Below are 288,358 nucleotides of genomic sequence, written 5' to 3' on the forward strand. Positions count from 1 at the left end.
AAAAAAAAAAAAACTTTACAAGAAGGCGTGTATATCCTTTCTATACTAGAACATAGATTAAAATCTCAAATGGTACATTGCCTTATACCAAAGGTAGGACAAGTGGCTGATCTGATGCCAGAACCTCAAAGAAGCGCTCCCCTCCTAGCATAGTGTTGATGATGTGCTGATAGTGAGTCTTCCAATCCAGTATTACCTTGATTGATAGTACTCATATTATCTGAATGTGTGATCTTCCTTGAGGTAGGTTGTACTTACTCATGTGAAGCTTAAGGTACTTAGTCGTTGTCAGAACTTATTGGAGACAATGGTGTCCTTTCCTGAAACAGACTTAGTAGATCCCTCGTTTCTCGAGTGAGAGCATGAGCATATGCTTTCGTTATCTATGCTACAACATCAGGTGCAACATGGAAACTGACTGTGATAATCACCTTGGTGACTTGAGTTACCCGATTCTCAAAGTAGAATAGTGTTGACTCTCTACTCTGTAGAGCTCCCTCCATCTTCTTGTTGCGGGTTGGTCGTAGGTTGCGGACATGACCTCGACCTCCTCCTTCTTCTCCTTGGCACACGGGCTATGTATATCCACCGAGTCTGACGTGTTGGTTGTCTTTCCCACTACAAATCCATCACCGTTACGCCTGGCACTCGAGCCTCGATGGAGATGCGAAGTTTGTCCAGTTGTGCTTGGAGCTCTTCTTCTTTTGTCGTCGAGTTGCCAAACCCTGCTAACCTCTCATCCATCCACAAAAGTTAAGGATTTTCCATCTTGTAAACTACAAGGGTTTCATGAAAGGATCCTCAAGTGGGGCCCCAAGAAAATGATTGTTGGAAATGATGTGCCGGGTGGGGTGGCCTCTACACCACACATAGCCTGAAATCCCCAAGCATCATCTCAGGGGGGTAACACCAAGGTGTGCTATCCTATAACTCTAAAGGGGCACCACCTAGCATAAGCACGACTAGGACGCGTATCATAGCCTAGGACTTGTCACTCTAGCACGAGAGAGAGAGAGAGAGAGAGAGAGAGAGAGAGAGAGAGAGAGAGAGAGAGAGAGAGAGAGAGTACCCTTTTCCTATCACTCCATACTATGAGAAATCCCAAAGGGATACACAGACCAGCCCAATATCTTCCATAGAGAAGAAAATACCATCCAGAGGGTGGATGCTCAACTCAACTTCTATCACATGTTACAACCCAAGTACGCAGGTCTTGGTGGCAAAGAGGTCCTTCTATTGATGTAGTTCAGCGGCAAGGTTATAAGCTATTTTGAGCTCCAAGATGGGGCTTAGGCTGACCAAAAAGATTTCTTATGACATAGATGTGTATCTAAACCCACATTCCATGGTGATAGCATCAAGTGCTCCTTGTTCCATGTGCTTAGAGTGTCAACCTTCCCAAATCTACCACTTGTCTATCATGCTTGTGTAGTGTGTGCATAATACCATGGCTATGGTTCTCCTCTCTATCTCTCCCTAAGTGGAGAGCCCACCCTCCTTATATAGGATTTTGGGAGTGGTGACCTCTCTTACTAGTGAGAGTGTGAGTGTGCCATGTGATTGCGGGACCTGTTCCAGTGGAGCCTCTTCTTATTTTATTTAGTAGGAGAGAGAAGGTGAAGAGAGTAGAGAGAGAGGGAATGGGTGGGGTAGGCATAGGTGAATTTACAAATGCTAGCATGGCTAGAGTTAGGGTAACTTGGTTTAGGGATTTTTACAAGGATGTTGCCGATCAGGGAAAATCGTAGAAGAGGGGGATGGAATATTCTCCTGCCGTCACGGTGTTTTGCCGATGTCGAGATGCTATGTGTTCGTCACTTTCGGGACCAGCCGAGGCATGCCTTCGACGTCAATTTTTGATTTGATGTCGCTTTCGCGTGCTTTTCATCGTCTTTCTCCTTTTGTCGATGGTGTGGTGCTCGTTTTCTTCTTTGCTTTAGATGTATGTGCATATGTGCTTATGCGTGTGCACGTGTATGGGTTGCATGTGAGTGAGTGTATAAGTAGGTGCATTTAGCATGTAAGTGTGTGTATTTATAGTCTATGGGTAAGAGAGACCAAGGGAGTGTGTGTGGGTATGTATATGGGGTTGTGTGTGTGTGTGTGTGTGTGTGTGTGTGTGTGTGTGTGTGTGTGTGTGTGTGTGTGTGTGTGTGTGTGTGTGTGTGTGTGTGTGTGTGTGTGTGTGTGGGTGAGTGTGTGTCGGCAAGTATGTGTGTGGGAATGAGAGTGAATGAGAGATTTTTTATTTTTATTTTTGTTGGCTCGCCGACTACACAGAACGAGAGAGGGAGAGAGAGTGTGAGTGAAACAGGTGAGGGGAGAGAGGGAGGAGAGGGTGTGGGGTGAGGGTGAGAGAGGTTGTATGTGTGTGTAACGACACACACACACACACACACACACACACACACAGAGAGAGAGAGAGAGAGAGAGTAGGAGTCTGAATGAGAGGAGGGCGACAGTGAGTAGGAGATGGGGGAAGAGGGAGGGGAAGTGTGAGAGAGTGTGTGTATGTGTATGTGGGTGGGTGACATGAGAGAGAGAGAGAGTGCACTGATGGATGCCGACACAAGACAGGCGAGAGACAGAGGGTGTGAGCGAGAGATGGAGAGAGAGCGGGAGGCTGAGGGTGCGAGGGGGGGTGGGGTGGCAAGGGTGGGTAATGAGATATATATATATATATATCTACGCCTTGACGGGCTGGTGCGGACACAGAGAGAGGGAGAGTCAACGGCGGGAAAGAGAGAGAGAGAGAGAGAGAGAGAGAGAGAGAGAGAGAGAGAGAGAGAGAGAGTGATCATGGGGTGTGTAAAATGGATGAGAGGGAGAGAGAGAGGGGGTGGCTGAGGGAACGAGTGGGGTGGCGATAATGGAGGGGAGAGAGGGAGGGGGGGGGGGGGGGGGGGGCACTGTGGGCGCAAGGTCAAGGGGAAGGTGGGGGTGGCGACAGCAATAGGCAAGAAAAGGAAAAAAAACATTTATTTTGTTTTGTTTATTTTACGCTTCCCGAATGGGGTCGGTTCCCGCAGCCAAGCTCCGAAAGCTGGGCATGATCAGCAGTCTCCGGGTGAGCTAGAGTGCGGTGTGGCTAACCCCGTGTCACCGGCTAACTTTCCACTATGGCACCAATTGCTGGTACATATCTTGACATCATCTGATTGGTGCAACAACTATATTTTACCATGCCTAATTCCCCACTTGTACCTCCATGCCATATGTAATCACCAGCCTTTAATGATTCAGTGTTAGCAACAAGCTAACACGGATACCATTTTTCGGAGTTCTCATTGTAAAGAACTTATTATTTTGATAAATTGGGAATATTGTAACTCCTATTTTCTCGGATAAACACTGTAATTAATGAGCCGGGGCTACAAGCTTTCAGATTGTATCAACCTGTCATTACCCATCTTTGGTAGAACTCCCAGATTATTAGTTTTGACCACCAAAAACCTTGGCTAAGGTATAAAAGCGAATTTCTGTAAGTTCTTTTACAAGTTTTGGATAATGAAATACACAACGTGAGCTAACGGCGCTCACTCCTCTCCTTCTCGTGCTTCCTACTCTCTCCCAGGTTGTCACATTGCAGTCGCGTTTGTTGCATTCAACCGCAGGTAGGAGCTCTACGCATTGACATAAGCAGTTCACAGTAATTCGTGGCTTTTGGCGTCGCCGACCCGCGGCCTAATTTCATCATAACTAATAATTTACACTTTCAAATAAAAAACTAACCATATGCGGGGTACTGGGGCATCATTGCTAAGCATTTAGATGGACTCTTGGTCGAAAACCACTTGGTCAAAAATCCACTGCTGTTAATAATCGCAATTTTGGAACTTGACCTAAAGTGGGGTTTGAGAACATAATCATGTGTGCTTAGGTCTTATAAACATGTTCTAGAAGTTTCGTTACGTTTGGATGTCATTTGATGCTGTAACGGATGTGATTTGTTTGTCGATGAAGCGATTGGCTTTTGGTGATTTCAGCCACTTGAGTGTAGCTTGAGTTAGATGCGAGTTGTTAGTGTTTTCCGAGAGATTGACAACGTCTTGTAGCCTCTATGCACTAGTCGAGTCAGCTTCGTCCCATGGATAGACAATTTAATCGTGGTTCTCGCTTTTACTGCAATAAGATAAGATGGTGAGGTTAGACATACGTCCCACATTTGACGCCGTTGCTGGAGATCAAAGAGACCTAAACTAAGGAAAAACACGAGCATCTTGGAGTTATCCTTTAACTTCCTCTAGGATCGCCTAGAGTTCAAAACTTTCTTTTAGAAACCGCATAGCTTAAGATTGTCATCTTTTGCTGTGTAGAGGTAGCTTGGAAGTATTCGTACTTGCTGAATGCCTTTAGGATTGTAGGATTGTAGAAATAGATTAGAATTTTGAGGATGATTGATAGATGAAACAAGTCTTAATATCAATGCTCTGAAAACCATAAAAGACAAGAAAACGAGAGTTTGTGGACACTTTCCCACAACCCCATTGCATGAGAATCTAAGAGTAGGGTAAGTAGGATCCAAGGTGGATTTCAGAACATTGCTCTCTCTCAAAGAATCAAGTGTGAGTTATTATTGGAAGTTGCAGTCTATTGCTAGAAATAGCACGAAAAGACTTGAAACCACTCAATCCGACTGGAGAGTAACCTTAAAAGTTGTCTGAACCGGTTGGTAAGCTCAAGGGCACTTCGAGGTCAAAATTTCAAGAGTTGGCCAAACTTAGATTTATTTTTTTTTTGACATTTTGGGCCAAATTAAGTTTTGACTTGATTCATAGGCTTAAAATAGCTCATGTAAAAACTGTCTTTGAAAAAATTACAAAAAAGTGTTCATTTCAAGCTTGAAGTTAATAATCACGATTATTAACTTTTAGCTCAAATTTGACCAAGTTTTATACCATTGACTCATTGCATGTGTACAAACAATTTTTGTAAAGGCCCAAAAGATTTGGATGACCAAACTGGCAAAAAACTGGGTAAAAACTAAAGTTTGTACTGACTTTTTGAATCTTGAGTGTAAATTGGAAAAAAAATTATCCAAACTTGATAAAATTTGATTTATAAGCTTATATTGATGTGATAAACATGTCTACCTGCTCAGTTGACCAAAGAGATGCAAAAAGTTGTCAGTTGTAAATCGCGATTATTTACATCTACCCCATTTTTTAACTTTTTTGACCAAGTCAGCATACCACTAGTTTTACCATGTTCTAATAAGCCCACAAACCAAATGGCACTGTGGGCGCAAGGTCAAGGGGAAGGTGGGGGTGGCGAAAGCAATAGGAAAGAAAAGGAAAAAAAACATTTATTTTGTTTTGTTTATTTTACGCTTCCCGAATGGGGTCAGTTCCCGCGGCCAAGCTCCAAAAGTTGGGCATGATCAGCAGTCTCCGGGTGAGCTAGAGTGCGGTGTGGCTAACCCCGTGTCACTGGCTAACTTTCCACTATGGCACCAACTGCGGGCACATATCTTGCTATCATCTGATTGGTGCAACAACTATATTTTACCATGCCTAATTCTCCACTTGTACCTCCATCCCATATGCAATCACCAACCTTTAATGATTCAGTGTTAGCAACAAGCTAACACGGATACCATTTTTCAGAGTTCTAATTGTAAAGAACTTATTATTTTGATAAATCGGGAATATTGTAACTCCTATTTTCTCGGATAAACACTGTAATTAATGAGCCGGGGCTACAAGCTTTCAGATTGTATCAACCTATCATTACCCATGTTTGGTAGAACTCCCAGATTATTAGTTTTGACCACCAAAAACCTTGCTTAAGGTATAAAAGCGAACTTTTGTAAGTTATTTTACAAGTTTTGGATAATGAAATACACAAATTGAGCTAACGGCGCTCACTCCTCTCCTTCTCGCGCTTCCTACTCTCTCCCAGGTTGTCACATTGCAGTCGCGTTTGTTGCATTGCAACCGCAGGTAAGAGCTCTACGCATTGACATAAGCAGTTCACAGTAATTCGTGGCTTTTGGCGTCGCCGACCCGCGGCCTAATTTCATCATAACTAATAATTTACACTTTCAAATAAAAAACTAAGCATAGGCGGGGTATTGGGGCATCATTGCTAAGCATTTAGATGGACTCTTGGTCGAAAACGACTAGGTCAAAAATCCACTGCTGTTAATAATCGCAATTTTGGAACTTGACCTAAAGTGGGGTTTGAGAACATAATCATGTGTGCTTAGGTCTGATAAACATGTTCTAGAAGTTTCGTTAGGTTTAGATGTCATTTGATGCTGTAACGGATGTGATTTGTTTGTCGATGAAGCGATTAGCTTTAGGTGATTTCAGTCACTTGAGTGTAGCTTGAGTTAGATGCGAGTTGTTAGTGTTTTCCGAGAGATTGACAACCTCTTGTAGCCTCTATGCACTAGTCCAGTCAGCTTCACCCCATGGATAGACAATTTAATCGTGGTTCTCACTTTTACTGCAATAAGATAAGATGGTGAGGTTAGACATGCGTCCCACATTTGACGCCGTTGCCGGAGATCAAAGAGACCTAAACTAAGGAAAAACACGAGCGTCTTGGAGTTATCCTTTAACTTCCTCTAGGATCGCCTAGAGTTCAAAACTTTCTTTTAGAAACCGCATAGCTTAAGATTGTCATCTTTTGTTGTGTAGAGGTAGCTTGGAAGTATTCGTACTTGCTGAATGCCTTTAGGATTGTAGGATTGTAGAAATAGATTAGAATTTTGAGGATGATTGATAGATGAAACAAGTCTTAATATCAATGCTCTGAAAACCATAAAAGACAAGAAAATGAGAGTTTGTGGACACTTTCCCACAACCCCATTGCATGAGAATCTAAGAGTAGGGTAAGTAGGATCCAAGGTGGATTTCAGAACATTGCTCTCTCTCAAAGAATCAAGTGTGAGTTGTTATTGGAAGTTGCAGTCTATTGCTAGAAATAGCACGAAAAGACTTGAAACCACTCAATCCGACTGGAGAGTAACCTTAAAAGTTGTCTGAACCGGTTGGTAAGCTCAAGGGCACTTCGAGGTCAAAATTTCAAGAGTTGGCCAAACTTAGATTTTTATTTTTTTTGACATTTTGGGCCATATTAAGTTTTGACTTGATTCATAGGCTTAAAATAGCTCATGTAAAAACTGTCTTTGAAAAAATTACAAAAAAGTGTTCATTTCAAGCTTGAAGTTAATAATCACGATTATTAACTTTTAGCTCAAATTTGACCAAGTTTTATACCATTGACTCATTGCATATGTACAAACAATTTTTGTAAAGGCCCAAAAGATTTGGATGACCAAACTGGCAAAAAACTGGGTAAAAACTAAAGTTTGTACTGACTTTTTGAATCTTGAGTGTAAATTGGAAAAAAAATTATCCAAACTTGATAAAATTTGATTTATAAGCTTATATTGATGTGATAAACATGTCTACCTGCTCAGTTGACCAAAGAGATGCAAAAAGTTGTCAGTTGTAAATCGCGATTATTTACATCTACCCCATTTTTTAACTTTTTTGACCAAGTCAGCATACCACTAGTTTTACCATGTTCTAATAAGCCCACAAACCAAATGGCACTGTGGGCGCAAGGTCAAGGGGAAGGTGGGGGTGGCGAAAGCAATAGGAAAGAAAAGGAAAAAAAACATTTATTTTGTTTTGTTTATTTTACGCTTCCCGAATGGGGTCAGTTCCCGCGGCCAAGCTCCAAAAGTTGGGCATGATCAGCAGTCTCCGGGTGAGCTAGAGTGCAGTGTGGCTAACCCCGTGTCACTGGCTAACTTTCCACTATAGCACCAACTGCGGGTACATATCTTGCCATCATCTGATTGGTGCAACAACTATATTTTACCATGCCTAATTCTCCACTTGTACCTCCATCCCATATGCAATCACCAACCTTTAATGATTCAGTGTTAGCAACAAGCTAACACGGATACCATTTTTCAGAGTTCTCATTGTAAAGAACTTATTATTTTGATAAATCGGGAATATTGTAACTCCTATTTTCTCGGATAAACACTGTAATTAATGAGCCGGGGCTACAAGCTTTCAGATTGTATCAACCTATCATTACCCATGTTTGGTAGAACTCCCAGATTATTAGTTTTGACCACCAAACACCTTGGCTAAGGTATAAAAGCGAACTTTTGTAAGTTATTTTACAAGTTTTGGATAATGAAATACACAAATTGAGCTAACGGCGCTCACTCCTCTCCTTCTCGCGCTTCCTACTCTCTCCCAGGTTGTCACATTGCAGTCGCGTTTGTTGCATTGCAACCGCAGGTAAGAGCTCTACGCATTGACATAAGCAGTTCACAGTAATTCGTGGCTTTTGGCGTCGCCGACCCGCGGCCTAATTTCATCATAACTAATAATTTACACTTTCAAATAAAAAACTAAGCATAGGCGGGGTATTGGGGCATCATTGCTAAGCATTTAGATGGACTCTTGGTCGAAAACGACTAGGTCAAAAATCCACTGCTGTTAATAATCGCAATTTTGGAACTTGACCTAAAGTGGGGTTTGAGAACATAATCATGTGTTCTTAGGTCTTATAAACATGTTCTAGAAGTTTCGTTACATTTGGATGTCATTTGATGCTGTAACGTGTTACCATATACATGTGGTAGTGATGTGTGTGAACACACTAGGACCGCCGGGGCATTGTTTCCCTCTTTAGGAGGTTTTTTACCCCGTGCATTGTATATACGCCCATCACTCTAGGGCTATCTATCTTTCCATAGCACACTAAGTAACACACTCTCTATCGTGTGCCTTGAGTTTCCTTCGTCTTCTCCAAGCTGTGTGTGTTTCTCTGCAACCCTAATTCGAACAATTGGTATCAGAGCAGGTCACGTCCTCCCGGGCTTAGTCGCCAGCAGCTCCAGCACACGCCTGCTCACTTTCTCCGATTTCAGTGAGCTTTGGCGAGCGTTCGCAGGTCTGCTCAGAATTTTGATTTGGGCTCATTTCGGCCTCCGTTTCCACTACAGGCAGTACTACACAGGCTATTTCGTCATTTTGTGCAGATTTTCTGTCAGTGCCGTTTTCTGCATAACAGGTGCCTTATAGTCTTCTACGGTTTCTGCTATATAGCACAAGTTGTTCCCGCTCCATTTCTCCTATTTTCGGGTAGTTTTCACATCAGGTGCAGCATTTACCATGGCTGACAACAACAACACAGATGTGTTCAAGATGTTTGCTGCTGAGGACAGGTTGGATGGGGAGAACTACCCTATGTGGGCTTATATGATGCAACATGTTCTTGTGTCAAAAGGTGTCTGGAACATTGTGCAGGGCATTGATGTACGTCCTGGTTCTGAAGATGTAGGCGATGTTGAGGATGTTGCAGGTCTTGCTGCAAGGATTGCAGCTGTTAGAGTTGTTTTACCTACGGCAGAACAAGCTCGTTGGGATGTTGAGGATGCGCAGGCTCATGCATTGATTGCGTTGTGTGTGAAGCGCACCATTAATCCTCACATCCGTTTAGCAAAATCTGCAAAACAGGCTTGGGATATTCTAGCAGGTCTTTATGCAAGCCGCAATGAGGCTAAAATTGCTTTGCTGCATAAAGAGCTAGAGTCGAAGATTATGCATGAGGAAGATGATATGGACACTTTCCTTGCTAGTGTCAAGGATATCAATGAGCAACTCATTTCTGCAGGTAAAGTCATTTCGGACAGTTCCCTTGTGCAGACTGTTCTTGATGCCTTACCAGATTCCTACCAGACTTTTGCTAGTACTTAGAGACTGATGACCCAAGGAAATCCTGAAGTTGTCAAGTTTGATGCATTATGCACATTGCTGTTGCAAGAGTCACTTTCTAGAAAAAACGGGACTAGGCAGCGTGCAGTTGAACAGGCTTTTATTGCTTCTCAAAGAAAGGGTGGTAACAGTAATGCAGCCACTTCTTATGGTTCTGCTGCGAGTGGCAAAAATTCTGTTCCTAATGCTTCTGGTGGCAGCATTTCGTCTGGCAATTCTGGTGATAAGGGCAAAAAGAAGATGCGTTGCCATTATTGTAAAGCCAATGATCACTTGATCAAGTCGTGTCCTAAGTTGAAGGCCAAAGAGGCTAAGAAGAAAGAGGGTGGTTCCACTGCAAATGCTCGTTCCACTACAAATGCAGCCATTGTTGAGTCTTCTGTGAAAGGAGATTGTGATGCTAATGTTGATGCAGAATGGGCTTTTAGCGCAGAGTGCACTTACAATCCTGCTGTCCATGATGCATGCTTGTCAGTTGATGCAGATTCACATGTGTGGTATTTCGACAGTGGTGCTACAAAGCACATTACCTCACATCGTGAATTGTTTACCTCTCTCGAGTCTGTCCCTCAAGGGAATTCAGTCACTTGTGCCAACAACGCCTCTTATCCAGTTCAGGGAGTTGGAAAGATTGTGCTCACTGCTGCTAATGGCAGTTCCTTCACACTTGTTGATGCACTTTATGTACCTGGGATCAAGAAGAATCTCTTGTCTGTATCCGCACTTGCTAGACTTGGACTTGTAGTCAAATTTGTGGATGACAGATGTACAGTTCATGATCTCAGTTTTGGTGATGAAATTGTTGCATCTGGGCTTTTGTGCCGTGGGCTGTATAAGCTCACTTTGTATGACAAGTGTGGACAAAATTTTGCAAATGCTGTTGCAGATTCAAGGGCTATTTCAGATGCAAAACTTTGGCATGCATGTTTTGGTCATCTGAATTTTGCCAGTTTGCTGCGTTTGCAGAAATCTGATATGGTTGCTTCTTTGCTGCCTCTTGAAGCACCTATCAAACATGTTTGTGAAGGCTGTATTCTGGGTAAAATGCAGCGTTCTAAGTTTCCAAAGGATGGTTCAGTTAGGGCCACATGCAGGTTGCAGCTTGTGCATAGTGATGTTTGTGGGCCCATGCAAACTCCGTCCTTGGGCAATTACCTGTACTTCGTGACTTTCATTGATGATTACTCCAGGCATGCATGGGTATTTCCTCTTAAAGCGAAGTCCGAAGTTTTTATGTGCTTCAAACAATTTTTGGCTATGGCTGAAAATGTCTCAAAATGTACTATGGGCACCCTCCGTTCCGATCGAGGGGGGGAGTATATGTCTCATGAATTTAATGCATTTCTGGCTAGTCGTGGGATAAAACACCAATGTACAGTGCCTTATACACCTCAGCAAAATGGTGTTGCTGAGAGGAAAAACAGGTCACTAACGGAAATGGCACGATGTATGGTCAAAAGTCAAGCTTTGCCGCATTCTTTTTGGCTTGAGGCCATCATGTGTGCCACTTATGTACTTAACAGGTGTCCTACGAAAGCTTTGCAGTCTATTACTCCATATGAAGCATGGCATGATAGAAAGCCTTCTATTGAGCACATGCGTGTTTTGGCTGTTTGGCATATGCTTTGGTGCCACAAGTGCAGCGCAGAAAATTGGATGATAAGGCTGTCAAATGTATTTTTGTTGGTTATAGTGCTGAAAGCAAAGGTTACAGGTTGTATTTTCCGCAAACAAAACGTATTCTGGTTTCACGGGATGTAGTGTTTGTGGAAGACTCTGTTCAGCCCTTGCTGTCATGTACTAGAGACAGTAATGTAAGCTCACAGGACATTTATGACACTTTTTTGCCTCTTTTCAGTGGTGGAAATACGAATGTAAGTTCCAATGAGGCAAATGTACAGCCTATGGGGGTTTCTGAAAATGTTTTAGAACAGCCTATTACTGATACAGATGTACATGATGTACTTGATGAGGAAAGGGCTGAAAATGAGTAGGCTAGAGGTATGCCAAAATGGCTGGTGCACACATTGCGTGACAGTAAATTGGATGCACCTTTATCTATTCGTACTCGTTCAGGCTCTCGCCATGCATCTTATGCATCAGATTGTTATGCTTTGGCTGTGTCTAGTTTACATGATGTTGAGGAGCCTCTGTCTTTTGATGAAGCACAGAATTCAGAAAATTGGATTGCTGCCATGAAATCAGAATATGATGCACTTATAGAGAATGACACATGGACTTTATGTGATTTGCCTCCTGGCAAAAAGGCCATTGGTACAAAGTGGGTTTACAAGTTGAAACGCAAGCCGGATGGTGAGATCGATCGCCATAAGGCTCGACTTGTTGCAAAGGGTTATGCACAACAAAAAGGCATAGATTATGAAGAGACTTTTGCTCCCACTTGTCGTATGACTACTATGCGTTTTCTATGTGCATTGGCAGCTCATTTTGGTTGGGATGTACATCAATCAGACATTGTTACTGCTTTCTTGAATGGTGAGATATTTGAGGAAGTTTATGTAACGCAGCCTCGCGGTTTTGTCATAAAAGGACAAGAGGACAAAGTGTGCAAATGTAAGAAGGCTTTGTATGGGTTGAAGCAATCTCCTCGTGCTTGGTATGAGAAATCTGGCACTCATTTGGTTAAACGAGGCTTTCGTAACAGTCCAACAGAAAGCACATTGTATGTAAAGCGTGAGGATGATGTATTTCTCATTGTGGTTCTTTATGTTGATGATTTGCTGATCACTGGACCAAATGAGAGACATATTGCTGAATTTAAGGCTGATTTGAATGCTACTTTCAAGATGAAAGATTTGGGGCTGTTGCATCATTACTTGGGTATACAGTTTAAGCAGTGTGATGGTGGTATTGCCTTGTGTCAGAAAAGTTACATAGAGACATTGCTATGTAAGTTTGGACTTGAGGATTGCAAACCTATTGCCACTCCCATGGAAACAGGTTTGAAGTTGAGTCTACATGATGCTGGCGATCCTGCTGATGTCACTCTTTACCAAACTGCTGTTGGCTGCCTCATTTATGTATGCAACACGAGGCTAGATATTCAGTTTGCAGTCTCGCAGGTCAGCAGATTTATGCATAGCCCAGGGTCTAAGCATTGGCAGGCTGTCAAGAGGATTTTCCGCTACCTTAGTGGCACTTTACATCTTGGCTTGTTTTATCCCAAGGGGGGATCATTGCCGCCAAACTTACATGCTTTTTCGGACTCAGATTGGGCTGGTTGTTTTGACACGCGAGTGTCCACAAGTGGTTTTTGTTTCATGCTTGGCAGTTCATGTATATCATGGTTGAGCAAGAAGCAACCTACTGTGGCCACTTCGAGTTGTGAGGCTGAGTACAGGGCAGTCTTCACAGCTACGGTTGAGTGTGTATGGCTCAGACGCCTTATGGCTGACTTGGGTGTTGGACAGGACACTGCCAACAATATCTACACTGACAGTCAGAGCGCATTGGTAGTTGCGAGGAACCCAGTTTTTCATGCTCGCACAAAGCACATTGAGGTGCATTACCACTATGTCAGGGAGAGGCTCTCAGCAGGAGAGATCAGCTTGGCTTATGTGCCAACACAGGACAACCTTGCAGATCTTTTCACAAAGGCATTGTCTCGTGAGAAGCTTGAAGCTTTCCGCAAAGCTTTGGGCTTACTCCCCTTTGTGGACTGATCCTGTCCTCACGGCATGGCACTTCCCTTTACTCATGTGCCAGCTCTCGTTCACCGCATCACTCCAGGGGGGATTTGTTACCATATACATGTGGTAGTGATGTGTGTGAACACACTAGGACCGCCGGAGCATTTTTTCCCTCTTTAGGAGGTTTTTTCCCCCGTGCATTGTATATACGCCCATCACTCTAGGGCTATCTATCTTTCCATAGCACACTAAGTAACACACTCTCTATCGTGTGCCTTGAGCTTCCTTCGTCTTCTCCAAGCTGTGTGTGTTTCTCTGCAACCCTAATTCCAACATAACGGATGTGATTTGTTTGTCGATGAAGCGATTGGCTTTTGGTGATTTCAGTCACTTGAGTGTAGCTTGAGTTAGATGCGAGTTGTTAGTGTTTTCCAAGAGATTGACAACCTCTTGTAGCCTCTATGCACTAGTCCAGTCAGCTTCGTCCCATGGATAGACAATTTAATCGTGGTTCTCGCTTTTACTGCAATAAGATAAGATGGTGAGGTTAGACATGCGTCCCACATTTGACGCCGTTGCCGGAGATCAAAGAGACCTAAACTAAGGAAAAACACGCGCCTCTTGGAGTTATCCTTTAACTTCCTCTAGGATCGCCTAGAGTTCAAAACTTTCTTTTAGAAACCGCATAGCTTAAGATTGTCATCGTTTGTTGTGTAGAGGTAGCTTGGAAGTATTCGTACTTGCTGAATGCCTTTAGGATTGTAGGATTGTAGAAATAGATTAGAATTTTGAGGATGATTGATAGATGAAACAAGTCTTAATATCAATGCTCAGAAAACCATAAAAGACAAGAAAACAAGAGTTTGTAGACACTTTCCCACAACCCCATTGCATGAGAATCTAAGAGTAGGGTAAGTAGGATCCAAGGTGGATTTCAGAACATTGCTCTCTCTCAAAGAATCAAGTGTGAGTTGTTATTGGAAGTTGTAGAATTTCACGTCTATTGCTAGAAATAGCACGAAAAGACTTGAAACCACTCAATCCGACTGGAGAGTAACCTTAAAAGTTGTCTGAACCGGTTGGTAGGCTCAAGGGCACTTCGAGGTCAAAATTTCAAGAGTTGACCAAACTTAGATTTTATTTTATTTTTGACATTTTGGGCCAAATTAAGTTTTGACTTGATTCATAGGCTTAAAATAGCTCATGTAAAAACTGTCTTTGAAAAAATTACAAAAAAAGTGTTCATTTCAAGCCTGAAGTTAATAATCACGATTATTAACTTTTAGCTCAAATTTGACCAAGTTTTATACCATTGACTCATTGCATGTGTACAAACAACTTTTGTAAAGGCCCAAAAGATTTGGATCACCAAACTGGCAAAAAACTGGGTAAAAACTAAAGTTTGTACTGACTTTTTTAATCTTGAGTGTAAATTGGAAAAAATTTTATCCAAACTTGATAAAATTTGATTTATAAGCTTATATTGACGTGATAAACATGTCTACCTGCTCAGTGGACCAAAAAGATGCAAAAAGTTGTCAGTTGTAAATCGCGATTATTTACATCTATCCCATTTTTAAACTTTTTTGACCAAGTCAGCATACCACTAGTTTTACCATGTTCTAATAAGCCCACAAACCAAATTTGATAAGATTTGAATCACTGGATTGAAAATTGTGACCAAATTTGCAAAGATAGTCTGCGGACAGAAAATTGATGACCATTTGACCACAAATTGTCCAAACTTGATGAAACTTGGCTAGTGACCTTAACTTGAGGTGCTTAACAGATTTGTGTCAAAGTTGGGACAAAAATTTAGTTGGAGTAAATAATCGCGATTATTTACATCTGCTTCAAAATTTGATTATTTTGCAAATGTGAGTATACCACAAGGTCAAGCATATCAAGTAGACCCCACAAATCAATTTTGGTGAAATTTGGATCACAAAAGTGAGACATAAGCCAAATTCTTGAAATCAGAGTCTGCGGACACAAAATAGTTGATAAACTTGATCTAATTTTGTTCAAACTTGTTGAAACTTGTACAGGGACTTTAACAAGTTGTATACTTGCCAAAGCAAGCCAAAAAGTGTAAAAAACTTACAAAAGTAAATAATCACGATTATTTACTATCGCTACCCAGGGACATCAGTTTTGACTTTTGAACTTGTAAAGTGTTAGACCATCATAATATAAAGCCACCGGGCAATTTGGGGTTCAATCGGATTCAAATTGGTGTATGTTCACTCAGTTTCTAGGTTGCAGATTAATCCTTTGATTTTTTGCTAAAGTCGAATCTAAAAATCTATTGCTAACTCCCATAGCTCGATTTGAAGTGATACACATAGACCAATCACGAGAGTTGGCAAAAACTCTACTGACTTTATAGAAGAATAGCTAACCTGATCAAATTTGTACACGAATCAGGTTGCAGACGAAGAATCAATGGCTTGACAGAAAGTTGCAATCGACATGACGATCCAAAGGTAAGTACTCTAACCAGGGCTTCATAAGTCTATATGAACCTTAGATCTGGTCGTGTACTAGGAAATCAGGACATACTCGGAGAAACCTCCAGTAGAGTATACATCGAAGAAAACGTGAATCAAGGCAATTCCTTGCACACAATTCTTGAAGAAATCTCAGACACTTTTTCAGATTCAACATCTGAAATGTCTTCTTACTTGACTCACTCAAAAACCAGAACGACAATGCGCTATAATCATATACTCTCTTTTTATAAGACTAACCACCATGGAGATTAGTTTACTTGGACCCTAACAAAGAGTATGCTACTTGCATTGATGACCATGGTATTGAGTTCAAAGAAGAGATTAGGGCAAACAAATAAGGAAAAATATATATGGACAGAAACAGATCTCAGTATGTACAAGTCAAAACCCTAATGTGATAAACAAACGGGGGTTAGAAGTAAACACCATAATCCCAAATATGTCAACAAAAGAAGGACCACCAACTTTACAGTTCGAGGGATACGATCAAATAGATTTGAATCCTTTGAAACGTCTTAGTACGGATAATCCTAAGATCGGAGTCTATTGTTGGGAGGATAGAAATATAAAAGATCTTCTGTGGACTTCGCATGCCAAATCAGGACAACTAACGGCCATGAAGATCATCTATATCTTCAAGATCAACGATAAGGGATCTGTAGACCTACCAAATTACCTGTTTAGGGATTGTTATAACAACAACTTTGTTATGATGAATCCTGAGGAGGTAGAACAAACCAAATAACAAGGGTATTCCATAAGGGATTGGATATTGAGACAAGGACCAGAAACAATTCCAAAAGATGAACACCATGAGAGATCATCTGAGAGTAATGTTAAGAAACCAGAAACCACCTCATCACGTAGAAAACCGGTGACACAAAGGCCAATCCATAGTCAATTCGAGGGGTTTGGAATGACATTAGAAGGAAAAGCATTGACATGGTTTCAAAACATTCCACCCAGGTCAATCATGGACTTGAACACATTAGCTCAAGGATTTGTAGCTGCTTGTTTCAAAACGGGAATCAAACATAACACGGTGGCTCAAATCTACAACTTTAAACAGAAACATGGTGAGTATGTTAGGGATTTTGCAACTCAAATGAAACAATACATTGCCAGATGCCCAGGGCTAGAGATACCTGCAGAAGAACGACTCGTTTCTTTGTTTCTAAAGGGACTGCTAAACAAAGAACTTCATGCTATACTCTATAGTAAAAAGCATACAACCCTAGAAGAGTGTGTGTCAGATGCTATTGACTTAGGAGACAAATGTGATATTTTTAACAAAGAAGATGTCCCTAAGGATAACCAAAGTGAAAAAACAGCATCCACTAAACCAGCACAAGTGGGAACGGCTGCTGCAGCACCACTTTTAGCCATAAAAGATATGCTCAAAAGATGAACGACATGATGAACAACAAGCAAAAAGCACCTATGAGGGGGCCATGACAAGGGATACCTCAACAGGGACAACCAATTAGGCCACAAAAACGGTGTGCAATTGAGGTTAAATGGACCAACCATGAGACCCACGAGTGCTACTTTAGACCAAAGTATGATGAGAACGTCCACTACATGCCTATGAGGCCACAAGGACAACCCATATACAGATACCAGCCTAATATGGCCCAAGCTCAAAAATCACCAATGGGTATAAAAAGACCTCAACTTGTGTTTGGTCAACAACCTCCGTACCCAGGACATAATGCAGTGTCTATAAAGTACATGCACTCTGAAGGAGTCATAGATGAATAAGCATTAGTGCCTGTTACACCCTATGCTGAGCCTAGTCCATCTAGAATAATGGTTGAGGGAGATTGGTATAATTCACATCCACCACCAATGGAAGAAACCATGACTTATGCTCCACCAGAGCTCACACCAATGTATTATTTAGCTAATCAAGGTGTCAGACCTCCCATGGTCAGACCCATGATTAAGCCAAGAATGGAAAACTGTCACAACTGTGGTGCAGATGATCATTGAAAAAATGAATGTCCAGAGCCTGACAAAAACCTCAAGCCAGTTGAAGCCTATTGCACACAATTTTGCAAAAAAGGAGGACACTTTTCAGAAGATTGTCTGAAAAATCCTTTAAACAAGGGTAAAATAGTAGTAAACGTAATCCAAGTGATACCTAGTAGCTTATCAGAGAGTGAACCGATTGCTCCAATCAAGGTAATCACTAGAGCCCAGGCCAAGAAAAAGAAACACAACTCCTCTGATGATTCGGAAAATACAAAAGTTTCCTCTCAAAGGATCAAAAGAAGCAGAAGAAAAAGATATGAGATGATAAAACAAAAACAATGGGTTGAAATCGAGGAGAAAGCAAAAAATCTATTCTAGAAAAAGTTGAAAGAAACTAGAAGTGAAATCAAGGAAACAACCTTGAAATCTGGATGATCCATTCTGGTTGATAAGATTTTTGAGCCTATTAATGCTGCGTTGGAAGCCTACCAAGCAGGACTTAAAGCAGACCAAAACATGGAAAACAAATGGAAAAACTATCCTTCTCCAGACATGGAAGCAGCTAAGGTGGAAGATTATCAAAATTTGGTAAGAATCACGCAAGAAATGTTGGAAAAACAAAAACCCAAGCTTGAAAGCATAGCAAAACCTGAGGAGCTTGTGGTAAGAGACACTAAAGAAAAACCCGATGTGGTGGCAGAACCCCACCTTGAAACAAAAGAAAAAAAACTTATAGTGCCGGACAGTGAAGATGCCTTAGACAGAATTCCATTCGTAGAGGAAGACTGGCCAGGACACTTATGGAAAAAAGTTAGAGAGATCAATGATGGGAGCATAACTCTATAGTCAGCTCCTATAGAGGAAGTTTGGTTGGATAACCTACCTACTTATATGAACATGGATGTACAATCCTTGTATGGGGATTGTGGATCTGAAGCTTCAAGAATGTTGAAACCATTGACCTTGAAAACATGACCCTCTTACTTGGGAGATAACGAAGATGAATCCATAGTGTGTAAGACCACTCAAGTAAAAAGAGCTGAACAGACCCTAGAAGTAGATAACATTCATTCAGTCATGTCTACACCCATCCAATGCACTCTTACCTTGGGAGAACTATTAAAACTCAGACCATGTTTATGAAATGATCTATAGAAAACCCTAGAGAAGGTAGCGATAACGGGGTTAATCTTTAAAAAAATAGGAAAATTAAAAAACGAAATGGACAACAAAGAGATTCGATCTGTTCCCATGAATAAAGTCGAAGAATATTACGAAGGGGAAGAAGGAAACACCACCCTTCCAGTGAAATATAATGACATTGAAACCATGGCAATACTAGATAGTGGAGTATACATAGCCATAGCCACGAAATCAGTATGGGAATCGTGGGGACAACCAGCCATTAGAAAAACTCGAATGAAATTGCAATTGGCTGACGGACACTTTGAGAGACCATAAGGCCTGCTTGAAAAGGTGATAGTCAATTCTTGTGGAATTGAATATCAACACACTTGCCATAGTAGACTTTGGGGAAAAACTCAATTATAAAATCATATTGGGAAGACCTTTCATGCGACAGGTACAGCTTATTCAAGATTGGGGAAACAATTATCTATACTTGAAGCAAGTGGGATCTATAACAAGAGTAAATCTAAAAGATTACACTTATAGAGATGTCTTGAAAACACCCATACACGAGACTAATTTAGTCTCTTCGGCTGAAACTAAGCTTCCATCCTGGTTAAACAAAGATACTCCTATTTGGATGTGTGGAGCTTCAGAAAATGGGAGTTTAAAACGAGAAGAATGTATTTTAGAAAGGGACTGCACAAACGAAGCCTATGTACCTGAACCCTTTCCAGAGCATTTGTTTGAGCCATTCGAGTGGACTCAAATATTAGCGACCATGGATATATGTGTGGATAAGTCTTTGCCTACTCAATTGTGCAATGAGGATGGCTACAACATAATTCCCATCTAAATGATTTCAACCCTCAACATTGAAGACGAAGATGAGGAACCCAAGGACTTTTCAGACCTCTACTACTATGCAACAGATGAGTTAGATGAACACTCAGCTACCTCAGAAGGTTCGGGGTCAGAAAAAGAACATATGAGAGCTAAGGTACTCTTGAAAGGAGGGGAGGAAAAGTTTATTGGCTTTCCAAACCAGAAATCAAGAAGACAAAAATGGTATGGACGAAAAAGAGACACCAGAAACGTGAAAACGCGATCTATGTCATCAGTCTCCAGGAGAACACAATTTGTGATGCAGATAGATGCAAATGATTGTATTAAGGACAAAATCACTGGCAGATATCCTTTAAACAAAAATTCAAAAATGTCTAAAACATCGAGAAAGACCAAGGAAGGATACTCAAGCAAACCCACATGATAAAAAACCACTCATGACCCGAGTTGAGCGAAAAAAGAAATATCAAGAGTTGAAAAAAGCTCTAAAGGAGATATATACAACTGAAATGGAAACCACGGAAGAGGATGGTAAGGATGTAATGAGTGTTCCATCCCATTACAAAAAGTATACTCTCTAAGATGAAAAAATCATACTCGAACAACATGTTAGGGAACTACGTAAACAGGGCGAGTCCTATGAAGGGCCTGAAAACGCTAAAAAGATAGACCTGGCTGAACCAGGAGAAGAGCCTAGGCCTGCTTACATTGCAAACGACCTAACAGAGAAAGAAGAAGAGCTTTTTCTAAGCTTGCTAAAAGAATACCAAGATATCTTTGCTTGGTCTTACAAGGATCTCAAGGGTGTTGATCCAGAAATCTGTCAACATACCATACCCATGAGAGATGATGCAAAACCAAGTAGACAAAGGCCATACACGTATAATGAAACATTTTCCAGGAAGATAAAAAGAAGAGATTGAAAAACTAAAGGAAGGCAAATTGAACACACAGGTTGGGTGTCTCCAATTGTGGTAGTACCCAAGAAGAATGGAAAATTTAGAGTGTGTGTTAATCTCAAAAAGGTGAATGCGGCTACCATTAGAGACAACTTTCCTCTTCCAATCACTGAGCATGTTTTAGAATGAGTTGCAGGGAAAGAAGCTTGGGTGTCTCCAATTGTGGTAGTACCCAAGAAGAATGGAAAATTACGAGTGTGTGTGTTAATCTCAAAAAGGTGAATGGGGCTACCATTAGAGACAACTTTCCTCTTCCAATCACTAAGCATGTTTTAGAATGAGTTGCAGGGAAAGAAGCTTACAGCTTGTTAGATGGCTTTTCGGGATACAATCAACTTTTGGTTGACTCAAAAGATCAACATAAAACTGCTTTTGCAATAGAATGGGGTATTTTTGCCTCTCGAGTTATGCCGTTTGGGTTAACTAATGTTCCAGCCACATTTCAAAAATTGATGAGCCATGCTTTTATATCTTAGGAAATTCTTAGAAGTATATACGGATGATCTATGCATACATTTATCAATCCGTGCGGATCATTTTGAACACCTCAAAAAGGTATCCGAAAAATGTAGACTTTATAGGATTTGCTTAAATCTTGAAAAGTGCACATTCATGGATAGACAAGGAAAATTCTTGGACATATAGTGTCTAAAAATGGCATAGCTACTGATATTGAAAAAATTCATGTCATTGCTAATTTGCCTAGACCAACGACACTCAAGGGGGTACAAGCCTTCATGGGGCATTGTGGATATTACCGAAAGTTCATCTACATGTACACTATAATTGCAAAACTCATGTATAGCTTGATTACACACTTTGAGTGGACCGAGGCATGTGAAGAATCCTTCATAAAGCTTAAGCAAGCTCTCACCTCAACTTTGATATTGAAAGCACCAAATTGGAATAAGATATTCCACATACATATAGATGCTTCCAATTTTGCTATTGGTTGTATACTAGCTCAACCAGGAACGAGAAAATTGACTTTCCTATTTCTTATGCTAGCCGACAGTTGAACATTGCGGAAAAGAATCACACCACCACCGAAAGGGAAGGATTAGGAATGATCTATGTCGTTAAAAAGTATAGACATTACCTATTAGCCAACAAGTTTGTGTTCTTTGTTGACCACCAAGCTTTGTTGTATTTGGTCAACAAGCCATGTAGCATGGGAAGAATAGTGAGATGGTTCATCATTCTTCTGGAATTTGATTTCACTGTGGTTGTAAAAAAGGGCACTACACATGTCATGGATTGTTTCAGGAGAATCACCTAAAGGGGTAGACAATGATCTACCAGATGCCTATTTATTCTCCGTGGAAATGATACCTCGATGGTTGGAAAACATTGTGTCATTGATGACAATAGCTCAAGTGGATTCACAAATACCACTTCCTATCACGATCGGATTAATCGATCAATCGGCTATGTATCAATTACTAGTTGGTAGGCTACACAAAAAAAATCGAGATGGAATATTGCTCTTATGCATTTATCCTGAAGAGAAAAAACAGTACCTAAGTCAAGCACATGTTACCATAGTAGGACTTCACTTTGTGAAAGACCAAACTATGCAACGAATTTTGAGACTTGGAGTATTTTGGCTCACTGTGAGGAGTGATGTTCGATCTTTTGTAAAGGATTGTCCTCAATGTCAAAAACAAACACCCATACCTCATGTAACATTGCTTCAAATGTCACATGTTCCTAAGTGGAGTAACTATCTGTTTACTTACTTATCAAGCCAAACATTTCCTGAAGATATGAGTAAACGCCGTCAAAGAGCAATTGAAAGTGAATCAAGAGACTATGCTCTTATTGGGAACCAATTGTATCGGAGAGGTAAAGATCAACATTTGCGTCTTTGTGCAAATGAAGACGAGTATATTCTAATTATAGAACAAGCACATGCTGGATTAGCTAGAGGTCACTTTTCTAGTGAGACCACCGCAAGAGAAATCTTGATGGCAGGCATATGGTGGCCAACACTTTTTGCAGATGCTAAAGAATATGTTCAAAGGTGTGATGCTTGTCAACGAGTAAAAATGCCAACACGTGTAGATAGCATGCCCTTAAGACCAATGATGGGGGCTAGAGCTTTTGCAAAATGGGGTATAGATTTGGTTGGGCCAATACAGCCACCTGCTTATAGAACCCAAGCTCAATATATCATTGTAGCTACGGAATGTTTGACCAAGTGGGCCAAGGCTAAAGCAACTCAAAAGAATGATGCCAGAACCACTGCTGCATTCTTATATGAGTATGTATTCACGAGATATGGACTGCCAACAGAAATTGTCAATGATCGGGGAACTCATTTCCTCAATGAGGTAATCAAGTATTTGCTTAATGAGTTTATGGTCATCCATAACAAATCAGCTCCCTACAAGCAAACGAATAAGCTGAGCATACGAACAAAATTCTTAGCTCGATGCTGACTAAAGTGGTTAGTTCAGGAAGGACAGACTGGGAAATGAATCTCCATGCTGCTCTATGGGCTTATCGAGTTTCATTCAAAACAGCTTTAAATAGTACACCCTTTAACCTTGTTTATGGTCTTGATGCCATACTGCCAATATAATTTCTATTGCCGACATTAAGGGTAGCACGGAATTTTGAGTGGACTGGACATGAATTGTCAGAAAGACTTGAAGATTTGGAAAAGCTAGTTGAGCAAAGGCTAACTGTTGTAGCTCACATCTATGCACAAAAACGGAAACAAATACAGTTTTTTGATTCCTACTTAATTTAAAAAAAATTCAAGAAAGGGGACTTAGTTTTAGTCTATTCCCTTTAGCAACACATTCCCAAGTTTAAGAAAAAGGAAAACGGACCGTTTATCATTGAAGATGTATCTCCAAGTGGAGCCGTAAATCGTCCACCCTAGATGGTGAACCAATGGCTAATTGGATTAGTGGATGTCGTTTAAAGAAATACAATTTACCGCTAACCAATGAATTGCTAGAAAGAATATATGCAGCCAAGCAAAGGAAGATTAAACGATAGCAGGTTATTGATGAAGCCTAAGAGGAAGCTCGGCTTCGGGTACTTAAACGGAAAGCTACTCTCAGGAATCAACAGATACCAATTCCCATCAACACCTCTGAAAATAGATGATCGACAATGGGAATTACCTAAAGATGCAGTTTCAACAGATGATGACAGGTTAGACGGAATGGACCTGCGCATCAAATTACAGCTCAACAATCATAGCACCAATGCTTTGGTTGACACAAGAGCTAGAGTAAATGCAGTCAATTATTCCACGTACAAGAAGGCAACAAGTCAAGCATTGACAGCAGGAATAGCGACAATCAAAGGATGCAACAAGAACCCAACCCCAACATTGAGAGTAGTCAACTTGAACGTGATAGTACATGGATGTTCATGTACTCATCAATTTGTATGCTTACCAGATGAACACATGAATGAGATGATTCTTGAAATTCCTTGGATGCGGACGTACAAAGCAGTACCAGATTGGGATACAAATCAGCTCAAGCTATCACTTAAAAGCGGGCAACTCATTGTTCCAATTGCACCAAGCAAGGAGGAATGGAAAGGAAGCAATTAGCAGACCAAACCACGAAGTAATCAATCTTCTCCATCCCCTCGACAAGCAAATGCTACAAGTAGCATGCAAAGAGTTAGGCAAATTTGGGTACCAAAAGCACAACTTAAGGATAAGCTGATTCAAATCTGGGTGCCTAAAACTTCACCGACAAAATAAAAGAAGGTTCCAAGGGTAAAAACACAAAGACGAGCATCTCGGAACAAGGAACCTAACATAAAATTGGTATGGAAGAAAAAGGAGCACTTATCTTCTCTACAATCGTAAAACCAATCAAGCAATGGCGAGTTACGTCTCAAAAAGACTCTACCACACCATACAGCACCAAGCAGACCAAGCTACCAATGGCGAGAAAAAGCTCGACAACAGTCAAAAGTGCTACCAACAGTTCAAGCAATCAGTGTGCTGAAGCATCCTGATGGTACAATCAAACAGAGAGCACACAAGCTACAAGATTTTCTCTTTGGAAGACAGCATCAGCAAACCTCGACATCTGAAATCCTTGAGTTAATTACTGAAGACCCAGCTCTTGCACAACATAGTGGTTTGAATTGCATTGATCTTCAAAGCATGGTAGAGCCAACCACGGCTATGCATAGACACGATTGTTCAACCCATGTACACAGTCGTCCCGGAGTACGCCATTTAGGAGGGGTGGAAGGGCTCTAAGTAATAAGTAATTAAGGACAATGTTTGAAGAGGGAGAAAAAAGTTCGATGTCAACGTGTTATTTTTTGCAAAATTACCTAATAATGTCCTTTATAATTCATCATTGAGGGAAAATGTATTGATAATATCTTCTAGATGAGTGTAAATAGTGTATATACTTTCAGAAAATCATCAAAAAATAGTCCTTTATTGTTATTTTTCATCATTTTTATTGATAATGAGACTTAAAAATAGAAAAAATCCAATAAAAAACAATAAATTTGTCTTTTTCAATGGATTTTCTTAATTATTGGATTTTCACTTTACTTTTTTAGAGCATTTTGTTATTTCTTTTTATTTTTTCAATAAACAAGTCAAAATTTAATAATAAATAGCAAGGAAGCTCAGATGGAAAAACGAAAGACACGATGGTGATCAGAAAGACAAGATGGACAAGCACAAAAATTTTCAATGAAATCAGAAAATGGAAGCGAGAAGCTTAAATTAGGCAGCCAAGCCTACTTTTGTAAAATTCTTGCAAAGGAATCCGATCAAGGAAATTTTTGAGTCTAACATAGATTTCACGGCCTAGTAGGACTAACAAGGATATCTGGAGAAAATTGGTTTTGGAAGTCTGGGTATAGATATCCAAGGTAGGCTAAAACCACCTCATTTCCACTTGTGGCCTTTGCAGAGAGAGCTTTTCGACCTCTTTCGCACGTCTTTTCCGAAGTCTACAGTTGCCTGTTTTCAGCGCCGTCTCACACGAGATATGAGGGATAAGTTCTTTACTCGTCAATGATCCATTTTGTACGGCCGGTAGCTAGTCTAAACCCCTAGAAAAAACCCTAGAAATCAAGCAGTGCACGAAGACCTACGACCAAAAACTGACCATAGCAGCCTGTCAGCTCGACCAAATCAGATGGGATTTGAACTGCATCATGCCCTAACAAAATAGAACCTTTTTATATCATCAGTTGACCATTCGGCAAGGGTCGAGGGGGTCCCCAGTAGAAAAGCTAGTTTTTTTGCAAATGCCAGAATTCCGATCTGACTCTAGAGACAGCTTGCCTACGGGGTTCATATACAATGTATATGATTGTTTAGTGAAATCAATCAAGCAAAGCCCTCAAAAAGCAAAAAATGGCTTGAAGGCTACAAAGCGTCAAATTCGACATATGGGGTCAAACTGACTCCAAATGAGCCAAAATTGGAGCAGTTGCTTCACGACTATGTTGCGGACAAGTCCAAAGCCTCAAAATTGACTAACCAACTCAACAGGCAGTGTAGTCACACAAATCGATGATTTCAGAGTCGACAAAGCAAAAAGTGATGCGAGCAAGACCAAACTTGACCAAATTCAATTTAGGACTTGTTTTAAGTGTATAGAATGTGTTTAGGTCAAAAATTTTAAGTTTTGCAAAAAATTTGTGACTGTTGTAAATAATCGCGATTATTTACTTTTGCACTATTTTTTCTTGGAAATTGTATCATCACCTCACCTATCATGTGTACACACCTATTACATACCAAAAATCAAGTATGAGCCAAAATGAGCACCTATAACTTGGAAAATTTCCAGAAAACGCAAAGAAGACTTTGCAATCCAATTTTTGGGTTATGAATCACATTTCTTGATCCAAATCACCTCATATCACATATAAAGGTTCTATACAATGCCTAGAACCAATCTGTACCAAAAAATGTTGATTTTGGTAGAAACGTTAATAATTACGATTATTTACTTTCTAGCCAAAATGGGGGAATTTTGATATTTTGCCATCATACATCAAAGTACATGATCTGTTAAGCCTACTAGCCAAGTTTGAACAAATTTGGAGCTCAAAATCTCAAATTTCCATTATATCTATTGTTTCAGAGACCTAAAGCCAAAATCTGGTACATTTTCACCCTATGCATCCAAATGAGCCCATATTTCACTCAGAGTATGTATTTGGTATATACTTCAAGCCTGTGATACCAAGTTTGCAAAGTGTTGAAAAAAATACTCAGGTGTAAATAATCGACATTATTTACTTTGGTTGCAAAATTTTGTTTGGACTTTACAATTTTGTTCCTTGCATGTTTTTATGCATCTATGCTTGTTCAAAAATAGATTTGAAGAAAATTGAACCAAAATTGTCAGCATTTCAAACTCAAGGACATTTCAGAGAAAAATCCGACAAATCTACTAACTTTGACACTCTATTCACTGAACAGGAGCCATGCAAGCAGCAGAGAGGGCCAAGAAGAAGCTCAACCAGAAAGAGAAGTTGCAGGAGCTGCCCGCATGTCCGCATACCAACTGGATCCAGATTCAGTCAAAGCCCCCAAGGCAGCCTATCTTTCAAAAGAACAGCTAGAAGAGCATCACACCACAGTGTTCACCGGCAGATTCAAGAGTGAGGAGGGACATCGGGTAGAGTTACAACTCCTACCGAAAGAAGTATATGATGTTTTCGCGAAGCCTGAGACCAAAAAATCCAACCGTAGGCTAGGACTCAGAGATTTCTATGAACAAGAACCGTGCGGTGTGGATTTTCAAAAAGCTTACGAGCTTTTATCCACGATTAAAGAAGATGGAACTGCCCAGATTTCTGACCCGCAGGGAAATAAAGTCAAAGTGATAATAACCAAGGAAATAGTGGCAGAAGCACTCAGACTACCGACGGAAGGAATGACGATGAGGACAAGGGATAGGAAAACGGCAGGTACTTTCAACAAAGAAAACGCCGCAGCCACCTTTGCAGACCTAATTCACAAGTAGGTGGAAGAGCGAGCCAGGTTATACCACCAACACTTCCACTTCCTAGCTAAAAGACCACCAAGGTATACGACACCAAATCATGCGGTTGCCACCACTTTCACGCAAGTCCTCAAGTCAACAACCAGGCAACAGGTGGACTACGCACAATATGTCTTGACCACTCTGAAAGGCACAAAGAAAGAAGGAAAGATCACTTACCTTGGTGCACCAGAGGTATTGACAAGGATTGCGTACCATGCCATCGGCATGGCCGAAAACCTACCACCTACCCCACACCAAAACACTTGGATACTGGCAGCTCAACCATCTCCTCGAGCTACAAGATCGGTTAAGATATCTTACAAATCTGATGAAGAGTCGACTGAAAGCTCGCCGGAAAGGCACAGCAGTGAAAGCTCAGATAACGAAGAAAAGAGAGCGTGAAGGGAGGAAATGAAAAGAAAAGCAGTGGCAGCACACCAAGAAGAGCCCGTGCAAAAGCAAGCCCGGTTTGAAAGAGAGAAACATGCATACCAAAGCAGCCGACAAGCACAAGGAAAGGACCCGGAAAAGTGGGTGCCTAGTGGACTTAAGGGACCAAGGACAAAGCATCACACCAGGAAAGAGGCTGAAGATCCAACAGAATCCTTGGAAAAAATGTATCAAGAAGCAGAATCCCTGAAGCTAAAAGAATCCCAAGAAGAGGCAACGAAAGCAAAAGAGGTGGAGGACCAGAGACAAGCTGAGGAAACGGCAAGGGAAGAGGCACAACACGACCAAGGTCACGAGTCTTCCCGACCCACTTCACCGCCTACGGAATAGTAGGATAACACTATTCCAAGCCCACCACCATCACGAGCAACGAAATCCACAGAAGCTGAACCCACCAAAGAGATAGAACCTGAATCAAAAGAAGTAGAAGAATCTGCACAAAAGGCTACTGCTACACAAGAGCAACAAAAAGAGAAAGAACCTGAGCCGGAAAAGGAAGTGAGTCCTGCACCAGAGCAGACCACAAAGTTTGAGCAAACACACACGGAACAGAGGAAACACCTTCCACATCCACATAGCATGAAATGGCCGAGGCATCCACAAAGCCTCAGGATGACAAAGCAGAAGAAGGCCAGCCACAGCCTCAAGGGCAAGAAGAACCAGCCACCACCACGACACAGCCGAGAGACACACAAGAGGCTACAGAAACATCAACCCCAGTTGGCACGACATGAAGACTGGCAATCAAATGATGAGGTAATCCTGCAAGTCAACGAATATGCAAGGCAAATGCAGGATATGACGGAAAGACTCAGATCAGCAACACTTAACAGCAGCACAAAGGCTAAAGAACTAGAGATGGTGATTGACGCTCTCCAAGGAGAGTTACAAGACAGATTAAATGTCATCATCGATCTTCAGAGGCAAGCGCAGGAAATGAAAGCTGAAGCTGAACAACATCACCTAGCAAGAGATAAACAGGAGAAGGAGATGGAGGAGTTAGGTGACCTACTTACAAAACTGTCAGATGCATGTAAAGCCAAGGATGAACAGCTGACAGAAGTTACAAACAAACTTCTAACGACAACCCTGTCAACTCAGAAGATTCAAGTGCAGTTGGATGTCATGAACACTTCTCTACAATACTCAGAACAAAGAATAAATGATCAGGCAATTTTCTTGCGGCAAATACGGGAGAATCCAGCTGTAGCCTCGATCAAAGGGACATATGAAGTGTACAAAGCATTAGAGGAAAAGAACAAAGACCTTGAGCAATGAGAAGAAGAGCTGCTAAAATAAATAGCCGAGCTTAAAAGAGTTAACCAGATGGTGAGAGATGGAAAGCCGGAAACACAAGAAGAGGCAAGCACTTTGGAGCAGCCTCAAATAGAAATACCCTCAGTGTCATTTGCTGAACTGGAGACACAGTCCACAGTAGAGTTGAGTGGTGAGGAATATTTTCAGGTAACCATTACAGAAGAAGACAGAGTGCCCATGGTCCAGCTCTCAAAGGCTGAATAAGATGCACTGAAAGAAAAGATTACACAAGAGGTAGATGAGCAGTGGAAGGCAGCGATGGATCGGGAGTTGAGAATTCTTCACTCCGTCAACGTTACATAACTCACTCCCAACCAGATCAATGCGTAATGGTACCAACAGTCCTTGCCCTACCCTCTGATAAAAGTTGAGTTACTACAAGTAAAAGAAAGCCTTTACGTAGACATGCAAGTCGAGGGCGCAGATAAAGACCACCCGAAGTGGCGGTTGAGCTGGTTGAACAAAAACCCAAGATATTTGATTCTGTTCACGAGAGCAGACCACCCGAAGTGGAGGTTGAGCTGGCTGAACAAAAATCCAAGATATTTGATTCTATTCACGAGAGCACCTGCGGCCTTGCAAAAAGATCCGACTTTCTGTCATGTACCAAGAGTAAGGACCTGGATAGCACATGAGGCACTACTCAAGAAGCGGCCAACTTGGCTAAACTACCCCAGATTGCCTGCTCCAGAAAAGGGACCAGCGACTAAAGAATACATGGTGAAAACCCTAAAGGGTGCCATGTCATTCTTTAAAAGTTTACCTGATTTGTCATATGCTATGCTATATAAGATCTGCCGAATGCTGCTCACATGCATTGAAGTATTTAATGAGACAGAGAAAGCAGGCAACCCTTGGATGTCATTCCTCGACGGTAATAAAGGTTTGTGCTATGATCTCAGTGGCCAACCTTCCGAAGAAGTCCTCTACGCCAGATGCAGGTTTCTACCTTCACACAATATGTTGGCATTCGAGGAAGCATTCTACACGGGATTTTGCATTTGGCGAATGAAGATATTTGCACCAGTGATCAGCAATCTAACCTCAAGGTTTGTAGCCTACTCGGCAGTGGTGTTGAAGAACAGAGTAACTATGCAGGTTTTGCAAGTGCCAAATAAAGAAAGAAAGATCAGATACCAAAAGGCACTAAGTGCGCTTAAAGACCGCCTCGCCACTCGCCAGCCCGAAAACTACTTCAGCCCATAAATTTGTGTCAAGGGAGGCAAGGAGGGGGGGAATGTTAGCAGCAAGCTAACACGGATAGTTCTCATCATAAAACACTTATTATTTTGATAAATCGAGAATATTGTAACTCCTATTTTCTCGGATAAACTATGTAATTATGAGCCGGGGCTACAAGCTTCCAAATTGTATCAACTTGTCATTACCCATCTTTGGTAGAACTCCCAGATTATTAGTTTTGACCACAAAAACCCTTGGCTAAGGTATAAAAGCCAATTTTTGTAAGTTATTTTTCAAGTTTTAGATAATGAAATACACAGCGTGAGCTAACGACGCTCACTCCTCTCCTTCTCGCGCTTCCTACTCCCTCCCCGGTTGTCACATTGTAGTCGTGTTTGTTGCATTGCAGCCATAGGTAAGAGCTCTACGCATTGACGTAAGCAGTTCACAGTAGTTCGTGGCTTTTGGCGTCGCCGACCTACAGCTTAATTTCATCATAACTAGGAATTTACACTTTCAAATCAAAAACTAAGCATAGGCAGGGTATTAGGGAATCATTGCTAAGCATTTAGATGCATTCTGGGTCGAAAACGACTAGGTCAAAAATCCACTGCTGTTAATAATCATGATTTTGGAACTTGCTAAAGTGGGGTTTGAGACCAAAAGCATGTATGCTTAGGTCTTATAAACATGTCCTAGAAGTTTTGTTACGTTTAGATGTCATTTGATGTTGTAACGGATGTGATTTGTTTGCCGATGAGCGATTGGCTTTTGGTGATTTCAATGACTTGAGTGTAGCTTGAGTTAGATGCGAGTTGTTAGTTGTTTTCCGAGAGATTAACAATCTCTTGTAGCCTCTACGCACTAGTCGAGTCAGCTTCGTCCCATGGATTTACAATTTAATCGTGGTTCTCGCTAATACTACAATAAGATACTGCAATAAGATAGGATGGTGAGGTTAGACATGCGTCCCACATTCAGCCAAAGGAAATTACTAGCATTGCAGGCAATCCACACTCTCCTACTCACTTTTTGATTAATCTACGGCCCACATGCTCACAAATTTATCTTACCCGCTCTTGCCTAGACGTCAACACCAACAATTTGATCTACTCCAATTAAGGGCTATCAATCCCATAGCATATATATAGTGGGCAACTGCCATCCAATGCATCAATCCACAGTAGCACCAATGTCAAGAAACACATAATGCAATACAATTTAGCATGATAACTTGACCATTGGGCACTCCAATAGATCGCCTTCTACACAATGCATAACTATGACCATCTTTTTTGCAGTCTAACTCATCAACCAACAAGGTAGGTAGCATCGACATCAATCGCTTCTACATCGACAATCTAAGGCAGATGGATATGTTTCAAGAATGTCGCCACACACACACACACACACACACACACACACACACATCATCTTCATAGTTGGTGCTGTGTGTGTGTGTGTGTGTGTGTGTGTGTGTGTGTGTGTGTGTGTGTGTGTGTGTGTGTGTGTGTGTGTGTGTGTGTGTGTGTGTGAGAGAGAGAGAGAGAGAGAGAGAGAGAGAGAGAGAGAGAGCCTCTCAAGTTGGCGGTAGGCTTCCTGCAAAATAAACAAAGGTTTATTAATCCACGTAGGATGGTGATCTTTATGGCTACCAATATTCTTGCTTTACTTGAGCTACAACGTTGAACTAGGTGTTTAATGGGTACCACCATATGTCAATGTCTCTCAACAACTCTCCATGTACTCATAGAAATAATGAATGCATTCTATTGAAGCTAGCCATTGTTGGGGAGGGCTAAGAAAGCCACCCTCTTGAGGTGCTCATTCTATAGCCTTTTGAGCATGATATGTGCCTACAGATGAGCTCAAAAAAATTGGGATTTTTTTTATATCTCTATCACAGTCTTCATTTACAAGAGTATAAAAAGGTTCTCAAAGAAACAAAGTGAAAACTTAAGAGTGTGTTAAAAATTAGGAACAAGGATCTTTGCAAGTAACCTTGAAAGCACAAAATATAGAGGTAGTGTATACACCTCTGAAGCTATCTTTGATTCCACCAATTGGTGGATTCTGCCACTGAAGTCAACGATTACTAGCTTGATCAATGGTCAATCACCTGTTTGAAGTAGTTGCCATGAGAGAAAATCTTGTACTACAGATTCAATTGAGATGATTAATTGAAAGAACAGTACTAAACACCATATCAGAAACTTATACTACACTTGATATGCTTAATTGAAAGAATAGTATCAAACACCAATATATCAACCCATGCCATTCATGATTGAAATGTTTGCCATATACTCATTCTCGTTCTCATAATATGATCAATATTTTTGGTGGATTGATTTTGTAGGCAATGTTGTTGTGACCACTACAATTCAGATAATTAAGTAACACACACACACACACGTGCATGTGTGCGTGGACACACCCAAACACATTTCTTTTGCTTCAAGCATGAACTTATATTGGCTAAAGTAAGGCAACACATAAGAAAGAAAAACTCACAATTCTGTGTTTTCTTAGGCAAGTACAACTAGATCACAAAGAAAAAACATGTCTAAGGGGACTTACATCCCCTCACAAATATGCGTTTTCTTATCGTGGTACTAATCCTCGATGCATTGGATGCACAAGGCGATGTTGGACTTTATCTTTTTGCAGGCACCTACGGAGGCAGCAACCTTGAGGCCTAATTATAATTGTGGTATTGAGGCCTAATTATAATTGTTCATACCATAGAGCTATTGGCGCTTGATTCAATATTCTTTTGAGTATCTAAAGGCAGAGGCAACAAGCTAGCAACCAATTATTGTCCATGCCACTAAGCTTGCATGTTGGCGCTTTTGAGTAATTAGTAGGACGACATCACTGGCCATAATATTGCAGGCGGTTGTGACTTTGTCCTTGAAGGGAGTTCCATCATACAGACGATTATAGAGAGCAAAAGCTTGGAATTCCCAAATCAAAGAATGAAACACAACAAACACACACACACACACACACATCAAAACCAAGCATGCAATAGCTTTCAGTCTAATGAAGCCACAAATTGTCCTTTTCTCACCATTCACAAAACAAATTAGAACGAGGGAAAGAACATATCAAATTGAAACATGAAGCACTTTGTACGTTAGTATAAACATTACAATTATAGAAACACCATTTAAGCATGAAGTACATATGTTAAAGCTCTGACAAAAATGCAACAGCTTAGTACAACATCAAAACAAAAACAAAATCTAACAGTAATAAATATGATTCGGAGAATCATTTAGCAACTACAACCTTCTTTTCCGATGAATCACCACTGGCTTTCTATTCACACTCCTGATGAATGCAACTGTCTTGAAGAGAAGATTATAAGAATCTCCAATATTAATTACACCACAAAATCACAAGAAATGTGATTTGACATGACGATTATTTTTTTTTTCGAATTGGTAAGAAAACCTAAAGACTTATTACAATTATCTGTATGGACAATTCCCGTAACATTGATAAATGGATGGATGTGTTGGGGTAAAGCCCCATGTGGCCGGTTAGACCAGGTGCCTGTCCACTATACTTATTCATTATGTACATAATAGAATAAGGGGGCTCACATGTAGAGAGTGAGTTTTAGCCCCTGCAAACACAAGGCCTCCTCTTCTCCTCTTTGCTCCATCGTTGTACACACTCACTCACGCTCTTGCACGCGCACTTCAACTGGTATCAGAGCTCAGGGATTGGGAGCACCATTGGAGATCAGCGGGGAGGCAAGCGGAGAAGCAGCAAAAATTGCAGCACGTTTTGCAGGTCTGTTTTGACTTACCAAAATGTCTTCATTCAAGATGATTCTCACGACTATTGACCGGTTTTTTGTCCTCTTCAACTTTGTAGAAGAAAGTTTTCTCAAAATCTTCAACAATTTTGAGATACGTCACATAGACTACCTGCACGTCTAGGATACACAGTTGCAGATTCTTACAGATTTATTTCGTCCTGTAAAAACAACACATTTCATGTCCATTCCCATTAGTCTCAACCATTTTTGCGTAGGCTACAACTTTGAAGAAGGAAGTTTCTGCAAATTCTAAACGGTTTAGGAGATATGGGCTGACTAGCTGTAGGGTATTCGAAAAGTTGAAATGATTATGTATGCCTATTGTGGTGATTTGCTACATTTGGAGAGCTCAGATTGAGCTTTGTCATTCTCTTGTTTTGCACATTGATGTTTTGCTCTCACTGAAGAGAGTATGGGTTGAAATTTCCAACAAATTTATGCGCATACGTTGAGAACACTTTGTGGATGTATGCTATTGTGAGCTGAATTTTCAACTGATTTGGATGCTCATTTGCTACACATTTGGTACATGCTTGATGCTCGTTTACATTGCCATGTGGATGCACATGATGTGCGCTTTTCGGCGGATGATATTCTTCACCTTGCAATGACATATGTGGGCTAATTTTCAACTGTTTTGAGCATCAATTTGTGTCATAATTTGGTTGGTTTATATCCAAGTTTATGCTAGTATATGCCTTGCTTGTAGAGTGCGGTTGATGCACTTTGTGTTTCGGATTACAAGAGTGTTTTCCAAGTTTAGGGAGTTGAGACTTTGGGGCAGCTCATGTATGCTTGAGTGCGGATTTTGCGTATGATTTGCTCATGGTTTTGAGCATGTTTACGGCATGTATGGTTATTATGGTTAGATAGCCAACTATTGTCGAAACTTTGTTGGATTTTCTTGCGAGTTTATTTGTTTACGCGTATGGTTTGCAATCGTGTTTTGATTGCATTTGGCACTCAGTGGTTGCTTTGCCATAGTGTTTTGGCATCGCATTGTGAGAGTGTTTGCTCACTGGATTATGTCATTTGACATGCATGTGGTAATCGCTTCAGGAGGGAGATTGTTAATGATAGTTTCATTCAATTATCACATAGTGCTCTTGGTTTAGAGCGGGTTTTTTGGCATCATTTAGCGGTTTTGCTCATTTTTTTTCGTTACATTGATCTCCATATTTGTTGACACTTCTCTTAGATAGCTTATGCCAACTTACGTTGTATTTTGATAGTACTTGGTGTATGAATTAGCCAGGATTTGGCTATTATCAGTTGATTGATTTGTGCTCGGTCTTATCACAGGTTATCGTCATGGATTTGGCATGCACATCATTGTCAGGGTTTGTGCTTTTCCATACAAAGTTTGATGGTTCAAACTTTGAGCATTGGAAAGCAGGTATGCATGATGCATTGACTCAGTTGGGCCAAGTGTTGCCACTACAGGGCATGGATACTAAGACAAAGTCTATGACTGACAATGAGTGGGAGGACTTGGATGAGCTTGCATGTTCGACGATCATGTTACACCTTAGTGAGTTTTTCTATTGCATTGGTTTGGATGCATGTACAACTAGAGAGTTATGGAAAAGTTTGTGCAATTATTTTGGCACAAATGAGTCTAGGGAGATGCCTACAGTCAAAGGACGATCTTGCAGAGATAGAGATGTTGTGTGTTGGCATTGTTGTCATACAAGGCATATACGTAGGCGCTGTTTTCGATGGATGAGATAGCGCACAAGACAACACAAGAGGGATGCTATCACTTTGGATCATGTGGGAGAAGATGTAGCGTATGTGGCTACGCATGTCGGAGATGTCACATTTGCTTCTATGTTTGCTGTTGACTTTCTTATGTCGGTTTTTGACGACACATAACCTTCGCATTGGATACTAGATATAAGTGCTTTCATGTTACGCCGAGTCGTGAGTAATTTAGCACATATGCTAGTGGTATGCTTGGACATGTGTGTCTAGCTGATGATTCAGTGCATGACATAGTTGGTGCAGGAGATGTCAGACTATTGTTGCCGATTGGTGCATCATATGTGTTGCGAGATGTATGCCATGTGCCAGGTTTGATGTAGAGCTTGATCTCTGTGAGTCATTTACGAGACAACGGATCCCACGTAGTGCAGGATGAGCACAATTTTAGATTGCATCGTGGACAGCTAGTCATAGCGAGAGATGCTCGTGTTGGCACGATTCATGAGATGCGAGTACGTCACGTGCGAGACGATACAATCTTCGTGAGTACGCAGCCATGCAAAGAGACGAGACATGTCTCCTTTGCGGATAGGTTGCATGATGGTCCAGTTTGTGAGCATGTTGAGCCAGTTGTGCAGACATTTGTGCAGCAGGGTATGTCATTCGTGGATACGATGACGGATATGTATGCCTTGGGTGTTGAGGATTCAACCCTGATTCAGTCATTCATGGATATGCTTAGGCCAGAGGCTGATGTGTGTGAGTTAGAGCTAGGCATTGCTCTTGCCAGACATGGTTCAGGACAGACAGATGGTGCGCATGTGACGTGCGATGGACACGAGGATGGATTCAAGGGATCGGAGTTCGGGTGTCAGGGTTAGCCAGATTTTATTGGGATGGTCAAATTGGAAGATATTGCTAGGATTGCGTCAGCATTCGGGAGTCTCATGTACGAGATACTCGTCTCGAGACCTGGGATTGCATTTGTGGTAGGTGTATTTGCAGTGGGAGTAGTTAGTCGTACAGTAACTGACGTTGGTCTTGAGCATAGGGACACTTTGCAGTGTATGGTGAGATACCTGCAGGATGTGTGCGGCTTTGGTGAGGAGTATGGTATCGATCGCTCCATACTTTCTCTACGATTAGAGCTGGATGCACACAGATTCAGTGAGCTAAGCATTTGTCTTGACACACAAGGTTCATGACAAGCAGATGCTCTTGGTGCGCATGCGACATGCATGGACACGAGGATGGATTTCGAAAATCGGAGTTCGGGTGTCAGGGTGCTTTCCATGAGTGGAGTTCTGAATAAGATTTGACTGAGATGGTCAAATTGGCAAATATTGCTAGGATTGCATCAACATTCGGGAGTCTCATGCACGAGATACTCATCTCGAGACCCGCGATTGCATTTGTGGTAGGTGCATTTGCAGTGTGAGTAGTTAGTCATAAAGTGACTGACGTTGGCCTTAAGCATAGGGACACTTTGCAGTGTATGGTGAGATACCTGCAGGATGTGTACGACTTTGGTAAGGAGTATGGTGTCGATCGCTCTATACTTTCTCTACGATCAGAGCTAGATGTACACAGATTCAGTAAGCCAGTGGACGTTGACTGAGGTCATACTTGTGATGGCCTTGTCCAAGTTTTGTACGGTTTTCTTTTCTCTCTCAGTGCCACATTGGACTTTACGTGGGAGGTTGTTGGGGTAAAGCCCCATGTGACCGGCTAGGCCAATGGTGCCAGCCCACTATACTTATTCATTATGTACATAATAGAATAAGGGGGGCTTACATGTAGAGAGTTAGTTTTAGCCCTTGCAAACACAAGGTCTCCTCTTCTCCTCTCTTCTCCATCGTTGCACACATTCACACGCGCTCTCGCACGTGCACTAGGATGTTTTGAATCATCACTCAAAATAACCAATAAGGCACATCAATACACATAGACATCCTATCAAGATTAGCAATAGAAGATGAGTGTAATAAGTACAAGGTTTCTATACCAAGTCCATGAAATAATAACCGTATGACATTTTTTGTGATTCTATCGTATAATAGTGGAGATGCTTATAATCATTTATTCAGGACATCATATAACTTTAGATCATAGTTGCAATTCATCATGAGTGTAAATATTGAGCCGGTGGTGATTCATTATAAAATGAGAGCACTACAGGCTGCAACTGCTAATTGCTTCTCCGAATCATATTAAGATTTTGTTTTTGTTTTGATGTTGTACTAAGTTCCATTTTTGTTGGAGCTTTAATACTTGTACTTCATGTTTAAATGGTGTTTCTATGATTGTAATGTTTATACTAAAGCATTTTGATATGATTTTTTCCACATTCTAATTTGTTTTTTTGAATGATGAGGAAAGAAACGTGAGTCTGTGACTTCATTAGGTTGATAGTTGTTGTGTGCTTGATTTTTATGTATGTGTCGCGCGTGTGCATGTTGCATTTCGTTCTTTGATTTGGAAATCCCAAGCTTCCGATATCCGCCATCGCCTACACAATGGCGCTCCCTTCAAGGACAAAGACACCACCACCTGCAATATTATGGCATGTGATGTTGTCATTGTACTAATTACTCGAAAGCAGCAAGCCACAAGCTCAATGGAATGGACAATAATCGATTGCAATTTCGCTTCCTTTGTAGTTCAATACTAGTCAAAAGAAGATTGAATCAAGCACCAACAACTCCGGAGCATGGACAACTATAATTCCGCCTCAAGGTTGCTACCTCCGCAATTGCCTACAAGATCAGTCCGCACCCCCTAGTGCATCCAATGAATCAAGGATCACTACCACAATAAGAAAACACACAATTGTGAGGGGATTTAAAACCCCTTAAGACGAGTTTTTGCTTACTGAGCTAGTTGTAGCTACATAAGAAAACTCAAATTGTGAGTTTTTCTTTCTTGTGTGCTACCTTACTTTAGCCAATATAAGTTCGTGCTTAAAGCAAAAGAAATGTGTGCGCACATGTATTTGTTTTACTTAATTTTTTAACTGTACTGGAAACAACATTGCCTACAAATCAGTCCCACCAAAAGTACTAATTATATTATGAATATGAGAATGAGTACATAACGAACATTGCAAGCATGAATGGCATGGGCTAATATATCGGTGTGGTATCGTTGGAGATGGGGAATGGGAACACACCCGGTAATACACATACGCTTCTCTGTAGCCATACATACTCAACACCCCACTCCTCTTACCTTCAAGACCACACAATTTTCTCCACAAACATCTGCAACACTCTAAAAACCCATACACGCACACCTTGGAGAACTTGCACACACCACGCACCCAAGGCTTTGATTAACCACACAACCACACGTGTGTGCGCGTGTGTATGAGAGAGAGAGAGAGAGAGAGAGAGTAGTACATGTGTTGTGTGCTTGTGCGCGTGCAAGGAGTTATTAAGAAATGAAATGTTATATTAACGTCTTCAAAAGGCCAAAATGACCTATGAGACCAAAAAGTTACAATTGGTGAATTTGATACCATGTCTTGTGAGTGCGGAAATTACAAAGTTGCAAAATTACCAAGTTCCAAAGAACTAACACTAAAACACTAAGGAGAAAGGAAATAAAGGGGGAGGGGAGGGGGTTCAGATGAAATCTCTCATCGGTCGCTGTCGAATCTCATCGACCTCCTCCATGGTCAGAACTTTGGTTGGACGTCTTGCATGTCGAGCTAGAGTGATATGTATCTTCTGTTGCAACCTTCGTCGGTAGTGGGAGACCCCCCGAGGTCGTGGACGTCTGGATCTTCCAAGTTCAATGGCTCTGTCAAGCAGTGTACCTCTAGTATGAATGGGCTCTGAGATCTACCATAATGACTGCTCCATTGGCTCTCCTCTGTTTGATGTAAAGAACTCTGTGATTCGTCTCTGAGACTGTCTTTCCCCTAATGTCCTCAACAAGCTCTCCCTAAGTCTACGCAACTCTGGCAGGAACAATCCGAGACACTTCTGATCCTTGTATCTCATGACTCTAGAAAAAGGTCTGAACCCTTCTCTCAACAGGCAGTGGAAGCGGCCGCATATCTCATAGTATGCTGGGCAGTGACATGTGTAGTTCAACTCTATCTCTGGCTCTAAGTTACATAGGTGACATATCCTTGCTCCTGCCGCCGACACTCCTCGAAATCGTCCAGTCTCAATCTAGAGCTGATGTGAGGATGTGCGTATCTATCCAATAGCGCATCTTATTCCATGAGATAAGTGTGTATACATGTATGCTCGCCTAGTCACAAAGCCGTCCTCCGTGAGTTGGAGAAGATCCTGTCTGTAGAAGGCCATCTTCGTGCCCAACTCCTGTGTCGGCTGTATCCATATGCTCCTAGTATTTAGCTGAATCAATCGTGACGTATGAGCCTGGTGATCTCTGTCCGTGTGAGAGACAAGGAGGGTGCATCCAAGGAGTATTGAAGCAGAGGTGATCTATCCATGTTGAGACCATGCGACTGAAACCATGACCTCATATGTCCATACCAACATGCTGTATCACCTTGTAGAGCTAGTTGTCGAGATGACTCGAGGGCAAGCCGAGTGTATCTGTCTTTGGGGAGATCCCATAGACCGTGCATAAAGGAAATTGATCTCGTTAGTGCCTCCGCCACCCGGCGGGGGGGGGGGGGGGGGGGCGGCTAGCTCGGCTCAGATAATCTCATGTGGTACTGAGGCCTTAGCTCGAATCAACCGAGCGATCATAGAGACCAGAGGCCTCTCCATACACCTCCATCCATCTGTGTTGCCAGATCTCCCATGGTGGTCTACTGAGGGTCTCCATACCTGAACTCCATAGAGCATAGCTAGATTCACTAGAGTGTCAAAAAGCCAAAGCTTTGTTCGCGGTTCCTAAAACTGAACCGGCAAACACATCCTCTCCAATCCTCCCAAAGCTGCATATACTCTCATCAGTCTAATCTCTAATGCTCTCCTTAGTGAAAACACCATTCCACCAAATACTACCCCAAGATAGGTATATGCATCTGTGTACTCCACAGTCTCCTGGCCATACATAAATGTGGGTGCTGACCTCCTGACCTCCTCACCCATTGTGGTGTGGAGTTGAACACCATAACCTTGGTTTTCCCTAGATTGACCGACAATCCACTATCACGAGCAAATGTATGCAGCACATCCAAATGACGCTGCATCCCCTCTGGGAAGTCTGAAATCAACACAATATCATCAGCATATAGTAATAGCGAAAGCCATGTCCTTGCTAGATGAGCCCCCCTGTCCCCCTGCCACTCTACATAGTCTGAAAACTCATCCACATACATCCCAAAAAGAGTCGGGGATAAGAGGCATCCTTGCTTTACTCCAATAGTGGAGTGGACCATGTCAGACATTCCCTCAGTGGTGCGTACCCGCCCCATCACTGTCCTGTATAGAGCCAAAATACCTCATATCAACTCTATAGGCACACCCATGTCATGTAGTCTATGTATAAGTTTGGCTCTCGGCACTGTGTCAAAAGCTTTGCGAATCCATGAAGCTACAATAGATTCTCTTGACATGGTGTCTACCCTCCTCAATAATAGCTCTGAGTGTCAGAATCTGGTCAAGAGTGGAGAAACCTCTCTTGAAACCTGCTTGCCCTGGTGCTCTTATTCCCTCTCGCTCTGCCTACTCAGCTCCTACTCAAGGACGGATGCATACAACCTAGCTAATGTGTGGCCAATCATGATGGTGCTATAATTCGCGGGAATCACGGGATCTCCTGTCTTGACAATAGGCACAATCATAGACATACTCCAAGTCTCTGGGAAGCCTTCACACATTGCTCGATTAAACATCATAGCCAAGAGCTCTGCAAGCATATCCCTGGCATGCATGAAGTGCTCTGCTACCAGACCATCATGATCATGTGCTCTACTTGTCTGGCATGGATGAAGACATGTGCCAATCTGTGTGCGGTTCCCATATCTATCAAGTATCTACCATATTCAGTGTATTCCTCATCTTGCGATAGTCTGGATAGACCCATCTCTGTGACGTCCAGCTCCCTAAGCATCTCTTCGGAAGTATCATAAAATATTATCTGGTGGTGGACAATCCTAGCATTGAAATCTCCTAGTATGATAATGTCACCATCCTTGGAAAACTCCCATATGTCATTATCCAAAATAGCAAAGGGGGATTGTCCTCTAGGTGCTGCATATACTAACGTACTAGGAGGAAAGTAACAAATAGCAATGTAGAGGTATTTGCCTGTCTCTGCCCTGATCCTCACCCACATTTACCTAGCCTGTTCATCTTTGCGTGCTACATATATCATAGGCTACAGTTCCTCCCTGAATAGAACTGCCACTCCCCCGGAGCCCCGTCCTTGATGCTCCAATCTGGTCTCCTGTCTGCAGGCTGTCTCCCATCTATATCCGCTCACCTGTGGCATGGGTTGTCCCGGAGCTTCATGCGTCTGAGTAGAAAATGATCTCTCTCCCCGTGAAGCAATCCTCAAAGGCTCCTACATCAAAACGGAGTGACCCATTACAATTCCAGGTTGCCATCTTTAGTGTAGTCCCATAGGTCTCGCACCGTCATGCGGGGCGTCACTCCAATATCACCACTTTTCCATCCCTATAAAAATCAATCTTCCCCTTTTCCCTTGCTGCTCTTATTTCCGGCATCACTTTTTAAGAGAAACAATAGTGCACTACTTGGATTCACCTCAAGTTTTCCCATGAGAAATAATTATTTTGATGTAAATAAGCTAAATAAGTCCAAGGATTTAAGATACCTACACGAGGAACAAATACACGTCTGATTATATATCTAAGGGCTGGGTGGGTGAGAGCAAGCCATGTTCAATAAAAGTAGCAAATACAACTCTCTCTTTATGATTTAATAATGCCATGTAGGAGAGTATTATGCACAAAATTGGAGCAAAGGTACTTTCACATTGCTAGATCTCTTGCCCTTGGACACTCAAGTGCTTCCTCCTCCTGGGGTGAGTCACCCGAGGAACTATGAACCCTTGCACTCGGTGGAAAGCATTTCCTTAATAATACACAATGCCTCTCTCAATGCTTTTTCAAAGAGGAGCTTTTTCTTCTCAAGTTATTCAAGGTTGAGCATTAAGAAAAATTCCTTCAAGGATCATCACTTACAAACCATCCTTATCTTCAAGCCTTTGCCATAGGTAGATCAATAAGATCATGACAACCGATTCACTACCAAAAACCATCATGTCCTTATCTCAAAAGGCTTTTAATATGAATAAGTAGTTGGGCTTTCCAAAATTAAATCCATGAAGACCTTGTGGAATATTGCATGTGTAGTGTACTATTGCATCGATTGTCCGTTACAACACAAATACATGTGCATGTACAAGATGGCAAAAATTGCAAGGCTTGCAGGGAGCCTTCGCAAATCGCACCAAAGTGTTTGTGAACAATATGATACAAAAAGAAATCTATAACACAACCCTTATATGAAATATGTGCTCTCTCTCTCTCTCTCTCTCTCTCTCTCTCTCTCTCTCTCTCTCTCTCTCTCTCTCTCTCTCTCTCTCTCTCACACACACACACACACACACACACACGTGCGCATATGGTCTCAACGGTATTGCCTGTACAGAGGGCTGTACATGCAGCTCTCCGCATATGCCAGTAGATTCTTCGGTTTTGGTAGCCTTGTTGCAAGTCCTGCAATCAATGTGAAAATTCATTAACTTGTGTGAAATATGACTGCATCCCTGCCTGCACACGGTGAATCAGTGTCTGCCTGCATGCAAGTGCATGTGTTTGTATACCTAGTTCGTAGGCCTTTTCTGCAACAGCTGCTGATATGTTCGCTGATAGCTTCCGGATGTTCTTAAAAGGCGGATAAATCAGCCCTTCATCTAGATGCTCTTGAGTGACCTGTCCTGCTAGAGCCTCCGCTGTTTGGAAACAAACAAACAAGTTCATTTACAGTTATGCCCAATTGAGTTGAAGCCACTAAACATCTATAAATCAGTAGAAAGAGAGAGAGGTCTATAAATCAGTAGAAAGAGAGAGAGGTTTACCAGCTGCTAATAACATATCGTTATGCATACGAATTGCGCCACATATTACCACCCCATGCCCAATTCCAGGGAAAATATAAGCATTGTTTCCCTGTCAAAAACCAGGAGCACAAAGCCACTTATTTTAAATAAAAGCGCAAGTTGTATACAAACGAAAGGAACTCTAGACTACATAGAGCTGGTCCTTCTCTTATAATCCCAACAAAATGATTCATGTGCAATACCTGGCCAGGAATAAACGTCTTCCCACTGATTGTTACCGGAGCAAACGGACTCCCACTAGCAAATAAGGCTCTGCCCTATATTCAAAAGACGAAAAACCAAAAGCACATCAATTATGGACAACATTGCAAACAAAGTTTAAGAAAGGTCTTTTTTTTTCAGAAAAAGAGAGAGAATGTCCTTGCACACACCTCAGACCATCTGTAAGCTTCTTCCGCAGAGCATTCAGATTTTGACGTTGGATTTGAAAGTGCCATTATGATCGGTCTCTGAAGGTCACAAGCAAACAAACAATTGAGACAATGCCATAACCATAAACAGCAAGACAGAGGTGCCCTTCATATTCAAAAATTTGTGTTATCAACAAATCCACCTTCTTGTATGATGCCATGGTTTCAATGACCTCTTTTGTAAATGTGCTGCCATGTCCCAATGTACCGATCAGAATTGTTGGTCTCAAAGCCTGAGCTAAAGATGATTATTAAGTTACGCAACACAAATGAACACATCCAACTTTGCTTTGCTTACTCGTGCACTTGAAATGAACATGTGTATTAATAATCAAATGCATTCAAGCCTGAGCTAAAGATGATTATCAAGTATTCAATCTCCACAAATGAACACATCAAGTTTGCTTTGCTAGGACCAGCTTATAATTTTACTTGTGCACTCAAAATGAACATTTCCTAACAACATTAGATGAACATGTGTATTAATAATCAAATGCATTCAAACGACATTATGATTATCGAGTTTTCAATCTCCACAAATGTGCACATCAAGTTTGCTTTGCTAGGACCAGCTTAAAATTTTACTTGTGCACTCAAAATGAACATTTCCTAACCACATTAAATTGCAGGAATATCTACACAAAGTATGCTTATCTTGATTGCGCTTAGCAAGTCGTGACATTCTTCGTGCTCATGCGCAAAGCTTTTCTTGAAAGGCTGCAGAGACTCTAGCCTAGATTTTATGACAAGTCCCTGTTAATTCAAACAGGGAAAGATTAGAGACATCCTTCCTGACAGGCAGTCCCTGCACTCCCTGTATTGAAAACCAGAGAGAGAAATGAAATGCAATGTTCTGCAAAAGGCCAAAATGACCTATGAGACCAAAAGTTGCAACCATATGAGTTGTGATAGAACCATTTGGGAAAACATCATAGTAATGAAAATTCCTAGATGCTACAAAAAATCTGCTTACCGATGAAGGTAATGAAGGTGAGTTAAGGAATCAGTTATCCCATGAGAACTGGCATTATTTTCCAGCCTCTGTCTGTAGCTGATGTGATGAGGTGTGTATTTGGCCAAAGGAACATTCCAATCCATGTGAACGGTGGGTATCCATGTATCCTGGTTGCCTGATGAAGGCATCGTCTATAGTACAAAGAAAGGGGGCTCTAGAAATTGCCATCTTCGTAAACTCGTGTCAAGGTGTAAGGCATGTCATCTTGATATCCAGCTGAGTAAGATCCTACCTAATGATCTCAGTAATCTTTGAGTGACTCTAAGTAAGAGATGCTGCATGCAAAGAGCATATGAAGGGGGGTAGTTTACCAATGCTAAAGACATGAAGCTGGAACTAAGAGGACACTGTAGGAGGAAATGTATGTCATGCTCTCTATTGTGGGCACTCCTTGGTGCGATATGCAAGAAATCTCACTCCAAACATAGAAACAAACACCGTAGAGAAATGGAACAAAGCAAGACTGTACTCAAATACACAACAATAGACTCCAAGCCCGATGGAAGCGACTAAACTCATAGATCAATACAAACTCTAGCTGGCAGCACAGACAGCTCCAAGCCCAGGACTCATGGGTACAATGGTTGTGTCGAGGCTTATATACAACCATAAAGGCCAGTCAATGACTTAACGTCTCTGGCAGTCCAGCTACGCCTTTCTTCGAATTGTGGTGGGGGGCAAGCTAGCCACAACGTCCTCTAGACCACCACTCCCTTTTTTGTCACACGTCATTGCCATCGCGAGAGTCCGCCTAGTGTAAACCCAAGGCTAATTGTAACCGTTTTCCATGTCCTACGACACTGTAGCCTGCTAGAGTTTGCCCACCACAAGACCGCTCACTGTCCTGGAAAGTGGTAGTGTAGCTAACTATTTACTCTGCAAGAACATTGGTGATATGTATACTAGAGAATGGTGAAGAAACCATCGAACTAATGATGCTCCGATGATGGTAGTGGCAGCTAGAAAGGTAGGTATCGGGATGGGGGCCATGCATATGGGGGAGTGGCCATACCCTGGATGAGGGTACATATGATATGGCACACCCGCTCCATAAGTAACAGGTGGAGGGGAGGCAATGTGAGGGGCAGTGGAAGCGGGTAACTAATAGCCTGGAAAACCATTGCAATGTCGATTGGTCCTCAGGTGAGTCTCTGATTACTTTAGCTCTTTTGCGCGGGTTACCTTTCCGCTGTGGCCTCTTGGATGTACCCTGCCCATCATTTTCTTCAATTCTCTGTGTTTGAGTGGAAGCTGGGGCACATTGTGCCTGTGGCATACTCTAAACTGCCCAATTCGTGATTGGAGTTGCACAGCAATTTAACTTCTCTGTCTTTTCTTTCTCTGCGTCCTGAACCGCTTTGCCTTTGCCCTATGTTGCATCGCCTTGAGGACCAGTTGGTGAAAGGGGAATGGCAAACAATGGCAAAGATAACAAACCCGCATCACAGACTATAGCAGATTATGGGGTGACTGCCTTGTCGGGTGAACGCAACAAGCAATATTGTAAGACTGAGTAGAGCTGTTGTCTGCTTGAGATAGCTTCAAGAGCTCTTTGCAAACTCTAGCCGTATCCTCTACACAGAGATTCAAAACCGTCTTTGTGGTAGGCAAAGGCACATGCGCATTCATCGTACCCATAGCTTTCCCGATATCATCTAGCGTGAGAGTCACACCTTTTAGCTTGGGAAAAATGAGCAGTAGCGTGCACAGTTTGGCTTCTGAGACATGGCTAGCGAGATTTGCTTGTGCCAGATGCTGAAGATAAAGGTGAACCAGCTGCTGCTGAGAGAGAACATCCTTCAGTAACAGCTTGGAGAGAGCACCTAGATGGTTGCAATCTTTTCAGTGAGGGATTTTGTCAATTAGGGCGAATCCTCTTCCAAATATTCTTCATTTGACAACTTCTCCGAGCTAAGCTCGCAGTTGGACCTGCCGTCACTGTTGAGAAGATTCTAATGTTTCCCACTCAAATAGGAGCTGTTGCTCTTTATTATGAGTGAGCACCATTTTAAGGAATATTATTCAAAGATCAATCACAAAAACTACCACAGCTGCCCAAACTTCTCATTTGGCTCGCGGAAGGAGGGGGAGGGCTGAAGCACAACGGGGCTTTACTAGTGGCTGGTCGCAGAACAAGCTAACTAAGTCACAACCACCACGGCTATCGAGCTACAAACAGCAAAAACGCCACACCCATTCATTCAAAACCAGCGTAGAATTTTTCTCGGACCCACGGTCTGGCAGGGAGCTCCTCCTATTGCATGTTCTGCGGGTTGGCGTCAATAGAGAGACCAGAGACACGAGATTGGAGGGAGCCTCTCGGTGGAGGTGAGAGTACACTGCATTGGGGGTGGGTGGAAGTCAACTCCTATTGGAGGTTGCGTGCACAGAATTTTTTCCTTATTGATCCTCTTGGCATCAAGGCAAGGACATTTACTTTGGTAGTGCCCATATTCTCCGCATTTGTAGCATAGAGAGAGACAAACCTCCTCACATGGTCGTCATCATCCTCCATGGAGAGTCCCTTGCACGTATGTTCACCTTGGCCAGAATGCTTGTCAACTCCTCCATTTGTGGCCTGCTCGGGAGATGGTTGTAACACAATTGGTGGAAAGTGTACTTGAAGAGGTGACACGGGTGGTGAGGAGCTAGTTGAGGTAGATGTCACAGTGTTACGTCCCTAGACATCACAATGGGCACCTATCACAAGCTGCTGACATGTCAAGCCACTGAAGAACGAGCCAACCTGCAGTTCCCGGCCGAGGGGCCTAAACCCTAAGAAGCAACAACAGAAGAAGAAATAGGAGCAGAGAAGAAGTTTTACAACTTGCAAAGTCTTGCCAAGTATCTCCACAATTTTGGATCATTTTCTACAATGGTTATGGACCTTGTTGAAGAAGAAGAAGAACCCTTCCAAGTGCCGTTAGACATTGTATGTGAAATAATAGATGAGATTCAACTATCCCGAACTTGTTCGCTTCAAAAATGCTGCTGCAGAAAAAGCCTTCCATTAACTCTAAAAAATTCTATTTTTACATCATTGTCTAGAGGGCGTTGTGCTCTTCGATTGAAGCTGTAGATCACCCAAATCGGAGTTCGGATTAAGTAGTTATGATTAAAAGAGTGAACTGCTGTCTACTAGGTAAAAACCGGGAGAAAGAAATGAAATGTTATATTAACGTCTTGAAAAGGCCAAAATGACAGATGGGACCAAACTGTTACAAAATTGTGAATCTGATACCATGTCTGGGTACAAAAGACTAGAACAAAAATACTACTACTACTAGAACCCATCCTCATCTGCACTCTGGATGTCGAGAGAGTATAGCTCGAATTCTCTGCTATAGTCTCCGTCACTGTTGTGTAGCCCCTCTCCTCAATCGTGGCCGTCTGGATTTCCATAGCTCCAGTGCTCGGTCGATGAGAGTGCCGGTAGTGGTCGAATGAGTGTGGGCCGAGCTCTTCAGTGATGGTTGCTCCTCTGGCTGTCCCATATCTAGTGACAAGAAATCTATAATCCGTCTCTGGGACTGTCTCTCTCTAGCTCTCACCAGTATAGTGTCTCTATATCTGTGTAAGTCAAGTAGATATAGCCCAAGACATCTCTAATCCTCATAACTCATGACCCTAGAGAAAGGACCGAAACCCTCTCTCAACAAGCAGTGGAAACGTCCCCGAATCTCATAGTACACTATGCAATGACATGTAATGTAGCTCTGTCTCTGGCTCTAGCTGGCATAAGCGGCATATCCTGCTGTCTGCTAATATCCCTTTGAATCTACCAGTCTCAATCTCCAGCTGACGTGAGGATGTGCTTATCTGACCAATGGCACACCGCAAACCATGAGACATATGTGTATCCATTAGCTGGGTCGAATCACAAACCCATCTCATGTGAGGTGGAGAAGATGCTCTCTATAGAAAGCCATCTTCGTGTCCAGCTCCTGTGGCGGCTCTATCCATGTCCTCCTGGTATCCAGCTGGATCAGGTCCTGACGAATGAGTCTAGTAATCTCCACCCGTGTAGGAGACATCGAGGGTGTCTGAAGAGAGTACTGGAAAGGGGGCAGCCTGTCCATGGTGAAGCCATGCATATGAAACCATGATGTCATCTGTGCATACCAGCATGAAGTGTCCCCCTGAAGAGCTAACTATCTGGAAGACTCAAGGGCCAGTCTAGCATATCTGTCTCTAATAGTATCCCACAAGTTGTGCACAAAGGAGACTGATTTGGTAAGCGCCTCAATCTCCATAGGACGGGCAGCTAGCTTTGCTCGAATGATAGAGTGGGGTACGGAGGCCTTGGCACTGATCAGTCGAGAGATCATAGATACCAAGGGCCTCTCCATACGTCTCAAACCATCTTGGCCTACAGAAGGTCCCCATATCTGCACAGCATACAGCATAGCTGAGGCCACTAAAGTATCAAAGTCAAATGCTTTGCGGAAATCCACAAAGCTACAATAAATCCGTCTCCCATGTGACGTGCCCTCCGCAATGATGGCTCTGAGTGTCAGAATATGATCAAGAGTGGACAAACCCATCCTAAAACCGGCCTGGCCCTTTGCTCGTACACCCTCTGCCCAATTACTCAACTACTGCTCAAGAATGGATGCATACAACCCTGCGAATGTGTGCCCAACCATAATAGTGCGGTAATTCCCAGGCTCTGTAGGATCACCTGCCTTGGAAGATAGGCACAATAGTAGACAACCTCCAAGTCTCAGGTAACCCCTCACACATGGCACGATTGAACAACACTGCAAGAACCTCTACCAGCATATCTCTAGCATGTATAAAGTGCTCTGCTACTAGACCATCATGATCATATGCCCTGCTGGTCCTCATCTAGTCAATGGCTCTCTTTACCATCTCAGTGGTAAAGAAGGTGCTGGTAGGTGGGCATGGCTCTGTAGGATTTGGAAGGGGGCCCTGTGTCCCGTGTCTGTGTGGAAAGCATGTGAAACCCGCTACTCCAGGAAATTGTTGTAAGCCATTAAGTATGGCTAACCCATGTGTGGTCGTCATCTCCGTGAGGTATCTCCCTACTCCGTCTACTCTCTATCATGTGAGCATTTGTCAAGGGCCAAGTTACCCACATCCAGCTCTCTAAGCATCTCATTTGAAGTGTCGTAGAAGAGTTCTGAGAGTTGCCCGTTCGGGCATTGAAGTCCCCTAGGAGGATGATATCACCATCCCTAGAAAACTCCCATATATCATCATCTAGTATAGAGAAAGGCAACTATCCTCTGGGGTGTAGCATATAATAACATATTGGGGGGAAGTAACATATGGCAATGTATAAAAATCGGCCAGTGTCAGCTCTCGGCCTCACCCACATGTATCTAGCATGATCATCTCCCCGTACAATATGTAGTAATGGCTGTAACACCTCCCTAAATAGCATTGCTACTCCTTCTGAACCTCTACTGCCATGTTCAGATCTCGTGACTGTCTTGTGCGGCTGTCTCCCATCTATATCCCACCACATGTGGCATAAGCTGGCCAGGGGCCTGATGAGTCTCTGAGAAGAAAACAATGTCCCTCTCCCTGAAACTGTCCTCAAAGGCACCAACGTCCAACCTCATAGATCCATTACAATTCTAAGTAGCCATTTTCAGTGTGGTCCTGTAGGTCTCGCACCGTCATGTAGAGTGCCGCCCTACAATCACCACCCGACCATCTCTCTAAAAGGCCATCTTTCCCTTCTCCCTTGTTGCCCTAATCTCTGGCATTACCTCTCTCATATGCGTAAGCTGTGAGAGAGTGAGATCATCACCGAGGAAAATACTTGTCTTCTTGAGAGTAGGCCTCCTTTTCAAGAATTTCTTCTTCTCTTCCAATGAGGAGAAGCGTAGTATGAGAGCTCTCTCTTTTGAAGATTTTCCCGGGCCACCACTCTTCTTGCCCACTCTCCATGCCTTTGTGTGTGAAGGCTTGTCCACCCCCATCATAGATGTGAGGATTGTGACCTCTTTTTCCACATTGTTTATGTCCCTGAGGCCGGTTACCCTCACATGTAGAGCCTGCATCCACCTGCATTGTTCCTCTTCGAGGGTCATGTTAATAAGAGTGGGTGTACAAGGAGCTTCCTTACCTTTCCCTTCTTGGTGACCTCAGTCCATTTTTCGGCCTCTTCTAGTTTCTTTTGTGTTGCGGAGATGACCGCTGCCCATGTATTCTTCTCCTCATCTTCCTTGATAACCCGTATTTATACTCTCTTGGTATTCAATTCTTCCAACATGGATGGTTGAATTTCGCCTTCTTCGAGCCGCCCACTTTTTGCTGCAAGTTCACCTTGGAGAGTTCGGATTGCGGCTTCTTGTGAAGCCGCAAGAATCCATTTGCTCTTCGACGCGAGAAATCCTTTCGCATAGGTTCTTCTCCTCCTCTTTCCATTCCTCCATATTTTGAAGAAATATTGCCTCCATCTCTTTCTTCCACTCTTTCACTTCAACTTCAAGTGTTGATATCCGCTTGTTGGTAATCGAGAACTTCATGTTGAGAGGGAGGTGGGCTATAGCCACTGGAGAGGCCATGTGAAAGGGGGTCAATGGGTAGCCCAATGGAGGGAGACCATGAGAGAGGGAGAGAGAGAGACTAAAACAAAAGAATAAAGGTAAAGAGAGAGAGAGAGAGAGAGAGAGAGAGAGAGAAATGAAATGTTATATTAACGTCTTCAAAAGGCCATAGTGATCTATGAGACCAGAAAGTTACAAGGTGGTGGATCTGATACAAAGTCAGAGTAACAAAATAACCTAATCAACAATACAAGACAAAGATATACATTATGGGACTCTAGATTGGTCGATGTGAGCTAAGCCGAAAACTAAGCAAAAAATGGGTGGCTAGTTGGGATAGCCGAATCACAAAAAATCTAGCATCGGTCGTTGGCGAATCTCATCAATTTCCTCCATGGTTAGTAGTTTGACCGAGCGTCGTGCATGCCTAGCCAGCGCGCTCTAAATCTTTTGACGTAGCCTCCGTCGATGTTGTGTAGTCTTGCGCAGTCGTGGGCGCCTCGATTTCCCCAGTTTAATCACTCGGTCAATCACTGTGCCTTTGGTGTGAGACAGGGAGGGAGCTCTGCTGTGGGAGTGGCTCTTGCGGTTGTCCCATGTCTGCTCTGAAGAAGTCTGTAATCCGTCTTTGAGACTGGTTAGCCTCACCATTCATCAGGCTCTCTCTGTGTCTGCGCAGCTCAAGCAAGAACAAACCCAGGCATCTTTGATCTTCGTATCCCATTACTCTTGAGAGTGGTCCAAAACCCTCTCTGAACAAGCAATGGAAGCGGCCTCGTATCTCGTAGTAGACGAGGCAGCGGCATGTGTAATGCAGCTCTGTCTCAGGTTCCATGTCACACAAGGGGCATGTCCTGGCCTCTGCTGGTACTCCGCTGTATCTCCCGGTTTCAATCCGCAGCTGGTGAGACGATGTGCGTAACTCGCCAATAGCACATCGTATCCCATGAGACAGGTGGGTATCCATGTATCTGGGTCTCATCACAAAACCATCTTCTGTAAGCTGGAGAAGGTGGTCTCTGTAGAAAGCCATCTTCGTGCCCAGTTCTTGTGCTAGTTGTATCCATGTCCTCCTGGTGTCTAGCTGGGTCAGGTCTTGGCGGATGAGCTTGGTGATCTCCGACCATGTAAGAATGGGAGATGGTGCATCCAATGAGTACTAGAATGGTGGCAGCCTGTCTATGCTGAACCCATGCGCCTGAAACCATGATGTCATCTCCCCATACCAGCATGTTGTATCTCCTTGTATGGCTAACTGTCGAGAGGCCTCAAGTGCGATGCGAGTATATCTATCTCTGGGAAGTTCCCATGTGCGGTTTATGAAGGAGACTCATCTGGTGAGCGCCTCTACCACTAGTGGGGGGGCCGCAAGCTCTACTCGGATAATGGCCCGTGGTACTGATGCCTTGGCTCTAATGAGCCGTGAGATCATAGAGACGAGAGGTTTCTCCATGTTCCCCCATCCGTCTGTGCGACCCGGCCTCCCGTGGTGATCCAATGAAGGTCCCCATATCTCAGCCCCATAGAGCAATGTTGAGGCCACCAAGGTGTCAAAAAGCCAGAGCTTCGTCCGCGGTTCCTGAAACTGAACCTGCGAACACATCCTCTCTAATCTACCCAATGCTACGTGGGCTCTAGTCAGTCTGGTCTCTGCTGCTCTTCTGAGTGAGAATGTGGGTCCAGTAAAAACCACTCCAAGGTAAGTGTAAGCGTCTGTGTACTCCACCGTTTCCTGGCCGTATGTGAATGTAGGTGTTGATCTCCTGATCCACTGTGGAGTGGTATTAAACACCATAACCTTGGTTTTACCAAGGTTGACAGACAAACCACTTTCATGGGCAAACGTATGCAAAGCATCCAATTGGCGAGAGAGAGAGAGAGAGATGAATGAAATGAAATGAAATGTTATGTTATATTAAAAATCTTCATAATGCCAAAATGACCTATGAGACCAAACTGATACAATCTTGGTGGATTTTACAATGTCTCGGAACAAAATAAATAAGAGCTAAAAGCTAAAGCTAAAATGAACATCAATGTCCGAGGATGCCCAGCATCGGGTGTTGTCCGAGGATGTACTGCATCCGTCGCTTGTTGAAGAGCATTGTCAATTACCACCTTTGTAAATAATCGTATTGGACGTCTCCCATGTCATGTTAGAATAGTCTTGGTCCTTTAATGGAGCCTCCGTCGATGTCAGGGTGGCCCTCATAGACGTGGATGTCTAGCTCACCCAAGCTCAATGGCTTTGTCAATCAATATACCTTTGCTATAGGTGGACTTTGAAGTCTACTGTGAAGCTTGCTCATCTGCTCTCGAGTCTCTCCTCTAAAGAAGTCAGTGATCTCCCTCTATGAATGTCTCCCACTGTCTAACATCCTCAAGAGACTCCCCCTGTGTCTGCGCAACTCTAGCACAGACAACTCGAGGCATATTTGATCTTGATATCTCATGAATCTAGCCAGTGGTCCAAAGCCCTCTCTGTATAGAGAGTAAAAGCGGCCTCGTAGCTCGTAGTATACCGGACAATGACACCTCTGATGTAACTATGTCTCTTGCTCTATCTGACACAACTGGAAAATCCTGGCCTCTATTGGTACTCTCCTAAATCTACCAGTCTCAATCTCTAGCCGATGCGATGATGTGCTCATCTGACCAATAGCACATCGTACCCCATGGGATAAATGAGTGTCCATATAGGCAGGTCTACTCACACTGTGTGAGCTGGAGAAGATAATCTTTGTAGAAAGCCATTTTTTCTCTCGTGTTGGGTTTGTCCATGTTCTCATGGTATCTAGCTGAATCAAATTCTGTCTCATGAGGCGGGTAATCTCCGTTCGAGGGACAAGGAGGGTGCATCCAGCAAATACTAGAAAGGGGGGTGGTCTGTCCATACTAAGTCCATGTAGTTGAAACCATGATGTCATTTGTGCATACCACCAAGATGTCTCCATGTGAGGCAAGCTATCAAGAAGACTCAAAAGCTAGGTGAGCCTATCTCTCTTTGGGGAGATCCCAGATACAATGTGGTCACCATATTTGCACCACATAAAGCATAGCTAAAGTAACCAATGTGTTGAATTGACAGAGCTTTGTTCGAGGTTGTTGAAACTGAATCTACAAACACACCCTCTCCATGCTCCACAAAGCTGCATATGCTCTCATCAATCTAGCCTCTGCTGCTCACCTCAAGGAGAACTTTGGCCCACTGAAGACCACTCCCAAGTAAATGTATGCGTCCGTATACTCAATCGTCAGCTAACCATATGGGAAGGTCGGTGCGGTTCACCTGACCCACTGTGCTCTGGTGTTGAACACCATAACTTTGGCCTTCAAGGTTCACGGACAAGCCGCTATCACTAGCAAAAGTGTGCAATGCATCCAAGTGTGGCTGCATCCCCTCTGGAAAATCTGAGATCAACACAATATCATTTGCATACAATAGTAATGAGATTCATGTCCTTGCTAGTTGTGCTCCTCTGTCTGCTCCCCTCTCAATGTAATCTCAAACATCATCTACATACAAACCAAACAATGTAGGGGAGAGTGGGCATCCTTGTTTCACTCCAACACTAGAGTGAATATGCTCAAATAAGCCAACAATGTAGGGGAGAGTGGGCATCCTTGCTTCACTCCAACAGTGGAGTGAATATGCTCAAATAAGCCCTCAAGAGTATGAACCTGCCCCATGACTGTCCTGTATAGAGCCATGACTCCCTAAATCAGCTTTGTCGGTACTCCCATCTCCTGTAGTCTTTGCAGCAGTCGAGCTCTCGAAACCATATCAAATGCTTTGCGAAAATCCACAAAGGTACAGTAAATCCTTCTACCACATGATCTACTTTCCTCAATAATAGCTCTAAGTGTCAACAATATATGATAAGAGTCGAAGAACCTGTCCTGAAACCTGCCTGGCCTGATGCTCGAATGCCTACTTTCCTCTGCCCATCTACTCAGCTGCTACTCAAGAATGGATGCATACAACCTCGCTAGCATGTGCCCAATCATGATAGTACCGTAATTCCTCACGATCATGGCTCCTGCTTGAAGATACACACAATAGTAGACATGCTCCAAGTATCCGGAAAACCCTCACACACGGCTCGGTTGAACATTACTGCAAGAAGCTCTGCAAGCATATCTCTAGCATGTATAAAGTGCTCTGCCATCAATCCATCATGATCATATGCTCTCTTGGTCCTCATCTTGTCAATGGCTTACTTTACCATCTCAGCGATAAAGAGAGTCCATGTTTGTGGGCATGGCTCCGGATTGTCAGTTAGAGACTACTGCCCTCAAATTGAGTAAAGAGATGCTGCATATACGCCCCAAATCTCGATCGATGTGATAACCGGTGTGTGTGTGTGTGTGTGTGTGTGGGGGGGGGGGGGGGGGGGGGGGGGGGGGGTGCTCATGAAAAAATCTCCATGACTCGCCCAATTCCTCGCTCAAAAATAGCTTGTACAAGTCCTCCTCTAACCGAGAAAGATAAGTCCTCTTCTTCCGTCTCCCATCTCATCTTTGTGCGTGCAGTCTCCAGCCTGGCCTCCTTGCTATTGAGGTCTTGTCCTCCTTTCTTGAAGTCGTGCAATGTGGTAGTAAAGGGGGAGCTCCTCTTGGGGTCTTGCCCTACTTTCTTGAAGATTTTTATGCAAGTTTCCTCTGCATTGACCATCATTGAAGATTTTTATGCAAGCTTCAGTGGTTTTTTCTTCAGTGTCCTCATGGACTTGCCCTGCAATTCTTTAGATTTTTAAGCAAGTTTTGTGATGCCCCCTAAGGGCAATGGTTTGTGTTTGAAGATCTTGTCACAAACTGCTGACGTGTCAAGCCACTAAAGAACAGAGCCAACCTGCAAATCCCGCGGGGCCAAGGGGCCTAAACCCTAAGAAGCACAAGCAGCAGAAGAAGAAGAAGCAAAAGAGTTCACACCAACTTATGGGACCCCGTCCGATGGGGCCTAAGTGACTAAAGGCATTAAAAGAAAGCATCCAAAGAACTTGCGCAGAAGATGATGATGTGGCAATTGTATAGACGCCTGTGATTTGCGTTGGCAGTGCCACGTGGAAGACTATACGGACAGTCCTGGATTTTGCGTTGACAGGCTATATGGATTTCCAAAAATTGTGCTGACAGCTTTTGGGCGCCAGCTTTTGGAGCGGTTGTTTTTGAGTTTTAAGCTTTTCATGTAGTTGCTTTTCATGCCCAAGGGCCTTTAAATATGAGATAAGGGCTCATTCTCTAGCACGCTTCCTGGAGAAGGTGCAGAGTCTAGAGTACCGGCGTTGTACTAAGTTCAAGCTATATAAAGAATTACCAAAAGGGACGCTAAGGTTTGGGGCCAGTGCTCTCTCAGGGTGGAATACTGCACTCCCCGTCTCATGTCGTCTCTCTCTTTCAGTTCAGTTGTTATTTGAAGTGCTTAAAGTTGTTCAGTCTGTTCTTTTCCGTTGGCACGTAGTGCCCATCCCGTGACAGATCTTTAGTATGGGCTAATGTTATTTGTGTGGATGTAGTCCAGCTTTGTGCTCTGTCCTCGTGCTTTTTGCCACTAGTTGGTCACTGCAGTTTTCAAAGGATGTCGTCGTGGCAAGGATGCACCCTTGAGGTTGCTATATGTCGGGAAGATTTGTGTAGGAGTGTGATGGAGTAATCAGCCTCGTCAACTCCAAATCATTTCTTTTTTCAAAGAATGTCATCTTGGCAATGATGCACCATTGAGGTTGCAATATGTCGGCAGATTTGTGCAGCACTGTACTGGAGTAACCAGCCTCACCAACTCCAAATCATTTCTGTCTTCACATATGTCTCTACACCTGTACGGATCCATTGGTTTTTCCCTCAGCCTTGTGTTTCCCAGAGATGTTGAGAGGTATTTTCATATGATTGTATCTTGTTATGTGGCTATTTAGCTGTTGTGTGATTGGTTATGTATTACATAATGGAGATAGTTATGTACACGTACCCTCCTAAGGTCAGATATATCTGAGTTTGAGAATTATAAGAGAGGCTAAAACACTCACAAAAACACAAGTAATGGACACAAGAAAATGGATAAAGAAAAACCTAAACGTTCCTGAACCAAAATAGATAGAAAGAATCATATTTAAATTGGTGTCTTATCATAAATTTCTAATTCCAAACCCAAGGGATTTTGAAATATCTTTAGGTCTAAAAAAGCACAGCAATCACTATTCGTGGTACAATTGAAATCACAAAATCCTTAAGATAAATTGCTCTACCTAGAGAACTTGAATTCAAGAATTCAAGGACATGAAATCTTACATTGCTTGTGCAAAAAATACTGGGCAAGAGCTATAGGGACAAGGCACTCCATAAGATCAAACTCGCAACGTAAAGGATGGAAATTGGCAAGAAAAAAACAGCACACTGGTTCCCATAGGGATACAAATCCATTACTTGAAAACAAAGTCACCAATGGTTGTATACGCATTATCCAAAAGGAAATCCAGTCAAGATATGATGACAATGTCATCTACAATCTTGATGAATCGAGTTCTGCTTTTGTATATATCTATATTCTTATTTTGAAACCACAAGAAGTCAAAAGTGCAAAGATGACATTTCTATTAGCAAGAGCTTATACCTATCCTTCTCAAACTCTCAAACTTATAAGCTTCATGTATTTTGACAGAGAGAAAAACACTGAGAGAGAGAGAGAGAGAGAGAGAGAGAGGACCTTGGAGTCCACCATCCAGATGTTTTTCTTAGCCTCTTCAAAAGAGATATTACCCTGTAAAGTGCGAAAACTGATTTGTTATAAGCTAACTTTCATTGAAAGTAGTACTGCAAAATGTAGATGTAACTTGTAACCAGCCAAAATAATTTCTTTCACCTGCTTAGTCATTTCTAATGCTATCAGCTCTGCAATCCCTGTACCAGCCTATCATATGAAGAATCTCTCTCTCTCTCTCTCTCTCTCTCTCTCTCTCTCTCTCTCTCTCTCTCTCTCTCTCTCTCTCTCTCTCTCTCTCTCATGGGATACGACGTGCTATCGGCCAGATACGCACATCTTCACACCAGCTGCGGATCGAGACTAGGAGATACAACCGAGTACCAGCAGAGGCCAGGACATGCCCCCTGTGTGACATCGAGCCTGAGACAGAGTTGCACTACACATGCCACTGCCCCGTCTACGACGAGATACAAGGCCGCTTCCATTGCTTGTTCAGAGAGGGCTTTGGACCATTCTCCAAAGTCATGCAGTACGAGGATCAGAGATGCTTGGGTTTGTTTTTGCTCGAGCTACGCAGACACAGAGAGAGCCTGATGAGAGGAGAGGCTACCCAGTCTCAGAGACAGATCACAAATTTCTTTAGAGCTGCCACTGGACACCCGGAGGAGTTACTACCACAGCAGAGCTCGTCGTCTCACACCAGAGGCACACTGATCGATCGAGCGACTGAGCTAGGAAGATCCAGACGCCCACGACTGCGGAGGCTGCATCAGAGGATTCGGATCACTTTGGCTCGACATGCACGACGCCCGGTCAGACTACTGACCATGGAGGAGATTGATGAGATCCGCCAGCGACCGATGCTGGATCTCTTGTGATCTAGCTATCCCAGCTAGCTACTTAGTTCACACCTAAGGTTAGGATTCCATAGTATTTTATTGTGACATTTGTCATTTCATTTTCATTTTTGTCATCTTGTTACTCTGACTCTGACTTTGTATCAAATCCACCACATTGTAACTTTCTGGTCTCATAGGTCACTTTGGCCTTTTGAAGACGCTAATATAACATTTTATTTCATTTCATTTCTCTCTCACATGGGTCTCTCAATGATTTCAGGGTTTCGCCACTTCTTCTTTGCTGCTTTTAGGGTTTCGAAATTGCCTTTTGGCTGTTTTTAGGGTTTCGTCACTATTTTTTGCTGTTTTCAGGGTTTCAAAACTGTTTTTTTGCTGTTTTTTAGGGTTTTGCCATTGGTTTTTGTTGCTTTTTAGGGTTTCAAGTTTGTTTATACTTTTTTTTTTAAGTTTTTAAAAAGATTTCACAAGCATTTCTTGCTGTTTTTTAGGGTTTCTTACTTTTTTCTTTGTTATTTTAGACTCTCTTCTTTTTCTTCTCTCTCTCTCTCTCTCTCTCTCTCTCTCTCTCTCTTCTTTATAGAGATGGACGGGTGATCATTGCCAAGCGGAAGGCTCGTTGACGGTTAGCCGCCCATGAGACATTGAGATGCACGATGTGGAATTGTAATGGGTCGCTCAAGTTAGATGCAGGATACTTTGAGGATACATTCAGGGAGGTGGACCTAGCTATTTATACAGAGACTCATCAGTGTGCAGGGAGACGACTACCATACGTCCGTGGCTATAGATGGGAATCCGTGTTCCATCCACAGCCCCGGACGCCTAGAGGTACCCGAGGCTCAGGAGGGGTGGCAGTATTATATAGAGATGCCTTGCATGACAGAGTACATATTGTACATAGAGACCCTGAGGCACGCTATATGTGGATTCGAGTACGCAGGAGATGCAATAGGGACTTGTACATTGCAGCATGCTATTTTCCACCGGCTCATTCGCGTTATGCTTCTCATGGGGAATCACCGTTTTTGTCGTTATATGAGGAGATTGTGAGATTTGCCAGCATGGGAGACATACTTCTGGCAGGGGATTTCAATGCACGCACTCGCACGGAGCAAGCGGCAATGTATGATACTCAGGACGAGATGCTCCGCGAGTTGAACCCATGTGACTTGGATATGCATAGGATGGCACAGGATGCTGGGAATGTGACTGAATACGGCATGCATTTTCTAGCTTTAGGCAGTGCCCATGGGTTGCTTATCTATAATGGCCTTCCACGATGGCCCAGATCGGATGCTCTTACATGTTGGAACCCCAAAGGGGGTTCGGGTACGGTAGACTACTTGATGGGATCACATGCACTGATTCCGGACATCAGAGATTTTACTATTTCAGGGCGTCCCCTGGCTTTGGCAGCAGATCATGCATATTTGACCTTCACATTGATGGGTGGTGGAGATGCAGAGCTGCAGGGAGACCCATCCCCCAGAAATCCACATTATCAGTTTACTACAGCGACTACTGACATCTATGGGGCCACAGTGTCGGATAGGCTGTATGTATTGGATCCACATCGCACATTGGATGAGCTCACCCAGGGTATGGCACATGTGTTACATGCATCAGCGGGATTGGCCTTCCCATGTACAGTGGCATCAGCAGCCCCTCCGCGTTGCACTGCCCCGTGCAACAGTTGGTATGATGATGAGTGCCGGGAGACCCGGAAGAGGCTTCAGAGAGAGGAGGCTTGTGGGGCATGTAGCCATAAGCATGCACAGACGATCTTCTGCCGTCTTATTCGGCGGAGGAAGAGGGCCTACCTGATACACCTGGAGGACGAGATATACCAGTTGTTCTTGAGTCAGGACAGCAAGAGAGCATGGAGGATGTTTCAGGAGAGACAGCCGGGTACCCCCATTACAACCCCAGAGGCATGGAGAGCGTATGCAGAGGCACTATATGATATCCCAGGACAGCCCCCCATTCCACAGCCAGGGGACATTAGACCGCACATGAGCGACTTCTTTACTGTACATATGGTAGCAGAGGCCATCAGCAGATTACAGCATGGGAGAGCCCAAGATCAGGATGGGCTAGTGGGTGAGCACTTCATCTATGCATGTAGGGAACAGGCCCCCCTTTTGGCACACATGTTTAATAGGGCGGTTTGTGAGGGCTTTCCAGCCAGTTGGACGGCCAATACCATAGTCCCACTTTTCAAAAGTGGGGATCCGATGGTACAGGGCAACTATAGGACCATTATGATTGGGCATTATCTGGCCAAGATTTATGGGTCTATCGTAGAGAGAGAGCTCAGTGTCTGGGCAGAGAGACATGGCCACAGAGCTAGAGGACAGGCTGGTTTTCGTCGAGGGTTCTCCACTATGGATCACATACTGACTCTTCGGGCATTGATAGAGGAGCGGCGGGCAGAGGGAGACAGGAGGAGACTATATTGTTGCTTTGTGGACTTCCGCAAGGCATTTGATTCTGTCCCGAGATTTCGTTTGATGCAGAGGCTACAGGATATAGGAGTTCCAGAGGCTATCCGATGGGGGATTTATGCATTGTATGAGTCGGTGACTGGGAGGGTGAGGGCCCCAGGAGGACTTTCAGATGCTATTGAAAGTACCATTGGGGTCAAACAGGGATGCCCACTGTCTCCCACTCTCTTTGGGATTTACATCGATGAGCTCTCAGAGTATGTGGATACATATGGTGATGCAGGATCCAGCCTGGCAAGGGTGATGATACCACTTCTTTTGTATGCAGACGATGTGGTGTTGATTTCGGACTCTCCAGAGGGGCTACAGAGACAGTTGGATGCTCTCCAGAGATTTTGTGCAGATAGGGACTTGACAGTGAACCTTGGGAAAACCAAGGTTATGGTGTTCAACACCACACAGGCATGGGTCACTCGAGCAGAGCATCAGTTCACATTTAGAGGGGAGATGGTGGAGCAGGTACGGTCTTATGTATACTTAGGAGTGACTTTTACAGGCCCGCGCTTCTCATTGAAGCAAGCAGCAGATGCTAGGTTGGACAGGGGCTTCGCAGCTTTGGGGAGGCTTGAGAGGCAGTGTGCTCATGTACAGTTTCAGGAGCCGCGCACGAAGCTTTGGTTGTTCGATTCGTTGGTCACCCCGGAATTGTTGTATGGATCCATGGTGTGGGGGCCTAGCCTCAGTACAGAGGAGTGGAGGTGTAACCAGCCTGTACAATCCAAAAAGGAAGGTAGACTTTACTTCAAACCTTGATTTAGCTTTCACCCATTAATAGTCGTCTATTTTACATGCGCTATAGTGACACAAGAGGGGGGAATGGGATACAGATGCTAGAATGCACCTGTATGAGAAGACCGACACCAGATTGGCCCCTAACTTAGGCGCCCCTTTCGGTATTTCTTTATTCTTTAAAAGAGGGAATAAATGTTGTGGATCCCTACAAGCTGCCCCGCACAAACTTGGCTGAATTTCAACTGTTCCGGTCTGATTTCGGCAACATAACTGTACTAGGACCCTTCACAGTCAGTATTCCCACGCATTGACTGACTTTCCCGACGCATACGGGCACTTTGCAAAACCTGGCGAGAATCTGCAGCACGCTGAATTCTCTGTTTACAGCCCTGAAAATGCGCCAGATCACCTGTACAGCGGTCCCCTTGCGTCCCCGAACCTCCTGGGGGTATTAGGGTCCGTTTAGGGCCAAAACCCTAAACCTGCAAAAATACACAGCAGGCTGTAATTTACTGTTTCGGGCTCCGTTTCGCGTGCCGGTCACATCCGTAGCAAGTCCTCGAGCTCCCGCACCTGTAGGGCTACTTGCCCTTTGAATCGGACAAGATTTCAAGCGTGAAACCTCTCCGAATTCACCTGTACCTGCGGGGGAATTAGTCGCTCGCTAATCCAGTACCTGTGCAAGAGGCTCTTGCCTCGGCAATCGCGCATGAACCCACACAACTGTACATTGGTCAAATGAAGAGCCCACTAGAGGGGCATAACATACTGCCAAAGGGGAGAGAGAGGGCAGTGCGTAGCGTGCAGGGCATCACTCCTGGCACCGCACTGTACATAGGAGGGAAAGCAATCACTCCATAGCTCTTAACCTGTGACAAATCTGAAAATGAGGCTCTCCCCCTCCTAAATTCAGCGCCACTTCTTGTTGCATGAGGCAAGTGCACCAAAAGGTGCCACTTGGCACATTTATAAGCATTTTCCCGTTTCGGGGTTGCCGTCTAAAAATATCCCAACCGGTTGCCCAGTTGACTTCACGGCAGAGTAAGAAAATGTTCCCCTTGTCATTCCGGAGGTAATGACGTCAACACATTTTCAGGTCCCAAAATAGCAGTTCCCTAATTTTTAGGAGATGCTGCCATTGTATCTTTCTAGGTCATCCGACCCTCTTTGTACACTGCGGCCACATCCAAAACTGAAATGTAGCCTCTGTAGCAAAGGATTCCACTTTGGCTAGTCAATGACCCCACTTGGCTAACCATAGTCCTTGTCCAACCTTAGTGCTCTCTTGCCCTCAGGCCTGGACTCCCTTTGGACAGTTCCACACTAGCTATGCAATGCAGGGAAGTTGGATTTCCCGAGGGGTGTTTCCAAAAAGTGAAAGTAAATAGATAATAAGAAAGAAATCAACAAATAGGATAGATAGTAGTCACACGCTGGTGACATACCCCCCTCTTGAAATCTCAAACGTCCTCGTTTGCATCTATGTCATTCATGCTCCTAGTCAACACTGATGTATTCAACACCTGTTGACACATGTACGACACATACATGCTCATTGTCAACCCTGGTGTATTCAACACCTCGTCGACTCATGTATTGCTTGCGTGTGAACCCTGTCCCAATGACATAGTGGTAGCTTCGAACTCTGCCATTGCTTTGAGTCACTAACTTTCCAATGACAAAATGGTAGCTGCACATTTTGCCACTGTCTTATAGTACACGTTGGATCCCGTAACACTTTCGAGCATACCCAAACCGACAGTTTAAGAATGCAGTTACACACGTACTCTTCAATAGAAGCAATCACTGTATCCTTGACAAACTGACAAGAAATACTCACTTCTATAGCACTAACCAAACTTTTGGACATTCCATAAGAGCAATTGCCAAACTGACAATCTGTACAGCTCTAACATTCATGTAACAGGTATTTGATTTGAGCTCAGTTTAAATACCATGTACATCATTTGTTTCAGAAGCCATTGTCACACTGACAATCCATTTAGCTTTGAGACTCAAGGGGTCAAGGAAGGTTGCAAATCGAAGGCTTCCAGGTAAAGTGATAACACAGTTGGTGACTCTGCAAGTTCACCTTCTTCCATCCACTTAGCATCCATTGGTGGATAGTTTCTGAACTTTACCAAGTAACGCCTAGCAACCTTGCCTTTCACTTTCCTTTCTTTGTGTGCCAAAATCTGTTCAGGGACCAAGATCTCGTCAAGTTCCTCGACTTCCGGCTGATCTTCAGCTGGCATATCTTCTGGCACATCACCCACATAGGGTCTGAGAAGACTCACATGAAACGCATTGTGAATCTTCCAACTGTCAGGCAATTTCAGCCTATATGCAACATCACTGATTATGTCGCACACTTGAAAAGGCCCATAGTAACGCATGCTGAGCTTTGGAAACAGTCTTTCCTTGCCCTTCATCTTCTTTAACCTTGCCTTTTCAAAGCGTAAAAGCACCCAATCACCAAGTGAATATACCACTTCACGACGGTGACCATCAGCTGCTTTCTTTTGCTTTGCCTGAGTCCTTTCTAAGGCCACTTTGACCTTCTTGTACATTTCATCCATGTCCTGAACATACTTATCTGCTTCAAATATATTGTCCTTTGTATGCAGTATGGGAGGAACTTTCTTGCCACCTTCAACTATCTCAAAGGGTGCCTTGCCAGTTGATGAATGCACTGTATTATTGTATGCATACTCCACCAATGGCAAATACTGCTCCCACTTTCCTTTATGCTCTGACACATAGCACTTCAGCAGATCTAGGACAGTAGAATTTGCCTCTTCTGACTGCCCATCTGTTTGAGGATGAAATGACGAAGAGAATTTGAGCGTTGTGCCCATATTCTCAAACAAGCCTCTCCAGAACAAACTTGTCATGCGTGGATCACGATCGCTAACAATCGACTGTGGCATGCCATGATACTTGAAAATATTGCTCATAAACAAGCGTGCCATCTGATCTGGTTTTATCTTCTTCCTGACAGGAATAAAATGAGCCTGTTTGCTGAATCTGCAAATAATGGTCCAAATACCATCGTTTCCTGTCTGCGTTCTCGAAAGATCAAAGATAAAATCCATAGCAATACTTTCCCATGGTTTATCTGGAATAGGTAGTGGTTGCAATAACCCTGGTGCCTTTTGCCTGTCAAACTTGACCTTCTGGAAAATTAGGCATTCTCGCACAAAGGCATCCACATCTCTTCTCAATGTAGGCCAGTAGAAGAATGTCTCAACCGCTTTAACTGTAGCATCGATACCACGATGCCCTGCATACGGTGGGACATGACTCTCTTCCATAACTTTGCGCCGCAATGGCTTTGTGACACACAATCTGCCATGCATCATCATGAACCCATCTTTAAGAAGATAGTGTTCATGACGTTGTCCATCCATTAGTTGCTCGAAGACCCTTGCAAAATCTTCATCATTTGCATGCTGTTCTCTCATATCATCAAGTTCATGATGATAAGAAATCGACACAACTGAAATTTGTGGCTTCCTTGACAAGGCATCAGCCACAACGTTCTTCTTGCCTTCCACATGCACAATCTGAAAATGGAACATGGACAAAATATTTGCCCATCGCATATGCTTCTCAGATAACTTTCTCTGTGTCAAGAAGTATCGCCAGGTCTGATGGTCCGTTTGGATAACGAAGTCTGCACCTAGCAGGTAGTGTTTCCAACTTAAGAGCGCATGAATCACAGCTAGTAACTCTTTCTCATAGACCTGCATGGTCATCTCTGGCCCTTGCAAAATTCTGCTCTCATAGGCTACTACCCTGCCATCTTGCATTAGCACTGCACCAATGCTACTACCGCAGGCATCACACTGGACCACAAATGACTTCCTAAAATCTGGCAACACAACGACTGGATCCGAAGTCATCTTTTCCTTTAAGAGATTAAAAGCTGAAATCTCTTTTTGTGTCCATCTAAAGGTGACTGCCTTCTTTTGAAGAGCATGTAAAGGTGAAGCAATCTCAGCGAATTTCGGATAAACCTTCTGTAATAGGAGCATAGTCCCAAAAAGCTTCGGACATCATGCACCGTCTTTAAATTTGGCCATGACTTGATCGCTTCAACTTTTGCAGGATCCATTCTGACACCATCCTTTGAGACAATGTGTCCCAGAAAGTGAATCTCTTCCAAAAAAAACTCACTTTTCTTTGCATTGATGAGCAACCTATGACTGCGTAGCTCTTTGAACACAATGGCCAAGTGATGCCTATGCTCCTCTTCATTCTTTGAGTAGACTATCATGTCATCAAAGAATGTACCAACAAACTGCTGGTGTGGACGGAAAATTCTGTCCATCATCCTATTGAACGTAGCAGGAGCATTTGTGAGACCAAAGGGCATCACTAAAAATTCGTAAAGGCCAAACGTCGTTCTAAAAGCAGTCTTGTGCACATCCTCTAATCTAATGCGGATCTGATGGTACCCACTCTTTAGATCTATCCTGCTAAACATAGTTGCTCCTTCTAATTTGTCCATAATATCATCAATTCTAGGTATAGGGAACCTATTCTTGATGGTATTCTTGTTCAGTGCACGGTAGTCGATGCACATACGCCATGAGCCATCCTTTTTCTGCACCAACAACACTGGAGAACAGAATGGAGATGAACTGGGCTGAATCAGCCCCTTTTCTAACAGCTCCTGTACTTGGCCCATTATCTCTTTCTGCTGAGCCGCACTAACCCTGTACGGAGGCTTATTTGGTGGGCTACTGCCTGGCACCAAATCTATCGCATGGTCCTCGGGTCTCTCTGGCTGTAATTGAGACGGTAATGAATCGGAAAAACAGTCACTATACTGTTGTAAAAACATTGACCTTTCTTTATCTAGCACAGATAAATTTGATTCATCACAATCTGACACTTCACGTGCAAAAACCAAGCACGCAGAAAGATGCTTTTTCATTACAGAAGTAATAGCAGAAGCTGATACAGTGGGAATAGACTCCCCTTTAAGCTTTACATCCAGAATATGAGTCTTTCCCCTGCTCTGTACAGTGATCTTTTTGTTGTAGGCATCCATGATTCCCTGTACACGAAACAACCAAGGAATACCTAACAACACATCACATCCGTCCAGTGGCATGATGTAAAATTCTTCAGCATCTACATAGGACTGGATATGTAGACGCAACTTTCCAATGATGGGTGTCACAGTCTCTGTATGGCCAGGACATGCCAAACCTGCCTCTGCTGTATACCCGATCTCTTCAGGTCTGATTCCCAACTTTGAAGCCAATTCTGGGGAAATGAAGTTGGCTTTGGCACCTGGATCAAAGAAGATAAGCATTGTTTGATCCCTGACCTTTCCCCATGCTCTGCAAAGCTCACTTGCATCTAAATTTGTCTTGTCGCCCACCATATCTGGCACTAGACCAGCCATGGGCTTCTTTCCTTTCTTGTCTTCCTTGTCATCAGAATCAGCTGGCCTTTTCTTTGTAGGACAATTGTAAGCAATGTGGCCAGGCTGCTCACATATAAAGCATTTGTTCTCTGTCCTCGGGACCTTCTTTTGCTCTTCTGACTTGCGAGGAAAACGTCTTTTCCATTTCTTTGCTGGTCCTTTTTCTGATTCAACCGTAGCTTTGTCTTTCCCTGCGTTGGCTGACTCCTGAATCCCTTTAGGAGCCTCATTGGGAACGTGCTTCTTGGCTGAATTTTTCTTGCCTGATCCTGCCTTGACGCCAGTGTTAAATTCACAATCTTCTCCCTTGAGCAAACCATTGCCAGTGTTTGCTACCTCGATGAGCTGCGTCAAAGTAGTGACTTTTGTCTTCGTGCAGTATTTTCTCAATCCTTTGGGTAGGCCACAACAGTATTTTTCAATCTGTTCTGTCAATGGCACAAACCTATAGGAAGTTACTGGAAGTAGAGCTTTCCAAAACTTCCGATTGTAATCATCCAGATTTTTGCAAGTGGCAGCATTTAGCTGGTGCCATTCTGTCATGACATCTGCTTCAAAGTCATCAGATAACCATGTTGCTGCAAAAATCTGCTTGAAGTAAATCCATGTGGACGGAGCTTGCCCTTGAAGCAATAAAGTTGTCCACCATTGTCCCGCATTCCCTGTCAAGAAAGTGGCTACCTTGCGGACCTTTGAAGCCTCTGTAAAGTTTCCCCCTACATAGGCCTTGTCAAACTGTTGGAGGAATGAGAGAGCCTTCTTCCTGTCATCAAACCCTGTAAAGGTCGTGAATGACACACCTTTGCCACCTTCTTTGTATGGAGTTGGCCTCTCCAACGGCGTTAAATTGTCATATGGAAGTGACTGAAACATGGGAACACTATTAGGGTTCATCTGTGTTCCTTGGCCGCTATTAACTTGACCTGGAAATGCCATATTTGGCTGCTGATTTGTAATTCCAGCCATACCAAAATTTGCCTGTGGCATCCCAAATTGGCCCTGAGTGCTCTGAAACCCTGGTTGCATACCCATGACACTGTACATGGGGTTAGGCATCATCGTTTGAGCACCCCCAAACACTGTTCCTGGCGTGTAAAACTGATTTCCAGGTGCATGACCAGCCATGCTCTGGAATACGGATCCATCTCCAAAATAGCCAGGGTGTACTGAAGGTGGTGGGAAGACCTGTTGCATAGCCTGTAGGTTGCTTCCCTGCCCATTAGAACCAGCTATAGGCTGCTGATAGGTGGCGGGCTGAACTGGTACAGCTTGAAAGACTGGCATCTCAGCCACCTGTTCTTGCACCTTAGACATAGGTTGTGGAGACTGCATGTTCTCCGTCAAGTGTACAGGTGTTTCCATTGACTGTGCGGTATGAATCACCTGTGCTCGAGCCTTAACAGGCTTTTGAATATGATCCAGTGACCCAACTTGCTGAGACGGAACAGGAGGTTGCAGAAAGGCTAAAAACCTCGCGTTCTGCATTACTTGTCTGAACATAGCCACAGCAGTAGCCAACTCGGTCCTGAATATATCGTCATCTGTCTGTGGTGGTCTTGAGGACTCACCCACTTCATGTGTCTGTTGACCCTGTGAAGAGGAAACCTCTTCAGTCACATCATCTGGTCTGTCAGCCATAATTGCAATTCCCTGTGTCTGGTCTATGATCCCCTGTGTCTTCAAGCCCAAAACTGACCAAGGCTCACTTCTATGGGAAAAAGTGATTTAATCCCGTCGATGGAACCATGTAACCGGCCTGTACAATCCAAAAAGGGCGGTAGACTTTACTTCAAACCTTGATTTAGCTTTCACCCATTATTAGTCGTCTATTTTACCTGCGCTATAGTGACACAAGAGAGGGGAATGGGATACAGATGCTAGAATGCACCTGTATGAGAAGACCGACACCAGATTGGCCCCTAACTTAGGCGCCCCTTTCGGTATTTCTTTATTCTTTAAAAGAGGGAATAAATGCTGTGGATCCCTACAAGCTACCCCACACAAACTTGGCTGAATTTCAACTGTTCCGGCCTGATTTCGGCAACATAACTGTACTAGGACCCTTCACAGTCAGTATTCCCACGCAATGACTGACTTTCCCGACGCATACGAGCACTTTGCAAAACCTGGCGAGAATCTGCAGCACGCTGAATTCTCTGTTTTCAGCCCTGAAAATGCGCCAGATCACCTGTACAGCGGTCCCCTTGCGTCCCCGAACCTCCTGGTGGTATTAGGGTCCGTTTAGGGCCAAAACCCTAAACCTGCAAAAATACACAGCAGGCTGTAATTTACTGTTTCGGGCTCTGTTTCGCGTGCCGATCACATCCGTAGCAAGTCCTCGAGCTCCCGCACCTGTAGGGCTACTTGCCCTTTGAATCGGACAAGATTTCAAGCGTGAAACCTCTCCGAATTCACCTGTACCTGCGGGGGAATTAGCCGCTAGCTAATCCAGTACCTGTGCAAGAGGCTCTTGCCTCGGCAATCGCGCATGAACCCACACAACTGTACATTGGTCAAATAAAGAGCCCACTAGAGGGGCATAACATACTGCCAAAGGGGAGAGAGAGGGCAGTGCGTAGCGTGCAGGGCATCACTCCTGGCACCGCACTGTACATAGGAGGGAAAGCAAGCACTCCATAGCTCTTAACCTGTGACAAATCTGAAAATGAGGCTCTCCCCCTCCTAAATTCAGCGCCACTTCTTGTTGCATGAGGCAAGTGCACCAGAAGGTGCCACTTGGCACATTTATAAGCATTTTCCCGTTTTGGGGGCAAATTATGTCAGGAGTTTTTTGGAGCAAGGGATTGCGCATATGTACATACACATGAAGGGTGCATCGAATAAAGGTTTTCCCATTTTCCATAGCCAGGTGGTTATGTGGGGCCCACATGTGTACAGGTAGGACAAGGTGTACATAGTGCATCGATTTTCATCGTTACCAGTACCAGTGTGTTTTTTCTACAATAATGAGGAGTTGGTAGCGCGTAAAACTTCTCGAGGAAGCTATCCGCAGGCCGACGACGTGAGGTCAGCAGGTGCGTCAGATGGCATCTAGTGGCGTCAGGAGGGCGAACGAGGTCAATATTTGCACGCGGATGAGGACGGACACAACGTGGGTGTTTTCTTGTGAGAGTTATGCAGAACGAGGTCATCATTAGGACCACTTTTTGGGGCCACTTCACGTGGTGGCGAGATGCATTATTGGAAAAAAGCTGAGTGCCAGGTGTGCAAATGATGCAAAAAGGTGACAACTATGCACTGCGAGGTCAGTTTTTGGCCTGTTCGGGGTCCGTTTGAGGTCATCTAAAAGGCCAAGGGTGCCCAACTAAAAAAGCTAAGTGTGGGAACTGAAAAAAGAGAGAGAATACCAGAAAAAACGTGGAGAAGAGAGGAGGAACAGCCGCAGGTGTGTTTTTGCTCATTTTGGAGCCTGTTTTGGCCGTAAACTGCTCATCCGATGTCGGATTTGAGCACTTTGACATTGTAGACTGGGGTTTTGGGCCGTTCCGGACGCGATGGCGCTGTCCATTTTGCCAAATTCCTCACTCTTTTTCTGCTGTTTTTCTGTGTAATCTTCTCCGGTGAGTGAAGCTTCTTCTCCAATTTGTGATTGTATCTGGTATCTTTTACCCATATTGTGTGAGCTGTTTGCCCCATTGGTGTTGGCCCAAGCTCAATTGTATCTAAACATCAGAAATTCTCCTCTTTTGAGCTGAGTTTTTTGGGTGTGTGTGTGTGTGTGTGTGTTTGTGTGGAGTGGGCAAGTGGATAGTCTCTCTCCTCTCACTCCAGAGGTGTGTTCCCTGTCTCGGCCAGGTGTGTTGTCTAAGCCGAGTGGTGCCCCATAGTGTGTGTGTGTATCTTCCCAAGAGTGTGTGACGGGTCGTTATAGAGGCGCTGTGTGTGTTTTCATCCCGCTCACATTCTTTTGGCGCCCCCACGGAGGATCTTCTTCGAGTACCTTCTGCTTCGAGCTTCGAGCTTCGGGATTACAGGTTGCAGGTTGCAGGTTGCAGATTACAGGTTACAGGTTACAGGTTACAGGAACAGGGACAGGGACAGGTACAGGTGATTCACACAGGTACAGGTAGCTGGAGTACAGTGATGTCACTTGCAGTTGTTGTGGGAATGCATCACTTGGCGCCTATTTGAGCGCATTGTCTGTTGGATTGTACGTTACTTGTGGAAACTGCCATTGTACGCCTTTGTGGAGCCATATATGGTTTTATTTGGCAGTCCCAGCCATTTCTGAGACTTGGTCTGGAAGATAGTCATTTCTGAGACTTGACTATACGCGATTTGCATTAGCCTTCGTGTGAGGGTCGATAGCGTGAGGTTTTTATTGAGCTGGGGGATTCTCAAATGTGGAGATCCTTTCGGTGATACAGGTAGCTGGAGCACCCTTTTCGTGACCTCGCCATAGGCTATGTACTAGTGAGTCCTACTTGATGCTCGGGTTCTATTGTTGACAGTTTATGCATACATAGACAGTCTATATTTTGGGTTCCTACTGCTCTACTTCTGGGGAAACTCTGTCGAAATTTTCCCAAGTTATGATGGCTGGTTTTTTGGTATTTTGAGCCATTTATGCTGTTATGCTGCCGAAATTTTGGCAAAATCAGAGGTTGAGTCAGGTGTGCCTTCTTGGGAGCTTCATGGTTGGCTTTAATGGATGATCAAAATGGCCCTCAGTTCACTCCTTTTCATTTAACTCAAAGAATTCAGATTAATGTTCATGTGTCCAGGAAGATCTTTTTCCAGCAGCGCATAGTCTTTATGTTTGGGCCAAGAAGATTGAGAGAGATCCTGGAATGTCCTTTGCCTGTTGTCATTCCGATGATCAACTATGAAAACTCATTTGATGTGCATGTGTTTGTTCTCATCTAAAGCTAAGCTCCATTGAAGTTTCTGGGGATTGGGAAGTGAAAAGTTTTGGGTTCTTGCACGTGTGTTCGAAGGGGTTCTCAAAGCATCATAATTTGGGTAGCCATGGCTTTCTCTTATCCCGAGTTTCATGGAAGAAGTGATGAAGATGTGGAAGAATTTTTGGAAAAGATGGAGGTTGCCTGCATTAGCAACCAGATTCATGACCCTACGCAAATGTTACGCCTTCTCCAAATTTGTTTGAAGAGTGATGCACGAGCTTGGTCCAAAGCATTTGAAGAGGAGTTGCGTATGGCTGATCCACCTATAAGATTGAGTTGGGACAATCTAAGGCATGGATTGGAAGTGGAGTTTGTGAAGATAGAAGACCCTGACAAAGTGTGGCAAGAAGTACAGGCTTTGGTGCAAAAGGAAGGTGAGCCAGTAGATGCGTACATACGTAAGTTTTCATTGGCATGGGAGCGAATGTGCAAGGCTTTAGCACCACAGGTACCCCCGCCTGACATGATGAAGAAGGACAGGTTCTTGGCTGGTCTTTGGGAGAATATACGTTGGAGAGTGGAGCTAAAGAAGCCTAGGACATATGAAGATGCACTAGAGGTAGCAAGGAACAAAGAGTGGAAGCTGAGGAAAATGAGCCAGTTAGGGGTGGAGTCTTTGCCAATGAGGTCTGAATTTCAGCCTATAGAGTCTTTACAAGGGCGCATGTCAGGGGTTCATCATGAACCAGTGGTTCCTGTTACTACTCAGGTTATGCCAGCAGTGGTCACTACAGCAGTGCAAGATGATGGCCTAAGGCAAGACATGAGGCAAGTGGTTGATCTGATGAAGAATCTCAGCCTAAACATGCTAGGTCAAGTGGGAAATAATCGAGGTCGAGGGCGGTTTGCAAATCAGCCAGGAGGTGAAGAAAGACCTAGGAATGGTGCTAGACAAAGTAATAGTAGGTTTTGGAGGCAGACGCCCACATGTTATAATTGTGGAGAGTTGGGTCACATCAGCCCGCAATGTGATAAGCCACCAAGGATGGGGGGAGACATGTATCCATTGCCAAGACAGGTGCTAACTAGATCAAATGATTATGGCATCGAAATTAAGGGAGACGAAGGAACCAGTGGACTGACCCAGGAGGAAAAGGGAAAGACAAAAGTGCTAAGTGTAGTCACCTTGGAGAAGGCATCAAAGCTAGAGGATACATTAGTGATGCCTATTGGGAAGAGGACCACAGAGGATAAGGAAGGAAGAAGTGCCCCAGGTCCTAGTAAGAAGAAAGGAAAGAGCCATGAAGGTGAGGATGTCAAGGCCAAGAGGAAAAGGAGAGCTCGTCGAAAGTTTCATGTTTCAGATTTTCCACTAGGGGATGGGCAATTAAGCTATGACTTGAAGGAGGATCTGACGAGCAGGAAGGCAGATGTTACTTTTGGGCAGCTTATAGAGATGGTGCCTAAGCTAAAGCGACAGTGGAAGAGGATGGTTAACCCAATGGAGAAAGAGCCAGAGAGAGGTTCAGTGAAGGTGTTGGCAATGGACGAGCTACCAGACATTTGTCCAATAGTAGATGTGTGGCATAAAAGGAAAAATTTGGGACAAGGTTATGTGGATGGCGGAGCCCAAATATGCGTCATAACACACTCATGCGTTGAGAAGATGGGTCTCACAGTGGCTGGGGTGTCAGGTTTTCGGATCAGATTGGCAAACCATCAAAAAGTAAAATGCTTGGGTGTTGTAAAGAGCTTAGAAGTGGAGGCATATGATGCAAAGGCAGTGGTTGATTTTCATGTGATGCCAGCAGGGTTGGGAGCATATCCTATTATACTGGGCAGACCATGGTTACGTGCAGTGGGAGCTGTTCAAGATTGGCGACGTGGTACGATTAGCCTCTATGGAAAGACAGGTACCAAGAAGCTTTATAATATGGACACAAGGAAACGATTAGAGGAGCTTTATGAAGATGAGGATGAGTCTAGTGATGAAGACTCTTCCACGGTGGCAGATGAGGACAGTGATAGCACTACCAGCAGTGATGAGGATGTTGATGTTGCATTTCTTTTGATGGATAAAGAAATCCAGGAGTGTGGTTTAGTCGCATTTGCGAATGAAGTTGAAGATGAAAGTGAAGGGCCTTATGAAGTGATTGAAGGGCTGATGCAAACCAAGGTTGAGTTGTCAAAGAAGCAGGAATTAATGACGCAAATGATCAGTGGAGACCTCTCAGCTATGGAGAAGGAGATATATTTGCACATGCAGGTCTATGCCAAAGTAATTGATGATTTTCTTGATGGGAGGTTGATAAATGGCATCTCTACAGGTTTTCCTTGGGAACCAGGTGAAAGTTTGATTAAGATTTTGATGCAAGGAATGCCAAGTGTTTTTGTGTGGGATCCAGGTGGAATGAGCATCTACTAGTGCTGCTGCTGAGCATGAATGCTCTAGCAGGCTAGGGGGTGGGCAAATTATGTCAGGAGTTTTTTGGAGCAAGGGATTGCGCATATGTACATACACATGAAGGGTGCATCGAATAAAGGTTTTCCCATTTTCCATAGCCAGGTGGTTATGTGGGGCCCACATGTGTACAGGTAGGACAAGGTGTACATAGTGCATCGATTTTCATCGTTACCAGTACCAGTGTGTTTTTTCTACAATAATGAGGAGTTGGTAGCGCGTAAAACTTCTCGAGGAAGCTATCCGCAGGCCGACGACGTGAGGTCAGCAGGTGCGTCAGATGGCATCTAGTGGCGTCAGGAGGGCGAACGAGGTCAATATTTGCACGCGGATGAGGACGGACACAACGTGGGTGTTTTCTTGTGAGAGTTATGCAGAACGAGGTCATCATTAGGACCACTTTTTGGGGCCACTTCACGTGGTGGCGAGATGCATTATTGGAAAAAAGCTGAGTGCCAGGTGTGCAAATGATGCAAAAAGGTGACAACTATGCACTGCGAGGTCAGTTTTTGGCCTGTTCGGGGTCCGTTTGAGGTCATCTAAAAGGCCAAGGGTGCCCAACTAAAAAAGCTAAGTGTGGGAACTGAAAAAAGAGAGAGAATACCAGAAAAAACGTGGAGAAGAGAGGAGGAACAGCCGCAGGTGTGTTTTTGCTCATTTTGGAGCCTGTTTTGGCCGTAAACTGCTCATCCGATGTCGGATTTGAGCACTTTGACATTGTAGACTGGGGTTTTGGGCCGTTCCGGACGCGATGGCGCTGTCCATTTTGCCAAATTCCTCACTCTTTTTCTGCTGTTTTTCTGTGTAATCTTCTCCGGTGAGTGAAGCTTCTTCTCCAATTTGTGATTGTATCTGGTATCTTTTACCCATATTGTGTGAGCTGTTTGCCCCATTGGTGTTGGCCCAAGCTCAATTGTATCTAAACATCAGAAATTCTCCTCTTTTGAGCTGAGTTTTTTGGGTGTGTGTGTGTGTGTGTGTGTTTGTGTGGAGTGGGCAAGTGGATAGTCTCTCTCCTCTCACTCCAGAGGTGTGTTCCCTGTCTCGGCCAGGTGTGTTGTCTAAGCCGAGTGGTGCCCCATAGTGTGTGTGTGTATCTTCCCAAGAGTGTGTGACGGGTCGTTATAGAGGCGCTGTGTGTGTTTTCATCCCGCTCACATTCTTTTGGCGCCCCCACGGAGGATCTTCTTCGAGTACCTTCTGCTTCGAGCTTCGAGCTTCGGGATTACAGGTTGCAGGTTGCAGGTTGCAGATTACAGGTTACAGGTTACAGGTTACAGGAACAGGGACAGGGACAGGTACAGGTGATTCACACAGGTACAGGTAGCTGGAGTACAGTGATGTCACTTGCAGTTGTTGTGGGAATGCATCACTTGGCGCCTATTTGAGCGCATTGTCTGTTGGATTGTACGTTACTTGTGGAAACTGCCATTGTACGCCTTTGTGGAGCCATATATGGTTTTATTTGGCAGTCCCAGCCATTTCTGAGACTTGGTCTGGAAGATAGTCATTTCTGAGACTTGACTATACGCGATTTGCATTAGCCTTCGTGTGAGGGTCGATAGCGTGAGGTTTTTATTGAGCTGGGGGATTCTCAAATGTGGAGATCCTTTCGGTGATACAGGTAGCTGGAGCACCCTTTTCGTGACCTCGCCATAGGCTATGTACTAGTGAGTCCTACTTGATGCTCGGGTTCTATTGTTGACAGTTTATGCATACATAGACAGTCTATATTTTGGGTTCCTACTGCTCTACTTCTGGGGAAACTCTGTCGAAATTTTCCCAAGTTATGATGGCTGGTTTTTTGGTATTTTGAGCCATTTATGCTGTTATGCTGCCGAAATTTTGGCAAAATCAGAGGTTGAGTCAGGTGTGCCTTCTTGGGAGCTTCATGGTTGGCTTTAATGGATGATCAAAATGGCCCTCAGTTCACTCCTTTTCATTTAACTCAAAGAATTCAGATTAATGTTCATGTGTCCAGGAAGATCTTTTTCCAGCAGCGCATAGTCTTTATGTTTGGGCCAAGAAGATTGAGAGAGATCCTGGAATGTCCTTTGCCTGTTGTCATTCCGATGATCAACTATGAAAACTCATTTGATGTGCATGTGTTTGTTCTCATCTAAAGCTAAGCTCCATTGAAGTTTCTGGGGATTGGGAAGTGAAAAGTTTTGGGTTCTTGCACGTGTGTTCGAAGGGGTTCTCAAAGCATCATAATTTGGGTAGCCATGGCTTTCTCTTATCCCGAGTTTCATGGAAGAAGTGATGAAGATGTGGAAGAATTTTTGGAAAAGATGGAGGTTGCCTGCATTAGCAACCAGATTCATGACCCTACGCAAATGTTACGCCTTCTCCAAATTTGTTTGAAGAGTGATGCACGAGCTTGGTCCAAAGCATTTGAAGAGGAGTTGCGTATGGCTGATCCACCTATAAGATTGAGTTGGGACAATCTAAGGCATGGATTGGAAGTGGAGTTTGTGAAGATAGAAGACCCTGACAAAGTGTGGCAAGAAGTACAGGCTTTGGTGCAAAAGGAAGGTGAGCCAGTAGATGCGTACATACGTAAGTTTTCATTGGCATGGGAGCGAATGTGCAAGGCTTTAGCACCACAGGTACCCCCGCCTGACATGATGAAGAAGGACAGGTTCTTGGCTGGTCTTTGGGAGAATATACGTTGGAGAGTGGAGCTAAAGAAGCCTAGGACATATGAAGATGCACTAGAGGTAGCAAGGAACAAAGAGTGGAAGCTGAGGAAAATGAGCCAGTTAGGGGTGGAGTCTTTGCCAATGAGGTCTGAATTTCAGCCTATAGAGTCTTTACAAGGGCGCATGTCAGGGGTTCATCATGAACCAGTGGTTCCTGTTACTACTCAGGTTATGCCAGCAGTGGTCACTACAGCAGTGCAAGATGATGGCCTAAGGCAAGACATGAGGCAAGTGGTTGATCTGATGAAGAATCTCAGCCTAAACATGCTAGGTCAAGTGGGAAATAATCGAGGTCGAGGGCGGTTTGCAAATCAGCCAGGAGGTGAAGAAAGACCTAGGAATGGTGCTAGACAAAGTAATAGTAGGTTTTGGAGGCAGACGCCCACATGTTATAATTGTGGAGAGTTGGGTCACATCAGCCCGCAATGTGATAAGCCACCAAGGATGGGGGGAGACATGTATCCATTGCCAAGACAGGTGCTAACTAGATCAAATGATTATGGCATCGAAATTAAGGGAGACGAAGGAACCAGTGGACTGACCCAGGAGGAAAAGGGAAAGACAAAAGTGCTAAGTGTAGTCACCTTGGAGAAGGCATCAAAGCTAGAGGATACATTAGTGATGCCTATTGGGAAGAGGACCACAGAGGATAAGGAAGGAAGAAGTGCCCCAGGTCCTAGTAAGAAGAAAGGAAAGAGCCATGAAGGTGAGGATGTCAAGGCCAAGAGGAAAAGGAGAGCTCGTCGAAAGTTTCATGTTTCAGATTTTCCACTAGGGGATGGGCAATTAAGCTATGACTTGAAGGAGGATCTGACGAGCAGGAAGGCAGATGTTACTTTTGGGCAGCTTATAGAGATGGTGCCTAAGCTAAAGCGACAGTGGAAGAGGATGGTTAACCCAATGGAGAAAGAGCCAGAGAGAGGTTCAGTGAAGGTGTTGGCAATGGACGAGCTACCAGACATTTGTCCAATAGTAGATGTGTGGCATAAAAGGAAAAATTTGGGACAAGGTTATGTGGATGGCGGAGCCCAAATATGCGTCATAACACACTCATGCGTTGAGAAGATGGGTCTCACAGTGGCTGGGGTGTCAGGTTTTCGGATCAGATTGGCAAACCATCAAAAAGTAAAATGCTTGGGTGTTGTAAAGAGCTTAGAAGTGGAGGCATATGATGCAAAGGCAGTGGTTGATTTTCATGTGATGCCAGCAGGGTTGGGAGCATATCCTATTATACTGGGCAGACCATGGTTACGTGCAGTGGGAGCTGTTCAAGATTGGCGACGTGGTACGATTAGCCTCTATGGAAAGACAGGTACCAAGAAGCTTTATAATATGGACACAAGGAAACGATTAGAGGAGCTTTATGAAGATGAGGATGAGTCTAGTGATGAAGACTCTTCCACGGTGGCAGATGAGGACAGTGATAGCACTACCAGCAGTGATGAGGATGTTGATGTTGCATTTCTTTTGATGGATAAAGAAATCCAGGAGTGTGGTTTAGTCGCATTTGCGAATGAAGTTGAAGATGAAAGTGAAGGGCCTTATGAAGTGATTGAAGGGCTGATGCAAACCAAGGTTGAGTTGTCAAAGAAGCAGGAATTAATGACGCAAATGATCAGTGGAGACCTCTCAGCTATGGAGAAGGAGATATATTTGCACATGCAGGTCTATGCCAAAGTAATTGATGATTTTCTTGATGGGAGGTTGATAAATGGCATCTCTACAGGTTTTCCTTGGGAACCAGGTGAAAGTTTGATTAAGATTTTGATGCAAGGAATGCCAAGTGTTTTTGTGTGGGATCCAGGTGGAATGAGCATCTACTAGTGCTGCTGCTGAGCATGAATGCTCTAGCAGGCTAGGGGGTGGGCAAATTATGTCAGGAGTTTTTTGGAGCAAGGGATTGCGCATATGTACATACACATGAAGGGTGCATCGAATAAAGGTTTTCCCATTTTCCATAGCCAGGTGGTTATGTGGGGCCCACATGTGTACAGGTAGGACAAGGTGTACATAGTGCATCGATTTTCATCGTTACCAGTACCAGTGTGTTTTTTCTACAATAATGAGGAGTTGGTAGCGCGTAAAACTTCTCGAGGAAGCTATCCGCAGGCCGACGACGTGAGGTCAGCAGGTGCGTCAGATGGCATCTAGTGGCGTCAGGAGGGCGAACGAGGTCAATATTTGCACGCGGATGAGGACGGACACAACGTGGGTGTTTTCTTGTGAGAGTTATGCAGAACGAGGTCATCATTAGGACCACTTTTTGGGGCCACTTCACGTGGTGGCGAGATGCATTATTGGAAAAAAGCTGAGTGCCAGGTGTGCAAATGATGCAAAAAGGTGACAACTATGCACTGCGAGGTCAGTTTTTGGCCTGTTCGGGGTCCGTTTGAGGTCATCTAAAAGGCCAAGGGTGCCCAACTAAAAAAGCTAAGTGTGGGAACTGAAAAAAGAGAGAGAATACCAGAAAAAACGTGGAGAAGAGAGGAGGAACAGCCGCAGGTGTGTTTTTGCTCATTTTGGAGCCTGTTTTGGCCGTAAACTGCTCATCCGATGTCGGATTTGAGCACTTTGACATTGTAGACTGGGGTTTTGGGCCGTTCCGGACGCGATGGCGCTGTCCATTTTGCCAAATTCCTCACTCTTTTTCTGCTGTTTTTCTGTGTAATCTTCTCCGGTGAGTGAAGCTTCTTCTCCAATTTGTGATTGTATCTGGTATCTTTTACCCATATTGTGTGAGCTGTTTGCCCCATTGGTGTTGGCCCAAGCTCAATTGTATCTAAACATCAGAAATTCTCCTCTTTTGAGCTGAGTTTTTTGGGTGTGTGTGTGTGTGTGTGTGTTTGTGTGGAGTGGGCAAGTGGATAGTCTCTCTCCTCTCACTCCAGAGGTGTGTTCCCTGTCTCGGCCAGGTGTGTTGTCTAAGCCGAGTGGTGCCCCATAGTGTGTGTGTGTATCTTCCCAAGAGTGTGTGACGGGTCGTTATAGAGGCGCTGTGTGTGTTTTCATCCCGCTCACACCGTCTAAAAATATCCCAACCGGTTGCCCAGTTGACTTCACGGTAGAGTAAGATAATGTTCCCCTTGTCATTCCGGAGGTAATGACGTCAACACATTTTCAGGTCCCAAAATAGCAGTTCCCTAATTTTTAGGAGATGTTGCCATTGTATCTTTCTAGGTCATCCGACCCTCTTTGTACACTGCGGCCACATCCAAAACTGAAATGTAGCCTCTGTAGCGAAGGATTCCACTTTGGCTAGTCAATGACCCCACTTGGCTAACCATAGTCCTTGTCCAACCTTAGTGCTCTCTTGCCCTCAGGCCTGGACTCCCTCTGGACAGTTCCACACTAGCTATGCAATGCAGGGCAGTTGGATTTCCCGAGGGGTGTTTCCAAAAAGTGAAAGTAAATAGATAATAAGAAAGAAATCAACAAAAAGGATAGATAGTAGTCACACGCTGGTGAGAGGAGGCGTATGAAGAGACCACTAGTTACGATGATTGCACAGATGATCCGGTGCAAGGCATCAATACCACATGCTATTGTCAGAGCTGAGATGGCAGCATCCTCCATAGTGACAGAGGCCATATTTCAGAGTGTGACAGGCCTACATCGCATATGGGAGCTCCCCCCAGAGAGATTGGCACTAGATTCCTCCAGACAGTTAGCAGAAGATGGGGTTCATGATTGTTGGTATGCACAGATGCAGACATGGTTTGGGAGACATGGACTACAGATGGATGCACTTCCACCCTTCCAGTATAGCTTGGACTGCCCGCACCTCCAGCTTACGCGCACTGAGCGCAACCGGGTGATCAGATCAGATATTGTGCAGCTGCAGACAGAAAGGACCTGGCAGCGACCTCCAGAGCCATTAGGCACGAAGATGGCCCATTACAAGGACCACTTCTTGCATGTTTCGTTGGAGGGTTTTGTGATTCGGCCAGCATACATGGATGTACATCTCTCACATGGGTTGCGCAGTGCCATTGGACAGATTCGTACCTCCTCCCATCAACTACGCATCGAGACAGGCAGATACATGCAGATGGCCTGGACAGATAGGACATGTCAGCTATGCCACCAAGAGGTGGAATCTGAGGAGCATTACATTTGCCGCTGCACAGTCTATTACGAGATCAGGGGGAGATACCATTGCCTTTTCAGAGAGGGCTTTGGACCATTACGTCAGGTGATGGATTATGAGGACCAGAGATGCCTCGAACTCTTTTTACTAGAGCTGAGGAGGCACAGGGACAAACTATTACAAGACAGTTCTCCACCAACAAATCGACAACGCACTACGCGTGACTTCTTCAGTAGAGAGGGAGAGGACCTTGGGACAGAGACTCCGTCTATGGATACAACCACACCCCAGGACCACGTCCATTGAGGCCTAGAGGAGTCCGTCTTGATCAGGCCACTGCACAGGGTCGTACTCGCCATCCTCGACCACCCGGGCCTCGACCCAGACCCTGCCATTTGCACCAAATCAAAGGCATCATCGCTCGACATCGGAGACGAGTGCCACCTTTCAACGGCCTCTCTATACTGGATCTACCCATCTGGGATATCCTGGGATAGAAGACAGGGAGATAGAAGTTGATGGTCAGATTTGGATGGGATCAGTCATGTATTTGTACATATTCTCAGTTTTAGCTTAGTTTTAGCTTTGTAGACTCAAACATCACTATGATGTTGAGTAGATCTTTTTTCTATTTCAGTAGACGAGAGATGTATTACTAGATGTATAGTTTCTTGTCTCATGGGCCATTTTGGCTCTTTCGAGACATTAATATATCTTTCTTTCTTTCTTTCTTTCTCTCTCTCAATCATGAGAAGCGTCGAAGAAGTGCCAACGGCTTCCCCCACGTGTAAGAAGACGCATCCCTCGCCGGCCATCCACAAAGCCTCTTTCATGGGACAGGGAAAAGGATGTCGGCAATAGAGAAGGAAATGAGAGAATGGAGAAACGAAGTTGAAGAGTGGAGGAAGGAGAGGAGCACTATTCTTAGTGGTATCTGTAACAATAGGCAATACCCAAGGCAACTTGCCTATATCCTCCATAAGTAAGTCAAGACAATGCGCAGCACATGGAGTCCAAGAAATCCGAGGATAAGCTACCTCGACCATTTCACCCATGAGTTTACAATTTGAGGCATTGTCAATCACAACCTATACCACATTCTCCTTCCCAATCTCATCAATAGCTTTCTTGCCCAAAGATAAACTCACCATTGATGCGCTCTCCGGCCTTCCCTGCATCCACAGCGTGCAAGAAGTATGTGCCAAGACAAGACGACACAAGAATATTAATGATGTGCCGCCTACGAACATCACTCCAGCCATCTGATATGATGGTGCACCTAAACTGCTGCCAACCGGCCTTGACCGGGACCAAAGCCTTATATATCAAAGCCTTCTGCTCATCAAGCATTGTAGTGCGCATCTTCTTATACTCCACCCTTGACCATAAATCTGTGTGACCAACATCAGCTATAGCCTGGACCATCGTCTTCCATTGCTCAGTCCTCAAAACATTGAAGGAGATGTTGCACTCAATGAGAGTGCGAGCAATCTCCATCTCAGCTCCTTCACCCAAGAAAGAGAGTTCACACACGAAGGCAAGGTGCTTTGCCTACGTGCATCCATATCACCTCAATCTTCCTCCTCCTGCACAACTCGAGCCCTCTTTCTACTAGAACCAGTAGTGGGATGATCCTCTTGAACCTCGGAAGATGAACCACCAAAATCCCCAATAAGAGCATCCTGTGTGTACTGGCTACCTGTATTTTTATTTTTGGTGGTACTTCCGAAAAATTCTCCGCAATCAGCTTGTCCCTAATATCCTGTGGAACCTTTTTGCACCCTCCACAATTGTTGGTCGTGCCAATGCCTGTCAGGTGCTTGACGACACGAGATTGTACTTGTGAGCTGAAAATTACAGTACTTGCATTGCCATCGTCGAGTGCCGGAACCCGCTTGGCCTGGAGTGTTGATAATACGGATGACATTGCTATGCTCCTTCCAGTAGGGGTTGCATGGCTTAGGCATGATGAATCTGTCGCAAACGATAAGAAAGACACTGTAACAGGCTCTAATACCACTGTAACAGACTTGGACACTCCAAGTCAAGAATCAATCGCGACAGCACCAAATAACCACTTCAAAACAATTCACAGATCACAATAGATTTGCATTGGCCCGGTGGAGTTCAGTGCCTAGAGATATTGGCCCCAAAGACTGGCGCCCCTTTCGGTATTTCTTTTATATTAAAAATCAATGTCAAAGTAGACGCCACACGATCTTCAACTTTGCGGAAAATGACATCTTGCACTTGAGTCTTGACCTTCTCTCTGAACTTATGAAGAGGCTAATAGACCACCCATCATACCCACACCCACAGAGCCAAACACTAAGGGCCCACCAAACAAGAAAACAAAACTACCTCATGGCTGCCTACAACCAGGCTCCATTCTCCATTTAGTCTTTCAACATAAACCACAATCCACTAGAATTCATTAAAACAAGAAAAAGAAAACGACACACAATAGAATCCCACCACTAGCTTGCATGTTGGCCCCCATATCCAATTCTCCTGCATGAGCTTAATTATCCATGCCACATACAAGAGAGTAAGAAGATGTTGTAAGTGCTCCCATAGGATCCTTTTTGCACCTCTTGCGCACATGCCAGGACAAAAGAACCATTCAGACATACAAATAAGGAGTTAGTAGCCATCCACACCTCCTGCCCTCCCCTACAACCTCACTTTCTAACCCCTAAGAATGGGATCCTCTAGCTACTCTGGCCTAGAGCCCTTTCAAACACTGCATCCCATACCACGAGTTCAGACCCTAGCCATAGCTTGGGTATCCTAGCACTACCAAATGTTGTAGTCAAAATGTGGAGATCACACAAGGTAGAAAAAAAATAAGCTAAAGGTCCTCGTTATATAACTTCTTAAATTCCCTAACCTAAGGGTCTATTTATTGAACTCCTTTAACTGCCCTAACTTAAGAGTCTAGTTCACACTCACTGGTGGACACACCGGCATTAAGAAACTCAGCCTGATGTCTAAGGATTCTAGGACTCAGAAGATTCTTCTCTATTCTAGCAAGGATTTGGTTAGGATGATGCTTCACTCTTGTGCCTATTTATACTGAAAGATATCATAATTAGTTGTACCTTGTTTGGGTTTATTGGGCTATTTTGGTCTTTGGGGGACACACATATATCTTTCTTTCTATGTGCACCATATACTTGCCTTCTGAACGTGCACTAAAGAGAGACTAGCACAAGGGAAAAGGATTTCTTCTGTTTCATGGTTATCGCAAAGAACCTAAATATTGTGCTATAGGCCACACTTACAAGGAGGTAATGTAATAGGACTAAATTTTGAAGTTCTTAAAGTCGAAAAGAATGTAGTTGACCATATCTTTCGTTCAGCACGACTTGAAAGATTGTTGAGTAGTCTATCAGATAGAGCTTATATGAATGAGTTTAAGATAGTAAGAGAGAAAATCTATTATCTTCTTTTTAAATAATACATTAAAGACATATTTCATAAAGATTGATGATTAACAGATAGTCTGTTTATGAACAGTATAATAAAAACGTAGTTAAAATTGAGATTTTTATTAATATCAATGTTTTATATTTATGTGTTTTAGCTTAAAATGCATGGGTAGGGTTAAAATAAGTTGAAAAATTAGTAGAGACCCAAAAATAGGGTTTTTATGAGTCGCGCCCTAAAAGTTGCGTTTTCAGCCAAATAAAGACGTTTTTCGTAATTCTGTCCGCGTAGCCTTGTAGACCAGACCTATTTCCGTCGTTTTGAGTACCTCGATTGCTCTGTTCTGAGTTCGTTTGTAAAAGTTATAACAGAAATAAGTTGTCAATAACAGCAGGACAACCTACAAGCAGCAACAGGTTAGCTTACAAACAAATATACACAGGTAATAACTCTTTTGTTTGATCCAATCAAGAAGTGATTATCCTCTTTTATGATGGTACAAAATTATTTTTTCTAATTTGATTATCATGTTGAATTGGTTGCACCAGTATGTTCTTTTGGCTATTTTGTAGAAGTTGCAGAAATCGATGTGTGAAACGGGATCTATTCGAGGTGTCATGATATTGGGATTGTGATCGTGTTACAACTCGGATTATGATCGTTGTTGCTATCCAGAGATTTTGAGAGTGCGATTGTGATTGAGAGTGTGATTGAGAGTGAGAGTGAGATTGAGATTGTGCACAACATTGAGATTGAGAGTGAGAGTGAGATTGAGATTGTGCACAACATTGAGATTGAGAGTGAGAGCGAGAGTGTGATTGAGATAGCTCGGGGGTGGTCGGGAGGTTATGAAACGAGCTATGCTCTTCTTGTAATGATTACCTTGTATCCATACAGACTCTTTACTTCATCAATTTATTCTGTGTATTCTGTATTTTTCAATATCAATGTATTTGCCTCTTCCTTGTCGCGTCCCAAGTGGTATCAGAGCGATTTCAATCCTGCGATAGCGATGGAAGCATATGAGCAGTGATTGAAGGAACAAGCGGAGATTATTCGATGGCTCAATGAAGATCTTAACAGATATGAGGAAGCGGATAAAGAAAAGAGAATAGCTGGTGCAGGAAGACAAAGTGGAGGAGAAGATAGAAGTTAAACATCGAAACGGTCCACCCGCCGTCTCCAAGAGATGAAGGATCAAAGAAGAAGAAACGAAAGAGGAGGGATGATCAAGACGATGACGATGCGGGAGAAGCTACGAGATCAATCAAGTTTCAAGAAGAGCAAGGCCACCAGACTTTCAAATGCCCGAACAAAGCCATTGATAAGGAAATATGTACAAAGATGGTTGAATTGGAAACTATTGACGATGCGGATGATAAAGGTAAGTCATCTAACCCTTCTTTATGATGCTCTATGTATTTGATGCATCATTTGAAAGCTTCTCTGATCAAAGTCATGCATAAAATTTAAGATTTGAAATTGAATTTCTTAATTGATTCGAGCAGTACACATTGATTCTTGTCCGCTAATCTGGCTGAGAAATTAAACCTGAAATTAAACTGAGAAATCAAGAGAGATGTTTGAGAAAAAATTTTGTTTACATAAGGATTATTTGTATTATCATGATTGCTTATGTGTGTTTGTAAAGTCCTCTTTGAAATATCAAATTTTGTGAGAATGCCAACAAAATATATTTACTTAGATAATCTTATTCTAAAGAAAACATGTGAAGGCAGTACTAGAAACCAATTTGATTGTAGAGTTAGACAACTTAGAAGTAGGATTCTTCTTATCATGTAAAAGATTCCTCTTAGATTGAATTTGATGTTTTGTATGTTGAAAATCCCTCTTTCCAACTCTGAGGACAGAGTTAATTGTTAATTTTGATAAGGGGAGAATGTAATAGGACTAAATTTTGAAGTTCTTAAAGTCGAAAAGACTGTAGTAGACCATATCTTTCGTTCAGCACGACTTAAAGATTGTTGAATAGTCTATTAGATAGAGCTTATTTGAATGAGTTTAAGATATTAAGAGAGAAAATCTATTTTCTTTTTAAATAATACATTAAAGACATATTTCATAAACATTAATGAATAACAGATAGTCTGATTATGAACAGTATAATAAAAACGTAGTTAAAATTGAGATTTTTATTAATATCAATGTTTTATATTTATGTGTTTTAGCTTAAAATGCATGGGTAGGGTTAAAATAAGTTGAAAAATTAGTGGAGACCCAAAAATAGGGTTTTTATGAGTCGCGACCTAAAAGTTGCGTTTTCAGCCAAATAAAGACGTTTTTCGTAATTTTGTCCGCGTAGCCTTTATTTCCGTCGTTTTGAGTACCTGGATTGCTCTGTTTTGAGTTCGTTTGTAAAAGTTATGACAGAAATAAGTTGTCAATAGCAGCAGGACAACCTACAAGCAGCAACAGGTTAGCTTACAAACAAATATACACAGGTAATAACTCTTTTGTTTGATCCAATCAAGAAGTGATTATACTCTTTTATGATGGTACAAAATTATGTTTTCTAATTTGATTATCATGTTGAATTGGTTGCACGAGTATGTTCTTTTGGCTATTTTGTAGAAGTTGCAGAAATCGATGTGTGAAACAGGACCTATTCGAGGTGTCATGATATTGGGATTGTGATCGTGTTACAACTCGGATTATGATCGTGTTGCTATCCAGAGATTTTGAGAGTGTGATTGTGATTGAGAGTGAGAGTGAAAGTGTGATTGAGATTGAGATTGTGCACAACATTGAGATTGAGAGTGAGAGTGAGAGTGTGATTGAGATAGCTCGGGGGTGGTCGGGAGGTTATGAAACGAGCTATGCTCTTCTTGTAATGATTACCTTGTATCCATACAGACTCTTTACTTCATCAATTTATTCTATGTATTCTGTATTTTTCATTATCAATGTATTTGCCTCTTCCCTGTCGCGTCACAAGGTCGCAAATAAATTGGATTCCAAGAGAGGATCTTGTGATGGTTCAGAATGGACATAATAGGCAGTGATATGCCATAAAGGGCATGTACAATGACTAACATTACTCAAAGAGTTAATACTGTGCTCCTTCAGACCTTGTCAAGAGTTTCAATTCGATCGTCTTCATTAACCACATGCTGAGGATGTTGGGCTCATTACAGCCTCATCAAGCATCTTGCAGCAACAATTCATTTGATAAGTTAAGACGCCTGGCATGATTCCTCCACGGGACAGTCTTACTGGGACTCATATCACGAAGCTCTGGCTCTTTAACACTTTGGTGGCTTCAACATTGCTCTATGGAGCTGAGATATGGGGACCTTTATTGGATCACCACAGGAGGCCGGGTTGCACAGATAGATGGGGGAACATGGAGAAACCTCTCGTCTCTATGATCTCGCGGCTCATTAGAGCCAAGGCATGAGTACCACGGGCCATTATCCGAGCAGAGCTAGCGGCCCCTCCACTAGTGGTTGAGGCGCTCACCAGATCAGTCTCCTTCATAAACCGCACATGGGAACTTCCTAGAGACAAATATGCTCGCATTGCACTTGAGTCCTCTCGACAGTTAGCCATGCAAGGAGATGCAACATGCTAGTAATGGGGAGATGGCATCATGGTTTCAGGCGCATGGGTTCAGCATAGACAGGCTGCCACCATTCCAATACTCATTGGATGCACCATCTCTCACTCTTACACGGTCAGAGATCACCAAGCTCATTCGCCAAGACCTAACCCAGCTAGACACCAGGAGGACATGGATACAGCCAGTACAGGAATTGGGCACGAAGATGGCTTTCTACAGAGACCATCTTCTCCAGCTTACGGAGGATGGTTTTGTGACGAGACCCAGATACATGGACACCCACTTGTCTCATGGGATACGATGTGCTATTGGCCAGCTACGCATATCTTCTCACCAACTGCGGATTGAGACTGGGAGATATAGTGGAGTACCAGCAGAAGCCAGGACATGCCCCCTGTGTGACATGGAGCCTGAGACAGAGTTGCAGTATACATGCCGCTGCCCCGTCTACTACGAGATACGAGGCCGCATCCATTGCTTGTTCAGACAGGGTTTTGGACCTCTCAAGAGTCATGGGATACGAGGATCAGTGATGCCTAGGTTTGTTCTTACTCGAGCTGCACAGACACAGAGATAGCCTAATGAGTGGCGAGGCTAGCCAGTCTCAAAGACGGATCATAGACTTCTTCAAAGCAGACACGGGACAGCCGCAAGAGCCACTCCCACAGCAGAGCTCCCCCTCGTCTCACACCAGAGGCACACTGATCGACCGAGCGACTGAACTGGGGAAATCCAGGCGCCCACGACTGCGGAGGACTACACAGCATCGACGGATTCGGAGCACTCTGGCCAGGCATGCACGACGCCCGGTCAGACTACTAGGCATGGAGGAGATTGATGAGATCCGCCAACGACCAATGCTAGATCTCCTGTGATTCAGCTATCCCAGCAAGCCGCCCATTTTTGCTTAGTTCACATCGACCAGTCTAGGATCCCATAGTATATATCTTTGTTTTGTACTGCTGTTATTTTGTTACTCTGACTTTGTATCAGATCCACCACCTTGTAACTTTCTGGTTTCATAGGTCACTTTGGCCTTTTGAAGACGTTAATATAACATTTCATTTCATTTCATTGTGACATAAAGCTGCTAAGCTCAGAAGTACTCACTTGGCAAACCCAGCTCAAGCTGGTCTTATTGAGATGATTCTCGACTAGTTAGCCATTCTGCTCAAGTTTAACTTGACAATGTGACAGAGAGCAATCATGTTTAGTGCATTAAAGATTTTATTGGAAAGAAACATAGCATACCTCGCCTGCACCGAAGAAAAGGAATGTCTGATCTCTAATGCTTTCTCCCGCTGACTTCAAAGCAGCAAGAATGCCTCCCAAGTATCACAACAGAGGTTCCCTGCTTTTTGTATATTGTCCAGCAGTTTAGCAAGTAACAATACACACCCACACAAGCACATGCACACTGATTAACTTACCTGGATATCATCATTGAAAACAAGATGAGTCTTTTGATATCTTTCAAGAAGCTTGAATGCATTATGGTTTCCAAAATCCTCAAACTGAAATTCAAAAGAAAGCTTAGTTAGGAAAATAGTTATGACAGCAGAGGTCAGAAAGAAATTTGTAACTTCAACGAACAACCTTAGAATGCTTTCGACAATATGTAAAATCTGGACATAGGATATCGGAGCATAACTCTTAAAAGATAACAACCTTACAACTGGAACATTGGCAGAAAAATTGATAAAAGTGTCTCAGGATACCTTATTTCCTTTACATCTTGCATTTTTTTTTCTCTCACAGACATCTATTGAAGATTCTAAGGCACTTATAGGACACAAAAGTGTAGTGTAGGCAATAATAGTACCACCAAACCATGAAGAGTCGTTTTTTAATTCAGATGATGTATCTTTATGCCAATTTACGTTTCAATCATGATCCTTTTGGTAGATTACTTTGCATAAAGAGAAGTCATGATGATGCTCCTACAAGGAACAGGTTGATGTTACATGCCCAAAGATATTTGGTCTGGTATACTCCTACAAGGAACATGTTGATGTTACATGCCCAAAAATATTTGATCTGGTATAATATGTTAAACCTGCAAAAGCCCTGATGAAAGCGCTAGTCATGACGATGCTCCTACACGGACCATGTTGATGTTACATGCCCAAAGATATTTGGTCTGGTATAATATGTTAACCTGCAAAAGCTCTGATGAAAGCGCTAGACAATGAAGACTTATTGAACTCGTCTTTCGTGAGGTATCAAACCTTGTGAAAACAGAGTAAACAAGGCACAAGCACACACTTAATGTCATCCCTAAAGGCTTTTGTTTTAATTCTGATAAACAGGTTCGTTCCCATTCCTTTTTATTTAATAAGTGCAAACATGCTGACAAGCAACCGATTTAATGAGAAGTTCTTGCTTACAACCAGAAGGGAAAAAGGAGGGGAGAGAAGGACTGCAATCATGTGTACTGAATGCTAAATGTCATTGGAACAAAATTGTATTCAATGCTATCATTCTGTATGGACATGAAATGGTGTAAGACAATGTAGGCAGTGGTCACAATTATCAGTTACTTTGACCTCTTGCACGGTCACATGTGCATCAGTTATTTGTCATAACTAACTAAGCAAGTCTTTTTGCAACTAAGACAATTTCGGTGTGGCTGAACCAGTTACATCATATTGATAATTGGCGCCTGCAAGACCACATCCTAAGTTGTAACAATTCTGTGAGGAAAGCTTAATGCCAATGATGGAAAATGATCCTTAAGTCTGTGGAGTACTTTATGGATACTAATTCACAATCCAATCTTTTGGGGGACGAGGACTGGGAATCCTGATCTGTGAAAGGGGACTCGACCAACTTAGTAGCTTCCATCTCCACTTCCATTTTTCATAAGTTGTCTGTATGATCTCTTTTCTTTGGATAAGTGTGATTTTACATGTACGTTTGTATGTAATGATGAAAAGAAATAACAAAAATAAATGGGGAGACACCCGCAGAAAACTGCTGGGAGGACCTGCTGTTGCAAAAATGTTTTTTCCTGACCTGCACAAGAACTTTCTCTCCATATGCTTGTTTGACTGCCCACATGAACTCATTGAGAAAATCATCGTACTCCTACATCCAAATCATCACAAATTAATAAATGATGATATCCCAGCAAGGGCACTTCAAACAAGCCATCAACATGAAGAGGTGCAAACCTTTCCAGTTGCTCGCTTCTGTCGAAGGCCAGTATAGAACTGATCTTTCAGTAAGTCCTCATTATTTGTTCCCACATCAAGAGTTATGGGTAAACACTGCAACAATAAAAGAATTCCTATTAGGAGAGTAATGGACAAGCTTTTTCTTTTTCACTTGATTTCATGGAGAAGTCTACACAAAGAAGCTCATACGAGCATTCAGTCACTTGTATGGAAACTAAGCAAAATAAACCAGATTAAAATCTGTACAAAAAGAGAAAAGGTCAGTAGAACGTGATTGCAGCGTTAACTCCATTGCCTGCAGTCACTGGGAAAGGACAAGATTGCTCCTAATGTATTCAAGCAAGACACACACACATTTGCAGCATTGCAGATTTGAATCAGGGCTTGATGTCTAGATCATGATCATGGTCGAATTAAAAAGCTAGACCTGTACACAAGCTTGCACATTCAGCACCACAAATAGTATACAGCCGATGTGTACTTTTCTATGAGCAGTGGAGATAATGACAAACCTTTGTATGTCATTGACATTGTGAGAACAGACCTTCTTAACTTGATATCAAATATGAAAAGATCAGCCTGTGCAAGTTCTCCATACACCAATCTCAATCAATTCTTGCACATATTTAGAAAACCATGAATGACACGTAGTATTGGACAAGTTTTACCACCTGAGCATGTCAGAACCAAAATTCTATATATAGGATCGACACAGAGATCTGCTCCCACGTAGGGAGTTGATTCAAAAGGTCTATTACAACAAGAAATTGGCAAATAACTCGAATGAGATAAATTTGTACCGCTGAATCTCTGACCCCACCAATTGCAGTGTAAAGAGCAAGTTTCCCAACCGGTATGCCCATTCCCTGCCAAAAATATCAGATTAGAACCAAATTGAGAATTCACTTAAACCAGCAGATGGTACCAGGTGAAGTTAGTAAGCATACCTGACATCCAAGATCTCCCAGCCCTAAAATTCGTTCACCATCCGTGACTACAATCACGCTTACAAGCTTTTCTGGCCAGTTTTTCAGAACATCCAAAACTTTGCCCCTGATGAACAATTCTTGGGTCAGACACATACAAAGAGAAATTTAACTTGATTGTAAGTGCTTTATTACACCCATCATGAGCTGAACAACAATCACCTCAGATGGATAATTTACTTAAACAGCTGTTTGTAAATGAGATGAGGGCAAGTCTACAATGATGGACACATGACAAAGATATCAGAACAAAGGGCCAGATGTGGATAGAAACAAGCTTCATTACTATTGAGTTTGGATTTCTTCAAGGTTGATTCAGCTGTAGAGAGCTATAGAATTAGCAAAAATCAAAATTAACAGATCACACTTATTATCCTAAGAAGCATTCAGAAACAGCCTACTTACTTTGTTCCATGTGCACTTTTCTCTCTTTTTAATCTTCATGACTCAAGTCATTGGTACATCATGCTGACCCAAATACCCGTCAATCTTCATCAGACGTTTCCTAATGTATACTATTAAAGTCTGTATTTTTGGAGTGTAAATTAATTCCCTGTGGTAAACTCATGTGATATGGTAAAACCTTGCAGTTCACTCATGTGATATGGTACACTTTCCACAAATAGAAAGCACTAGCAATAACATAGTCTATGAGGGCTCTATGTCAGTTGTTGCGATTGGATTGGACATAGCATGAGGGGTCTGCGCTCTTCCCGCCACTGTCTGTACAAGCATAAAGGCTCACTCACTCACACACACACACACAAACATGATATGTATACATATGCATATGTATAGATATGTCTCTAAAATATATATGTGTGTGTATGTGTGTGCATATACATATGCATAAACATACATATACACATACATATACTATGAGAGAGAAAAAGAAAGAAAGAAAGAAAGATTTTTTACGTCTATGTCACGCCGAAATCGGCCTATGAGACAAATCAAATATACATGGTGTGTATGTCATCCGTCTATCGGAAAGACAAATGAAAAAAAACTGATACAAAACTGAACTGAACTGAAAATAAGTAGTGATGTGCTGAAGATGGTGATGGTGATATATCCAGGGGATATCTGAGGAGGGATGGAGCTCTATCTCTTAGGGTATATGCATGTCTGTGCTCAAGGTAGTACAATCATGAGAGTGCATCAAGCTATCTAGCTCCATCCTGTACTAATGGGGGGGTGTAATACGTGGTACATGGGCGGGTTTGGTGCCAGGGCTGCCCGGATGAAAGCTGCAGAGTCGAACCTCATCTGAGCCACCCGCTCCTCAGTGGCACGTCGCTCTCGGGCCCGGATCTCCTCAATATGTCGATGGTGGAGGCTCGCACCCCTGTAGCCACTGACTGGTGGTCGCCGTCTGGCTCGGCTCGCCTTGGCCTGTGGGAGTGTCACTCCCCTTTGAGTCTCAGATGAGGGGCGAACTGTAACCCTCTGAAAGAAGTCTGTGAGCTGCAATTGTCTCCCCTCTGTCTGTGTAGCTATGTGTGTGTAGTAGTATGTCCCGGTGGCTCTGTACATCTAGTAAGAAACTCCCTAGCTGTCTCTGATCTCGGGAATCCATGATCTCCCGGAGAGTGGGCTGCCCTCTGAATAAGGCCTCATACCTGCCTCTGATCTCAGTATATGTGCTGCATCGACACACAAAATGCTCCTCGCTCTCCACCTCCTCTGTGCATGCTTTGCAGACTCGCTCCTCTCTGGGGACACCAGTATGTCTCCCGATCTCAATCTCTAACCTGTGTGATGCCACTCTCAACTGACCAATCGCCACCCGTGAGCTATGTGTTGGTCTGATCTCAGTATATGTGTTGCATCGACACACAAAATGCTCCTCGCTCTCCACCTCCTCTGTGCATGCTTTGCAGACTCGCTCCTCTCTGGGGACACCAGTATGTCTCCCGATCTCAATCTCTAACCTGTGTGATGCCACTCTCAACTGACCAATCGCCACCCGTGAGCTATGTGGCATGTATGTGTCCATGTAGCGTGGTCTCTCTATGAACCCATCAGGTAGTATGGTAAGGAACTGGTCTCTGTAGTCGGACATCTTCATCCCCAAGCCCGGTGACTCCCAAACTCTCCTGATGTATAGCTGCCAAAGGTCTTGTCTCAACACCAGGTTCCTCTCGCTACGAGAGAGGGGAACATAGGGTGAGTCAGGGGCGTACTGGAAGGGTGGTAGACTCTCCATATCAAGACCGTGTGCCTCAAACCATGCTCTGACCTGTGAGTACCATGCTCTCTCATGCCCACTCTATGATAGCTGTATAGCTGCCTCAAAAGCCCTGTGAGTAAGTATGTCGGGAGGCATCTCTCTCATCCTCTGGATGAAACAGACTGTCTGGAATAGTGCCTCTACTACCATAGGTGGTGTGGCGAGCTCTGCTCTGATAATGTCATGTGGCACTGTGCGCTTGCTACGGAGCAAGCTTGAAATCATACATATATGTGGCCTCTCAATCTGTGCCCACTGGTCATCTGTCAATCCTGGTGCCCATACTGCTGTTGAGTACATCAAGGCCGGGGTGACTAATGTGTCGAAAAGCCACCCCTTCGTGCGGGGCTCTTGAAAGTGTGCATGGTGGCATCTCCGCTCTAGCATGGCCAGGGCTCCATACCCTCGAGTGAGCCTGTCAGTAGCTGCCTGCCTCATAGTGAATGGTCCTGGTAGGCTACAAAATGTAACTCCCAGGTAGACATATGAGGTGACCACATCAACCGGTCCTCCTGCTGTTGTGAAGGTGGCAGCGCTCCTCACTGCACTGGATGTGTGAAAGATCATAACCTTGGTTTTGCCAAGGTTCACAGTCAACCCCCTGTGTAGGCAAAAATCATCCAAGGCCCCAAGATGGCGTTGCAAGCCCTCGGGTGACTCTGAAATCAACACAATATCATCAGCATATAACATGATGTGGACTAGAGTACTTGCCAAGTCGCTCCCCTCCCCTCCTGCTCGCAGTATGTAGTCGGAGATCTCGTCGATGTAGAGCCCAAATAGTGTCGGGGAGAGTGGGCATCCTTGCTTAACACCAATGGTGCTAGCAATGGTCTCTGATAGACCTCCTGAGCATTGAACGCGACCAGTCACCTCCTCGTAGAGAGCGTATATGGCCCAAATCATCTCTGCTGGTATCCTGAGACTCTGGAGGCGTTGGAAGAGCCTCTCGCATGGAACTGTATCAAAGGCCTTGCAGAAATCCACAAAGCAGCAGTAAAGTCTCTTCTTCCGCGCCTTTGCCCCATCAATGAGGCAGCGCAGGACGAAGATGTGATCGATGGTGGAGAAAGCTTGTCTGAAACCTGCCTGGCTTGGGGCTCGTAGACCCTTGGTCTCTGCATATGAGCTCACCTGTGCCTCAAGTACTGCGCCATACAACTTGGCCATCATGTGGCCAATCATGATGGTCCTGTAGTTCGCTGGGTCCAGGGTGTCGCTAGATTTGTGGATAGGCACTATGGTGTGATGTGTCCACTCCTCTAGGAAGCCCTCCCCTGCAGCCCGATTGAAGACATGTGCAATCAACGAAGCAATAGTGGGTGCCACGTATATGATGTGCTCACTCTGTAATCCAGTATGGTCGGCTGATCGTCTGTGCTGCATGCAGTGAATGGCTCTCTCTACCATGACTGCTGTGAAGGAGAAGGAGCGTGTGGGTCGTGGCTCGAGTGGCTGTGGGAAGGGAATATGCTCATGAATAGGCAATATAGCTCAAGCTCATGTGCCTCCTCAAATGCTCGCCGCTTTCGGCATGTCACTGTCTTCAGCTGCTGCTTGGCCTCTCTCTCTGTGATCTCTCCCAAGGCCCGTCGTGCGCGGAGGCGTCGGTATAGCTCTCTGCACTCATCATCATACCAACGGTTTTGGGGTATAGTCCGAGGAGGGGGGGTGCGTCCAGTGTGGGTGGTGTGTGGAAAAGAGCTAATGGCTGAAGTGTGGAGGACACAGGAGATATGTGATGTGAGAACTGAGAGTGGTGTGGATGGGTGTAAGAGGCATAGGCCGTGCTCGACCTCTGTCAAGTAAAGAGGGGCTAGTTCATGTGAAGTGGATGGTGGTATGTGGAGTGCGTGCTGTAGAGCTATGTGGAATGGTGTCTCCGGTGATGGAAAGAGAAAGGTATGTGTGGTCGACTCCAATGGGTATGGGTGGGATGGTGAAGGATGTAATGAGGTGGATGGCCTCCCTCGGTCCCAGAATGTAGTCGACTGTACTCCCCCTCCCTGTGCAACTCCATGCGTATACAAGTCAAGCTCCCTGAAGTGGGCCACTGGGCCATCACGTTATAAATAACAAGACGGTGCTGGGAGCCAAGTCGAAGTAGATGTGTCGCCCGTACGCCGTGAGACTAGAGCCGTGTCTGCTGAATCTCTCACCGAAGCCTCCTCATATAGAGTGTGTAGTATCTCTAGGTCCTCGTGGTCATATGCCTCACACTGCTCACTGCCGGTACGAGCATTGAAGTCCCCCATAAGGAAAACTTCACCAAGTGTGGAGTACTCCATGATCTCCTCCGGAAGACATGCATAAGGTGAGGCCTCTGTCAGTGATGACTCCTGCTCTTAGAGGCGAATCTGGAACCTGTGGGAGCAAAGTAGCACAGGGCAATGTAGACGGTCCTGTCTCGTGAGAGCTCAAAGCGAATCCACATGTAGCGGGCCTGTGGGTCCTGAGCAACAATCTGTAATCTGCTGTGAAGAGCTTGTCTGAAGAGTATGGCCACTCCTCCTGAGCCACGGGATGTGTGCTGGCGTGTACATCCTCGATGTAAAGACTCCCATTGAAAACCATGTGTTCGTGGTAATCCTCTCTCTGGGCTCTCGTGTGTCTCCGTAAGTAGAATGATATCCCGGCCTCTCATCACCTCCTCAAGTCTCTCTGGGTGTGTCCATAGATCTCCGTTGCAGTTACTCTGGAGGAGTTCATCGCATCTGCTACTAGGATAGAGGGGGCTAGGAAGCTGTTCAACAACTCCCCTCACATAGAGAACCCCTCTGTGTTTTCGAAAAGTCCTGCTGATCCATTAACTTCTTTACGCAGGGAACTGGAAGCCCTAAAGTTGCAGCGAGCTCTTCAAGAGGAGAGGTCCTTCTCTCTTAGACAGGAGAAGCCTCCACATCACAAGGCATTGGAACAGATCAAGCGCGAGCTAGAAGAGCTCAAGGGTCAGCAAGAGACTAAGGCTACGGTTTGGTGTAGCTCATGCCGCTCTCCAAGGCACCCTCCACAGGAATGCCCCCTTCAGGTTTACTGCCACTTCTATGAAAAATCTAGACATGAGGACAAGGGACTGTTACTACCTCAAGGGATTGCGACAAATACAGCAAAGTCTTGGTCCTACTCTTCAACAAGGGCCAACACCTGCATCCAACATGGTTTCTCCCTGTGGCCATCCACACCATATGCCACCTTTGCTGACAGCCCCTCCTATGCAAGGTATGTAGAGCACTTTTCCCTCTTAGAGCTTTTATCATACCCATGCTCCCTCATCACCTCAAAGCTTCTTTGCCTCCACCTCCAACTCAATGCACCAGGAGCAAGGACCACCTTGCCCTTCGACTCGCCCTTTGAATCGGCCCATTTTGTGCTACAGATGCGGGGAATATGGGCATTACCAAAGCAAATGCCCCCTGCCAGAAGGGTCCCCTCCTTGCCGTCATTGCCCTGAAACGAAGGATCACTACAGTAAGGATTGCCCTAAAATTCGTGCATCCACGGCTTCGAACCCAAGTCAAAGCTAGAATGAGTTTGCCTTTCCCAAGCTCAATAGCAGTTAGCACCGTTTCTCAGCCGCCCCCTTCTATCCACGTGGTTACCCCTCAAAATAAGCCGCCGCAGTTGGCAGAGGAGCCATTGGGCGTCCTCATCCGGGCCAGAGAGCCGCTCTCGGTCTCAGCATTCCAGCAAGTTCAACTCCCCCACACATTCTCACACCAATGGATACCCTGCCTGCAGCTGTTAAGAAGCCATCCCCCAGTGCCATGAAGGAATCGAAATCTTTGCTCTCCGATATTGATGAAGCTTTTTTGGAAGCAGTTTCAAATCTACAAAAGATCAAGGTACCAGAGAAACCACTAATAGAACAAGAAAAGCTTACAGCAGAGACACTCTTGAAGAACACTTTCCAACAAGTGTCCCTCTATGACATGTTGCGGCTAGTTGCGAGTTTCAGAAGTGACACCCTGGCAGTTATTCAGTCACTTTACCCTGGAGCAGGTCCTAGTGGCGGGCACCTCCCAGTGTGACCGTCAGAGTCCTATATGATATCCAATCCCGCTACTCCACTCACTGATTATAGAAGCCCTCGCCTGACAGTGTCCGTTTTGGGTCGGCAATTCTCAGGAGTGATAGTGGATGGTGGATTTGGCATCAACCTGATGCCCGAGTTCACTATGTTAGCTCTAGGTCTACAGCCTACTCGCCCTGCTCCCTTCACAGTTACATTGGCCGACCAACGGACAGTATACCCAGTGGGCATCGTGGACAATGTGCCTCTTCAGGTACAAGACTTTACTTTTAACTTGGATTTTGTTGTGGTTCGTCTTCCCTAGGTTGAGGGCGGATTTCCTTTGCTCATTGAAGACCATGGCTGCGACACACTAAAGCACTTCATGATTGGGGAAACGATGCAATGTGGATACATACTTCTGACTCCCCGATGCAACCCATTCTCTTAGAAGGAGGTATGGATCCCGTGGTGCAGCAAGTTTCTTTGTCAATGGAAACCAACCCTGAACAAGAACAGCCTACTACACCTGAAGGGTCAGATGAGGATCTGTTGGAGTGGTTGCATGCTACCAAGTCTGTGCCTTGTTATGGAGTCTCTATTCACTCTTTGCCTAAAGGTACACCCTCTTCAAATGTTTCCATAGTTACTAAACTTAATGAGCCACCTGAGCCTTTGAAGAAGCATAGAAGCAGAAAGAAATCCCCTCTACAGGAGTTCAGCAACCTTCATCATCAACACTATCTGCTTCTCCAACCAGAACAAAGCTCTCCTCTGTGTCTAGCGAACCCCCTTCACGAAGCTTCCTTAAGACAGGATACAACAAAAACAATATTGTTTTCAAGTTTGATGATGCCTGATCATCATATGTATCTGCTGCAGTGCCATCTTCCCTCACTACCCCCTGCCCACTCACCCTCTCCCTCTACCTACCCAGTGACCCCCTTCACTCTCCCTCGCCCTTCCCCACCCCTCCCAACTCGCCCCTACCCACCCCCTCTCGCCCCTACCCTCTGTTACCCTCGCCCCTACCCACCCCTTCCCCCTACCCTTTCTTACCCTCGCCCCTACCCACCCCCTCACACACACACTCCCCCTACCCACCCCCTCCTTCCCCTCGCCCCTAACCACCCCCTTCCACCACTCGCCCCTATCTAGCCCTCCCAACCCCTCTCAGCCTCAGCAAGTCCCCCCCCCCCCCAACCCAACCCACCCCGCAAGTTTTCCCCCCCACCCCACATTTCAGCCCACTAGCATGTGGCTATCGAGCATTCATCTGGTGGCCATCCTATTGCTGTGAAAGCTTTTTGTTCTGCCATCATGATAGAGCTTAACCATATTTGCGGTGTTTCCCCACCTTATGGTCATCCCTCGAGTAACACCTTATGGTCATTCCCCTTTTCGAAAACAGTGTTTGCAGAAAGTGTTGCAAGGTTCACCTGCAAGTATGGACCAGGTCATTTTCCTCTCACTATGATTAGGGACGATAAACATGTGCTGGATCCAAACTGAGCATATCTCTTTGCAGTGGAGCCTCATTCTGTTTTGCTAATTAGGATTCTTCGACTATGCAATCATGCTGGGTTCCTGCCTATTCAAAGGCTTAAGGCGTTTGCAAGCAGTGCAGTGCTTTTAACTCCACTTTTTGAGGCATCTAAGGTCATGGTTGGGCCTAACCCTACTTCACGAAAGATATACAGATGCAGTACCTAGTGGTTTTTTTTCACAATTTTTTCAGTATTCCTCTCACCGGGACGGTAAACGGTCTTGTGGCGGGCAACCTGTAGCAGGCTATAGTGTCACTTTCACAAGACACACAGTTAGTACAGTTGGTCTAGGCTGGTTCACACTGGACAGACTCTCTGGGCTGGGCAGTGACACGTGGCAGCAGAGATACGGATTGGTCTAGTGGACATCGTGGCCAGGTCACCACATGGCTGACATTTATGAGCCGTTGGTGGCTCTTTATGGTAGTACATATGAGTAGTAGCGGTTGGTCATCGGAATTATCTTCTTCACCTCTGGTCCAGCGACGTAGTCGGCTAGAGTGAGTAATACATAGAGCATGTCTTCACCATCCCTACACATCTGAGCCTTGGCACCCCCATTGTACCTGTGAGTCCTGGGCTGGAGCTGAGTGTGCTGTCACGCCAGAGTCTATATCAGTTCTTGGAGATAGTCGAGTCATTTGTTATGGTCTGCTGCTCTTGTGTCTCTGTCTCTGTGAGCTCAGCTGTTGTCTATTGTTCCTTTGATTTCAGTCTGTTTGAGTGAGATTGCCACACACATTGCACTGAGGACCACCCACTGTAGAGAGCACGACACATTATCCGCGCTACAGGTACAAAAAGTACAAAGAACTATAAAAAAATAGTGAGTAGGGATGGGGTGAAAGCTGATACAAAGGGAATACAAAGAGTGAGTTGATACAATGGAGCTCTTTTACAGTAGAAGCATCATATACATATACATCAGTATCCAAAAGGCTATAGAGATTCAATAGCCTCCAAGGTAGGCACTCTGTCGGGACGGCTCCTATGTGAGAGAGAGAGAGAGAGAGAGAGAAAAAAAATGAAATGTTATATTAACATCTTCAAAAGGCCAAAATGACCTATAAGACCAAACTGTTACAAAATTATGAATCTGATACCATGTCTGGGTACAAAAGGACTAGAACAAAATACTACTACTACTAGAATCCATCCTCATCTGCACTCTGGATGTCGAGAGAGTATGGCTCGAATCCTCTGCTGTAGTCTCCGTCGACGCTGTGTAGCCCCTCTCCTCAATCGTGGCCGTCTGGATTTCCATATCCATGCTCCAGTGTGTTTTCGGTAGATGAGTAGTGTGCCGAGTGAGTGGATACGAGAGAGAGAGAGAGAGAGAGAGAGAGAGAGAGAGAGAGAGAGAGAGAGATGAAATGAAATGAAATGAAATGTTATATTAACGTCTTCAAAAAGCCAAAATGACCTATAAGACCAATTTGTTACAAAATAGTGAATCTAATACCAAGTCTGGGTACAAAAGAACTAGAACAAAGATACTACTACTAGAATCCATCCTCATCTGCACTCTGAATGTCGAGAGAGTATGGCTCGAATCCTCTATTGTAGTCTATTGTAGTCTTCGTCGATGCTGTGTAGCCCCTCTCCTCAATCGTGGCTGTCTGGATTTCCGTAGCTCCACTGCTCGGTCGATGAGAGTGCCAGTATAGAGAGAGAGAGAGAGAGAGAGAGAGAGAGAGAGAGAGAGAGAGGGGAGAGGAGATGAAATGAAATGTTATATTAACATCTTCAAAAAGCCAAAATGACCTATGAGACCAATCTGTTAGTGAATCTAATACCAAGTCTCGGTACAAAAGAACTAGAACAAAGATACTACTACTAGAATCCATCCTCATCTGCACTCTGAATGTCGAGAGAGTATGGCTCGAATCCTCTGCTGTAGTCTCCGTCAATGCTGTGTAGCCCCTCTCCTCAATCCTGGCCGTCTGGATCTCCGTAGCTCCAGTGCTCGGTCGATGAGAGTGTCGGTAGTGTCGGTAGTGGTCGAATGAGTGTTGGTCGAGCTCTGCATTGATGCCTGCTCCTCTGGCTGTCCCATATCTGATGAAAAGAAATCTGTTATCTGTCTCTCGGACTCTCTCTCTCTATCTATCTCTCCCCAATAAAGTGTCTCTATATCTGTGTAACTCTAGTAGATATAGCCCAAGATATCTCTGATCCTCTAACTCATGACCCTAGAGAAAGGACCGAAACCCTCTCTGAATAAGCAGTGGAAACAGCCCCTTATCTCATGGTACATTGTGCAATGACCTATGTCACGTAGCTCTGTCTCTGGCTCTAGCTGGCAAAAGTGAGAGAGAGGACTTTTAACATCTGCAAAAGGCCAAAATGACCTATGAGAACAACTAGTTACATCCATCAAATAGGTGATACAAGTATGTGAGTTGGACGGGGGGTGAGGGAGGGGGGGGGGGGGGGGAGGAGCGGAAGAGGCAGGGGAGGGGGGATGGGGGAGGGGAGAAGGGAGGGGGGGGGAGAGAACGCGTGAGCATGGCCTCGGGAGATCAGGACACAAGCTATCTGCAAGGTGACGAGAATGGACAAGTGGCCGGCCGGGGGGGGGGGGGGGGGGGGGGGGGGGGGGTGGGGGGGGGGGGGGTGGGGGGGGGGGGGGGGGCAAGGCCAAGGTTGTGCAGGCAGGTGGCCAAGGAGGCAAAGAGTCAAGGCGTGCAAGATAGACAAACACGCCATGTGGCACTGGAGGGAGGGAGAGGAACAGGCACGCAATGGGGAAGGGAGGAGCAAAGGTTTTTTTTTACGTCGCACAGTCAGCAGTAGCGCGCGTGCAGTTAACTGGCTCACGTGAAACTATTCCCTCTGAACCCCCAAGGTGGTGAGATCAACGACAGGCTGGTGCAGGCAAATGAGAAAAGGCTTTCACCAAAGCTTCAAGACAGAATGGAATCTTCATTGGGAATCTGTGAAGATTCTAGCCAACGAATAAGTGGAATTGAGCCAGTTAGGTGAATATGGGAAGCGAGAGCATGCCTAAAACAAGTAACACATATTGCATTCACCTTTCCTTCAAGCTAATATAGAGGCCATGTGGGTGCTGGAAAATAGAACCATATTTTTGGCATGCTTCACCCTCCATCGGTGTGTAAACTATTGGAAGCAACTCCTCCACATTCTCAATCAATACTCTGAAAAATAATCTTGTATTGCGTTCCTGAAAGATCATAGAGAAACGTCATTTTCCTTAAAACCCACGACAACTTAAGCATCACATTTTCAAGTAAAAGACCAGGGTGACAATACCTGCAAGCCCATGATAGCTATGTACTTCTGTATGGAATCCGAATAGCTGTGAATATTATTCATTATTTTCTCAACCTGTATCACAGCCATGTATCCACACATTGAGTCATCAATAACACTCCCTGAAAGGATCTACCATGGATGCGCTTCATATCCAGTTTGCATTGAGATCTCAATTTTCGTAAAAATAATGTGTTAAACAGCTCAAAAAGTACAAAGAAATTTGGAAAGTTCGAAAAAATTTGGGCTCATTAACGTTTTTAAAAATTATACATTACCTTACAGACGCCCACAATCAACTGTGAAGCTAAAACCAATACAACAAGACAGGAAACACCTTCCACTCATATATTTAAACCTTATCAAAATCAAACCCCTTCTCAGTCGAAAAAATTTGGGCTCATTAACGTTTTTAAAAATTATACATTACCTTACAGATGCCCACAATCAACTGTGAAGCTAAAACCAATACAACAAGACAGGAAACACCTTCCACTCATATATTTAAACCTTATCAAAAATATCTCAATTAAATCAAACCCCTTCTCAGTCGGATGTTTCACTCATGACAAAATCTTTCCCCCCCCCCCCCAAAAAAAAAGACCTCCAATATACTAACACAGAACGAAAAATGAACTTCACCTAATACTGACCAGAACCATATACTCCGCAAGTTCCTAACCATACACTGTCCTTGCATCAATACTAACAAACACCACTAAATAAGTACAGAATATCCCAAGGCATCTGCATACAAGTGACCCTCAGAATTAAAACGAGGAGTTCTCATACAATTCAAAACAATTCTAAAGTACTCGGGCTATTGTCTTTGCCACATAGAGTTCTCTGGTATGGCCAAAACCCATTCTCACAAAATCCAACTTAGAAAAAGAAGGGAAAAAATTATCCTATATGTATTTGGAAGCTAGCATTCACAGCCAACATCCAAGGTGTGGATCATACCTACCGCGGACAGCTAAAGCCCTTTAACTAATCTACTTAAGATAGTGCTAAAAAACCCTTTTTTAAAATAAAATCAGAAACTTAAGACTCAGAGGGGTTCAATCATGATGCAAGCACATGATCAAGAACACTATCCAGAAAGGATTTGATCTTTAAACTACCTGAAGTTCCTGAGTCAGTTGCGCCGGAGGTAGCAAGCCTAACAAATAGTGATTCTCTCTCTCTTTGTGAAAAAGCCAATCCTTTGTTGTATTGCGGAGTGCGCAAAAGCTCCAAACCACTGCCAACAGAAAAATATAGGCATGATTAGAGATACAACTGTAGCCATACTAGGAAAATTTTCAGTCCTTTCAAAAGATTGAATTCTGTGCTAATGTATAGATTCTCGGGGAGAAAAATGCAAATGAAATGTGTCATTGACACTGTTAACTACACTTGAGCTTCTTTTATACATGACAAAACAAACAAGAAAGTAACTTCTGATCAGTGAGACTGAGGAGGTCAGGAGGCTGAATCACATCCTTTCAAGATTAAAAAACTTTCACGCTTCAATTTTCAATTTTCTTTGTTCATGTGGAATCTTTGGTTGTTCAATCAAATCCTCTAGGATCTGTGGTCTTTTTCAGCTTGCTGAAATGAATAACTTAAAGAATTTTGGCAACTCACCTTTGTAGGCTACCCTCCCAACATTCTCAAGGATTCAACAAGGGCCATGATATTTTGGTGAAGCTTGATAAGACTTGGCCATTATTGCTGCTAAATGGACTATTTTCTTATTTTTCTGAGTAATTTCTATTTATTGAAATAAGGATATTTAAATGTGTGCACTTGAATCGTAAAGGTTAGGTACTGTAGATCTAGTGAAGTTATTAAAAGCCATCAGGAACGGACAACTCTGATGTATCATATGATGGGTGACATTAAGCATCACGAAGGGGTTATACCGTTAGTTCGGTGGGAGAGACTGGGAAGGGGATATTCTTGATGCATCACATGCTGGATGACGGGAGCATCGGAAAGGGAATATTCGATTGGTCTTGCAAGAAATCCGAATTGGAAAAAGGAATGCGTGTAAAGACAAAAGTACAAGAATAAAGATGGGTTTTGAGAAGCTTTTTCTAAAAAGCGGAATATTTTTAAGTGATTTCCGGGAAAAACAAATGTTTTCCCCGTGTTTGCATTGCATCTGTGCCTGAGAAATGCATCCAAGGACGCCTGGGAAGAGTTGTGTGGCATCAATTCTCAGCTCGAGTCTTACTAAGTTTTTTAAGAGGTTGACAACATTTTCAAAATTGACCGGCCGCCCACTTAATAAGTAGGCAGCCGATGAATAAATTAAAAGCAACGCTCCTATAAAAGAAAAACCAGCGATGGTCTTTTCGGCTGAAAATAACTTACGATCCTCTCTCCCTTGCGTAGCGAAATCTACCAACAACCTCCTCTATCCCTTAGCGCTACCTCTGCAGCTATCTTTGCCGGCACCGCACCAGCTATTCGTGTCGGTTCCACGTGCCTATGAATTCAGCCAGCCCTCTCGCTCAGACACCTAGTTTATCCAATGCTAGCTGTTGGAGAATCTATTGTTGGGAATCTACAAGCGAGCATGCAAAGCTAGCAGCGACACGTACCGATTGTGAATACGCTCTACGAGTTGTTGTTTCGTGCTTGTGCTTTACAAGTACTCTGTCACGGAGAAGGAGCAGAGAGGCCTCGGCCTACGCTCAAAGATTCCGGAAACGGAATCAAGAACAGTCTGTGGAGCTCCATGCTCCAGGTATAGACAGAAGCAAAGTTGAGAACGGGAAGAACCATGACAAGCCACGGAAGAACCACTGAAGTACAAGTTCAACTCACGGAATTGCAACAACTTATCTTTACCGGCTATCCAAAAGGTTTTTAAAGTGTTGAGTATGCAAGCCCGATTGTGTAGCCTGTGGGAATCGCCTCATAAAGCATGCAGTTAAGAGAAGCAGTTTGCATGGCATGGCCACTTTTATATTAAGCTTTTGTAAACAAAAGAATACTCTCAATCAAGCATAGCGTGTTACTGTGTCTCATCTCTCTCTCTGCTCTCTCTCTCTCTCTCTCATCTACTGCCTGCACACTCGCCATGGCCTGCAGCCAGTACTACCCACCATAGCTAAGCTCTCAACATCTATATTAGAGCTTGGTGCTCTTGGCGCTGGCTTCTCAAGACGCTCACTGACGGTGCCTCTCAAGACGCTCACGTTCTCGCAAAGCCCAAGGGAGGTGGCACGCTGTGGCGGTTTTGTGGCAGTTGTGCATAGGCAGGCAGAGGAGACGCAGGCAGACAGGCGCTCCAGGCAGCATATTGAAACGCCACCTTCTTGCTGTGGTAGGCGTTGACAAGCTCTAGTCGCTAGGCAAAGGTGAGTTGGCATATTGCCTATCAAAAAGCTGCTAGTCAAAGGTTGAAGGTGCAAGCTCTTCATAGCATATCAAAACGCAGGAATTCCCTAGCAGTTTAGAAGACGGGTGGGCCTTGTGCGGTGGCCACCCTATAAACCTCTCAAAACGCTGCCTTTGTTGCGCAGAAGAGCATCTCGAAAAGCAACAAGTAAAGGAGCAGTTTTTTTTTTTGCAATATTTGCAACATCTCAAAAGGCCGGCAATACTTATTAAGTGAAAGCATCTTGAAGCCGTTTCAAGAGCATCTTGTGGCACTTCCATCGGCTTGACAACTGTCACAAAGTGATGACGTGGCTACCGAGAGTAAAAACCCTAATTCCTGCAAACCCTAATTTCTTCCAAAAACCCTAACCCTAACTGCTGGCTGAAACCCTAATGTGGCTGGAAACCCTAAAACAAGCGGCAAAAATGCCACATGGCAGCAGTATGGGCCTCCGGATTTTACGGCACTTAAAAGCAGCCCTTTGGGCAACGCAATTCGGCAAAGAGAGTGAGAGAGAGAGTACATTGCTTTATTTTTTAAAAGCCCTCTAGAGGGTTTGAGAGAGAGAAATTTTGCTTTTGGTTTTGAAAGCTTTTGGGGCTCTACTTTTGGGGCTCTGCTTTTGGGCATCCCTTGTAAACAAATAAATAAGCAGTGAGGGCTCACTCTGCAGAGCATCTGGACGCAAAGTCTGAGAGTGAAACCCTAACCGCTCTCTTGTACTTTGACATTGATTTAATACATAAAGAAATATCGAAAGGGGCGCCAGTCTTTGGGGCCAATATCTCTAGGCACGGAACTCCGCCGGGCCAGTGCAAATCTATTGTGATCTGTGAATTGTTTTGAAGTGGTTATTTGGTGTTGTCGTGATTGATTCTTGACTTGGAGTGTCCAAGTCTGTTACAGTGGTATCAGAGCACGGCCGATTTCTCTTCTACGGGAAATCCGATCCCCAATTTTTTTTCCGCGGCACCTATGGCTTCACGCAAGGATCAGTCGACTCCCTCTGCATCTAGAGATGCGGGCAGGGATCACAACGAAGATTCCGACAGAGTAAGGCACGCCTCGGCCTACTCAAGCAGAGCGACGAGAGATGGAGCGTCATCAATTGATCGGCGATGCAACAAAGATGATGCTCAATTTTGCGAAGGACCCAAAATTTGCAAAATATATGAGCGAGACTTCTTTTCAGGAAGTGCACGAGCAATGGCAGAAAACCACAACACCACCCCCGAAACCCGCTCTCAAGAAACCTTCTGCTCACAAGAAATATTCAAAGAAGGAATTAGAAGAGGTGGTTGATGCACAGATTACTCAGCTTTTTGACGCGCAAAAGAAAGCCAAAAAGCACGGCACAACGCAGAAGAAAGGCACTGACTTCCCGGGTTATTTGGGTCGTCAGTCGACATTTGACAAAGCAAAGAAACAGAAGAAGCGTGTTCACTTTGAAGGAGTACCCACTTCTTCTTCTTCTTCTTCTTCTTCTGACAATTCTTCTAGCTCTTCAGATTCAAGCAAAGAAGACAGAAAAGGCAAAAAGCGAAGCAAATCAAGTTTGACAATTACATGGGACGGAGAGACATCTCCAAGGCACTATCTTTCATCAGAAGGTTTGAAGTTGCTTATGCCAATGGAAACTTCACCCAAAAATCCAAGTTGCATCATGTTGGCATGTATCGCAAAGAGACCGCAAGCAACTGGTGGTTAGTCAAGATTCTGGAAGGTACACAAGTCAAAATGTGGGTCCAGTTCAAGATTGAATTTTATGTAAACTATTTCTTCCACCTAACTTAGAGAAGAACATTGGAAGGAATGGGACTGGCTCGCCCAAAAGAAACATGAAAAAGTCACAGCTTGCAGTGACAAGTATTGGTCGGTTCTTCTGAAAGTTACGCCTTTCATGAAGACCTCCGAAGAGGAAAAGATGTGGAAATTCGAAGCATACCTTCAACCTCGACTTCGAAAGAGCATGATGGTGTATCCCCACAATACCCTTCAGCAAATGATGGAGTCCGCAATCATCACCAAGGATCTACATTCCACTGGTAGCCCCAACCCAATCATAAACATAATTGTATAATCGTAAGATAAATAGTGAGATAGAGTACGGCCTCCACACTTGAATGCAAGCACTATAAAGACAATGCTATGCCTTTCAAGGAAGTCCAATGAATGTCCTAAGAACTTCGAAAAGACAATTTCGATGATCTCTAAGTATCAATGCACTAAAAGAAAAGTCCAATACAACGTTGAGATAACACTCATCTTTCACAAATGCATTCATCGATAGAAAATAATTGTTGTAAATGGTTGACTTAATTGTCTAGGTCTCAAATATGTGTTGATGCTAATTATCAATGCCGCTGCCAAAAGATACATATCTTTTGGAACAAAGACGAAAGTTATGAGAAGTATGACCTCCATCATCGATGTTCTTGAAAACCAAATTGATAAGCCACAATGAAGCTAAACTTAATGAGCAAACTAGCCCGAAAAATGGGTGCAAAACCCAAGCACGGCACGCAGGCAATGTGGTTTCAATACCTCTTTCATAGCAGGAGATAATGAACATTCCCAGCCCAATCTTCAACTTCGTCTTGTCCGAATGTTTTTTCAGGTAGAACTAAGACCCTTGGTAGCCAAATTGTTGTGTGTATGCGTGAATATGCTGGTATGCGCACTCAAACACCACTATACAATGCTATTTCGATGAGCATGAGCATATAATGTCCAAAGGCATTTTCTAATGAACTTTCTCCAAGTCAAGGCACAAACACCATACATGCTCTTACTTCTTGAGTCCCCAATCACTTCCCATTGAGGTTATGGGTATGAAGAGAATTGTGGAGTATATGGTTAAGATGCAACAAAACCCTTCACATCGACCGAGAATTGCATGGGAAGTAAGTAGTGGTTTGAAAGCTGGGATGCACTACAGTTGCTTATGAATGTGTTAACAAGTACAAAATAAGAGCATGTGTGGGTGATACACAACTGAGAAGGCATATTAACCTGGCAATAGAGCGATTCCATGGAGTGACTAACTGATCCTCAGTGGCAGAGTCCTCGCCAAAAGTGTCCTGCACGCCACCGCCAACAGAAACACCCTCCTTTTGCTCAGAGGAGTATTCTTTGTCCAAGACAGAGGAACCCATAATGACAATAAGTCGCTCTTCTCCTTGTGGGTGTAGCTCGATAAGAGGCTGCTCTCACAACGCTCCAATACAACCCACCTGGTTTCCACAACATGTCGTCTTTTCGTTCTTTTCAGGCGGGCTCTCTCTCTCTTTCTCTCTCTCTTTGGACTGCGTCTCTTTCTTGTTTGCATGCGCCTTGATGCAAGAGACCCTTAAGTGTCAAAACAAACCACATGCATTGAGGCTCGACTACTACTGCTAAAATCCAAGATTCTTTCGAATATTTCAATTACGTACTCAGATCTCAATTGGTGCCCTCTGCCCTCACTGTTTCTCCCTCATCACCTCCTGCCATCTCCCCCCCACGACATATGGGTTGCATATTCAACCCCAACACGAAAGAGAGAGAGAGAGAGGGAGGGAGGGAGAGAGAGTCGCATGTGGCAACAGGGAATTTACGTAGGTTTCTTTTAATTAGGGATTTAAAATGAATTGGCACACTTGCGATAAAAGACTTTACGTTCTACGAAATAACCCCCCCCCCCCCCCCCCCCCAAAAAAAAAAAACCACAAATTCCACGTGTGCACCCAATCGGCTCCACTTCGTCGCACTAGTATTTGGCTTTGTGTGCCTACCCGCCTACCCCCACGATGCAATCCTCAACCTTCGCCTCATCCTTCTACAAGCTCCACTGCTCGTCATGTCGGCTAGCTGGATTTTGTCTCGTTCAACTACGTGCTCTCTCCTAGTCGCCCTCGTCTTGTTGCCGAGAGAGAGAGAGAGAGAGAGAGAGAGAGAGAGAGATGATGCGGCAGGCCATCGCAGTAAGCTAGGCGTGCTCACGAGGCAACTTTGTGCACCACTGCTCATTCCTTTCCACTATAGCAAGCGAGGCAGTACTTGCCTCTACCTGCAGGACTCTAGCAACAAGAAGGAAAAGACTCTCCTACGAACACTACCCTCAACCTGTGTGTGTGTGTGTGTGTGTGTGTGTGTGAGAGAGAGAGAGAGAGAGAGAGAGAGATTAAATTTGACATCCCCTCTTAGAGAACCATATATTGACACTTGACCAAAATATACAAGAAATAAAAGACAACAGACAATAGACAAAGACAAAATTCATTATTTTATGCTGGTACAACCGGTTCTGGTAGGAGAACAATTGAGCTTCAGAACCCATGAAAGAATAGACCTATACCTATCACCATCCAACATAAGCAACCAGTTAGAACATGGGCAACGTTGATCGGAAGACAAGTATCCAAACAATCTATTCTGCTTGTTATTGTTGTCCCATTACCCTAAACCCCTTCAGTCTCCTTATATGCATTTCGAGGGAGTTTTTTCTTTGCTTCTCTATCGGGCATGATCCGTTTTTTAACGGTATTTTCTACAATAGGTTTGTTTGTTAGATTTTCCTCTACCATAGTTTGAACTGGTATAATAGTTGTTTTTTGTTTGATGAGGAAGACCGATTTGCATCCTTCTGAAAAATCACACATGGCAGAGGAATATGGCTCTCCATTGGATAAGTAATATCTCTTGCGAGTTTTAGGGCTCGCATTCTCAAAGGATGGTATATCCCCCATAGTTTGGCTTCCAATAGTGGGACAGTTAGAGCTTTTCTCAAGCCCGACAACAAACCATTTATCATAGATTTTTTGAAAATCAAAAGTTAGTTAAGAAGTAATCCAAGAATCATCAGATGATAATCATTTACTAGGTAGTTGTGAAATTTTATGAAGGAAGCATTCCTTCACAACTTCCCTTAAGTCCGGTAGGACTATATCTCCAGTCGGAGAGCACTGACAAGGTCAGTGAGACAGCTTAGTATAGCTAATAGAGCAAGGTACAGGTTTTTGGAAAAGTTAGGTATATGATTGAGCCCTTCGGCCAAAATTCTACGTATTTTAGTATTTTCAATAATGCTGAGATCACAAGTGCAAACATGGTAACCAGAAGCCTCAAAATTTTTGCAAAAAGCGGTAAACTGAAAACATGTACAATAAGGAATAGAATCCTGCCGAAAAAATCATTATTATAGATCAACCTCTTTATGGGATGATGATATTTCCATCCTATAAGTATATTGTCGAGTAATTTGTGATTACCAAAAAATAGATCAAAGCACTCACAAAAAAGATTTTTTGGTTGAATCCAATCGAGGAGTACATTGTGAAAGAGACCGTGTATGTAGATGAAACCATTATCCAGTTCCACTTTGTTGAGAGTTCTTCTTCCGCAACAGCTTGTAGTAACCTGCAATATAACCAAGGTTTAAAATTCAGGGAAGTTCCTGATGGGGGGAGACCTGCCTCTTCCTCTTGTAAAGCTACGAACTCTTCCTTCGGTTAGAAGATGAACTAGGTGTTAGGAAGGAAGTGAAGGAGTTGGGTGTGATCAAAGAGTTAGCCCTTTTGAGAGCAGTGGAGTCATCCTCATCAATACAAGGTTTAAGTAGACTAGTGATGACCTTAACACCTTTAAGGTTAGCATAAGTAGTTAAGTAGATGCCAGGTTCATGAGATTTCAACTCCTTCAAGATATCAAGCATTAGTCCACGGAAGATGTTGAAGGCAATCTGTGCAATTACAATTTGCTTAGCTTGGCCACCTAACCAAGAGCAAATGAGGGAGAGATGAAAATCCACAGGTTTTTTCGGGAAAAGTAAGTCTAGATGGTTAAGAATAAACCAAATGGTATGATGGAACCACATGATGCTGGATTCACAGGAGGTTTTAGGGTCAAGAAATCTGCAGGCACATTTTACATAAGCACAAAAGACATTCCAAATGGATTCCGTGTAAAAATCAGGGTTACTCTCAGCAAATTCCATGTTTCCTTTGGTACGGATGTACAGGACTGTATTAGAGGGGCACTTGGAGTGGTCAATGAGATTGAGATTGAAGGGTTCTTTGATGAGCTCACCTTTGTCCAAAAATTGCCTTCCTTTAAGGATCTTGAGTCTGCAATCTTCCACAGTAGAGGCAGGGAGGTTCGCATAGATAAACCGAGGTTTCACTCAAAATAGGTGCTAAGAAAGCTTTGTTGGGAAGGACCCAAAGCTGATGGTCAACCCCGAGGGATTCAATTTCAATTTGTCTCACGGGCAAGACGGACAAAACTTCGGAAATTTTAGGCACCATCTCCAGGAGGTTTGAGTCATTGAGGGAGCAAAGATTACTTTGAAATTCCTTAACTGCTTCAAGGATTGCACTATCTCGACAGAAGATTCCACTAGTTTGTGGAATAGATGGAGTAGCCGGTGCACAAACAAAAGAGGGATTGAACCCACATAACTTCCTAAGAAAGTTAGACAAATCAGCACCAGAGGAGGAAAAAAGAGCAAGCTCTTGCTGATATTGTGAGGATAATAGAGGAAGCTGGGCAATGTAATGGGAGTCTTTATCCAAAGTTGCCAAAATCTTGACCCAATCATTAAAAGACAGCATATGTAAGAAATATAATTTCTTGTCAGAAGTAATAGCCGAATCATAAATTAGTTGAGAAGCATCCAAGCTGCTACATTTGAGAACAAGAGAAGTGGCCACTGAGAGGGGCTCCGAGGACAATTCCAATCTTTGTGACAGAGCAAGAGTCTTCAAAAAAAGTGAGGTGAGGTTCACTTATACTTACCATAGTAAGTAATACACTTTTTGGCCTTCCTAGATGGGAAGGGTCTAGTTCTAAAACTGCCAAAGCATTCTTTGGTTTACAGTCCTTAAGGTAAAGCTTAATCTATTCGAGAATCTTTACTTGATTCTCGGGGTTGTGATTAGTGCTCATGCGAGTTGTCTTTCTACAGGGTAAGCAGTCCTGAAAAGGGAACAGTGTAAACATAAATAAAGGTAGAAACAATAATTGTAACTTTTGGGCCTCCAAACCTTCAACCGGCAAAGTCAAAGACTATAGTAGTCGTGAGCAGGGGACCATAAAAAGAGTCTAAAAAGGACGACCTAACACCAGTCAACCGGTCAAGGGATTACAGACCGTGGGTCAAACTTAGAACTCAATTTCGAAGAAAATTTCGAAAGCCAGCATCTCGGTTTCTCTCGGAAAGAAAAACCTTATGTATAGGATGTGTGTGTAGCTGTTAAATCTTAGATAATAAGACATAATTGAATTTTTACATTCAAAAGACAGCTGGCAATGGAACAAGGAATAGATATGTACAAAAACAACTCAGTATTAGAATCAGTTAAGTACAATGTTTGTAGCAAAGAGATACCCTTTCAGTATGTAGAAAGTAAATATACTTCCCCAGTCATCACTGAGTGTTCCATCCAGAGTAGCATAGCTTGCAAAAGTAAAAAAACCTTCCAAGATAAGATAGAGTCCTTACCTGCATCTATCCTAACAAGACAACAATTCAGTTAGCCTTGGATGTGTTTTACAGGTATTAATGGACCATACAGTTGTTATCCATGTCCATCTTATAAACTTTTTTTATTTTAACAAGCTTAGTGATGTATGTGTAAAAAGATGTTCTTCTTTTTCCTTTTTCATAACCCAAGTTACTAGCAAAAAACACTATTCTGATTAGAAGGCCACTACCCGTTCTAATCCAAGTGTCATAGTCCCCTATCCAACTATCCTTGAAACTCAACCGAAGCTAAAAAAAACCTCTATTTATAGTTCAAAAAAATGGTAAGCTAGTTTATGTTTGTTTAGGTCAAATAAAGTTTAATGCTCATCATGGCAAATGGAGTCTAAAACATCCTTTAGTATGTATATCTATAACTAGATAAATCTCTCAGCACATTAAGTGGCACGGAGCCCTTGAAGTAACCAAATAATTGAAGAGTAGTTCAATACCCATATGCAGCCAGCAGGCCAAGCCTCCCAAAATAAAAACATAAGCTAGAACAGAGCTAGTATCAACTCTTACACAAGAAGATACCCGGCATCATATCATCCCCATGCCAATCCAAGGGGTACATTCTATGTAGTCAAAAAAACCGTCCATAGTGTATACTTACCTTTAATTGTTATAGGTTCTTTGGTAAGAAAATGGGGTTTGTTACAAAGCATCAGGTGCAACCAGTCTTGGATTACTTTTTTACAGAATTTTATAACAACCCAGCGAATGCGACAGAAGTAATAGACAGCCTAGTTAATCAGTTTGGTACAACAAACGTATGCAACCAGGCCAACCATCCCCGCACACAATGCGCACGAAGTCAAATCAGTACTCCTTATCACCCAACCGATGGGTTTTACCAAGTTTGCAGTATTACCAAATTTAACAGTGAACCATTAATCCATGCTTATCAATCCAATCTCAAACCATACCTGCTTTATGCAATTACCTCATTAAAGCCAGAGAGCCAGTACAACATTGGTTAGCAACCGGGGAAAACACCTTGTTACAGCAAGTAAATACTAGGCTTAAGCCAACCAAGCAAACCCAAAATTTTCCTTTTCCAATGGATGCAAGTTCCAAATTATACCGACCAACCTTAACAACTTTTTCCATGATGAGTAACATAATAAACCTATCATTCATGAGTAATACATACACCCGCTGCGCTCAGTGTGAAAAATGACACTTATCGACAGTTGTAAAACCCAACAAGAACACAAGCAGTATGCGCCTGAGGTAAAACAACAGCCACCATGCTATTGAAAAGCATTTAATGTTTACCTTATTGTGCAGAAGAATGCTTAATGTAAAAAAAATTCAACATAACCAGCAGCGAGGCAACCTAAGGTAGAGAAAAACCTGAGACACCTGAGTAGTGAGCTCCATAGCTCCTTTTGTGAAGCAGGCAGTACGTCTTCTCAAAAAAGCCAAACAAAACAACACTGGCTAAGTGAGGGGCAGAGATGCGCCCTCACCTGTTTAAATAGTGGAAGGATGATGGATTGCCAGTCCTCTGAGCGGGAGTAATAAGTGAGCCAAGCTGCCTTCCCTTGTAAGTGTGTGGTAGCACCAAACAACACGCAGATACCCATGAGTGGGGAGATCCATAGCCAGAGAGGAGAGGGAGGAGAGGCCGCCTTCACAATGTAATGAAGAAGGAGAATTAAATCACGCTCGGCACGCCAGGGGGATCTATATCTTAGTTTAATAATCAAGGGCTAGGCCCCATGGTCTTTACAAGGTAATGGCATATTTTGAGTAGTATTCCTAAAGTGACCGATCAGATTCCGGGTTCGATCAAAGTAGTAAAGAGGGGGGGGGGGGGGGGGGGGGGGGGGGGGGGGGGGGGGGGGGGGGGGGCTTGTTCTTTATAACAACAAGAATACCTATAGTACCATAGTGTGTGTGTGTGTGTGTGTGTGTGTGTGTGTGTGTACTCGCCCTATCCCAGGCGCCATACACAATGGGTCGGTAGTAGGCCCATTGTGTATGGGCCTACTACCTAATTAGAGAAATGAGATTCTCTTGTTTAAAGTGTAACCCAGGCGAGTTATGTTGGGTGAGAGCTTGTATAATAGTGTTACAGATCTGATTTCTATTAAACCCGTTAAGGCAATACTTTCTGATAAGTAAATAAACCTCCTCCAAGGCAAGAAAAGGGTTAGGGGAAGAATAGAAAATTAAGTGTAGCAGGCAGATACAAGAGCTAATAGCAGCCTTGTAAGGCCTATTGCTATTCTTTTTTATGAATTCTATAAGTGGTAGTTTCAGGAGATACCTTTTCCACACAAACCTTAGGTCATACCCACCATCTTACGGGATATGAAGGGAAATAGAGAGGCTAAGGAATTGGACAAATGTGCAGAAAGCCCCATTGGGTGTGACGGTCTATTGGAGAGAGGTAGGTTCAGTTTTAAGGGAGTGAGGGTAAATCAGACAAATTTCATTGGGGAAGTCTTTATTGTTGACACTAAGTAAGTCATCCATGTATCTATAAGTATGTCTGAACTGTGAAAGCTTATTCTTTGTAAGATTCCATGGTCTTGAGACACCACTTGTATTCAAAGAAAGCAAGGTAAATATTATACATAAGTGGAGAGCATGAGAATCCCATGGGGATGCCTAGGCATTGGTTAAAGCAAAGACCGCTTGAAATTATAGTGCAGTTACTCAGCAGCCAGGAGATGGAGGAGAAAAGCTTAGCTTCATTAAAGTGTAAGGAGTGTATGGAGTGAGATAAGTGAATTTACCTATGTTTTTTGGAAAGAGAGATGTAAAAAAATTTTCTTCTTTCTAGCATTGGAGAAATCCATTTTAATCACCTTGGCAAGAACAGCCTTAAGGCCAAGATCCCCATCAAGGGGAATGTTTTTGTAGCATTGTGTAATGTCAGCAATAAAAATGTGGAAGATATGCTGAGGGAGGTTAAGCGAGACCTTTGTAGAGTTTTTTGTAAGCCAGAAGGGATTATATTGAACATGTAAGAAGTCCTGGCAGATTTTCTGTTTAGTGGCAAAAATAAGCTCAAATTCAGATAGTATAAGGTCAAGGCAAAAAGTAATATCCTTGGTGATATCATTAAAAATACAATTGGAGGCATCGGATATCCACCTGAACTTATGCTTATGAATTTTATGAAATAACACCGATAACTTAGTGTTCAGCACAGAGTAGCCTAGAAGCCCTAAGTGTTTAGCAATTTATTGGTAACAGTTTGTAGTGTAGATTTAATATAACAAAAATCCTTACCAGATACTCGATTACGAGCGGCCTTCCAAGCCAGGTATTTGCAAACGACAGTGGGATAGTTAGAGCTTTTGTCAAGCCCGACACCAAACCATTTATCAGAGATTTTTTGAAAATCAAAAGCTAGCTGAGAAGTAAGCCAACAATCATCACATGATAACCATTTACTAGGTAGTTGTGTATTTTATGAAGGAAGCATTCCTTCACAACTTCCCTTAAGTCCGGTAGGACTGTCATCTCCAGTCGGAGAGAACTGACAAGGTCAGTGAGACAACTTAGTATAGTTGATAGAGCAAGGTATGGGGTTTTGGAAAAGTTAGGTATATGATTGACCCTTTGGCCAAAATTCTACGTATTTTATTCTTTTCAATAATGCTAAGATCACAAGTGCAAACATGGTAACCAAAAGCCTCAAAATTTCTACAAAAAGTGGTAAACTGAAAACATGTACAACGAGGAACAGAATCCTGCCGAAAAAAGTCATTATTATAGATCAACCTCTTTATGGGATGATGATATTTCCATCCTATGAGTATATTGTCGAGTAATTTGTGATTACCAAAGAATAGAGCAAATCACTCACAAAAAGATTTTTTGGTTCAATCCAATCGAGGAGTACATTGTGAAAGAGACAGTGTATGTAAGAAACCAATATCCGGATCCACTGTTGAGAGTTCTTCTTCCGCAAGGGCTTGTAGCAACCTGCAATATAACCAAGGTTTAAAATTCAGGGAAGTTCCTGATGAGGGGAGACCTGCCTCTTCCTCTTGTAAAGCCACTATAAGATTCCATGGTCTTGAGACACCACTTGTATTCAAAGAAAGCAAGGTAACTATTACACATAAATGGAGAGCATGTGAATCCCATGGGGATGCCTAGGCATTGGTTAAAGCAAAGACCGCCTGAAACTATAGTACAGTTACTTAGCAGCCAGGAGATGTAGGAGCAAAGCTTAGCTTCATTAAAGTGTAAGGAGTGTACGTAGTGAGATAAGTGAATCCACATGGGTTTTTTGGAAAGAGAGATGTAAAAAAGTTTCTTCTTTCTAGTATTGGAGAAAGCCATTTTAATCACCTTGTCAAGAACAGCCTTAAGGCCAAGATCCCCATCAAGGGGAATGTTTTCGTAGCATTGTGTAATGTTAGCAGTAAAAATGTGGAAGATATGCTGAGGGAGGTTAAGCGAGACCTCTGTAGAGTTTTTTGTAAGCCAGAAGGGATTATATTGAACATGTAAGAAGTCCTGGCAAATTTTCTTTTTAGTGGTGCAAATAAGCTCAAACTCAGATAGTATAAGGTCAAGGCAAAAAGTAATATCCTTGGTGATATCAGTAAAAATACAATTGGAGGCATCGGATATCCACCTGAACTTGTGCTTATGAATTTTTTAAGTGGGACATAACACCGGTAACTTAGTGTTGAGCACAGAGTAGCCTAGAAGCCCTAAGTGTTAAGCAATTTTATTGGTAACAGTTTGTAGTGTAGATTTAATATGATAAGATTCCTTACTAGATACTTGATTACGAGCGGCCTTCCAAGCCAGGTATTTTCAATTGAGAGTGGGACAGTTAGAGCTTTTGTCAAGCCCGATAACAAACCATTTATTAGAGATTTTTTGAAAATCAAAAGTTAGCTGAGAAGTAAGCCAAGTATAACCAGATGATAACCATTTACTAGGTAGTTGTGAAACTTTATGAAGGAAGCATTCCTTCGCAACTTCCCTTAAGTAGCAGTAGGACTGTCATCTCCAGTGGGAGAGCACTGACAAGGTCACTGAGATGGCTTAGTACAACTGCTAGAGCAAGGTACGGGTTTTTGGGAAAGTTAGGTATATGATTGAACCCTTTGGCCAAAACTCTACGTATTTTAGTATTTTCAATAATGCTGAGATCACAAGTGCAAACATGGTAACCAGAAGCCTCAAAATTTCTGCAAAAAGTGGTAAACTGAAAACATGTACAATAAGGAATAGAATCCTATCGAAAAAAGTCATTATTATAGATTAACCTCTTTATGGGATGATGATATTTCCATCCTATGAGTATATTGTCGAGTAATTTGTGATTACCAAAAAATAGATCAAAGCAATCACAAAAAATATTTTTTGGTTGAATCCAATCGAGGAGTACACATTGTGAAAGAGACAGTGTATGTAGATGAAACCATTATCTAGATCCACTTTGTTGAGAGTTCTTCTTCCGCAAGGGCTTGTAGCAACCTGCAATATAACCAAGGTTTAAAATTCAGGGAAGTTCCTGATGGGGGGAGACCTGCCAATTCCTCTTGTAAAGCTACGAACTCTTCCTCGGTTAGAGGATGAACTAGGTGTTAGGAAGGAAGTGAGGGAGTTGGGGGTGATCAAAGAGTTAGCCCTTTTGAGAGCAGGGGAGTCATCCTGTTAACCCTCACGGCTCACGGACACCCCATCACCTACGACGGACGTGTATTATGTATTTGGTAGAGTTAGGTACCAGGCTTGTCGGACCAATAGGAAAAGGGTAAGAGTGATCGCCGATGAGAGGCGCACTCTAACTGGGACATTCAAGGGATTAGTTTGCTAAGCATGGGCGCCCAAGTGTGAATGGGGTGAGCTCATATAAAAGCCAACTAAACCTAAAATTCAGGCATTCTCTCATTTGTGCAATAGAAGAGTGCTCTTGCTCCATCTCCATCTCCATCTTCTTCTTCTTCACCTCCTCGTGTGTGTGTGTATGTGTGTGTGAGAGAGAGGGAGAGTGTGTGTGCGATCGAGCATTACGAAGGCACGACGGCGGCGAAGCGGTTAAGCGCGGCACGACTGCAGCTTCTTCTTCATCGCGGCGAGGAATCCTCCACGGCAGGAGCATAGAGCGGTGAGTGACACACCATTGCCCTCTTTTGAGCTTGCTAGATTAGTCTTGTTGTGTGCTTGGAGCCATTTGTGGCTCGCACACGGTGTATCGGCAAGTCCCTTGCTTCGACAGTGCGGCAAGGAGCGCACATTTTTGGCGCCGCTGCCGGGGAATCGCCCTGCTCTAAGCCCAAGAGGCACTTTGTGCTTCTCTTATGAGTTGTTTGTAGTAGGAAAGAAGAGGAATGAGTTGTTTTTCTGCAAGTTGTTAATTTCTGTATTGTCTGCAAGTTCTGTGATTTCTGCATAATGTTGTGTTTTCTGTTTGCACACAGTCTTTGCACAATTAGTAGTCGTTAGCTTGTTTGCAGTGAATGAATAAGTAGGAAGGCAGTTAGCAATTTCTATTGCACACAGTCTGTACACAGTTTTCTGTCAAAGTTTGCCTGCACACAGTCTTTGCACAGTAAGGTAGTGAGAGAGGAAGTAGGTGGAAAGTTAGCTCACTGTCAGTAAGCAGTTAACAGATTAGTTAGTAGATTAGTTAGTGGTTAACAGCACTGTTAGTAAGTAGATAAGGTAGTGAGCTGTGAGCTGTTGACTGGGAGGTTAGGTAGGTGACAATGTGTGTGGCCAAGAAAGGGTCAGCAAAACCGCGCGGGGTCGTTGCCCAAAAAAGAAAAAAATTTATATTAAAAACATAAAAAATAAAAAACCCAAGCCCAAGCCCAAGCCCAAGCCTCAGTCCTCAGTCTTATGATATATACTAGACTCACTCTTATATATATACCCTACCCCCTCGAGAGGGAATGAGAGCATGTGGGGCAAGTCCTCCACTCTCCTCCCTTCTCTTCCCACTTGCACCCTTAGACTTTCTAATTCGGGCCTAGTTCCCTACTAGAAATTGACGGTTTTAGGGTTTCCGAGGGCATAAAGTGACCAAACGGAGGGCTGTAAAGCACGGCACGTCCCTCTGACCGAGACGCTCGTTTTGAGCTATCATACGTTCTATTCTATAGCTGGGTCAGAAAAAAAGGACCAAAAAATAAATAAATAAGAAAAGACTTGGGTTGCAAAACACCCAAAATTACTAGGTGAGCAGCCTTCACGGGCCCTCACTGACACTTCTAGGGGATCCAAGTCATATGAACCTACGCTCTGGACGAGTGTTAGAGCACGAGCATATTGGTAGTGCCTCCATTTACGCGGGCACCCATTATTCCTCCACCCTAGGTTCTGGACCTTCGGCCGGGACTCAAGGTAGCGCGACCCAAGATCCTCATATCGCGTCTAGTGATTCTTCCTCTGACTACGAAGTCATGGAGGGGTATCCTACACCAAACTCTGATAGTTCAAGTCAAGACATGCATGCCATGGGACCACGGCCCGGGTCCAGCGTGTTTAGTCGCTTAAAAGAGACCCTTAGTAGAGCTACTCGCTCCGAACATGCGGTTAATGAAATAAATGAAGGGAGTGGGGAAGTAAATTCTTCATTCATGCCTAAAATGGACCCTATGCTTCTTGAGAGTGTGCATGTGAATGTTCCATCCACTGCACCTCCTGATCCTTTAGGACTATCTCCCTCTGAGGTTTTACTACCCGATGGTAGGAGTCTTGCCGAAGTACAAGAGATCGAACGCTATATGCAAGCAACAAGGGAGAGGGAAATTAAGAACCTACAAAGGCTAGAACAAAGTCGAGCCCTGAAAGCAAAGGCTCCTATGACAACAATCATGCCAGCCGAGCAACCGAGTGCTCCCAAGGTAGCAGTCACGGAGGGGCAAGCTATGGGGAGCAATAATGCTTCCACTTCAAGGGAAACCTCCAGCACGCCAGGCCTAGATGGGATATTCCTAAACAAAAATTGGGAGTATGACCTACAAGCAGAAGCTTTAACTGATCGGTACACAGGACACACCTATCATGTGGGTTGGTTAGATGTTCTACAATCCACATCGAGTGCTACTAGCATAGATGAGCAACAACAGAAAGTCTGTGATGTCCTCCATATGATCGTCGAGTTAGAAAGACAGAACATAGGGATCAACATGCCTTCAACAGGCCTAATGAGATTCTTGGATACGGGAAAGGCCAACCAACCAACCCTGTCACAAATGGAGACTCCCTCAGTGAGCCCCATTGATCCTCCATATGTTGTTTCGCCAGGAGCCTCAGTACAATCTGAGCCCACAAGTGGCAGCTTTACCTTCCCAGATCTAGCTCATCTTTCTCGTAATGACACTACGGCTACCATGCATATCCCAATGGTGAGCATGACAAGAAGTACACCATGGAGTTCATTTGTTAACACTGCGCCGATGCCTAGTAGCACAGTGCCCCCAACTATACCTACATGTATGTATCAATCATGTGCACCTGTCGTACCTCAGCCTCATGTAGCTCCTACACCTCCGATTATTCCAAGAGCTTACAATCCACAATGGAATTATCCAAGCTCTTATACAGGTGGAGCCATGCCATTTAATAATAACATGTGATATCAGGCACCCCCTATGCCTAGGGCCACGCCTGTAAACTTTTGACCACCGTCTGGTACACCACCATACGAAATTTGGGACCCAAGAGCCGCGCGTATGCCAAGGCCAAGGCCAACTCCCATCTCACATGTGGTTCCAGGAGCACATACACCCATTATACCTGCTCAAATAAGAGATTTGGCAGCATTTGCTCAAACTATCGGTCGCTCTATTGCAGAAAACATGCGTAGTGCACGTGATAGAGATCCTAGGAGCAAGGCAATTCGAGTTGCTAAGCTCACATAGAAATTCAGTGGAGACGGAGATGCTAGAAAGCATATGGAAGTCTTTGAACATGTGTGCGATTCCTTGGAAGAGCACAATGAGCTACATAAGTGTAAGGCTTTGAGTTTGACCCTAAGCGGAAAGGCTGGAGATTGGTATAGAACCTTAAGAGTAGAAGAGAAAACGATCTACTCTACTCTTAGGAGACTGTTCTTAAAAGAATACATACGAGAGGGAGTACTTTGGGGTGTAGCCTCTCAGCTCTAGAAAGCCCAACGAGAAGAAGGTGAATCCGTGAGAGACTTCATTAGTCGCCTAAAGAATTTGAATTATCGATGCAATCCAAACGAGCGATTCAACAACAACCAATTGCTCGATAGATTCATTAGGGGACTACGACATGAAAGTATCTATAAAGGCCTAGTCATTAGAGGTATCACTACTTGGGAAGCAGTCACCATGAATGCAATCCAATTGGAGGATAATTTAATGATTGCAGGAGAAAGAGTGTCTGCCGAGCCAAAGTCAAAGCCGAAGTCAAGTAGCTCGCAAGCATCAGGGCATGAGCCAATGAAGATAAAGCCAATCGTGTAAGAGCAAATGATATCTGAGATGACTTTGGCAGATCTCACCAAGGCCATCCAAGAAAGCCTTAGGGGTAATCGTGCTCCACAAAACACTCATATGTATCCAAGAAGGGAGCAACAATGGTGCTCAATTTGCTTGGGCCCACATACTACGAGTGAATGCCCTACTTTCAGAGTAAAGTTTAACGGGACTTGTAACGCGTGTGGTAGGTATGGCCATCAAGCGAAGGATTGCCTAATGCTTAAACGCATCATGGAAAATAGACCGCCTATAGCTTGGGCAGACTCACCTCAAGTTCCTGCATTGATGCCTACCCCACCCATGGAGCAACAGTTGCCATTACAGCACATGGTCCCTAGAACCCAAAATGTGGTCCAAACCACACCGTTGCCACCTCCAGTAGTAGGACCGCAACCCCCTCATCCAAGAGTTACACCTATGAACCAAATAGGTTGTGAGTCATCTAGTACTTATGTAGATTGCGAAGAGGACATAGACTCTAGTATCACCTATGGAGTCGACATGCTTGAGGAGTGTCCCATGTACTATATGGAAGACCATTGGGGACAAATCAAACCGGTATATCAAGCTACTGCACTAGCAGCAAGAGGCCAAAACATTAATAGTTTTGCCAGGAGACCACCTCTTTAGTGCTACGAATGTGGTGGACCACATCGAGTAGCTGAGTGCCCCATTAGAATGCAAAAGAATGCTGCACTAATGCAAACAAGTCAAGGGAGTGCATTGGCAATGCCAATACTCACTTGTAATCATTGTGGCATAGATCATTTGATCGCACAGTGTCCTAACAATCCAAACGCACCGAAAATCACACCATTGAACATAATAGAGATTGTTGATGGGACACCACCAACTATAAACATAGCACCAGTGAATGCACTCACATGGTCGATGCTCCAAAAGCAAAATTACATCCTCGAAGAGAGAGATGTTGCATCCATTGGCCGAGCGAGAAAGAAGAAAACACGAAGAAAGAAATCCCTTAATGCTTCTAGCTCAAAACCTAGTTCAAAGACTAACATAGGGACAGGAGAGGATCACGTGTATATGAATGACCCTGAGGATGACTCAGATTCGATAGAGACCTCGGAGACCAAAACTATTACTACAAAGGAAAAAGCCAGTGAGGAGGATCACGAGAGGGAATTACGACGAACACCAAAAGAGTATTCAAAGTTAAACCACCCAGTTGCGAACCCCCAAGATAAGCCACGAGAGACAAAAAATGAGGATTGCAAGAGAAAGATTGGAACCTATCCAAACCCAACAATGGAAATTGAACGAGTCCAACAACTGAGGGGTTTGGTGGAAGAAACTCAACGAACATTAGAACCTGAACCCAAACATATCCAGATGTCGGACACAGTGTTTCCCACACAAGTTCAACGTCACAAGAACTACAGGCCGTTAGCTATACCCAGTATCATTCGGGAAGAGAGTGAGGGTAGGACATCTGAAAGTGGACACACACCTTTCCTACTAGAGAGAATGTTTGGTGAGGGAATACCCGACCCCCTAGAGGAAGTGGAGATTCCATCTTCACCATTCTCTTGTCAGGGTCCTACGTCCCACAAGATGCCATTAAATGTTGCCAAATTGATGGATTTCATGTCTTCAGAAGTTAGAACCACCATCATGTCCAAACTATATAAAGACCCGTTAACAAGTTGGGGCAATACTTTGAAGGGGATGAATCTAATGCTACTCTGCCAATCACTACTAAAGGATTAACTATAAAGGGAGTCCTTGATGGTGGTGCGAGAGTCAGCATGGTGACAAAGAGTTGTTGGGAGTCTATGGGGCGACCCCACCTTGAAGCCACAAGCGTAGTGGTAAAAATGGCTAATGGATCTATTGTTACGCCTATTGGAATGCTAAAGGATCTCAGAATCAAGGTCTTGGGACACAAGGTAAGGCAAACTTTCATTGTTATGGATTTTTCCAAGCATCCTATGTCATTTGAGATGATCTTAGGGCGTCCATTCATGAGGGAAGCAAAAATGGTGCATGACTGGTCCAAAAACCACGTCTACTTACAGTTCCAAGACTCTGTCATTCGAGTTGATCTTTTAAGTGGTCGAACGCATCCTCTAGGAAATAAATTCATCATTGATAATCGATCAGACACAACAATTCACTTAGTTCCATTACAGTATTGTTACACGTGTAACGAAGACACGGATATTGGGGAGAACTCTCCTTATATGGATATCCTACCCGGAATGGCTGAGTCAGACAATGTCGATTGGGTACACCTAGCGGCAACTATAGATACATGGGGAGCTAGAGGAACAACCTGGGTAACACCAGATGGGGAAGAGATACCACACATTGCACCAGTAAACATGTTAGGTGTAGCGTATGTAACATCCGATGATAAGAAAGAGGCACACCTACCTGAGAGTGAAACCGATGATTCCTCAAAGGCTTCAGGCCAATACACATCAGAAACAGAATCTCAGGGAGAAATGGATTCAGAACGTGAGGAAACATCAAGTGAGCCAAGTATAGAAACTGAACACTCAAGGTCTAATACGACCATCTATGGTAATTTATATGAGAGTGAAGAAGATACAAGCGAAGACCTATCAAGCGAGTCGAGTTCAAACATTTACCAAAATCAAAACCTTAACAAGAAACAAAGGTCATATAAGAGACGACGATATCGAGCAAATGTGAGAGCTAGGATAAACAAGGAAAGATCTACTGCAGAAAGGCTTAGCTATCTAGGGGCATGTGATGCTCATCGAAAGCTAGTAGACAATTGGGGTGAACATCTCCAGAGTGTCATGTGGTGCAACCCGCGACCCATTGACCTCGCTCAATTGGAGGTTACAGAGCCGAAATTGAGTTGAACTATAAGAAGACGTAAAAACCGAGAGTTAGCACAACCACAAAAGGAGACAGAACTAAAAGAAAGGTCTCCGTCAAGACAAGAGCCTGCTGACTTACTGCAGAAAGGCTTAGCTATCTAGGGGCATGTGATGCTCATCGAAAGCTAGTAGACAATTGGGGTGAACATCTCCAGAGTGTCATGTGGTGCAGCCCGCGACCCATTGACCTCGCTCAATTGGAGGTTACAGAGCCGAAATTGAGTTGAACTATAAGAAGACGTAAAAACCGAGAGTTAGCACAACCACAAAAGGAGACAGAACTAAAAGAAAGGTCTCCGTCAAGACAAGAGCCTGCTGACTTACATACGGCTCCTGAACATTTTAAATCTTATACCACGGGGGAGCGAAAGGTTGTGTATGCCAAGGCCCAACAAATACCTACCAATGAAAGCAGTGGAGTCTATGATGGTCCATCGGTAGTTAAAGAGATAGAATTAGCAGAACCAGGTGAGGAGTCTAAACCAGTCTTTATTGCTCAAGACCTTACCGAAACTGAAGAGGCTGTACTTAAGGAGCTCCTCAAGGAATACAAGGATATATTTGCTTGGACATATCATGACATGAAGGGCGTTCCACCTTCTGTGGTGCAACATACAATTCCCATGATCAACACTGCTAAACCCGTCCAGCAACGACCCTATCCAATGAATCCTAAGTACGCCAAAATTGTACAAGAGGAGATTGAAAAACTTATCCAATGTGGATTCATATACCCTATTGAGCACTCAGAATGGGTTTCTCCAATAGTCATTGTGCCAAAAAAGAATGGGAAACTAAGAGTGTGCGTGGACCTCAAGAAAGTTAATGCAGCCACTAGGAGAGATCATTATCCCTTACCATATTCAGAACATGTAATTGAAAGAGTTGCGGGCAAGGAAGCTTATAGCTTTTTATATGGGTACTCTGGTTACAATCAAATCACAATTGCATTAGAGGACCAAGCTAAAACTGCTTTTATCACAGAGTTTGGAGTGTTTGCATTTCGTGTTATGGCTTTTGGCTTAACAAATGCCCCTGCTACATTCCAACGAATAATAAACACTGCGTTTAAAGAATTTCTAAGGGAGTTTTGTGAAGCTTTCCTAGACGACCTTTGTGTTTATTCTTCTTGGGAGAAGCATTTGTTATATCTACGAAAAATATTTGAAAGGTGCAGATTTTATCGCATCTCATTGAACCCTTTCAAATGCCAATTTTGGGTTAAGCATGGAGTCATTCTAGGGCATATAGTGTCCAAGAACGGGATATCCACAAATGAGAGTAACATTAAAGCCATTACCGATTTGCCACCACCTACGAACTATAAAGGAGTTCAAAGATTTATGGGCCATGTGGGTTATTATCGAAGGTTTATTTTAAACTTTGCCGAGATAGCGCGTCCATTGTACAAGCTTCTTATCGAGTTTCACTGGACGGAAGAATGTCATCAATCTTATGAGTTATTAAATAAGGCCATAACAAGTGCTCCAATCCTGCGAACACCTGATTGGAATGTACCTTTTCATGTGCATATTGATGCATCAAATTTTGCTATTGGGTGTGTTCTAACTCAACCAAGAGAACATAAATTGGACTACCCTATTAGCTTTGCAAGTCGCCAATTAAATGATGCCGAGATGAACTACACTACTACAGAGCGCGAAGGTCTAGCTATGATTTACGCAGTAAAGAAATTTCGCTATTACCTTCTTGCTACCAAGTTTGTGTTTTATGTTGATCATCAAGCATTGCTATATTTGGTAAATAAGTCGTGTTCCACAGGTCGAATTACACGATGGTTGTTAATTTTTCTTGAGTTAGACTTCACCGTTGTTGTGAGGCCTGGGAGGAAACATGTCATGGCGGATCATTTATCTCGTATCCCTAATGGCGAAGCTCCTACGGGGGTTGATGATGAATTGCGTGATACTCCTTTGTTCATTGTTGAGACAATGCCTGAATGGAGTGAAAAGATTGTTAACGTTTTAGTTAATGGTTTTCCACCCAAAGAACTACGAAAAGATATAGCTCGAAAATTAATCAAGGAATGCGAAACCTATTGCTTACTGGCTGGAACTCTCTATAAGAGAGGAAAAGATGATGTTCTTATACGTTGTGCCTGCGAGGATGAGTATTTATATATTCTACAAGAGGCACACATGGGCGTATCTGGTGGTCACTTTTCAGGAAACTTGACTGCCCGAAAGATCTTACAGTCAGGCTATTGGTGGCCCACTATGTTTAAGGATGCATCACTTTTTGCAAAGGGATGTGATGAATGCCAACGCTTCAAGAAGCCACAAAGAAGTGATAGGATGCCTCTACATCCCATCAAGGTAACCCAACCATTTGAAAAGTGGGGCTTAGACTTTGTAGGACCGATTAGTCCGGCTGCACGTAACACGCAATCACGATATATCATTGTGGTTACCGACTATGTAACCAAATGGGCTAAAGCAAAAGCAACACGGAAGGCGGATGCAAAAACAACAGCTAAGTTCCTCTTTGAGAACATTATCACACGTTTTGGATGCCCCTTTGAACTTGTGAGTGACAATGGAACTCATTTTATAAATGAAGTAATAAAAGAACTCACATCAAACTTCATGATATCACACCACAAGTCTACACCCTATTATCCCCAAGCAAATGGCCAAGCTGAGAGTACCAACAAAACTCTCATCTCCATTTTGACAAAGACAGTCGAGGCTCATCGCACCGATTGGGACCTAAAGCTTACATCAGCTTTATGGGCTTATCGTACTGCGTATAAAGTTGCTATTAATTGCACACCGTTTAAGATGGTGTATGGCCAAGAAGCAGTTATGCCATGGGAGTTTGTCATTCCTAGTCTTCGAGTAGCTTCTCAAGAAGGTTGGGATGGTAACCCCTTAGTGGAGCGATTATATATCCTGGAAAGGCTATATGAAGAAAGGCAATTAGTTGTGCGAAATGCTCTAGTGGAGAAGGATAGGAGAAAGAAGTGGTTTGATAGCCATTTAAAGGATAAAGACATCAAGGTTGGTGATAAAGTTCTTATGTACGGGGTACGTTATGAAAAGAAGAAATTGAAATACGCTGGTAAGGGACCATATCGAGTGTGTGAAATTACCCCGCAAGGTACCATTCGTGTGGAGACTCTAGATGGAGTTGAAACCATTGGATTCCTTAATGGGAGTAAATTCAAAAGATATTATGATCCTCTAAGCCAGGAAGAGTTGCAAGCCATCCATCAAAAGAAGGCTGCCAAGGAACAAGCAGAGCTTAAAAAAATCCAAGCAAGAGTTGAGGCTCGAGAACGACAACAACGTCTTAGACGCCAACGAGAGGCTAATCTGGGAATCACGCAAGCATTTTTCGAGGACACAGATGACGACTCATTAGAATCTAAGCCACCCCTACGATACCCAATTGAGCTAAATAGCACCAATGGGAAAGTACTATACAATGCCTTATTAGATACGGGAGCTAAACACAATTTGTTATCCTATAGAGTTTGGTGTTAATTAGGGAAACCGACCCTATCCCCGAGTACGATGCAAGTCAAGGGCATTAATAAAAAGAAAATTGCTATTCTTGGAGTCCTTCAGACCCCTATTGTCTATGACAATGGAAGCATAGTGCAGAGGTTTCTAGTCATGCCCGCGGGAGCTATGGAAGGCAACGTAAACCTGGGACGCACGTGGATGTTGGCAACCAAATGCACTATTGATTGGGATACTGGTAGTGTCACGACGCGACCACCGACTCTTACCCCTATCATTCAAGCAAGGTCACCTACGTTGCAAACTCTAGCAAAGTTGAAGGATAGCCAACATTCACAAGCCAAGGTGGTTAACTCGTCTTTGCCAGCTACCCATGAACCTAGCACTTCAACACTTGTAGTTGCAGCAAGTGGTAATATTTCAAGTACTCATCCACGACCTAAGAGTACATATCAATGGGTCCCCAAGGCCTTACTTCCAACTACCTCAACCCTCCCATCCATTCCAAGAAAAAATTTCCGGGGAAAACCAAGAGCGCGCCCTAGGAGAGTCAAGACCAAATCACGATGGATTCCAAAACAACTATTAGAAGCCCAAGGCTACTATGATGGAAATGAGAAAATTTGGGTACCTAAACGTAAAATATGTCCTTCCCTATCGACAACAAACCCATATGAGTCAAACAGTGTAACGCTAAAGCCAATGGCAGACCGTGGGAAGGGAAAGATCACAGAATGCTACACACCTAGTCCAGAGCTAGTTTGGCCTCCAAGGGAAAACCAATTTATTCCACCTAGCTCAGGAAGGGGGGAGTTCCATGAAGCTTCTAGCTCCTCATGTAATACATCCATAGAGGTAAAAGCTTCTACACAGCCTCCATCTATAGTAGTGGACCTCCATGAAGCTACAAAAGAATCCACACCTCCCACTGTTCATCGCCTGATGAACCACTTCAAGTTCGATCCTGGGAGAGTACCTTACCACCCTTGCAACTTGACGAGGCACCTAGGGTAATAGAAAACTTCTGGCAAAAATCCTCACCTATTACCAACTGGAACAATTGGTTTCAAAGGGTGACGACATCATTTCAAACGGTATGATCTACCCAAGGAAGGGGGGAGTGTTTGTGGACATCCATCATTCACTTGCTTCCCTCTCAACCTTTCTCCCTGACCTCTTAATCTCCGATCTTAGGGAATGTATATATAAAGCCTTATACTCACAAAAACAAGATAAAAAAGTAAAAGAGCAAGAGCCATAACAAAATCATAAAAACAAATTATGCACAAGAACACGACCCTTGTAATATTTGCACTCTAACCATCATATATTTGCGTGTACAGATATGGCTAGTACGCTAGAGTCATCCACTCCTGCCTTGGGTGAGAGGTACCCTCGTTACTTTTCACAAATATTTCACATGGTCTTTCCAGTGCTTGCATGTGAATGGGATTTGATAGGTACGCTAGCATGTGAGAGGAATTTTGAGGAGTTAGAATGGCTGATACGTCTCTTGACCACGTCTGATCCATACTTAGTAGAGAGCGTTTCTCCCATTGCACAAGCCTACCCTTTTGACCAAGATGACTATAGGCGTCTAGTGACCTTCTTAGTAAACATGGGCACCTATGATGAAGAAGAAAATTTACATGACTACACGGATGGCACATATGGTCTCATGGATAATGACTTTGTTTATCTCGACGACGAGGATAGGGGTTTAGCCTTAGGGTTTCCCCCCAACCTCTACAATAACCTATTCCCTTGACTCTCTAGGGGAGTGCAAATAATTAGGTTAGGGTTCCTTATGTTTTTTGTTGTGTTCAATAAGTGTTGGTACCTTTTTCCACTAATGTGCCTCCTGGAGGTATTCCTTTTGTTTCCTAGTGTGTACAGAAAGTGTTGCTATTGATAGGATTTGGACCTTCATGGAATCTTTATCTCGACTCACTCTTCAAATCAAGCGCGACTATCGACACAAATAGGTGTTTCTTGTCCATTAGCATTGCCCCTTATCTTTTTTGCATCTATGATTGTCTGCTTTGATTGTGATTGGTAGCCTAATATTCACCGCATTTGCTTAGTATCAAACATTTAATTCAACGTAATTTTTTGTCATAATCACTTGTCTAAGTTTTAAAATTAAGCAGTCCGACTAAGCTAGTTTGACCAAGTTAGGTGTTAGAAATCTTCTCTTAATACCATGGGGAATGCCTTCCTAATAATCAATGGTTACTTATGTTCTTAATCCGATTTAGGCAGCATTGTGTGAAATGTACTAGGGCTTTCTACTGGGTTTGACCCTATTGACCTTTCGCTTAAGTATTATAAAGGGAGTTTACTAGTGTGATGAGCCTGGGGAGGTGTATCAGTGTTATATGACCCCCCAAAGTTACAAAATTAAAATGCTGAAAATGAACAAACAAAAAATCAAAGTGCCACACTGTAAAATCTTAAGCTGGAAGAGAAATCTCAGCTTGATTTGGTACATCACTCACATGTATTGCCTATGGTACTAGAGCCCTAGAGGTTCCCAGTGTGGGCGCTTTTCCTTGAAAAGCAAAAAACCCAAGGCATACAAAATAAGCACACACATCAAATTGAATCATTGTGAAAAGACTTTGGGGGGTCAAAGAAAAAGTAATCAGTCAGGCGATGATTTCATGAGAAATTCCTTTTATGGTAGCTTAACTATAAGGTCTTCTAGATATAGCCTCTAGTCAGCCCTCGAACATGAATACTTGGCTCTCTCGATTAAATAACTTAATTGACCACAGAAAATTAAGAGGCTTACCCATGGTATTAATATTCGATCTCTAGTGCCTTTCGACCGTCAAATTAGCGACCCCAAACTTGTTTAATTTTTTACCTTTACATATGTTTATTCATTTGATTACATTGCAATTTAATGTTCATTGCTGACAAATTGTTTGAAATTATTTTACCAATCAATTTGTCTACCTAAAACTGCATATGCTTTTTACTCACTTATGAGAATGCAATTACTGTGCCAATGTTGTTTGATTTTGCAGTGACTGAGGAAGGCTAAGGACATTCATCTCAAATGCTCTTCCACCTAGACGAACGAGCTTCAACTCAATAGCTTCCGAGGACGGAATCTACATGAGGAAGGGGGGCATGTTAACCCTCACGGCTCACGGACAGCCCATCACCTACGACGGACGTGTATTATGTATTTGGTAGAGTCAGGTACCGGGCTTGTCAGACCAATAGGAAAAGGGTAAGAGTGATCGCCGATGAGAGGCGCACTCTAACTGGGACATTCAAGGGATTAGTTGGCTAAGAATGGGCGCCCAAGTGTGAATGGGGTGAGCTCATATAAAAGCCAACTAAACCTAAAATTCAGGCATTCTCTCATTTGTGCAATAGAAGAGTGCTCTTGCTCCATCTCCATCTCCATCTTCTTCTTCTTCACCTCCTCGTGTGTGTGTGTATGTGTGTGTGAGAGAGAGGGAGAATGTGTGTGCGATCGAGCATTACGAAGGCACGACGGCGGCGAAGCGGTTAAGCGCGGCACGACTGCAGCTTCTTCTTCATCGCGACGAGGAATCCTCCACGGCAGGAGCATAGAGCGGTGAGTGACACACCATTGCCCTCTTTTGAGCTTCCTAGATTACTCTTGTTGTGTGCTTGGAGCCATTTGTGGCTCGCACACGATGTATCGGCAAGTCCCTTGCTTCGACAGTGCGGCAAGGAGCGCACACATCCTCATCAATCCAAGGTTTAAGGAGACTAGTGATGAGCTTAACATCTTTAAAGTTAGCATAAATAGTTAAGTAGATGCTAGGTTCATTAGATTTCAACTCCTTCAAGATATCAAGCATTAGTCCATGGAAGATGTTAAAGGCAATCTATGCAATTACAATTTGCTTAGCTTGGCCACCTAACCAAGAGCAAATGAGGGAGAAATGAAAATCCACAGGTTTTTTCGGGAAAAGTAAGTCCAGATGGTTAAGAATAAACCAAATGGTATGATCGAACCACATGATGCTGAATTCAGAGGAGGTTTTAGGGTCAAGAAATCTGCAGGCACATTTTACATAAGGACAAAAGACATTCCAGATGGATTCAATGTAAAAATCAGGGTTACTCTTGGCAAATTCCATGTTTCCTTTGGTACGGATGTACAAACCTGTATTAGAGGGGCACTTGGAGTGGTCAATGAGATTGAGATTGAAGGGTGATTTGATGAGCTCACCTTTATCCAAAAATTGCCCTCCTTTAAGAATCTTGAGTCTGCAATCTTCCATAGTAGAGGCAAGGAGGTTGGCTAGGTTTCACTCAAAATAGGTGCTAAGAAAGCTTTGTTGGGCAGGACCCAAAGCTGATGGTCAACCCCGAGGGATGCAATTTCAATTTGTCTTACGGACAAGACGGGAAAAACTTTGGAAATTTTAGGCACCATCTCCAGGAGTTTTGAGTCATTGACGGAGCAAACATTACTTTGAAATTCTTTAATTGCTTCAAGGAATCCACTATGCCGACAGAAGATTCCACCAGTTTGTGGAATAGATGGAGTAGCCGGTGCACAAACAAAAGAGGGATTGAGCCCACATAACTTCCTAAGAAAGTTAGACAAATCAGCACCTGAGGAGGAAAAAAAAGTAAGCTCTTGCTGATATTGTGAGGATAATAGAGGAAGCTGGGCAATGTAATGGAAAATTAAATTCACTCCTTCCATGGAGTTTTTATCCAAAGTTGCCAAAATCTTGACCCAATCATTAAAAGACATCATATGTAAGAAATATAATTTCTTGTCAGAAGTAAGAGCCGAATCATAAATTAGTAGAGAAGCATCCAAGCTGCTAATACATCTGAGAACAAGAGAAGTGGCCGCTAAGAGGGGCTCCGAGGACAATTCCAATCCTTGTGACAGAGCAAGAGTCTGCAAAAAAAGTGAGGTGAGGTTCACTTATACTTACCATAGTAAGTAATACAATTTTTGGTCTTCCTAGATAGGAAGGGTCTAGTTCTAATTGCCAAATCATTCTTTGGTTTACGGTCCTTAAGGTAAAGCTTAATCTATTCGAGAATCTTTACTTGATTCTCGGGGTTGTGATTAGTGCTCATGCGAGTTGTCTTTCTACAGGGTAAGCAGTCCTGAGAAGGGATCAGTGTAAACATAAATAAAGGTAGAAACAGTAATTGTAATTTTTGGGCCTCCAAACCTTCAACCTGCAAAGTCAAAGACTATAGTAGTCGTGAGCAGGGGACCATAAAAAGAGTCTAAAAAGGACCACCTAACACCACTCAACCGGTCAAGGGATTACAGATTGTGAGTTGAACTTAGAACTCAATTTCGAAGAAAATTTCGAAAGCCAGCATCTCGGTTTCTCTCGGAAAGAAAAACCTTATGTATAGGATGTGTGTGTAGCTATTAAATCTTAGATAATAAGACATAATTGAATTTTTACATTAAAAAGACAGCTGGCAATGAAACAAGGAATAGATATGTACAAAAACAACTCAGTATTAGAATCAGTTAAGTACAATGTTTGTAGGAAAGAGATACCCTTTTAGTATGTAGAAAGTAAATATACTTCCAGTGATCAGTGAGTGTTCCATCCAGAGTAGCATAGCTTGCCAAAGGAAAAAAATCTTTCCAAGATAAGATAGAGTTCTTGCCTGCATCTATCCTAACAAGACAACAATTCAGTTAGCCTTGGATGTGTTTTACAGGTATTAATGGACCATACCAGTTGTTATCCATGTCCATCTTATAAACTTTTTTTATTTTAACAAGCTTAGTGATGTATGTGTAAAAAGATGTTCTTCTTTTTGCTTTTTCATAAACCTAAGTTACTAGCAAAAAACATTATTCTGATTAGAAGGCCACCACCCATTCTAATCGAAGTGTCATAGTCCCCTATCCAAATATCCTTGAAACTCAACCGAAGCTAACAAAAACCTCTATTTATAGTTCAAAAAAATATTAAGCTAGTTTATCTTTGTTTAGGTCAAATAAAGTTTAATGCTCATCATGGTAAATGGAGTCTAAAACATCCTTTAGTATGTATATCTATAATCAGATAAATCTCTCAGCACATTAAGTGGCACGGAGCCCTTGAAGTAACCAAATAACTGAAGAGAAGTTCAATACACATATGCAGCCGGCAGGCCAAGCCTCCCAAAATAAAAACATAAGCTAGAACAAAGCTAGTATCAACTCTTACACAAGAAGATACTCGACATCATATCATCCCCATGCCAATCCAAGGGGTACATTCTATGTAGTCAAATGTAGTCAAAAAAACCGTTCCATAGTGTATACTTACCTTTAATTGGTATAGGTTCTTTGGTAAGAAAATGGGGTTTGTTACAAAGCATCGGGTGCAACCAGTCTTGGATTTCTTTTTTACAGAATTTTATAACAACCCATTGAATGCGACAGAAGTAATAGACAACCTAGTTAATGAGTTTGGTACAACAAACGTACGTAATCGTGCCAACCATCTCCGCACACAGTGCGCATGAAGTCAAATCAGTACTCCTTATAACCCAACCGATGGGTTTTACCAAGTTTGCAGTATTACCAAATTAACAGTGAACGATGAATCCAAGCTTATCAATCCAATTTCAAACCATACCTTTATGCAATTACCTCATTAAAGCCAGAGAAGCAGTATAGCATTGGTTAGCACGTAGGGAAAACACCTTGTTACAGCAAGTAAATACTAGGCTTAAGCCAGCCAAGCAAACCCAGAATTTTTCTTTTCCAATGGACGCAAGTGCCAAATTATACCGACCAACCTTAACAACTTTTTCCATGCTGAGTAACATAATAAACCTATCATTCATGAGTAATACATTTACCCACTGCGCTCAGTGTGAAAAATGACACTTACCGACAGCTGTAAAACACAACAAGAACACAAGCAGTATGCGCTTGAGGTAAAACAACTGCCAGTCCTCTGAGCGGGATTAATGAGTGAGCTGGGCCGCCTTCTCGTGTGAGTGTGTGGTAGCACCAAACGGCACGGAGATACCCATAAGTGGGGAGACCCATAGCCAGGGAGGAGAGGCCGCCTTCACGGTGTAATAAAGAAGGAGAACTAAATCACGCTCAGCACTCCAAGGGGATCTATATCTTAGTAGAATAATCAAGGGCTAGGCCCCATGGTCTTTACAAGGTAATGGCATATTTTGAGTAGTATTCCTAAAGTGACCCATCACATTCAAGGCTCGATCAAAGTAGTGGGGGTTGGGGGGGGGGGGGGGGGAGTGGGAGGGCTTGTTTTTTATAACAACAAGAATACCTATACTACCACACTGTGTGTGTGTGTGTGTGTGTGTCAGAGAGAGAGAGAGAGAGAGAGAGAGAGAGAGAGAGAGAGAGAGAGAGAGAGAGAGAGAGAGAGAGAGAGAGAGAGAGAGAGTACCTGCTTTGTGCACAATTGCTAAGTAGGGAAAGACCCGAGCAGCAGCTCTCTCAAGTGTTTGTGTGTGTATGAGAAGAACCGGATTTGTGTGCACTTGCGAAGTAGGGTACTCTTGTGGTGTTTATATTGCAGCCTGCCATTGTTTTTTATACATGCAGCCCACCGCGGTGCCTTTATGTTTACCATGTGTACAAGAGACTATGCCAATTGTTCGATCTATATTAAGCCTGCCCAAATCGGTGCAGTTAACAATTTTCAAAGATTTCTTTTGTCCATACTCATGTTAAGTATTTTACTTAAGTGAGGTTAAATTAAATGCAAGAGATAGAGAAAGAGAGCAAGATAGACAGATAATCAAGAGGGAGGTAGCCTTACCATAAAAGACTGCTTTTCAGATATTAGAATTGTTTTACCAATTTCTTGAAACCGACCCCCTAGATAGAGAGATAGAGCTAGATAAAAAGCGAGAGCGAGAACAAATTTTTTTAAAAAATCTTGTCACTTCACACATTGTTTTGTATAAAGAGAGAGAGTTGGGGCAAGAGAGAAATAGAGGGGTTAAAAAGAAGGTGCTGCTCTTAATGCTAACATATGGGATTTAGAGAGAGAGAGAGAGAGAGAGAGAGAGAGAGAGAGAGAGAGAGAGAGAGAGAGAGAGAGAGAGAGAGAGAGAGAGAGAGGCCCACCCCCAACCCTGGGAGTATGCCAACTTGGTGGGGGATAGCCCACCATGTGGACATATCCCCCTCCAATGATTAATATTTGAGTTGTCTTAAATTATAAATTTCTAACTCTCCATTCTCAAGTGATCTGTTTACTTGAGAATGTATCAATCTTTCCTTTGCTTTTCAGACTCTGGTGTTTTTGCAGAATATAATTTATCCAATAGTAAACAATATCCATGACTATGCGAACCATCCAACCCATGATTGGTACTGTAACACATTAGGTGACAAGTTGTCTTGGATTGTTTATTATTTAGGAAAAAAACTTTGTACATATGTCATGGTACCCGTTCCATTTTCCAAAGAAAACGAAGGGGTATATACCAAATTTTTATTTAACTAAAAAGACATTACATCATCTTAATGAATTACAGATGAGATAAAAAGACGCCATCATGTTGTGTGCTGAAATTGTATGTCTGTCTGCCATTCTTTCTTTTCATTGTGTGTCCTCACTTTGTTGATTACTCTCCTGCATTCAAACCAGTTGTTTCAGAGATATTTGTCGCAATACTCCCAGAATTATGCGCATCGTGTTCTATTTCTTGTTCGTTTAGTATATTTGTCAAAGATCTGACCTTGAATCTAATACCAGGGAAGCTACCTTTTAATAGAAAGTGTATGATTAATGTTTTGATGCGGGTTTTTGGAATCCTTTAAAAGTAAAAATATAGCTCAGCCGTTGTAAATCATTAAATGTTGTAACTACGCATGAGACATTATAAATGATGGGTAAGACCCCTGACACACACACACTTTGTATGCTAATTGTGTAGGGCGATTGCTGTTTGCTTGTATGAAGGTACTTGGTGTCCTGGTAATGCGTCTTTTTCCCATGCTGTTATCGTAGTATATTCCTCGATGAAAGGTCTTTGTAGAATTATATTTGCGTTCAAATATGTAGAACCAAACCTGGTATGAGTTGGTTTAACTAGAAATGATATCCAATGGATATATAGTAAAGGGGTCCTCAGGGGACAAAGGTTTGTTGTGATTCATGCATTGCGTAATATATTTGTTATTAACGAACAGTAGATCATCCATATACCGAGTAGAATGTAAAAAAGCTAAAAGCATGTCAAATTTTTTGAGTCTGGATATTTTCTAACATACTCTAGCTTAAACCAAGCAAGGTATAGATTGCACCATAAAGGAGAACATGAGTATCCCATTGGGATTCCTTTAGTTTGTCGGTATATATCCGACCCTAACCTTGAGAAGCAATTGTCTAACACAAAGAACACTCGGTCATCAAAAATTACAATAGGGCATGAGGTGTAGTCTTGATTGCCACAAAAAAACCCAAAAATAGACCAAAAATTTTAAAAAATGAGCATTTAAGCTCGCAATTTTTTTTCAAAAAAAAATTATGGCTAAAAAATCTTAAAATTTCTACATCATGCTTCATTTAAAAATGAATGATATTGAAAAGAATGGAGATTCGACAAATTTTACAATCACATGTTTAACTCAAAAATATTACATTCCCATAATCACATCAATTTTTGACCAATTAATAAAACATAAACTTTGTGATGAAAACTGCAAATAAAACACATGCTTATAATTTACAAACCCCAAATTTTGCATCTAATATTTCAAAAAGTTAAGTAACAAGATTATCTCTACTTTTGGAACAAAGCTTCATGAAGAAAACTAAAAACTAAAATTATGAAGCAAGTTTGAAAGCATATTTCTTCTCTTTGTCATTCACAATTTGTTTTTCTTTTGTTTCTAGAAGACTATATAAGATATTGTACAAGGTATTTTCTCTGACATCAACAAGATAACCTACCACTTTGAAAACGCTTTCCTCATTGTTGAGGCCTTTATCATCAACGACATAAAGAAATAAGAGGTTCAATAATTGTTTGATTGTGCCCAAAAACACCTACTCGAATTGGCCAAGTATGACCTTCAGGCTTCTTGTGCCACGCATGCTCCCAAAGGAATTGAATATCATGAGTTGATGCTTTTTTTTGTTTATGAGAGGTAGCAAGCATACCTCTAGGGGGAACAATGGCTCTCTGTAAAGGCACCATCGGTAAAGTCTCGTCAATACCTTGAACTTGTTCTAGAAATTGATGAGCAGTTAACAAATGTCGTCGAGGAGCACCACTTTCAAAAGCGAAAGGAGGTAGAAGCAGTTGTCTTCTAGAATCTGCTCCAAAGATTGACACACGCATCCTAAGTGCTTGAAAGTGAGGACTGATGGGAACAAGTTTACTACGTGAGGGAGTGAGTAAACTTGTACGACCTAAATCAGTTAGAGAAGATGAAGATTAATTAGCGAGATTAGATTTTTGACCTCTTCTTTGCTTCTCGAAAACATGAGCATCACCAGAAGGAGAAGGCTTTACAAAGAAGAAGCTGCAAGCCTGTAAACATCGACAAAAGAACCATATTCTTGCTATCAAGCATGCCAAATCCAAAATATATACTTAAAAACAACAAGAAGGATATAAAATTTGCAAAAAAATCAAACAAAGAAGATTAAAAAATCCCTCATATTTCAAGGCTTTCTTAAGTAGAAAATTAAGAATTTATGTGTATTTAAAGCAAAAGAATCAAAGGATGTCTTTAGTTATGGCACAATAGATCTTTATATGTTAACAAAATGATACCAAAAGCAAGTGTATTATGCTAGTTACATCTCCCTTGCTCTAGTGTCTTAACAACAATAGGTGCTACAATAGTACTCACACTATCTCTTTGCGGAGTGGTTAAAGCAACACTCAACGGTTCAATCTCCAAGCCATCCACATAATATTACAAATTTCTTACAACAAGTACTTGTTTGACCAAGGAAGACCAAAGAGAGTAGTTTATAACATCCAACCCACACTCATTGAAAAGTACATCAAGAATAGAAGAATCACACTTGCTTTCTTGTTGTGTGCTTATGCATATAACAATAAATCCACACCATGTGTACAAAGATCTACACAACCAATGTATCAAACAACCAATGGAAACTTTCTCTACACAAGATTGACAAAACATAGCTCTTTTTTTGTATCTACAATCCATCATGCATGTGTAATTCTAACCTCCACACCAATACATGTTTTTCGTAAGATACACATGAAGTTTTTTTGTATGGCTGAAAACTATCTTCTGTTGTGATGCTCACAACAAAATTTTGAGGGCATAAACAGCTCCGAAAGGGGGGTAAAACCGGAGGACATCTGTTGGAGAATTTCTCGGAATGTTGAATATGCTTATCCAAGTTCTCGACCCGAAAATTGCCTTTAAACTTCGTGCGCGCGCGATAACGCAAAAACGATTTGCACATAACCACGCAAAGTACACACGTGAAGATAAAGCAAACTCACACAGAGAACAAGGAGATGGAGAACATGAAGATGGAGATGGAGATGGAAAAGATATACCTAGATACGACCTTGGGAGAGAGAAAAACCTTCTTGTTGTGTTCTGGAATACAAGATTGTAGCAAAGTTGTATTCTAGAATACACCTATGTTACAAACTTGTATTCCAAAATACAATTGTGCTACAAACTTGTATTTCATAATACACTTGTGCTACAAACTTGTATTCCAGAATACACATGTACTTCAAACTTGTATTCTAGAATACACTGGTGCTAAAAACTTGTATTCCAGAATACACATGGGTTACAAACTTGTATTCTAGAATACACTTGTGTTGCAATTTTGTATTCTAAAATACAAAATTGTTACAATCTTGTGTTCTAAAATAGAGAAGTGCTAAAACTTGTATTCCAAAATACAAGATTGAAGTACTCTTGTCTTTTAGAATTAAAAAAACTTGAATCCTAAAATACTTATACACAACAAATGAACAAAAATCTTCATATTCGTGTATTCTACAATACAAGTGTATTGCAAATGATACAAAGCAGTTTGAAAAGATCAAATACAAGTAAGTACTACTTGAGGTGATCAAGGTGACTAAGAACAAGAAAACAAAAAATACCGAACTACGTGTCAATAAATTAAAGTTGGAGGATATGAAAATTCTTGTTGATGGTCTCACTTTGAAGAAGTTTGGTCATCTTTATCAACAAACCATAAAAATTTTGATGAAAAATTTTTAAGGATTGTAATTGAAAGCCTTGAGTCTTCAATTGTAAGCTTTCGAGGATGTAATTGTTTTCTTAGTGGAATGTTGTGTAATTTCTTAAGGAATATTTACACTTTTTCGTCTTACAAAACTTTTTATATTGATTTTAGTTCAAAAAATTGAAGTCTTTTTGATAATGGTCGCTGTTATTTTTTTAAGTTGTTCCAAAAATTGACGTTTTTAAAAAATTTTGAGAACTTTTGGCCAAATTCAAGGTGAGGTGTATTTTTCGCGATTTAGGTGTACTTTTTGATGACCAAATGTTAAAGATTTTTAAAGCATCAAAGAATTCGAATGACCATTTTACTTCTGATTTCTTTTTTGTAAGGGTGATTTTTCTTCTAGATGGTTTAAAACCTTTATAACCTTGACCCGTTACTAATCTTTTAATGTTTCTCAAAGACTCCATCAGGCCATGCTTCCCATGGTGAGGAATTGCTTCATAACAAGCTTTAATATCATATGTATGCATAGAATAAAAATCAGTTTAGGAAGGTATATTAAAGCTTCGTACTAGTTGTTAATGATCCAGTATGCGTTAGTATTAACCTTTGAGAATGTTTGTAGGTTTTCTTTGAAAGTTCTTGATATATTCAATAAGCCCGTTAAATAAACCTTGCAAAAAATTAGTGATTATACTAGCCACATGAGAGAAAACACAATCATGGGCATTGGTTATTCAACAAAACTCTGATTTGTGACTTTATAGTTACCCATATTGTAGGGAAGGCCTCTATTAGGAGAAGGTATGACACTAAACTCCTTGCCTCGTGAATTAATGAGTGAGACGATGGTGTTATTGCATTCGTGTATAGGCAAGAATGGATTCAATATGTTCTTTGCATGTAATCTAATGAGTCATTTACAAATAAAGACAGAAGTTTGGGCTAATTTGTCCAAACCACATATAAAAATGTGTTTTTGTTAAAATTCCAATTCATCTAAGATATCGTTTTCCATGAACTAGGGAATTTGGTTATGTCTATAGTTTGGGAAGGCGGATTGGAAGGTGTTTTCTAGTCTTTCTTTAATTAACTGAGAGTGAGATGATGTACAATTTAGATTTAGTAATTGGCATAATTTTGCCCAACCCTTCTTGAACTCAGTCTTAACTGAATGCAAATGTACAAGGACAAGGGGGATATGGTTAAGGCCTTTGGATACATTATCCCTTAGAATGTGGTGTCTAATGAAAGTTGGCTGAGTATAAGAACATGCTCACCAAGATGGCCAAAATCTTTCAAGAAGTTTTTAAACCGTTTTTGGGTATGGCACACACAAGTTCATTAAGATAAAAAGGCTCAGCAAATGTGTCAAATGGTTTGTATAAATATTGGCCCATATTGTTCGTGTATTTCCATCCAAATTTTATGTGAAAGTGTTCAATATTATTTTTGATTCCAATATCCTTTAACAATTTCTCAACAACGGTGTGGAGGTATACAAACTCCATAAACTTATTAGTGAAAGTTAGGTGAATAAACCGATGTCTACTTTCTTTACCTTGTTTAAACCATTGTAAATCATTAGTTCTAGTAATTAAATGTCATACCTTGTCATTTGTATTGTACTCTAACATTCATGGAATTCGCCAAAGTCCTCAGATCTGCGGAATTGTCGAGGTTGTTTTGATGATGATGCCGTATTGCTTGGTGTGCTAGCAATATGCGTTAGTTGTTCCCTACTTCTCGAGGGCTTAAAAATAGTGTCTATGGTTAGACCAATTGGGTGATGTTGAACTCGAGAGAGGAATGGAGTTCCTGGTGTATATAATATAAAACCTTTTGCTCCATCAATCAAATGTTCATGAAGAAAATAAAAAACCACTACAGCATGTCGAATTACCATTCAATGAAAGCATATACTTGTGCGGGTCCAGAGGAATAAGAAAAGAACCTTGGGAGATTTCGAAACACAAACCATAGAAGGTGATAAAACCATATGATCGTTGCTGGGCAGCGTGAACCAGGGTTCTTCTTACAAGTGCACTTGATGAATGGTCTGTATGTGTTCCAACAATTCTTCAAGAACTTTCGAATGTTGTATTATTTCTCATTGGGTGATAATCCCTTTGTACAGGCTACCATGGAAGTATCAGAGCACTTTTTACTGTCAATATCTGATAGTTTTATTTGCTTTAGTGTAAAAGGCTTATCCTGTGATAGTAGATGCTTTTATTGAAGTGCCGATGTTTTGCATTGTTCTACCACATCAGGTGACAGACTACAAAGTAGAGCTAAAGAATCAATAGTGAATGGAGCACATTGATTCAATATCTCAAAATCCCAGAGTTTGTTTTCAACACGAACAGCGTCAAGCTCAATTTGTCTGAAAGGGAGTAGTGGAACGACAAAACGTCTGGGCATAGACCTTTCGATTTTTTGAAAAGAAGGGTCTTCAGTTAGGCCTAGGGTTTCCTTTTCTTCTTGATCTAAGAGTTCCAGATCCAAAAGAGGGTTCACAATCTCTTGAGACTGTTTAATTGTAAGAGGAAGGATAGGGAGATTATTAATGAAACTAAGCTTATTAACTATGGAAGGTAGTGATGAGAAATAGAAGTCTAAATCATAGCTGTCTTGACCATCAATAAAGCATAATAATAATAAAAAAGAGCTTAGTGCATTAATTAGTTGTGCATGATCTTTTCTGGCAAGGGGTAAGAGTTTTAACCAATCGCTAACAGAAGTTGTTTTTAAAGCTGAAATCTCTTGTTCTTGTATTGCCCTTTTCTCATAGTAGAGAAGACTTTTATGAAAGTCAGTCCCCTTGAAGCAAGAGAGCAGGCATTGTGTACCAATAGGAGGGATATGAATCCTTTTATCGTCGGAATATCCAAAACGTGTAAGAGATACAATCCAACCAAGCTGAAGGATGTTTTAAGAGACAAAATTATACACAGTGTAGAATGCAAGCAAGTTCAATATATGGTAGTTGTCCGACCAAGGACAACTCGGGAAATAGAAAGAGAGAGATTAAATTTGATATCCCCTCTTAGAGAACCATATATTGACACTTGACCAAAATATACAAGAAATAAAAGACAGAGTATACAATAGACAAAGACAAATAGACAGAAGATAAAATTCATTATTTTATGCTGGTATAACTGGTTCTGGTAGGAGAACAATTGAGCTTCAGAACCCATGAAAGAATAGACCTATACTTGTCACCATCCAACACAAGCAGCCGGTTAGAACATTGGCAACCTTGATGGGAAGACAGGTGACCAAACAATCTATTTCGCTTGTTATTGTTGTCCCATAGCCACCTAAACCCCTTCACTCTTCTTATATGCATTTCCATGGAGTTTTTCCTTTGCTTCTCTATCAAGCATGATCCGTTTTCTAACGGTATTTTCTACAATAGGTTTGTTTGGTTCCTCTACCATAGTTTGAACTGGTACAATAGTTGTTTCTGGTTTGATGAGGAAGACCGCTTTGCATCCTTCCGTAAAATATCACGTTGGCTGAGGAACGTGGCTTTCCATTGGATAAGTAACATCTCTTGAGAGTTTTAGGGATCGCATTCTCAAAGGATGGTATATCCCCCGTAGTTTGTCTTCCGATAGAAAGCATCATACCCTGTTTGACAATTTCATAAACTACATATTATTTATTAGTGGTCTATGCTCGATGATATCTTCTAAGAGTAGCTGGGGAACACTAAGTCTGAAAGCAACATTTCTGTATAGTGATTACATGTGAATAGAGTGAGAGCCTGAGAGGATAAAGAGCGAGAGATAGAGAGAAAAAGAGATAAAAAAACTCTATTTTGGGGTTATGTCGCTGATATAAGATATATACTACTTTTAAATAAGAAGTAATGTATGTTGCCAAAATTTTGGCAGAGTATAGTTTGTAAGTAGTCTTATTTTATAAAAAGTAAACCGGCTCTCCTTTTTTAGGAGCCTCACATGAGGATTTTGTTTTGGATGATAATCCAAAATTACTCGACAAAGTACTACGCAATTTTAAGGACACGAGTTTGTCAGACTTTTAACACCTAGAAAAATCTTTTCTCTTTTGTCTAAAATTTTGGCAGAGTTCTGTTTATAATTAAACCTGCTTTTCAAAATAAACATGCCCTCCTCTCTGAGGAGCCTACATAAGGAAAAAAACCATTTTGGAAAGGTTTCCCAAAAGTTATATCAATAAGCATAAAAAACAACTTCCTTTATAAGTAATTGGATCAATCTTTGAAGTGTAAAACAATCCCCTTTTCCTATTATCAAGACCAATTACACTTAATACTTTGTTTTATAAACTTAGTGTTTAAAAACCCATAAGATACTATTCCAAATATTGGATAAACATTCTCTCAGTAAATAGGAAGTCTACCTGAAAGCCCGAGGCTGTCATTTGTACAATTTTTGTTGACACTGCAGCTTGTCTGTTAACCGATGTATGGCTGCCAAAAAACATACAAGATGCCTTTTCATGAGAGGATGTTCACCATTGTCTGCCTTTCAATTAAACAATGTTCTCTTTTATGTCTAAAACATTTAAGTAAGCCCGAGGCTGTCATTTGTACAATTTGTGTTGACACTGCACCTTGTCTGTTAACCGATGTATGGCTACCAAAAAACATACAAGACGCCTTTTCATGAGAGGATGTTCACCATTGTTTGCCTTTCAATTAAAACGTTCTCTTTTATGTCTAAAAACATTTAAGTAAGATACAAATGTGTATCTCCAATGGTTTAGTTCATTCGTAAAATACCAATATAGTAGATGCAAGCTCCTAGAACCATTACATCATATTATACATTGGTCCAGATTATGCATCAATTTGTATACATATACCAAAAAGGAGCATTTTTCCTTCACCACGATGCTATTATGATTATCCAACAAGTAAAATCTTTGTATAACATATTTATGCAAACCAAAGTCATACAATCAATCTCAACGTCCATGGATTATGTTTATTAACATCAATGAAAAAATGTCTAGAAGTCTTATTACCGTCAAAAACGGATTTTATGGCTTGTGAGTTCGGATGATCACCACTGGCAGATTCTGTGCTGGGGTTGCCTGCTGCAATAGTTGTATGACTGTGTGTGTGTGTGTGTAGCTTGTGTATGAAAGACCCGGGTAGTACCTCCCTCAAGTGTGTATGTGTGTGTGTATGAGACTACTTGCTTTGTGCGTAATTGCTAAGTAGGGAAAGACCCGAGCAACACCTCTCTCAAGTGTGTTTATGTGTGTGTATGAGAATAACCGGATTTGTGTGCAATTCCAAAGTAGGGTACGCTTGTGGTGTTATACTGCAACCTGCCATTGTTTTTTATACATGCAGCCCACCGTGGTGCTTTTATGTTTACCATGTGTACAAGCGACTCTGCCAGTTGCTCGATCTATATTAAACCTACTCAAATCGGTGCAGTTAACAATTTTCAAAGATTCCTTTTGTCCATACTCATGTTAAATATTTTACTTAAGTGAGGTTAAATTAAATGCGAGAGAGAGAGAGAGAGAGAGAGAGAGAGAGAGAGAGAGAGAGAGAGAGAGAGAGGTAGCCTTACCATAAAAGATTTCTTTTCAAATATTAGAATTGTTTTACCAATTTTTTGAAACGGACCCCCTAGATAGAGAGATAGAGCTAGAAAAAAAGCGAGAACAATTTTTTTTAAAAAATCCTGTCACTTCACACATTGTTTTGAATAAAAAGAGAGAGTTTGGGCAAGAGAGAAATAGAGGGGTTAAAAAGAAGGTGTTGCTCTTAATGCTAACATTCGGGATTTAGAGAGAGAGAGAGAGAGAGAGAGAGAGAGAGAGAGAGAGAGAGAGAGAGAGAGAGAGAGAGAGAGAGAGAGAGAGAGAGAGAGAGGCCCACCCCCAACCCTGGGAGTATGCCCACTTGGTGGGGGATAGCCCACCATGTGGACATATCCCCCGGCAATGATTAATATTTGAGTCGTCTTAAATTATAAATTTCTAACTCTCCATTCTCAAGTGATCTGTTTACTTGAGAATGTATCAATCTTTCCTTTGCTTTTCAGACTATGGTGTTTTTGCAGAATATAATTTATTCAATAGTAAACAATATCCATGACTATGCGAACCATCCAACCCATGATTGGTACTGTAACACATTAGGTGACAGGTTGTCTTGGATTGTTTATTATTTAGGAAAAAAACTTTGTACATATGTCATGGTACCCGTTCCGTTAATTCAAAGCTCAAGTATGTATTTTGTGATGTTTTACTCTTCTACAATGATGAAGCATTTTCCAAAGAAAACGAAGGGGTATATACCAAATTTCTATTGAACTAAAAAGACATTACATCATCTTAATGAATTATAGATGAGATAAAAAGACGCCATCATGTTGTGTGATGAAATGGTATGTCTGTCTGCCATTCTTCCTTTTGATTGTGTGTCCTCGCTTTGCTGATTACTCTCCTGCATTCAAACCAGTTGTTTCAGAGATATTTGTTGCAATACTCCCAGAATTTTGTGCATCGTGTTCTATTTCTTGTTCGTTTAGTATATTTGCCAAAGATTTGACCTTGAATCTGATACTAGGGAAGCTATCTTTTAATAGAAACTATGTGATTAATGTTTTGATGCGGGTTTTTTGAATCTGGTAGAAGTAATAATATAGCTCAACTGTTGTAAATCATTAAACGTTGTAACTACGCATGAGGCATTATAAATGATGGGTAAGACCTGTGACACACACACACTTTGTATGCTAATTGTGTAGGGAGATTGCTAGCTGCTTGTATGAAGGATACTTGGTATCCAGGTAATGCGTCTTTTTTCCATGCTGTTTCCATAGTATATTCCCCGATGGAAGTTCTTTATAGAATTATATTTGTGCTTAAATATGTAGAACCAAACTTGGTATGAGTTGGTTTAACTGAAATGATATCCAATGGATATATAGTAAAGGGGTCCTCAAGGGACAAAGATTTGTTGTGATTCATGCATTGTGTAGTATATGTATTATTAACGAATAGTAGATAATCCATATACCAATTAGAATGTATAAAAGCTAAAAGCATGTGAGATTTTTTGAGTCTGGATAATTTTCTAACATACTCTAGCTCAAACCAAGCAAGGTATAGATTGCACCATAAAGGAGAACATGAGTATCCCATTGGGATTCCTTTACTTTGTCGGTATATATCTGACCCTAACCTTGAGAAGCAATTGTCTAACACAAAGATACTTAAAGCATCAAAGAATTCCAATGACCATTGTACTTCTGATTTCTTGTTTGTAAGGGTGATTTTTCTTCTAGATGGTTTAAAACCTTTATAACCTTGACTCGTTACTAATCTTTTAATGTTTCTCAAAGACTCCATCAAGCTATGCTTCCCATGGTGAGGAATTGCTTCATAAAAAGCTTTGATATTATATGTATGTATAGAATAAAAATCAGTTTAGGAAGGTTCATTAAAGCTTCGTACTGGTTGCTAATGATCTAGTATGCGTTAATATTAACCTTTGAGAATGTTTGTAAGTTTTTTTGAAAGTTTTCGGTATATTCAATAAGCCCGTTAGATAAACCTTGCAAAAAATTAGTGATCATACTGGCCTCAGGAGAGAAAACACAATCATGGGCATTTGTTATCCAACAAAACTCTGATTTGTGACTTTATAGTTACCCATAATGTAGGGAAGGCCTCTATTAGGAGAAGGTATGACACTAAACTCCTTGCATTGTGAATTAATGAGTGAGACGATGGTGTTATTGCATTCGTGTATAGGCATTATTCAATACAATCTATTCTTTGCATGCAATTTAATGATTCGTTTACAAATAAAGAGAGAAGTTTGGGCTGATTTGTCCAAACCACATATAAAAATGTGTTTTTGGATAAATTCCAATTAGAGAAGGAATGGAGTTCCTGGTGTATATAATACTGTTGGACAGGAGCGACTCACACACCCATGAAGTGCATGCAAACACTACCTAGATCAACATAATGTCAATCGAGGACACAGATGACACGATAGGCACATGGAGGAAATATCTTTAGCTTGTCAGGCTGAGACCATCCTACACATACAACACTCTAGAAGGCCAACTAAACCACAATCAAGAACCTCACTGCTCTCAACTACACCACCTAGCCACATACCCATATACGAAAGGTAACTCACCTAATCATGCCAGATCCGTACGAAACTTAAGGAACACCATCCCCTCACTAGGATACACCTGTCCCTAAGCTTCTACACTCAAAACCCTCACTCTAAACCCATCTGCAGAAAACACGTAGGATGACAGAGCAGAATTTTGAAAGCCCCCGAAACTGAAATTTATGAGTACCTATGCATAGCTTATGTCGCCACGATTCTATAGACTACTAGCACGCAGAAAACAAACATCATTTGATACACTTACGGCTATATTTAGCTCGTAGATGCGTCGACGTGTGCGCTTCGTCTCGCCTGGAATGCTTGGCGTTGTCGCGTAGCTCTCCTCGAACCTACAACAATGGTGCAATCGGATCTCCAATGTGTTGAGCGAGCTGGGCGTAGCGAGAGGATAAAGCTCACGCTCACTCTCTTTCTCTCTCACACACAGTAGATGGTAGCGCTAAAGTTTTGATTATGAAAAAGTCTTCCTACAAAATGACCTAGGTACCTTATATACTAAGGCTACCTTAGGTTTAACCAAAAATGGGGTTGAAAGGGTCAAATGGCTTTGTATTTACAATCTGAAAGTGCCATTGCACCCCGGCTTCTGAAACTAGATAACTACTCATTACAAATGACATTTACAGCCATAATCCGCAACATTTCATAACTCGCAAAAGATAAGACTTTGGTACGAAACTTGAGTTATGTTGTGTTGTTGACCCAGCGGTCAACATTCCCCCCTTCCGCGTTCCCGACATGACCTGATTGTCGATGGCGATGTGGTCTTTGCTGTCGTTTTGTTGTTGTAAAGAAAGTATAGACTATAGCCTTTGCAATAGCTTGTCTTGTTCGTCCAATCCGATGTACATAGTCTTCACATGATTTAGGAAAATCATAATTGATGACGAACTTTATGTCTTTCACATCCACGCTCCGAGCTGCATCATCTGTTTCTGTCATTATAGGTCTACTGCCAGATCTAAATTCAAAAAGAGCCCAATGTCGTTTAACTTGACTCTTATCATCATGGATAGAGAAAGCTCCATCCATCATTTTCTCCAGCAAATCTGTCAATTCGGAGTATTTGTGATTCTCAGAAACAACTTCTACAATCTATAGAATTGAGTGATTGGCTTTCTGATCTTGTGAGCCAATGACAACTTTGTAAGGATTTTGTAGAAATTGTATGGCTAAACCCTTAACTTCTTTAGGCCAAGTTGCACTCCAATGCAAAGTCTGTCTGCAAGGCCGAATCCAGGACTTAATTATTCTAATTTGAGGTTCAAAACCCTGTTCAGCATTCAAAACCCTGTCGAGCATTCTAATTTTGAGGTTCAAAACCCTGTCGAGCATTCGATGCGCATTATCAAGGACAAGCTTTTGAGATCCTCTGATTACCCTTATGTCTGCTCTTTGTCATTGAGGACTTCTTTGTTCTTGAGGTATGTTGTGTTGTTGACCCAGCGATCAACACTTTGCTGTCGTTTCGGCTGCATCTGTTGCACTGCTTGTAACTTTGTCGAACCACAACAAGAACTATGATTCATTAGAGCGGACGTCGATCGTCGTAACCATTCATCTTTTGAGATCCTCTGATTACTTTTATGTCTGCGCTTCTTCATTGGGGACTTCTTTGTTCCTGTGCAATCATGTTGTTAGTGTTGTCTGCAGCTTTGTCATTGTAGGCCATTCTTCGACTCGCCATTGAGGAGAAGTATGCTATGATCAGAAATTGGTGCTCCAATTCATTTGTCAATTGATTTGAGTAGCATTTCCTTATTGTTGATGTAGAAGGAATATGTACAAGAGGATGGTGATAGGTGTCTTTAGATTAGGGTCTGAAACCTGGATGACCAAAGGGAAAAAACCCGGTGGGAAAAAAATGCCTTTGGTATACGCTCTTATTGGAGTTGAGCAGTTGAACGTGAAGTACATGTTCATGAAAGGTGAGTGCTTGGGTGAAACACGAAAAGAGTGCCTGATGCAAGTGCCAATTATGGGACACTCTATATGCATATGAGAAATTTGTCACCAAAAGCATGCAATGTGAAAGAAGGAGATGATGGGCGTTCGAGGAATAAATGTAGCACGTGTGACATCAAAAGATGTCTCAATAGCTTCCACCTTTACAAGAAGGGTTTTCGATGTAGAAGTTTCTCCACTCGTATCTCACTGTGCTCAGTACGTGAGTGTCTTTTGGACCTTCTCCTTCACTTCACCAGACTTAAGTACTTAGACTTCGACTCTTTTGCTCACCTATACCAGCATGAGCGACACAACGTAAATATGCTCAACTCTTCCAGCTTGAGCAGTACCTAGAATAGCTAAGACACTTAGACCACAAAGAATATTACTTGAAGCTTTGGGACTAACACCTCACTCATTTTGTGGCTTAGCTACTCGATTCTGACTTGTATGACTTGTCGGTTGCATGTTGACACTGCTTTGTGACAAGTTCTTCGGTTGTTGTAGTGGCTGTTGAGACATACTTCGTGAAGTTTCATCGTTTTCCTATACCTTCTTCTCTTTGTAGTGCTCAGGCCTCTCGTCAGTCTTTTCTTCATGTGGATTATGGAATTTTTTTTTTCTTAATAATAAACAAAGAAAATCTTTAAAAAAAACTTAACAAAAGAAAAATCATTCAAATAGAAATCTAAATGCTATGTACACTATACACATGTCCCTAGGGGCTCATATATGGATTTTGTCCCCATACTCCTCTGTAACACTACTATGAGGGTATATACTCTCAATTTTGTCAAAAAATTATCACAATAAAACACAAAAATTCAATGCATCTCACAAAACATTGCCCTTTAATAGTCATAATGTTAGGTCCGCATTCAAAATGCCTCCCCTCTTCCTATTTGGAGTCATCCTTTACGACAGGGTATCGCAAAGGGTATGTGTTGTGCTTGGGCAATTAAAAGTTGTGCCTATGCAGGCCTTGTAATGTAGCCCTATTATGCATACACAGTCAATGCATGGAAAAGATTTATGTTGTGCAAGATGTGGGTATAAGCAATTTGCTTATTGGCATTTGTTGGCGAGGCTTCCTATTCTAAGCAATGTAATGGTCTTTGAAGCTCCTATATCGTTGCTTGATTGAAGCGACTTGCTCTCTTCTAATTGTAATGTAATCGTAGGAAGAATTGTAAGAATTCAAGCGGCGATGCACCTTCATCAGTTTTGTTGTTCTTCTTTGGGACCCATTTCTTTGCGATTATTGGTTGTTTTGTTGCTGACGCTCGTTTGGGAACCCATACTTGCCCGTGCTTCGTTTGTGTTTGAAGAGACTTCTTTGGGATCCACCTTTTTGTTGTGTGAGTCGACAGTGGTCTTTGCTTCAGCCCTTGTACGCTTGGTTGGGGGCGGGATTTAGGCTTTGAAAGTTGATATTGTGGTTGTTTTGGAATCCAAATGAATTCTTGACTTTTTTGTGCTTGAATCATCTTCTTTGGAGCCCAAACCTGAGTTGTGAAAGCTTGCAATTTTGTGATATTCTTACGCGTTCGTGCACGCTTTCCTTGTTTTTGTTTTGGTGTTGAATCTTGTGATTTGTCATTAGAGATCTTTGTCTTCTTGATCCATATCTGTTTTTGGCCGATCTGGCTTTTTGGTATCCAGATTTGTCGAGCTTTTTGGCTTTGACTTGTTGTCCTGTTCTTTTGACTTGTCATGGTTGTTTGTTGAAGGGGTTGGTAATAGTGATGGCCTGAGTTGATGATAGGGGATGTCGTAAGATTCATCACTATCGCTACTATCCTGAGCAAGGTTGACTTTTTGTACTTTCCCTTGATTTTTTGGCTGGTAGTGGAAAGTTACTGTCTGTTTTCTCGTGGGTGGTAGTTTCTTGGAGGACTTTTCTAGCCCATTGATTAGAGCATTGTTAGCTCGTTGCTCTGGTCGTATTCCTCCTAGTTGAGTCTTTGCATCCTTATTAGGATCCATGTATGAGGATGCTTGTGGTGGCTGTGTCTTCACCGAGGACTTTGGAATCCACTTTTGATGCACTTTATTCGTGTAGCGATGACATTGATTCCCGGGTCGTTGATCTTCTTGAAGCTCGAAGTGTTCTACAGAGTCATAGAGCTCGTCGTCTTCTTCATCTTTTGATTCTCCACATTTCTTTGTTTGCTCCTTATTTCGAGAGCCTGTTGATGTCTGGTTCTCTTTGTTTTCCTGGATTACACTCACTGCAAAATAAGGAACGACATCATAGCCATTTTCATCACAAAACTTTGTTGTGGGAGCATCCTCCACGGCGCACACGTCCAGAGTAGCCAAGATGTGTTCCCATCCAAAAGGCTCTAACTCTTCTTCAGGAAATGGTTCTGGGATATAGTCCATATCCTCTATAACCCGCTCTAGGATACATTCCTCGCGTTTCAAGCTACCACATTGTGAAGCTCCACACATCCATAGTTCTTTAGGCTTACCTAACCAAGCTGGAAGTTCCGATCCTGCTCCTGTGGCGGAATCAAACTCCTCTATCGGTGTTCTCGTCACATCCCTATAGCTATGGTCCCTCAAGTTTATCTTTGTTATGGTTTCCATATGTCTCAGGTATATATGGTCATAACCCCAATCTTGGACCATTTTCAATTGTCGCATGAATGGTCTTCCCAGAATGATGTCATAGTTGTTCTTCTTGCCAAAGTCAACAACAGCAAAAGTGTGTTCATATTCAATTCCACAAGAAGTAACAAGTACTTTTTCTAGCAGTCCTATGGGCTTTTCCTTGTGTCCGTCTACAGGCTGCAGGGTCATTCGTGTGGATATCAAGGCAGGTTTTCCCCATTTTTCCAAACCTCTTTGGTTGCAATGGCCACACCAGGTCCACTGTCAAGGATTGCCATTTACCCACATTAGCCCACATGTTTGGTCTTATTCTGAGCAACTCGGCTAACATTATTGTACATGTGACTGGGGTAGATAGAATATCTACTAGCCCCTTTGAATCGATGGCCTTGTTGGGAGACAGTCTCTGTGATGGGACTGCAACCACATATGACTTGGTCTCGTACTCTCCCATGTAGGACGGTAGTGTTCTTAGAGAATGGGGTTGACTATCCATAGATTGTACAGATCCTTTCTCGCCCCAATACGATCGCACGTCTAGATTCGTTTGAGATCCAGTCTCAAATTCCTCTATTGGTGGTAGAAACACTCCTCGTTCATCACCTGTCTTGTTTGCTCGTCTTCTTAGGTCATCGGCTTCATTGGCCTCTCTGACTTGTTTCCACAATTCGTCAAGACCATCTATCTCTTTACAACCCTCAGGTATAGCTTGGTGAAATCCCTCGGAAGAGTTATCCGTGGTATTCAGTACTATCCTTGGTTCTAATGCTCGGTCTTTGAGGTTTGGTCTGTGCTCATGACTAGAATCTGGCTCTTTTAGTTCCTGGTTTGGTGGGACTACTTGTGTAGGCATGACACGGATCACATCCTCAGGTTTTGCAACTGGTGGTTCTAGTAAAGCTTGGGCTGTTTGAATCATTTTATGGCACATTTCAAACCTTTGCTTTTCTAGTTCCGCATAGGGATATGTCATCCATCTGTGTTCTTGGGTTTGGTTGTTTTTGAGCCTTTCATCATAGGCTTTCAAGTCTAATGTCTCATTAACCTTCTCTGCCAACACAGATCCTCCTGAACTAGCACTTCTCGGTTTCTCATCCGTGGATGGTTCTTCTAGAGGTTTAACCATCTGTGTAAGAGAAGGTGCCTCCTTTTCCTCATGTTGTTTTATCTTCTCCTCGGCTTTGGTAAGCTTCTCAGCTAGGGATTTTTGCTCTCGTTCCCTACGTGCTTTCATCCTAGTCTTTCTAGCTTTCTAACTATTTTGTTTGCTCTTGGTTTTTTGACTAGGTGCGTCTGTCTTTGGTCCATCATCTATCTTTGGACTCATGTCACTTTTCGTGTTCTTTGTCTCTGGATTCTCATCAGCTTTCTTTTGAGCTTGTGCTTTTGTAACCACTTGAACTGGTACGACATTTTCATTTATTGAGCTACTAGGGAGTTGAACAATCCCTAATACATTTGTCGTGATTTTCCTGATTTGGTTTGGGTTTTTCGGGCAATCGGGGATCAAGTGAGTGATGCCACACTCAAGACAATAGGCATTTAATTCAGTGATCTCCGTATGAGGACATTGTTTGACCAAGTGGTTGTCATGACTTTTGTGACAGTCTGTCTCTGGTTGAGGAGATTCTTTTAGCATTTCCTCTTGGCTATAGGCAAGCTTTGACATAGATAAGCCGTTATTTGCAATGAATCGCAATGTCCTTTCGTCCATTTCATACCTTATTTCTTTCGACTAAAACCCAGGAGGTGGAGGTTGTACCGGCCTCACCACTCCATGTGTTTCTCTCACATTTTGTTGCTCCGAAGGGTAGTACTCACTTTGGTTGCTATACCACATTGTAGCTGGTACTGGCGTTGGTTTATTTGATGCTTCCATCATTGGCATGTATCTCATGTCTACCGGCATTCTAGCACCTGGCAGCGGAAGTTGTTGTCCTAAGACAAGCTGTGGCCTTAAAACTCCTACTGGTCCTTGCGCATTCCCCGTAATGTATCTAGGTGGAGTAGGTGCTTCTGGAACAGGTTGTACATACCTCTCCCTAGCATTTTCCATGCTATAATAGCACTCTTCCCTCGTATGGTTCGTCCATTTTCTCTCAATTTCACACCACTTCAGCTCTCCCGAATCAGACCTTACAAGAGGAATCAACCTCTTGACCAAGTCGTCGATAAGCTTTTCTTGATCAATAGGTTCCATTGGCTTGGCAATGGACTCACTTATCTGTGAAACACTGTGCTGAGAGGATGTGTCATCTCCTTGACTCTTTAAGTCCTTTTCTTTGTATGCCTCACAGTTATCCACTAGATAAAGAGCTTCTTTGATCAACTCGTTTAGCGTCATCCTCCTTATCATATGCAGATCCTTCTAAAGGCCCGCATGTCTCATTCCCTAGATAAAGATCAGCATTAGTCGTGCTTGCGTAGGTAATTCCGCTCTCGGACAAAGCTTAACATATTTCTTGAGCCGTAATGATGCTTTGCGTACTGATTCATCCTCTTTCTGTTTGAATCTATGGATTTGCGAGACCGTGTTGTGAGCAATGCCTTTTGGCGAGAATTCTTCAATAAACTCCTCAAACAGCTCATCTAGGGTCTCAAAATCCCATTTTCCACCGAGTCGAACCATGTAGCTGCATCATCTTCTAAAGTCAATCCGAATCCCGCAAACTGTGTCGCAAAATCTGAAACTTCCTCTGCTCTAATCACTCTTCTAAAAGCCGTTACGTGATCTCTCGGATCTTTATCTCCGGAGTATTTTCTGTTTACGCATTTATGGACTTGGGATGGTCTAACTTGTCGATTGTCTACAAGTCTAACCAGAGACTCTCCCAATCCTTCTCTCATTATCGCTCTTGAAGGGAATCCTGGTGGCTCTCTTCTTGGAATTCCTATAGGAATTCTCGTGTTTGGTGGAGGCATTGGTGGTCCTTCATTGACCAAATATCCACCTCTTTCTAGTACAGTCTGTGGATTTGTGCTTTCTACAACTCTGTATTCTCGTCCATACTTGTCGACAACTATAGATCTCCATTGGCGGTCGACTCCGTATGTGTAGACATATAAGAGCTTGTAATCGGTTATCTCTTCTAGGTATGGATCTGAGCACCTATAAAGACTGACCTCATTGTCGTCAATGTATCTATATAGTCCTTCACTCTCATGACCAATCATCCAAACTCTCTCAACAAGATGGATCTTTATCAATTGCAAGTTTGGAAGATCCATTGTGGGAGGATATTCCTCTATCGTCGGGATCTCCAAGCTTGTGTAAGCTGCATTTGAATCTAGGGTAGACATGATTTCTGGGCTTAAGAGCTTTTGCTTGGTTCAAGTAGACTTAGTCCATTTTGTTCAAGTGCTTTGGTTAGGGAAAAGTCGAAAATATGTCCAAAACCGCAACCGTTTCGTCACAATTCTCGCAAATTGTCGCTTTCAGACACCCCTAACTTGAGGATGAATTGAGGCCTCAAACGATGTTTTTTTTCAAAGTTGTTCAAGTTTTGCTCTAAGATCTGTAGAGCCGCTCTCAGGCTACGTTTTGATATAAAAACTTTTCCGATCGGATACTGTTTGTGAAAGTTATGGCCAAAATAGTGAAATGCAGTTTAGACTGGTCAAAATGAGTCCAAATTCAATTTTAAAAGAAGATTTGGGATCTCTGTGACACTGTGAACACTCCTGTATGGTCAAAAGTACAGTTGGACCCTAAAACTGGCCTACAGACATCCTACGCATAGGATGTCTATATGCTCAGAATTTAACAAAATTTGGTCCAGAGACTCCCCTTAAGTCCAACAACACAATGGTATGCTCAGAATTTCATTTGGACCTAAAAATGGCATGGAGACATCCTACGCGTAGGATGTCTTTTGCTTAGAATGACTTGAAATTTTCACCCCAGATTCTCCTTGATGTGCTGATCACAGTGGTGTGCTCATAGGTTGGTTTGGAGTCCTAAATCAACCTGGAGACGTCCTACGCGTAGGATGGCTAACTGCTCAGATTTTGTCCAAACTTTATCCCAAGATTCTCCTAGTGCTCAACAACCCAATGGTATACTCAAAATTAAATTTGGATGCCAATAGGTCAAGATTTAGGCTGCAAGAGCTTCTAGTGCACTCCAAGAGTAGGATGTCTGACAATTCTTGTCTTTGCTTGGTCAATAGGCCAAACAAGGTCCAAATTCACTTTTGAAAAAAGATCTGGAATCCTTGAGACACTTAGAACCTCCCTATATGGCCAAAGTAGAATTTTGACCACTTTATGACCTTGGAGACATCCTATGCATAGGATGTCTTTTTGCTCTGTTTCAACTCAAACTTGCACTGTAGCTTCCCCTTGATCTGCTAAACTAACATCTATTTTTACTTTTTGATTCTGACACCTATAGGTTGGTCAAATGATCAAGAATCTGTTCCAAAAGCCTGATGTGTGTTCTGATGAATTCCCAAGTCAAATCAACTCCAAATTGGACCAAAATTGACTAGGAGGCATGCCTCAGGCTATACAACACCTTGCTATGCCCACAATCAGTATCTGGCTTCAATTTCTTGATTTAGACATCCTACGTGTAGGATGTCTTTTTGCTCAGAATGGCTTGAAATTTAAAGCATAGGCTCCCCTTGAGGTGCTGATCACTTTGGTATGCTCAAAATTAGTTTTGGAGTGCAAAATCACACAGAAGACATCCTACGCGTAGGATGTCTTTTTGCCCTGTTTGACCCCAGACTTGACCCACAGCTTCCCCTTTATGTCAGCAACCCAATGGTATGCTTAGATTTGAGTTTGGATCTCAAAAGACCCCAAAACTAGCTATTCTTGCCTTTTTCAGTCAAAAATGCTAAAGTCTATTCAATCTTCCTTTCACTGACCCAAATGAGATGAAATTTATCAATACAACATTTAGAACATGCCTATGGAGTCATCCTATGGTTTGGTCTCAAAATTAGGCCTTGGACACAATTTGGGTAGGATGTCTGGCAACTCTAGTCTTTTGGCTTTGATCTGTCAAAATTTGGTCAAATTTTCACTTTCGAAGTGAAAATAGGGTAAAACCTACCTTCTAAACACACTGGTAACCTCAGATTTTCAAAATTTCCACCAGATCACCATGTAGACATCCTACGCATAGGATGTCTACTGCTGATTTTTTGAGACTGAAGTGTCCCTGATGCTTCCTTATGCTCTCAGCAAGTGCAAGTATGCTTTACAAATTCAAAAACATGCAAAAATCACTCAATTTAAACCTTTTCTGAAATTTTACGTTTTCTGACTCCGCCTTTTGGCTTTTGGTCAACAAAAATAGGGAAAAACACCCAAGTCAATATGTTACTAGGGTAAAACCTACCCTCTGAACCCACTGGTGAAGTCAGAATTTTCAAATTTGGTCTCTAGAACCCCCTTGAGACATCCTACGCGTAGGATGTCTATGTTTACAGAATTGCAGGTTTTCTTCACAGAACCCTTGCAAATGCTCTTTTATATGCACAACATCAGTCAGTCATACAAAAATATCCACAAAAGCTTGTTTAATGAATTTTTACCCTCAAAAGCACACTTTTCCGTGATTTCAAATGCAATCAAGCACTTTAGCAAATAATTCAGTGATGAATAGCTCTAGATAAGAATCGGATCACTTACCTAAAGCTACTCCTACAAATCATATGGGGTTATGCATCTATGAGTAGAAAAACACTTCACTGCCACACACGGACTAGTAAACGCTTTTATCACCTCACAAATCACTCCACCACCAACAACTAATCTAATCCACAGATCCTAACTAAACCTATCTAGTCGCAAACCCTCAGCAAGACACACGCTTCCTGGCTATCCACTTGATCGCGGAGTATCCTCTTCCGGATCCACTTAAGAAAAACGCTTTCTTTAGCTGAAACTAAATCAAGCAACCATCACACGAGTGTTAGTAGGAAACCTACTTAGGTGCTTGTGTCCCCGGCAATGGCGCCAATGTTGGACGGGAGCGACTCACACACCCATGAAGTGCATGCAAACACTACCTACATCAACATAATGTCAATCGAGGACACAGATGACACGATAGGCACACGGAGGAAATATCTTTAGCTTGTCAGGTTGAGACCATCCTACACATACAACACTCTGGAAGGCCAACTAAACCACAATCAAGAACCTCACTGCTCTCAACTACACCACCTAGCCACATACCCACATACGAAAGGTAACTCACCTAATCATGCCAGATTCGTACGAAACTTAAGGAACACCATCCCCTCACTAGGATACACCTGTCCCTAAGCTTCTACACTCAAAACCTTCACTCTAAACCCATCTGTAGAAAACGCGTAGGATGACAGAGCAGAATTTTGAAAGTGCCCGAAACTGAAATTTATGAGTACCTGTGCGTAGCTTATGTCGCCATGATTCTATAGACTACTAGCACGCAGAAAACAGACATCGTTTGATACACTTATGGCCACATTTAGCTCGTAGATGAGTCGGCGTCTGCGCTTCGTCTCGCCTGGAATGCTTGGCGTTGTCGGGTAGCTCTCCTCGAACCTACAACAATGGTGCAGTCAGATCTCCAATGTGTTGAGCGAGCCGGGCGTAGCGAGAGGATAAAGCTCACGCTCACTCTCTTTCTCTCTCACACATAGTAGATGGCAGCGCTAAAGTTTTGATTATGAAAAAGTCTTCCTACAAAATGACCTAGGTACCTTATATACTAAGGCTACCGTAGGTTTAACCAAAAATGGGGTTGAAAGGGTCAAATGGCTTTGTATTTACAATCCGAAAGTGCCATTGCACCCCGGCTTCTGAAACTAGATAACTACTCATTACGAATGACGTTTATAGCCATAATCCGCAACATTTCATAACTCGCAAAAGATAAGACTTTGGTACGAAACTTGAGTTATGTTGTGTTGTTGACCCAACGGTCAACAAATACTAAACCTTTTGCTGCATCAATCAAATGTTCATGAAGAGCGTAAAAAAACACTACAGCATGTCGATCTTTAATGGGAAAGGATGTTACCCATCCAATGAAAGCATATACTTGTGCGGGTCCAGAGGAATAAGGAAAGAACCTCGGGAGATTTTGAAACACAAACCGTAGAAGGTGAAAAAACCATATCGTCGTTGCTGGGCAGCTTGAACCAGGGTTCCTCTTACAAGTGCACTTGATGAATGGTCTATATGTGTTCTAGCAATTCTTCAAGAACTTCCAAATGTCATTTTCTTTCTCATTGAGTGATAGTCCCTTTGTACGGGCTACCATGGAAGTATTAGAGCACTTTTTACTGTCAATGTCTGACAGTTTTATCTACTTTAGTGTTAAAGACTTATCCTGTGACTCAGTAGATGCTTTGATTGAAGTGCCGATGTTTTGCATTTTTCTACCATATCACGCGACAGACTACAAAGTAGAGCTAAAGAATCAATAGTGAATGTGGCACATTGATTCAATATCTCAAAATCCCAGAGTTTGTTTTCAACACGAACATCGTCAAGCTCATTTTGTCTGAAAGGGAGTAGTGGAATGACTTCAGAAAAATCTCTGGGCATAGACCTTTGATTTTTTGAAAAGAAGGGTCGTCAGTTAGGCCCACGGCTTCCTTTTCTTCTTGATCTAAGAGTTCCAGATCCAAAAGAGGGTTCACAATCTCTTGAGACTGCTTAATTGCAAGAGGAAGGATAGGGAGATTATTAATGAAATAAAGCTTATTAACTATGGAACGTAGTGATGAGAAATAGAAGTCTAAATCAAAACAGTCTTGACCATCAATAAAGCATAATAATAATAAAAAAGAGATTAGTGCATTAGTTAGTTGTGCATTATCTTTTGTGGCAAGGGGTAAGAGTTTTAACCAATCGCTAACAGAAGTTGTTTTTAAAGCTGAAATCTCTTGTTCTTGTATTGCCCTTTTCTCATAGTAGAGAAGACTTTTATGAAAGTCAGTCCCCTTGAAGCAAGAGAGCAGGCATTGTGTACCAATAGGAGGGATATGAATCCTTTTATCGTCGAATTATCCAAAACGTGTAAGAGATACAATCTAGCCAACCTGAAGGATGTTTTAAGAGACAAAATTATACACAGTGTAGAATGCAAGCAAGTTCAATATATGGTAGTTGTCCGACCAAGGACAACTTGGGAAATAGAAAGAGGGAGATTAAATTTGATATTCCCTCTTATAGAACCATATATTGACACTTGACCTAAATATACAAGAAATAAAAGACAGAGTATACATTAGACAAAGACAAAATAGTCAGAAGACAAAATTCATTATTTTATGCTGGTACAACCGGTTCTGGTAGGAGAACAATTGAGCTTCAGAACCCATGAAAGAATAGACCTATACTTGTCACCATCCAACACAAGCAGCCAGTTAGAAAATGGGCAACCTTGATGGGAAGACAGGGAACCAAACAATCTATTTCGCTTGTTATTGCTGTCCCATAGCCCTAAACCCCTTCACTCTCCTTATATGCATTCCGGGGAGTTTTTTTCTTTGCATCTCTATCGAGCATAATCCGGTTTTTAACGATATTTTCTACAATAGGTTTGTTTGGTAGATTTTCCTCTACCATAGTTTAAACTGGTACAATAGTTGTTTCTGGTTTGATGAGGAAGACCGATTTGCATCCTTCCGGAAAATCACGTATGGCGGAGGGATGTGGCTTTGCATTGGGTAAGTAACATCTGTTGAGAGTTTTAGGGCTCACATTCTCAAAGGATGGTATATCCCCCGTAGTTTGGCTTTTGATAGAAGCATCATACCATGTATGACAATTTCATAAACCACATATTATTTATTAGTGGTCTATGCTCGATGATATCTTCTAAGAGTAGCTGGGGAACACTAAGTCTGAAAGCAACATTTTTGTATAGTGATTACGTGCGAATTTGAAAAAACTTACCCCACAAGTGGATAGAGTGAGAGCCTGAGAGGTTAAAGAGAGAGAGAGAGATAGATATAAAAAACTCCATTTTGGAGTTATGTCGTTGATAGAAGATATATACTACTGGTATATAAGAAGTAATTATTTTGCCAAAATTTTGGCAAAGTTTCGTTTGTAAGTAGACTCGTTTTTAAAAAAGTAAACCGGCCCTCCTTTTTTAGGAGCCTCACATGAGGATTTTGTTTTGGATGATAATCCAAAATTACTCGACAAATTACGTACGCAATTTTAAGGACACGGTTATGTCAGACTTTTAACACCTAGAAAAATCTTTTCTCTTTTATCCAAAGTTTTAGCAGAGTTATGTTTATAATTAAACCTGCTTTTCAAAATAAACATGCCCTCCTCTCTGAGGAGCCTACATAAGGAAAAAAACCATTTTGGAAAAGTTTCCCAAAAGTTATATCAATAAGCATAAAAAACAACTTCCTTTATAAGTAATTGGATCAATCTTTGAAGTGTAAAACAATCCCCTTTTCCCATTGTCAAGACCAATTACACTTAATACTTGGTTTTATAAACTTAGTGTTTAAAAACCAATAAGATACTATTCCAAATATTGGATAAACATTCTCTCAGTAAATAGGAAGTCTACCTAAAAGCCCAAGGCTGTCATTTGTACAATTTGTGTTGACACTGCACCTTATCTGCTAATCGATGTATGGATGCCAAAAAACATACAATATGCCTTTTCATGAGAGGATGTTCACCATTGTCTGTCTTTCAATTAAACAACATTCTCTTTTATGTCTAAAAACATTTAAGTAAGCTCGAGACTGTCATTTGTACAATTTGTGTTGACACTGCACCTTGTCTGTTAACCGATGTATGGCTTCCCAAAAACATACAAGATGCCTTTTCATGAGAGGATGTTCACCATTGTCTGCCTTTCAATTAAACAATGTTCTCTTTTATGTCTAAAAATAGTTAAGTAAGATAAGATGTGTATCTCCAATCGTTTAGTTCATTCGTAAAATACCAATATAGTAGATGCATGCTCCTGGAACCATTACATCGTATTATACATTCGTCCAGATTATGCATCCATTTGTATATATATACATACTAAAAAGCAATGTTTTTTCCTTTACCATGATGCTTTTATGATTATCCAACAAGTAAAATCTTTGTATAACATGCTTATGAAAACCAAAGCCATACAATCGATCTCAACATCTACGGATTATGTTTATCAACATCAATGAAAAAACGTCAAATAGTCTTAATACCATATGTGTAGTATTGCCAATGCTGTCAAAAATGGATTTATAATTTGTGAGTCTGGATGATCACTCCACGATTGTGTGCTGGGTTTGCTTGCTACAATAGTTGTACGACTGTGTGTGTGTGTGTGTGTGTGTAGCGTGTGTATAAAAGACCAGGGTAGTACCTCCATCGCGCGCGTGTGTGTGTGTATAAGACTACCTGCTCTGTGCGCAATTGCTAAGTAGGGAAAGACCCGAGCAGCACCTCTCTCAATTGTGCGTGCGCGTGTGTGTGTGTGTGTGTGTGTGTGTGTGTGTGTGTGTGTGTGTGTGTGTGTGTTAGAATAACCGGATTCGTGTGCACTTGCGAAGTAGGGTACGCTTGTGGTGTTTATACTGCAGCCTTCCATCGTTTTTTATACATGCATCCCACCGCAGTGCCTTTATGTTTACCATGTGTACAAGCGACTCTGCCAACTGTTTGATCTATATTAAGCTTGCCCAAATTGGTGCAGTTAATGATTTTCAAATATTTCTTTTTTCCATACTCATGTTAAGTATTTTACTTGAGTGAGGTTAAATTAAATGCAAGAGATAGAGAAAGAGAGAGAGCAAGATAGATATATATTCAAGAAGGAGGTAGCCTTATCATAAAAGATTGCTTTTCAGATATTAGAATTTTTCTACCGATTTCTTGAAACCGACCCCCTAGATAGAGAGATAGAACTAGATAAAAAGGGAGAGCGAGAACAATTTTTTTAAAAACATCCTATCACTACACACATTGTTTTGTATAAAGAGAGAGAGTTTGGGCAAGAGAGAAATAGAGGGGTTAAAAAGAAGGTGTTGCTCTTAATGCTAACATCCGGGATTTAGAGAGAGAGAGAGAGAGAGAGAGAGAGAGAGAGAGAGAGAGAGAGAGAGAGAGAGAGAGAGAGAGAGAGAGAGAGAGAGACTCTTTTCCTCGGCTCTGGAAATCCACCACACCACCACCATAAAACAACTCCAGAGAGCGAAAGAGAGATTTAGATGCTTTTGTTCGAGAAGCTGAGAGAGACGGAGAGAGGGTGTAATGCCAAGGGCAAACCCAAGGGGAGTCACGGACTCAGGCCAAGGGCCAGTTGCCTAGTGCAGACATGGAGATTCTAAGTATGGTGTGCCAAGGACCTATATAACAGGTGGTAGGATGAGGAATCTCGATGGCAGTTCCCTTTTTGTATATGATTTTGCAATATCATCAGCTACTCTATCTACAAATCTTTGAGACTGGTGGATGGGCTTCCGATCATTCTACATGTATATAACGGTCAGAACTTTACATTATTGGCTCTATGCACGAGGTGCAACCAATCCCACTGACGGTTTTTATAGGTAGCAAGTAGGCACGACCTAGCTATCAAAAAACTGATTCGTGGGAAGTTATGAATACATTAAGAGAGCCTCCATGCAGGTAGTCTCTTTTGTAAACACCTAAGAAAATCTAGTATGACTATTTTTCTTTGGGGGTACTTAATATCTTTCTCCTCGGTTCTTAGAGGGAGAAATTCTTTCACGACCTAGTTGTGAATAAGATTCCAAATGCAGAAGATATGTTGCTTAGTTGCATCATAGATTATGTTTCAAAGGAGTGGTATTTAAAGGGGTATGACTCTGCTAATACTCAATCACTCCATAGGTGTCGAGAGTCATGATTTGAGTTCAGTGCAGCTGTACTTTCAAGTGCAATCTACCAAGGAGTAGTGGAAAAATATCAACTTTCTCAGTTGCGCTTTTGACCACGGTGAACTATGTTCGTCCTCGTTGGCTGCTGGTTTGAGCAGTTTTCATGTAAAGTCTAACCAAGCGGTTTGACATTGCAGAAGCTAACCAAGGGTTTGGATTGCAAAGGCAACACCCAGGGTTACCAGTTCCTACTACTTGTTTTTCACTAATCTTTCTTTTAATGTTTTTCACGTAACTACATCTTCAAGGCTGGTTTTACGATAAGGCACCATTCTAGTTATATGTTTTAGGTTTGCAAAGTGCGTGTAACTATGGGTAAGTGAACGTTATGTTCAACCTCCAGGTACACATATGATTTGGTTTATTTCCAATTTTGAATATGATTTGCTTGATTTTTTTCAAGACGGATGAGTAAGCTTGAATGCTTCTATGCATTTTTGCTCTTCAGAGAGATGATGAGGTCATGTAAGAGCCAAGAATTTTGGGCCGTAGTGTCCAAAATACATTTCTGCAATGGACTCACTTGTAGGGTTTGATTTGGCACATGTTATCACATGGGATACAACATGGTCTAGGAACTCAAGGAATTTGGTTTAGCCAGTGTGGAGCAAGTTTAATGAGGGTCCCTCTCACTCATGTCGCAGAGTGTTTGCAGTTACCTCTACACACAAGTACATCTCATACTGAAGGATGTTCTTTTTCGTGACATTCTTAGTTGAGACATATTCCACATGTGGAGAATATGAGTCTCTAGGACTGCACTGGCGCCTGCTATTTTAATTATGTGTCACGATAAAGTCCCTAGGTGCTAGTCAAATCCATTTATAAGACCATTTACACACGTCATATCAAGAACAATTTCAATGGCTAGAAATTCTTGGATACCTAGTCATACCTGTTAAGGTACAAGTGTTGTTAAACAACTCTAACGAATGGTTGTTTATACATGTAGCAAGGCTCTGTTCTATTGATGAACATGTTTCATTGGTACCTAGGCGTGATTGATTTTCACATTCCATTATGGTCCAACGTGAGGCAAGGGCCAGGATGGACATGTATATGCAGGTTCAAATCTGTATTTGCTAAATGCATGCACACTAGGTGTTATGGGTCCTAGTGTTTAGCAAAGGCTGACTTGGAGCGGCATGCATTTAGCATGTGGGTTTTAAATGCAGTTTACACACTATGTTGTTTATGGGCCGGCTACACAAGACGGTTGCAAAGGGACAACAATGTGAAAAAATGAAGATGTTAGTCTTGGTTTCATTGACCCTCCTTCTGAACCGTGTTATTGTCAAACGAACAGTGGGATGCATGAAGGATTCCACCGTGGAAAACATTAGTGTTCTTATGAAGATACGACCACTTTTGTATCATATGTAATGGAAATTGATAATTGTTTATTTATTGCAGCTGACATGTGGCAAAAGCTAGGGCTAAGCGAGGATATCACATTTTATTCACATTTATTATTCAAGTGCTCATTATGAGCTATGGCCATTTATGCCTAGCTGCCCAATGTGTATTCATTTTCTAGCATTGAAGAATCTATAAATAAATACGTGCAAGAGGGAAATGCTCACTCTTGCACGGGGGGAGATTGCACCCAGTGTCTGCGTTGTTTTTGTCTCCTCGTCCCTCTTCTCTTGCATTGTGATGGTGTAGCACTGCGCTCTAGGAGGTGCACCTACACACACACTCTTGCTCTCTCCCGCTCTCTATCTCTCTCTCTATTCGCGTACGATTTGGTTATGTGCTACGAGATATGCAGATTTGTCGATCTTATGGCTTGCAATATATTGTTTTTAGTGTTTTGCAAGGCTCTCTGCGCTCCAATTTGTAGCATGATATAAAGCACCACAAAGACTAAAGTGAAGGCCATAACCTAAGGAGAATGTAGAGTCAGAGAGAGCTAGCAAACAACACCAAAATATTATCATATATGGTTACAAAAAAAGGTTAGACAACACGAGATGCATAGTTTTCAATTACTTTTTTGAATAAATGTTGTATCTAAACTCTATATTGCTTCATCGACACCTAAAATTCCATTCGGGTCAATGGAGAATTTGTGAGTGTGCAGATAAAAGAGTGGTGGACCCCTACTTCATTTTAGATGACAAAGACAGAAAAAGAGTGATATGCCAACCCTATTTGTTGTATCTAGCTTGTATCCCCTTGACCAAACCCTTGTGCATAGAAGTAATGCCCACCAAATTTACATCCCCAAAGATGCCACACTTCACCCATATTGTGAGGGTCATATCAGGTACCGCCGGCTACAATATCTTCTTGCAACTACTGTGCAATTCCTAACATCCCTCCCACTTGAGACCGATACCAAGGCAGAACTCCTCCTGCTCTTCGATGCCAACTCAAGGGGGTGATATCATTGACTTTTTTCATTTGGGGTCCCTTAACCCGAAAACACCTTTCCTCATCGGTTCCACTTACCATTCGAAGCCATCAGACTAAATTAGAACATCAACCTTCTAGGGTCAACTGATGGGAGTTCACTAATTCCCCCTTGGTTCTAGGTCACTGACGCTTTTTTCTCGATTAGGACCAAGCACAGCCATCAGTGCGTTCCCTAAGATGAGTGGAATTACTGGCTACACAAATCTCTTGTTCCCAAGTTTGGTTCGTACTCCGTAGATCGGATTCCCTTTCCCCATACTTGACTCAATCTACTGGACAACATAAAATTGGCTTCAACTTTCCGGCCAATAAATTAACCCTCCAGAATCCACCCACTCTCCGAGCTGTTTGATAAATGCACTTTTTGAAGGTAGTAATATGATACTAGAGACCAATATTCTAGTCATGTCGATTAAAAAATACAATTCAAGCAATTGAAAGTAGCATGCAAACTATCGCATACCCTTGCAAATGTTTTGGTGCCACAAACATAGTACAGAAAATTGGATGATAAGGCTGTCAAATGTATTTTTGTTGGTTATAGTGCTGAAAGCAAAGGTTACAGGTTGTATCACCCGCAAACAAAGCGTATTCTAGTTTCATGGGATGTAGTGTTTGTGGAAGATTCTGTTCAGCTCTAGTTGTCATGTACTAGAGACAATAATGTAAGCTCGCAGGACATTTATGACACTTTGTTACCTCTTTTCAGTGGTGGAAATATGAATGTAAGTTCCAACGAGGTAAATGTACAGCTTATGGGGGTTTTTGAAAATGTGACATATCAACCTATTACTGATGCAAATGTACATGATGTACTTGATGAGGAAAGGGCTGAAAATGAGGAGGCTAGAGGTATGCCAAAATGGCTAGTGTATACATTACGTGGCAGTAAATTGGACGCACCTTTGTCTAGCCGTACTCGTTCAGGCTCTCGCCATGCATCTTATGCATCAGATTGTTATGCTTTGGTTGTGTCTAGCTTACATGATGTTGAGGAGCCTCTATCTTTTGATGAAGCACAAAATTCAGAAAATTTGATGGCTGCCATGCAATTAGAATATGATGAACTTATAGAAAATGACACATGGACTTTATGTGATTTGCCTCCTGGAAAAAAGGCCATTGGTATGAAGTGGGTTTACAAGTTGAAATGATCGATTGCCATAAGGCTCGACTTGTTGCAAAGGGGTATGCACAGCAAAAAGGCATAGATTATGAAGAGACTTTTGCTCCCACTTTTCGTATGACTATTGTGCATTTTCTATGTGCATTGGCAGCTCGTTTTGGTTGGGATGTATATCAATCAGACATTGTTAATGCTTTCTTGAATGGTGACATATTTGAGGAAGTTTATGGAACGCAACCAGCTCGCAGTTTTGTCAATAAAGGACAAGAGGACAAAGTGTGCAAATGTAACAAGGCTTTGTATGGGTTGAAGCAATCTCCTCGTGCTTGGTATGAGAAAGCTGACACTCATTTGGTCAAACAAGGCTTTCGTAACACTCTAACAAAAAGCACATTGTATGTAAAGCGTGAGGGTGATGTACTTCTCATTGTGGTTCTTTATGTAGATAATTTGCTGATCACTTGACCAAATGAGAGATATATTGCTGCATTTAAGGCTGATTTGAATGTTGCTTTCAAGATGAAAGATTTGGGGTTGTTGCATCATTATTTGGGCATACAGTTTAAGCAGTGTGATGGTGGTATTGCCTCGTGTCAGAAAAGTTACATAGAGACATTGCTATGTAAGTTTGGACTTGAGGATTGCAAACCTATTGCCACTCCCATGGAAGCAAGTTTGAAATTGAGTCTTCATGACGCTGGAGATCCTACTGATGTCACTCTTTACCAAATCGCTATTGGATGCCTCATTTACGTATGCAACACGAAGCCAGATATTCAGTTTGCAGTCTCACAAGTCAGCAGATTTATGCATAGCCCAGGGTTTAAGCATTGGCAGGCTGTCAAGAGGATTTTTTGCTACCTTAGTGGCACTTTACATCTTGGCTTATTTTATCCCAAGAGGGGATCGTTGCCGCCAGAATTACATGCTTTTTCGGACTCAGATTGGGCTGGTTGTTTTGACACGCGAGTGTCCACAAGTGGTTTTTATTTCATGCTTGGCAGTTCATGTATATCATGGTTGAGCAAGAAGCAACCTACTGTGGCCACTTTGAATTGTGAGGCTGAGTATAGGGCAGTCTTCACAGCTACAATTGAGTGTGTATGGCTCAGACGCCTTATGGCTGATTTGGGTGTTGGATAGGATACTGCCAACACTATCTACACCTACAGTCAGAACGCATTGGCAGTTATCGCACAAATCTCCCACCTGCAGAGAACACCGCACGCAAATGCTGAGTGCAACCCGCAATCTCTACCTAGATCGCATAAATGATACGCATAAAACTCGTGGGAAAATTTCGCCAGAGTTTCGTCAGTAAAACGGCCACAAAACCAGTAACCAAACTGACTGCACGCTCAAAACCATGAGCAACCAAAGCACATCAAACCGCACTCCAAATGCATGCACCAATCTCCACACTTTGCATACATCATTGCAAACACCTGCAAATCTAGTACACAAATATCTGCTCTACCTGTGATGACTGCCAAAAAACATGCTCGAGGCATACATTGCCGAGCTCAAAATGCAATCACATTAGTCTCCCTGAGCATCAAACCACACAAGGCATACATCGTATCCTCCCACCTGTGAGGAAACTTGCAGCAAATATCACTCTCACATTTGAGAGCAAACCATGTGTGGAATCTTCGACACACAATAAACAACTGCTGCTGCAGAAAATTCAACGTTCAGAATTTTAAAATTCTGATATGAGGAGCGCGTCCGGAGCATGCCAAAACCCCAAGGTAGACTCCTAGATCACATGTATCCGAGTCCGGGTGTGAAAGCTATGCCAAAAACCTCCGTTTCGACCCAAAAACGCAGCATAAACTACCAAAAGAGGGCTGAAAAATGCAGCTCCTCAACCGTAGCTTGAATGAGGTTTCTGATGGATCGAATGGGGGGTAAAACGCCAGAACACCTGGTGGAAACGCTCTCGAAAAGCTGAATTTGCCGATGCCGAAGTCGAAACCCTGTTTGCACTCTTGAAAGTGCGCGCGCGGACGCGATTTCAGGAATGAAACCGGCTCTCCACTGTCGTCGTGACTGTGCACACACGCGCTCCCTCCGCACCTACACTCTGATACCAATTGAAGGGGATCGGGGAGCACCACAGACGGAGAGTGAGCGAGAGAGAAGGAGACACACACACGATGTGGGTGGGGAGACTATGAAGTGGCAGCTCCCCCTATATAGTATACTCACTATAAGTATAGGGTAACAATGGGCGGGCGCCCATGACCTGGGCGACCGGTCAAGGCACATAGGCCTTAACCCCAACAACTAGTACCATTGGTACCTGGTCTTTCCTCTTGAGCTACTTTGATTGGTTCTACCTTCACTGGTTCAATGTAGGCAACCACTGATAAATCCTTTCCTTTCTTAAAATGGTGAATTCTGATGCCACAATTATTCCATATGTGACCAAAGGCCTTGCAGTAGGTACATTGTGGACATTCAGTGGAGATGTGGTCCTTGGATTTACATCTTGAACACCAAGTCTCCATCTTTCGGACCGACTGTCTTGTGTGGCTAATTTTTGCAATCTGCCTAGCCATTTCTTCAATCTTCTTGGTCCATGATCCCTTCTTTGATTTCTCCTTTTTTCGTTCATTGGAGCTGCTCTTGGAGCTGCTGGACGTTGCACTGGAATCAGAAGCTTCAGTAGCCGAGCTACTGCTACTGGTCCTTCGCTTCTTGTGGCTCTTCTCTTTCTTAGCATGTTGTTCCAGCTTTAATGCTCTTTGGACTAGGTCATTGAATTTTTTTGTAGGGGCTGGTACTTCTTGTTCCCTAAGATTCTTGCTTCTGAACCCATTCAGAAACCATGCCCTCAATCTCTTCTCAGACGGCGGTTCTTGCAACTGCCTGGTCAGTTCTTTTATCTTTTCTACATAGCTGCGGACTGACAAAGTTCTCTGTTTGATCTAATGCAATTCATAGAGAATATCCTCATCCCCTCGATTGTCGGAATATTCCAACCTGAAGGCCTTAAGTAAATTGTTATATGATCTCAGCTGGCATGCAGGGTAATGGTAATACCATTTCCTCGCTGCCTCCTTCAACGTTTGTGGAAAATATTCCCCCCAATCATCTTCATCAATGTTTTTTAGTTCAGTATACTGCTCGAAAGCTTGTATGTGAACATCTGGATCATCCTTTTTCCCTCCTTTGAATATGGGAATAGAAATCTTCAGGAAAGCTGTGTAATCATTTCGATTACTGCTGATCCCACCACTTCTCTTCTTGGCTTCAGAATGATGCTTGGGAGCCTTCTTGCAATTGTCAGTGTCAGCATCCCAATCAATCTCTGTCTCTCTCTCTGTCTCTGTCTCAGTATCAATATCTTCTCTGTTTTGTCTGTTAGAAGTACGGTGACTTCCCTTTCTGCCCTTGATATGCTCATCTCTCTGGCGAGACTGAGAATTCTTAGAACTCTTTGCCTTTCATGCTTCCCATTCTGCCCGTCGGCGTCGAGAATGACTGGAGTGTTGTCAGTCCTGCGCCTCATCAGCCTGACTATGCTCCTCCTGAGCCTCAGTGTCAGTCATTTTCTCTTGCTTGGGGTCAGACTCTGTTCCTGACTCCTCAGTAATGGGGTCCACACGAATGGTAGATTTCCGGCCACAATTGGATTTTGGTGCGATTGCTGAAAACTTCAACTGGGAGAAGAGTCTTTCAGTCAACGAGCTTCAGCTCGAGCCACCGTGATCACAAAAATGGAATTGGAGTTGATCTCTTGAGACAGCTAATTCTAGTGTTGAAGGATTTCAGCTACTAGTGTGGGAAGATTTCAGACAGCAGACTGGATAGAAATCAGAGACTAGACTGAAATGTGGATACTGAAATAAGAATCAGACTTATAGACTGGAATAAGGTTCAGATTCAGAAGATTGGACGAGAAGTAAGTATCACTGAAATATATGCCATGATTGAGATTACAGATCAAGATTACAACGAATATGATTACAGAGGGAAAGTACAGCCGACAATACTGCCACTTATGCTCAAGTACAATTATAGCCCAAAGCGCTAATACAAGTGATAACAATTGCCAACCCGATAATAATGTAATGGGCCCTATTTATACACTTCGGGTTTACTGTAGTAATTACTAAGTAATTCGTTGCCCATCTTCTAAGAACACGTTCCCACATGGTGATTATCCAGCCGTCTACAGAAACGTACTCTCCACCATTGTCAGTTCTCAAGCACTTCAGCTTCTGACCACTCTGATTCTCCACAAGTTGCAAGAATGTCTTAAAGACCTTGAGCACCTCATCTTTCTACTTCAAGAAGTAAACGCATACTTTGCGAGAATAGTCATCTATGAGTGTACAAAAGTACGCTGCTCCCCCTAGTGACAAACTAGGCATTGGTCCGCATAGATCACTGTGCACAAGAGCTAACCGTCCATCCCTATGATTCCTCTTTGATCTGTGCGGTTCCTGTGTTTGCTTACCATAAACACAATGCTCACAAAACTCGAAATCTTGAAATGAAAAGCCAGGCAAATAACCATAATGAGAAAGTATTTCCATTCCTCTTTTTGACATATGTCCCAGCCTACGATGCCACAGTGACACACTTGGCTGCTCAATCACATTAATTACATGGTTTTTAACCTCTGAAACATGTAAAGTGTATAGAGTTCCTCACTTGATTCCATGTGCTACAGTCATCGAACCTTTGGAGATCTTCCAAGCGTTGTTCCCAAAGACTGTCATATAACCTGCATCATCCAACTTCCCTGTATTGATCAAGCTGTTTCGGATTGCTGGAACATGTCTGACATTCTTGAGCCATAAAGAAGAGCCATTGTGAAACTTCAACTGCACATCTCCCACTCCAAGTATGTCACAAACCTGCTCATTGCCAAGTCTGACATAATCTTTAGTAGTCACATATGACATAAACCACTCTTTGTGCGGAGAAACATGTAAAGATGCCCCTGAGTCGATAATCCAATCACTCATAGCATGTCCATCCTCTGCAGTCAAGAAAACAGAATCAAGATTGCTTGTGAGGAAGATGTCACTAGCTGCTATACCAAAATCACTGTCTGAACCAGATCCTGTGACATTCACCTCTTCAATCTTCACTGAACTCTTCTTTTCATCTTGCTCAGAACTCTTTGTTTTGCCTTTTTCTTGTTTCCACTTTGTACAGTCTCTCTTCATGTGACCCTTCTTGCCACAATGGTAGCATTCTATGTCATCCTTTGACCTCGAGTCACGAGACTTACTTCGATTTTGTGCCTTCTTCTCTTTAGACTGTTGTCTCCCTCGAACGACCAAAGCACTATTGCCTTTGCCTTTGTCAATGTTCTTCCTTTTCACTTCCTCTGTGAGCAAGCTGCCTTCTACATTGGCACTTGTAAGACCTTCTGGCGCGACAGAATTACTTAATGCTGTACGAAAAGTATCCCAACTGTCTGGCAAAGTGATGAAGAGAAACATAGCCTTCACTGAATCTGGAAAGACTATCTCCTGTGCTGTTAGCTGGTTGAAAATTGTGTGAAATTCATTGATATGATTTGACATAGTTGTCCCTTCCTTCATCTTCAAGTCCACCAATTTCTTGAGCCAGTAAATCTGAGAAGCAGCACTTTGTTTCTCGTACATACCACATAGCTTTTGCCATGTCTGGGCGATCACAAAACCTGTATCTATCTGAAGACTGAACCCGCAACAAAGCTTCAATGGCCTCACACATAAGATGCAATCCAGTGTCTACACAAAGTCATACATCCTATGGGATAAAAGTTGCCGAAGAGGATGCGTGTAGAGGGGAACTCCAACAACCTAATCCATCTCACATTGGGTAACCTAGCCCCCAGTGCTTGGCTTCAAAAAACCTCACACACGACCCTCACAGATGGCTCAGCAAACTACCCAAAAATTAGCATACATCCTACAATAGACCAATCATTGTCCTATGACCGTTGCAGTGGTCTGTCTGCTAGCATGACTCACAACTAGCAGACCCACAATCGTAGTACATCAATCTGCAATACATGCCAGTGGTGTCAAGCCGTCGTATGGCCACACCTCCCCTGGAATCTGGCAAGCACAAGAAGTAGCAATGCAGACTGCAATATATATATCTGATGATATATATGTGTACCTGGTCTATAAATGATGCTTTGAAGACGAATGAGTGATGTATGTCGATGCTGATATTGATGCCGACCACCTCCTGCTTGCCAATCTACACAAGACGGGTTTCTTTGCGGCTAAAACCTATCTTCTGATGTAGTGCTCAAAATGAAATTCTGAGGGCATAAATGGCTTGGAAAGGGGGATAAAACCCCACCTCGCTTGGTGTAAATGCTCCCGGAATGCCGAGTGTGAATTTTTGAGCTCCGGATCCAGAATTTGCCTGAAAAGTGCGCACGCACGATTACGCAAATACGCACTGAACTTGGCTTTGATACCAATTGAAGTCGCGAAGCGGAGCGTGGATCGACTCTCACACACACACAAAGATACACAGAGATCTTACACAGTACGCAAAGAATTCTGTTTGAAGGGTTATCTCCCAAAACCTTATTATCCACAAAAGTATAAGTGAGTATATACAAAGAGTTAGTAATAAGTGAGTTAGGCGAGCGACCGGCCATATCCGTATTAGAGGCCACTTGGGCTTTAATCCCAACAATGTTAAAGTCCCCCACCAAGCAAAACCCCCCCTCAATTTGCAATTGAGGGAGGTCATTCCAAAAAACTCCTCTACCTTTGGAATCATTGAGTGCATAAACATTGATTATCATATTCCTAGTATAGTTTATCTTGTTTGACACACCCAGTGCCCTCCTGGATGGGTGTTGGTAAACAATTTTTGGCCCATGATCCCTATGAACTCCTATCGGAACCCCGCTAGATCCATCTATAGCAGTACCATAGAGAAATAGGATTTACCTAAGAGTTTGCTTTCTTGCAGAAGTGACATCAAGATTGTGGTCTTGGATACAACAACGAAACACCCCTCTTCTCCTCTTCATTAGTTGCCAAAGTTGTTCTTGCTTCTCCCTTGTCAAACTTTTAGCATTCCAAGAGATCACTTGGAGAATAGGGTTCATGGGGGCATCAAATCCACTTTGACCCTCAGAATCCCTCGCTTCTCTTGCTGCCAAGGGAGGCTCTTGGTTGTACGGGGTACCATGTCTTGAAACACCTCAAAAGAATTCTGGAGGGGGGTAGCGGATTCCCTCTTGTCAGGAGATGAGGTGGTGATGAATTTTCTCTTTACCTTTTCTTAAGGTAGCATAGTTTTTTCTCCTCCCTGTTGCCATGTCTTTCATTCTTTTGTTTGCCCTAAGTGTCGTATTTTGTTCTAGAATTGTAATTGTTGCATTTGAGGCCACGATAAGTAGACGAGGATTTGTAGTCTCAAATACACTTGTTTGTTCCTAAAGTGGCTCTTGAGGGGCTTGAAATGGTGGGCACCCCCCTGCAAAATGGGCTAGGATGAGTCTTTAGTTTTACAATCTGTTCCTTAGAACAATCCATTTTTTATCCTTCCATACATTCTACATCTCCATTCTTCTCTCCCTTGCATGCTCTAGGTCTCAGTGGACAATCTCTAGCAAAGTGCGTGAACCTGTTGCATTCAAAATACGCCCCAAAGTAAGTCCCAAAATAATGTGGAATTTCTTTCAGTTCTACCTCAACATCCATAACCATTTTTTTGGGTGTGAGTTTGGAGATGTTCCATTCAATGCATGCCCTACTGGAGCTTTTTCTAAGGCCTCTCTTGGTTGGCATGAACAAAGGGGTAACCCAAGGAACTTGTTAGATCCCTAAGGCTATCCCATGGAAAACTTGGAAGGCCAACTAATTCCACCCATAGAGGGTGAATTTCGTGTAGAGACTCCTGCGAGTAACAAAAATACGCAGACCTGAGCTCTATTGACAAGTTTCAGGGGAATACACATACATGAGATGTGAGCTTTGTTGAACACAAGAGGACCCTTACCTAGGACCTTAACAACGATAGAAGCTTCCTATATCTCACCAAGAAAAAACCCTTTGTTAGGTATCATGCATGGTCAATTGCACTGGCATGGTCAATATTATGTGCGCCTTGCAGTCATTGTAGCATTTCATGTCTATTTGCGATCCTCCCACTAAAGCCAAAGATTAAAGTGAGCTTAGCTTGCATTGTTTCTTGATATCCCTCTCAAAGATTTTTGCTATGGCAGAGTCATCATTCAACAATTGCTAGGGTAGGGTTGCCATTAGGTCAGTGTGCATTTTGTCCATTAGTTTCTCTTGTGAAGCTTTGGTATATTCTGCTTCACCTAGAGATCTTTTCATACCAGTGAGCCCTAATTTTAGTTGCCTCATGAATTCCATCAACTCCTAATCCAGCAACTCTCTCTCTCTCCTTAGCATCTCTAAACTAGGTACCACAAAGGGAATCTTTAATGTCGCATCCTTTGATGCGTTGTTGTGATACAAGTTGCCAAAGGAACCTTGTTTCTACCCCCCCCCCCCCCCCCCCGCTTCCCCACCCTACTTTTGATTTTATCTTGCTAATATTCGCATGTATGGGACCTTGATTCTCATTAGTAGGCACCTCCTTAACTATGAACTTGGTTGGCATCAACTTGTCTTGCATGACTATGTCTCCTACAATATTTGTACATAGCCATGCTTCTAAATGGTGAGGTCAGCTACAAGGTGGATTTAAGAGCTTCTACTCTTAGGGAAAAATTCCAAGTAGTGTATAAGAAATTCATTATAGAATGCTCCTTACTCTATTTGTGTCAAGGATAGTTTTATTTAAATGCTGGCATGGCAATCACAATGTTCAAATGCACCCAAATTATGCTCACCCTCCTCACCCAAAGATCAATCACTTGTGACATATTCAATTAGCCATTTACCCATACAGCTCAATAAACCTCCCTCCCTTCCCCCCCCCCCCCCCCCCCCCCCCCCCCCTTCGCCCTCCCCCCTCTCTCTCTCTCTCTCTCTCTCTCTCTCTCTCTCTCTCTCTCATATTCAAGACTAGTCACATAGATCCATGAGGTCTCTTGAAATTGCTCCATTGATGTATTAATTTCCTTTCTTCTATCCTCTTTCTGTCTCACACACACACCCATGTTCCTTGAGCTATAGTTTGCTCCATGTTTTGAATGTAATTCCATACTAGCAACATACAATTGCTTGAAAATCAAAACTCTTTATACCATATCTAGAAGTGATATAGTTGTGAGTGCACAAATGTGTTGCATGTGCAAAAATGTAGAACTAGAGAGAGAGAGAGAGAGAGAGAGAGAGAGAGAGAGAGAGAGAGAGAGAGAGAGAGAGAACAGGGGATATGGGTGCAGAAACTCACCACAATGTGTGAGAAAGCCCTTTATTCTTCTATCGAGTAAAGAATAAGGTGTGTACAAGTGATGGGCAGCCAGGCATCTCTATTGTGTTTGGCTTAGGTAAGAGGCACGCCGTCTTTACCCCAACAGTCTTCCACTTAAAGGTGAATGTGCTGATAAGATGTACTACTATAGGACTTAGTAGTATATATAATAAATACAGGGAGGGATCTCATCTCAACCTATGCACATTGGCTCTCTCAAAGTTGATGCATGCCTTTGTATAGGCTCTAGTGGTGTATGGAAGCGTATATCCCTCCTGCATATCCTACATATATCCTGTAATGACCTACATTGCCATGATGGATCATGCTAGTGTCATTCATCGCTCAATTGACAATCCCAACTGGCAGACACCCCATTGCAACTACTATGTCAGGTGTTGACACTAAGAGGTTGTACATGAGAGTCCTAAAGGCTGATGATAAACACATAATCTCTACGATCATATCCGTGCCAATCCCATCAATGCCATGTGCAGTGATCTCTACCAATCTATCCACAATAGGTATCTCAATGCTCATTGCATCACCACCAAAACTAGTCACGCATGGACGTGTCAATCTGGACTCCACGGTAGTCGTCACTCCCTCATCATCCATAGGGACCATATCCATATTTCCTTGAATCACCATATCAACCTCTAGAATGAGCAGGTCAAAGAAATCCACATCACTCTTCTTCATGATAAGAGGCATCTTTGTCCTAAGAGGATCAATTTTCCATGTCTTGCTAGAGCATGGCCGCTCTCACAGTTCATCCACAAACAATATGTCTAGTCTCTCTCTCACTAACATGACCATAATGTAATTGATACTATGATGCCTCGCACCTTAGATACATGTATCGGGTAGACCAAGCCACTCTAGATCCCTGTGTAAATTGCTCAGATAGATTATGTTAATAATTGTTGGGTTCCTTGTTGAAAAAACACCCTATTTAGATGAATTTAACAACTTGGATTATATTTTCTTGAAATTGGGAAGCTTAGAAATGCACTAGTGCTATTCTAAAAACTGTTAAAAATACACTAATTGAATACTCTATTGGCCTTTTTGTGCTCTTGGCTCTTGGCTCTTGGAAAATTCTATTACGGTGGATTCTAGCTCTGGTAGATCATGGGTTTGTTTCTATACTACTTATACTCTCTTGATAGCTTTAAATAAACTGGTGTGCTTTGTAATATTTCTCTCATCTGCATTAGGCACATTTATCTAGTGATGCTAATGTTGCTCTTACATTTTGCTGGTTTTGTATTCCTTGAGGACTTTGTACCTCCTTTTGGCTTTAGATTTATGCTTCATGTTGCTAATCCAATGGAAATTTTTCTAATCTCACAATGTGCCCGAATTGGTTCTACTGGATTCTTATTACTTGGTTTTTCTCAATTACCTCCCCTATCTAATGGTTGTCTATAGCCATCTTGAGGAATTATACTTGTTGTTTGCTCTCGCAAAAAGTAGGAATGATATTGCTCTGGCATTTTGCAATATTCTAATGGCATGCTTCACTTCTTACTCTCAGTTTCAATAAAACTTTTATTGGTTTTTGGGCTTGCATTTGCATTAGCAGATACTATTGGATTTTATTTTAGGTTCCTACATTTGGAAAACTTGCTGATCTCACTTGGTTCATGGCCGCTTTGCTATCAGATACTAACTTTGGACTTATGGTCTTATTTTTATTAAACTTTAAATTTGAGAAGTACATAGGGCTCACTTAGTATACTGGGGACTTCTATCACCCTCAAAATAGTGTAAAGGGTGAATGTCTCAAACCAGCTATGCCTAAAAATCCTAAAAATGATGGAAAGCAAACATGAATATAAAAAGAGCTATGTGCAATGAGAATCTATTATTTACTATAATATTTTTCACTTGTAATTATCCTCTTGTCTAGATTTCTGTAATGAGTTCCTTACTCTCAGATTTTTTAACAGATGTTATTGTTAAGCTGTTAAACTTTGATTCTAGCTTTGGTAATGTCTACAGGGGTGCAATACTTGCAGTGTTTTATGGGGGTTACTCTTGGCTTGGAGCACTAAACCTCTATTAAGGATCTCTAATTTTGTAATAATTGACTAGTTGCACACTAATATGAAGGTTGGTTATAATTTTTTTGTTGATCCTTCTACATCTTTTTAAAACTTAAAAGCATAAAATTATGCTATTGGGAATCTCTGAACTGGAAAAAGATCACCTTGGGAACAATGTAGCTATGCTATCGTTGATAATTGTCACCTTAATGATTTTCCATAAAATGATGCCTTGGGGAATTTTGCTGGCAAGGATAGAACTTGCTTCCTTTTGAAAACCTAATAGTGATTTTTATTGCTAAGTAGGATGGAATACTTCTTGTGATTGGATTGGTTACTCGGATTCTATGGTGCATAAGAGTTACATAAAGAAGTTCCAAGCTTCTTTAAAGAACATCAATTATATTTTTTTGATTGTGCAATAGTCTTCTAAGAAAAGGATGGTTTTTTAATAAAATGGGATCAAATTAAGAAAATTGACTACGTATTTCTTAGAAATTCTTTAAAAACACTTATTGCCATCCCCATCAAAAGGGGTGATGGTCTTTTGATGGTAAATGAGAGCCAAAATAACATTTTCTTAAACAACGGGGCTTGTGAAACAAAAATACAAAAAAATAACTCTTCAATTGTTAGGATTGTGGCTATTCTACTAGTCTTCAAGTACGACAAGGATACCAACAAGTGATAGGCTCTTTGACACATGTAAAACTTATCCAAGGCTAACAAATCTGTTGTCTTTTTTATGTGGATGTAGGTGAGTATTCTCTCTTTCCTTAAAGGGGTTTAGCTTTGTTGCAATCCTCGACCTTAATGAAGGCTTATTTCATCCTCGTAAACTGGCGTAGTCTTAACATATAGGATAGTTGAAATGTTATTTTTTTCTTTGACATTTTTAAAATGTATCCAATGTTAGCAAATATGTTGTCTTGTTTATATGGATGCAAGTGAGAATTCTCTCTTTCCTTAAGAAGGATTATCTTTGCTGCAATCCTCGACCTTAATTAAGGCTTTTTTAATCCTCGTAAACTCATATAATCTTGATGTATAGGATAGTTGGAATATTGTTTCAGTCTGATCATATTGTACACAAGTGAGTCAAATATAGAATCATTTTTGTGCAAGGCACATTCCTAATGCCTAAAGCCACTCACCTCTTGAACAAAATGTTCCGTTGTGTATAAGTATTATCATAATGCAACACACACACACACACACACACACACACTTACTTTTGTGGGGTCACTTTGCTTGTGATACTCGTCCTATGTGGCATTTTTCCTTGGGACCTCTAACTCCTTTGGAGCGCTGGCATATGATGGGCACTTCCCCTTATTTTTTACCCACCTACTACTTGCACAAATTACTAACTCGCTCTCCTCGAGGGCGTGCCTTGATTCTCCCTTTCACTCTTCATGTCTTGCCTTGCACAGAGCAATCAACTCCTTGGCATCCCTCCTTGATGTGTGTATTGAAAGCTCCTTTTGGCTTGTTGATGGCATTGCACCTTGCTATGGAAGGTATGGCAGCATGCTTGCTTTGCGTGATTTGATCTCGCTGCCGTTCTCTACCACCACAAGATATTTTGCATCCCCCTTTTGATTACAAAAGCACTTAGTGTTTGATATTTTCCTATGTTCTTGCCATAGTCAACCTATGGTTTGATGGACACTTGTTAACCCTCACGGCTCACGGACACCCCATCACCTACGACGGACGTGTATTATGTATTTGGTAGAGTCAGGTACCGGGCTTGTCGGACCAATAGGAAAAGGGTAAGAGTGATCGCCGATGAGAGGCGCAGTCTAACTGGGACATTCAAGGGATTAGTTGGCTAAGCCTGGGCGCCCAAGTGTGAATGGGGTGAGCTCATATAAAAGCCAACTAAACCTAAAATTCACTCATTCTCTCATTTGTGCAATAGAAGAGTGCTCTTGCTCCATCTCCATCTTCTTCTTCTTCACCTCCTTGTGTGTGTGTGTGTATGTGAGAGAGAGAGAGAGAGACGGAGAGTGTGTGTGCGATCGAGCATTACGAAGGCACGACGGCGGCGAAGTGGTTGAGCGCGGCACAACTGCATCTTCTTCTTCATCGCAGCGAGGAATCCACCACGAAGGCGAGCGTAGAGCGGTGAGTGACACACCCTTTGCTCTCTTGAGCTTGCTAGTTTAGGCTTGTTGTGTGCTTGGAGCCATTTGTGGTTCGCACACGGTGTATTGGCAAGTCCCTTGCTTCGACAGTGCGGCAAGGAGCGCACATTTTTGGCGCCGTTGTCGGGGAAATGCCCTACACTAAGCTCGGTTAAGCACTTTACGCTTTCTAGTGATGCAATTTCAATTGAAGGATTTGTGAAGAAGGAAGGTGTGGTTGTGTGGAGACGGATTTGTGAAGAAGGAAGGTGTGTGGTTGTGTGGAGAAGATTTTTGTTACACTGTACTATCTTTTTTGTTTTCTGTAAAGAAGGAGTTACAATTTTTTTCCAATGTACTGTTAGAATTAAGGTATTAGCTATGGAATGTTAGTTCTGTAAGGTTCAATGTTAGTTCTGTAAGGTTAGTTTTGTAGATCTGTTAGCTACTGTAGTACTGTGTAAACAGTGTTAGAGTGTGTGTGGCAGTATCTCTATTAGCTGTAAGTAGATAAGTTAGGTGTACGTTAAGTGTGTGTGTGCGCGCGTGCGGCGCGATCGCGGTGACTTTTTTTAAAAAAAAACTAAAAAATATATATATATTTTTTAAAAAGAAGGATCGGGCTGGGGATCATTCCCCAAGCTCAAGCCCAAACCCAGACCTCAGTCCTCAGTTTTAAAATATAGTTTATACACCTTTTTATATTTAAAAACTATTTTTAGGATTTCGAGGACTATAAAAACTATTTTTAGGATTTCGAGGGCTTCACGTAGCCGAATAGGGAGCTGTGAAGCACGGCACATTCCTTTAGCCAAAACGCTCGTCTTGAGCTATTACACGCCATATTTTGTGGCTTGGTTACAAAAAATAACCAAGAATAACGAAAAACTTGGGCTATAAACACCTATAAAAAAAAAAACTAAGTGAGCGGCCTTCACGGGCACTCACCAACGCGCTTAGAGTGTGGAAGTCATATGAACCTACGCTCTGGACGAGTGTTAGAGCACGAGCATATTGGTAGTGCCTCCATTTACGCGGGCACCCATTATTCCTCCACCCTAGGTTCTGGACCTTCGGCCGGGACTCAAGGTAGCGCGACCCAAGATCCTCATATCGCGTCTAGTGATTCTTCCTCTGACTACGAAGTCATGGAGGGGTATCCTACACCAAACCCTGATAGTTCAAGTAAGGACATGCATGCCATGGGCCCACGGCCCGGGTCCAGCGTGTTTAGCTGCTTAAAAGAGACCCTTAGTAGAGCTACTCGCTCCGAACATGCGGTTAATGAAATAAATGAAGGGAGTGGGGAAGTAAATTCGTCATTCGTGCCTAAAATAGACCCTATGCTTCTTGAGAGTGTGCACGTGAATGTTCCATCCACTGCACCTCCTGATCCTTTAGGACTATCTCCCTCTGAGGTTATACTACCCGATGGTAGGAGTCTTGCCGAAGTGCAAGAGATCGAACGCTATATGCAAGCAACAAGGGAGAGGGAAATTGAGAACCTACGAAGGCTAGAACAAAGTCGAGCCCTGAAAGCAAAGGCTCCTATGACAACAATCATGCCAGCCGAGCAACCGAGTGCTCCTAAGGTAGCAGTCATGGAGGGGCAAGCGATGGGGAGCAATAATGCTTCCACTTCGAGGGAAACCTCCAGCACGCCAGGCCTAGATGGGATATTCCTAAACGAGAATTGGGAGTATGACCTACAAGCAGAAGCTTTAACTGATCGGTACACAGGACACACCTATCATGTGGGTTGGTTAGATGTTCTACAATCCACATCGGGTGCTACTAGCATAGATGACCAACAACAGAAAGTCTGTGATGTTCTCCATAGGATTGTCGAGTTAGAAAGACAGAACACATGGATCAACATGCCTTCAACAGGACTAATGAGATTCTTGGATACGGGAAAGGCCAACCAACCAACCCTATCACAAATGGAGACTCCCTCAGTGAGCCCCATTGATCCTTCATATGTTGTTTCGCCAGGGGCCTCAGTACAATCTGGGCCCACAAGTGGCAGCTTTACCTTCCCAGATCTAGCTCATCTTTCTCTTAATGACACTATGGCTACCATGCATATCCCAGTGGCGAGCATGACAAGAAGTACACCATGGAGTTCATTTGTTAACACTGCGCCGATGCCTAGTAGCACAGTACCCCCAACTATACCTACATGTATGTATCAATCCTGTGCACCTGTCGTACCTCAGTCTCATGTAGCTCCTACACCTCCGATTATTCCAAGAGCTTACAATCCACAATGGCATTATCCAAGCTCTTATACAAGTGGAGCCATGCCATTTAATAATAACATGCCATATCAGGCACCCCCTATGCCTAGGGCCACACCTGTAAACTTTGGACCACCGTCTGGTACACCACCATACGAAATATGGGACCCAAGAGCCGCGCATATGCCAAGTCCAAGGCCAACTCCCATCTCACATGTGGTTTCAGGAGCACATACACCCATTATACCTGCTCAAATAGGAGATTTGGCAGCGTTTGCGCAAACTATCGGTCGCTCTATTGCGAATAATATGCGTAGTGCACCTGATAGAGAGCCTAGGAGCAAGGCAGTTCAAGTAGCTAAGCTCACACAGAAATTCAGTGGAGACGGAGATGCTAGAAAGCATATGGAAGTCATTGAACATGTGTGCGATTCCTTGGAAGAGCACAATGAGCTACATAAGTGTAAGGCTTTGAGTTTGACCCTAAGCGGAAAGGCTGGAGATTGGTATAGAACCTTAAGAGTAGAAGAGAAAACGATCTACTCTAATCTTAGGAGACTGTTCTTAATAGAATACATACGAGAGGGAGTACTTTGGGGTGTAGCCTCTCAGCTCCAAAAAGCCCAACGAGAAGAAGGTGAATCCGTGAGAGACTTCATTACTCGCCTTAAGAATTTGAATTCTCGATGCAATCCAAACGAGCGATTCAACAACAACCAATTGCTCGATAGATTCATTAGGGGACTACGACATGAAAGTATCTATAATGGCCTAGTCATTAAAGGTATCACTCCTTGGGAAGCAATCACCATGAATGCAATCCAATTGGAGGATAATTTAATGATTGCAGGAGAAAGAGTGTCCGCCGAGCCGACGTCTAGTAGCTCACAAGCGTCACGGCAGGAGCCAATGAAGATAAAGCCAATCGTGAAAGAGCAAACGATATCTGAGATGACTTTGGCAGATCTCACCAAGGCCATCCAAGAAAGCCTTAGGGGTAATCGTGCTCCACAAAACACTCATATGTATCCAAGAAGGAAGCAACAATGGTGCTCAATTTGCTTGGGCCCACATACTACGAGTGAATGCCCTACTTTTAGAGTAAAGTTTAACGGGACTTGTAACGCGTGTGGTAGGTATGGCCATCAAGCGAAGGATTGCCTAATGCTTAAACGCATCATGGAAAATAGACCGCCTATAGCTTAGGAAGACTCACCTCGAGTTCCTGCATTGATGCCTACCCCACCCATGGAGCAACAGTTGCCATTACAGCACATGGTCCCTAGAACCCAAAATGTGGTCCAAACCACACCGTTGCCACCTCCAGTGCTAGGACCGCAACCCCCTCATCCAAGAGTTACACCTATGAACCAAATAGGTTGCAAGTCATCTAGTACTTATGTAGATTGCAAAGAGGACATAGACTCTAGTATCACCTATGGAGTCGACATGCTTGAGGAGTGTCCCATGTACTATATGGAAGACCATTGGGGACAAATCAAACCGGTATATCAAGCTACTGCACTAGCAGCAAGAGGCCAAAACATTAATAGTTTTGCCAGGAGACCACCTCTTCAGTGCTACGAATGTGGTGGACCACATCGAGTAGCCAAGTGCCCCATTAGAATGCAAAAGAATGCTGCACTAATGCAAACAAGTCAAGGGAGTGCATTGGCAATGCCAATACTCACTTGTAATTGTTGTGGCATAGATCATTTGATCGCACAGTGTCCTAACAATCCAAACACACCGAAAATCACACCATTGAACTTAATAGAGATTGTTAATGGGACACCACCAACTATAAACATAGCACCAGTGAATGCACTCACACGGTCGATGCTCCAAAAGCAAAATTACATCCTCGAAGAGAGAGATGCTGCATCCATTGGCCGAGCGAGAAAGAAGAAAACACGAAGAAAGAAATCCCTTAATGCTTCTAGCTCAAAACCTAGTTCAAAGACTAACATAGGGACAGGAGAGGATCCCATGTATATGAATGACCCTAAGGATGACTCAGATTTGATAGAGACCACGGAGACCAAAACTGTTACTACAAAGGAAAAAGCCGGTGAGGAGGATCACGAGAGGGAATTACGTCGAACACCAAAAGAGTATTCAAAGTTAAACCACCCAGTTGCGAACCCCCAAGATAAGCCACGAGATACAAAAAATGAGGATTGCAAGAGAAAGATTGGAACCTATCCAAACCCAACAGTGGAAATTGAACGAGTCCAACAACTGAGGGGTTTGGTGGAATAAACTCAGCGAACATTAGAACCTGAACCCAAACATATCCAGATGTCGGACACAATGTTTCCCACAGAAGTTCAACCTCACAAGAACTACAGGCCGTTAGCTATACCCAGTATCATTCGGGAAGAGAGTGAGGGTAGGACATCTGAAAGTGGACACACACCTTTCCTACTAGAGAGAATGTTTGGTGAGGGAATGCCCGACCCCCTTGAGGAAGTGGAGATTCCATCTTCACCATTCTCTTGTCAGGGTCCTACGTCGCACAGGACGCCATTAAATGTTGCCAAGTTGATGGATTTCATGTCTTCAGAAGTTAGAACCACCATCATGTCCAAACTTTATAAAGACCCCGAGCTAGTCTAAGCTCTTCGAGCCTTCCTCAATGGAGACTTACAGGCTGGATTACCACAGTTTGCACATATGAACAAACCTGACTCGGTAATGAATGATGAGGAACATTTAGCACCACCATCTGACCTAGTGGGACATGAATCTGTAATTGAAGTACCCGTTAACAAGTAGGGGCAATACTTTGAAGGTGATGAATCTAATGCTACTCTACCAATCACTACTAAAGGATTAACTGTAAAGGGGGTCCTTGACGGTGGTGCGGGAGTCAGCATGGTGACAAAGAGTTGTTGGGAGTCTATGGGGTGACCTCACCTTGAAGCCACAAGCGTAGTGGTAAAAATGGCTAATGGATCTATTGTTACGCCTATTGGAATTCTAGAGGATCTCAGGATCAAGGTCTTGGGACACAAGGTAAGGCAAACGTTCATTGTTATGGATTTTTCCAAGCATCCTATGTCATTTGAGATGATCTTAGGTCGTCCATTCATGAGGGATGCAAAAATGGTGCATGACTGGTGCAAAAACCACGTCTACTTACAGTTCCAAGACTCTGTCATTCGAGTTGATCTTTTAAGTGGTCGAACGCATCCTCTAGGAAATAAATTCATCATTGATAATCGATCAGACACAACAATTCACTCAGCTCCATTACAGTATTGTTACACATGTAACGAAGACATGGATATTGGGGAGAACTCTCCTTATATGGATATCCTACCTGGGATGACTGAGTCGGACAATGTGGATTGGGTCCACCTAGCAGCAACCATAGACACTTGGGGAAATAGGGGGACGACCTGGGTAACACCTGAGGGGGATGAAATGCCTGTACCCTTAAATATGCTACAAGCAATGCATATAGCTTCTGACAAGACTCATCCTAATGTAACGAAGAAAACATACAAGTGGGTCCCTAAAGCTTCTTTAGTGACCATAGCTAGTGCTAAAAAACAGAAGCCTTGTAAGAAACGTACCACTCGCTCCAAGAAAAGTAAGAAAATGTTGCGATGGATCCCTAAACGACTATTGGAAGCCCAAGGCTACTACCAAGGAAATGATCAAATCTGGGTGCCAAAACGTAGATTGTGCTCTTACCTATCACCTGACCCATGTGAGCCCAATCCCGTAGCTCCAAAACGAATCAATGATCGTGGAAAGAAAAAAATCACTGAATGCTACACACCCGCTCCAGAGCTAGTTTGGGTACCAAAGAAAGAACGATTTGTTCCACCTAGCTCAGGAAGGGGGGAGTCCCATGAAGCTTCTAGCTCCTCATGTAATGCATCCGTAGAGGTAAAAGCTTCTCCACAGGCTCCACCTACAATAGTGGACCTCCATAAAGCTACAAAGGAATCCACACCTCCCAGTGTTCAAGAATCACCTGATGAACTACTTCAAGTTCGATCTTGGGAGAGTACCTTACCACCCTTGCAACTCGACGAGGCGCCTAAGGTAATAGAAAACTACTAGCAAAAATCTCCACCTATTACCAACTGGAACAATTGGTTTCAAAGGGTGACAAGCTCATTTCAAACGGTATGATCTACCCAAGGAAGGGGGGAGTGTTTGCTGACAGTCATCATTCATTTGTTTCCCTCTCAACCTTCCTCCCTGACCTCTATATCTCCCAATCTTAGGGAATGTACATATAAAGCTTTATACTCACAAAAAAAAAAAGAAAAAAAAGAGCAAGAGCAATTAGCAAACGAGTATGCACATTAAAAGTCAAAACATTGACTCAGACCTACACATGTCACATCTGGTACACTGAAACAGAAACCTATGTCATGAAACACCTTTGATCCTCATCACTTGAGTGATGGAGGGTAGGTGAGATTAGTACGATAGGAGTGTTTCTGTTTTAGAGTTGAGTGATTAGCAAAGTTTTCTTTTCCCACTGATGTGCCTCCTAGAGGTATTGTTTGTGTTTCATAGTGTGTACAGGAACGTGTTGCTATGGTTAGGATTTGGACCTTCATGGAACCTTTCTCTCGTTCACTCTTCTGTTCAAGCGCCACCATCAACACAAACAGGTGTTTCTTGTCAATTAGCATTGTCCCTTATCTTTTTTGCATCTATGATTGTCTGCTTTGATTGTGATTGGTAGCATAATATCCAACACATTTGCTTAGTATCAAACATTTAATTCAATGTCTTTTTTGTCATAATCCCTTGTCTAGGTTTAAAAATCAAGCAAGTTCGACTAAGCTAGTTTGACCAAGTTAGGTGTTAGAGATCTTCTCTTAATACCATGGGGAATGCCTTCCTAATAATCAATGGTTACTTAGGTTCTTTATCCGATCTAGGCAGCATTGTGTGAAATGTACTAGGGCTTTCTAGTGGGCTTGACCCTATTGACCTTTAGCTTAAGTATTATAAAGGGAGTTTACTAGTGTGATGAGCCTGGGAAGCTGTATCAGTGTTATATGACCCCCCAAAGTTACAAAATTAAAATGCTAAAAATGAACAAACAAAAAATCAAAGTGCCACACTGTAAAATCTTAAGCTGGAAGAGAAATCTCAGCTTGATTTGGTACTTCACTCACATGTATTGCCTATGGTACTAGAGCCCTAGAGGTTCCCAGTATGGACGCTTTTCCTTGAAAAGCAAAAAACCCAAGGCATACAAAATAAGCACACATATCAAAATTGAATCACTGTGAAAAGAATTTGGGGGGTCAACGAAAAAGTAATCAGTCAGGCGATGATTTCATGAGAAATTCCTTCTATGGTAGCTTAACTACAAGGTCTTCTAGATATAGCCTCTAGTCAGCCCTCGAACATGAATACTTGGCTCTCGCGATTAAACAACTTAATTGACCACAGAAAATTAAGAAGCTTACCCATGGTATTAATATTCGATCTCTAGTGCCTTTCGACCGTCAAATTAGCGACCCCAGACTTGTTTAATTTTGTACCTTTGCATCTGTTTATGCATTTGATTACATTGCAATTTAATGTTCATTGCTGACAAATTGTTTGAAATTCTTTTACCAATCAATTTGTCTACCTAAAATTGCATATGCTTTTTAATCACTTATGAGAATGCAATTACTGTGCAAATGTTGTTTGATTTTGCAGTGACTGAAGAAGGCTAAGGACATTCATCTCAAATGCTCTTCCACCTTGACGAACGAGCTTCAACTCAATAGCTTCCAAGGACGGAATCTACATCAGGAAGGAGGGCATGTTAACCCTCACGGCTCACGGACACCCCATCACCTACGACGGACGTGTATTATGTATTTGGTAGAGTCAGGTACCGGGCTTGTCGGACCAATAGGAAAAGGGTAAGAGTGATCGCTGATGAGAGGCGCACTCTAACTGGGACATTCAAGGGATTAGTTGGCTAAGCCTGGGCGCCCAAGTGTGAATGGGGTGAGCTCATATAAAAGCCAACTAAACCTAAAATTCACTCATTCTCTCATTTGTACAATAGAAGAGTGCTCTTGCTCCATCTCCATCTCCATCTTCTTCTTCTTCACCTCCTTGTGTGTGTGTGTGTGTGTATGTGAGAGAGAGAGAGAGAGAGAGAGAGAGAGACGGAGAGTGTGTGTGCGATCGAGCATTACGAAGGCACGACGGCGGCGAAGCGGTTGAGTGCGGCACAATTGCAGCTTCTTCTTCATCGCAGCGAGGAATCCACCACGAAGGCGAGCGTAGAGTGGTGAGTGACACACCCTTTGCTCTCTTGAGCTTGCTAGTTTAGGCTTGTTGTGTGCTTGGAGCCATTTGTGGCTCGCACACGGTGTATTGGCAAGTCCCTTGCTTCGACAGTGCGGCAAGGAGCGCACAACACTTGAACTCCATGCATAACACTTCTACCAATTCAACAAATTATGCTTGATATAGAATGATTTGGGTTATAACTATTGGGTTCTCCCTTGTCTAGATGATGAGTATATTTGTAACACATTTACATCTTACACTTTTGTCTTCGAATGACTAATGGTCTATAGTTACAGTTGATTGGATGAGTGATTTGGTGCCTTCCTACTTCCTCCTAACTTCCACCCATATATATGGTGAGGGATTCTTGATCCCTCACTTAGACTTGGGTCATCTTCCATTTTTTGTCGATTAAGAAAGTGAGAGAGTGTAAAGGAACTATATAATGCAAGAACTTCCTTCTACAATTGACTGTTTAAGGCTTTTTTACATTCTACATTGGATTTGGTTGAGGGGCTTCCTCCTTGTAGGTCACTTAATTTCTCATTCTGGTTATTTTGCTTTATAAACTACACTTAGTTATTGGTTGAAAGTCTTGGACCTAAATGCTTAAAGGAATTTGTTTTGCTTGTCATAATGTGATTTCATTAAGCTCTATAACCTTTAGCTTTGGCTACCTTTCATAACCTGATCTTGACATGCCTCTCTTCGTCTTAACTTGTAAAATTGGAAGTCAGTGATTTGATACTTGTAAAATGATAATGGTGCTTGCACAATGTGATTTCATTAAGCTCTCTATGACCTTTAGCTTTGGCTACCTTTCATACCCTGATCTTGACATGCCTCTCTTGATCTTAACTTGTAAAAGTGGAAATTAGTGATTTGATACTTGTTGTTGGAATTAGGGTTGCAGAGAAACACACACAGCTTGGAGAAGACGAATGAAGCTCAAGGCACACAATAGAGAGTGTATAACTTAGTGTGCTATGGAAAGATAGATAGCCCTAGAGTGATGGGCGTATATACAATGCACGGGGGAAAAAACCTCCTAAAGAGGGAAAAAATGCCCCGGCGGTCCTAGTGTGTTCACACACATCACTACCACATGTATATGGTAACAAATCCCCCCTGGAGTGATGCGGTGAGCGAGAGCTGGCACATGAGTAAAGGGAAGTGCCATGGCCTGAGGACATGATCAATCCACAAAGGGGAGTAAGCCCAAAGCTTTGCGGAAAGCTTCAAGCTTCTCACGAGACAATGCCTTTGTGAAAAGATCTGCAAGGTTGTCCTGTGTTGGCACATAAGCCAAGCTGATCTCTCCTGCTAAGAGCCTCTCCCTGACATAGTGGTAATGCACCTCAATGTGCTTTGTGCGAGCATGAAAAACTGGGTTCCTCGCAACTGCCAATGCGCTCTGACTGTCAATGTAGATAGTGTTGGCAGTGTCCTGTCCAACACCCAAATCAGCCATAAGGCGTCTGAGCCATACACACTCAACCGTAGCTGTGAAGACTGCCCTGTACTCAGCCTCACAACTCGAAGTGGCCAGAGTAGGTTGCTTCTTGCTCAACCATTATATACATGAACTGCCAAGCATGAAACAAAAACCACTTGTGGACACTCGCGTGTCAAAACAACCAGCCCAATCTGAGTCCGAAAAAGCATGTAAGTCTGGCGGCAATGATCCCCCCTTGGGATAAAACAAGCCAAGATGTAAAGTGCCACTAAGGTAGCGGAAAATCTTCTTGACAGCCTGCCAATGCTTAGACCCTGGGCTATGCATAAATCTGCTGACCTGTGAGACTGCAAACTGAATATCCGGCCTCGTGTTCCATACATAAATGAGGCAGCCAACAGCAGTTTGGTAAAGAGTGACATCAGCAGGATCACCAGCATCATGTAGACTCAACTTCAAACCTGTTTCCATGGGAGTGGCAATAGGTTTTCAATCCTCAAGTCCAAACATACATAGCAATGTCTCTATGTAACTTTTCTAACACAAGGCAATATCACCATCACACTGCTTAAACTGTATACCCAAGTAATGATGCAATAGCCCCAAATCTTTCATCTTGAAAGTAACATTCAAATCAGCCTTAAATTCAGCAATATGTCTCTCATTTGGTCCAGTGATCAGCAAATCATCGACATAAAGAACCACAATGAGAAGTACATCACCCTCACTCTTTGCATACAATGTGCTTTCTGTTGGACTGTTACGAAATCCTTGTTTGACCAAATGAGTGTCAGCTTTCTCATACCAATCACGAGGAGATTGCTTCAACCCATACAAAGCCTTGTTACATTTGCACACTTTGTCCTCTTGTCCTTTTATGACAAAACCGCGAGGCTGCGTTACATAAACTTCCTCAAATATGTCACCATTCAAGAAAGCAGTAACAATGTCTGATTGATGTACATCCCAACCAAAATGAGCTGCCAATGCACATAGAAAACGCACAGTAGTCGTACGACAAGTGGGAGCAAAAGTCTCTTCATAATCTATGCCTTTTTACAGTGCATAACCCTTTGCAACAAGTCGAGCCTTATGGCGATTGATCTCACCATCCGGCTTGCGTTTCAACTTGTAAACCCACTTCGTACCAATGGCCTTTTTGCCATGAGGCAAATCACATAAAGTCCATGGGTCATTTTCTATAAGTGCATCATATTCTGATTGCATGGCAGCCATCCAATTTTTTGAATTTCGTGCTTCATCAAAAGACAGAGGTTCCTCAACATCATGCAAGCTAGACACAGCCAAAGCATAACAATCTGATGCATAAGATGCATGGCGAGAGCCTGAACGAGTACGACTAGACAAAGGTGCATCCAATTTACTGTCACGCAAAGTGTGCACCAGCCATTTTGGCATACCTCTAGCCTTCTCATTTTCAGCACTTTCCTCATCAAGTACATCATGTACATCTGCATCAGTAATAGGCTGATCTAAAACATTTTCAGAAACCCCCATAGGCTGTACATTTGCCTCATTGGAACTTACATTCGTATTTCCACCACTGAAAAGAGGCAACAAAGTGTCATAAATGTCCTGTGAGCTTACATTACTGTCTCTAGTACATGACAGCAAGGGCTAAACAGAATCTTCCACACACACTACATCCCGAGAAACCAGAATACGTTTTGTTTGCGGATGATACAACCTGTAACCTTTGCTTTCAGCACTATAACCAACAAAAATACATTTGACAGCCTTATCATCCAATTTTCTGCGCTGCACTTGTGGCACCAAAGCATATGCCAAACAGCCAAAAACACGCATGTGCTCAATAGAAGGTTTTCTATCATGTCATGCTTCATATGGAGTAATAGACTGCAAAGCTTTCGTAGGACACCTGTTAAGTACATAAGTGGCACACATAATGGCCTCAAGCCAAAAAGAATGCGACAAAGCTTGACTTTTGACCATACATCGTGCCATTTCCGTCAGTGACTTGTTTTTCCTCTCAGCAACACCATTTTGCTGAGGCGTATAAGGCACTGTACATTGGTGTTTTATCCCATGACTAGCGAGAAATGCATTAAATTCATGAGACATATACTCCCCCCCTCGATCGGAATGGAGAGTGCCCATAGTACATTTCGAGACATTTTCAGCCATAGCCAGAAATTGTTTGAAGCACATAAAAACTTCGATCTTCGCTTTAAGCGGAAATACCCATGCATGCCTGGAGTAATCATCAATGAAAGTCACGAAGTACAGGTCATTGCCCAAGGACGGAGTTTGCATGGGCCCACAAACATCACTATGCACAAGCTGCAACCTGCATGTGGCCCGAACTGAACCATCCTTTGGAAATTTAGAACGCTGCATCTTACCCAAAATACAGCCTTCACAAACATGTTTGACAGGTGCTTCAAGAGGTGGCAAAGAAGCAACCATATCAGATTTCTGTAAACGCAGCAAACTGGCAAAATTCAGATGACCAAAACGTGCATGCCAAAGTTTTGCATCTGAAATAGCCCTTGAATCTGCAACAGCATTTGCAAAATTTTGTCCACACTTGTCATACAAAGTGAGCTTATACAGCCCACGACACAAAAGCCCAGATGCAACAATTTCATCACCAAAACTGAGATCATGAACTGTACATCTGTCATCCACAAATTTGACTACAAGTCCAAGTCTAGCAAGTGCGGATACAGACAAGAGATTCTTCTTGATCCCAGGTACATAAAGTGCATCAACAAGTGTGAAGGAACTGCCATTAGCAGCAGTGAGCACAATCTTTCCAACTCCCTGAACTGGAGAAGAGGCGTTGTTGGCACAAGTGACTGAATTCCCATGAGGGACAGACTTGAGAGAGGTAAACAATTCAAGATGTGAGGTAATGTGCTTTGTAGCACCACTGTCGAAATACCACACATGTGAATCTGCAGCAACTGACAAGCATGCATCATGGACAGCAAGATTGTAAGTGCACTCTGCGCTAAAAGCCCATTCTGCATCAAAATTAGCAACACAGTCTCCTTTCACAGAAGACTCAACAATGGCTGCATTTGTAGTGGAACCACCCTCTTTCTTCTTAGCCTCTTTGGCCTTCAACTTAGGACACGATTTGATCAAGTGATCATTGGCTTTACAATAATGACAACGCATCTTCTTTTTGCCCTTATCACCAGAATTTCCAAACAAAGTACTGCCAGCAGAAGCATTAGGAACAAAATTTTTGCCACTCGCAGCAGAACCATAAGAAGTGGCTGCATTACTGTTACCACCCTTTCTTTGAGAAGCAATAAAAGCCTGTTCAACTGCACGCTGCCTAGTCCTGTTTTTTCTGGAAAGTGACTCTTGCAACAGCAGTGTGCATAATGCATCAAACTTGACAACTTCAGGTTTCCTTGGGTCATCAGTCTCCAAGTAGTAGCAAAAGTCTGGTAGTAATCTGGTAAGGCATCAAGAACAGTCTGCACAAGGGAACTGTCTGAAATGACTTCACCTGCAGCAATAAGCTGCTCATTGATATCCTTGATACTAGCAAGGAAAGTGTCCATATCATCCTCCTCATGCATAATCTTCGACTCTAGCTCTTTACGCAGCAAAGCAATTTTAGCCTCATTGCGGCTTGCATAAAGACTTGCTAGAATATCCCAAGCCTGTTTTGCAGATTTTGCTGAACGGATGTGAGGAACAATGGTGCGCTTCACAGACAACGCAATCAATGCATGAGCCTGCGCATCCTTAACATCCCAACGAGCTTGTTCTGTCGTAGGCAAAACAACTCTAACAGCTGCAATCCTTGCAGCAAGACCTGCAACATCCTCAACATCGCCTACATCCTCAGAACCAGGACGTATATCAATGCCCTGCACAATGTTCCAGACACCCTTTGACACAAGAACATGTTGCATCATATAAGCCCACATAGGGTAGTTGTCCCCATCCAACCTATCCTCAGCAACAAACATCTTGAACACATCTGTGTTGTTGTTGTCAACCATGGTAAATGGTGCACCTGATGTGAAAACTGCCCGAAAATAGGAGAAACGGAGCGGGAACAACCTGTGCTATATAGCACAAACCGTAGAAGACTGTAAGGCACCTATTATGCAGAAAACGGCACTGACAAAAATTCTTCACAAAATGACGAAATAGCCTGTGCAGTACTGCTTCTGGTGGAAACGGAGGCTGAAATGAGCCCAAATCAAAATTCTCAGCAGACCAAGCTCATCGAGCTTGCCCAAAATATTTGTCGACTTGCGAACGCTCGCCAAAGCTCACGGAAATCGGAGAAAGTGAGCACGCGTGTGCTGGAGCAGCTGGCGACTAACCCCGGGAGGACGTGACCTGCTCTGATACCAATTGTTGGAATTAGGGTTGCAGAGAAACACACATAGCTTGGAGAAGACGAAGGAAGCTCAAGGCACACAATAGAGAGTGTATTACTTAGTGTGCTATGGAAAGATAGATAGCCCTAGAGTGATGGGCGTATATACAATGCACGGGGGAAAAAACCTCCTAAAGAGGGAAAAAATGCCCCGGCGGTCCTAGTGTGTTCACACACATCACTACCACATGTATATGGTAACACTTGTAAGATGATAACGGTGCTATTTACCTTAGTTGATAATTTAGACTCTCCTTTGGTGTGACTGGCTCACTTGTATATATATGGAAAAAACTTTGTTTGAGATTTCATGTCAAAAATTGGTTGGATGGTTTGACAATTAATAAAAATCAATTTATCTCTCTTCTACAATTAAAATATGATTTGACTTGAGCTTTAGCTCCCTAGTTAATTTGAGTAGTATTTGGAGGAAACACCTCATGTTTACTGATGGGTGCTGTTATGGAGTGTGCACGAGAGGGAAGAAGTGTGCAAGAGAGGGAAGGAGAAGGGGAAAGGGGATGAAGCACATCATAGTGGGTTAGTGGAGAGGAAAGTGAGAGAGTAAGTTTAACCCTCTCACTTTCTCTCCCTATATTCATTAGGGGAAAAGGTAAGTAAGGGTGGTTTCCCATGGCCACTTGGCCTACACCCTAACAACCTCCCACTTGAAGGTCATGGTGGCCAATAGTGGCATCAATATAGTTAGTCTATACAAAGTTGATGAAGCATCACCTATGCTTCATCCTACACCCATAAGTTCTATGCAATGTGTAAATCGCTTTGAGGCTAGGCTCTTTGTAAGAGCATCTGCGAGATTGTTTTCAGTGTGGACTTTGACAAGCTCAATGCATTTGCCAGCCAATGCATCACGTATGACATGGTATTTGACCTCTATGTGTTTCAACTTTGAGTGAAACACCGGATTCTTTGTCAAAGCAATGGCACTCTGACTATCACGATGCAGTATTGGAACCTCGTGAATGCCCAAATCTCCCACTAGACGAGCTAACCATATGGCTTCTTGCTTACATCAGACACAACATATTCTACCTCAGTGGTAGATGAAGACGTGCAGTCTTGGAGACACGATCCCCAAGAGGTAGCTGCTCTAGCAAACATAGCCAGATGTGGATCTTCTATGATCCACACAACCTGCATAATCCGCATACGTGTAACCTACAATAGATGCATTGCTGTTTCCAAAGCATAAGCACTTGCTAGATGTACCCTTCAAGTATCTGAGGATTTTCTTCACTGCTTCCCAATGCTTCTTGCCAGGGTTTGCCATGTACCTACTAACCACTCCCACTGCATGTGCAATGTCTGGTCTTCTGGCTACCATAGTGACATCAACTGTTGAAGAATTTGGCACTTTTGCCATTTCCTCTTTATCAGCAACTATCTTGGGAGAATTATCCTTGCTAAGTTTGGAGTATGCTTGCATTGGGGTACTCAGTGACTTCCCCCCCTGTATACTAAAATATTACAAGACTTTGTGGATGTACCTTTCTTGAGATAATTCAAGAATTCCACATTGCCTGTCTCTTTTGATTTTCATACCAAGAAAGTGATTGGCATGTCCCAAATATTTCATGGAAAATTGAGTGCTTAGCATCTTTTTCAATTGATTGATCTCATCAATTGATTTGCCTACGATAAGCATATCATCTACATACAAGATCAAGATGGTTAAAGAACCATCATTCAATCTCTTTGTGTATAAGCAGTGATCCTCTTGACTTCTTATGTAACCCTGAGACTGCATGAATTTGTCAAATTTCTGATACCATTGCTTTGAACCTTGCTTGAGGCCATAGAGTGTATTTTTAAGTCTACAAACCAATCCTGGCCTACTTGGCTTTTGGGTTTCACATACAAAACCCTCTGGTTGTTTCATGTAGATGTCTTCTTCTAGATCCCCGTGAAGAAATGATGTGTTCACATCCATTTGGACAAGCTCCATGTCCTCGATATCAACCAAGCCAAACACAAAGCAAAGTGTAGTCATCTTGACTACTAGAGAGAAAACCTCATCAAAATCCACACCTTTTTGCTGCTTGAAACCCTTGGCAACTTAGACGAGCCTTGTACCTAGGTTCGAGATCTTTCGCTGTATAGTTCTTTTTATATACCCACTTGCAAGGTAAAGCATTTTTGTCTTTCTATAATACAACCAATCTCATGTCTCATTAGCCACAATCAAATTGTATTCTGATTACATAGCTTGCTCCCACTTAACTCTATCATCCATTTGTATAGCTTCTTTGTAGCAGATTGGCTCTCCACTGTCAATGACCAAAAGGTGGTGTATAACCGGCTCAAACCGCTCGGGCGCACAAGATACTATTATAGAGCATTTTAGTGCCTGATTGCTAGACTGTGCTCTCTTGGGAGCAATAGTAGTATCTTGCACATAAGGATTAGGTGCAACACTACTGAACTAAGTTGGTTCAGAGGCTAAATCCTCAAAACGAATGCATCTGTACTCAACTTCTTTAATGGGCTTCTTGTACATTTTTGATTCATTGAAAATCACGTGTGAGCTACAAATGACTTTGTTCAATTCTGGGTGCCAGAGACGATAGCCCATCTCTCCATTTGCACCATAGCCGATAAAAATGCATTTGTGTGCCTTGGGATCTAACTTGCAACAAAGTCCTTTGGGCACATATGCATATGCCTCACATCCAAATACACGTAAATGCTCATAGCTTGGCGTTTTTCCAATCCATAATTCCTCTGGAATATTGAAATTTAAAGGAGAACTATGTGACATGTTGACGATGTGCGCTACTGCCAAAACAGCTTCCCCCCAAAACTCTGGAGTAAGCTTCACCATAAACATCATAGAGATAACTCGCTCTTGAATCGTTCGATTCATTCTTTCAGCTATCCCATTTTGTGCAGGTGTGTATGGGGCAATAAACTGCCTTTGTAAATATCCTTGAACTCTGTGGAGATGTATTCTCCACCATTGTTCGTGCAAAAAGCTTTCAGCTTTTTTCCTGATTGGTTCTCAACCATGGTGAGGAATTTTTGGAACGTAGAAAACACCTCTTCCTTACACTTAAGGAGGTACACCCACACCTTTCTGGTAGAATCATCTATGAACATGACAAAGTATTTTGCCCCCCCTAGAGTTTTATGTGCCATTGGACCACACAAATCACTATGCACTAAGTCTAGGGATTTGCCTAGTTTCTTGTTCAATGGCGAAGGTGTCAATGTAGTCTGTTTTTCCTATAGACAATGATCACATAATGGAAAGTCCATGTAATCTAACACAGATAAGTAGCCAAAATACTGAAGTGTTTTCATTCCCTTTGGCTCGGCAACATAGATAAAGTGTTTGTCAACAATCAAAACAAACATAGAGTATAGGAATCTGTTTTTACGACCTTTCATCATGATAAGGTTGTTCTTGCGGATCATCCAAGAATGATTACCAAAAATTGTAGTGTAGCCAAGATCATCCAATTGCCCTATAGAAAGCAAGCTCTTTGTAAGCTTGGGCACATGTCTGACATTTTGCAACACAAAAGTAGTGCCATTATGCATTTGAAGTTTCACATCACCAATGCCAATAATGTCAAGCTGATAGGAATCACCAAGCTTGACTATGCTATGCATGGATGCATAAGAGAAAAAACACTCTCTATGCGGTGTGACATGAAAACTTGCACCAGAATCAAGAATCTAGCTCTTTGCATAGCCCTCCCCTCATCCTGTGCAACCAAAGCCTCTGGAGTGAGATCTGAAGTGAAAATAAGAACATCTGAGGGATCTGTTGTCACCTCTGCATTAATGTCTATTGGCATAATGATCATCCTCTACTGCAGTGGTAGGTATGGGAGACTCAACCACATTGAGCTCCTCAATCTTTATTGTACTTTTACCTTTGCCAAAATTATGCTTTTGCATGTTTTTTTTTATCTCTTAGGAAACTGCGACAATCCTTTTTTTGATGGCCCTTCTTGTGGCAATAGTAACACTCGACATTTTTGGTACTACGGTCTCTACTTGAGTTCCTGTGTCTGGCTAGGACTACAAGGATTTTGCTCTCTACATGCATTTGCTTTTGTATTTGTTCCTGCCATGGCCTCTTGCCTTCGTTGAACTGCCAACCATATATGCATCTCCAAGACTAGCACCGTCGAGAGATTTTCGTTGAATTTCTTCAATGAGCAACCCAACTGTGACAGCATTGAACACTAACTTGCCATTCGAAAGCCGAATTGATAATGGTTGTGCAAAATATGTCCCATGAACTGGGTAAAGATTATAACAAGAATATAGACTTGAGTTTGTCGTCAAACTCCTTAAAGTCTTGAGATGTCAATTGGCTAAACAAGGAGTTGAACTTTTTTAAGTGACCAAAAACTGTGCTACCTTCTTTCATGTTGAGCTTCATAAGCTTTTTCGTGAGAAAAACTTTGTTGGATGCACTTTTGCTCTCCCATGCTGAACATAATCTATCCCAAAGTTCCTTGGTTGTTGTCTTCCCTATGATAGTGAAGAACACTGACTCGGCTAGATATAGACGTATTGTAGCCATGGCTGTCGCATACAAAATCTCCCACTGAGCTTGCGTATAGTCATCATCCTCTGCACGCTCTTTCAACGATTCTAATAGGCCTTTGTTTGTCAAAACATCTTTCATGTGCTCTTTCCACATGGTGAAGCTGCTGCCATCGAACTTGCAAATGAAATACTCTTCCTTTTTTGACCCTATTCTCAACTGAAATAGGGTCAAAAGGTGCCAACAATGAAAGTCACGACTCGCGGGAAGCAAATCTAACAAAGTCTCCTTTGTATGAGGAGTCAAAACTCAACTCAAAATATGCATAATGTGCCAACTACACTAACTGGGCATCTACAACACAAAACCACTATTGTGTGACCACCAACTCAGTATCAAAAGCATATGAAATCGTCCAGATACATTTCCTATGGCGAGGGTACCAAAAGCGGGGAACTCCAGCTACTTGTATCACGAAGGTGTCTCAACATTCAAGCACACCCTAGCTCAAAGAAAACCTCACACTATTGACCCTCCAAAGGCTAATGCAGACACAAATGGACTAGCCCAAGTCTCAAAAAGGGCTCTTTCGGTCCGAGTCTCAAAAACGGCCAGGAAAAACTGCCAAAATAGCCAAAAATGGCTCCACACATAGTAGAGTGGGCAGTGTCTGCAACTCAACGTACATGAGTGAACCGTGCTCAAACAGGTGTTAAGAACTGCTACATTCAGTAAAAGTGATCCCTGCGGGGATATCTGCTCTCAAAAGAGCTCAGCAGCACTAGGTGTGCTCACAGCAACATGCATCTATCAATGCATCTGTCCGCAAAGAATTTGCTGACAAACTGACTGCCAAATCGCTTGTGAAAGAATTGCTTCTGGTAATCTAGAGAATCTGTGTGTGAACATGTTGAAAACCCCCTGTAACGTGTAACCTACGTGTCGGTGTTGCTATGTGCCAATTTTTACCGTCGGGCAAAAATGCGCTAGTCAAATAGCTGCCAAAGGTGTTGTAACCAAAAAACCGTGTTGTGTACAACACGATTGGTGCGCTCGATTTCTATGCCACGTGTCACTCCTCTATGGTAGAGGCACCTCACCTGTGCATGTGGCAAGTACAGCTGTCGATCGCAAGAAAATGTTGTCCGCGTGAAACCGGTGTCGGGTCAAATATCTAGAAATCCGTCGCAATGTGTAAGGATGCCGAGCCGGTGCGCTAGAAATGGTGTCAAAAATCGATGTGCCGATGCAGAGCAGTAAATCGTTGTTGTCAAGGAGCCGGAGCTCTCTCTCTCTCTCTTTGCTTAAGAGTGATGACAAAGTCGACGTCAATGTCGCCCTCCACCGTCGGACGGAAGTCGCTAGCTGAGTAGCCGAAGCCGGTGTCGAGGAAAATCACCAAGGTTGATCGATATCAATGCCAAAAAGGTGCGCCCACTCTGTGTGTGTGTGTGTGTGTGTGTGTGTGTGTGTGTGTGTGTGTGTGTCTTAATCGAAGAGTTCGGAGGCGGAGACAAGAAATCAAAGTCGATTTCAGAGCTGGATATTCGCAAATACAGCAATCGCTGTTTTGCTCTCTCTCTCTCTCTCTCTCTCTCTCTCTCTCTCTCTCTCTCTCTCTCTCTCTCTACTCAAGATCGAGACTCGGAGTCCGTGTCAAGAGAGCCGGGGTTGAAAGTCAAAAGATGGGAGGGGGGTGCGTGAATGTACCCTTGCACACACAATGTGTTTGTGTTAAAAAGCGTTCATTTAAAAAGAAAATCAAATTATCTCTGTATTCTATCAACTTGCAGGATTTGACAAGCTGGAGCCAACGAGCGTGAGGGTGTGTGTGAGCATTGTCGATGACTTGCGAGGCTTGTGTGTGTGTGTGTGTGTGTGTGTGTAACACCACCTACTCGATGCACTGCAATCGTGCTCGAATTAAACTTGCTATGCTTGCCCTATGCAAAACAAACTCTTTCATTTGTTAAACTTGTAGATAATCTGATAATCTTTAAGCGGGACAAAGATAACAACTGATAATCTCTTTGACACCTATAAAACATATCCCAGGCAAAGAAATCTATTTTCATGCTTATAGAATTCTATGTTTGCTTAGAAGGGCTTAGGTTTGCTGTTGTTTGATCTTGAAGATGAACATCGAATTCATCTATACATTTTGTGTTTGTCTAGATTTTTAGAATAGGTGGTATGTTGCACATAAATGAGAATTTCATGTGCAAACGCCTTCCTTTTTCCTAAATCTATTTTACTTTTGAACATATTGTTCTTTTGTGTATACGTAATTATCTGTAATACATCAACATACATACCCTAAACACAAGGCCTTCCTATGTAGCTGGGTAGGTTGGGGGGTTGGCTTACATTTTGTCTTTAGTCTTTGATTGACCCATTGTTAGTCATCCCTTTTTGGTTGACAGTGCTGGGTGGTCTGTATGTTACTTTGGATGGGGTTCCTAATCACAACCATTTTGATCCTTTCACATGGCTGGTTTCAAGCAATATGAAATACCTTTGTTACCACTTGTTATTTTGAATCTAAATTTATATTTTGTGAGAATAAGGTTCTATAGGAGCGGATGATAGTAGCAGTCGCGGTTGTGTGTACCTTCGGTCTATCCATTGAGGCATGTATGCTGGACCACCCTTGGTCACTTGTATGAGCAGTTTGTTATCAACATGGAGATCCTTTTTCAGATCTCTCTCTCTCTCTCTCTCTCTCTCTCTCTCTCTCTCTCAAATGCCCTTTCTCTTTCTACTTTTGTGATCTCTTTTCTCTATAGTTGCCTTGTTCATGCATGTGGCATTGCACGTGTTCTCTGTCAGAGGATCTTATCGGGGAGTCCAACAAAATCAAATTCGAGGTGTCCACCGGATCGAGTCCAATTCTTGTCTTCATTGCATCTGACGTTGCCTATTCTGACATTGTATCAGAGCCTTAGTTGTCACGACCACCTTGAAGGCTTGGTATTTGTTGATCCGGTTCCGTTTTGGACTTGATTGTGAGAGAAGAATTTTGCTACTTTTCTAAATTTTCTCTAGTTTAGAGCTGATTTGGGTATGTGGAGGCTATGGACCTTGTCTACGACTTCCCTGACACTTACTGGCTCACAGAGACTTAAAACTCCAACTCGAGCCTTATTCTAGACACTGACACATATAGGCTCACAAATTCTTAAAACTCCAATTGGATTAGGTCTCCCCAATCTCGAAAAAATAAAAAGTCTTTCAAAACATATTAAATGCATAAGTGAAGGGTGAGTTTAAGAAATGAAAAGACAGATGAAAGTGAAAAGTTAAAAGTCATATGAAGGTGGAAAGACAAAAGACCTTTTGTGTCCATATAAAGAGGGAGTCTACTTCACATTGTATATTTGTGCTTCTCTTCTCCCTTATTTTCCCTTTAGGGTTTTCTTCTCTTTAAAGTGTCCTCTCTCTCTCTCTCTCTCTCTCTCTCTCTCTCAAAGTTGTATCCGTCCTTGTTACATTCAGTTGATACTATTGCAACTCTACGTGCTTTGTCATTGCCGGTTGCTCCGTACTATAGACTAACGCATCATTTTTGTTGTTATTAAATGAATCTTTGAATTAGGAATTCCTTTTAATTTTTTTGAAGCCATTAGGAGTATAATCCTCACTAAGAAATTATTTGATTCTACTTATTCATGAAATATTGCTTCAATGTTTTTGAAACACTTGACTTTAGTCATTTTATCTTTTCTTCTATAACAACTAGCCTATTTTTCACACTCGTTGCTTATACTCGCATCGACTCCATGAGGCAGTAGGCCCATAATCAATGGGCTTATTGCTTAAACATTAAGTATGGTTCCTAGGAAAGGGTGGATGTGTGCATGCGTGCATTCACACACACAGTCACTCTGCTAGTTATTACTCCTCCTTATGTGGGACTTTTCCCTTGGTATCTCTGACTCCTTTAGAGTGTTGGCATATGGTGAAAACTTCCCCTTATTTTTCACCCACCTACTATCTACAAAAATTACAGATTGGCTCTCCTTGAGGGTGTGCCTTGATTCTCGTTTAGAGCAATACTCTCCCTGTTATTCCTCCTTGATGTGTGTATTGAAAGCTCCTTCTGGCTTGTTGACGGGCTTGCACATCGCTATGCAAGGTATGGAAGCATGCCTTGTTTCCATGATTTGATCTCGCTATTATTTCTCTATCACCATAGGATGTTCTGCATCCCCCTTTTGATTACAAAAGCACTCAGTATTTGATATTTTCATGTGCTCTTGCCATAGTGATCCTATGGTTTGATGGACACTTGAAGACCATGCATAGCATTTGGCTCCTGAGTCCGTTGTGGTTATTCTACCCAAGACACCTAGCATGGCTAAGGGTGTAGGCATGTGGTACATTCCCTCAGTGGTCACTCTAACAATTCAACAAATTGTTCTCAATACACATTTACGTCTTGCACTTCTGTCTTGGATTTACAAATGCTCTATAGTTGTGTTTGATTGGATGGGGGATTTGATGGCTTCCTACTTCCTCCTAACTTTCACCCATATATATGGTGAGGGATTCTTGATCCCTCACTTAGCCTTGGGTCATCTTTCAATTTTTGTCAATTAAGAAAGTGAGAGATTGAAAAGGAACTATATAATATAGGAAATCCCTTCTACAATTGAGTGTTTAAGGCTTTTTTTTACATTCTACAATGGATTTGGTTGAGGGTTCTTCCTCCTTGTAGGTCACTTAATTTATCATTTTGGTTATTTTTCTTTATTTTTTTGGTTATTGCTTGAAAATCTTGGACCTAAAATGCTTAAACAAAATTGTTTTGCTTGTCATAATGTGATTTCATTAGGCTCTATAACCTTTAGCTTTGGCTACCTCTCATAAACTGATATTGACATGCCTCTCTTGATCTAAACTTGTAAAAGTTGAAGTCAATTATTTGATACTTGCTTACAAAATTGAACCGACATACTTGCACGATGATATTGGTGCTATTTACCTTATTTGATAATTTAAACTCTCCTTTGGTGTGACCGGTCACTTGTATATGGAAAAAAGTTTGTTTGAAATTTCATGTCAAAAATTGGTTGGCTGGTTTGGCAATTAAATAAGGAGCACTTGATCTCTCTTCTACAATTAAAATATGATTTGACTTTATCTTTAGCTCCCTAGTTAAGTTGAGTGGTATTTGGAAGAAACACCTCATGTTATTTGGTAATGGCTATCTCAAGCTTAGTTTTTGTTATTGTTTATGAGTGGTATTTGGTAATGGATATCTCAAGCTTAGTTTTTGTTATTGTTTATGAGGCTCACATTTTTTACCAGTCACTTACACTCTGGATGGCATTTGGAAAATTTGACCTACCATCGGTGCTAGCTCTTACATTCTATGTTAACGTTTGAATCCTAGCTCTCGTAGGATTGCTCATTAGCATTGATAAGGTATGCATTACTTGGATGGTACTAGTTCTTGATTCACTAAAGGGCTTTGGTTTTCTTGTAGTTGACTAGACATGTACACAATTTTTTAATATGTTTCTAGAAATGGCTCTACCAATCTAATTGTAAGACAACTATTGATGAGGATGTTGCTTTGGCTACTAGCTTTTATTATTTGGCTCCTAGGGATATGGGGTTGCATAGTGTGATGATAGTGCTCTCAAGATAAGTTTTCCATGAGTGTGATGATAGTGCTATAAAGGTTTATGCAAGCCAAGTGGAGCATGGTCTTGAAGAATGTCTCTAAATTACTTGAAATAACAAAAACTATATATGTTTTTTTTGCAAGCATATTGTAAAAGACGGACTAAATTCTTACAAGAAGGATTCTTAAATACACCCTCAAAAGAAAGGAATGATGCCCTTTCAATGGTTATAAAAGCTTGCAAAAGAAATACAAATCAAACTCTTTCATTTGCTAACACTGTAGCTAATCTGATAATCTTTAAGTAGGACAAAGATATCAACTGATAATCTTTTTGACACCTATAAAACATATCGAAGGCTAAGAAATCCGTTTTCATGCTTATAGAATTCTATCTTTGCTTGGAATGGCTTAGGTTTGTTGTTGTTTGACCTTGAAGATGAACACCGATTTAACCTATACATTTTGGTATGTTGCACATAAATGATTAGAATGCAGAGAATTTCATGTACAAACACCTTCCTTTTTTCTAAATCTATTTTCCTTTTGAACATAATGTTCTTTTGTGTATATCTAATTATCTTTAATACATCTACATACATACCCTAAACACAAGGCCTTCCCATGTAGTTGGTAGGCTGGGGGGTTGGCTTACATTTTGTCTTTAGTTTGTGATAGACCCACTTTTAGTCATCCCTTTTAGGTTGACAGGTGCTAGGTGGTCTGTATGTTACTTTGGATGGGGTTCCTAATCACAACCATTTTGGCCCTTTCACTTGGTTGGTTTCAAGCAATATGAGATACCTCTGTTACTACCACTTCTTATTTTTGAATCTAAATTTGGAAGTGATATAGCCTACATATTTTGTGCATATAACAAGTGTAGTGCTCAAAACAAACCTAGGTTTAGTTGTAATCCCATCTACAAATTTTGAGCTTTACGTTTAAAAGTCTCATTGAAGGTGAGAAAAACTACAAAATTTTGAGAAATTCAAAATAACAACCTTCGACCACTGAAAATTATGGTACATGGGTTTTCCAAAATTTTGGAAAGATGGTTTTTGTTTTTTAGCACAAGAGAAATGCTACATGTTACTTCATTCGTCACGAATTTGTCACGTACTTCGTGCAAAATGGTACTCGTTTCATAAAAACAATAGTTTTGGAAAACAATATTGAAAACTCACAATGGTGACTAAAATATATTAACGAGAACTATAAATTGTAGATTCATGTCATGCTCATGTTGAGCTATGACATCACCTAGTAGCCAAAGATACATCGGCTAATAGGGGAGCCACCCCCGGCGCTATGAAGTACCCTAGGGGAGAACTTGGCTAACTATGTCTGTCTTGTCTAGTTTTGATTTACAGAATACACTTATGCGAGTTCATGCATGTTATAGATGGTACTCAGCACTACCTAACCCAAGGACCATCTTATCTTTGAACTAGAATGACAAACTTTCCCTTCAATTTTGCCATGTGTTTAGGTTGAGCAACCATGCACCATGAGGCGTGCGTTAACCATGACACAATAAATAGCACTATCTTTGAAAGGAGCAATCCAATGCTCGAGAAATACCTTTTTTTCATCCTTGTTTTCTCAGGGCAAGCTCATTAGAAAGCCAAGATTTATACAAAAAATCTAAGATATCTCTAACCAAATTGCCCGCCGAACTTTGCTCTTGAAAATCAAGGTTCAATGTAATCATATTTGGGATGTATGAGCACCGAAACAGTCCCCGAGAAGTGTGGAGCACTCCATTTTCCGTGATTATGGAGTACCCTACTATGATACTCAAACACAATTTTATGGCTCGAGTGGTTCGCTACTAGTACTAGGGAGACATCACCTACGTGCACCAGAATTGCATTTTTGACCCCTGTATATGGGACCCTCATTTGTAAAAGCTATCGTTTGTGCCATAGAATACCTCCCTATTCCTCACGTGATTTACAATAACTGATTCCATCTCTGGTGTACAAACATTCGATCTATTGATTTCTGTTTAGCTTGTGTTAGGTGTATTTTATGGTGTACAAACATTCCATCTATGCACAAACTCATTTCTGTTTAGTTTGTGTGAGTTGAACACTCGAGCAGCCCAAAATTATGAGAATATTCTTAATGGTATCATTTCTTTTGCCCCAAGGACTATCATTACTTGTCACAAGGAGATTTAGAAATATTCTCATTTAGGAAAACGGAGTCTTTTTCTGTGTTTTTCATACCATGCATAACATCATGAGCTTCTGCTCGAGAGGCACCACATACCTAGCTAGGTACGATTGGGGTAGGGGACCGCCCGCCCGGTGGCATGCATAACATCATGAGCTTCTGCTCGAGAGGCACCACATACCTAGCTAGGTACGATTGGGGGCAGGGGACCGCCGGCCCCCCCACTGGGCTGGCGGTCCCCTACCCCCAATCGTACCTAGCTAGGTATGCGGTGCCTCTCTCACATAAACTCGTGATGTTGAGGTAAGTCACAATGTGGAAATTATTGTGAGAATTTGTCGAAAACTTCTTGTGCATGTGCCCCAAGATTCTAGTACTTCTCTCAACGGTCCGCAACTTTTCCACAAAAGCTTCTTAAAGGATTTCTTGATATCCTTGGACATTTTTTGAAAGGGAAATTTATCAAAAAGCCCCACAAATTTGTAGAAATTCCCAACTCCTCAATGTTTACAAAAATTGTTCAAAAGGGCGCTTCAGTATAGCAAGCTTTGCCCAAAAAATCCCAAAAATGCCCTTAAATTATTTCATATTTCCAAAATGTCCTTTGTAAGTTCACAAAAACGTTATTTTTTGCGACTCTTTGTACAAAAATGGGTTCTCCCTAAATTGGAGATAATAGAACTAGGAACTAGGAGGGCTCTTGAGGTGAGAGAATTTCTTATTTGTAAACACAAATGCCAATAATTTGTGCTCAGCTTATTGGTGTCAAAACTTTTTTCTAAGGCACTTAAAAATATATCTCTATTATTAAAAAAAGAAAATCCATTCAAAATAGATGTGTTGGTGGTATTTTGAAAATTTTCATAAAATTCAACGGTATTATGGTAATAATTTTCCCTTTTTGAAACAAAGCACATTTTCACTTGTAAAAAACACACTAAAAATACCCAAACATTGGCGAAATGCTCGACAGAAAGTTGCAAGCATGCATGCACATGGCCATGCACACAAACTATAGAAAGTCCAATATTAATGTCAAAAAAATTCATCAACTCTAGAGCACGAGATTGGACCATAAGTTTTATCATTAATCAATCCACCCCAATTCACATGGCATCGAAAATTTTGGCCAATATTAGAGAGGCTACTGAGTTGGTCATCAGATCAATCAACCTGATTGAAGATGTCCATGAAGCCATAGATAGCATGCCTTGATCCCCAATTAATGGGTTCATCACATTCCCTTCTCTATTACCTCTATGTCTCAATCTACTCCTATCTCATTTGATTTGAAAACCCCATATGATGTAAAAGCCTCTGTCCCCACTTGCCCACCGGTCAAAACAGTATGCTTTTGTACACCTTTCACTTCTCTCTAATTTAACTCCCAAATTTTTGATGGAAAAAAAGCTTTATCATCAAAAGCAGAAACAATTACAACAAGGGAGGAAAAAAAAGTTTTATCATTAAAAGCAAGAATAGTTACAAGACGGGAGGAGAAAGTAGCGACAAAAAAGGAAAGATATCTCTTTTCACCGAGAGACACATGTGATAGATGTATCAATATGTTATTAGACCCATTTGTTGTCTTAATGGTTAGTCGACCCATCTCAGACATTAGGCACCTAAAAGATAAAAGAGAGACTAAAATAAAGTTTCTAGATGACAATATAGAACTAGTCTTGCTTGGTGGGCATTGCTATAGAACGTCTATAGAACAAAACAAGACACACACAGATTGACATCAAGCATCTAGCACTGAAGTAAACAAGTACAAAGTGCATTGGTGAAATTATAAAAAAGAAGTACATGTGTAACTATTAAACATACATGATGATTGATTACCTCTATAGGTCTCTGTAAAATGGTCCTATTTCACGGTTTTCTCTACAATTGTTTGAGCAGTCAGACCAAGGTGCTACTCTTTGTCGTACATATTTTGATAGATTTTGGAGCACAACTGGTTACTTGGTTAGTTGGTTGTGCTTGTGTGACCTCAACTTTTGTTGAGGAACAAGAGCGGATGAGTAGAACCAGTCAATAGGCAAAAAAAAAAAGCTTCATGACCACTAAGAAGACGCAAGCTGTGCCCCATAGCACTCACTACATAATAAAGGCCCGAGGGCTACGTAATTGAATTGAGCAAAGGGTTGCAACTTAATCATTCTACTTAAACCCTACTCCTTAACCTACTTTGATAGTTGTTTGCAGATTGCCATTCAACCTGATAATATCGACCATTTAGTCTCTAGACCGGGGACAGTGAGAAAGAATTGTGTGTCTATTCAAGATATAGATACGATGATCGAGATTGAGGACGTAGTAGTGAGGAAAACATGTAGCTTAACTAAAATTAAGGAAGCATTGACACACTAAAAAAATATAAAAATCATCAACAGACTATAAAAATTCAAATGCACTACCGACTTGATAATGTGTATGGGTGTTGTCTAATTGTGCAAGCCGGAGAACAATGTTTTGTGTCAAGCTACATAAAAGCAATGTGAATAGTTAAACATTTAATCTTGCAATGAAGCATCACAGAATGAAAATGCTAAATATGCACTGCACGTCATGCAAAAGTGCCCTACAAAAGTATGGTGGAGAGTTGGCATTGTGGTCTCTCCAAAAATTATAAGAAACTAACTTTGTGCCCTGGCCCGTAGGCTTTATGTGTTGATCAAGCAAAAACATAGGCCTGGGGAAATGGATGTAGCTAATAGACCTTGCAGTGTTGCTGGGATGGAGTTGTGGTTGTGCAGTCAAAACATCCATTATTGTGAATATATGTGCTTTTTGTGACACGCAAAATTGGATTTAACACAAATACAAAAGAGGCAGGAGATAGATTTAACTTAAAGCAAAGTAGAAGTAACTTTATGCTCTACCTCATAGATGATGTAGGATTTATTGTAGTGATGAGTTCTCAGTTCATAAGCTATGGTAGAATGGATCAATCAGTAGGCTACGAATACTGAACTGGGAGGGGCACCTCATTTTGTTGTTTCGACTCTACACTATTCTATATAAATAAAAAACTTAAAGTGTTTAAAACAATATTAACTTTGCATTCTACTAAAACCTATCAAACCAAGGCAAATATGATAGTGGATTTTCTTGTAACAAATGGTAAGGCATTCTCACTTCTCTACTTCTCTTGAAGCTAAATTTCTAGCTAGTTGTATTTATGGACCTTTAGTACAAGCTCTTGTAGTTCTCCTCTACATTTCATTACTTGATATCTCATTATGCTCCTAAATGTGATATCACTTGTGGTGCTCTAGGTAGAGGTAAGGCACATTCAATGGTCTTGCAAGGTCAAAAGCCTCGAGCCTTGGGCAATGTAGGTCAAGATGTATATCATGGGAGTCGTCACTAGGTCCTATCCTCCTACCATTGCTTTCATCAACAACTTCATTTGTAGGCAAGGTCAATTTTGTTGTTACAGGAATCAAGAAGTGGGAGAGTTATTCTAAAAGATGGTTGGACTGGATGATAAAGGAAGCTACCCGTTCACTGATTTTGTCAAACCTCGAAAGCAAAAGCAACAATAGTTTCTCTTTGATGCATCCATGAATTTCTCATTTGGAGGGCATGGGCCAAGGTACACACTTTTGAGATTTTCTAAGGGCACCATTAAAGTTTTCATGCATACTAAACAAAGAATTGACGAGCACAACATGTTATTCCAAGGGTACTTAACTAGCAACAATTTCACATCACTATTGCTTCATCATCTTTGTTATGATAGCTCTTTATCGTGTATATTTTTGCATTTACTTATGGTATCAATTTTATCATCACCAATGCTTTTGTATTGTTCCCCTTCTTTCAACTTAGCCTCATGTTCAAACTCAAAAATCCCAAGCAAGAATGAGTATGAATGCTTACTTTTGTTAGCATCATGCTCAAGCTTGTTCTGCAAATCTTTGGTTCTCCTTTTTCCATAAGGGACACAAAGCCTAGGGAAAGATGAATTTGATTGTGTTTCTCATAGTTTGGAGTCTTAATCAAGTCAACATCAGCTACCCACAAAGTCAATGCCCAAGAAGAGGTCCTTGATCAGAGCATTGCTTAGCAGTCGTGGTGTACACACACGAGAGCCTCCTGGCATGAGTTTTTGGTGTAGCTTGCACCTACGGTATGCTACTTGAGCTAAGTCCATGTACTGCAATTGATTGGGTGCACGCACATCTAGCACCATGTGCAAGGTTGATGAATAACTCTGCTAACACTTCAAGATTACCGATGTTGGCTTTCGGCTCTATGAAAACCTTCAGAACGAGGGATGCGGTCACCATACATTGACGTCAAAAAGCAAATGTTGTGGCAGAAGTGACAATTCATGAAACTCCCAGGCGGTGAAGACTATCTCATGTTGAGTAAAGCAAACATTGCTCTAGAGCAAAAGAGACAATTGAAACTCATGGGTGGTGAAGACCAACTCATGGTTAGTAGGTGGGCTCTCTTTAATGCTTGTTGAGCTGCTAGCTTTCTTGTGGTGGCGGCGGATCAATTCGATGGTGCTTGGCCCTCCAAAAAAGCTTGTGGCTTGTGTCATTTGCAAATGGTGGATGATGGTGGCCTTATGCGAGGTGATGGAGCGGGAGGCTTCTCGCTTATGCAGCATTATCTCGTAAGTGGTGTTTTTATCTGTTGGGTGGTTCCTTGTTTAATCTGTGCATTATTTTATCTTGGGGATGTTTGTTGTTTGAGGTATTTCTATTATTGGGTGGCTCCCCTATCAGCCAGTGAACATGGCTCTCTTTTTTTTTTGGTGCATTAATATAGAATATACTTCTAGATCACAAGATGGTGCCTCCTAGCAAAATTAAAATAGTGGCAATCAATCCTCTTCTCTAAAGCTAAACAAACTAGCTTAAATAGTGGCAAATATAAGTAGTGTGCCTTGAAGTTCACGTAAGAAGTTTAACCTCAACCACCCAAAAATAAAAAGCCACATCTTTGTCAACGCTTAAGACGCGTGCAGGTTCAAGAATCCATTCTTCGACCTATCCACCTATTGCAACTAGAAACCCTCCAAGAACTTGAGTCTCAATGGGTTTCTTATATTGATGGATAGCTGGAATTAAATTCTGTCTACTATCAAACATTGAGCAATCTCAATGCTCCTTAACACCATAATAGGTAGTGCCAACGTATGAATTAAACTGAATCAAAGAAGATACTTTGCAACCTAGAGCAAATTAGTGAGGAAAAAGTGGGGGGGTTATAGGTGTTGATCACGTGCTGTGACCAGGTGTAAAGGCAAGAGAAGCAATCTGTAACTGCGTGGCAGATGGCGAAGAGCAAATGGCTTAGTCACCGAAGAGAGCAAGATTTTTGGGGGAATACTAGGCAGGTGACTCGACGAGAGAGAGAGAGAGAGAGAGAGAGAGAGAGAGAGAGACTCCGTCTGCACCCGAGGTTGGTGAGTGCAATGACTGTGTCTGCCAGTTTACATCGACCACCACTGAGCAATCCCAACAGTGAGAGGACAAGGAAAAACTGCATGTGTTCATGAGAACTTCAAGGAGGTGATTGTAGACATTGCATCGTAGAAGACGAGCACAACAAGCACTCCTCCTTGAGGTTGAGCCTCGACGCGAGAAGGGATACAAGCGGGGTGGGCCATGAATGCAGAGGAGGGCGACCAGGGCAATGTGGGCAGTGAGAAGGGATGGTTGCCGAGGAACGGCTATGTGGCAAGAGCAAGACGATGCGTGGAAACAAAAGATGTAACTACTTTTGCTTTACGATGGAGAGTGGATCGAGTATCTTGTGTAGATTCCATATAAACAATTGAAAGTTGGGCGACTAGGAGTCGAGCCACAAGTCTCAAAATTGAATCCACATTATGATATTACCATGAAGGAATATCCAACCACCATAAGCCAAAGCTTCAATCACTAATTGGAAGTGAAGGCCCGATGAATCTTTGACCAATCGACTCCCTTTTCAAACAATTGTTATTCTTGCTCTATAAAAACCAAACCTTGAACATTAAGGCATTCATATCTATTTAAAAAAATGTGAGGTCCCCAACCCTAGAGCTTGGAGATCTTACAATTGGCATTAAAACCCTAGGTTAAATATTTGAATTATTTCCATTGAAAACTCTCAGTACAGCTACGGTTGAGTGTGTATGGCTCAAATGCTTAATGGATGATTTGGGTGTTGGAAAGGACACTACCAACATCATCTACATTGACAGACAGAGCGCATTGATAATTGCGAGGAGCCCAATATTTCATGCTCGCACAAAGCACATTGAGGTGCCTTATCACTATGTTAGGGAGAGACTCTCAACATAAGAGATCAGCTTGGCTTATGTGCCAACATAGGACAACCTTGCATATATTTTCACAAAGGCATTGTCTCGTGAGAAGTTCGAAGCTTTCCGCAAAGCTTTGGGTTTACTCCTCTTGTGGACTGATCCTGTCCTCAGGCATGGCACTTCTCTATACTCTATGTGCCAGCTCTCGTTCACCGCATCACTCCCAGAGGGGATTTTTTTACCATATATATCTGGTAGTGATATGTGTGAACACACTAAGGACCACCTGGGAATTTTTCCCCTCACTAGGAGTTTTTTTTCCCTGTGCATTGTATATACGTCCATCACTCTTGGGCTATCTTATCTTTCCATTGCACACTAAGTAATACTACTCTATGTTTTGTGCCTTGAGCTTCCTTCATCTTCTCCAAGCTCTCTGTGTTTCCCTACAACCCTATTTCAAACAATGAGTCTTCAAGTGGGAGACTGTTAAGTATGGAGCCTAATTTTTATTATGGCCGGATGACGGCTAGAAATGATCAAAAAATGGCTTGTCAATGACCGATAGTCAATGGCCAATTGGTTGGTATTCAATAGTCAATGACTGTTTGGCCGATGGACGATGGTCAATGGATGTTGGCCGATGGTCGAAAGTCTATGGCCATTGGTGGGTGTTCAACAACCGATTCTTGAGTTTCAAGTGGACTTGTCTACCCAAGCGCGGCTACACATAGCTGTCTCTCATGAGAGAGGGCAACCCATAGAGACTCCTTTTGGCATATAAAAGGAGTCCTCTTCTACACACAAAATAGTAGTGGAAGGTACATGAGGTGGTGAAAGAGAGTGAACCAAGTCGGGAGGACCACTTTGTAACTTACTTTTAGTTTGAAGTGCAAAGTCATTGAGTGGTTGCTTTCCCATGGACGTAGTCCACACTTGGTTGAACCATGTATCTCTCTCTCTCTCTCTCTCTCTCTCTCTCTCTCTCTCTCGCGCGTGTGTGAATTATCTCTCCATTAATTAAACCTCTCTGATCTCTATTTAGCTACTTCTTATTCCTAGCATCATCAAGCCCAAGCACCAAGGTTTCCAACTCATCCAAGACCTTCTCTTGATAATCATTTTGTAAGATCCCCAATTTTTGGGTCTCTTTTGAAAATAAGAAAATAGGTTGCAATATCTGCTTCGTGAAATCTTAGTTCAGAATGCTTTTTTGGCAGTGTTGTAAGGTTTTAAAGTAAAAAGCAAGATTGTTTTCATGTTTTGATAGGTCAGACGGACGTTTTGTTCAATTTTGGAAAATTCTTTTTTTAAAGCTTTTTCATGTTTTTTGTGCTTTTTGGTGCTTTTTTGCAAAAAGCAAGGCCAGATCCTTAACTTACCTCTCCTAAGGAAGCTATGGTTGCTTTTCGAGTGCTTTCCATGCTATTTTTAATTTTTCATGATTTTTAGCGCTTTTTAGTGAAAAGCGAGCTCGTTTTCTTATTTCGATGGACAAGGAGAACTCGTGGTTCAATTTAAATTTGTTTTGCTTTTAAAAAAAATACTTTTTACACTATTTTTAGTTTTTTGTGCTATTCATGCTTTTCAACGTTTTTGAAAAGCAAAGTGCTTTTTAGGATGACCTAAATATAAAAATATTATTTATAGTCATCGTCATATATAAAAACGACCATTTGGTGAAGAAACGAGATTAAATGGGATTTTTATGGGGATTATTTTTATAAAACATGGCACCATTAATGTGCCAAGGTCTTACAGGAAAGTCATAATTATGTTGAGGCATCATGGTGCAACATTGTTTAGTCACGGTCACATTAGTTGCTGGGATAATATCCAATTAATCAATTTTAACGATAAAAATTAAGAAAAATAGGGCATGTTGACTCCAAAAGCAAAATCCATGTTTTCAGGAAAGTTTTCCAAAATTTGGCAGCTAATCTAGGCTGAGAGGGGTGGGTTGAGAGGGGGTGGTAGCTATTGCCTTGGGGAGCAAGCCGGACCTATAGAGTGCCGATAAATTAGCATAGAGAGCTCAATTTTCAATGTCGACAGTTGCGTTTACTACGGCACATGAGTATGTGCGTATTATACAGAGTGGTGCAAGCTCTTCATCATCATATGATCTCCATAAGATTCTCTCTCTCGTTCACAGGAAGAGAAAGAAGAAGAATACTCTCTCTACTTGTTTACTATCTTCTCTTCTCTTTTGACGGTGTGCGCGTTCTCCAACGATTTTGTGGTGAAAACCTCTACGTAGCTCTCATCTCTCTTGTGGCTAAGCAAAAATACTTTTGACAACTCGTAATCACTTCTAAAGCATGGTAAGAATCCCTAAACTCCATAGCCATCATCTCTCTCTCTCTACTCCGTTTTTCTAAGTACCCTCTCGATGGTTGCTTTTTCGTATGCGAGGGCATGTATGGACTTGACGGATGTGTATGAGTATGCTCCATGTTTGTTTCATCATCTTTAGCATGTTGATTTATGCACACGGTGTGTTTATTGGTCATGTGTGTACATAAAAAGCGCCTTTCGTTTCACGTCATGTAGGCAGTAGGAACATTGTTTTGGGCATACCTCTTAAACTACTATGAATCTCTTCAAATCCTTTAAACCAGAGATTAAACATAGCATTTAGAAAATTTTTTATTGTGGGTGTTGTGAAAATTCTGCACGAGCAAGAGTTATGGTCAAAATACAGCTTGTTGCCCACTATACTTGGTCAAAATTTTGGACCCCAGACTCCTTGAAGAGCCAATATTTATATTTATCGAATGAACGAACCCACTTAGCTAAATCAAAAGCTTGATAAAACTTTTTGTTAAATGTATTTGGGTCTCTGAGATCACTTCGTGCGTGCGAGTTATGTCCTTGTACGGGGTTACCTACACGTGTAGGGGTGCTACCAAGGGGGAGTACCATATGACATAGCGAGTTGAACGAGTGGTTCATATGTGTTTTATGATTTTTTTTGGTGAGTTGATTTCAAGTGTTTGATGTCCATAAACTTATATGGGGTATATGATTAGTCAACCTGAATCGTACGAGCAAATTTGAATAAGGTGGCTTTCTTTTTGTGTTATAGTTTGTTGCATGAGTCTCATATGGACAAAGTGATGTGATAAGGTGTTAGTTTATATTATGGGGCTGAGCTTGATGCATTGTTTTGAGCATGAATTATGGTTGTGATTTTGATTATGGAAGCCGATGCAGCTCTTGGATCTTTTTTTGGGGTTGTGGTTGTGCTACCAAAATGCTATCAAAATTTTTGCAGCCATGTTATGTGCTAAAGGGGTTCTACAAGATTGGATGTGCATCACCCTAAGTTGGGTGGAGTGCTCACCCATGTTATCGGATTGAATTATGGTTTATGGTTTTTTTTAATTAGATCATTAAGTGGTTTTGATAGTTTATGGTGGATGTGCAAGGGTAGAGACCCTAGACAGTCTCAGTGCTTTGGAAAGATTGTTTGTGTATATGGAAGATGCTATTGTGATTGGACTCATGTGTTATGTTTCTCTTAACAACATCACTACAAGATTAGGACCACCTACATCGCTTAGCCTTAGACAAAAGGGTCAATGACCTAGGGCTTTGCTAGATTGGGATGTTGCATAGGTCTTCTTTTTGTTAGGCTCATCCACACGGTTAGTGCGTCGGGGGTTGAATGACCTACACGACTAACACGACTAAATTTTATGTATATTAAAATTGTATAAAAGCTTAAATTGTATATTTTTTTGCATAGACCACTGGGAAGGGGTATCTCTCACAGTTAGTCTAAAGGCTTCACATAACAGTTTCCATAGAGTTGCCCAAGTTGTAAAGTGGCTCTCAGTAAATTGAATGTACCATTATCTATTAGGCTACCTAAGGTTGATAGAAAAAGAACTAGGTAGATGTCTTCTTGGTTGAGGCCACAACCTTTGCAGAGAGACACAAATCTCCTATCATGGTCATGTGCATGCTCTGTGGAGAGTCCTTTGAAAGTTGGAAACTTTATGTTGACCTTAGCCATAATGCTTGTTAGCTCCTCCATTGCTTTAGGAGCCTAATGCTCAAGAGCCTGTTGTAACTCAGTTGTTTGGTGGAAAGTGTATTGGGGAAGGTGACTAGGGTGGTCAGGAGTTGGTTGAGGGATTTGAGGTAGATGCTTGAGAGAGCAAAGGTAACGGGGGTGGAGGACTTCTATTCGATACAAAAGGTTGATGTTTTCTTTGGTAGTAACACAAAGGACTCCTTAGGGAGCTTGTTTGATCTTTAGACCGTCTCCTATGTGTCATGCAATAGCAACAAACCCAGCTAAGGCACAAAGACCCTCAAACTTGATGGATAGTCTAGCCCCACTAAACTCAACTAGATGAGGCTAGACTCAGCTAGACCACTCCAGCTAGATAGGGGCAAGAGACTAGACCAAGTTGGATGAGGCCAAGATGGACTAGACCAAGTTGCACAAGAGAGAAGATGGACTAGACTAAGTTGGATGAGAGAGAAGGTGGACTAGACCAAGCTGGTTGCGAGTGAAGGTGGAGTAGAGCAAGTTGCACTAGGCCAGTAGACTAGACAAGGTGAGCGATGAACCAACTACCTCCTCAACCATGTATGCTTGGTGAAGTGATACTTCAGTGAAGGTCCCATTAAGCATGCCAAAAATGAGAGCACCTATAATAGGAAAATTGTGTTGTGCTCTCTATTGTGGGTGCTCTCCTCAGTGCAATGTGCATGAAACCTCGCTCTCCAATATATAAATATCACAATAGAGCAATTGAACAAGCAATTGAAAGACACAACAACAGACTTAGAACTCAATGGAGCTTGATTAGCTCATGGAACCATTATAGACTTTGGCTTAGCTCCAAGCCCAAGACTCGCAAGTACAATGAGGATGCCAAGGCTCCTTAGTGTAGGGAGAGAGCAAATATGCAATGCTAGATACAAGACATGAGAATCTAGACTCATAGAAAGTATAAGAAGCCTACAAGACTAGAACCAACTACACATATATACTAGATGGTCAAATATCCTTGACAATCCAACTATGTCTATCTTCAAATCATGGTAGTGGTGAATCGACCATGGTGTCCACTAGAACACCACCCTGTGTCTTTTCCATGTGTCACTACCATGCAAGAGTGCATCCAGTGTGAACCCACGACCAACGATGATTGTAATTATCTATCTTATGCAAGTGACACTCTAGCCATGTTATAGAGAGTGAGGTTTCATGCATGTTGCATTGAGGAGTACCCACAGTAGAGAGCATGACACACTTTTCTTGCTTTACTTGGTTGTTGCCTTGGACGGAGTCATTCAGGGAAAGGTGATGCAAATGCAAGCTTAATGTGCTCTTATCACCCGCCACACAAAAACATTATTGCATTATGAGTCTCTTGCTCTCTATTCTACGCTCACCCTTTGACCCTTTATATAGGCCTTTGAGGTGCATTATTTTTGCTACACACTTTTTGGCTCTCTACCTCGAATATCATTAACTTTGGTTGCATGTCTCCCACATCTTGTCTCTTTGTGCAGTCAACTTCATTATCCTATATTATTATCTATAGATCAGCCTCAGCCTATCTTTTTTGAGTTCTTTTCTCCCAAATTTATAAGAGCCACAAAAATATTCCACGCACACTTTCCTCAAAGTAGGGGTTCTTAAAGCCTTCACATTTTCCCAAGATCTACAACATAAAATTAACATAGCTTCTAGATACAATGTTTGATTTCAAAACTATTTGGATAGAGTTGCAATCGTTAATACACTTAATAATGCTCCTAAAATTAAGAAATTTAGTCGTGAGTTGATGCAAAATTCATTGAAAAAAAACCAAGTACATTGCAAACTACCCAACTTAAGGATTTAAGATGTCCTCATATGAAAGAGTATTATTTCCCTAGGGAGGCTTCATCTTATATGTTGCACCTTCCTTGGGATAGTCTTGTAATTCAACAAGGTGCTCTTTAAGAATTATATTCCTAAGTATTTTCTCTCAAGTTTCCGAGTGGGAGAGTTTCTCATCATGGATTCAGATCCAGATGAGATCTCCCAAGGAGGAGATGCACTAGATTTGCTTTCAGAGCATGTTAGAGGCGGTACCCATGTGGATGCCAATTCTGAAGGATTGTAGCTCCAAGAGTTCCATCTTTCTTCTTTTGGAAGAGTACAAGTGCTTTCCAAATTGATTGATGGTTGGTCTAATGTTCTTAATGTAAACAAAGCTATGTCTTTAGTCTCATGGTGGTCAATTTCTCAAGCAGAATGAAGAGTGGTGAGATCTTTAAGAAAAACATTGCATACTCATGTAACCATGAAGAATTTGAATCATTTAACTCTGAATCAACCTTATTTAATTTGACCACAAAATTTTGATGTAAAACTCTTGTACTCTTGAGCATGTGGTTTGCTTTAACTAATTATTTTATTGGAATCATGTTGTTCACTTGCATTTTGAGTTGCTGCACATGGTTATCTCTAAAGGAAAAAATTTCTTGACCACAATGACGCTAGCCTAATTCCTGAATAACCAATCCATTCCAAGAATACCATCATACATCCCAATTGGAAACATTATGAGGAATGTTGAGGTGGAGTATCTGCCTAGTTCAAAATCAACGGTTTCCATAGAATATTATAAAACAAAAGGAATAACAATATCAATCTATGAAATTATGGATTTAAGAAGATTACCCTATACTCAAGCTCATGACTAGAAGTGGCCACAGTAGGTTACTTCTTGCTCAACCATGATATACATGAACTACTGAGCATGAAACAAAAACCACTCGTGGACACTCACGTGTCATAAAAACCAACCCAATCTAAGTCTGAAAAAGCATGTAAATATAGTGGCAATGATCCCCCCTTGAGATAAAACAAGCGAAGATGTAAACTGTCACTCAAGTAGCGAAAGATCCTCTTCACAACATACCAATTCCTAGACCTTGGGCTATGCATAAATGTGCTGACCTATGAGACTACAAATTGAATATTGGGCCTTGTATTGCATACATAAATAAGGCATCCAACAACATTGGTAAAGAGTGACATTGGCAAGATCACCAACATCATGAACACTCAGTTTCAAACCAGTTTCCATGGGAGTGGCAATAAGTTTGCAATCCTCAAGTCCAAACTTACATAGCAATGTCTCTATGTAACTTGTCTAACACAAGGCAATACCACCATCACACTGCTTAAATTGTATGCCCAAGTAGTGATGCAACACCCCCGAATCTTTCATCTTGAAAGTAGAATTCAAATCAGCCTTGAATTCAACAGAATGTACCTCATTCAGACCAGTGATCAACAAAATCATCCAAATATGGAACAACAATGAGAAGTACATCAGCCCTCACATTTCACGTACAAAGTGCTTTTTGTTGGACTGTTACGAAGGCCTTGTTTGACCAAATGAGTGTCAGCTTTCTCATACCGAGCACGAGGAGATTGCTTCAACCCATACAAAGTTTTCATACATTTTCACACTTTATCCTCTTGTCTTTCTTGACAAAACCGCGTGGCTGCATTACATAAACTTCCTCAAATATGTCACCATTCACGAAAGCAGTAATAATATCCGATTGATGTACATCCCAACCAAAATGAGTTGCCAATGCACATAGAAAACTCATAGTAGTCATACAACAAGTGGGAGCAAAAGTCTCATAATCTGTCCCTTTTTGTTGTGCATAGCCTTTTGCAACAAGTTGAGCCTTATAGCGATCAATCTCACCATCCGATTTGTGTTTCAACTTGTAAACCTGCTTTGTACCAATGGTTTTTTTGCCATGAACAAACCACATAAAGTCCATGTGTCATTTTCTTTAAGTACATCATATTCTGATTGCATGGCAGCGATCCAATTTTTTTATTTATGTGCTTCATCAATAGACAGAGGTTCCTCAATATCACATAAGCTAGACGTAGCCAAAGCATAACAATCTGATGCAGAAGATGCATGGAGAGAGCCTGAACGAGTATGACTTGACAAAGGTGCATCCAATTTACTGTCATGCAAAATATGCACCAATAATTCTGGCATACCTCTAGCTTGCTCATTCTCAACCCTTTTCACATCAAGTACATCATGTACATCTGCATCAAAAATTGGCTGATGTGTAACACTTTTAGAAACCCCCTTAGGCTGTACATTTGCCTCATTGGAATTAACATTCAAACTTCCACCACTGAAAAGAGGCAATAAACTACCATAAATGTCTTGTGAGCTTACATTATTGTCTGTAGTACATGACAGCAAGGGCTGAACAGAATCTTCCACAAACGCAACATCTCGTGAAACCAAGATACACTTTGTTTGCGAATGGTACAACTTGTAACCTTTGCTTTCAGCACTATAACCAACAAAAATACATTTGACGTCCTTTTCATCCAATTTTAAGCGCTACATTTGTGGCACCAAAGCATAAGTCAAACACCCAAAAATGCGTATGTGATCAATAGGTGGCTTTCTATCATGCCATGCTTCATATGGAGTCATAGACTGCAAAGCTTTTGTAGGAGACCTGTTAAGTACATATGTAGCACACATGATGGCCTCAAGCCAAAACGAATGCGACAAAGGTTGACTCTTGACCATACATCATGCCATCTCCGTACGCGACCTGTTTTTCCTCTCATCAAAACCATTTTGTTGAGGTGTATACAAAACTGTACATTGGTGTTTTATCCCATAACTAGCAAAAAATGCATTAAATTTGTGAGATATATACTCCCCCCTCGATCGAAATGGAGGGTGCCCATAGTACATTTTGAGACATTCTCAGCCATAGCCAAAAATTGTTTGAAGCACATAAACACTTTGGACTTAGCTTTAAGCAGATACACCCATGCATGCATAGAATATTTATCAATGAAAGTCACAAAGTACATGTAATTGCCAAAGGATGAAGTTTGCATTGGCCCACAAACATCACAATGCACAAGCTACAACCTGCATGTAGCCCTAACTCAACCATCCTTTGGAAACTTTGAACATTGCATCTTAACCAAAATACAGCCTTCACAAACAAGCTTATCAGAAGCAACCCTATCAGATTTCTACAGACGTAGCAAACTGGTAAAATTCAGATGCCCAAAACGTGAATGCCAAAGTTTTGCATCTAAGATAGCCTTAGAATCCACAACTACATTTGCAAAATTCTGCCCACACTTGTCATACAAAATTTTTGATGCAAGATGAATGGCTATCATTATAGAAGACACAATTGTCTTGCTTATATCCAAGCTCCTCCAAAAATCTCTGAAGCCACAAAATCTCTTTCTAGCCTCTATAAGAAATACATATTCAGCTTTCATGGTAGAAAGTGAGACCACTTTTTGTAACTTTGAAGCCCAACTAACTATTGTGCCTCCAATTGTGAAGATGTAGCCAGTAGTGCTTCTTCAAGAATCTTTGTCACCTGCCATATTTGCATCATCATATCTTTGCAAGAAAATGTCAGTGCCTTCAAAACATAAATCATTTAAGGTTGATTCTTTTAGATATCTAAGTATCCATTTGTCAATGTTCTTTATTTAGATTCTCCATGAATCTAAGTATCCATTTGTCAATGTTCTTTATTTAGATTCTCCATGAATCTAAGTATCCATTTGTCAATGTTCTTTATTTAGATTCTCCATGAATCTGCTCACAACTCCCATTGCATGTGCAATATCTTGCCTTGTCCAGACCATAGCATACATTAGAGAAACTACCACTACAACTTTAGACATATAGACTATCTCCTCTTGTGTCTTTGGAAACATATCCTTGGTTAGTTTGAAATGACTAGCCACAGGTGTAGAAAACAATTCTGAATTTTGCATTACAAATACTTCTAGTACCTTCTTGATGTAACCCTCTTGAGATATTATCAGTGTCTTCTTAAGCATGTCCCTTGATATTCGCATACCAAGTATCCATTGTGCAACACCTAAATCTTCCATTGAAAAAGATATAGGCAACTCCTCTTTTAGGTCTCTTATGTCCAACATCTTAGCACTTGCAAATTAGCATATTATCAACATATAACATGAGGATGATAAATCTCCCATCCCCCAAATTCTATACACAGTGATAAGAGTTGCATTGTTTGAATCCATGATCTAGCATCCATTGGTCAAATTTCAGGTACCATTGTATCTCCTCCTCCAAGTCGCCATGGGGAAATGCCGTGTTTACATCCATTTGTTCAAGATTCAAGTCTTGAGCAGTGATAAGACTTAAGGCAAGCCTAATGGCATTCATTATTACAACATGAGAAAATATTTCATTGAATTCAATAACTTTTTTTGAGAAAACCCCTTTACCACAAGCATGGACTTGTACCTTTTCTTCTCTCCTTCTTTCGGCTTCAACTTGTACACCCATTCTATTTTTAGTGCTCATTTACCTTCATGCAAATCAACCAATTCCCATGTTTGATTATGATGCAATGAGTCCATCTCTGCTTGCATGCTCTTTGTACACTCATCTTTGGATACATGTTGCATGGCTTCTTCAGTCTAGCTCTCTAGAATCTGAGACCAAGAGATGGTTGAAGGAAGGAATATATGAACCTCTTTGGAGGTCTACTTACTCTTGTATTTCTTTGGGGTATAGGTTGACGTTCCTCATCTTGTTGGTGTTGTTGCAAGTTGTCACCACTTGCATTCCCTGAGTCTTTATTGTTCTCAAGCTTTGTGTACTCGTCACCTACATTCTTTGTTTGTTGTCTTTTCAAGTAATCTTTGTACATATTATGTTTGTTTAAAATAACATCCCTAGTCCTAAACATTTTACCATCTTCAAGATCTCATAGGCATGATCTTTTCATTTTTTGGCAAGTGATTTTTCTCACGCGTGATGGCTAAGGTATTGCCTGATAACCCTACAAAATTGATGGAAGTATTCTTATATGAGAATATCATTTGTAGATATGGATGTCCCATCGAGATAGTCTCAGATTAGGGTACACACTTCATGAATGAAACAATTCATATATTGACCGCTTAATATCCTTGTACGACCATGCAAACACATCTCTATATTGTCGGCACATTGCTATCAATAACTGCTCTTCTTCTTCCGTAAGGTCAGTGGAAATGTATGCCGATTTTGATTCCTCTTCTGGTTCCTCTAGCTCTATGTACTTGGTTTTTTCTGGCCCATCATATGAAGTTCCAAGTTCTTTGGGGTCTCCTTTCGACTTTTGAACTACAATTTTTCTATCTTGGATAGTGTATCTTTTGTAGTGGGAAGGTGCATCAAACCTATCATTGTCAGATTCTTCCTCGGTCTCTAACTCCGTTGTCCAAACTTCTTTCAAAGTTTGTTTCAGTTCTTTTATCTTTGTTTGCACTCTGTTTTTGACAATTTCGTTGATTTTTCAGAGGTGTTCTCAGGTTTTGATTTTGGTTTGCTCCTCTTTTTGGATTTTCTCTTTCAGTTGGGATAGGTTCCATGAACCTTTTTGAGATCTTTTCTTAAAGGCAATCAGTTGCTTCAACCAGCCTTAAATACTGCATTTTGTTTTTTAAGAGAGGTATGGATTTTTCTCTTCTTTGATTTCGTTGGTTCGCACGTCTTTCGTGGTATCTCCGTTGTCTTTGTGGTTTTTGCTTGGGAAAATTATAAAAACATCTTGTTGATCCCTAGGTTCAGTGTCCTTATCAGAGTTACTAGAGTGCTCATCCTTCTTGTCGTTCTCTAAAGGTCTATTTTGGGAGTCTTGGAATACTTCCTCATCATTCTCGCTAAGGTCTTTTATGCAGATCTCATCCACTATGCCTCTGCAATTTGTAACTCCCTCCATGTCAGATTCTTCTGACCTTGATTTCAAATTAAAGATAACGCTCGTCATCTAGAAGGGAAATATATCATATCCTTCCTCATCACAAAACTTGGTTAGTGTCATTCCATTCACACACACATCGAGAATGGCCCGTAATTTGTTGCCATCCAAATGGTTCGAACATCTCTTCCAAAAAAGGCTCTAGTACATACGCCTTATCCTTTACTGGTTGGTCGAGAATGCAATCTTCTTTTCTCAAACTTCCACACTCCGAAGCTCCACACATCCAAATATGCACTTTGCTTTGTAGCCATGCAGGTATCTCACCTTCATGTTCAATTGTGGAGTTTAATTCTTCCCCAAGGGTTCGCTTGACATCTCTATAACAATGGCCTTTGACAGTGATTTTCATAGTGACCTCTTTGTGTCTCAAATAGATATAGTCATAGCCCTAGTCTTGTACCATTTTGAGCTGATGCATGAATGGTCTGCCCAATATGATATCCAAATTGCTACTCTTGTCAAAATTCATTATAGAAAAGGTGTGTTCATATGCACTGCCACAAGAGGATACAATGGTTTGTTCTAATATTCCTATCGGTCTCTCCATGTATCCATCTACTAATTGAAGTTTCATTCGGTTTTTCCTTAGAGAAGGCTTTCCCCATTTTTCCCCACATCCCCTTGGTTGCAATGGCAAATTCCAACCCCATTATCTAATATCGCAACTGTCTTTACTCCTTTGTATTCCTTCTTCTCCCTCACAATAGTCTCCCACCTTATTTACTGGTACAGGTTCTGCTTTAGACTGTTTTGGCGTTTGGTTGTTTGATATTTTTGAAGCAATGATTTGTTGTGGAACCATCAATCCTATTTTCTCCAAATTATTTCCTACTTCTTCCCAAAGATGAGGTCCTAATCTGTAGTAACTCGGATAGAGTTACTATAGGAGACGATATCAACTCATGAAGAGTCTTAGTGTCCATCATCTTAGGATCAAATTTCCATTGAGATGGTACTTTCCTAATTTTTAATCTTGTTTCATGGTCGCCAGTGAACCAAGGTAAAGTTTCTAAAGCCTGAGGTTTGCTGCCTTCTAATATCTTTATCCATGCATCACTGTATAGTCATCGAATATCATCAATATAGAACTCATGATCTAGATTGATCTCAGTGATAGGGGCTGACTCAAGGGTTGCACTTTCGTCCTTTTTGTTTCTGATATCCTCCCACAGATCATGTGGCCATGGTTCTTCTACTTCCGGAATAGGGATCACTGCTTGTGAGCCCCTTCCATTTGTGGTATTGGCTAATTCCCTTGTATCTAAGGGTACTTCAAGTTATGGCTCTTTCTGGTCTCTGTTCTCTAGGCCTTGGTTCTGCATTTCTTGGATTCTTTTGTGAATTAGTACCTCCATTTTTGGAGCATCTGGAACATGTGGTTCCATAAGAACCTCGGCCGCCTGGTTGAGCTCCTTGTACATTTGCAAACTCTCTTTTTCATACCTTGGATGAGTATATATTAACCATATATACTCTTAAGTTTAATTGGGTTTTAGCCTAGCTTCATAAGCCTTCAAAATTGCACTTAAAGGCTCGAATACTTTGTCTAGCAAGACCGAACCTCCCAATGGTAATTCTGATGGTTTTGTTAGGTTTCAGGCTCATGGCCAGTTACGACCGAGCGGGCATTCGCCCACAGTTCATAAAGATAATAAGGAGTGTGAGAGCTATTGGCTCACAAGCTCCACCAAAGGGTTTGTGTATTGTGTTCTTCCCTTCCTCCTTCTCCTTCCCTCTCTTGCACACTTGCACTAGCTTCATCAACTGGTATCAAAGCTCAGGGCACGGACCACGAGCCCCAGAAACTCTCGCTCCCTACTTGCATGTGCTCAAACCCAAAGCAAAGGAGGAGCATTCAAGTTGCTGCAGAGGGAATCGATTTTGAGATTGGGATCTTGAATAGGAGAAGAGCCTTGCAAAGAAGCATCTCCTTGGATGCTATCGGATCCATCAATCGGTCCAAAGCAGAACCAAGAGCAGCTGAGGAGATTGTATGTGTGTGTGTGTGTGTAGGGGCAGCCAGGCTTGAGGGCATCTGCAACAAAACAAAAAAGGAGAACTAGGGTAGCAGGGAGTGGGAATCTGAGGCTAATTTGAAGCAAATTGAAGGCTTGGTCGACAGGGCTTCAACCCAGGCAGTCTGCGAGCAACAAGGAGATAGAGAGAGAATCGAGCAAGCAGGAGGTGGGTCGGGCAGAGCAAGAATCGATCATTAGGAGCCGAAGTGAGCAAGGAATTTTTAGGGCAATCCGGGGGTAGCATTGGGTAGCAGGGCCGTGAATGCACCGAACCAAGGGCAGTAGAATAGACACACACACACACACACACACACACACTGTGTGTGTAGGGGCAGCCAGGCCCGTAAGCAAACCAAGACAGCATCGGGCATCAAAGGCCGTTAGCAGTAGGAGTGGGCAGAGAAGAGAATCGAGGGCATGGAGAGCAAGGCCTGCAGGCCCGAGCACATACATAGGACCGACACATACCCTCGTTGTTTTGTTTGAATCGTCAGACTTTGCAAATTTCATCATTGCAGCAGAATTGAATTTTTTTAAATTCTAACACACTTAGTGTGTGCAAGGTTCGGCTCCCACACGCACATCAAGTGGCACACAATCAAGAGGATTGTGCGAGCAATTTCGATAGTGCATAGAAGCCCTCGACCATCATCAACGGAGCTGCAGCAGAGTGAGCAAAACCTCAAGCTTGAATTCTAGAGAGAGAGAGAGAGATTGGTCTTTTTTTTGAGCTTGTGTTCGACTACCCGGGCAGATTGAGTATAGAGACCGAGCTTGAGACAACAGCTGAGAGGGAGAGTGATTGGGTATCTCCATTCTTAGGCATTGAGAGAGAGAGCACGTGCCGACAGCGGCTTCGAGCATTGACGACCTCGACCTCAACGCGCCTATGGCTATTTGGCTAGCCACTCTTGTTCAGCAGCGGGAGACACCATCCACATGAATGATTATAGTCGATTTGACACCGATTCTCGCGTTTCGGCAATGCCTCGACATTACTCCCATTATGGGTGGATTTTTGACATCCGAACCGACATCGGTTTCACACGAACAACATTTTCCCACGACTGACAGCTGTACTTTCCACACACACGGGTGAGGTGCCTCTACCATAGAGGAGTTACACCGAGCACATTGATCACGTTGCACGGCACGGTTTTTGGCTACGACACCTTTGGTGGCTATTTGACTAGCGCATTTCTGCTCGGCGATAAAAATCGGCACATAGCAACATTGACACACAGTTTACAGGTTACTATGGGGCTTTTCAGCCCATTTACACGTAGATTCTCCAAGTTTCTAGACACAACGCTTTTTCAAGCGATTTCAGCAATCTTTTCGACAACAGAGGACAGATGCATTTTTGTGTGAGCACATCTAGTGCTACTGAGCTCTTTTGAGAGCAGATATACCTGCAAGGATCACCTATACTACATGCAACAGTTCTGGGTGCCTGTTTCAGTGCAGTTCACTCATGTACATTGAATTGTGGACACTGCCCATTGTACTTTGTGTGGAGCTATTTTTTGGCTAGTTTGGCAGTTTTCCCGATCGTTTCTGAGACTCAAACCGGAAGAGCCCTTTTTGAAACTGTGGCTAGTCATTTTGTGTCTGCGTTAGCGTTATGAGGGTCGATAGCGTGAGGTTTTCTTTGAGCTGGGGTATTCTCAAATGTTGAGATACCTTCTGTGATACAGGTAACTGGAGTTCCCCTTTACGGTACCCTTGCCATAGGACATGTATTTGGACGGTTTTTTGTGCTTTTGACGTCGAGTTGGTGGTCACACAGCAGTGGTTTTGTGCAGTATATGTCCAATGATTGTTCTTTTGAGCAGTTTATGCATTTTTGAGTTGAGTTCTGACTCCTCATACAAAGGAGACTCTGTCGGATTTTTCCCCCAAGTCCGTCTTATGCGTTCTTGGCAGTTCTAGCTGCTCTTACACAGTGAATGTACTACATTTTGGTTTGAGATTTTGCTTCTATTCTATGGGAAACTGTGCTAAAATTGTCCCAAACAATTTGCCATAAGTTTTTGGATACATTCTCTTAATCATGGTTGTAAGTAGTGCTTCCAAAAGAGAAGAGGACTACATGAAAAAGTTTGATGGCTCAAACTTTGTCATTTGGCGGTAGCGTATGCAAGATGTTTTGATCAACAAAGGCTTGATCGCACCCTTGAGTGCAAGAAGAGAAAATGTCTAAACTAATGATGAGTGGGATGACTTGAATGAACGTGCTATGGCAACCATTCGCATGCACCTTGGTGAATCCATTCACTTTACCATAATGGATAAGACCAATGCCAAAGATTTGCGAGATGCTCTATGTCAGGCTTGGGATGGCAACAACGCCTCAAACAAGGTTTTCTTGATAACGAAATTGATGCTCATGAACATGAAAGAAGGCAGTAATGTTAGTTCTCATTTGAATGAGTCCAACAATGTGTTTTTCCATCTTACTTCAAAAGGCCTCAATTTTGATGATGAAATGAAGGCTATTTTCTTGCTATTTGTGCTACCATCGTCATGGGATACTTTCAATAGAGCCATAAGTAATTCTGCACCCAATGGCAAGCTAGATTTCAATAGTGTTGTTGGTGCATTGCTCACTGAGGAGATTCGACGTCAATCTCTTGATGCAAGTAGGAATGGTGATGCATATGTGGCTAGTGGAAATTGTGAAAAAAAGGGAATTTCAAAGCAGCGTGGTCGCAGCCGCGGTCGTTCACAGGATCGCAGGCAAGGTCGTAGCAAGAGTCGCGGCAAAGACATGCAAAATGTAGAGTGTTACTACTGCCATAAAAAGGGACACTTGAAGAAAGATTGCCGCACAATCCAGCGTGATAAGGCAAAGAAAAAGCAAAGTCTGACAAACCTAAAAGTAGCGTGAAGATTGAAGAGCTTAATGTGGTTGGAGTCTCCAGCCATTGAAAAAGTTTTTGAAATGTCAAATGATGTGTTGATGTTCACATTGGATTTGAGTCCTGATAGCTCATGATGAGTTATGCACAGAATTGGATTGTGGACTTAGGTGCTAGATTCCATGGACTCAGGTGCTAGATTGTGGACAAGGAGTGGTTTTCTACATACACTACCACTCATGGCACTGTGAAGCTGGGCAATTCTTATGAGCTTGATATATGCGTGTGGGAAGCATCAAATTTTCTACGCGTAATAACATTGAGTTTATGCTACATAATGTAAAACATGTACCAAAATTGACAAAGAGTTTTATGTCAGTTGGACAGCTGGATGATTTGGGTTACACCACCCTCTTTGCTCATGGTTCTTGGATCATCAAGAAGGGAATTTGGTCATGCTTAAAGGCCAGAAGTCTCTCTAATGCATTGTACTCACTTTATGTCTCTTCTGTGAAAGAGAATTCTTTTTGTGTAACCAACGAGCTGTCATCCACAGAGTTGTGGCATAGCCAGCTAGGACATATGAGTCAAAAGGGGATGAAATTCTTACAGCGTTCTGGTTATATTTTTGTGTTAGATTATTCTAGCTTCTCTTTATGTGAGCATTGTATCTATGGAAAACAAACTAGGTTGACATCGGCACCATTGGACAAAGAGTTTGGGAGTCCTCTAGATCTCATACATAACGACTTGTGCGGATCTATGCCAGTCAAGTCTCTAGGGGGAGCGTTATACTTCCTAACATTCCTAAATGGCTCTACTAGAAAGCTGTGGGTTTACCTATTGAAGCAGAAGAGCGACCTCTTTAAAGTCTTTCAAAAGTTCTTAGCATTGGTCAAGAACCAATCGGGTAGAAAGCTTAAAAGCTTTGCAAAGTAACAATGGAGGCGAGTACATCTCCTCCGAGTTCAAGGACTTTTGCAACAAAAGAGGCATTAGAAGGCAGTTTATGTTGAAGATGATGAAACAGGAAACAGAAGGAAGATAGCAACTCAGAGTAGGAAGAAGATGGAGAAGGAGAAGACACAGAGCTTGTGTACGAGATCTTTGTAGTCTATCTCTGTGTATTAGAATAATAGAGTATATACAAACTCAGAGCTACAAAGCTTATATGAGACCCTAAGAGATAAGGTGTCCTTTCACACTAGATGTCCACGATAGTGATAGTGTAAATCCGTACAAGGTAGCAGATCATCATGTGTATGAGAGTAAGCCCAAAGATTTTCGGAAAGCTTCAAACTTTTCTCGTGATAACGCCTTCGTAAATAGATCTGCAATGTTATCCTGTGTAGGACAGTAAGTTAGTGTCATCTCCCCTGCATGTAGCCTTTCCCTGACATAGTGGTAGTGAACCTCTATGTGCTTTGTTCTTGCATGAAATACTGGATTCCTTGCAGCTGCCATGGCACTCTGACTGTCAGTGAAAATGGTAGTGGGTGCTTGTTGACACTCACAAAGATCTGCCAATAACCTGCGTATCCATACACAATCAACTGTTGCCGTGAATGCTGCCCTGTACTCAGCTTCACAAGTTGACGTAGCCATTGTGGGTTGCTTCTTGCTTAGCCAAGATATACATGCATTTCCCAAGAAAAAACAATTCCCACTTGTGGAATGTCGTGTGTCAAAATCACCAGCCCAATCTAAATCGCTGTAACCAAGAAGCTGCATAGAACTGTGCTCTCCATACATATCCCCCCTTGGAAAGAACATGGAAAGATTAGGGGTACTTGAAAGGTAACGAAGTATGCGCTTCACAGCCTGCCAATGATGCATACCTGGGCTGTGCATAAATCTGCTTGCTTGTGAAACCCCAAATTGAATGTCTGGACGAGTGTTGCCTGCCAAATATATCAAGCACCCAACCGTTGCTGCATAAGTATGTACATCAAAAGGTTCTCCAGCATCGTGCATGCTCAACTTTGATCCAGTTTCTACGGGTGTAGAGATTGGTTTACAATTTTTCATACCAAACTTGTCCAAAATTTTATGCAAATATTTTGCCTGCAACATGTATATGCCATCCTCTGATTGCACAAACTGAATACCCAAGTAATAATGTAGCAAACCAAAATCAAACATCTCAAAGGTTTTTCTCAAAGCATCTTTAAACGCTTCAATTTCATCTGCAGTATTGCATGTAAGAAGCATATCATCCACATAAAGTGTTAGCATAATGAGAACTCTATCTCTCTTTTTGACATACAAAGTACTTTCTATTGGACTATTCTGAAATCCCTAGCCAATCAAATAAGTATGTATCTTCTCATACCATGCTCTTGGAGCTTGTTTGAGACCATACAAAGCTTTACGCAATCTACATACCTTTTGCTCTTGACCTTTTACAACAAAACCAATTGGTTGACTTACATAAACTTCTTCCTGCAAATCACCATTCAAAAAAGCAGTTTTGATATCCAACTGATGCACTTTCCAACCATCATGAGCAGCAATTGCAACTAGTGATCTAACTGTGGACGCACGAGAAGTAGGAGCAAAGGTTTCATCATAATCTATGCCTTTCTGTTGCGCATAGCCTTTTGCCACAAGCCTTGCTTTGTACCTATCAACAGTACCATCTTGTTTCCTTTTTACCTTAAAAACCCACTTTGTACCAATAGGCTTTTTACCTGTAGGCAAATCCACTAGATCCCATGTACGATTCTTATGAATAGAATCAATTTCTTGCATTAAGCTTTCCATCTTCATTGCATCACCTAGGTCACAAGGAACACAACCATTGTATTGTATCAAGTCTCTCTTGATGGGAGAACCAATACAAAAGCCTATCGGAGGGGGCACCGGCTCCACATAAATCCGATCCTCAACTGCTGTCAAGCTCTCTAAACTCTCTCTTTTGCAAAAGTATTGTTCATGCCAAGTTAATTAAGTACTATGATCATGTTGCTACCATCAATTAAGTTCATCCTCTATGTTGCTACCACCAATTAAGTTCACCCTCTTTAATTCTCCTACTTTCGCTATCCTCAAAGTTCATAGGCCATTTCCATTACATTTTCAACCATGGGGAGTATCTGCACTTGATGTGAAAACTGCTTTGAAAGAGGAAAAATGATGTAGGACTAACACGTGCTATGTAGAAAAACCTAAAGAGGACCATAAGAGACTTGTTATGAAGAAAAATATACTGATAGAATATTTGCACAAATGGACAAAATTACTTGCATTGTACTGCGTGTAATGGAAACAGAGGCCGAAATGAGCCCGAATCAAAATTCTAAGCATACTTAGCTCTATGAGTACGAGCTGTCCCAAAGTATTACTCGACCTGAAGTCGCTCACCAAGCTCACCCAATTTGAAGAAAGTAAGCAGAGGGGTGAGGGCTACGCTAGTGACCATGTCTGGGAGGACGCAACCTACTTTGATACATATTCTTGGAATTAGGGTTAAACATAACTTGGAGGAGACGAAGAAGCTCAAGGCACACAACGCATAGTGTATTGCTTAGTGTGCAAAAAGAAAGACAAGTTAGTCCTAGAGTGATGGGCATATATACAATGCACGGGGGGAAAACCCTCGTAAAGAGGTTTTTAGTGCCTCGACGATCCTAAGTGTGTTCACACGTATCACTTCCACATATATGGTACATATCAAGAGCCAATCTACAGGATAATCATGAAGGACAATGGATCCTCAAGACCTCCTCAGAGCTCTTGATCACGAGTTTCACTAGTATGATGTATGAAGTAAGACTATCTGAATGTGCTAAACCTGTAGTTGAATCTTTGCCTTACCTGATTCCATATAATTGGGCCATTTGATAGTTAAAACTCTGAATCACTATCAGGTCTTACCAATTCAATTGGTATTCAGATTTCCCGTTAAAGAACTTTGAATCTATCTCTAAAAGAGTTATTAAGTTCGAACTCTTTCCACTAGCTATTCATTTAGATGAGTCTATCACAATAGAGAATAAGGAAACTCTATCTATGTTGCATCAGTTATTTGTTCCACCTACATATTTGCTAATTTCCTCTCTCTCTCTCTCTACCACCACCCGCATAAACTTGGATAGGAAATACTTGCAGTTGTAGATCGAGTCAAAGATGCCATTTATATTTTGGTCGATATTAGAAACAAAGTAACAAGACTCCATGTCTAATACGAGAACATGGAAGAAAGTGTGGCCACTTGACGTTTTGGAAGAGAGTGGAATTTCTACAAGTCCACATACTGAAAAGAAACCAAACATCATTTTAAAAAAAAAAACTAAGTCTATATTAAATGGCCTCTTGGAGGAGAAATTTGTAGAGATTGCTAATGACCTTTGAAGACAAGAACTATCATTGGGGAAAATGTATTTGAATATTTGTTGATGTGTATTGGACACTCTCTAAGTGCCTTGGGATGTAAATATTGTTTTCTTTGCTTTTTGATTGGACTCTCACTCATTTTGTGGTAAACAAAAATTAGTTTCTCATGGTAGCTCAAGTGTGTCTTTGTTCTTTAAAAGACAATAACCCTTGCAAACCATGTAGTCATTAATGAGTCCTTAATGCTAGTAAAGATTATCCTCAATATCTCCAATCCTCACCAAAACAATTCGTTGCAATGTAAATGGACCTTTTTCTCTAGAAAATTTTGTGTCAAAACTTTACATTTAATTGTTGACTAACATTTCATTGTTGACTAACATTTCAGGGTTCGCTACATAAAAACCAATCATATCACATGCATTCAAAGCTAGCTTAAAAATCCCTTAAAACCCCTTACTAAGAAGGTTTTTGATACATATGACAGACCCTTTTCCAATCTAATGTGTTCCACCTCTCATTTGTATCGTGTACAAAAGTATAAAAAATGGTGCTAAAAAACTCCTCCCGTTGAACCTAGACGCTATGTTTATTTATATGCCCCTAGATTTTAATGTTGATGTAGGTACATCTAATCTATACTAATAGATAAAGGGGGAGGGAATTCCGGTTCCCCCCCTGCCACGCGTCAAAAACTGTTTCATTCGACGGGTGTTGCCTGCAACGTCCGGGAACACATTGACGCACAGAGAGAGAGAGAGAGAGAGAGAGAGAGAGAGAGAGAGAGAGAGAGAGGCGACGAAACCGTCGCCTATACTAATGCATAAAATACACAACTTCGTATCAAGCACACCTATACCCCATTTAACAAGTCTTATGGTCCATGTTACAAGTCATCTACAGTTACCTCTCACCAACATTGGCTATGCTTTTCATCATCCCACAATAGAGTCCTATCCTTACAATCTTATAGTTCAATTTAAATTATATGTTGTTAAAATTTTTTAACGTCATAATTGACAAATAGTATGGTACATCTCACCTCGTAAGATGTCCGATTTACAACGTCCATCCGAGAGTTCACATTGTTTGAATTGTGTAATCTCAAAAGTAGATGGTTAACTCAGTAGCAACCTAGCTAGGTGTGTGTGTGTGTGTGTAGAGAGAGAGAGAGAGAGAGAGAGAGAGATTTTGCAACTAAATCTTCCTTGAGATCCTTCATTAAATTTTGGCATAAGGGCTTGCTCATGGCAAGGGCAGAAATTGAAGGCTTGAGTTATATAATGGCCTTCAAATTGAAGTGTAGGTCAGGCATAATGAGAGGTCCCCTTGGTAAAACTGTATATGTAGTTTTCCAAAATACAATAAGTATTTTTGAGAGGTGATGAAGCCTAGGTATTTGTCACCTGTGTAATGGAGCCTTAAATTTGGGAGTCATTGAAAAGGGCAACGGTTTTGAAAGCACTTAACAAATGCAACTGCGAAAGCCCATGAAGGAGGTCACATGGGTATGATGTGAGGAGATTAAAGGCTAATAAGAGAGTGCCGTTTACGGTTTCCTTGTAACCATAGAAAACCAGGTTACATGGGTGGTTTGTGGGGTTTTTTGGGTGTTTGGGGGGGGGGGGGGGGGGGGGGGGGAACTACCCAACTGGGTGGTTTTGAATGCAAACCCGAGTTAAACTTAGATGGAAGTGATGCACAGGGGTTAAAGCGTTGCGTGAGTAAACCAGAGAATTTGTGTGTGTGAGAGAGAAGAGAGAGAGGGGGGGGGGGGGTGAGAGAGAGAGAGAGAGTGTAAACCCTCGTTAAACCATAGTCAGCTTGCATTTGCAAAGGACTGCATTGAGAGAGTAGCAATTGGGTGCGTGTGTAGCAAGCTCAATTGGGTGCACCCATATGGGTCTGGAGTCTGGACTCTGTTCTGTAGCTCATTCTGTTTGGGGGGGGGGGGGGGGGGGGGGTTTCGATTGTCAAAGCTTCCCTTGGGGCTAAAACTGACTTCCGTTTGTGTGTTTTGTGTAAAATAGGCTGTTTGCTTGCTTTTTTGTGTGTGTGTGTCTCCCCCTCTCTCACACAAAGTCCACACGTGTGCGCGGCTACACACCAAAAAAAAAAGGGCTCCTCACAGGAAAATTGTCTCCGAAAATTGGAAGCATCTTCCTCTTTTGCTCGTTAGCTCGTGTGATTGAAAATTTTGGTGCAAATTGCCTCCATTTGCTCCTTTTTCCTCTCCCTTCCTCGCCTGCAACAGTGCCGGTGCGCGCTCTCCTCTCTCTCTCTCTCTCTCTCTTCTCACTGTTGCTCTGTAGTCTTTTTGTTTTATTTTGCCTACCTTCCCACTGACTGTGTTTGTTGGTTTGTCCCCTTCTCTCTCTCTCTCTCTCTCTCTCTCTCTCTCTCCCTCCTGATCTGACCCTTCCTTGTTCTCTGCAGCTTCCCTGCAACTCCCCCTGCCTCTATAGACTTCGCTGTCCTCTATCACTTCTTTCCCCCTCTTCATTTGGTCTTCATCTCCATGCCCTTTCTATGCTTGTGACTCCTCGGCAGGCTACTCAAGTCATCCAGTAGGTGGGCAAACAGAGGCTGTCTCTTGCTTCAGGTATGGTACTTACTCTGATGCTGCCGTAGTTTTGTTGTGTGTTTGCATGTTGGTACTCTTTTTGATGAATGGGCTCTTTTTGCTCTAAACCCTGTACATGAGAAAGCAATCAACTGTTAGTTTATGGGCATGTGAGCTTACATCCATGGATGTGAAGCGTTTGAGTTTTCATGTTTCTTTATGCTGAGTTGCGTATTCTGATTACATGAGAGAGAGAGAGAGAGAGAGAGAGAGAGAGAGAGAGAGAGAGAGAGCCTTAGCTCTATCTATATTGAAGCAAGCTCCTCTGCTACAAGCAATGGTGCGGATGTATGCGATGCATATTTTAGTTCGGATGTTTATTTCCTTTCTTAGTGTAGTTAAATCAATGATGTGCTTTGCTGCGATCACCCGATGCTCTATTTGCACGGTTGATTTTTCCTCGCCTTTTTCTCAGGTATGTATAAAAACCAGCTGCAGGAGTTGGCCCAGAGGAGCTGCTTCAATCTGCCTGCTTACTCTTGCATCAGGGAAGGACCGGATCATGCGCCTAGGTTCAAGGCAACCGTCAACTTCAATGGGGAGATCTTTGAGAGCCCCCATTTTTGCACTACCCTCCGCCAAGCAGAACATGCTGCTGCTGAGGTTGCACTGAACACGCTCTCGAAAAGGGGCCCTTCTCAGTCCCTTGCTGCAAAAATTCTGGTGAGTTTGCAAGTTATCCTTTTTAGTTGAATATTCTTCAGATGCTGGAATATGTTGTTGTATTCTTAGTTTGGGTACTGCACCATTGTGGATTTATGTCGATTGCATGGGTTTTCTGTATAGGATGAGACTAGTGTATGCAAGAACTTGTTGCAAGAGACGGCACAAAGAGTTGGTGTGTCTCTACCTGTGTACACCACCATGAAGCTCGGGCCTGGACATCTTCCTGTCTTCAAATGTCTGGTGGAAGTGGCCGGAAGGGTTTTTGCGGGAGAGCCAGCCAAGACCAAGAAGCAAGCAGAGAAAAATGCAGCCATGGCAGCATGGTCTGTTATCAAGCAATGTGGGTGATTTCTTTATTATGTTCAAATCGATTTTGCTTGGAATTTTCTCATTCTTGAGGGGTATTTATGTGTTCAACTTTCACAGCAGGAATTATGTCTATCAGTTAGTATTCTTTTATAAAGAATTTTGAAGGCTATTCAAAATTATTTCTGTATTGAGCTTGTATTGTGCCTTTGGCAGGGACACAGCCTCCTGCCATTACAAGCTCAGAGGATGCGGCTTCCAATGATGGTGAGAGAACTAGCAGCACTAATGCACTGACCTTGTACAGAAGAGATGACAATTCTTCTCAGATACAATCATCCCACCGCAGGTATGGTGGTCGCTCCAGGGTACGTGTCGTAAACGCTAGGGGCAAAAATCGCCTCAGCAGAGAAGGGAGCCCAGCTGGGCAATTTCATTTTGGGGCTTCTTCTTCTCCTTCGTCCCCATCTTCTGACATGGGTTTTGAGGATGAAAGGTATTTGTTTGGTGGTCAATCCAGCGCTGGCAGCAATGCGGTCAGCCCAAGAATCATGGGGGGATATCAAAGGAGCCCATCTTGGTTTGACAATGATCCTACACAGCAGGATTCATTCTCCAAAAGTCTAGCAAATGGTGGTAATGGGGGTGGCCGCATTTTACCTTTACCATGGCATCATCAGCCTCGACAGCAGAGACTAAGCCGACTCTCACTCCAATCACATAGTGACAGGTTTGAGTTAAGGCGGCCACTCATGGAGGAGCTGGAGCTTCTTCAGAAAGAAGGGGATGATGATTGGCTAAGTGGAGGGCTTGGTGGTGTAGAGAGCATGACTCCACGTTCTCAGCAACATCAGCAGCAACCGCAAACTGCTGCCAGCCCATCAGGTAGTGGACATTCTGGTCTTCCGAGGCGAGCCATGTACCAATCCCAAAGTGAGAGGTTTGAGCTGAAGCCAAGTTTACTCGATGAGCTCTACCATAATGATGAAGAGGAATGGTGGTTACGTGGAGAGCTCATGCAACCTGTCGCGATGCTTGAGAGAGCAAGATCGGCTTTGCGTGGTGAGCAGGAGAATGGTTCTGTTGTCTTTTATGATGGGAATAGGGGGTCACTATATGGTGGGAACGAGAGTGTCTCTCATGGAAGCAGCGATTTTGGTAATATTGGAAATGCCTTTACTACTGGTTTTAGGGATGTAAACAACATTCCGACTGGTGGATTTCATGAAGTTGCTGCACAGGAGGTCTCTTATGGTCCATATGCAGATGGTAATAAGTTTCAAGCTTCATTTGCAGGTTTTCAGAATGCATCATCTTCTAAGATTCCTTATGAGGATATGGAGAGGAGATCTGTTTACTCAGACTTCCCTGGAGATAAGGGCTCCTCTCATGCCGACACTAACTACGACAGGGACGGGGGTTCATCCTCATATGCTAATTTTCCTGCAGTTGATGTGCCTGGGCGATATTATTACAACAATGAGGGAGTCAAAACCACCTTAGGATACTCCAACTCTGCGAGAAGCATGCGGTTGGCTGAGAATGAAGTAGCGACTTCCTCGGCAGCAGCATGGTGTCGTTCAGCACAGCTGTGGGGAACACAAGCTTCGGGTTTACGCCAAGCAAACAGTGTGGCTCCTCCGGTGAGGGTTCGACAAATGGTTGCTGTGTGTTCAGCTCCTCCGCCTCGTTGCCCTGCTCTTGATCCTGCAACCACAAGCAATTCCTCTTCTCTGTACCTGCAAGAGCAAAACCCTCCATCGAGCAGTGCAGAGGCCTCTGCTTGCCACCTCTTCAGTCAGCTGAGGATATAGTTGTAGTTTAAGATACCTAGTATGTACTTTATTAATCACCCTTTGGCTTGCTGATGGTGGCTGCTCACCATGTTCTTTGTCCTCTTTTCCCGATGTATTTTTTGTGGGTGCTTGATGATGCATCCAGTTTTGATGCTTGTGAGGCATTTTTTAAAACCTCAAGAGCTTCTGTTGCTACTCACTTAATGTGACATTGATACATGCAGAGCTTCAATTGATATTGGGTGTTTCCTCTCATATGATCAAAAGCTCATTCTGTTACCCAACTGCAACATACAATCTAGTCAAAGAGGTTTGCGCATGCCTTCACTGCACTCAGCTCAACTTTCAATGTACACCCATACAGTTGGGTTTTGTGGACCATGTTTCCTGTATTGTTACTTTTTTCTCTGTGACATGGCTAACGTTGTGGGTTGTTTTTCTGGGGTGTCAGCTTCACTTCAAATTTATACCACACTAACTTTCAATGTACACCCATACAGTTGGGTTTCCTGTATTGTTACTTTTTTCTCTGTGACATGGCTAACTTTGTGGGTTGTTTTTCTGGGGTGTCAGCTTCACTTCAAATGTATACCACACTAACGCCATGTATTGCTTGCCTGTCCAATTACATTCTTCTAGATAACAGACTATATAGGACACACTTACTTTGCATATATGTGTAATTGTGTGTGTACGTGCGTGCGCGTGTGATGTATATTCACCCTACGCACATATCTACATGCATCACATATATGCTCTTTGGTTCTAGCTGTAAGTGCAAGTTTGGTCCTGATTTAGTGAGGCTCTCAGCCATTGATCTCGATCCTTGCAAGGAGACTTCTGCAACACAATTCAGTCAATTCACCTTACTGCTAGAAAATTTGTTTAGCGTCTCATCAGTTTAAAATTATGAGTGAGGCTGGTGCCCGAGGAATGACAGGAGCTTTTTAAGTAGTTTAAAATTAGATTGTATACGAAGGCTGGCAGGGAATTTTTCATTATTTTGATGTTCCTATACCTCAATTGTGAGCTGTATGGTGTATGATGATGATTGTTATCTTCGGTTTAAAATTACGAGTGAGGCTGGTTCCCGAGGAATGACAGGAACTTTTCAATTAGTTTAAAATTAGATTGTATATGAAGGCTTGCAGGGAATTTATTTAAATGTTCCTATGCCTCAATTGTGAGCTGCATGGTGTATGATGATGATTGTTATCTCATGAAAATGCTTCCTTAATGCAAATTCTAATGCTGAAATTCTGAAGTTAGCTAACTCTGCAGTTTGAACTTTGAAGTATGTGGGATTTTAAGTCTGCAGCTAGCTTTAAATGTGCATCTGAGCTTGACTTTGGAACACATGCTTGTTCAAGTGCTAGTCTATTCATTCAATATTGAATTGACCTGTATTCTATTGATGTGTATGGAGTGGGAGATCAGATTGGTTTTTGTGTTGAAGCAAAAATAAACAGAGCCCAAGTGAAGTGCTTTATAATGCAGGGTTATGAGATTGCAATGACTGTTTGAGTTGAATTATGGTGAGGCTTTGGTCAGCTCCTCGGGCAGAACTGGCCATTGCTTCATCAGTCTCCTGATGATGTGGTGTTACCTTTGGTATTCAATTACTCAATATGGTGGGTTATTCTGGCGGTACTCAATTGATTGTTCTGAATTTGTAACCTAGTTTGTAACTACTGGTATTTGCATGTCTTGTTGTGCATGGGAAGGTAACCACTTAGTTGTTTGATTGAAGACTAGGAAGCTAACAGTGGTGTCAGAATTATCAATTTCAGTAGCTAGAAGAGCTGAAAGCAATTACTTTTGTTTGGATGTGTGCACTGGTTTCGGATTTAGGAAAATTCTGGTGCTAAATCTCGTTTTATTTAAATTGCTCTTATTGGAATTTTCAGCTTGTGCTAGTAATTTGTATTCTCCTTCAACATATGGTAGTGTCTTCATCTTGTGGATGCCTGGTTTGTGAGGGGACATGGATGAATGCAAGACTCTAAAGCTATTCACATGGATTGTGTTTACAATCTGACCTTAAAAACTAAGATTCAATGACAAGTTGACCAGGATTGCTCGCTTTTAGCTGGAAAATGTGCTTGGGATGCATGAAATATTGCTGTTGAGCAAGGTGTCGTCGCGCCACATAATGAGATGAGTGTATAATGTATCATCAACCTATAAACTTGTAAGCTCCAATAGTGGGATGGGGTCCAAATCTAGAACACCCTCAAATAGAATTTAATAGGTCAATTGTAATACTTAGGGATCATGATGAGGATAGCATTTGAAATGAATAGAGCTTGACATGCACTCTCTTTCCACATAATATTCATTCAAATCCATTAACTATAGCTGGAGATTGAGTGAATACAATTTGAATTCCCACAATTTGAATACTCTTCTTAAACGTCCTTAAGTTAGGGCTTCTACCCTAATTTCTCCTTAAAACATGTAGGTGTGCTCTAGCATATGCAATACAATTTTTAGCCTTATGCAATTTGGAACTCTAATTGTCACCATCTGGCATCTCCAACTTTGCAGGCCGAGGAAGAGGCTTTGTGAGAAGATGTGCAATATCGTCTTTGTGGAGCAATTCCTAGTAATTCTAGGAATAATATCAATACTTTTGGCTTGAATTAACAAACTTTTATCAAGAAACTAATGAAGTACCCTTAGAGTTGCTTGCCAAAGGGTAGACAATATATTTAGGAAAATAGATGTTAGCTCTTTAAATAAGTATATTAAAGGACAATGCTCATGATAAAACCTTTAAAAGGGACATTTGACATTAAGCCATAATAATCATACAATATGTAGGTTGGTAGAAACTAAAGGATGTATGATCATGGGCGGGGATGAGTTGCCCTCAGGTCTCAAGTTAGTTGTGCATAATGTCTATTGTCATTTATTTGGCACCAAACAACGGCAAATGACATATTTTAGGTCATCCTCAACAATAGTGACTAGCTGTTTTTTGTCTTGTCCACCTCTTTTTGAAAATTTCACCTCACATTTATGCACCTTGTTACTTCGTTAGCTATCCATCTTAATTCAAAAAATTGGCGGTCCTTGCACGTGGCACATGCCCGTTGCCTTGCGCAACCTCTTTTTTAAACGTGTAGCTTATTATATTGCATCAATGATTCAACGGCGCTTTTTAAAGCCAAAGGAAAAAGAAAAAAAACAAGAAAATTGCAAGCAAAACCAAGAAACCGATTGCTTGTAGGACACCAAAGTCACATGTATTTACACTCTCATCGAGTGCTAGAGTCTAAATAGCTAGAAAGTGATCTAATTTACGCGGGCACCCACTATCCATCCACATAGGTTACGGACATTCTATAAGGACCAAAGATAGTGCGACGCAAGACCCACCTCTCTACCAAATTCTAGAAAGATTCCATTTTATGATTCACTCCTATGTAATCTCTCTTTTTTACTATTGAGGCTCAAAAACTTGGCCACTCGTAAAGCGGGAGATGTCCAAGGTATCAAGCCAAAAATGATTAAATGGACAAGAGATTTTACACATGTTTGGATGTGTGATATGTTCAACCTTGAACTTCAACATGGTATGCCTTGTGATTGGAGCACTAATTGGGTCAAGCCTTTGCATAAAGGAGGGGATGTAAAGAATGTACATAACTACCAGACTATAATGATTGGGTCTCTTTTAATAAAGTTTTTTGGGTGCATAATGGAGATAAAACTGAGTGATTGGACTAAAAAGAATGGCAAGCGTGCCAAAGGACAAGTGGGTTTTTATCGACACCATAGCACCATTGACCATCTTGGCACTCTTCATGTTCTCATGGAGGATAGTCGGTTGAAAGGCAAGTGAAATCTTGTTGCTTTTTGGATTTCAAGAAAGCCTTTGATATGATTCCACATAACAATGGGTGGAGAAGGGATGGAAGAACTCCAATTTCCAAGTGGGATCATGGTTGCGGTTTCTCGAATCTAAGAGAAGGTGACATGTCAATTATGCAAGGGAAGATGAATAATTCCTGAAATATTTGCAAGCACTTCTTGGGTTAAACGAGGATGTCTGTTGTCACCAACTCTCTTTGGTCTATCATCAATCAATTGAGACAAATGATACTTGACTTTATGCAAGAAGAAGCCATTGAAGAGGCCAATAATTGCAATGTGGTTATCATGCTTTTGTTGTATGTATACGATGTATTGCTTCTAGCACACACTGTAGAGGATGCAAAAAAGCTTATGGTTGTCCTTTATACCTTTTGTTTGCATGGTGGGCTGGTTGTGAATGAATCCAAAACAAAGGTTATGCTTGTAAAAATTAACCATAAAGAGAAGCTATGCATTGTGTACAACGATGAGACACTTGAAGTTTTTGAGAGCTTTAGGTACCTTTGCCTTGAGGTTCTGTCCAATCACAAGTGGCATGAATGTGCTATGTGTCATTTGGAAGTTGGAAGAGAGCATACTATGCATTTAAGAACATGTGTAATGCGAGAAATATCAAACGTTGGGTTCTCAAGAAGTACCTTTTTGACACATTGGTGACATTGGTTCCTCTTTGTGGAGTTGAAGTGTGGGAGGAAAGCATCTCAAAGTCTACTCGAAAAGAGTTTGAGAGTGTCCAAAAGCATTTTCTTACAAGCTTTCTTCAAGTTAAGACACAAGCACCGTATATGCTCCTACTTCTTGAGTTAGGATTTCTTTCAATTGAGGTTATGGGCATGGAAAGGGTTGTGGAGTACATGATATTGATGCATCAAAACCCCTCACATCAACTTCCTACAATTACATGGGAAGCAAGCAAAAAAGTTCAAAAGACGCATAAAAGCAATATCTTGAGCACATGATGAATGCAAGACATAGCAAAGTGGTTTGGAAGATGGGATGCATTACACTTGCTACATGATGCCTTAATAGACTCCCAAGTTAATAAAGCTTTTCTACAATGCCAATGTTTTACGGCTTGGGAAAAATCGTGTGGGTCATGCTTCATACATTACAGATCAAATTGTGACCCTCAATACCTATGGAGGGATTGCATATTAGCTGGATCATACCCCTACAATTACTACTTCAAGAAACACAATTAGTGTTGCAAGTAAGCATACATCGTCTCATAGTTGACATTTTATTCAGAATTGAATCTCAAAATGATCATATCTCTCCTCGAACAAAAGAGAATGATTCCTAATACCCCAACAAAAGTAGTCATATTAGGTTCTTTTGGATTTGCAAGAAGAGATTACCTACTGGGAGGTTCTCTTGATATATTCATGTCGTCCCATGAAATATTTGCTTGATAGTGAAGCCATGCCTACTTGCTATCCACAAAAAGTATTATCTGTATTGCTAGCACCTTGTGCACATAAATTGCTCATCATGCAATCATACATAGCAATCACAAGCAATGATACCATCATCAACTCTTTCTAAACCGAGTAGCTAATGTTATAGCAAAAATGTAAACTATACTTTAGTGGAATGAGTTTACAACACTGGCATGCCATGCATGCATAACAAAAAAAAAGGGTGATAAGCCATTGGTTTCAATGACGGTCTCCCCAATGTGAGTACATGTCATGTGTGCCTTGCACAATGTGTACTGCATGTATACATCACATTTGGTCATTGCTAACCATAATTGTGAGCTTATATCCTCTTATTGCCAAACTTGTGTGCCATTATCCTTGATCCTAAATCAACGGATAGTACTGTGGCACGAAACATAAGCATTGCTTTACACTAAGTCTGTCAAAGCAGCTTGCTTTGAAAATCAAAGAGATCTTATTCAAAGGAAAATTGAAATACATGTAGGACATTTAAAGGAAATTTAGAGTTGTCAGATGTACCTTGTATACCCTCAAGGCTTGGTTCATGCCGACCTTCAAATAAAAGCAGGTAGACATGTTGCCAAGTTTTCCCAAGTTTGTATGCTAATAGCATATTGCAAACTTTGGAAACTTCTATGCAATATGACCTAAATTGAAGAACTTGCTTCACATAAATACATGAAAAGATAAGATAGGATGGAGCAAATGTTCACATCTAACAGCTTCTCCTATTGACAAACCGATATCAATGAAGAAGATAATCGACCCTTGCTTCTCCCCTTTGGATAGTACAAAGAGGATACTTTAAAGAGATATTGCCCGACATCATACACAAGATGGTTCTTAGCATCTTTGTACGAAGCCTTGCTCCCTAGTATATATCAATGTACCATGGTGTATCTTACGACATTGCCATATTAAATAGAGTTATAAGAAAATTAACCCTGTCGATCATCAACCTTGCGGAGAAGGATGCCATATTGGAGACATGAAAAGAATTATAATAATGGCAATAACAAAATGTACTTGAGTTGCCCCTATTCACATGCATCCATTGTTTCCAATTAATCTAGAAAACCCGTAAGATCCCACTAGCCGACAATGGGCTGATCATGATTGTTTTTTACTGCAAGTAAACGTGCCTAGGAGCAATGCCCTTGCACTCACGATCAAAATTAACAACAGGCCTTGCCTTTACGTCAAGGTTGTAACTTGCTAGAATCCATATATAGACTCCTATAACATAAATTTTTATAAGTATTAAAATTCTCCCACATAAATGAAACAACATACATGATGACCATGTCGATATTGGAACACTCGTCAAAATGCCTTGCATGTCATCATAGTCTTACTTCTTTTAGCAAAGCCATGAGAAAACGACTTCAACTTGTGTCCCCGTGGACGTAGCCTTGCTATATTGCACTTATTTTTGCCAGAATTTCCAAACCTGTCAATTCCTGTTTGTAGGTGTTGTCTCTACCATAATGAAAGCTTGATAATTTGTCCTCAGCCTTCGACACTTTGCCAACTCTGCATTCAGTTTTGCCCTTCGCTTTAGGCAAGCTTGACTCTCTCTCTCTCTCTCTCTCTCTCTCTCTCTCTCTCTCTCTCTCTCTCTCTACCTTGGTGAGCAAGAAGAGGAGGGCATGACGAGAAGGGAAAGCAAAAGGGGGAAGAGAGGAGAAAGAAGTGAGGAAAGGAACAGGATGAAGTGGAATTAGAGGTTGAAGCATACTCTATCTCTCTCGACTCGATCATCTCTCTCTCAATTTGTAGAAGCAAGGGAGTGTTTTTCGAGAGTCGGAGGGAGAGCTTTGGATGGCATAAAGGAGAAAGTTCTTGATGACAATTGAAGCAAGGAGAGCGGCATGGAGAAGATCTCCATCCCCGTCATCAACTTAAACTTGACTAATCGTCTTGATAAGTCATGGAGCCGTTAATGGCCCGCTTAATCTTGTTAAGGGAGCTTAAACTCCTAGTTTTGACAATGTGGATAACAATCCACCTTGGCTATTGATTAAGTTGTACTTAAGGCTTTACTAAGTTTATTGATGATTACGGTGATTGCCAGAGTTGTTGGTGCTTATTGTTTTCTCTCTCACACACCTCTCATAGCCAGAGGCCCCGCGCCTTACCGGGTCATGTTTCGAACACATATCCTCCGACATTCTTGGTGAACTAGAGGTGAAACAACCAGGGGTGGGAGGTACAAATGGAGAATTTAGAGCAGATGATGAAGATTATGGAAACACTAACTTCTAAAGGATTTAATAAAAATTTGATAGTTCCAAATTTGTTGAATATGCTCCAGTTGGTTAAGGGACGTTTGCTTGAAGTAAAGCCATGAAGATGAAAAAGAAAATTGACGATGCAGTGGAGATGGCACTTGATGCCGTATGGTAACAATGTGGTGTTTTTCGAGGGCACGATCCAGATGGTCTCTTTGCATGCTATAAAGCAGAGATGAAGAGCTGAGGAGTTCTAGAAGATCGAATGATTGCAGCCTTTGAAGAAGTTGTAACCTCCGAGTTTAAAGATAAGGTTCGAGAGCTGGCAGAAACATATCCCACACAGTGGGAATTGAAACAGATTACTGAATGAAGCAAGATTGTCTTCAAAAAAGGTGAAGGGGATCATATGCAATTCCTTAACTATGATGAATCTTGAGAACACATTTCCACAAGAAGCAAAGCCAAAGTAAATACAACTTTGAAAGTAGCAGATTGAGTCTCAAAGGACCATATTTGGGGCAACCTAACAGAGATACAACAATGAATTTAATGCGCTGAAACAAAAATTGATGAAATTTTTTCAAAGATTAGTCGCATAGAATTTACCCCCATTAATGATTCCATTGAGGATATAGACTATACAACAAGTGTTTCCCCAGCTACTAACCTTGGCATGGGTTTCTCTCAAGAAGTTCTTGAAGTAGATGAGCCTTTACAAGATGTTAATGGAATCTTGCATCATCAAAGCATGTGAAGTCGAGCAGATCAATAGGGTTACTGAAGATGATTACAAGATAAAGTTATTATATACACAACAATTGATGAAGTACTAGAGATTGTGGAGCCAACAGAAGATGTGCATGAGAATCATCAATGAGTCTATGTCTATTATCAACTATATGTTTGCAGGTGTTGTTATCACAGAAGAAGAAAAAGATGCCATAAATAATGGTTTCTTGGCTAGCGATAAAGTAGATGATCATAACAACATAGATATCTTTTTGATGCATGTACCACTTCAAAGGAGGATCCAGATGAACCTTTGCAATGTTATGATGGGTTGTTAAGTAGCATGGGTGCAGATGAGGAAGTAGAGGATGACATTGATGAGTATGAAGATTGTCTAGATCATGCTAATTGTGAACAAGATTTTGAGGCAGTTCTTCTTTGTATGCCTTCCCATGGGTTGCAAGATGAAGTGATTTCTAGCTCTTTGACAGATGATAAAGATTTCCAAGGCTCTACCAGTTTAGTGGAGGGTGCTCTAGATGAAAATTTACCGATTGGAGCTATTTTCCATGATCAAATTGGAATCAAAAGTAAAAATGCCTTTGATGATACATGTCCAGCTTGTTTCAAGGTTCTTCATGATGGCTATGAAGCTAGAGGGGGTGATGATGCTAAATCATCCTTGGTATTGCAAAAAGTGCATAATTTTCTTCATTCCTCATACAATATGCCTGCCATGGTTGGGTTTGGATATACTTTCTAATGATTCTTTTGTTAGTGATGTTCTGACTGCTGATAAAAGGGAGTCAGTTCTCTTTAAGGCTTGCCGATAACGAGCTTAAGTTTCCAAAAGTTTATGCGATGTGGATGCTGCACTATGCTTCAAGTGAAGCTCTAGTACATTGTGGGGACCATCAATGCTATGTACGCTCAATGGTGTTTGATCCATGAGATTCTAAGGATCTTAAAATGCAAGTATAATACAGATGGGTACTTTTGGTATGCATAGTGGTTGCATGCTATTTGATCCAAGATTAGCATATTTGCACCAAAAATTCTTGAAGGTGACTCATACAGGAAATGTATGCTCATGTGGATATTATGATGCTCTAGTGTTTGTGAAATTCCTTATTATCCCATTTGATCCTAGGGGCTATTGAAGTACATGTTGCAGATTCAAAGGATATCAATTATTTCTTATAGCAGATTGCTTGACACTAGGTTTTGCTTTGTTTGGATTTTAAGCTAAGAGGAAAGAGCTTTGGGTTTTGTGGTCAGTAATCTTACATGGCTAGCTTCCAATTGACTTCTTTGGACAATTGATGTAGTATCTTCACATCTTTTGAGTTGGTTCTGATGCCAGAACTTTAAATGGACTTGACAACCGTTCCATGTGCAAACATACTAAGGCATACTTGAGCTTACAGAGTTCCCTAAATCAAGCTTGATGGTCAAGCCGTGTGCATAATTAACTAGAGCACTTGAGTCTAGCGGGGTACACTAAACAGGTTTTCCATGATTGAGTGCTTTGGAGATACGGCAGATACAGTTCAAAGATTTGCGATGAACAACTACCTAATGATTAAGCTAGACCATTGATGATAGGGTTTAAGCCTAATTTTGTTTTCCATATACTTATTAGTTTTGTGAGCTTGATGATGGCAAAGAGCTTTAAGTGCTTGTAGCAGATGCAGATTGAAAATCGGTTGACACAGACTAGAGGCTGTGCAGGTTCAGCAGGGGTGGATGTTGTGCAGCTCCGCTTCCATGATGAGAAAAAGACCAGAAGGATACACATTGTGCTTAATTGAAGCTTACCTAATTATTGATCAGTGATCACGACTTGATAACAAGCTAGTTTTAAGCTTTATGTATGCCAGATGCGGCTTTAAAGGGCCAACAAATGCCTTAAGGATGCTAAAAAAGAGTATGTTTGAAGTGAGGACAAATGGAAGATTATGGACTAGAATTGTAGTATTCGAAGTGCTCTACAAACTTGTCTTTATGGCTCGTCGATTGTAGCTACGGTGAGAAAGTTATGACAATTTGAAGTTTGAATCGATTGCAGATCCGTGCCAGATTGGGCAACTGCTGATGAAGGGTTAAGTAGGTATGAATGCATGGCCTGAAGTGCTCATCATGTGGTGCATGTTGGTCTTTTCAGATTGGAAATCGAAGTTCTGATTGCCAAGATATTGCCCGTTTAAGTTTCATCGGGGACCAGTTTCGTACCAATTTGGTTGCCTTGGTGAGTGTGCCATCTAGGGGTTTTTGGACTTCGACCAGGTTCTCAAATATGATGGGCTTAATAGATCTTTGAGTGCTCAAGGAGCATCTTGTCCGGAATGTCGTCTCATGCAGTGCATTGATAACGAGGTATACTGCCAGAGTTGTGCTAGCACTACGGTGGTCGACATGTAATTAAACGTGGTGCTTTATGCACATAAAGTTCTTGATGAACTTTCAATTAGAAAGATCGACTTGCAAAGAGCATTGATTACAAGATTATGCCCATTATGGCTGTGGCAAGGAAGTTTTGTGCAATTTCAACCGAATGTAAAGGAAGGCCTTTCCTCAAATGCAATCACCTATTAAAGAAATTGATTAAATGGGCAAAAAAATTCACGATGATGTTCTCAGACAGGGGTGGCTGAAAACATAATTTATGCACGGCAATGCCTTGGTTGATATATATGTCAAATATGGTACACCTAAGGGTCAATGGCAACCCAAGAGATGGCCACCCAATTGAGCCAAGGGATGATAGCCGCCCATAGGGTGTTAGCTTTAGTGTGAATTAAAAGAGGAAAATAAGGTCATGGCGAGGGTGGCAACAAGCAAGGGTGCATGGGAGAAGAAAAGCGCTCGTAGCGACTGCTATGCTCCTTGGACAACGACAAGAAAGAAGCAAAAATTCCTCAGGACGTCGAAGCGCCTCTATTTGGTTCCATTCTTGTGGCATTCAATGCACCTTGTTGTTTGACATGCCACATCACCAACCTTGTTTCCCACGGCCCTAGCAACGACAGTGCCATCTTTGCTTTATGGAAGGAGGCCATATATAGAAAAGGGATTTTGGGGAACAAGCAATAGGGGAAAAAGGGAACGTAAAGGGAGACATTTGAGGAAAAAAACGAAGCAAGAAAAGGGAAGAACCTCGTGGAAGAGGGTGAGAGGAAGCTCTCTCAAGTTCATAAGCTCTCTCTCTCTCTCTCTCTCTCTCTCTACCTTAGTGAGCAAGAAGAGTAGGGCATGACGAGAAGGGAATTAAAAAGGGGGAAGAGAGGAAAGGAGCATGACGAAGTGGAATCGAAGGTTGAAGCATACTCTATCTCTCTCGACTCGATAATCTCTCTCTTAATTTGTAGAAGCAAGGGAGTTTTTTTCGAGAGTCGGAGGGAGAGCTCTGGACGGCATAGAGGAGAGAGTTCTTGATGACAATTGAAGCAAGGAGAGTGACATGGAGAAGATCTCCATCACCGTCATCAACTTAAACTTGATTAATCATCTTGATAAGGAGCTTAAACTCCTAATTTTCATTTAACCCAAGTGACAATCTCGATAACAATCTGACTTGGCTATTGATTAAGCTGTACTTCAGGCTTTACTAAGTTTATTGATGATTACGGTGATTGCTAGAGCTGTTTGTATTTGTTGATCTCTCTCTCTCTCTCTCTCTCTCTCTCTCTCTCTCTCTCTCTCTCTCTCTCTCTCTCTCTCTCTCTCTCTCTCATCTCTCACAGCCAAAGGACCCGCACCTTCTCAGCTCACCTTTTGAACACATATCGCCCGACACCGTTTGAAGGGGAAAAATTTTAAAAAGAAGCAAAGCTTCTGAGCGCTGGTGGCGGGTAGCTACGCAAGGAAAGATGAGGTAGAATCTCACGCTACGGGCCGCACCAGACCTCGGGCATGTGTCAAAAAAGCCTCCTCAGGCCAAGGCAAAAACACAAAAAGAAGGAGTTTTGTGATTGGTGATGGTCGACGGCCACCTCTATCCTTGGCTAAGAGTGCCTGCACACGCGGCTCCTCATCCCTTTTTATTCAAACCAATGTGAGACCTAGGGGTGGACATGCATAATGATCTGCTCCCAACCTCCCTACTTCTAGCCCTTGGCTCTTGCAAGTAGGACCCCTTAACCTTATGCCCTTGCCCTTAGCTCCTAGCCGTACTGAGCCGTTCATACCCCTTTGGTCCTTGGCTTGACAAGGGAGTTAGGGATATTGAGTGATTAAAATCTTTTGTGATATTTTAGTAAAAAAAGAGTCTTTTCATTTAAGGGTCTTAAATGTTCATTTTATTAAATTGCTTTGTTATTTTTTATGCTGCTTTTCATAGAAAGCATTAAAATCTCGTTTTGTTTTAGTTTATCAATGACACCCATGAATATGAATTGTAATGGAAAAGTCCTATGAACTTTGAGAATAGCGGAATTATGAGAATTAACGAGAGCATTTTTGTGAGACTATTTTGAGAATAGAGAGGGTGAACTCAATTGATGGTAGCAACATAATCATAGTACTTAGTTAACTTGGCATGAACAATACTTTTGCAAGAAGAGAGAGTTTAGAGGACTTGACAACAGTTGAGGACCGGATTTATGTGGAGCCGGTCCCCCCTCCAATAGGCTTTTGTATTATAGGTCCGAGAGACTTGGTACAATACAATCTTTGTGTTCCTTGTGACCTAGGTGATGCAATGAAGATGGAAAGCTTCATGCATCATGAGCTTATGTAGACTTTGTAAAAAGCATTAACTATCCCCAGCCTCAGTCCCAAGGCCTCAAACACCTTCAAAGGTGGAGAGAGCTAGCGAGGAATGAGGGTAAAGAGGAACAAGAAACATTCATACGAGAAAGAAATAGTTCGTCACTTATCATCTCTATTCTTGCTAGCATACATAATAGCATAGTAATGAAGATGGAAAAGATGGCAAGATTAAGCATTGAAGTATGGAGCTTGGTTGGATTTGCATTCCATAGCCAAGAGTGTTGGTGTAGGCTCTTAACTTCTCTACTAGCTTGGAGAAGGAGATGGAGCTCTTGCACTTTGCGCTTCACACAATGAAAGTGTGTAAGTGTGTGTGGGAGAGTATATCCCCCAAGCTAGGCCCCTTCTTGCTTTGGTCGACCCCCCAAACTAGGCCCCTTATTGCTTTGGTTGACCCCCTCTTCTACCTCAACATGGAAGCTCATTGGACCCCTGCAAGCCTAGCCAATCACATGCAGAATGCATATCAAGGAGCAAGGGTCCCCCTTTCCCCTTTGACAGAGAGGACTTGATAAATGCATAAACAATTAATTAAATTAACTAAATTATTATTTGACCCGTTGGGAGGCCAACCAATAGACTTTAGGCACGGCACACTATGAGGGCAACATTGAGAGGAGCTTGACAGGTATCCTATTTTCTTTCTTTGTACCAAGCTTGCCTTGTGTGAGGGTGTGTGTTCTCTCTCTAGCCCCTTCTTGCAGGGCTCGCTCCCTCCTTGTAGGTGATATTTGTTGACTTTGTGGAACACTTTACCCTCAAGCACCTTAGTCATGGAGCACCTTAGTACCTTAGCCATTAAGCACCTCAAGCACTTTAATCAGCAAGCACGACAAACACCTCAAGCTTGGGCCGGGCTCCCACCTCAAGCTCAGACCTAGCTTGCCTAACGTCAAAGTACTTTTAACACTAACCTTTGGACGTCTTTAATGAAGTTAACCCTAAGGTCTTTAAGCTCCATTACCTAGCCTTGCTCTTTGACATACCATCTCTCATTTGGACACCTTTACTATTGGCCCCATGTTGAGATAGATCTGTAAGCACATGTTCATATTCTAACCCTTGTTCTCGTTTATTCTCCTATATTAAATGATCATTTTAATATGAGAAAATCATTTGGGTTGGTTAGATATTAGACTTTATGACATTATCTCTCTCTTGAAATCATAGTCATCCTCGACTATGAGGTAGAAGAGATAAAGCCTTAGTCATAAGTCAATGTTTCTTAGCGGGTAGAGGATCCCTTTTTACGCTACGGCATCACTCCAAGATGGATGACCAATCCATTTGTGTCTTGGGAGACGTAGGTGCCGCAAGCATGTCTGCTCTTTAGTCCATTTCATTCTCTCAAAGTAGAGTGACAAAATCTACCTTGTGTTTGAAAGATGTTGTCACCACAAACATGATTGAAAGCATGCATACTATTTAAATTTGTGCACAATAAAAAGAGAACTAATCTAAGACAAAAACACTGGTCATTTAAAAGAAATATGTACATTTGCTTACTCTAATGTAGCATTGTAAGCATTGACAAGGTTCATACTATCCTTTAGTTGTATTCCTTGCATCCATCTATCATCTTCAAAAGGATAATTTTTGAACTTAATAAGATACCGTCAAATAATCTTACCATGTCGTAGTACCTTGTCTTCATGCCGAAGGATAGCTTCGGGTTGTAGCACCTCTTCTTGGTCTTTGATTTTGGGAGGGTCTTCAATAATTGATTCACCTTGGTGGCTCTCCTTTGTAGGGCTTAAGTAGGTTCACATGAAAATCATTGTGTATGAGCCAATGGTTGGGCAACTTGAGTTGATAGGCCATCTCATTGAATGGCTTCAAGATTTGAAAAGTACCATAGTATCTTTTTGCTAGTTTAGTATAATACTTTTGATGGCCTATAGGATTTTTGCCCGTCGTTTGCCTCAAAGTAAGACCCAATCATTTTCTTTAAATGTTAAGGCCCTTCTGTGCTTGTTACCAGCAGGTTTTTGCCTTTGTTGAGAGATGGATATAACCTCCTTAATCTTGTGAATAGATTTTTGTAGATCACATCTATACTCATCGGCAACGAAGATCTTCCCATGTACTTTAAGTAGCAAGGGGTTTTAGGTATTCCCTCAATGATTTCAAAAGGTGATTTTCCTAAACAAGTATGGAGAGTGTTATTGTACGCATGCTCTACAAGAGGTAAGTATTTTTCCCATTGTGAGCATTGATCTACTTCTGTAACGTAAGTCTTTAGTGGATCGAGTATCGTAAGATTGGCTATCTCACTTTGGCCATCTGTTTGTGTGTGATAGACCGAAGAGAAATTTAATCTCGTACCTAGATTTTAAAAGAGACCTTTCCAAAAATTACTGGTCATTCTGGATCTCTATCTGACACGTTGGATGTTGGAAATCCATGGTGTTTCAAAATTTGAGATATGAAGAGAGTTTCTATTTGGTGTGCCTTAATAGTCTTTTTGACAGGAATAAAGTGTGCTTGCTTGCTAAACCTGTCGACTATTGTCCATATTCCCGTATTCTCATGGATAGACTTGGGTAATCTAAAGATAAAATCCATGGATATACTCTCCCATTGTGAATTAGGTATTGGAAATGGTTGGAGTAATCCAGGTTGGTTTCCTCTATCATACTTAGTCTTTTGGCATACTACACATTTGAAACATACTCTTGTGTGTCCATGTTAACCCTCACGGCTCACGGACACCCTATCACCTACGAGACGGACGTTGTAACCTACGGTGGACATTGTATTATTTATTTGGTAGAGTCAGGTACTGGGCTTGTCGGTCCAATAGGAAAAGGGTAAGAGTGATCACCGATGAGAGGCGCACTCTAACTGGGACATTCAAGGGATTAGTTGGCTAAACATGGGCGCCCAACTGTGAATGGGGTGAGCTCATATAAAAGCCAACTAAACCTAAAATTCACTCATTCTCTCATTTGTGCAATAGAAGAGTGCTCTTGCTCCATCTCCATCTTCTTCTTCTTCACCTCCTTGTGTGTGTGTGTATGTAAGAGAGAGAGAGAGAGAGAGAGAGAGAGAGAGAGAGAGAGAGAGAGAGAGAGAGAGAGAGAGAGAGAGAGAGAGAGCGATCGAGCATTGCGGCGGCACGACGGTGGTGAAGCGATTGAGCGTGACGTAGCGGCGTCTCCTTCTTCTTCGCGGCGAGGAATCCTCCACGGCAGGAGCATAGAGCGGTGAGTGACACACCATTGCTCTCTTTTGAGCTTACTAGTTAAGCTAGTTGTGTGCTTGGAGCCGTCTATGGCTCGCACACAGTGTTAGGCAAGGCCCTTGCTTTGATAGTGCGGCAAGGAGCGCACATTTTTGGCGCCGCTGCCGGGGAATTGCCCTGCACTAAGCCCAAGAGGCACTTTGTGCTTCTCCTATGAGTTGTTTGTAGTAGGAAAGAAGAGGAAGAGGAAGAGGAATGAGTTATTTTTTTGCAAGTTGTTAATTTCTGTATTGTCTGCAAGTTCTGTGATTTCTGCATAATGTTGTGTTTTCTGTTTGCACACAGTCTTTGCACAATTAGTAGTCGTTAGCTTGTTCGTAGTGAATGAATAAGTAGGTAGGCAGTTAGCAATTTCTGTTTGCACACAGTCTGTACACAGTTTTCTGTCAAGGTTTGCCTGCACACAGTCTTTGCACAGGAAGGTAGTGAGAGAGGAAGTAGGTGGACAGTTAGCCCACTGTCAGTAAGCAGGTAGATTAGTTAGTGGTTAGCAGCACTGTTAGTAAGTAGATAAGGTAGTGAGCTGTCTGTGAGCTATTGACAGAAAGGTTAGGTAGGTGTTGACAGTGTGTGTGGCCAAGAAAGGGTCACCTAAACCGCGCGCGGTCGTCGCCTCAAGTAGTTAAGCTCACACAGAAATTCAGTGGAGACGGAGATGCTAGAAAGCATATGGAAGTCTTTGAACATGTGTGCGATTCCTTGGAAGAGCACAATGAGCTACATAAGTGTAAGGCTTTGAGTTTGACCCTAAGCGGAAAGGCTGGAGATTGGTATAGAACCTTAAGAGTAGAAGAGAAAACGATCTACTCTACTCTTAGGAGACTGTTCTTAAAAGAATACATACGAGAGGGAGTACTTTGGGGTGTAGCCTCTCAGCTCCAGAAAGCCCAACGAGAAGAAGGCGAAACCGTGAGAGACTTCATTACTCGCCTTAAGAATTTGAATTCTCGATGCAATCCAAACGAGCGATTCAACAACAACCAATTGCTCGATAGATTCATTAGGGGACTACGACATGAAAGTCTCTATAATGGCCGAGTCATTAAAGGTATCACTACTTGGGAAGCAGTCACCATGAATGCAATCCAATTGGAGGATAATTTAATGATTACAGGAGAAAGAGTGTCCGCCGAGCCGAAGTCTAGTAGCTCACAAGCGTCACGGCATGAGCCAATGAAGATAAAGCCAATCGTGAAAGAGCAAACGATATCTGAGATGACTTTGGCAGATCTCACCAAGGCCATCCAAGAAAGCCTTAGGGGTAATCGTGCTCCACAAAACACTCATATGTATCCAAGAAGGAAGCAACAATGGTGCTCAATTTGCTTGGGCCCACATACTACGAGTGAATGCCCTACTTTTAGAGTAAAGTTTAACGGGACTTGTAACGCGTGTGGTAGGTATGGCCATCAAGCGAAGGATTGCCTAATGCTTAAACGCATCATGGAAAATAGACCGCCTATAGCTTAGGAAGACTCACCTCGAGTTCCTGCATTGATGCCTACCCCACCCATGGAGCAACAGTTGCCATTACAGCACATGGTCCCTAGAACCCAAAATGTGGTCCAAACCACACTGTTGCCACCTCCAGTGCTAGGACCGCAACCCCCTCATCCAAGAGTTACACCTATGAACCAAATAGGTTGCGAGTCATCTAGTACTTATGTAGATTGCGAAGAGGACATAGACTCTAGTATCACCTATGGAGTCGACATGCTTGAGGAGTGTCCCATGTACTATATGGAAGACCATTGGGGACAAATCAAACCGGTATATCAAGCTACTGCACTAGCAGCAAGAGGCCAAAACATTAATAGTTTTGCCAGGAGACCACCTCTTCAGTGCTACGAATGTGGTGGACCACATCGAGTAGCTAAGTGCCCCATTAGAATGCAAAAGAATGCTGCACTAATGCAAACAAGTCAAGGGAGTGCATTGGCAATTTCAATACTCACTTGTAATTGTTGTGGCATAGATCATTTGATCGCACAGTGTCCTAACAATCCAAACACACCGAAAATCACACCATTGAACTTAATAGAGATTGTTAATGGGACACCACCAACTATAAACATAGCACCAGTGAATGCACTCACACGGTCGATGCTCCAAAAGCAAAATTACATCCTCGAAGAGAGAGATGCTGCATCCATTGGCCGAGCGAGAAAGAAGAAAACACGAAGAAAGAAATCCCTTAATGCTTCTAGCTCAAAACCTAGTTCAAAGACTAACATAGGGACATGAGAGGATCCCATGTATATGAATGACCCTAAGGATGACTCAGATTTGATAGAGACCACGGAGACCAAAACTGTTACTACAAAGGAAAAAGCCGGTGAGGAGGATCACGAGAGGGAATTACGTCGAACACCAAAAGAGTATTCAAAGTTAAACCACCCAGTTGCGAACCCCCAAGATAAGCCACGAGATACAAAAAATGAGGATTGCAAGAGAAAGATTGGAACCTATCCAAACCCAACAGTGGAAATTGAACGAGTCCAACAACTGAGGGGTTTGGTGGAATAAACTCAGCGAACATTAGAACCTGAACCCAAACATATCCAGATGTCGGACACAATGTTTCCCACAGAAGTTCAACCTCACAAGAACTACAGGCCGTTAGCTATACCCAGTATCATTCGGGAAGAGAGTGAGGGTAGGACATCTGAAAGTGGACACACACCTTTCCTACTAGAGAGAATGTTTGGTGAGGGAATGCCCGACCCCCTTGAGGAAGTGGAGATTACATCTTCACCATTCTCTTGTCAGGGTCCTACGTCGCACAGGACGCCATTAAATGTTGCCAAGTTGATGGATTTCATGTCTTCAGAAGTTAGAACCACCATCATGTCCAAACTATATAAAGACCCCGAGCTAGTCTCAGCTCTTCTATCCTTCGTCAATGGAGAATTACAGGCCGGATTACCACAGTTTGCACATATGAACAAACCTGACTCGGTAATGAATGATGAGGAACATTTAGCACCACCATCTGACCTAGCGGGACATGAATCTGTAATTGAAGTACCCGTTAACAAGTTGGGGCAATACTTTGAAGGTGATGAATCTAATGCTACTCTACCAATCACTACTAAAGGATTAACTGTAAAGGGGGTCCTTGACGTTGGTGCGGGAGTCAACATGGTGACAAAGAGTTGTTGGGAGTCTATGGGGCGACCTCACCTTGAAGCCACAAGCGTAGTGGTAAAAATGGCTAATGGATCTATTGTTACGCCTATTGGAATGCTAAAGGATCTTAGAATCAAGGTCTTGGGATACAGGGTAGGGCAGACTTTCATTGTTATGGATTTTTCCAAGCATCCTATGTCATTTGAGATGATCTTAGGGCGTCCATTCATGAGGGAAGCAAAAATGGTGCATGACTGGTCCAAAAACCACGTCTACTTACAGTTCCAAGACTCTGCCATTCAAGTTGATCTTTTAAGTGGTCGAACGCATCCTCTAGGAAATAAATTCATCATTGATAATCGATCAGACACAACAATTCACTTAGCTCCATAACAGCATTGTTACACGTGTAACGAAGACACGGATATTGGGGAGAACTCTCCTTATATGGATATCCTACCAGGAATGGCTGAGTCAGACAATGTCGATTGGGTGCACCTAGCGGCAACTATAAATACATGGGGAGCTAGAGGAACATCCTGGGTAACACCAGATGGGGAAGAGATACCACACATTGCACTAGTAAACATGTTAGGTGTAGCGCATGTAACATCCGATGATAAGAAAGAGGCACACGTACCTGAGAGTGAAACCGATGATTCCTCAAAGGCTTCAGGCCAATACACATCAGAAACGGAATCTCAGGGAGAAATGGATTCAGAACCTGAAGAAACATCGAGTGAACCAAGTATAGAAACTGAACACTCAAGGCCTAGTACGACCATCTATGGTAATTTATATGAGAGTGAAGAAGATACAAGCGAAGACCTATCAGGCGAGTCGAGTTCAAACATTTACCAAAATCAAAACCTTAACAAGAAACAAAGGTCATATAAGATCTACTGCGGAATGGCTTAGCTATCTAGGGGCATGTGATGCTCATCGAAAGCTAGTAGACAATTGGGGTGAACATCTCCAGAGTGTCATGTGGTGCAGCCCGCGACCCATTGACCTCGCTCAATTGGAGGTTACAGAGCCGAAATTGAATCGAAATATAAGAAGACGTCAAAACCGAGAGTTAGCACAACAACAAAAGGAGGTAGAACTAAAAGAAAGGTCTCCGTCAGGACAAGAGCCTGCTGACTTACATACGGCTCCTTAACATTTTAAATCTTATACCACGGGGGAGCGAAAGGTTGTGTATGCCAAAGTCCAACGAATACCTACCAATGGAAGCAGTGGAGTCTTTGATGGTCCAGCGGTAGTTAAAGAGATAGAATTAGCAGAACCAGGTGAGGAGTCTAAACCAGTGTTTATTGCTCAAGACCTTACCGAAACTGAAGAGGCTGTACTTAAGGAGCTCCTCAAGGAATACAAGGATATCTTTGCTTGGACATATCATGACATGAAGGGCGTTCCACCTTCTGTGGTGCAACATACAATTCCCATGATCAACATTGCTAAACGCGTCCAGCAACGACCCTATCCAATGAATCCTAAGTACGCCAAAATTGCACAAGAGGAGATTGAAAAACTTATCCAATGTGGATTCATATACCCTATTGAGCACTCAGAATGGGTTTCTCCAATAGTCATTGTGCCAAAAAAGAATGGGAAACTAAGAGTGTGCGTGGACCTCAAGAAAGTTAATGCAGCTACTAGGAGAGATCATTATCCCTTGCCATATTCAGAACATGTGCTTGAAAGAGTTGCGGGCAAGGAAGCTTATAGCTTTTTAGATGGGTACTCTGGTTACAATCAAATCACAATTGCATTAGAGGACCAAGCTAAAACTGCTTTTATCACAGAGTTTGGAGTGTTTGCATTTCGTGTTATGGCTTTTGGCTTAACAAATGCCCCTGCTACATTCCAACGATTAATAAACACTTCGTTTAAAGAATTTCTAAGGGAGTTTTGTGAAGCTTTCCTAGACGACCTTTGTGTTTATTCTTCTTGGGAGAAGCATTTGTTATATCTACGAAAAATATTTGAAAGGTGCAGATTTTATCGCATCTCATTGAACCCTTTCAAATGCCAATTTTGGGTTAAGCATGGAGTCATTCTAGGGCATATAGTGTCCAAGAACGGGATATCCACAGATGAGAGTAAGATTAAAGCCATTGCCGATTTGCCACCACCTACTAACTATAAAGGAGTTCAAAAATTTATGGGCCATGTTGGTTATTATCGAAGGTTTATTTTAAACTTTGCCGAGATAGCGCGTCCATTGTACAAGCTTCTTATCGAGTTTCACTGGACGGAAGAATGTCATCAATCTTATGAGATATTAAAGAAGGCCCTAACAAGTGCTCCAATCCTGCGAACACCTGATTGGAATGTACCTTTTCATGTGCATATTGATGCATCAAATTTTGCTATTGGGTGTGTTCTAACTCAACCAGGAGAACATAAATTGGACTACCCTATTAGCTTTGCAAGTCGCCAATTAAATGATGCCGAGATGAACTACACTACTACAGAGCGCGAAGGTCTAGCTATGATTTACGCAGTAAAGAAATTTCGCTATTACCTTCTTACTACCAAGTTTGTGTTTTATGTTGATCATCAAGCATTGCTATATTTGGTAAACAAGCCGTGTTCCATAGGTCGAATTACACGATGGTTGTTAATTCTTCTTGAGTTTGACTTCACCGTTGTTGTGAGGCCTGGGAGGAAACATGTCATGGCGGATCATTTATCTCGTATCCCTAATGGCGAAGCTCCTACGGGGGTTGATGATGAATTGCCTGATACTCCTTTGTTCATTGTTGAGACAATGCCTGAATGGAGTGAAAAGATTGTTAACTTCTTAGTTAATGGTTTTCCACCCAAAGAGCTGCGAAAAGATATAGCTCGAAAATTAATCAAGGAATGCGAACCCTATTGCTTACTGGCGGGAACTCTCTATAAGAGAGGAAAAGATGATGTTCTTAGACGCTGTGCCCGCGAGGATGAGTATTTATATATTCTACAAGAGGCACACATGGGCGTAGCTGGTGGTCACTTTTCAGGAAACTTGAGTGCCCGAAAGATCTTACAGTCAGGCTATTGGTGGCCCACTCTGTTTAAGGATGCATCACTTTTTGCAAAGGGATGTGATGAATGCCAACGCTTCAAGAAGCCACAAAGAAGTGATAGGATGCCTCTACATCCCATCAAGGTAACCCAACCATTTGAAAAGTGGGGCTTAGACTTTGTAGGACCGATTAGTCCGGCTGCACGTAACATGCAATCACGATATATCATTGTGGCTACCGACTATGTAACCAAATGGGCTGAAGCAAAAGCAACACGGAAGGCGGATGCAAAAACAACAGCTAAGTTCCCCTTTGAGAACATTATCACATGTTTTGGATGCCCCTTTGAACTTCTGAGTGACAATGGAACTCATTTTATAAATGAAGTAATAAAAGAACTCACATCAAACTTCATGATATCTCACCACAAGTCTACACCCTATTATCCCCACGCAAATGGCCAAGCTGAGAGTACCAACAAAACTCTCATCTCTATTTTGACAAAGACAATTGACGCTCATCGCACTGATTGGGACCTAAAGCTTACATCAGCTTTATGGGCTTATCGTACTGCGTATAAAGTTGCTATTAATTGCACACCGTTTAAGATGGTGTATGGCCAAGAAGCAGTTATGCCATGGGAGTTTGTCATTCCTAGTCTTCGAGTAGCTTCTCAAGAAGGTTGGGATGGTAACCCCTTAGTGGAGCGATTATATATCCCGGAAAGGCTAGATGAAGAGAGGCAATTAGCTGTGTGAAATGCTCTAGTGGAGAAGGATAGGAGAAAGAAGTGGTTTGATAGCCATTTAAAGGATAAATACATCAAGGTTGGTGATAAAGTTCTTATGTACGGGGTACGTAATGAAAAGAGGAAATTGAAATACGCTGGTAAGGGACCATATCGAGTGTGTGAAATTACCCCGCAAGGTACCATTCCTGTGGAGACTCTAGATGGAGTTGAAACCATTGGATTCCTTAATGGGAGTAAATTCAAAAGATATTATGATCCTCTAAGCCAGGAAGAGTTGCAAGCCATCCATCAAAAGAAGGCTGCCAAGGAACAAGCAGAGCTTAAAAAAATCCAAGCAAGAGTTGAGGCTCGAGAACGACAATAACGTCTTAGACGCCAATGAGAGGCTAATCTAGGAATCACGCAAGCATTTTTCGAGGACACAGATGACGACTCATTAGAATCTGAGCCACCCCTACTATACCCAATTGAGCTAAATAGCCCCTATGGGAAAGTACTATACAATGCCTTATTAGATACGGGAGCTAAACACAATTTGTTATCGTATGGAGTTTGGTGTCAATTAGGGAAACCGACCCTATCCCCGAGTACGATGCAAGTCAAGGGCATTAATAAAAAGAAAACTGCTATTCTTGGAGTCCTTCAGACCCCTGTTGTCTATGACAATGGAAGCATAGTGCAGAGGTTTCTAGTCATTCCCGCGGGAACTATGGAAGGCAACGTAAACCTGGGATGCACGTGGATGTTGGCAACCAAATGCACTATTGATTGGGATACTGGTAGTGTCACGACGCGACCATCGACTCTTACCCCTATCATTCAATCAAAGTCACCTACGTTGCAAACTCTAGCAAAGTTGAAGGATAGCCAACATTCACAAGCCAAGGTGGTTAACTCGTCCTTGCCAGCTACCCATGAACCTAGCACTTCAACACTTGTAGTTGCAGCAAGCAGCAATATTGCAAGTACTCAACCAGACGACCTAAGAGTACATATCAATGGGTCCCCAAGGCCTTACTTCCAACTACCTCAACCCTCCCATCCATTCCAAGAAAAAATTTCCTGGGAAAACCAAGAGCGCGCCCTAGCAGAGTCAAGACCAAATCACGATGGATTCCAAAACAACTATTAGAAGCCCAAGGCTACTATGATGGAAATGAGCAAATTTGGGTACCTAAACGTAAAATGTGTCCTTCCCTATTGACAACAAACCCGTATGAGTCAAACAGTGTAACGCTAAAGCCAATGGCAGACCGTGGGAAGGGAAAGATCACAGAATGCTACACACCTAGTCCAGAGCTAGTTTGGGCTCCAAGGAAAAACCAATTTATTCCACCTAGCTCAGGAAGGGGGGAGTTCCATGAAGCTTCTAGCTCCTCATGTAATACATCCATAGAGGTAAAAGCTTCTACACAGCCTCCACCTACAATAGTGGACCTCCATGAAGCTACAAAGGAATCCACACCTTGCAGTGTTCAAGAATCACCTAATGAACCACTTCAAGTTCGATCGTGGGTGAGTACCTTACCACCCTTGCAACTCGACGAGGCACCTAAGGTAATACAAAACTACTGGAAAAAATCTTCACCTATAACAAATTGGAACAACTGGTTTCAAAGAGTGACGACATCATTTCAAAAGATATGATCTACCCAAGGAAGGGGGGAGTGTTTGTGGACATCCATTATTCACTTGCTTCCCTCTCAACCTTTCTCCCTGACCTCTTAATCTCCAATCTTAGGGAATGTATATATAAAGCCTTATACTCACAAAAACAAGATAAAAAAGTAAAAGAGCAAGAGCCATAACACAAATCATAAAAACAAATTATGCACAAGAACACGACCCTTGTAATATTTGCACTCTAACCATCATCTATTTGCGTGTACAGATATGGCTAGTACGCTAGAGTCATCCACTCCTGCCTTGGGTGAGAGGTACCCTCGTTACCTTTCACAAATATTTCACATGGTCTTTCCAGTGCTTGCATGTGAATGGGATTTGATAGGTACGCTAGCATGTGAGAGGAATTTTGAGGAGTTAGAATGGCTGATACGTCTCTTGACCACGTCTGATCCATACTTAGTAGAGAGCGTTTCTTCCATTGCACAAGCCTACCCTTTTGACCAAGATGACTATAGGCGTCTAGTGACCTTCTTAGTAAACATGGGCACCTATGATGAAGAAGAAAATTTACAGGACTACACGGATGGCACATATGGTCTCATGGATGATGACTTTGTTTATCTCGACGACGAGGATAGGGGTTTAGCCTTAGGGTTTCCCCCCAACCTCTACAATATCCTGTTCCCTTGACTCTCTAGGGGAGTGCAAATAATTAGGTTAGGGTTCCTTATGTTTTTTGTTGTGTTCAATAAGTGTTGATACCTTTTCCCACTAATGTGCCTCTTGGAGGTATTCCTTTTGTTTCCTAGTGTGTACAGGAGCGTGTTGCTATTGATAGGATTTGGACCTTCATGAAATCTTTATCTCGACTCACTCTTCAAATCAAGCGCGACCATCGACACAAACATGTGTTTCTTGTCCATTAGCATTGCCCCTTATCTTTTTTGCATCTATGATTGTCTGCCTTTATTGTGATTGGTAGGATAATATCCGGCACATTTTCTTAGTAACAAACATTTAATTCAATGTAATTTTTTGTCATAATCACTTGTCTAGGTTTAAAAATCAACCAGTCCGACTAAGCTAGTTTGACAAAGTTAGGTGTTAGAGATCTTCTCTTTATACCATGGGGAATGCCTTCCTAATAATCAATGGTTACTTAGGTTCTTAATCCGATTTAGGCAGCATTGTGTGAAATGTACTAGGGATTTCTAGTGGGCTTGACCCTATTGACCTTTCGCTTAAGTATTATAAAGGGAGTTTGCTAGTGTGATGAGCCTGGGGAGGTGTATCAGTGTTATATGACCCCCCAAAGTTACAAAATTAAAATGTTGAAAATGAACAAACAAAAAATCAAAGTGCCACAATGTAATATCTTAAGCCGGAAGAGAAATCTCAGCTTGATTTGGTACTTCACTCACATGTATTGCCTATGGTACTAGAGCCCTAGAGGTTCCCAGTGTGGGCGCTTTTCCTTGAAAAGCAAAAAACCCAAGGCATACAAAATAAGTAAGCACACACATCAAATTGAATCACTGTGAAAACACTTTGGGGGGTCAAAGAAAAGGTAATCAGTCAGGCGATGATTTCATGAGAAATTCCTTTTATCGTAGCTTTACTACAAGGTCCTCTAGGTATAGCCTCTAGTCAGCCCTCGAACATGAAATACTTGGCTCTCGCGATTAAACAACTTAATTAACCAGAGAAAATTAAGAAGCTTACCCATGGTATTAATAGTCGATCTCTAGTGTCTTTCGACCGTTAAATTAGCGACCCCAGACTTGTTTAATTTTTTACCTTTACATCTGTTTATGCATTTGATTACATTGCAATTTCATGCTTATTGCTGACAAATTGTTTAAAATTTTGTTACCAATCAATTGTCTGCCTAAAATTGCATATGCTTTTTAATCGCTTATGAAAATGCAATTACTGTGCAATGTTGTTTGATTTTGCAGTGACTAATGAAGACTAAGGACATTCATCTCAAATGCTCTTCCACCTCGACCAACGAGCTTCAACTCAATAGCTTCCGAGGACGGAATCTACATCAGGAAGGGGGGCATGTTAATCCTCATGGCTCACGGACACGCTATCACCTACGAGACGGACGTTGTAACCTACGGTGGACATTGTATTATTTATTTGGTAGAGTCAGGTACCGGGCTTGTCGGTCCAATAGGAAAAGGGTAAGAGTGATCGCCGATGAGAGGCGCACTCTAACTGGGACATTCAAGGGATTAGTTGGCTAAGCATGGGCGCCCAAGTGTGAATGGGGTGAGCTCATATAAAAGCCAACTAAACCTAAAATTCACTCATTCTCTCATTTGTGCAATAGAAGAGTGGTCTTGCTCCATCTCCATCTCCATCTTCTTCTTCTTCACCTCCTTGTGTGTGTGTGTGTGTGTGTGTGTGTGTGTGTGTGAGAGAGAGAGAGAGAGAGAGAGAGAGAGAGAGAGAGAGAGAGAGAGCGATCGAGCATTGCGGCGGCACGACGGCGGTGAAGCGGTTGAGTGCGACGTAGCGGCGTCTCCTTCTTCTTCGCGGCGAGGAATCCTCCACGGCAGGAGCATAGAGCGGTGAGTGACACACCATTGCTCTCTTTTGAGCTTACTAGTTAAGCTAGTTGTGTGCTTGGAGCCGTCTATGGCTTGCACACAGTGTTAGGCAAGGCCCTTGCTTTGACAATGTGGCAAGGAGCGCACAGTCCACTTTCATGGTAGGCCAATAGAAATACGTCTTTACTCCTCAAAAAGTAGGTTGAATGCCTATATGCCCCGCATAGGGAGGAGCATGGGATTCATACATGACTTTCTCATGAAGGGAGTTGGTAACACATAGCCTATTGTCGTGGATAAGATAACCATCTTGCAAGGTGAATGGGTCCTCTTTCTTCCCCAAAGCAAGGGATGACATTATGTATCTAAAGTCATGGTCAGTAGCATACTCATCTATCATAGAATATAGATCATTGTGATAGATCATTGTGAGTTGCTATAGACACTACATTAACTTTTGGTCATCGTGAAAGTGCATCAGCCACTTGATTGTGCTTACCAGCAATGTGAGAAATATGAAAAAAAAATTGCAAAAGAAAATTTACGCACCTCATTTGTTTGTTGAAAAGCTTGGATTGCGTCATGAAGTACTTGAGACTTTGGTGGTCTGTTCGTAAAATAAACGGAGTCCCTAATAGATAGTGCTTCCATGTGTCTACGGCATGCAGAACAGCTAAAAGCTCTTTTTCGTATATGCCCAAGACTCACTCATCGGTATTGAGCCTTCGGCTCTCATATGCTATGGCATGCCCTTCTTGAAGTAAGACTGCTCCAAGGCAATCACCACAAGCATCACATTGGACCTCAACTGGCTTTGAGAGATTCGAAAGCATAAGGACTGGCTGGGAGGTAAGCTTCTCTTTGAGCTTGTCGAAATCATTTTGCTCCTTAATAGTCCATGAATACTTAACGTCCTTCTTTGTTAAGTCATGTAATGGTCTTGCTATTTGAGAGAATTTTGCTATGAAGCGTCTATAGTATGCACACATACCAATAAAGCTTCTTAGCTCATGTAGATTCCTTGGATTAGGCCATGCTTTTCTCACCTCCAACTTTGATGGATCCATACAGATACCATCTTGAGAGATAATATAACCTAAGTATTGAATCTCTTGAAGGAAATATTCGTTTTATTTTCTATTGAGAAAAAACTTGTTCTCCCTCAGTGCTTTAAAAATCACTTGGAGATGTTTCTTGTGTTCCTCCAAGGTCTTGGAGTAGATGATGATATCCAGTGAATTTGTAATAGGGTCTAAAGAATTTTTCCATTAAACAATTGAACGTGGTTGGTGCATTATTCAAGCCAAAAGGCATGACTAGATATTCATAAAGACCAAACGTGGTACGAAATGCGGCCTTTAGGATATCTTCATCCACTATCCTTATTTGATGATAGCTACTTTTAAGGTCAATCCTACTGAAGTAGGTAGAGCCTTGTAGCTTATCAAACATATCTTCTTCTACCTGAGGTACGGGAAATCTGATAGTGATATGGTTTAATGCTCGATAGTCCACACACATGCGGTATGTACCATTTTTCTTTTGCACTGAAAGGACTAGAGAACAAAAGGGAGAGGAGCTAGGCCTCACCATCCCTTTGTCTACCGGTTCTTGTACTTGCCTCATGATCTCCTCTTGTTGAGGTTGGGAAACTCAATAAGGAGTCTTGTTAGGCAGTGAGCGTCCTGGTGGGAGCTCAATTTATGGTCGTCATCCCCTCGTTTGGGTGGTAAGCCAATAGGGATATCGTTGATGAACACATCTTCGAATTCTTTTAGAAGATTAGACACTTCTAAATGTTTTTGATTCCTACCATTTACATTTGACGAAACATTAGGACCTTTTAGGGACTCTTTGACAAAAATCATTTACGCAAAAACTGAGCTCTTCATTGATTTACCAGAAGTAGGACATTTACAAGTGGTATAGTATGACTAGACTCACTACCATCTATATACATACTCTTCCCTTGTAGGTGAAGTAAATTCTCCTTTTAGGGAACTTCATGTTGGCAGCCATGCGATTGAACCATGGTGCCCCTAGGATAGCATCCTCATGTTGGAGAGGAGAGATGAAAAAGTCTTATTTGTCGACATAGCTTTGGACATGAAGCCTCAAATTGCCAATCAAGGGAGTAACGGAGGTTTGCTTCCCTGAAAGCGGTATCGACATTTACAATATCTCCAGTCTTGAAAGCTTGAATGCCCAACTTGGTGGCCAACTCTGTTGATATGAAGTTGTGAATAGAGACATGGCCAAACAAAATGAGGCACCATGTTTCCCTACCCTTCCCCAAGCATAGGAGAGAGGTGATCCTTTGCAATAAGCATCCTCGCTTTGATAGTGGAGCTCTAGGAGACTCATTGCAGGCATTTATCTTGGGGCAAGAACGATAGGCATGTCCTTGCTCCCCACACTTAAAACATTTGTGGTCCTTGCAAAAAGCCTCAAGCTCTTCAAGAGAAAGTTTGATATCACTTTATAAACTCCCTTCTCCTTGGACTGATTGTTGTTGTTGTTGTTGGAATTCCCTTGGGAAGAATTTTGGGCATTGGTTTTTCCCTTTGCATCACTTTTGTATTTGCTTTCCATGGGCTTGACATTCCGTCTAGCCCCTTGTTGGAAATTGATGCGGGAAGCAACCATAGTGTGGTGGATTACTTTGGTGATAGAACCAAGCCATTGGGAGTTGACGTACTCGGCTATCTCTTCAGGTAATCCCACTCAAAATTGTTGCTTTTGCTCGCCGAAGTCTATCTTTTGAAAGATAGTAGCCTTGAAATGTAAATCCCAAAACTTGTCTACATATTTGTGGATAGACTCATGAGAGAGAAGCTTCAAACTTCGCCATTCGGTAAGCAATTTGTCCTTTGCATCGCTTGCAAGAAATTGCTTCATAATGGAAACTCATAGAGTTTTCCATGTCTTTGGGGCTTCGTCGTTGCCATGAAGGCTAGCCCACCATTGACGAGCCATTTTCTGGTACTGCATAGCTACATAGCAAAGCTTGGAGGACTCTGTGAAGTCCTCCCCTCCAAAGGCGCATCAAATTGCTGGATGAAGGCCAATACTTTGTCAGTAGCACCAAAGGTGCCATCATAGGTGAGAAAAGAGATACTCTTTCCTCACTCTTTGAACTTCTTGAGATTTTGTGACCTTCGCCATCCAAGGTAAGATTTGCAATGTCCTTCCCTCTTGTATTCTCTAAGAGAATAGCCATAACTTTCATCGGAAGAGGAGGAAGGTGAAGAATAAGGAGAAGAGGGTGACCTCTTTCTTGACCTTTCGTTCCTTGTTTCCTCTCTTCCTTTTGGAGTGACGAGAAGAAGGACTGTGGTTTGACCGTTTCCTCTTGGGAGGAGTTGGCAACTATCTAGACCGCCGTCTTCGTGGAGCCACATCTTCAAATGAACTGAGGGATTCATTTAATTCTTGTTCTTTGGATTCCTCCTCTTGTATGGGAGAGAGTCTTCTTTTGGGGTTCTCATCAAGAGGCCTCCTAAAGCTCTCTCTCCTCTTGGAGAGGAAGGGAAATCCCATAACCGTGAAGATGTTGAGTAGCTTCGGCTTGCAAAGCAGGGTTGCACATAGCTTGCTGCAACCTAGTAACAAGATAGATGAAAAACATGGGGGCATCACCATTAGCACCTTAATGTGCAAAATCAAAGCTATCAATGTTCATTCTACTCTCTTGGTTATTGTTAGCCATGCTAATTAAACTTATGTATAGATTTACTTTGTGCTTTGGTACCCTCAAAAACCTTAGTCGCACTCGTGTATGTAAATCTGTCTCTCTCCATTAAGTAATCTACTCAATTATCTATTTAGCTACGTCTTATTTCCTAACAACTGGTATCAGAGCAAGGTTTGCTTGTAGCTAAATTATCTCAAGGAAAGGATTCCTTGAATTGAGTGGGAGTTATGGCGGAGGAAGGGAAGCTCAAGATTGAGAAGTTCAACGGCAAAAACTACCAACATTGGAAGATGCAGATTGAAGACTATCTCTACCAGAAGGACCTCTATTTGCCACTAGGCGGTCTTGCGAAGAAGCCCACAACAATGGCAGATGAAGCATGGATTGTCCTTGATCGAAAGGCACTGGGAACAATCCGATTAAGCTTGGCGTCAACGGTGGCCTTCAATGTTTCGGAGATGAAGACCACGGAGGACTTGATGAAGTCACTTGACGACTTCTATGAGAAACCATCGGCATCCAATAAGGTATTTCTTATGAAGCGCTTGTTCAATCTAAAGATGGCAGAGAATGGTTCAGTTGCAGAACACCTAAATGACTTTAACACAAACATAATTCAACTTCGATCAGTGAAAATCAATTTCGATGACGAAGTGAGAGCTCTCCTTATACTATCATCTCTACCGGATAGTTGGGACAGCCTTGTGATGGCTGTAAGTAATTCTATCTCTAGCACAAATACTCTTAAGTTTGATGATGTTGTGGGTGTTCTCCTAAGCGAGGAAATGCGAAGGAGAAGCACAGGAGAATCATCAAGTGCTGCACTATCAGTGGAAACAAGAGGAAGGCTTAAGGAGAGGTTCAAAAACCAAAAGGGACGTGATCGCTCAAGGCGGAGCAAGTCACACACAAAGTCAGTTCTTGAATGTTGGAACTGCGGCAAGAAGGGCCACGTCAAGAAGGATTGCTGGTCCAAGAAGAAGAAAGAGACAGAGTCTCAAGACAATAAGCCAACATCGGAGGCCGATGTGGCAGGTAAAGTAGAGCAAGATGCTCTAATTCTCTCATTAGACAATGTGTCTAATTCCTGGATAGTAGATTCTGGGGCTTCATTCCATGCGACACCACACAAGCAACATTTCCAAGACTACACCAAAGGTAATTTTGGGTATGTATACTTGGGAGATGATGAAGCTTGTGAGATTGTCGGCAAAGGTACAGTTTCTGTCAAAACTGCTAACGGAAATGAATGGAAGCTTAAAGATGTTAGACATGTTCCTTCTCTTCGCAAAAATTTGATCTCTACAGGACAATTGGACGATGAAGGTCACAACATTGTATTCGGAAACAAACGGTGGAAGATCTCAAAGGGATCTTTGGTGGTTGCCAAGGGTGAAAAAGTCGGTACACTTTACTTGTGTACTGTTAGCACGCAACCTTCAGCTTGTGCAGCAACTACAGAAGTTGACAGTGCGGTGTGGCACTACCGACTTGGGCATATGAGTGCCAAAGGAATGCAAATCCTTCAAACAAAGAAGCTTCTACTAGGTTTGAAAGAAGTGGACTTAGAGTTCTGTGAAGATTGTGTTTATAGTAAACAAAAGAGGGTAAAATTTCAAAAATCAGGAAATGAAAGAAAAAATTAAAAACTTGAGTTGGTTCATTCTGATGTTTGGGGTCTTGCAAGTACACCATCACTTGGTGGCTCATTGTACTATGTAACATTCATAGACGATGCGACTAGAGAAACATGGGTTTATGTCATGAAGAATAAATCCGATGTATTTTTCATATTTCAAAGGTGGAAAGCCTTTGTGGAGAATGAAACAGGTACCAAGGTTAAATGCCTCAGATCCGACAATGGAGGCGAATATTGCAGCCAAGCTTTTGAAAGCTTTTGTGCTAGCAATGGTATTCGGAGGCAAAGGACAACCCCAAAGACACCTCAACAAAATGGGATTTTGGAAAGGATGAACAGGACAATCATGGAGCGAGCACGAAGCATGCGACTACATGCAGGCCTACCGCTTGAGCTTTGGGCGGAAGCTGTAAGTACATCTGTGTACTTAATCAATCGGTCACCCTCAACAGCATTGGATGGGGGAGTTCCAGAAGAGGCATGGACAGGTAAACCGGTGAATTATGCATTTCTCAAAGTGTTTGGGTGTGAGGCTTTCATGCACATAGATAGAAGCCTAAGATCAAAGTTAGATGCAAAGTCCAAAAAGTGTTTCTTCATTGGCTATGGAGAAGGAGACTTTGGGTATCGCCTATGGAATCCTGAAGATGGAAAAATCTTAAGGAGTAGGGATGTAATTTTTAACGAACAAAATATGTACAAAGATTACTTGGAAAGAAAACAAACAAAAGAAACAGGTGATGAGTACATGGAGCTTGAGGACGGTGAAGACTCAAGGACTGCAAACGGTGACAATGTGCAACAACGTCAACCAAATGAGGAGCCTCAACCTATTCCCCGAAGATCTACAAGAGCAAGTAGACCTCCAGAAAGGTTTGTTCATTCCTTCAACCATCTCTTGATCTCAGATTCTGGAGAGCCCGAATCATATGAAGAAGCTATGCAACATGAATCCAAAGAAGAATGGATGAAGAGCATGCAAGTGGAGATGGACTCACTACATCGCAACCAAACATGGGAGTTGGTTGAGTTGCCTAAAGGTAAGCGGGCACTTCAAAACAAATGGGTGTACAAGCTAAAGGAAGAAGAAGGTGGGAAGAAAAGGTACAAGTCTAGGCTTGTGGCAAAAGGTTTTTCTCAAAAGAAAGGTATTGACTTCAATGAAATATTATCTCCTGTTGTAAAAATGAACTCAATTAGGCTTGTCTTAAGCCTTGTGGCTGCTCATGATCTAAATCTCGAGAAAATGGATGTAAATACGGCATTCCCTCACGGTGACTTAGAGGAGGAAATCTACATGCTTCAACCAAAGGGGTATGAAGTAAAAGGTAAGGAGAAAATGGTTTGCAGATTAAAGAAGAGCTTGTATGGTTTAAAGCAAGCATCAAGACAATGGTACTTGAAGTTTGATCGATGGATGTTGGATCATGGATTCACAAGATGCAACTCGGATCACTGCGTCTACACGAAGAATTTGGGAGATGGGAAATTCATCATCCTAATGTTGTATGTTGATGACATGTTGATTGCAAGTGCTAACATGCAGGACATCAAAGACCTAAAAGAGGAGCTGTCCAAATCTTTTTCAATGAAAGATTTAGGTGATGCAAAGAGGATACTTGGTATGAAAATATCAAGGGACAGGACGAAGAAGACAATAAAGCTATCTCAAGAAGATTACATCAAGAAGGTACTAGAAAGGTTTGCAATGCAAAATGCAAAACCAGTTTCTACACCTTTGGCTGGTCATTTTAAACTAACGAAGGATATGTGTCCAAAGACACAAGAGGAGATAGCCTATATGTCTAAAGTTCCATATGCTGCAGCGGTAGGTTCTCTAATGTATGCTATGGTCTGGACAAGGCCAGACATTGCACATGCAGTGGGAGTTGTGAGTAGGTTCATGGACAACCCAGGTAAAGAGCATTGGCAAGCTGTGAAGTGGATACTTAGGTATCTAAAAGGGACAACAACAAATGCTTTGTATTTTGGAGGAACTGATATTTTTCTAGAAGGGTATGCTGATGCAGATATGGCAGGTGACAAAGATACTCGAAGGAGCACTACTGGCTATGTGTTCACGGTTGGAGGCACAGCAGTAAGCTGGGCTTCAAAGCTGCAGAAAGTGGTTTCACTTTCTACCACGGAAGCAGAGTATGTAGCAATGACGGAGGCAAGCAAAGAAATTCTGTGGCTTCACAGATTCTTAGAAGAGCTTGGATTCAAACAAGACAATTGTGTCTTGTACAGTGATAGCCAAAGCGCTATCCATCTTGCGAAGAACTCAGCCTTTCATTCAAGGACAAAGCACATTGAGGTGAGATATCACTTCATACGCACTCTTTTGGAAGAGGGACAACTAAAGCTAGGAAAGGTGCATACAAGTGAAAATCCTGCAGACATGTTTACAAAGGTGGTCAACAAGGAGAAGTTGAGCTTTTGCTCATCTTCAATCGGCATTCAAGGATAAGAAGCCAGAATGGAAAGCAGTCACAGGTTTGGTTTGGAGATCAGTCTCCAAGTGGGAGATTGTTAAGTATGGAGCCTGATTTACCCTTGTAATTTTCTGTGGTAAAAGCGCACATTTGTAAGGCCCCCATTATGAGGAGAAGCCATTGTGCGTGAAGGAAAATCACTCACCGGAAACCAAAATTTTCACGGACAAGAATTAGGGGCAACTTTAAAGGCCCGAGACTTTTTTTTCGCCGGAATATTCTTTTTCGCCGGAATATTATGGCAGGACGGCGGCCGGAAAGTGGTCGGAAAACAACCGGTCGGTTGGCCGGTGGTTGGAAGTCAATGGCCGGTGGTTGGAAGTCAATGGCCGGTGGCCGGTCGTCGGAAGTCAATGGCCGGTGGCCGAATTCAAAAGCGGACTTGTCTTCTTAAGGGCGGCCACACATGGGCGGATTGGAGGGTCCGATTTGGACTTATTCGCACAAGGGCGGCTACACATGGCTGTCTCTCATAAGAGAGGGCAGCCCTTTTGGCCTATAAAAGGAGGCCATTTCTACACACATTTCATAGTGTAAAGTTGATGCAACAAGGTGAGTGTGAGGTGGTGAGAGTGAAGCAAGGCGGGAGCTCCATTAAGGGTATAATCCCTTTGTAAATTACTTCTTGTTTTGAAGTACTAAAGCCATTGAGTGGCTGCTTTCCCGTGGACGTAGCCCACATTGGGTGAACCACGTATATCGTGTGTACTCTCTCTCTCTCTCTCTCTCTCTCTCTCTACTCTATAATCTCGTGTATGTAAATCTGTCTCTCTCCATTAAGTAATCTACTCAATTATCTATTTAGCTACGTCTTATTTCCTAACATACTCTTCTTTACCTTTGAAAATCAGTTCTCAAGCAACCACACCCGTGGTTTAGACTGTTGATTGCAAAGACTAGAGGAGAGGGTATAACATTGCTCGGTTGATTATGGTTCCTGTTGACCTTGCTCGGAGCTCAATAATGGTAAAGCCAAAGGCAAGCCCCGAGAGGCTCCATTATTAAGATTATAGTTCCCAACGCTGTACCTCAAACTAAGTCCTTCTCAACCAAGATAATAGATCCGTGTCCCACTTACCCTATTGCAATAAACATGCCCAACCTTTGATGGACAAATTAAGGACCTCTCTTCTTAAGCAAGAAAAGAGAAACGAATACTCTGATACCAATGTAATGGAAAAGGCTTATAAACTTGGAGAATGGCGAAATTAGGAGAATTAAAGAGAGCATTTTTGTGAGTACTTTGAGAACATAGAAGGAGAACTTACTTGATGGTAGCAGCATAATCATAGTACTTAATTAACTTGGCATGACCAATGCTTTTGCAAGAGAGAGAGCTTAGAGAACTTGACAACAGTTGTGGACCGGATTTATGTGGAGCCTGTCCCCCCTCCAATAGGCTTTTGTGTTATAGGTTCTCCCATCAAGAGAGACTTAGTACAATACAATCTTTGTGTTCCTTGTGACCTAGGTGATGCAATGAAGATGGAAAGATTCATGCATCACGAGCATAACATAGACTTTGTAAAAAGGATTAACTATCCTCGGCCTTAGTCCCAACGCCTCAAACACCTTCAAAGGTGGAGAGAGCTAGCGGGGAATGAAGTAGCATACATAATAGCATAGTAATGAAGATGGAGAAGATGGCAAGCTTAAGCATTGAAGCATGGCTTTTGGTTGGATTTGCATTCCATAGCCAAGAGTGTTGGTATAGCTCTCAACTTCTCTACTAGCTTGGAGAAGGAGATGGAGCTCTTGCACTTTGCACTTCACAATGAGAGTGTGTGTGAGTGTGTCTGGGAGAGTATACCCCCCAAGCTAGGCCCCTTCTTGCTTTGTTTGACCCCCTCTTCTAGCTCAACATGGAAGCTCTTGGACCCTTGCAAGCCTGGCCAATCACATGCAGAATGCATATCCAACAGCAAGGGTAGCCTTGGGACAAGTGTCCCCCTTTCCCCTTTGAGAGAGAGGACTTGATAAATGTATAGACAATTAGCTAAATTATTATTGGACCCCTTGGGAGGCCAACCAATAGGCCTTAGGCACACTATGAGGGAAACATGGAGAGAAGCTTGACAAGTGTCCTATTTGTTTTCTTTGTACCAAGCTTGCCTTGTGTGAGGGTGTGTGTGTTCTCTCTCTAGCCCCTTCTTGTAGGGCTCGCCCCCTCCTTGTAGGGATCTTTTCTGACTTTGTGAAACACCTAACCCTCAAGCACCTTATTCATCATGCACCTTAGCACTTATGTCATGAAGCACCTCAAGCACCTTAGTCAGCAAGTATGACAAGCACCTCAAGCACCTTAGTCAGCAAGCACGACAAACACCTCAAGCTTCGGTTGGGTTCCCACCTCAAGCTTAGACCTAGCTTGCCTAAGGTCAAAGGATTTTTAACACTAAGCTTTAAAGGTCTTTAATGAAGCTAACCCTAAGGTATTTAAGCTCCATTAGCTAGCCTTGCTCTTTGACATTCCATCTCTCATATGGACCTCTTTACCAATGGCCCCACGTTGAGATAGATCTGTAAGCACATGTCTAGATTCTAACCCTTGCTCCCGTTTATTCTCCCACGTTAAGTGATCAGTTTATTATGAGAAAATCATTTGGGTTGGTTAGATATTAGATTTTATGACATGAATTAACCTAAGGTGATGTAATGAAAATTTAATGTTTGATATGCTAGGAAGGCTTTTACGCCATCAAAATCCAATTTGAATGCCTAAAAAACTCTTCCTCTCATAAGCTCGCAAAATAAAATGCTCAAAATGTCTAATCTAAAGAACATCAATGCATTCATTGGGATTTGGGATTGTAAGGGTATTACATCGTTCATAAACCGTTCTTTTTTTTTTGCCAAACTCACAATTGTGAGTGGATGTATTGTATTCCCAAAATAAATATACAACATAACCTCAAGCTCGAGCCTTGAGGGATTTTGTATTACATTGACAAGTTACCAGGTCTCCACCAAGAGGCGAAAACCTACCCATATTCAGGCTAAGCCGTCATAGCGACATTAATGTCTCATCCGATGGATCATGCATGATCTCCATGACACTGGCAAAAGAAAGACTATTCTAAAAAACAAGACATTTCTTGGCCTTCCATTCTTAATCTTCTTAAAATTTCACATTCTTAATGCACTTATAACCCATTCTTAATCTCCTTAAAGAATTACAAGTCCATTGATCGGAAGGGGAGCCATCCAAGCATAACCACTAAAGAGATCTCATATTAAAAAAAAAACCCATATATATAACATGACAAGGGGGCCATCCTACAAAAGAGAACACCACCTACCATGGTAAAGCCACATAAGGGGAGAGCCTCCAACTCCATCACCTCACACATAGACTCTGCCATCCACGACACGAGTCATAGGCTTTTATGGAGAGACTTGCACTGCCACAATAGTCCATTGCTGCCACGAGAGAGCCAACAAAAGCGCACCAAGATTTGTAGGGAGCCCACCTCATCGACAGATCGCCTTCGGTGCCACCATGAAGAGTAGCTCCTTCCACAACCCACCCTTCATGCTGGAGACCCTTAAGAACACAAATCGTCGTTGTCTCCCATAGGAGAGATGGGAGGGTGACCTCTCAAATGAGGGGGGCAACAGATCCCATGACAAAATAGCATGGATTGAGGAGAACATTCGATGGCCATGAGTCCCCCACCGGGGTAAACCCCTTTGCCACAAGTCCATAGCCTCCTATGACCTCCTTGAAGCACATAGAGCACACTGGATCTCTTGCCATAGACGACCCTTTGAGATCCCTCGCTCTTCGTCTCTTGAATGCCAAACCTAGCGAAGTACGGCATGGCCACAAGTTTTGCAACAAACCCTAAAGGTTATTACTTCATCTCTTCCTCTTGGTGACTTATGAGGAGCTAAAATATAACCTTGTATATGGATTTTTAGGTTGTGCCCTCACATGTGCTTGAAAAGATTTTCTTAAGGAAATAATGGAAGAAGGTTTTAGCGTTTATCTCTAAACATGTCCTAGTATGTTGCCCTAATCTTTTTTGCATTTCTTTTCGTACGAATCTCAATAGATCCTCTTAAGCTTTTGAACATGAAAAGGACGAAGCTGTCGTGTCAAAAAAGTAATAGTTTCAGCATATATGTGGAGAGAGAGAGAGAGAGAGAGAGAGAGAGAGAGAGAGAGAGAGAGAGAGAGAGAGAGAGAGAGACAGGTGCAAGGCGGATATAGGGTCGAAAAGATTGGCACGGGCTTGGGATGATGCAATAGAAGTTGGCAACAATGTTTGCAACAGTAGAAGTTGAGGCTTGCACCACAGCCCGGTAGCATGCAACGCGAAGCCGCGATGCAAAAAATCACCCGCCTCCCAGTGACGAATTTCTCTGCATTGGCCAACACGCGACTCGCAGAGAGATATGCGCAGGCCGCCCATCTGTCAAGCACGACTTCACATCTGCAGATCGTTTGCCTGTCGCTTGTTCTAAGCCTGCTATTTTTGTGCATGTCTGTCTCTCTGCGTGATGATCTGCTGCAGAGAAATTTTCGTGCTGCAGGTATACGGTGGCTACGCTTCTGTTTTGCTCCACATCAGGCATGCACAGACGTGGCCAATCTGCATGGTAGTGTGGGAATGACCGACCAGGGAACTTTTGCTTTTGTGGGACGCAGCCGCAGCCAGAAAGAATGTTTTGGCTTAATTAATTAATGAAAACGTAATAGACCCAATACGTATTGTGTGTGCTCAATGAAAAACACGAAAAATCCAACCAAGGGCTTGTCTTGCAAGCAAGACCTAAAACATTAAAACATTTTAATTGTTTTAAAGGAAATTAAAAGGAGAATCAAGGGTGATTCTCGCCCTGTGCAGCTTTGCTAAGTAAAATCCGCCGCCAGAACATCAATTCGCATGGCTAAGCTGGGGAACTACAAGCGAGGCCGCCAGAACATGAGTTCTGTGTGTGTGTGTGTGTGTGTGTGTGTGTGTGTGTGTGTGTGTGGATGCGCACGCCATGGATGCTGCAGAGCGAGGCTCCATAGGATATAGCAGCATCTCAAGTCCACCAGAGGCAGGCGAGGTGCAGGGGCGACGCGCAGGCAGGCAGGAAAGGGGGTGGGGAATTCCCTTCAGCGAGGCCGCCAGAACATGAGTTCTCTCTCTCTCTCTCTCTCTGTGGATGCGCGCGCCATGGATGCTGCAGAGGCGAGGCTCCACAGGATATAGCACCAGAGGTAGGCGAGGTGCAGGGGCGACGCGCAGGCAGGCCGGAAAGGGGGTGGGAAAATACGAAGGGAATCTATGAACTATTGAATTTTTTTAACGGAGAGCCAGTAGGTATTATAGAGGGAGACATACTGGTAGGTTCTCTAGTTTATTAGAGAAGAATCTTCACAGATCCCCCCCCCCCCCCCCCTTTCAGATCAAATGTTAATCTAAAATTCTAATGCAAGGGTTTGAACCGATGCGCATGCACAATTTAACCTGTCAGCGTTGGCGTAAGCCACTGGCACAAGCAGCCGCGGTTGCAATCCGACCTGCACTTTGTGTTAAAAAAAATGATTGCTTCCCCCCCCCAAATCCACTCAAGCTCTTCTCGTCTGCCCACATAGTGTGCGCGTCCCTCCCCAATGCCTATTAGGGTTGCCGCTGCAACGTGTATGCTCCCCAACCCTTCGGGGCTCCTCTTGTCTTCCCTCGCTACATGGCGACCAAACCTTTCCGTCATTTTTTCCTTTCTTTGTTAACCAGAAATGGATCCACGTAAGATTCCCATTAATACAACATTTTTGCAAATCGTAAGGACATACTACTAATCTTCTTCCAGTGATTATTCCCTCTATGCAAGTGAGGAAACACCCGTGGACGGCATCGACCTGGGTTCAAATCCAAGTAGCTGCTGCCCGATGGAGTGACGTAAATCTGCAGGCAATGGCGACCTCTAAGGTGCCGGCATGCATCGTCTGCGGGTTTCTGCTCTTTATGTTTCCCGTTTCCACCTCTCAATTCTCCTTGGAGTCATTACAAAGCTCTTTGGACGCTTTGCGCCCATCCCCTACCATCCAGATTGCTGCTGCTAAAAGCGTTCTTTACAGAATTTTGCCCAATCACAACTCTAGCTTCGATTTTCACATAATCTCGCAGGTGAACGAGTTGCTTACTCTGTGTGTGTGCGCGTTAGAGAGAGAGAGAGAGAGCGCATACCTGATTGCTAGCGTACTGGGAAGTGTGTGCATGTATGTTTTGTGTACATGGAGACATGAGTGTGCGTGAACCCAAGGAAACTTTGCTAATTGATTCAAATTTTGTACTGAAAGGCTCTAGAAGGAGCTGCAAAATGAGCCTCTCCCTAAGCACATGAAAAGGTATAATGCTATGAATACAACATGCAGATAGAACGGTGCCGTGGGGCCATAAGCAGACTTGAAGCCAAGAAGCTTAGAAGTGACCTGGCATCCTAGGGAATTGAAAGGCCAGCGGCAGCTATTGAATGAGAAGCACTAGGAACCAACTAACTGGTAACGCAACTGCCTATAACTAGTTGGCAGCTGAAGAAGTCCTCGTATGGCGGTAACTGCCAAGAAGAGCCATAGTGCACAGCTCAAGACAATGTGCATAAGCATTGTGATGGTCAACGGAGTAAGCAACTATATCTCAAGGCAATGGTCAACACAACCTTGGCAGCAATGCAAACAAAGGTGCTTGATGCAAGCGGCTACTATTACAACATACAAGCTGGAGGAGTCCAAAATGGGAAGAGAAAAGAACAAAACTCCAAGAGAAAACTTAAAATGCAAGGAAGACCGAAACAATAGAAAACTATTTGTGGCCATATGCACACAACCACCCACCCAACCCACCTACACACCCCTTCCACACACACAAGCGCACACATTTGTGCCCATACAATGACCCTCCCAAGCTGCCCCACAACTCCTCTTGCATAGTCATACACAGGCTTGCATACAGATGTAGGAGCAAGAAAAGTAACAGAAAAACAACAAAGAAGACAGTCATGGAAAATGTAAGGTGGAGCGGAAGTGAATGTTGAACTTTGCTCAAGATGAGTGCTCCGAACTGTGCTCAAGGGTTCCTTTTACTTACGGAAGGGAGAGCCTTCCGTTCCTTTAGGGAGAGAGTGCAATGGACACATACTTGGTGATGAACACTGTGAATGAAGGTTCTGAGATTGAGAGATAGAGAGAAGAGAATACGACACCATAATGTTGTGAAACCCTCCTCCGAAGGCCCCACTCTCTATGGCGAGAGTGGTCTACTTATGATTGCACAAATCTCTACAATGCTTTGGACTTGCCAATGATGTCGACGACGATGAGACGGGTTGAAATCTGAAAACGCTAAGGGCTGAAATCTGCCAATCTTTATCTGCTGAATTCTGACTCTATGTCGGTGATGATGTCGATGATGACGATGCAACGACGACGCGCTGAAAATGCAGATGCTGAAATCTGCGTTTTCTGGGCTGAATCTGTAAACTTTGCGGGATCTGACCGTGTGGTGAGGATCTGCTGTGAGAGGGTGAGATCTGCGAGGTTTGGCTGTTTTACTGCGATGTCTGACTGCTGAAAACTGAAAACGCTGGTCCTTCTTGATGCCTTGTCGCGAAGAATCTGCAAAACGCTGGTTGGTCTTGCTGATCCAAAAACGCTAGGCTGAATTCTGTCTTCTGCTGCTGCCGGTTGTCTTGCAATGCAAAACGCTAGGCTGACCTGCTGTCCTAATGTCGTCGGGAATCTGCAAGTGCAAAAACGCCAAGGTTGGTCTGTGGATGCAAAAACACTAGGGTCTCTTGCTGATGCAGAAAACGCTAGGCCTGCTGGGGCCCTGCTGAGAAGGTGCCTGTTGAAGTGAGTTCCTGCTGCCTCTTCTGCCAGAAAGTGCTAGCGCTAGGTTTCTTATATACAAGCTTAGCAAAATTGCCCTACCTAGTTTTCAACAAAAGTCACTTAAAAATAATAAGTGAAAATTTGCAAAAATAGAAAAAATAGATCTATGCACTGTAAAAATGCTCCTGATGGAAATCTGATGATCATGCTGTGTGCAACCAGAGGATATGCATCTAATCTAAGTGTCTGGACATGCACTGTCTGTGAACAGACTCACAAAAGTGCTAGATCACTCCTATTTTAGACTGACTTGACCGAACTGAACCTTGGTCATGCTGTAGCTTGTCCACGGACACATAGGGTTGGATGTGTCACGTGACATCCCGTCCTTTTCAAAGTGAGGTACTGGTACCGAATTGTA

General features: G+C 42.2%; 4 protein-coding genes and 2 pseudogenes across 4 annotated transcripts in view; 3 read left to right on the forward strand and 3 right to left on the reverse strand.

Moving 5' to 3' along the window:
• Positions 1-43,787: 43,787 nt before the first annotated feature.
• On the reverse strand, positions 43,788-91,001 carry LOC147464868 (NADP-dependent malic enzyme-like). The gene is made up of 10 exons (XM_086516940.1): positions 90,948-91,001; positions 59,196-59,243; positions 59,040-59,093; positions 45,443-45,556; positions 44,947-45,036; positions 44,765-44,842; positions 44,576-44,650; positions 44,352-44,442; positions 44,097-44,225; positions 43,788-43,989 (listed from the first exon to the last, which is right to left on the reverse strand). Exons 2-10 carry the CDS (start codon positions 59,205-59,207, stop codon positions 43,901-43,903), a joined length of 732 nt encoding a protein of 243 aa, XP_086373066.1. The 5' UTR covers positions 59,208-59,243; positions 90,948-91,001; the 3' UTR covers positions 43,788-43,900.
• LOC147464869 (NADP-dependent malic enzyme 1-like) lies at positions 90,944-106,130 on the reverse strand. The gene is made up of 9 exons (XM_086516936.1): positions 106,048-106,130; positions 104,924-104,998; positions 104,683-104,834; positions 93,820-93,925; positions 93,673-93,738; positions 92,870-92,965; positions 92,712-92,783; positions 91,127-91,210; positions 90,944-91,047 (listed from the first exon to the last, which is right to left on the reverse strand). Exons 2-9 carry the CDS (start codon positions 104,984-104,986, stop codon positions 90,982-90,984), a joined length of 705 nt encoding a protein of 234 aa, XP_086373062.1. The 5' UTR covers positions 104,987-104,998; positions 106,048-106,130; the 3' UTR covers positions 90,944-90,981.
• On the reverse strand, positions 94,998-97,097 carry LOC147464870 (uncharacterized; annotated as a pseudogene).
• Positions 106,131-107,401: 1,271 nt separating the features above from the next.
• Positions 107,402-183,376, forward strand: LOC147464871 (uncharacterized; annotated as a pseudogene).
• A 58,343-nt stretch (positions 183,377-241,719) lies between these two features.
• On the forward strand, positions 241,720-245,343 carry LOC147464872 (uncharacterized). Its single transcript, XM_086516943.1, has 4 exons — positions 241,720-242,116; positions 242,553-242,800; positions 242,924-243,143; positions 243,326-245,343. Exons 2-4 carry the CDS (start codon positions 242,555-242,557, stop codon positions 244,921-244,923), a joined length of 2,064 nt encoding a protein of 687 aa, XP_086373069.1. The 5' UTR covers positions 241,720-242,116; positions 242,553-242,554; the 3' UTR covers positions 244,924-245,343.
• Positions 245,344-285,916: 40,573 nt separating this feature from the next.
• The window catches only part of CYL1 (alpha-N-acetylglucosaminidase family / NAGLU family), a 228,378-nt gene continuing 225,936 nt past the window's right edge, over positions 285,917-288,358 (forward strand). The window contains exon 1 of the mRNA XM_086516947.1: positions 285,917-286,234. Within this exon, the coding sequence (XP_086373073.1) occupies positions 285,932-286,234 (303 nt within the window). The 5' untranslated portion in view covers positions 285,917-285,931. The remainder of the gene's footprint in view (positions 286,235-288,358) is intronic.

This window comes from Adiantum capillus-veneris, chromosome 1 (assembly GCF_014529385.1).
Source record: "Adiantum capillus-veneris isolate H3 chromosome 1, ASM1452938v2, whole genome shotgun sequence".
Classification (NCBI taxonomy): Eukaryota; Viridiplantae; Streptophyta; class Polypodiopsida; order Polypodiales; family Pteridaceae; genus Adiantum; species Adiantum capillus-veneris.

Excerpts from the sequence above, each read along its gene's own strand:
- LOC147464868 (XM_086516940.1), bottom strand. Across the intron at positions 45,037-45,442 it reads TCAAGATAAGCATACTTTGT|GCTTTGAGACCAACAATTCT; the intron begins GTAGATATTCCT and ends TCTTTAGCTCAG. Across the intron at positions 44,443-44,575 it reads AGACGTTTATTCCTGGCCAG|GGAAACAATGCTTATATTTT; the intron begins GTATTGCACATG and ends GGTTTTTGACAG.
- LOC147464869 (XM_086516936.1), bottom strand. The coding sequence starts at position 104,986 with ATGAATAATATTCACAGCTATTCGGATTCCATACAGAAGTACATAGCT. Across the intron at positions 93,926-104,682 it reads TATATTAGCTTGAAGGAAAG|GGGCAAAGTTTTGGATGTTC; the intron begins GTGAATGCAATA and ends ATTGTTCATCAG. Across the intron at positions 91,048-91,126 it reads TTTTCAATGATGATATCCAG|GGAACCTCTGTTGTGATACT; the intron begins GTAAGTTAATCA and ends TACAAAAAGCAG.
- LOC147464872 (XM_086516943.1), top strand. The coding sequence starts at position 242,555 with ATGTATAAAAACCAGCTGCAGGAGTTGGCCCAGAGGAGCTGCTTCAAT. Across the intron at positions 242,801-242,923 it reads CCCTTGCTGCAAAAATTCTG|GATGAGACTAGTGTATGCAA; the intron begins GTGAGTTTGCAA and ends TTTTCTGTATAG. Across the intron at positions 243,144-243,325 it reads ATGGTCTGTTATCAAGCAAT|GGACACAGCCTCCTGCCATT; the intron begins GTGGGTGATTTC and ends TGCCTTTGGCAG.